We start from the raw sequence: 224,903 nt of genomic DNA on the forward strand, positions 1-224,903 counted from the left end.
CGATCTGAAAATAAGGTAAGAAACTGAAAAAAAAGTTTCCCCCTCCCCCTCCCACTTAAAATAAATCGGAGGACATTTACACAAACTTTTAACACACACTAAAAAATGTTAAAAAGACAAAAAAAAATAACAGACTGTTGGCGGGGCTGCCAATCGTGTGACGCCCCTGGTGATCTTATGCAGACCAAAAAGAACCGATCTTCCAGTCGTAATTTCCAGTTTAATTGGTTCTTTATTAGTTGCACAAGTAGTTGCACAAACAAAGAGATGAACAAACCAGGTTCTCCTTATTCTCATACAAGTTGTAGCTTTTGGTTCTCCCCAATCTGGTGAGAACTGTGCACTCTCCACCTCCTGTGCCTGGTCTGCCTCACTCCCTGTCCCCTAAGCATATATGTTATGCCCCTCTGTGCATCAAATGACTGCCCCCAAGTGTCCCAAATATTACTGCTAGAAATATCTAGACAAAATAATATAATATGCCAACAGTAGCTAGCCTTAACATAAATAGCTCCTACACTAATGATTCCATTTTTTGTTTAGCCTGAGCGCTTTCTCTCATGATGCGCTGTTTTTATAAACTAATGCAATCATGCAAATTAATTAAGTATATCAAGTTTTTCAAGTTCACCATTATCAGACCCTGGATTATGATTTTTGGTTTGGTTTATTTAGAGTCATCCAGCACAGAAACATGCCCTTTGGTCCAATTCGTCCTTTTGGTCAAGATACCTCATCTAAATTGGTCCCATTTACCCACGTTTGGCCACATCTTTCTAAACCATTTCTATGCATGTAGCTGTCTAAACGTCTTAAGGAGATGTGCAATTTTTTATATTCTCACTTAAAGACTGGCGCACTGAAACGAGGAAACGAGGAAGATTGGCCTGGCCCTGTACACTGTCCATTGTGCCGTCAGCTGCCTTCACTGTTCTGCAAGACTCCATGGTTATTTTTCTCTTTGCACTACCTTTGTACTTGTGTACGGCTTGATTACACTCGTGTTGTATGATTTTTGAATGGATAGCACGCAAACTATGTTTTCACTGTTTCTCAGTATGCATAACAATAAAAACCAATAGCATTTTATTCTCCGGCTGCACATCTCCCCTTTTTCACACCATCGTTCACTACCTGTTTGTCGCACTTTGATATTAATGGTTTTCAGAACCAGGAGTCCAAGGTTTGAGCTTACATTGTTGATAAATGTGTTCATTTGGCTTGACAGGCTGCATGATTCGGGCTGTGGAGTGAGTTCACTGGTTCTGAGAGAACAGGTGAAAGTAATATTAGGGCCATCATTGCCGAGTCTGTCCTAAAGTCTGACCTAAAGTCTGCAATTCCTTTCTAAAGTCTGAGAGACTTTCAAAAAGAGTCTGAGACTCTTTGAAAGTCTGCTTAAATCTACCTCATTGACCAAGCTTTTGATAACCTAATGTCTTTAGATCACCTTCAGTTTTTGTCTGAAGATAAATGTGAAGCACCTTGGAATATTTTAGAATGAGGATCTGGGTCTAATGCCCCTGTCCCACTTAGGAAACCTGAACGGAAACCTCTGGAGACTTTGCGCCCCACCCAAGGTTTCCGTGCGGTTCCGGGGGGTTCCAGGTGGTTGCCGGAGGTTGCAGGTAGTGGAAGCAGGTAGGGAGACTGACAAAAACCTCCGGGAACCGCACGGAAACCGTGGGTGGGGCACAAAGTCTCCAGAGGTTTCCGTTTAGGTTTCCTAAGTGGGACAGGGGCATAACTCTTCCTGTGAGAGAATACATCTGACAATTGTAACTGCAGTTTTCTGCCCTTTGAAAGATAGTTTCAAATTTCTGTGGGCCATGCAGAACACTAGGGTGTGGTGGGTTCGGGTGGAACTGGGGAAGGTTGGGGGAACTGGAGTGAAGTTGAGAGTGAGGGGAAGGTGTAGGCAACTTTGATTTGTAAAGGTATCCAGAGGGAATTTTCTCTCGGCCCCATGTTTGATAGTGTTGTGCACTCATTGAAAGACATTGATCAACAACTCTGTGATTGTGGTGTCTAGGGACTGCCAACCTCTCTGGACCCTGGTCTATTTACTTGTTTAGATTTTCCTATTAACCTCATTTCTGGAAGCCTTTACAAGGCTGATGTTTGAGATAGACTGACAGAACTATGGAATCTGCCATGTTTGATTAATGGCCTGCAGTGCTGAATTTATAGACACCGGATATTTTAGTTTTTGATTTAACATTTCAACAGATCTTCTGGAACAGGTTATTTAACTCTCACTGTATATGGTAAAGGCTGGGTAATGGCCAGGCCGATCAAGTCAGAGTGGAACCCTGCATTATCAATGCTCCGTTTTATATTGAACTAGACAAAGTGCGGACCTGTTGGGCCCGCTCCCCCAACGCAATATTCTACCAAACAGCTGCCGCGTTTAAAGATGTGTCGTTGTTGGCTGAAATTATTTTTAAGTTAATAAAGTGAATAGAGGACCCGTAGAGGCATTTGTAAAGTAGAAGGAAACGTACCCGTGGAGCCGTTATGTCCCCGTTGTGAGGCCAGGTAAGTACACGTGGGGAAAAAAACATGCCGATTTAAAAAAAAAAAGAAATTTGGGATCCCATTACGACGTCGTTGTGACGTCAAACGCAGCTGATGGGCAGGACAAGAGGAAACGTTTTTTTGTAGAGTTTTAAACTAAAGTTTAAAGTTTGCAATAACTTGTAAAATATATCATCACTCTGAACGAAATGTACTCATTTACATCGCAGGACAATGGTGAGTAAATTGGGGCAAAAATTGTAGTGCTATCGCGTAACGTTTTGCCGTAGTTTCGGGGAGGACACACGCACACACACGCATGCATATGTTTTAGTAACACATATACTAGACCAAGTGCGGACTCATTGTGCCCCGTCCCCCAACGCAATATTCCACCACTCACCCAGAGCCCCCAACTGCGCAGGCGCGGCTGATGGGTTCCCGTTGTGACGCCAGAGATCCCCGTTGTGACGCGAGTAATAGCAACCCTCCCCAACTGCGCAGGCGCAGCCGGCAAATGGGAGCGCGCTGCAACGTTTTTAAAGTTCAAAATGGCAATAACTTGTAAAATATATAATCAATATGAACGCATCTCACTCTCCCTCTTCAGTCCCCTATTACCCTCCTCCATTATCCTACATCGCCCCACCCTCCACCAAACCTCCTCTGCTTCCCCTCACCCCCTCCCTTTCCCCTACCCTCCTCCATTGCCTCGCCATCCTTCCTACCCCTATCCTCCTCCATTCCCCCTCATCCCCTCTTAGCACTCCCTCCCCCTCCTCATCACCCTCCCTCTTCTTTCCCCTCTCCTCCTCCCCCACTCCTTCCCTCACCTCTCACTCTCTCTCCTTTTCCCAGTCACTCCCTCCCTCCCTCCATAACCCCTCTACCCCCTCCTCTCCCTCTATCTCCCTGCTCCCCCACTGCTCACCACCCCATCACACACCCCACTCTCCCTCCTCGCCCCCACTGCCCTCCTCTCCCTCTATCCCCCACTCTACCTCCCCCACTCCCCCATCCTCACCATCTATCCTCCCCCCTCCTCACCCTCCTCACCTCCCCACTTTTCCCTGTCTCCCTCCCTACCCCCCTCCTCTCCCTCTATCCACCTGCTCCCCCACTCCTCACCTCTCCCGTATGCCACCCCCACAATGAAAATCGCGATTAAAATTTTTTTTTAAATAATTTGTTTTTTTCTTTAAAATAACCTAAACACAATGTTAGCTGCTAATGAAAACGGAAGAATTTGATTAAAACTGAGTTTTTTTAGAATAAAATAAGTGTCAATGAAAATCGCGATTTTTTATGTAAATGAATTTCGGGATGTCATTGTGACATCGACGCGGTTGTCCGGCAGGGCAAGTGTAAAAGTGGTTTTGTAAAGTGTTTTTTTGTAAAGTTTAAAATGTGAATAACTTGTAAAATATACCATCAATCTGAACGAAACGTGGCTAATGCACACCACAGGACAATGGTGAATAAGGTGGGCCAAACATTGTAGCACTATCGTATACCGATTTGGCTGCGTTTCGGGAAATCACTCACACGCATACAAAAATAAATAAACAAATAAACAAACGAAGAAGATGATAGTTTTAGTACAGGTGCACAACCTTTTATCCGAAGATCCAAATAACGAAAACCTCCGAATAGCGGACATTTTTTCGGTCCTTGAAGAAAGGTCCTTGAAAACGTTCACCGAGGGCGGCCCGCAGAGGTGACAGCTGAACCTCCGGTCGGTCCTCGAAGAAAGGGGAACTAAATCCCCATTCATAAAAGAGAAGGTGAGGGTATATTGCGCGGGAGGGTTAATAATTGACAATATGCTGCTGCCTGCCCGCTGAGTTAAAAAGTTCCCACGGTAGCACGATACACAGTGTATCGTGAGTGTTGCGTGGGAACTTTTTAATTCAGCGGGGCAGGCAGCAGCAGCAGATTGTCGCTGCCTTCAGTTTCCCCCCACCTACACCCCTCTGCTTCCCGGCCATGTGTGTGACCCCTTCCCTCCCCTCTCCAGCTCCCCGCTCATTGCACCGGCGCGGGGGCTATGCACTGTCTTCATGTCGGCGATGCTAGCAGGTCAGTGCCAGACACCGGAGACGTCAGGGCCAACAGGACACCGACCCCCAGGCCCACTGCAAGCACGGAGATCCCAGAGACCCACAGCCAGCAGCAGCCCAGCCCCGTTCCAACTCCAGAGGAAAACTGCAAACTGGCCGGAGACATCAGGACCACCAGAAGCCGCTCCCCGATGGGCCGCTACGGCGACAAGTGGCAGTTCGCCCACAGCCCCCTCATCGGGACACCGACCCCCAGGCCCATTGCAAGCACGGAGATCCCAGATCAGCAACTCCAGCCCAGCCCCGCTCCAACTCCAGAGGAACACGCTCCCTGTATGGGCAGAAGCTGATGGTGTGCAAGGTACGTCTTGTTCTTGGGGTCGCGCAGCTCGGGCTGTGGGCGAACTGCCACTTGTCGCCGTAGCGGCCCATCGGGGAGCGGATTCCTCTGGAGTCGGAGGGGGAGGGGGGTATTGTGCTGTTTGATCGCTGCCTGCTATCCCAGGGACAGGGAGACAGGACGTTCACCGAGGGCGGCCCACAGAGGTGACAGCGGAACCTCCGGTCGGTCCTCGAATAAAGGGGAACTAAATCCCCATTCATAAAAGAGAAGGTGAGGGTACATTGCGCGGGAGAGTAGGAATCCCAAGACAAAGTTGAGTGAGCGTTCACCGAGGGTGGCCTGCAGAGGTGACAGCGGAACCTCCGGTCTGTCCTGGAAGAAAGGGGAACTAAATCCCCTTCATAAAAGAGAAGTGGAGGGTATATTGCCCGGGAGGGTATATCGCCTACCTGGAAGTAACCGGACATTTTCCCCAGGATATCGTCTGCACACCAAAGCTCACCAAAGCTCACGTTTGGCGCCAAACGCACGTCGCCTCTGCTGCACACGGATATAAGAGTGTGAAAATGTCCCCTAAGGGCATGTAGCCCCGCTAGGGTGACATGACTGCGAGAGGTGATTCAATGCTGCGGTCACATTTATAAATTCAGGAATTCATTCAGCACACTGCATTTAATACAGACATTTATTCTGCAAGAAAAAACTACACTGAAGACTCAAACTCGCGACCGAGGAACTGCCGGGATCAAGGCGCAAACTCGCGACCTTGCGGATATGAGCCGAGCACTCTACCACTGAGCCAGCCATTAAAATCTACGCTAAAAAAATTCCATTCCGAAGACCGACAAATTCCGAATTACGAAAAGTGTCTGGTCCCAAGGCTTTCGGATAAAAGGTTGTGCACCTGTAATATAATCATAGATAGATATTCCAGTCAGCCCAGGAATTCATTACGTTGACCAGTTTTCAATCCAGAAAATGCCTCTCTGAGACGTGGAGGGGTGTTACCTGAAAGGGTAGGTGGAGGCACATTCAGCAGGAACTTCCAAAAGTGAATTAAAAAAAATTACGAAGATCTGAAGCAGAGCAGGAAGGTGTCTAATTGGAGAGCTCAGTCGAAGAAGTAGGAATAGGAATGTGACTAGGCACTGTGAGATTCTTTGCTTGCATACACAATGTATACGGCCACCTACAGCGCTGACAAAGTTACAAAGCGCGCCGGCTCCCCCCTTTGTACCCCCACCCCCCATCCCCAGCAGTTCCCCCACGCCGGGTCCCCATTGTCCATTGTTCTCCCTCACGGCGGACCCTCCACGTCAGGCCCTCCATTGTCCTTCCCCCTCCCCCCGCCCCCGTCATGGCGGTTCCTTCACGCTCTCATCGACCACGCCGCCGCAGCAAGGTTTCACCACTGCCGAGGCCCCATCATCGCGAGAGACTTCACTGCTGTCCACACCCCATTTCACGCCTCTGTGGTGCCGACCCTGGCCCCAGCTGTGAGCTCCATCGGCTGCTTCACCCGACCCAGGCTTCTACCCGCCGGGCCCCGACCCGGGCTTCTACGCGGTGATCCAGGAGGCATCGAGACAGCGGCGCCTCAATAAAGGCCTCCGGCCGCGTTCCCAGTCCACAGCTGCGCGGCCCATCGGGAAGCTGAACGGCCTTCTGCTCTGTTGCTCCGAGTTTGAAATCAAGTGATGAACACTCTGATTAGACTTATTATAACTGAAACTAACCAGTCTGAGTCTCAGAGCCAGGACAGGAGGCATATTTTTTTCTTTTGTTCAGCAAAGAAATGCAGTAGGAGAGATTTATCATGAGTCAAGAGAAAAAAGAGTGTTTAATTGTCATATATACCAACAACAGAACAATGAAATTGTTACTTGCAGCAGCTTAACAGGTCCGTAAACATAATAACACGCAGGTAATATGTAATACCCTGTAATAAAAAATATCAACAGATTAATAACTGTAATACTGGATTATAATAGTGCAAACACAAAGTGCAAACAATTAAATATAGACACAGTCCATAGAAGTTAATAGTTGCTGATTTTAGTGTTACATAATGTTGAACAACCTGTTGGGTGCTGGGAAGAAACTATTCTTGAAACTGGTGATCACGGTTTTCTTCCCAAGTTAAATCAGAGTTTGGCCAGGGTGATGTCGGTCTGTGATGACATTGGCTGCCTTTTAGAGGCAGGGACTCCTACAGATCACTTCGATGTGGGGAGGTCAGTACCTGTGATAGATCAAGCCATGTCCAGCACTCTCTGTAATCTCCTTCCTTCCTGGTTGTTCGAGCTGTCAAACCAGACTGTTACACTGTACATGCAGTTGCTGCTGATGAACTAAACCACTAACCTCGTCTGCGCGAAGTGCCGATTAGACTAGTTAATAATAGATTGGAGGTGCCGTGATGACTGATGTAAAGGTAACATATCAAGGGGTTTTATTGTCTCACCTACTGGCTCTGCGTTGCTTATGGACTGGTGTGAGGGTAGTGATGGAGCCAACGCTATGGACTGCACCAGGGCACTGCAGAGAACATAGAACTGGGCACTAATCAAGGTATATAACCACTTGAAAGGAAGCCAGTATAACAAAGTGCATCAACTTAGATATTAAAGACTTTGTTACTGAAGTGAAATTGTTATTAAATGAACTGTTCAATATTATTTTACAACTCAAGGTGTTTCAAAAGTGCTCGGGTTGCTGGTGCTGTGAGGTTGCAGCTCTACCAACTTTATCATGCATGATCTTTTATATTAGCTCCACTTTCCTGCATGGGGTGGCACAGTGGTGTAGCAGTCGACCCACTGCCTTACAGCGCCAGAGACCCAGGTTCGATTCGGACTACGGGTGCTGCCTGTAAGGAGTTTGTACGTTCTCCCCGTGATCTGCGTGGGTTTTCTCAGAGATCTTCAGTTTCCTCCCACACTTCAAAGACAGGCAGGTTTGTTCACTTTATGTTTCCATCTGCTGAGTTCTTGCCTTTTTACTGAATCTTTCAATGTTGCCCTGAACCCCCTTTGCATCCACCTCCCTGGCTCTTACAGTCACACAGCTTCATTTGCAGATTTGGATATCATACTCTCGATCCCTTCAACCAAATCATTGACATAAATTATGAGCAACTGTGGCCCCAGCACTGATCCCTGTGCACCCCACTGGTCAGAGCTTCTCTTGCTAAACATGAAATATTTAATCCTACTCCCTGTTTTCTTCCACTAACCAAACCCCAGTCCATGCTCATACCATACCCACTATACCATGCACTCTAGTTTTATTTAATAGTCTCTGCGTGCCACCTTATTGAAGGCCTTATAGACCTTATTTTCTGGTTTACCATTCTACATTCTGCTGGCTACAACCTCAAGGCCAACAAATTTGTCAAACCGGATTTCCCTTTGATAAATCCTTGTTGAGCTTGCCCAATCTTCTTGTTTTCATAGGATCCTGTTATCTTTAATAATATATTCTAGTGTTGTCCATACTCCAGTGTCAGAGCAATTGGTCTGTAATTCCGTTTTCTCTCTTCCTTTTTGAAGTAATAGGGTTACATTTCCTGCCTTGCAATCTGGACATGTGGAATTTTGAAAGGTAGCAACCATTGAAAAGAGTTTCTCTACAGAGATATCCTTCAAAACCCAGGATACAGGCCATCAGGTTCTGTTGATTCACCCCAGTTCTCCTATTAGTTTCACTGTCCTCCTGATTAATTTTACTGTTAGCATGCCTCGTTGTCAACTTCCCCTCATCCAACAATGAATCATTGTACATTTCCTTGATAACCATATAACAATTACAGCACGGAAACAGGCCATCTCGGCCCTACAAGTCCGTGCCGAACAACTTTTTTCCCTTAATCCCACCTGCCTGCACTCATACCATAACCCTCCATTCCCTTCTCATCCATATGCCTATCCAATTTATTTTTAAATGATACCAACGAACCTGCCGCCACCACTTCCACTGGAAGCTCATTCCACACCGCTACCACTCTCTGAGTAAAGAAGTTCCCCCTCATGTTACCCCTAAACTTCTGTCCCTTAATTCTGAAGTCATGTCCTCTTGTTTGAATATTCCCTATTCTCAAAGGGAAAAGCTTGATCACGTCAACTCTGTCTATCCCTCTCATCATTTTAAAGACCTCTATCAAGTCCCCCCTTAACCTTCTGCGCTCCAGAGAATAAAGACCTAACTTATTCAACCTATCTCTGTAACTTAGTTGTTGAAACCCAGGCAACATTCTAGTAAATCTCCTCTGTACTCTCTCTATTTTGTTGACATCCTTCCTATAATTGGGCGACCAAAATTGTACACCATACTCCAGATTTGGTCTCACCAATGCCTTGTACAATTTTAACATTACATCCCAGCTTCTATACTCAATGCTCTGATTTATAAAGGCTAGCATACCAAAAGCTTTCTTTACCACCCTATCTATATGAGATTCCACCTTCAAGGAACTATGCACGGTTATTCCCAGATCCCTCTGTTCAACTGTATTCTTCAATTCCCTACCATTTATCATGTACGTCCTATTTTGATTTGTCCTGCCAAGGTGTAACACCTCACATTTATCAGCATTAAACTCCATCTGCCATCTTTCAGCCCATTTTTCCAAATGGCCTAAATCACTCTGTAGACTTTGGAAATCCTCTTCATTATCCACAACACCCCCTATCTTGGTATCATCTGCATACTTACTAATCCAATTTACCACCCCTTCATCCAGATCATTGATGTACATGACAAACAACAAAGGACCCAACACAGATCCCTGAGGCACCCCACTAGTCACCTGCCTCCAACCCGACAAACAGCCATCCACCATTACCCTCTGGCTTCTCCCATTCAGCCACTGCTGAATCCATCTTGCTATTCCTGCATTTATACCCAACAGTTTAACCTTCTTAACCAACCTTCCATGAGGAACCTTGTCAAAGGCCTTACTAAAGTCCATATAGACAACATCCACTGCTTTACCCTCGTCAATTTCCCTAGTAACCTCTTCAAAAAATTCAAGAAGATTAGTCAAACATGACCTTCCAGGCACAAATCCATGTTGACTGTTCCTAATCAGACCCTGTTTATCCAGATGCTTATATATATTATCTCTAAGTATCTTTTCCATTAATTTGCCCACCACTGAAGTCAAACTAACAGGTCTATAATTGCTAGGTTTACTCTTAGAACCCTTTTTAAACAATGGAACAACATGCGCAGTACGCCAATCCTCGGGGACTATTCCCGTTTCTAATGACATTTGAAATATTTCTGTCATAGCCCCGGCTATTTCTACACTAACTTCCCTCAATGTCCTAGGGAATATCCTGTCAGGACCTGGAGACTTATCCACTTTTATATTTTTCAAAAGTGTCAGTACTTCTTTTACTTTGAAACTCATAGTATCCATAACTACTCTACTCGTTTCCCTTACCTCACATAATTCAATATCCTTCTCCTTGGTGAATACCGAAGAAAAGAAATTGTTCAATATCTCCCCCATCTCTTTTGGCTCTGCAGATAGCTGCCCACTCTGTTTCTCCAATGGACCAATTTTATCCCTCGTTATCCTTTTGCTATTAATATAGCTGTAGAAACCCTTTGGATTTACTTTCACCTTACTTGCCAAAGCAACCTCATATCTTCTTTTAGCTTTTCTAATTTCTTTCTTAAGATTCTTTTTACATTCCTTATACTCCACAAGCACCTCATTTACTTCATGCTGCCTATAATTATTGTAGATCTCCCTCTTTTTCCGAACAAGATGTCCAATTTCCCTTGAAAACCAGGGCTCTTTCCAATTTTTACTGTTTCCTTTCAACCGAACAGGAACATAAAGATTCTGTACTCTTAAAATTTCCCCTTTAAATGTCCACCATTTCTCTTCTACATCTTTCCCATAAAACAAAATGTCCCAGTCCACTCCTTTTAAATCATCTCGCATCTCATCAAAGTTAGCCTTTCTCCAATCAAAAATCTCAACCCTAGGTCCAGTTCTGACCTTCTCCATAATTATATTGAAACTAATGGTATTGTGATCACTGGACCCGAAGTGCTCCCCAACGCATACCTCCGCCACCTGTCCCGTCTCATTTCCTAACAGGAGGTCCAGCACTGCCCCTCCTCTAGTAGGTACCTCTATGTATTGCTGCAAAAAACTATCCTGCACACATTTTACAAACTCCAAACCATCCAGCCCATTTACAGAATGTGTTTCCCAGTCTATGTGTGGAAAGTTGAAATCTCCCACAATCACTACCTTGTGCTTACTACTAATATCTGCTATCTCCTTACATATTTGCTCTTCCAATTCTCGTTCCCCATTTGGCGGTCTATAATACACCCCTATAAGTGTTGCTACACCTTTCCCACTTCTCAGTTCCACCCAAATAGCCTCCCTAGATGAGCCCTCCAATCTATCCTGCCAAAGCACTGCTGTAATATCTTCCCTGACTAGCAATGCAACACCTCCACCTCTTGCCCCTCCAATTCTATCACACCTGAAGCAACGAAATCCTGGAATATTTAGTTTCCAATCACAGCCCTCCTGCAACCATGTTTCACTGATCGCCACAACATCATACTTCCAGGTGTCTATCCAGACTCTAAGCTCATCCACCTTTCTTACAATGCTCCTAGCATTAAAATATGCACATTTAAGAAACCCCCCGTCTCTTCTTCTCTGTTTATTTCCTTTTTTTTCTTTCTCCTCTTGTGTCCGAGTGCTTCCCTTTTCTGCTTCCTGCCTCCCATTCTGTCTACTAGCTATCTCTATTTGAGTCCCTCGCCCCAACCATTCTAGTTTAAAGTCTCCCCAGTGACCTTTGCAAATTTCCCCGCCAGGATATTGGTCCCCCTCGGGTTCAAGTGCAACCCATCCTTTCTGTACAGGTCCCACCTTCCCCAAAAGAAGTCCCAATGATCCAGAAACTTGAATCCCTGCCCTCTGCACCAGTCTTTCAGCCACGCATTTATCCTCCACCTCGCTCCATTCCTACTCTCACTGTCGCGTGGTACAGGCAGTAATCCTGAGATTGTTACCTTTTTGGTCCTTTTCCTTAACTCTCCTCCCAACTCCCTAAATCCTCCCTTCAGGACCTCTTCACTTTTTTTACCTATGTCATTTGTACCAATATGTACCACGACCTCAGGCTCCTCTCCCTCTGATTTCAGGATATCTTGGATGCGTTGAGACACGTCCGAGACCTTGGCACCAGGGAGGCAGACCACCATCCTGGTCTCCCGACTGCATCCACAGAAACGCCTATCCGACCCCCTAACAATAGAGTCCCCAATTACTATTGCCCTCTTCTTTTTTTCCCTACCTTTCGGAGCAACAGGGCCGGTCTCTGTGCTGGAGGCCCGTCCGCTGTTGCTACCCCCGGGTAGGCTGTCATCCTCACCCGTACTCAAACAGGAGTACTTATTTGCAAGGTGTACCGACATTGGAGTACTCCCTCGTTCCTGCCTCTGCCCCTTCCCCTTCCTTAGTGTGACCCACATGTCTCTCTCCCGTGGTTTTGGAGTGACCACCTCCCTATAACTCCCCTCTATGACCTCGTCACTCTCCCTGACCAGACAGAGGTCATCGAGCTGCTGCTCCAGGAACCTAATACGGTCCCTTAGGAGCCCCATCTCTCTGCACCTGGTGCAGATGTGGACGTCTGGAGGGCCATCCGCCACCATGACCTCCCACATCTGACATCCAGAACAGTACACTGCTCTGACTGTCATTCTCTCGCCTTACCCTGGATCCGATACCAGTATAATCCAATAGAAACTGCTGGGAGAAATCAGCAGGTATCTGACACAAACCGCTGCTCCCTCTTGCCCTTTAAACTGCACCTTTATTATATAAACAAAAAGCACTGTACCTTTAGCGCACTGTACCTTTAGCCCACTGTACCCTTAGCCCACTGTACCCTTAGCCCACTGTACCCTTAGCTCACTGTACCCTTAGCTCACTGTACCTTTAGCCCACTGTACCCTTAGCTCACTGTACCCTTAGCTCACTGTACCTTTAGCCCACTGTACCCTTAGCTCACTGTACCTTTACTAAAGCACTGTACCTTTAGCCAGAAAGCAGAAATGCTAACCTGAGGTTGCACCCAATCAGCTGCTTCCTCTAGTCTGCTTCCGCCAATCAGCGGCTTCCACCAGAACCCTCCCTATGGAGTGTGGAACGTTACGGGTTTTGGTAAAAGCCCTGACCCTCCTCCACTGTCTCCAACGGTCATCTGCTCTGATCTGTACTTTTCACACCTTACATTATTTGTACCCTTCCATATCTCATTTTCCTCTCCCGTGGCTCGCAGTCTGAAGAAGGGTCTCGACTCGAAATGTCACCCATTCCTTCTCTAGAGAGGCGCTGCCTGTCCTGCTGAGTTACTCCTGCACTTTTTGTTTATCGTCTGTGGATTTATCATCTTGCAGTCCTATTAACTTGTCCAAGATTATTTTTTGTTGCTCATAGTAATTTCTTCAAGCTTCTCGCTCACATTCGACCTTTGTTCCCCATGGATAGCCACGGGATCTGTTTTGAGTGGTTGGTTAAAATAATAAACGTGAAACAAATGGTATGCAAAATTAGCCAATCCTTTTTCAAACTGTGTTTATGCTAAGATCTTTTGCATCCACTGAAGAGGGCAAATGGATTCCTGGTTTAACACTGATCTGAAAGATGACCCCTCTGACAAGCTGCGCTCCCTCAGTACTGGATTGAAGTGCCAGCACAGATTCCATGCTCTGGTTCCCAATGTGAGACTTGAATCCAGGCCTTTTTTGGCATTTAAGAAAGAACAATCTGCAAAGAGAGCAGAGAGGAATTAAATAAAAATAAAATGACCATTTGGGGAAATAAATTAAACTTAATGGAACACATGGATTGTAAGACCAGGCAGGCCCCTAAAGAGTCATTGAGCTGAAAGTGTAAAGGAAATGCCTAAACTATTATTGTTTTGCTGATTTTCAGAATAGAAAATGTAAATACTGCTTCTCATCGTGAATCCAAGTTGGCCGAAATTGCAAATGGGTTTGTAGGAAACAGTGAGTCCAAAAGTGACATGCTCATTGAGATGTTGGATTTACTGTTGGGTTTATAAAGCATCAGGTTTTGATGGAATCCAGCTACGGATACTACAAGTAATTAAAACCAAAACCAGGGGATTGAACGGTGGAAATATTTTAGATGCTGAAGCATCCAACCAATTTTTTCCCCAAATGGTGTTCTTGAAAATGCAGCTCAGCTGATGTATGGGCGAAAGATAGTTGCTACTGAAAAATAATTCAAGAACATCTGTTTAAAGGTAACCCGGGTGCCTCATATAAAACAGAGTTGAGTTAGTTAGTTTGTAGAGGGAAAGGACCAAGTTCAGCGCTTGAAATTAAATCAGCTGATGTGTAGTTTTACATTAAACATGCATCTGATCCCTCCAAAAAGCATTGCTGAACTGAACACTCAGGAGATCAAGAAGGAAGTTGTTAAATGGATAATAAACTGATGAAGTAAGTGGAACCAGAACTAACTTTCTAAAGTGCTGATTACCCCTGACTACCACAACACACAGATTGAACATAAGATTTGTAGGTTGTATTCATTCATGAACATGATAGATTTAGTGTAAGTAGGTCAATAGAGAAGTCCAGACATAACTTGGCCTTCCCTCCACTCTATGGGCTTGAGGATAAACCCCAGGCTGAGGGTGCACAGGGTCAAGGTCAAGTGCACCAGTGTCTGCCGATATTGCGGGTATCATGGCAGCGGCCAAATTCCGATCTATCACAATCCACTCTCAAGGTAACCAAATTCATTATTTTTCTGCACAATCATGTCATAAGAACATCTAACTCATCTATATTAGTAAGATTAAACGAGAACTTACCAGTTTGAAGTTTGATCTTTATTTTATGAGGAGTTACGATGAGGGATTACGTGAAGAGCCCGTCAGCCCGCATGCACGTCAACCTTCAAAGCAGCGGTGTGGAGTCACAGACAACAAACATTGACCTGAGAATAGTAAGATTCGAGAAACTAGAACTACCAGCTGATTTTTATGAGGAGGGGTTGGTAGCGGAGGCCACGTAATCCCTCATTGTAACTCCTCATAAAATAAAGATCAAACTTCAAACTGGTAAGTTCTCGTTTAATCTTACTATTTTACTTCGGAGTCACGTGAATGACTACGTGAAGATTTTAAAGCTCTGTGACTCCATGCCGTGGAATGAATCCATGCGTCACACACTGTATAGTTGACCAATGAAGAGTGGACAAAAAACTGTTCAGTCATGACATAAATGAACAAATTGACAATTTAATGTACAAGAGAAAACAACAACAATAGTCACCTCTCTACCCGAGAGGGACTATGAACCCGAAGTTAAAACTGAGTTCGCAAACACGCTCGGTCTGGTTCAGGGTTTGTTATAGAACGTCTGAAACGTGCGTTCTGAGGACCATCCTGCAGCCGATAAAATCTGGTCTAGCGGGACGTCCATGACCCTCGCTGCGGACGTAGCTGCAGCCCTGGTGGAATGAGATTTAATCATTTCAGTATCAACCCCAGCATCTGCCAGAACCTGTTTCAGCCACCTGGAAATGGTCGTAGGTGAGACCCTCTTATGTGGTTTCATGTGGCTGACCAATAATGCTAACTCAGACCCCCTAAGCCCCTTGGTGACCTTGATGTATTGCTGGAGGTGAGCAACTACACATAATTTTGGATCCAAAGGGTATGCCATGAATTCTAATTTAAGTCCCGAGGTACCTGGTCTACTCTGTTTGATAGGGTCATACACAAAAAAGGTGAACCCACTGGCAGAGGTGAGCATCCTGCCCAGACGTAGCTTCTGCAAGGACTGGACCCGTTGAGCTGACACTAAAGCCATGAGCATGGCCACCTTGTGCCTAAGCCGGAGTAGAGACAGGGAAGATGCTGGAGACCATGAGCAAAGTAAATTTAGGACCACCCCTACATCCCAAATTTCAGTATATCTGGGTCTAGGAGGGTTCGAATTAAAGACTCCCCTCATGAACCTTGAAACTAAAGGATGAGATCCCACAGCCTGGTGTTCTGAACTCGGCAGCAAGTATGATGACAGCGCACTTCTGGCACAATTTAGAGCACTGTAGCTTAATTTCTCATCGAAATGCAATTTCGAGAGGAACATCCAAAACATCCATAATGTGCGCTGTGTCATACGAGATATCGGACTGCGCACAGAACACTTCCCATTTCCTTATGTATGAGGCATATTGTTTTTGGGTACTGTTTCTCCAGGCCACAGTTAGCACATCCACCGTACGATCAGCTAGTCCCAGTCCGAGGAAAGGTCTTCTCAAAACCTGCAAATCAATAAGTTCAGCTGATCATGCAGAGGATGTACTTCACCAGAAATTGGATTAGTTAGCAGAGACCTGCTTTTGGGAACCGTCATGACAGGTTCTACAACCATGCCCAGGATGAGAGGATATCATAGCTGAGTGGGCCAGTCAGGGACTACCAGAATGCCGGAGGCAGAGTCCTGCTGAATTTTTTGCAGACATCGACTGACAAGGCAGAATGGGGGGAATGCATAGAAAAATATTCCACCCCAATGTAGCGAGAACGCGTCTACCGCTACTGCCCCTGGGTCTGGTTCCCATGCAACATACTTCGGTAACTGATGATTTAATCTTGAAGCGAACAGATCCATATCCGGTGTTCCATACCTAGAAACAATATCCTTTAACACTCTATGATTCAATACCCATTCTGTGTTGTTATTGAATTTACGTGACCTGGTGTCCGCCACCGTGTTGAACCTACCTGGAAGGTAGGATAGCTGAAACCCAAATATTTCGAATGATGCACCATTGCCAAATAAGGTTAGCCAATTTATCACAGGATACTGACTTGATTACCACCCATGTGATTTATGTATGCCACCGCTGTGGTGTTATCTATCTGTAACTGAACATGCAGAGGTGGTGCATGTGCCCACAATAAGCTTTCAGACCATACAGGGCTGTGAGCAACTCCAAATAGTTAACACCGTGCACCTGTAAAAAAGATAGCTCATGCACATTCCATCTGCCACCGCAGCTAGAAACGGTATCAGTGGCGCCCCACCCCAGAGCACTGGCATCAGTCTGTAAAACAACAGATGGACTTTCAATTGAAATATTGCCAGAACAATGCACAATATTGGCTTTCCACCACTGCAGCTCGGCAATAACTTCAGCCGATAATTGCATAGCCCTGTCAAAGTGGCCCGAATTATGTTTGAGTGCCTGCACCTTTGCTCTTTGTAATTGTTGATAGTGCAAAGCTCCATATTTAGCTGCTGGAAATGTGGCCACCAATTTCCCAATTAAGCTGGCCACTTGCCGAATTAAAGGCAGCTGCTGTGTGATAAGATGATTGCAGGCTTCTATTAACTTCAATCTCTTGCCCTCGAGCAAAGTCACAGACAGGTGATTGGAGTTCATAGTAACTCCCAAATAGTCCATGACTCTGGATGGTGTCAACCTGGATTTTACTGGGTGAATTAGGAACCCTAACTGCTCAAACAAAAGTTTGGTGGCCGAGACTGCCGAAATAGCCAATTCCAATGTTTTCCTATAATGAGGATATCATCCAAATAAGCCATTACTATGTGTTCCTGCGCTCGTAATAGAGTAAGAGCAGGTTTCAGTATTTTAGTGAATAACCTGGGAGCTGAGGTTAAATCATTAGGCAAAGCTTTAAACTGCCATTGCTGCCCCATCCAGTAAAACTTCAGGTACTTCCTGTGATCCTTGTGAACAGGTACCGAGTAATAAGCATCTTTAAGATCAATGCATGCCATGTAACATCCCCTGGAAATCAATTGTTTGGCAGTAACAAAGCTTTCCATTTTGAAATGTTTGTACTGCACAAAGGTGTTAGGTTGGGTCAAATCCAAGATGATGCGGTACCCCCACATCCTTCTTTTCTCTGGTGAAAATATTGGATACGAATTGGTGAGGTTCATGACTGGATCTTTCAATTACGCTTTTTGCACATAAAGTTTCAATTTCTGCCTGAACTTCCAAACCATCCCGTTTTGAACGAACAAAGGTACGGTTTGGAGCATGCTGCGTGGGTGGCAGTGAGCCAGCAAATTCTATTTGGAACCCGTCTATACTGTGCAGTATGAACAAGTCAGATGTTATCCACCGCCACTCATGCAAAAAGAAACGTAACCTTCCACCAACATGCGATAGACCCACAACCCGTATGTTACATAGTGAACCAGACCCACCTACCTCCATGTTAGTTGGATTCAGGATGTTTATTTCCTTCCCCGATGTTTGGGGATTTGAGGTGCTGGTGTGCGCCAGCTGTGCATCTTGGCTGTCGGCCGGTTCGGGCCATGTCCTAAAAAAGACTTCCTGCCGGTTCTTTCGGTCCTCGAGCTGAAGGTGGTTCCCGCAGACAGGTCTAGTGCTGGTCGAGGCATACGGGTGCTGGCGTCAAATCGATGACTGTCTGTTTGCTGGTGGAGTCCAAAGTAGCCCCATAGCCTTCGACTCGTCGTCCAGATCCTTCACCTGCCTGGATAGGTCTTCTCCAAACAGTAAATTGGGCGGCTGCACATTACTGGACTTGCACAACCCCGCAAACTTGGGGTCGAGAACAGGACGAATGGCATTCTTGCGAAAGCAATTAATTTCAAATTGTGCATTACACAACAATACCATTGCAGTCCCGTTGAGCCTCAGATAAGGCGCTGCCTGTCCACAGACCTGGCGAATGCTGTCAACCCCCGACGCCAGCAGATTCAGGATTCTCTGTAATTTGACCTCTTGGGTCTTAATGCCACCACCAATGTAGCTCCAAATGGAACTATTCACCGCCGGTACCTTGAGGGAGGCGCAATTGCTGGGCACGTGGTACCTCATGACTGTCTCCATCATCACCTGCTCTTGAAGTTGGTGGGAAGTGAGGTAATTAATGCTGGCCGCCAGCTCTTCGTCCAGCGGCTCCCCAACTAGCGACGGCATTGCGAACTTGGAGACCATGGTTGGCACCTCTGCTTCTCGCGGGTCCCGTATTAAACGTTCCCCCCGCATCTCAGTGCAATGCGAGTCTGCCCAGGACTGGTGGCCTACACTCCCATCCTCTGATGGGGAGACATAATGCAGCCCTGCACCAGACGCAGCTGCGGGCCCCGGAGACCCGCTCTGATATAACTCCCATATATGTTGGAGCATATCATGTTGGAGCATCTTCTCCATAAGATGCTCCACTCGGGAAAGGCGTCCGACAACGCTCCCCGCTGGAGGAGGCGAACCCTCCCGGCCGGACTCATCCGAGTCAACCGGCCTGTTGGACTTGCACTTGGCCTTCCCGACCCGCGGGGTAACCACAGTGCTCTCCATGGGCACCGAGCCCGAAGTCGCTGGCTGTGCTGTCAGCGAACGCGATGGTGAAACGGACTGCCGCCCGCTGACCGCACTCCCGCGGTCTTCCGAAGCGGTTCTCCCTGCAGCCCGTCGAGACTTCACCCTCGCCTTATCCATGCTTGTCCGTTCTTGAAGCTGCAACAAGAACGGAAGACAAACGACCGCAGACTAAGTTCAAGAACATACCTGGTGGTCTTTTAAAACTTACCGCTGGTGGAGCGACGCGCCTACCAGCCAGTTGCAGCGCCATGCGTTAGACGTAATGACGCGCATGCGGGCTGACGGGCTCTTCACGTAGTCACTCACGTGACTCCGAAGTAAAATTTGTGTTATTCTCTATTTAAACAAATATTTATAGCCTTTTCTTAAGAATTGAATAGATGTTTAGATCTAGTAATTGACTTTAGATGAATTTAATTGATTTGATGACACTGATGAATATGATTTTTTTGTTGGGTATTTACTATGGGGCATATTGTTTTTGGGTACTGTTTCTCCAGGCCGCAATTAGCACATCCACCATACGATCAGCTAGTCCCAGTCCGAGGAAAGGTCTTCTCAAAACCTGCAAATCAATAAGTTCAGCCGATCATGCAGAGGATGTACTTCACCAGAAATGGGATTAGTTAGCAGAGACTTGCTTTTGGGAACCGTCATGACAGATTCTACAACCATGCCCAGCATGAGAGGATATCATAGCTGAGTGGGCCAGTCAGGGACTACCAGAATGCCGGAGGCAGAGTCCTGCTGAATTTTTTGCAGACATCGACTGACAAAGCAGAATGGGGGGAATGCATAGAAAAATATTCCACCCCAATGTAGCGAGAACGCGTCTACCGCTACTGCCCCTGGGTCTGGTTCCCATGCAACATACTTCGGTAACTGATGATTTAATCTTGAAGCGAACAAATCCATATCCGGTGTTCCATACCTAGAAACAATATCCTTTAACACTCTATGATTCAACATCCATTCTGTGTTGTCATTGAATTTACGTGACCTGGTGTCCGCCACTGTGTTGAACACTTTGATGACACTGATGAATATGATTATTTTGTTGGGTATTTACTATTTGTTTTAATGTTACAAATGTTACAATAATATTACGTTCTGTTCTTGAGAATATCACATTTCTGAATTTTCAAGGCAGTCTGGGTGTTTATTACTATTTCCGTCACAACGATCAATTTTGTAATTATCTACAATTAGGTAACTAACTAATTATATGCTTTAATTTCAGGTCATCCAAGTACGATGTATCATATTTGTTTCAGAATGCTTCAATATATAATAACTGAACATTTCATTCAGTTCTCTTATTTTCAATAAGAAAGTTATGGGCTTTTATGTCAATTGACTGTCCTCGATCACAGCTTTTGTGTTAAGTTAATGGAAAAGCAATAGGGCACAAGATGCTAATTTCCGAGTATGAAAATGACCATATCTTTTTTAATACTGAAGATAAGAAAGTGAATTAGGTATCAAATTAAATATCTTTTTATGCTTTGTCTGATGGGATAAATTACAGGCTTGATTTTTAAAATCTCAAAATGTTGTAACATTCCTACTCATTGGGTCAGCATTTTTAATGTAGTGTATGACATCTGCTAACTGGATAATCTCTTCCTTGAAAACACTGATCCGTGAAGGACAAATGTTCCCAAATGATTTGAGGTTGACTAATTAGAGCAACCATGAACTTTTCTCTGGTTTGATTGCCAATAAACAGTCCAATGTAACAATGAATTTATCTCTTCTTGTTGCAAGATATTACTCATTATACCCTGGCAATTAACATCAGCCAGAATTAGTTTGCTGCCTAATAAATAATTCCACCTTAATTTCCTCCATTTTCTCAGGGAATCATACAAATTCTCACCATTCATTTATTTTCTCCTGGATTTCTATCCAAGCTAGTCTCAACCAAAGTTGATTCCAACTTTTCCCTTCGGTGCATGGACACCTTATGACATTAGACAAAAAGGTACTCAATATTTAACACAAATTTACTAAGCCCACTCTGGCTTACTGACTGGTCTCTTTTAGTTGCCCTTAGGTAAACTGCTTGACCAACAATGTTATCTTTTTTACAAACTGAATAAGGAAGTAGGAGCTGAAGAAGACCGCTCACCCCTCAAGCCCCATAGCCATTTAATAAGATTATGAAGATTATGGCTGATCTTTAATCTACATTCCTGACTGATGTACAGGTTCTTAATGTGCTTCCTTGAATCTACTCAATTCCTCTGGGGACCAGAATTCAAAGACGGGCAACTTTTGCATAGTTCACCTTCATCCTGCATGGCTAAGCCATGAACCTGAGACCACCCATGGTTTGAGATTTTCCAGTTAGTGGAGACATTGTCTCAATTCTGTTATGAAACCATCAGCAGTAGAAGCAGTCATTTAATGGCCTTGAGCAAAGATCTCGAGTGAGTTAGAATTCCACTACAACAGTTGATTAATTTGAATTGTTAAATTAATTTGGAATTTTATCTAAAAAGACTCTCTGTAACAATGGCCATGAAATTACAGGATTGTTGTTCAAACTCCCTCTGGTTCACGACTCTTTGGAAACATGATCTGCAGGCTTCATCTGATGTGACCTACATGTCGCTCCAGCCCACAGAAATGTGATTGAATTATCAGCACTTTGAAATTATCAAGCAAGCCACTCAGTTGTAGCAAAGTGTACAGACATTGGCAGCTCACCACATCTTCTCCAGGGCAGGTACAATTTGGAAATACACATTAGCCTTGCTAGTAATGCCCACTAACTGCGAAACACGTTGTGTCCTCTCAGGGATTTTGTAAGTTTCAATGACAATATCATTCAATTGTCTGAATCCCATAATATAGTCTCCAGATCCCAGGAATCAATCCAAGAGCCCACTGTCTTAGTGTCAAAGACCAGATAATGCAGTGTTGGATGATGTAGTCAGTGTGAGGGAGGAGTCTGGGTGCAGACACCAGGAACATTTCATTCCCTTCTTCCCACAAAGCAAGCTTATACTGGTGTTCTTGTGAGCTGGCAGAGAACCTTGGTTTGACATCTTCTCTGGCTGATGGGACCCTCAAATACTCCGAAAGTGGGTCTAGAAAAAGGTGTATAAATCAGACATCCGAATCTACTTGAGCTCCATCTGAGGAATGAAATAAATAATTTCTACTTCTTGTCATGTCTATTTCCCATTCATTTGTAAAGAAGATACCCAGTTAGTGAGGCGCTGACGCCTATCATATCACACAGTGGCTACTCATAGAAACATAGAAAATAGGTGCAGGAGTAGGCCATGCGGCCCTTCAAGCCTGCACCGCCATTCAATATGATCATGGCTGATCATCCAACTCAGTATCCTGTACCTGCCTTCTCTCCATACCCCCTGATCCCTTTAGCCACAAGGGCCACATCTAACTCCCTCTTAAATATAGCCAATGAACTGGCCTCAACTACCTTCTGTGGCAGAGAATTCCACAGATTCACCACTCTCTGTGTGAAAAATGTTTTTCTCATCTCAGTCCTAAAAGACTTCCCCCTTATCCTTAAACTGTGACCACTTGTTCTGGACTTCCCCAACATCGGGAACAATCTTCCTGCATCTAGCCTGTCCAACCCCATAAGAATGTTGTAAGTTTCTATAAGATCCCCCCTCAATCTTCTAAATTATAGCGCGTACAAGCTGAGTCTATCCAGTCTTTCTTCATATGAAAGTCCTGCCATCCCAGGAATCAGTCTGGTGAACCTTCTCTGTACCCCCTCTATGGCAAGAATGTCTTTCCTCAGATTTGGAGACCAAAACTGTACGCAATACTCCAGGTGTGGTCTCACCAAGACCCTGTACAACTGCAGTAGAACCTCCCTGCTCTTATACTCAAATCCTTTTGCTATGAATGCTAACATACCATTCGCTTTCTTCACTGCCTGCTGCACCTGCATGCCTACTTTCAATGACTGGTGAACCATGATACCCAGGTCTCGTTGCATCTCCCCTTTTCCTAATCGGCCACCATTCAGATAATGGTCTACTTTCCTGTTGCCACCAAAGTGGATAACCTCACATTTATCCACATTATACTGTATCTGCCATGCATTTGCCCACTCACCCAACTTATACCTTGCAGCCTTCTAGCATCCCCCTCACAGCTAACACTGCTCCCCAGCTTCGTGTCATCCGCAAACTTGGAGATGTTGCATTCAATTCCCTCATCCAGATCATTAATATATATTGTAAATAGCTGGGGTCCCAGCACTGAGCCTTGCGGTACCCCACTAGTCACTGCCTGCCATTCTAAAAAGGACCCGTTTACTCCTACTCTTTGCTTCCTGTCTGCCAGCCAGTTCTCTATCCACATCAATACTGAACCCCCAATACCGTGTGCTTTAAGTTTGCATACTAATCTCTTATGTGGGACCTTGTCGAAAGCCTTCTGAAAGTCCAGATATAACACATCTACTGGTTCTCCCTTATCCACTCTACTAGTTACATCCTCGAAAAATTCTATAAGATTCGTCAGACATGATTTACCTTTCATAAATCCATGCTGACTTTGTCCAATGATTTCACCACTTTCCAAATGTGCTGCTATCCCATCTTTAATAACTGACTCTAGCAGTTTCCCCACTACCGATGTTAGACTAACTGGTCTGTAATTCCCTGTTTTCTCTCTCCCTCCCTTTTTAAAAAGTGGGGTTACTTAGCTACCCTCCAATCCTCAGGAACTACTCCAGAATCTAAAGAGTTTTGAAAAATTATCACTAATGCATCCACTATTTCTGGGGCTACTTCCTTAAGTACTCTGGGATGCAACCTATCTGGCCCTGGGGATTTATCGGCCTTTAATCCATTCAATTTACCTAACACCACTTCCCGGCTAACCTGGATTTCACTCAGTTCCTCCATCTCATTTGACCCCCGGTCCCCTGCTATTTCCGGCAGATTATTTATGTCGGTTCAAAGTAGTTATTCAATTGGTCTGCCATGTCCTTGTTCCCCATGATCAATTCACCTGTTTCTGACTGCAAGGGACCTACATTTGTTTTAACTAATCTTTTTCTCTTCACATATCTATAAAAACTTTTGCAGTCAGTTTTTATGTTCCCAGCCAGTTTTCTTTCATAATCTATTTTCCATTTCCTAATTAAGCCCTTTGTCCTCCTCTGCTGGACTCTGAATTTCTCCCAGTCCTCTGGTAGGCTGCTTTTTCTGGCTAATTTGTATGCTTCTTCTTTTGTTTTGATACTATCCCTGATTTCCCTTGTTATCCACGGATGCACTTCCTTCCCTGATTAATTATTTTGCCAAACTGGGATGAACAATTGTTGTAGTTCATCCATGAAGTCTTTAAATGCCTTCCATTGCATATCCACCGTCAACCCTTTAAGAATCAATTGCCAGTCAATCTTGGCCAATTCACGTCTCATACCCTCAAAGTTACCTTTCTTTAAGTTCAGAACCCTTGTTTCTGAATTAATCAGCATCGCCAAGGACTGCTCTCACCCCAACCATGGACTGTTTACCCTCCTACCATCCGGGAGGCGCTACAGGTCTCTCCGTTGCCGAACCAGCAGGTCCAGGAACAGCTTCTTCCCGGCGGCTGTCACTCTACTCAACAACGTACCTCGGTGACTGTCAATCACCCCCCCACCCCCCGGACACTTATTATCACTTATTATTATTTATTTAAATCATTTGCTATGTCGCTCTTCCAGGGAGATGCTAAATGCATTTCGTTGTCTCTGTACTGTACACTGACAATGACAATTAAAATTGAATCTGAATCTGAATCTGAATCTGAATCTGAATTATGTCACTCTCCATCCTAATGAAGAACTCAACCATATTATGGTCACTCTTGCCCAAGGGGCCATGCACAACATGATTGCTAACTAACCCTTCCTCATTACTCAATACCCAGTCTAGAATAGCCTGCACTCTCGTTGGTTCCTCTACATGTTGGTTTAGAAAACTATCCCGCATACATTCCAAGAAATCCTCTTCCTCAGCACCCCTGCCAATTTGATTCACCCAATCTATATGTAGCTTGAAGTCACCCATTATAACTGTTTTACCTTTGTTGCACGCATTTCTAATTTCCTGTTTGATGCCATCCCCAAATCCACTACTACTGTTAGGTGGCCTGTACACAACTCCCACTAGCGTTTTCTGCCCCTTAGTGTTTCGCAGCTCTACCCATATCGATTCCACATCCTCCAAGCTAATGTCCTTCCTTTCTATTGCGTTAATCTCCTCTCTAACCAGCAATGCTACCCCACCTCCTTTTCCTTTCTGTCTATCCCTCCTGAATATTGAATATCCCTGAATGTTCAGCTCCCAGCCTTGGTCACCCTGGAGCCATGTCTCCGTAATCCCAACTATATCATATTCATTAATAACTATCTGCACATTCAACTCATCCACCTTATTACGAATGCTCGCATTGAGACACAAAGCCTTCAGGCTTGTTTTTACAACACTCTTAACCCTTGTACAATTATGATGAAAAGTGGCCCTTTTTGATTTTTGCCCTGGATTTGCCTGCCTGCCACTTTTACTTTTCACCTTGCTACCTATTGCTTCTACCCTCATTTTACACCCCTCTGTCTCTCTGCTCATGCACCCATCCCCCTGCCACATTAGTTTAAATCCTCCCCGACAGCACTAGCAAATACTCCAGACAACTGTGTGAATAGGATGAACCAATACATACTGATAGAATGCTTCACATACCTATACTATGGAGCATCCAAATCTCAGCATCTGTGAGCTTCAGATAGAGACTTTGTGCCTCTTAGGAATATTACTGAGCAAAAATTATGAAATTAATAACATCCATGGTAAACAAATTAATACCAAATGGGAATATGTGATAAGAAAACAAATGTTATACAGTACTTCTAGAATTCAACATGTAGATAAATGGATTGAGAACAGAACACCAACACTGGAGTGAAAATCATGAACAAGGGGACATAGCTACAAGACACAGTAAGTGGGCCATGTTTTAAAAACTGAGTTGGAACTTCCTGCAGAGGGTTGTGAATCTTTCGAATTCTCAAAGGTTCAAAGGTTGATTTATTGTCACATACACCTAGGTGTAGTGAAATTATTTTTGCCAATGCAGCACATAAAAAAGAATACAAACATAACAAAATAAATAGCTTTAACATAAAAACATCCCCCCACAATGGTTCCCATTATGGGGGAAGGCACAAAGTCCAGTCCCATCCCCAATGTCCACCCATAGTCGGGCCTATTGAGGCCTCCACAGTTGCCTCTACGGAGGCCCGATGTTCCAGGCCGTCCTCGCCGGGTGATGATGTTCCGGCGTTGGGAGAGTCCTCTCAGCGGCATGGGAACCCTGGAATGGCCGCCTCCCTACTCGAGACCGCGGCTTCCGGAGCCGACAAGGCCGCGCCGAATGGAGCTCAACTGGCGATCTCATTGAGAGATCCCAGGCTCCCGATGTAAAGTTCAGCGCCGCCGCCCGCAGCTCCGCGATGTTTTTAACGCCGGTCCAAGCTCACCGGGGTTCCAGCGCCGGCGACCCAGGCAAGGCACCGCCTGCCCCGCAATGGCGCTCCAGCGCTGCACAGCGCTGCACTGCATTCTCTTCCCAGAGGTGATAGAAGCTGGATCACTGGAATATTTAAAGAGAAGACAAATAATCTATTGAAAGAACAGGGAATGTGGAAAACTGAGAGCTGTGGGAACTGGCACAGAAGAGGAATTGAGGCCTGTGGCAGATCAGCCATGATCATATTGAACGGTGAGGCCGAGTGGCCTACTCCTGCTCCTATTTTCCTATGCTCCAACACTGTATTAATATCAGTAGTCCGAATGTTGAGAAATATCCCATGTCCTTTATAGAGCTGTAGGCATGGCTGGCAGTTAAAGTTTGGCCAGAGTTAATAGTCCATATTGGGGCTATTGGAGTCAACCTTCCTAATGATTGGAGTTGCAGCCAGGCTAGAACAGGGAAGGACGGGTGTCAATCCCAGCAGCATTCATGAACTGGACCTATTTATAATTCCAAATATATATAATTATTTCAATATGAATTATAACATAGACAAAAGAGACAACAGATGTTGGAATCTGGAGCATAAACAAACTGTTGGAAGAATTCAGGGGGTCAGGCAGCATTTGTGGAGGGAAAAGAATTGCTGACATTTCAGGTCGAGGCCCTGAAGCAGGACTAGTGGGTGATGAGGAGATACAAGGAATGGCAGATGCTAATTTGACAACAAAAAAACCGCAAAGTGTTGGAGTAAATCAGTGGGTCAGGCAGCATCTTTAGACTTTAGAGATACAGCGTGGAAACAGGTTCTTTGACCCACTGAGTCCGCACCGACCAATGATCACACATACATTTGCACTGTCCGACACAGTAAGGACATTTACAATTTTACAGAAGCCAAGTAATCTACAAACCTGTGTATCTTGGAGTGTGGAAGGAAACCGGAGCACATGGTGAAAACCCATGCGGTCAAAGGGAGAACGTACAAACTCTGTGTAGACAGCACCCATAGCCAGGATTGAACCTGGGTCTCCGGTGCTGTAGGCAGCAACTCTACCACTGCACCATTGTTCCGAAGCATGTTCTTCAAAGATGCCGCATGATCCACTGAGTTACTCCAGTATTTTGTGTCTCTTTTTCTGGTGAATAATGGCTGCCTCAGGATTTGAACCCATGTTTGTGCATTGATAGTCCAACAGCTGGATTCAAGTTTAGCAACTTCATTACAGCACTATTGCACCTCTAACCCAAACTCTGTCCCATTCAACTCCTTCCGTCTGAGACATGAGAGAGACAAGCTGACAACCGCTCTAAGATCTTTGCTGACAACCTAATTGGCAGTAACCATCCTGAAGACTGAAGGGTCTGAAGAAGGGTTTCAGCCCGAAACGTTGCCTATTTCCTTCACTCCATAGATGCTGCCTCACCTGCTGAGTTTCCACAGCACTTTTGTCTACCTTCGATTTTCCAGCATCTGCAGTTCCTTCTTAAACCATCCTAACACAATGGCTGAATAATTAGTTGAATTAATTCAGTGGCTGTTTAACTTGCACAATGACTGCTCAGTGATTGCCATCCAAACTTAAGTCTTGAAATTCATTAATTCCTTTCATTAGTGTTTGAATGAGGTGTAATTTGAGATAGGAACATAGAAAATAGGTGCAGGAGTAGGCCATTCGGCCCTTCGAGCCTGCACCGCCATTCAATATGATCATGGCTGATCATCCAACTCCGCATCCTGTACCTGCCTTCTCTCCATACCCCCTGATACCTTTAGCCACAAGGGCCACATCTAACTCCCTCTTAAATATAGCCAATGAACTGGCCTCAACTACCTTCTGTGGCAGAGAATTCCAGAGATTCACCACTCTCTGTGTGAAAAATGTTTTTCTCATCTCGGTCCTAAAAGATTTCCCCCTTATCCTTAAACTGTGACCCCTTGTTCTGGACTTCCCCAACATCGGGAACAATCTTCCTGCATCTAGCCTGTCCAACCCCTTAAGAATTTTGTAAGTTTCTATAAGATCCCCCCTCAATCTTCTAAATTATAGCGAGTACAAGCCGAGTCTATCCAGTCTTTCTTCATATGAAAGTCCTGACATCCCAGGAATCAGTCTGGTGAACCTTCTCTGTACTCTGGCAAGATTGTCTTTCCTCAGATTAGGAGACCAAAACTGTACGCAATACTCCAGGTGTGGTCTCACCAAGACCCTGTACAACTGCAGTAGAACCTCCCTGCTCCTATACTCAAATCCTTTTGCTATGAAGTGGGAATGTGGGAATAAAATGAGAGTTACGACACCGCTGGGTTTGCTTAAGGACCTGAAGGTCCTGGGCGACTGTTCAAACCCGGTGGCACTTGCAAGGTGTGAATTGCTGACCCTTCTCTCCAGTTACTAACTGGATGGTACCTGGTCATAAACGAGCGACCATACAGGGGAGAAGTTGTAACCCTCCAGCCTCAAAACCTCTTGAGATTTCTGCTCTCTTCCAATTCCTCTTGCCGTTTGAACACTGGAATTCCATCACGAGATGCCTCCTCTTTCCTTCTCTTGGACCTTCCTTAAATCTCAGCTTTAGGGCCACTCACTCTCCTAAACTGAGGGTCTGAGCTGGTGTCATTTTTAAGAATGTATCGAACATGTAAGAACATCGTGTTAGCAACAGGAATAGGCCACTCGGCCCCTTTGAGTACACTCTACATTTAATAAATCTGATCGGAGTGTAAATACGATTGTGCTCTTTTCTATTCATAAGAAACCTTCACCCTTTTGCTTCGTACCCTAATTACTTCTGTCTTAAAAATAGTCAAAGACTCCGATTCTACAGTCCTCTGAGGAAGAGGCAAGACCCTCTGAAAAAGAGAATTTCACCTTATCTGTTTTAGATGGAGCCCTGTGATTGAGGCCAGACATGTCCCCCTGTTACTTTGGCTCAACACAAGATAGTTTTGGAAATTGGGTAATGGCCTGGATGCCTAAAGGGCCTGTCCCACGAGCATGCGACTGCATGCGGCGAGCGCGACCTAACGTGGTCGCTTGAGCCGTACGGCCTCGCGGGGCCGGTCCCACTTCGATCACCGGAGCCGTATGGAGTTGTGCGGAGCTGGTCCCGACATCGCGCGGGGCTCCGAAAAACTGACACTGTCCAAAAATTCCACGCGGCAACGGCCTGCGGCCCACAGCTGCATTGAGACCGTATGCACCGCCTCGATGGGGCGTGCGCAGCGTCTCGACGCCGTACGCAGCGTCTTGATGGCGTACGCCTAACGCGAACTTCCCGCGGACTTCGCTCGAACTTCACGTCAACTCGTACCGGATCACTCGACCTCCGCGCGGCCCCCTCTTCCGGTTTGGTCGCGCTTGCCGCATGCTCGTGGGACAGGCCCTTAAGGCTAATCTGGAGGTGTGAAATGATAACAGAAGCAGTTAGTTTTGAGAGTCAGAAAATCACTTACTCCTGGGCAACAAGCACCAGGGCTCAGCAATACATGACTTTCCCCAGACAGAGCCTGCCCCAGTCAGGGACTGACACTGCATCACTGCTTATTTCTATGACCATTTACTGGTAAGTGGAAGGAGTTGGATTTTTCCAATGCCGTTAGCAGTTTCAGACCAAACCACGAATTACAGTCGGTGGAGAGAGTTTCAAATGCAGACTTTTGATGACATTCCAGCAGATTTATGCTCAGCAAGGTCCCCTTAACTACCAGGTCCGCTGCGTTTTCAGATCTCATTTGAGGGATAAATAATGGTGAATCTGGAAGTATTTGCCACGGAAGGCTGTGGAGGCTAAGTCAATGGATATTTTTATTTTTTAATTTTATTATTTTTATTTTTATTTTATTTTATTAGAAGTAGACATATTATAAAGTATAGTTACATATTATAGTAAAAAAACTTTTCATATACATCAATCATACATTATTAAAATTTTCAATTGTCGATTACTTCTACTTCTAGTGGGTTTTTTTTATATAGAAAAAGAGAGAAAGAGAGAGAAAAGTTACAAATATCAAAAAAAACATAAAAGGTGGAATGGATTACTTATAATACGTCATTGGAGATAGGTTCGTAGATTATAAAGTATGACTTTTCATCTAATCCTGAGTTCAAGTTTCAGTTGGGTTTTCGTGCCGGGCCAATCTATCCCGTCAGATAATTAATGAATGGAGCCCATATTTTATCAAAAAGTTCTTGTTTGTCCATTAAGACAAGTCTAATTCTTTCTAGATATAGGGTCTCCGACATTTCCACAATCCACATTTTAATTGTGGGGGTCGTAGGGCCTTTCCAAAATTTTAATATTAATTTTTTCCCGGTTATTATACTGTAGTCGAGGAAATTTCTTTGGCTTGTTATGAGTGTTAAACTTTGCTCTGATATTCCAAGTATTATTAATTTTGAGTTTGGATCCAGTTTTGTATTAATAACTTCTGAAATTATTTCAAAAATATCAGTCCAGAAATGTTTAATTTTTATACAATTTGCAAACGTATGTGTTAAATTAGCCTCGAGATGTAGACATTTATCACAAATAGGAGAGATTTGTGGGAAGATTCTATTTAGTTTTATTTTAGAGTAGTGTAATCTATGTAAGACTTTAAATTGTATGCAATGGATATTTTTAAGACAGAGATAGATTGATTCTTGATTAATGTGGGTGTCAGGAGTTATGGGGAGAAGGCAAGAGAATTGGATTAGGAGGAGAGATAGTCAGCCATGATTGAATGGCAGAGTAGACTTGATGGGCTGAATGGCCTAATTCCATTCCTATCACTTATGACCTTATGACCAGGAAAATTAGGATAACTGCCTTGCTCTAATGGCGTGGCTCATTTGTTCCCACTTGAGAGAGCAGCTGGGCTTGGTTTAACATCTTATCCAAGAGATAGGAACCTGTGACAGTTCAGCACTCCCTCAGCACCATCCAGCCTATAATTAGATGTAATTAATATCAGAAAGCCATGTATGGAATTCCACATGATAGTAATATGGTTCAGATTACATAGCCTGTCACATGGAATTTACAGAGTGTACTTTATTATTTTTTGCAGACCACAAAGCTGGTGTGATCATTTGGTTAAAAAGTGCTAGAGGAAGTTAGTAGGTCGGGCAACATCTGCAACATCTGCAGAGAGGAATGGAGAGATGGAACTGATGGAAGAAGAGGTCTGAAGAATGATCCCATAGCAAATCTTACTGTTCATTTCCCTCCACAGATGTTGCCTGACCCCACTGAGTTCATCCAGCACTTTGTTTGATGCTCAAGATTCCAGCATCTGCAGTCTCTTGTGTCTTGATGAGATATTGGTCTTTGGTCTGCAAGGTCAACTCGAAGGTTCTCTTTCCATAGATGCTTCTTGATCTTAGTTTAGTTTAAAGATACAAAATGGAAGCAGTCTTTTCGGCCCACCGAGTCCATGCCGACCTACGATAACCTGTACACTATCCTACACACCAGGGACAATTTATCCAAGCCTATTAACCTACAAATCTACACGTCTTTGGAATGTGGGAGGAAACTGGGGCCACACAGTCATGGGGAGAACATACAAACTCCGTACAGACAGCACCCATAGTCAGAATCAAACCCAGGTCATAAGGTCATAGGTGAAAGGAACAGAATTAGGTCATTTGGCCCATTGTCCACCATTCAATCATGGCTGATTTCTATCCCTACCCCCTAACCCCATTCTCCTGCCTTCTCCCCATAACCTCTGACACCTGTACTAATCAAGAATTTATCTAGCTCGTCCTTAAAAATATCAACTGACTTGGCCTCCACAGCCTTCTGTGGCAAAGAATTCCACAGATTCACCACCCTCTGACTAAAGAAATTCCTCCTCATCTCCTTCCTCAAGGAATGTCCTTTAATTCTGAGGCTATGACCTCTAGTTCGAGACTCTCCCACTAATGGAAACATCCTCTCCACATCCACTCTATCCAAGCCTTTCACTATTCGGTAAGTTTCAATGAGGTACCCCCCTCAACCTTCTAAACTCCAGCGAGTACAGGCCCAGTGCTGTCAAACGCTCATCATATGTTAACCCATCGCGCAAGTCTATGGAGCGGTAAGGCAGCAACTCTACCGCTGCACACTGTTGAATATCCCCAGCCTTCTCTGTCCTTACGTAAGTAAAATATATGGGAATGTAACAATTAAATAAATGATTTCATGGTATTCAATGCAATTCAAGTTCAAGTGAGTTTATTGTCATGTGTCCCTGATAGGACAATGAAATTCTTGCTTTGCTTCAGCACACAGAACATAGTAGGCATTTACTACAAAACAGATCAGTGTGTCCATATACCATAATATAAATATATACACACATGAATAAATAAACTGATAAAGTGCAAATAACAGAAAATGGGTTATTAATAATCAGAATTTTGTCCGAGCCACGTTTAATAGCCTGATGGCTGTGGGGATGTTGCAGTCTTCAGGCTCCTGTACCTTCTACCTGAAGGTAGCAGGGAGATGAGTGTGTGGCCAGGATGGTGTGGGTCTTTGATGATACTGCCAGCCTTTTTGAGGCAGCGACTGCGATAAATCCCCTCGATGGAAGGAAGGTCGATGATGGACTGGGCAGTGTTTACTACTTTTTGTAGTCTTTTCCTCTCCAGGGCACTCAAATTGCCGAACCAAGCCACGATGCAACCGGTAAGCATGCTCTCTACTGTGCACCTGTAGAAGGTAGAGAGAGTCTTCCTTGACAAACCGACTCCGTAATCTTCTCAGGAAGTAGAGGCACTGATAGGCTTTTTTGATAATTGCATCAGTGTTCTCGGACCAGGAAAGATCTTCAGAGATGTGCACGCCCAGGAATTTGAAGCTCTTGACCCTTTCAACCATCGACCCGTTGATATAAATGGGGGGTACACAAAATTGCTGGAGGAACTCAGCGGGTGCAGCAGCATCTATGGAGCGAAGGAAATAGGCGACGTTTCGGGCCGAAACCCTTCTTCAGACTGATGGGGGGTGGGGAAAGAAAGAAGGAAAAAGGGAGGAGGAGGAGCCCGAGGGCGGGCGGATGGGAGGGTGGGAGGAGACAGCTAGAGGGTGAAGGAAGGGGAGGGGACAGCACAGGCTAGCCAAATTGGGGGAATTCAATGTTGATGCCATAAGGGCGCAAGGACCCCAGACGGAATATGAGGTGCTGTTCCTCCAATTTCCGCTGTTGCTCACTCTGGCAATGGAGGAGACCCAGGACAGAGAGGTCGGATTGGGAATGGGAGGGGGAGTTGAAGTGCTGAGCCACCGGGAGGTCAGGTAGGTTAAGGCGGACTGAGCGGAGGTGTTCGGCGAAACGGTCGCCCAACCTACGCTTGGTCTCACCGATGTAAATTAGCTGACATCTAGAGCAGCGGATGCAGTAGATGAGGTTGGAGGAGATACAGGTGAACCTTTGTCGCACCTGGAACGACTGCTTGGGACCTTGAATGGAGTCGAGGGGGGAGGTGAAGGGACAGGTGTTGCATTTCTTGCGGTTGCAACGGAAAGTGCCCGGGGAGGGGGTGGTGCGGGAGGGAAGGGAAGAATTGACGAGGGAGTTGCGGAGGGAGCGGTCTTTGCGGAAGGCAGACATGGGGGGAGATGGGAAGATGTGGCGAGTGGTGGGGTCACGTTGGAGGTGGCGGAAATGGCGGAGGATTATGTGTTGTATTTGCCGGCTGGTGGGGTGAAAGGTGAGGACCAGAGGGACTCTGCCCTTGTTGCATGTGCGGGGATGGGGAGAGAGAGCAGTGTTACGGGGTATGGATGAGACCCTGGTGTGAGCCTCATCTATGGTGGCGGAGGGGAATCCCCGTTCCCTGAAGAACGAGGACATTTCCGATATAAATGGGGGTGTGGGTCCCCCTCCTACTCCTTCCAAAGTCCACAATCAGTTCCTTGGTTTTGCTGGTGTTGAGGGCCAGGTTATTGCGCTGGCACCATATGGACAGTTGCTCGATCTCTCTTCTGTACTCTGACTCATTCCATCAGTGATACGTCCCACAACAGTGGTGTCGTCAGCGAACTTGATGATGGAGTTCGCACTGTGACTGGCTACGCAGTCATGAGTATAGAGTGAGTACAGCAGGGGGCTGAGCACGCAGCCTTGAGGTGCTCCCGTGCTGATTGTTTTCGAGGCTGACATATTTCCACCAATACGAACAGACTGTGGGCTGTAAATGAGGAAGTCGAGGATCCAATTGCAGAGGGATGCGCAGAGACCCAGTTCTGCGAGTTTGGTAACCAGTTTGGAGGGGATGATTATGTTAAATGCCGAACTGTAATCGATGAATAACAACCTGACATATGAGTTTTTGTTGTCCAAGTGGTCCAGAGCGGAGTGGAGGGCTAGCGAGATCGTATCCACCGTTGATCTGTTGTTGCGGTAAGCGAACTGCAGTGGGTCCAGGTTTATGTCGAGGTAGGAGTTGATTTGCTCCATGATCAACCTCTCAAAGCACTTAATCACCACCGGCGTTAGTGTCACTGGTCGATAGTCATTGAGGCATGTCACCTTACTCTTCTTGGGCACTGGTATAATTGATGCCCTTTTAAAGCAGGTGGGGACCTCAGACCTCAGAAGTGAGAGGTTGAGAATGTCCGTAAAAACTCCAGCCAGTTGGTCCGCACAGGTTTTTAGAACACGACCAGGTATACCATCAGGTCCAGGCGCTTTTCGGGGGTTCACCCCACTGAAGGATTTCCTGACGTCGGCCTCTGTGACTGAGACTGAAATACCATCACAGCGAATGGGGGATTGGGAAGGCACAATTTTGACCAAAGCATCGGTTATCGGCCACCTGTGAGTGATTGGGATTCCAGATGTGGGTGCACATTTCTGATTAATGAATTAAACCAGTTTCAACGCTGACATTTGGACAGGGTGTACTTACAAGCTGTCATTATTTGGCATTTATTTGTGGTTAGGTTAAAGTTTCAGAAGAATGTGTTGATGGCTGGGAATGGTTCTTTCCTTGGTTACCGAATGTCAGGGGTATTTATATACATATTTAGTTTTAGTTTAGTTTAGTTTAGGGATACAGCATGGAAACAGGTCTTTCGGCCCAACGAGTTTGCGCCAACCAGCCATCCCGCACACTAACACTATCCGACACACAGCAGGGACAATTTACAATTTTACCAAGCCAATTAACCTACAAACCTGTGTATCTTTGGAGTGCAAGAGGAAACCGCAGTTCCTGGTGAAAACCCACGCAGGTCATGGGAAGAACGTGCAAACTCCACACAGACAGCACCCATAGTCAGGATTGAACCCGGGTAAATGCAGCAGCTCTACCGCTTTGCCACCATGCCAATATGTGCAGTAGGCTTTACCAGAATAGTGTGTGTAATATTCTCCTGGAACTAAAGGAGCTAAACTACACTCATCCCTGGAACATCTCTCTTCTCCCCTCTCCTTCTTGGGCACAAAATACAAGAGCAGGAAAGCATGTGCAACCAGATTCTTCCCCGCTGTTATTCGAGTCTTGAACGAACCTCTCATAAACTAGTGTGTAGTCCCAGTGTTGACATTGGATGTTTTCTCTAGAAATGTTATGCCTCAATACTGTAAACTATATTCTGCTATTTTTCTCTTTGCATAACCTGTCATGTTTGTGTAAGGTCTGGTCATACTTATATAGTATGATCTGATTTAATTAGATAGCATGCACACAAAAGCTTTTTACTGTACAGGTGATAATAATGAACTAACCCAAACCAAATAGCAATTTACTGAAAGAAAGATTGAAAAGGCCCAATGGATCAAGCAACTTCTGAGTTGGATGATCAGCCATGATCATATTGAATGGCGGTGCAGGCTCGAAGGGCCGAATGGCCTACTCCTGCACCTATTGTCTATGTTTCTATGGAGTGGGAAGCATGCAGTTTATATCTCAGGACAATGATCCGATCCTGATGGATCATCATTGATCTAGCAGATTGACTCTCTCTCTCTCCACTGATGCTGCTTGACCTGTTGAGTGTTTACAGCGTTTCCTGTTTTTATTCCAGATGTGCAACATCTATTGTTTTGTTTCACACATAGAGTTTCACTGAAGTTGGTTGGGGGTGAGAATTGACCAAGAAAATAAGAGAATTAAATTGCTCTTCTTTGAAATTTAAATTGAATATTTGACACCCTGGGAGAACAGAGTGTCCCATCTGTGGAGGGCAGTTCTAACAGCACCACACTAGCGTGGATTCCTCTGGGTGGGATAAACCACAGCCATCTGATTCTAATGGGAATGCCAAGCCACAACTAGTCAAGGGAAGGCTCACTGTGGTTCGGCTTGAGGGACACGGAAGAATCTAATTAAATACAAGTTCAATCAATGATCAAATAGAAATTGCGCATTGATTTACACATGTGATTTTGCTTTTGAAAATTATTACCATGGTCTTAACTTGCTTACTTATTATTACAAACAGAAAGAGGCTGTTCTGCCTCATGCTGGTCCCCTGCAGTGCAATTCCATCATTCCCAATATCCCTCTTCTTATTTCCTCTATTCCTGCAACGCATTCTCCAACAACATGCCCAACAACTTGGATTCCTCCACCTTCGCCACCAGCTGTTCAGACACACTACTCAAATTGAGGGGTACAAATGAACACAGGTAAACAAAGTAACAGGGCATGAGGAAAGGATGAGTAGTGGAGCGGTAAAGAGGGAGTAATGTGGTACAGAGTGGCCATTCAAGGTGAGATAGAGGGAACCAATTTAGATATGATACTGGGAGAAAACATTTAATACCTCACTCCAACCAAAATTGTGCACTGAGTAGCATTCCTTGCGGTCAAGTATGTACATGCAGAAATTCAGTGTATTGGAGACTGAGAGTAGCAAAGAAGAGAACTAATTGTAATAACTGATGCCACCTCACACAATCTACAAGACAAGCAAATTGAGATGTAGAAATGAACACAAGTACACATATATATAATAATATATAACAATTACAGCACGGAAACAGGCCATCTCGGCACTTCTAGTCCGTGCCGAACACTTATTATCCCCTAGTCCCATCTACCTGCACTCAGACCATAACCCTCCATTCCTTTCCCGTACATATAACTATCCAATTTATTTTTAAATGATAAAATCGAACCTGCCTCCACCACTTCCACTGGAAGCTCATTCCACACAGCTACCACTCTCTGAGTAAAGAAGTTTCCCCTCATGTTACCCCTAAACTTCTGTCCCTTAATTCTGAAGTCATGTCCTCTTGTTTGAATCTTCCCTACTCTCAATGGGAAAAGCTTATCCACGTCAACTCTGTCTATCCCTCTCATCATTTTAAAGACCTCTATCAAGTCCCCCCTTAACCTTCTGCGCTCCAAAGAATAAAGACCTAACTTGTTCAACCTTTCTCTGTAACATAGTTGCTGAAAACCAGGCAACATTCTAGTAAATCTCCTCTGTACTCTCTCTATTTTGTTGACATCCTTCCTACAGTTAGGCGACCAAAATTGTACACCATACTCCAGAATTGGCCTCACCAATGCCTTGTACAATTTTAACATTACATCCCAACTTCTATACTCAATGCTCTGATTTATAAAGGCCAGCACACCAAAAGGCACATGAGGCACAGTGGCGCAACTCATACAGGTGCTGCCTCACAGCACCAGAGACCTAGGTTCAATTCTGACCCTGGGTGCTGTCAATGCGGAGTTTGCACATTCTCCCTGTGACTGTGAGTTTCCTCTGGGTGCTCTGGTTTCCCTCCCACATCACAAAGACATTTGGTTTTGCAGGTTAATTCGCCTCTGTAAAATTGCCCCTAAAATGTAGGGAGTGGGGGCGCAAGTGGGATCACAGGAGTAGTGCGTGAATGGGTGATCAATGGTCGTTGTGGACTCGTTGTGCCAACAGGTCTGTTTCCTTGCTGTATCTCAAAACCACACTGCAGGTAAGATTGCGCCTTGAATTAACATCTCTTGAGGGCAAGACATGTCCGTGCAAAAATTCAGTGTTGTAACAGTATATAGGAAATTGAGAGTAGCAAGGAGGGGAACTAATTGTATAACTGACACCAGCTCACACAATCTACAGGGAAAACGAGGAAACTATATACTGTATTGGAGATATTTTGACATTTCCAATCTCACACTGAAATTGAATTACAAGGCTTGGAATGAGCAAAGCAATTTACCCCAGAGGAACTGGGAAGACGTAAGTGATGATCCTAATTGTTAATCATGATGTGAATACCGTTGCTTGACATTTTTAGTGCTTTTGGTGAATATTATTTTCTACATAATAGAAATAACGCAGCCAGTTTGTGTACTTTCCTTGGACTTTGACAGTGATATTTTTTCCAATCTGCTTCAGAAGATGTGAAGAGCTTAGAGACATTCTGTGATGATGAAATGACCTGTAGTTAGTCTTTTCTCCAGAGAGAGGTACAGAGGTGCAAAGCTCAACGGTCCACAGCCTCAAAGATGTTTCCCCCCATGACAGCGTTTTGTGAAAATTCCACTTTAAAAGCAAAGGGCAAGAATAGGCAAGAGTGATTCGGGGATTGTATTGTTGATTTAAAAATCCCCAAAATGGGAGGATATCAGTTGGATAATCCCTGTGCAGCTTGTTTACAGACTTGTATAAGAACCAGGAGCAAATCCCATGAAGTAGTACGTACAAGAGCTAAATTTAATAATAATAATAATAATAATAATAATATATTTTATTGTCATTGCACATAAGTGCAACGAGATTTGGTATGCAGCTTCCATCCGATGTCATAACTTAAATAACTAATAAAATTTAGATTTAGATACCCCGAGAACATGGATTGTAAAAAGAACATTAAAATAGTCAAAACAGTTCAAACAGACTAAAGTGCAGATGTGTCTGTGCGACGTGACCATCCGAGGGAGACAGTCCATGGGGGGTGGGGGGCACTCAGCAGGGCCAGTTCAGAGCCGATATAGCTCTGGGAATGAAGCTGTTCCTGAGTCTAGAGGTTCGGGCGTAGAAGGCCTTGTAACGTCTGCAGGAGGGAAGTAGTTCGAACAGTCCATTACAAGGGTGTGAGGAGTCTTTATGGATGCTGGCGGCCTTCCTGAGGCACCGTGTGTGGTAGATGCCCTCCAAGGCAGCCTTGGAGGGCATCTACCACACTCGGTGCCTCATGAAGGCCGTCAGCTGTGCACACAAGAAGGCCATTTATTCCATTGAGTTCCTGCCAGCACCTTAAACAACAATCCATTTAGTTTCCTTCCCTGATTCTTTCCCTTAACCTGAAAATTACCCCAGGTTTCTTTTCATTTCGCTTGTGAAAACCATGCTTGGTTCTCATCCCCCTCTCCTCCTCCTCCCACGAATGGTGAGCTCCACCCCCCCTCACTATGGCCGAAGCAAGGATGTTCTTCCTCAAGTCCACCCAGCTCTCCCCTCACCATCCTAGCTCCTGCCATCACTGCAAAACTGCATTCCTGATCCTCGTACCACCGGCTAATGGAAAAGGAGGAAACACCCAGCATCTGTAGAAAAAGAAACATTCCAACATTTCAGGTCGTGGCCCCTTTTCAGAACTTTTTCTGCAATTCCGATGAAGAATCTTTAACCTGAAATATTCTTTCTCTCTCTTTTTTTTTTCCTTTCCAAGGACTTTATTCAGCAAATGCATATTACAGTGTACCAAAAGTATATAAACGTTCAATGGTCACAATACATCAAGCAGTCATTATAGTACAAAGGTGCAGTCTTTATTTACAATGTCTTGACCCCTCGTGGCGACCATGTGGGCCTCCAGCGTTCCCGTGGAGTGTTCCCTCTTGAGGGACACGCTAGCACGGACGTAGGCCTGGAAGAGGGGCATGCAGCCGACTCTGGTGTGACCATCTACTGCCGGCTGCCTCCCATTGTTATTGCCAAAGTATAAAACATGATATACATATTTAAAATGCATAAGTATAAATACAAGTATACAGTGCATGGATAGATATGTCCCTGTACATAAACTCACAATAGACCTATAGCCCTTTATAGATTGCTACAGGTTCTTGCAGCTGTAAGCAGTACAACACAATAGCAAGTTTAGCAATTCAATATTAATTTCCTAGTGTCAGTTAATGTCAATGAGTGTGTGCGTATATATGTGCATATTGGTCATTCACCATCTCTCAGGTTATGGCATGCTGTTACGTCTCTCTCTCCCTCTCCCTCTCCCTCTCCCTCTCCCTCTCCCTCTCCCTCTCCCTCTCCCTCTCCCTCCCCCCCTCCCTCCTTCTCCTCCTCCCTCTCCCCCTCTCTCTCTCCCTCTCTCACTCCCTCTTTCTCCCTCTCTCACCCTCCCTCTCTCTCTCTCTCTCTCTCTCTCTCTCTCTCTCTCCTCTCTCTCTCTCTCTCTCTCTCTCTCTCTCTCTCCCCCCCTCCCCCTTTCCCTCTCTCTCTCTCATCCCTTCCCCTCACCCTTTCCCTCTCTCCCTCTCTCCCTTCCCATCACCTTTCCCTCTCCCTCCCTCTCTCTTTCCCCCCCCCTCTCTCTCCCTCCCTCCCCCCTCTCTCTTTCTCTCTCTTTTTCAAATTTCCCAATTGTTTTTGTTTTTATTTCAGATTTCCATCATCTGGATTTTTTTTAATGACCATCTGCTAATAAATGTAGTTTGTATTGATCCTAGCTACTCAATACTAAGGAGTGATTTGCATCCCTTTAATTAATCCACCAGCTATGGTTTAAACACTGTATAGACAGCATCAGGGGTTAGAATCAAACTGGCTAGCTGCAGCTGTGAGGCAACTGTGTTCAAAAAGGAACTGCAGATGCTGGCTAGCTGCAGCTGTGAGGCACTGTGTCAAAAAGGAAATACTGCAGATGCTGGAAGATCGAAGGTACAACAAAAGTGCTGGGGAAACCTCAGCGGGTGCAGCAGCCTCTATGGAGCGAAGGAAATAGGGCGACGTTTCCGGGCCAAAACCCTTCTGTCAGAACTGATTGTGGGGTGGGGGGGGGAGAGCAAGGAAAAGGGGAAGGAGGAGGAGGAGCCCGAGGGCGGGTGGATAGGAAGGGTGGGAGGAGACAGCTAGAGGGTTAAGGAAAGGGGAGGAGACAGCAAGGGCTAGCAAAATTGGGAGAATGCAATGTTAAGGCATCCGGAACGCAAGTTCCCCGACCGGAATATGAGGTGCTGTTTCCTCCAATTTCCGCTGTGCTCCACTCTGGCAATGGAGGAGACCCGGACAGAGAGGTCGGATTGGGAATGGGAGGGGGAGTTGAAGTGCTGAGCCACCGGAGTTCAGGTACGTTATTGCGGACTGAACGGAGGTGTTCGGCGAAACGATCGCCCAACCTACGCTTAGTCTCCCCGATGTAAATCAGCTGACATCTAGAGCAGCGGATGCAGTAGATGAGGTTGGAGGAGATACAGGTGAACCTTGTCGCACCTGGAACGACTGCTTGGGTCCTTGAATGGAGTCGAGGGGGGAGGTGAAGGGACAGGTGTTGCATTTCTTGCGGTTGCAATGGAAAGTGCCCGGGGAGGGGGTGGTGCGGGAGGGAAGGAAGAATTGACGAGGGAGTTGCGGAGGGAGCGGTCTTTGCGGAAGGCAGACATGGGTCACGTTGGAGGTGGCGGAAATGGCGGAGGCAACTATCGTGTTTCCCTTTAAACAGACAATAAATACAGTCATTACAAATTTGGTGTCCAAATTTGTGGTTGCATTGTAAAATGCAATCAATTCCATTTGCTATAATCCCACCGAGAAGTTGATGCTATAACAACACAGAGCTGTATTAATTTAGTGTGTTACATCAAATAATGGGCACTCCACAGATTAGACTCATAGAGCCTTGCAGCCCAACTTGCCCATGCCGACCAAGATGCCCCATCTATACTGGTCGCACCTGCCCATGTTTGGCCCACAAGATTTTAAACCTCTCCTATGCATGTACCTGTCCAAATGCCTTTTAAATGTTGTTATGGTACCTTCCTTAACAAAAGGGGTTTCGGCCCGAAACGTTGCCTATTTCCTTCGCTCCATTGATGCTGCTGCACCCGCTGAGTTTCTCCAGCATTTTTGTGAACCTCCTCTGGCAGTTTGTTTCATAAACCCACCAACATCTGTGTGAAAAAGTTGCTCCTCAGGTTCCTGTTAAATCTTTCCACTCTCACCTTAAACCTGTCGAACATAACCTGGCAGCAAGCCTCATAGTGGGATGTTAGGACCATGGGCCAAGATTCCACAGATGTTTGTTTTGAGGAACACTTTGAGGAGGCAAGAGGGACAAAGAGGTTTAGGGAAGGAATCTAGAGCTTGGGGAAGCAGGTCAGTCATGGTCAGCATTTCTTTAATGCCCTGGAGATAACCTGAATTGCTTTCTTTTGTGTATCCCATTCATCTCGACAAGTGGAAAACTGTCAAATTAACGTTTGAAGACGTTAATCTCTGCATTCTATTTATACTGCGTTAATTGTACCCAAAGCCTCTGGCTCACTCCTCACATCCAGCTGCCAGAATGAAGATGTGACGGAGTGAAAGCTGATGGTGTGAATCGCACAGCAGCCAAAACCTGACCCTTGACCGTGACTTGCAGCTTCAATGATAGCAGTCATTTCACTAATGGATGGCAGAGGTCTCCGTCAGAGTGGTGGTGGCAGCAACCAGCTGTTACAAAACGCATAATCCCTCGTTCACTGGACAAGTAGTTTGTACACTGTTCTCCATCTTGTTCCTGACCATTGGCTTCAGCGGGGGGGGGGGGGGGGGGGGGGTTAGAATTGATGGTGTTGTAATGAGGGTGACCATTCTGTGGACCAATTAATCTAGACTCCAGCGGTACACATTACCATGCCTTCTGTTCCCCAGGGCACACGCCACCTGTACCTCCCAGTGGACCACTCTACGCCTGTGTTTGAGAAGGAACTGCAGATGCTGGAAAATCGAAGGTACACAAAAATGCTGGAGAAACTCAGCGGGTGCAGCAGCATCTATGGAGCGAAGGAGATAGGCAACGTTTCGGGCCAAAACGTTGCCTATCTCCTTCGCTCCATAGATGCTGCTGCACCCGCTGAGTTTCTCCAGCATTTTTGTGTACCGGCCACTCTACACCTCCCAGTGGAAGGGCCAGAGTAGGTGTCTGTCTCTGCACTGATTCCTGACACTGACACAGTTCCAGGTTCAACTCACTCTGAGTCACCACTAGAGGGCTTTGTCTCGAAATGCATGTTTCCTCAGGGAGGGTCCCTGGGGGATCTGCAGGGCTTGTAATAAATACACTTCAGGGTTCTGGACACCAAGTGTAGTTTGTGAGTTATTTAGCCCTCGAACACTACACACTCCAGAGACTGGAGTGCACAATTCCAGCCTATCATTACCAGTGTAGTGGTGATGGAGTTCCACACTGTAAAGGATATAAAAGATTCTGTCCAATGATACTATGTGAAGCAGGAGTTTGGGTTAAAACTTGCCACTCAGTCCAACTCCTAAAGCAGATGACCTGGTTGACAATTAACAATGGCAATCAGTTCCAATGATAGGGATTGGCTTGAAAATCTCTTTCTCTCTCTCTCTCCGCATTGCTGCCTGACCAGCTGAGTATTTCCAGCGTTTATTTCAAATTTCCAGGCACGTGAAATCTGCAGCTACATTCAATCCTTAGCAATCAATAGGTGCCCAGCAGCAATTTTGATACACCTTTTTCATGAAATTGAAGAATGCCTTGTCTGTGGAACAAAGCCTCCCATGTTAGACAGAGCACTGACGCCGTCATTGTATGCTCTGTGAGAACTCTTATTCCAACTGAGCTCTCGCAAGATTTCAAGGTCAGTTTATTGTCACATGTACCAATTAAGGTACAGTGAAATTTGAGTTACTATACAGCCATACTAAGTGAAAAGCAACAAGACACACAGCCACATAAAATAAAAGTTAACATAAACATCCACCACAGCAGTTCCACACATTCCTCTCTGTGATGGAAGGTAATAAAGTCCAATCTTCGCCCTCTTTGTTCTCCCACACTCGGGGCTGTCGAACCACCCTCGATCGGGGCCATCAAAGCTCCCGCAGCCGGCGATCCAAAGCCCTCGCTTCGGGGTGATCGAAACTCCCTCGTCGGGACGGTTGAAACTCTCAGTGGCTTGGAGCTCCCGACATGGTCTCTAACCAGGGACTGCAGGCTCCACAATGTTAAAGTCCACAGGCCACGCAGTTGGAGCGCTCCACAGTCGATTCCCAGCAAAGGGGTCGCAATCTCCACGATGGAAAGTCTGCGCCGCGCCCACGGTTGAAGCGCCGAGTCGGTCTCCGGGTCGCCGCGCCATTCCACGGTGTTAGGCCGCAGTGGGGACAGAGATTCGATACGGAAAAGAATCGCTTCTCCGTCGAGGTAAGAGATTGAAAAAAAGTTTCCCCCAGCCCTCTTCCCCACCCCCAACATAAAACAAACCAAGGTACACTGAAACATACTCTTTAACGCGTGCTTAGAATAACAAAAACTGAAGAAAAACAGACAGACTGTTGGCGGGGCAGCCACTCGCTGGCGCCACCCGGTGTGATCAGAGATCAAAGTAAAATAGACCAATTATTAATGTTTGAATTGAAAGATCTACAAGATCATAGAAACAGAAAATGGGTGCAGGAGTAGGCTATTCGGCCCTTCGAGCCTGCACCGCCATTCAATATGATCATGGCTGATCATCCAACTCAGTATCCTGTACCTGCCTTCTCTCCATACCCTGATCCCTCTAGCCACAAGGGCCACATCTAACTCCCTCTTAAATATAGCCAATGAACTGGCCTCAACTACCTTCTGTGGCAGAGAATTCCACAGATTCAGCACTCACTGCGTGAAAAATGTTTTTCTCATCTCGGTTCTAAAGGATTTCCCCCTTATCCTTAAGCTGTGACCCCTTGTTCTGGACTTCCCCAACATCGGGAACAATCTTCCTGCATCTAGCCTGTCCAACCCCTTAAGAATTTTGTAAATTTCTATAAGATCCCCCCTCAATCTTCTAAATTCTAGCGAGTACAAGCCGAGTCTATCCAGTCTTGCAGTTAGGATCAATAGAAGTTGGTTCTATTACAGGATGATATTTTTTAATGCCGATGATGGTAATCTGAAATAAACAAAGAAAACGTTGAAAAACTCAATGGGGTGGCACAGTGGTGCAATGGTAGAGTCACTGCCTTAGAGTGCCAGAGACTCTGGTTCGATCCCGATGACGGGTGCTGTCTGGACAGAGTTTGTACTTTCTTCCTGTGACTGCATCGGTTTCCGCTGGCTGCTCCGGTCTCCTCCCACGAGCAGATGTACAGGTTTGTAGGTTAATTTACTTTGATAACAATTGTAAATTGTCTTTAGTGTGTAGGATAATTCTAGTGTACTGTGTGCTCGTGGTCGGCACAGACTTGATGGGCTGAAGGGCCTGTTTCCACACTGTATTTCTAAAGTCTGTTAGACAGCATCTGTGGAGAGGGAAAGAGAGAGTTAAACTTTCAGGTTAAAGACACTTTTTGAGAATTGTAGAAACATTTCTGAAAAATGATCTTTGACCTAAAATGTTGACTGTCATAGAGTGTCATAGAGTGTCATAGAGAGGTACAGTGTGGAACAGGCCCTTTGGCCAAACTCGACCACACCGGCCAACACTAGTCCCACTTGCCTGCGCTTGGTCCATATCCCTCAAAACCTGTCCTATCCATGTACCTGTCTAACTGTTTCTTAAACGATGGGATAGTCCCAGCCACAACTACCTCCTCTGGCAGGTACACAAAATTGCTGGAGGAACTCAGCGGGTGCAGCAGCATCTATGGAGCGAAGGAAATAGGCGACGTTTCGGGCCGAAACCCTTCTTCAGACTGGAAATAGGCGACGTTTCGGGCCGAAACCCTTCTTCAGACTCGACTTCAGACTGCAGAGAAGGCAGATACAGGATACTGAGTTGGATGATCATAGATGCTGCTGCACCCGCTGAGTTCCTCCAGCAATTTTGTGTACCTGCGATATTCCAGCATCTGCAGTTCCCTTTTGAATACCTCCTCTGGCAGCTTGTCCATACACCCACCACCCTTTGTGTGAAATTTTTACCCCTCGGATTCTTATTAAATCTGTTCCCCTTCACCTTGAACCAATGTCCTCTGGTCCTTGATTCCCCTACTCTGGGCAAAATACTCTGTTCATCTACCCAATCTACTCCTCTCATGATTTTGTATACCTCTATAAGATCTCCACTCATCCTCCTGCTCTCCATGGAATAGAGACCCAGCCTACTCTCCTCTATAGCTCACACCCTCTAGTCCTGCCAACATCCTCGTAAATCTTTTCTGAAGCCTTTCAAGCTTGACAATATCTTTCCTGTAACATGGTGGCCAGAACTGAACACGATATTCTAAATTGTGCTTCTCTTTCCACAGATGCTGCATGACATCCTGGGTGTTTCCTGCTTTTCCATTAGCAGGTGTTTCAGGACCAGGAATGTAGAGCCAAGGTGGTGAAGGGAGGGAGTAGTGGGGTGGGAACCTTTCTTAGCAGTATTGGGGGTGTGGAACTCCCTGTCAGTGGGTGGTGGGAGTTAGTTGGGGGGAAGGGGGTGGAAGGTTGGGGGAGGTGTTGTGGAAATAAAACCAAAAGGGATTTTCATGAGGGAGATGGGTAGATACCTCAGGTAATTTTCAGAATTAAAGATTGAGGGGAAGAAACTGATTGCATTGTTGTCTAAGGATGAAATAAATGCCTTCATCTGTGACACTATAAATGTACTTATTGTGTGAATCACTCCATGGGATTTGCTGCTTGTTCATACACAAGAGTTTGTAGACTAAGTGTGCAGAGAGGATTTTCCTACTGACATTCTCCGATTGTGGGGATGTTTAAATCAGCAGCACAATGATCCCTAATCACTCTTGTCTATTCTTGTACTTTGCACTTTGCTTTTAAAATGGACATTTGCATGAAAACAGCCACAGAGAGAAATATCCGTGAGGCTGTGGACAGTCGTGTTTTGCATCGCTTTACCTCTCTCCGGAGAAAAGACTAACCACAGCTCTTTTTGCCACCACAGAATGTCTCCAAACCTTTGACAGCCTCTGATGCAGATTGGAAAAGTTATAACTGTTAAAGTCCAGGCTAAGTACATGAACTGGCTGCTTTATTTCTTAAAATATTATATTCTGCAAAAAGCACTAAAATGTCAAACAGTATTCCCATCTTGATTAGCAATTAAGATCATCACTCATCGTTCCAATTCCTCTGGGGTAAATTGCTTTGCTCATTCCAAGCCTTGTAATTCAATTTCAGTGCTAGATTGGAAATGTCAAAATATCTCCAATTTATTGTTTCATCATTTTCCCTGTAGATTGTGTGAGCTGGTGTCAGTTATACAATTAGTACTCCTTTTTGCTACTCTCAATTTCCTATCTACTGTTACAACACTGAATATCTGCACGAACATATCCTGCCCTCAAGGGATGTTATTCAGGGGGAAATCTTACTTGAAGTGTGGTTTAGACATACAGCATGGAACCAGGCCCTTTAGCCCAACGAGTCCACAACAAGCATTGATCACCTATCCACACTACTTCTGTAATCATAGAAACATAGAAAATAGGTGCAGGAGTAGGCCATTCGGCCCTTCGAGCTTGCACCGCCATTCAATACGATCATGGCTGATCATCCAACTCAGTATCCTGTACCTGACTTCTCTCCATACTCCCTGATCCCTTTAGCCACAAGGGCCACATCTAACTCCCTCTTAAATATAGCCAATGAACTGGCCTCAACTACCTTCTGTGGCAGAGAATTCCAGAGATTCACCACTCTCTGTGAAAAATGTTTTTCTCATCTCGGTCCTAAAAGATTTCCTCCTTATCCTTAAACTGTGACCCCTTGTTCTGGAATTCCCCAACATCAGGAACAATCTTCCTGCATCTACCCTGTCCAACCCCTTAAGAATTTTGTAAGTTTCCCACTTGTTCATCCACTCCCTATACTTCAAGGGCAATTTTACAGAGGCCAATTAACAGCATTTTCAGCATAGTTTAGTTTAGTTTAGTTTATTATTGTCACGTGTACCGAGCTATCCAGTCAAACAAACTATCTATGATTACAAACTATTAAAATCTTCATAACCACATAGTATTTACCTGTTTCCCACCGTGCTCACTGACTCACACTACTGACTAGTTAAACAAAAGCTCCAAAATGTTGAAACTTGTTTTTAAATTCTCCCATGGCCTTGCTACTCCAGCTCTGTAATCTTGTCAGACCCCAGAAGCCTCTGGAATCCCTTTACTGTTCCAAGTAGTGGCCTCTTGACAATTGAAAACACTCTTCAGCTGCCAGGGTTCTGAGCTTTGAATCCCCTCCTCAATCAGATCCAACTTCTCTTCTTTTAAGAATCTCCTCTTGCCTTTTGATTAAGATTAATTTACTACATCTTTATTTTCGTTGTTGTGTCCAAAGTGTCGTAAAGCCACAGCAAATAAGAATTTCATGGTTTCCAGTTCATATCTGGTGCACATGATACTAAACACGCTCGATCTCCTAATCTGGAGATTGTGAATACCAGACCTATATGTCTTGATGTAGTTCATTCAATGTTCTTGTGCCACAGCTCAGGACCTGTAACTGTGTTAAAGGTGTAAAATAAATGCCAGTTAATGTTTTACTTCAATACTTTTAATATTGGTTGAGCAAGATCTTCGATAACACATTTTGGAAATCAATCATATGCTGGTCACTAATCAGCCATGTCTCTGTGAATGACAGCATTTTCTTCTTCGTGGGCTGAGTGGCTTTCTCTTAAAGGGCTGTCCCACTCGGGCGTCACTTGCGCATCACGCAGGTGGTGGCGCGCAAAGATATTGTGAATGAATCCCAAAATCCTGGGGCGCCGCAAGCGAGCGAGCGTCACTGCCTACGTCACCACGCACCATGTGCGCATCACTTGCGTCGTGACGCGTAAATGATGTCGCGTAAATGACATGCAAATGACGCCCGTGGGACAGGCCCTTTAGGCCCAAAGAATTACCCCCTCCCCCCACACAACCAGAACAATATGGATCCTTTAGCATCCATTGTTGGATTGTCTGCAATTTTAGTTTAGTTTAGTGTCACATGTAACAAGGTACAGCGGAAAGCTTTTTTGTAGTGTGTGCTTTCCAGTCAGCAGAAAGGCTATACATAATTATAATGAAGTCAACTACAGTGTACAGATACAGGATAAAGGGAATAACGTTTAGTGCAAATACAGGATAAAGTGAAAAACGTTTAGTGCAATAATGTTTAATCCACCTTCTTGGGCAGGCTCTTGAGATGAATGAACAGAAACTTGAGCAAAATACAAAGAGATGGAGCACCTCAGCGGGTCAGGCAGCATCTGGTGAATGAATAGACAGACAATGTTTCTGTATAAGGGCCCTGACGTAAAACATCCTGACCAGCTGAATTCCTGCAGCACTTCATGTTTTGCTCACGATTCTAGCATCTACATTTTCTTGTGTGTCAAGAGTAGTTGCCTGCTTTCATATGATATCTGAATTGAAAGATACAGTACTGAAACAGGCCCTTTGACCCACTGAGTGCATGCTGACCATCACTCACCCATGCACACTAGTTCTATGTTATCCCATTTTTTCATCCGCTCCCAACACACCAGGAGCAATTTACAGAGGTGAAGTAACCTCCAAACCAATGCGTCCTTGAGATGTGGGAGAAAACCAGAGCACCCAGACAAAACCCACACGGTCATGGAGAACTTGCAAACTCCACACAGACAGCACCCAGGATCCAACCTAGGTCTCAGGAGCTGTGATGCAGCGACTCTGCCAGCTGTGCCACTGTGAATCAAGTACAATCCTCAGGAATATTTGAGCCAGTATCATATTCATCAGAGCAATCTTCCTGGACTCTTTTAAACCAGGGGTGGATTTAAAACAAATCCATTTGGCTAGTAGTGAAATGCTTGCAACCACTTATCGAATGAGGTAAAGTCCATGTTAATGTAATAAAATTACATTTCTGAACTATTAACTTTGGCCAAAAGCATTCTATGGAAGGAATGGTTTTTCATTTATCCAGAAGTCCCAATTCACCAACCAGTGTACAAAGAGTATAATACAAGGGTCCAGAGTAGGTGATTAGATCTGCCAAGTAATTACACCAAGCATAAAGGAATGTAAACATTTCTATGGCAAAAACTGGAGAAGTATAGTAGAGTTTCTCTGGCTGTCCTGGGGCCAATATCTGTCCATTAATGAAACATTTCACATTTTTATATTTCTGGCTGCCATGTGTTCTTCATTAAAACACTTGCAGCGTACTTCATTGCCTGTGAAACACTTTGGGGATATGCTGGGATTATGAAAGGTGCTGGAGATATGAGCGTCCTTTTCTTGGTGTCTCCATGTGAACTTGGAGGGTTAGTAATCTTATAAAAAAGCGTGCCATTGATCTTGCAATGCATCAGGTAGTTGCTTATGGTGCAAGATTACACCACAAAAACCAGCCGGATTCCACTATGAATGAACTGATGGAGAGTGATCCTGAGGGAAACATAGAAAATAGGTGCAGGAGTAGGCCATTCGGCCCTTCGAGCCTGCATCGCCATTCAATATGATCATGGCTGATCATCCAACTCAGTATCCTGCACCTGCCTTCTCTCCATACCCCCTGATCCCTTTAGACACAAGGGCCACATCTAACTCCCTCTTAAATGTAGCCAATGAACTGGCCTCAACTACCTTCTGTGGCAGAGAATTCCAGAGATTCACCACTCTCTGTGTGAAAAATGTTTTTCTCATCTCGGTCCTAAAGGATTTCCCCCTTATCCTTAAACTGTGACCCCTTGTTCTGGACTTCCCCAACATCGGGAACAATCTTCCTGCATCTAGCCTGTCCAACCCCTTAAGAATTTTGTAAGTTTCTATAAGATCCCCCCTCAATCTTCTAAATTCTAGCGTGTACAAGCCGAGTCTATCCAGTCTTTCTTCATATGAAAGTCTTGACATCCCAGGAATCAGTCTGGTGAACCTTCTCTGTACTCCCTCTATGGCAAGAATGTCTTTCCTCAGATTAGGAGACCAAAACTGTACGCAATACTCCAGGTGTGGTCTCACCAAGACCCGGTAGGGATGAGCGAAGGGTGTTACTGCTTGGAATTCCAGTCCAAGCTCAGGGTTTAAACCTCAGCAAAGAAGAGCTTGGATAGATTGTGACTCAATGGAACCACACGGTGTAGGGGAGCAAGCAACAGCTGCAACATCTGGATCAGCTTCAGATATCTTGTCACTTATGGTTGTTACTAAAAATAATCAACCCTCTCCTCTGGACCTCCTGCAGATGCTCCTGTTTATTTATTCAGTACAAAGTCAATTTGCAGGGAAACCTTTTGAAACCCTTGTGCCATTTACAACAGGCATTGAAACGGAAGCTACGGAAAAACAAACAAACCTGAAATTAGAATTGTACCAAATAACACCAAACAATGTATCACTCACCCATTCAATTGAAAGTAAGTATTGGATACTTTGTTTATTTGAGGTTAAATAGAAACACTTTATTTTGTGAACAGCTGTTAAAGAAAATTGGTCTTCACGTTAGCATAATTTGATTTATTTTTCTTTATCCAATTGATTGTTTTACAGACGGCACAGACCTGAGTTAACATCAGCGGAGATAATCACACTGAGAGTAGGGTACAGGCCATCTAACAGAGAGCACAAACAGGACAGAATACAGTGAGAGCTGGTGATAAGCCTGGGGAATTTTAATGTGTACATAAATAGGAATATTCAGAGAGGCAAAGGAAGCCAAGGTGAGCTGTTACTGTTTAGGAAGGAACTGCAGATGCTGGAAAATTGAAGGTGGACAAAAATGCTGGAGAAACTCAACGGGCGAGGCAGCATCTATGGAGCGAAGGAAATAGGCAACGTTTCGGGCCGAAACCCTTCTTCAGACTTTGTGAGCTGTTACTGAGTGTTTTCAGGATAATTTCACGGGAAAGTAACTTCTGGAGCCAACCAGAGACCTGGTATTGTGCCTTCAGATGGGATTAATTTATAACCCCATCATGAAGCACACCTGGGTAGCAGTGAACATTATAAGATTGAATTTTACATTCAATTTGAGGAAAATATGAATGGGTTTGAAATTGGATTTCAAACTAAATAAGCCAATTATTTAGGACATGGGAACTGAGCTATGTGAACTGGAAAATTAGGTTAATGGACCAGTCAGTCAAGATGCTGTGGCAGATATTTAAGGCAATCATTCGGAAAGCACAGGATACATTTCAATGAGAAAGAAATTTCTAAGGGGAGGTTAACTTAAAAAGTTTAAAATAGTATTGAAGAGAAAGCAAAGAATGCCGGCAGATTGGAAAGTTGGACAGAATGTAAAAGAATACCTAAAAGATTGATAAGGAAGGAAAAATATGAGTACAAGATAAAAGCAAACTGGGAATGTAAAAACAAATAGTAAGAGTTTCTTTGGATATTTAAAAAATGAGTTAACAAGGAAAGTGTGGGTAGTGAGTTTAGGGAATGAACAAAGAAAAGAGGGAAATTAAAGGTGTATTTAATGGGGGTATTGCATAATTTTTCCCCACGGTGGACAAAAGTAAAATCCCATAATACAGGAAATGAAAGGGTGGGGGATACTCGGGTAAATTCCAATCACCAGGTCAGTGGAACTGAGCAAACTGTTGTGGGCTAATTAGTCTGTGGGTCCAGATGAACTCAGATATTGGGGATGCCCAGTGAGATAGTTGATGCATCGGTTTCATTTCTCCACAATTTCCTAGATTTTGGAAATATTCCATCAGATTAGAAAACTGCAAATGTAACTCCTATATTCAAAAAGGGAGGGAGACAGAAAGCAGAAAATACAGAACAGTTAGTTTAATATCTGCTCCAAGGAAAATGTTGGACGCTGCTATTCATTATATTATAGCTAGATAAAGGTGATCAAGTAAAGTCAATGTCATTTGGGAACGGGAAGTTGTGTTTGATCAGAAGCAACCTGTGCGGGGGATTAGGGGAGCGGTCGATATTCTCTGCTTACATTTCCACAAGGCATTTGCTAAATTGTCTCATCAAAGGAGAATGGAGAAATCTAATCTCTTGGTGCAGGTGAACACGATGGTGGATAGAAGATTAGCTGGTGAATAGGAAATAGAGAAGGGATCAATGGGCCTTTTTCTGGATGGCAAGATGCAACGAATGGTGTGCCACAGAGATTTTTACAATTTATATAAAATTAAATTCACCAGGGCAGACAATAAACGAAGATTCCCTGGACTCAGGAATCTAGGGCCAAGGGACTCAGAAGATTAAGCGAGGGGCTATTTTAGTTTCTTTGAGATGAGAAGAAATGTCTTCAATCACGTGGAGAAACAAACTATTGAAATTCTCTACCCAAAAGCCTATTTGGCTCCCCAGAAAGTGACACCTCACACTTGTCGGGCAAATTCCATCTGCCAATGTACTGCCCAACATTCGCACCTGATCTACATGCGGCTCTAGATTCAGACAACCATCCTCGCCATCCAAATCATCACCGGCCCCTTTGTGTCATCCATGATTCATACTTCCTGCATGCATATAATATATGTATATATATTTATATATCACAAACTATAAAGTACTGGCACTGATCCCTGTAGTACATAACTGGTCACAGACTGCTAATCAGGAAGCAACCTTCCACCACTACCTTGGGACGACAGATGGCACAATGGGCTAAGTGTTCGGCTGGCAACCGGAAGGTAGCCGGTTCGAATCCCGCTTGGAGTGCATACTGTCATTGTGTCCTTGGGCAAGACACTTCACCCACCTTTGCCTGTGTGTGAATGTGTGTGAGTGATTGGTGGTGGTCGGAGGGGCCGTAGGCGCAGATTGGCAGCCACGCTTCCGTCAGTCTGCCCCAGGGCAGCTGTGGCTACAGAAGTAGCTTACCACCACCGAGTGTGACTGAGGAGTGAATGAATAATGCGATGTAAAGCGCCTTGAGTATTAGAAAGGCACTATATAAATCCCATCCATTATTATTATTATTACCTTCCACCTCCTGACACAGTCAATTTAGAATCCAATGAGCCAGTCTTCAATTCTATGTGCTTTATCAATCTGGATGAGCCTAGAGTGAAGGAGTTGGTCAAAGTCCATATAGACAATATCTACCTGCCCTGCCTTCAAACAATCTTCTTAGTTTTAATCTCCTGAAGAAGGGTCCCGACCTGAAATGTCACCTAGCCACCTTCTCCAGAGATGTTGCCAGACCTGCAGAGTTACTCTAGCACTTTGAATCTTAGTTACCTCCTAAAAAAAATCCAATTATTGAAAATGGATTTCCCTTACGCAGAACCATGCTTTTCCAAATGCATATAAATCGTATCCCTTAGAATTTTCTCCAATAATTTCCCTACCACTGGTGTAAAGCTCACTGGCTTATAGTTCCGTGGGTTATCCCTGTTGCCCTTCTTGATTTAAGAATCAGTATTGTCTCTCCTTCAGTCTCCTGGCTCTTCTCCTGTGGCTAATGAAGATGCAACAATCTCCTTCGGGGCCACAATAATATTCTCCCTTGCAACCTGGGGATTTATCCACTCTTATGCATTCCAAGACATCTAACACTTGATAATGTCCAATGATATTGTGACGTTTTGTTGCCGGGCACTGACTTTAACGTTCCATCTAAAAGTTAGTACTTTCAAGAAAGCATCAATCTCTTTGTACTTCATTGGGAGTGTCTACTTAAATTTCTTGTCTTTGGAGACGGGTTCAAACCCACCGACAGGTGATACATGGGCAAGAGTAACCACAGTGTATGCATTTCATCATCAAGGCAGCAATGCGCTCAATGGTGAGACAACACTTTCATTTATGTCACAGCACCTTGTAAGGACATCCCACGGCATCTTACAACAGTAATGATTGATAAAAAATTTGGCAGTGAAATTCATAACAAGTGATCAAAGATTTGGTCAAATAGCTACATTTTATGGAGATTTTTAAAAGGGAAAACATGGGTTGAGAGACCGAGGGGTTTACACCGGGAAATCCAGAATGGCCTCCTCTGGCCATTCATATACGTTCATATATGAACGTGTGTTCCTTCATTTACAACAACAAAACTACATCTCCCAGCTGATGTGAGGAGTCAAGCAATGGCTGCCATACTCTTAAGGAATCTCCTTGTGGTTTTCATAAAGAACCTACCGTAAGTCCAGACATAACGATCCTTTCCACGTCTTAACACCAACACACATTCAGCTGGGAGAGCACAGAAAATGCAAAAAAGGTTCCCCCAGATCCGGCCATCCATGTCCACTTGCACTGATTGTAACCTAATCAATCAATTAAGCACTGATCCAATTACTCAATATTTCTGCATTTCCTGTGTGCAGATAACTATGGTCTGTATATAGAACATTTTCCTGGGGACTAGCTCTGTTCTGCAATGGTGAAGTTGTAAATAGCTTGTTTCTAAGCTCTCCCCAGTTTAGTTTCAGTCAATAAAATACTGAGTTGCACTTGCGCAACTAAACTTTATTTTGGAAAAACACATTAACATTTCCCCTCTACTATACCTAACCACCGCGGGTTCGATCCTTGTATCTGTTTGGCCAAGCCCCCCTAGCCTTGTGCAAGCAGAGACACTACAAAAGGTCACGCAGTCCTAAGTGTTCTTCCAGAAGATCGACCACGGGGGAAAATGGAGGAGGACTGGCCAAATTGTGTGCCTTCCACCACAGTGATGAATGCTGTGGTGGATGTTTATGTTAAATTTTTATTGTGTTTTGTGTGTGTTCTTTATAATTGTACCGCTGCTGACATATTCATTTCACTTGCACTTTATGTGTAATGTGACAAATAAACCCTATTGTATTGTATTGTATTGTTATAGGTCCCCGAACCTTGAGGGGCTGAACCACATGGGGTGGTCTCTTTACAAACCAAACATATTAATAATAAGTGTATAATTGACAATTCCCTAACCCAATAATACATTGTATTTGAAAGAAACTTCTAGAAGGAAGCAAACAAGAATAAACATTGATACATGTGTCCTGGAATTCAAACAGTTTATCCAAGGCACAACACTTAACCCAATCAACATCTAGCAAAGTAAAGCTTTGCAACATCATTTACAATGTATATGTCTGGTTTGCATTCACCCAACCAGCTCCATGCAATTTACACCTAATTGTAGGAAACTGCAGGTGTCCCATTCTTTCCCTGCAACTCTTATCTGGGCCACAGGTAAACTGGCAACATTCTGCAGCTTGTCCCAGTTCACATTTAAATTGACCAAATGGCCCAGCAGCCCAGAAGCCTTTACTCAATTTTAGTGTCCTGTCATCTCCAATTTGGCCAGAATTAACAAGGTTGGTAGAGTTGTTGGACTGATAGTGACTGCTCAACATTGTAGACCCAGAACCTAAGAATGAGTCACACAAAAACACGTTGATGAGCCCAGCATTCAGCAGGTGGGGAGATGCATTGAGTGACTAACAATGGAACTCAATTTGGTGCCAGAGCTGCATGCAGTGATGTTTTCACGTATCGGAAACAGGTGAAATCCAATTTCTAGGCTAGTACCTGTGCTGTTTATTTGAGAGAAATGTCCAGTTCGTCTCACCTGCCTCTCACTGACTCCATAAATGACAACCATTTTACAATATGAATATTGAAACGGGGCAGACTTTAGAACAGGAGAATCCCCATCTTCACAATAGTTGTAGGAACAGTAGTGGATTCATTCCAGTTGTTTTGCCAGACTAATAATCCAGTTGCCTAAATTTACGATCCAACAGAATTTATTAAAATCCCATTGTGTGCTGTTTGAGAATCTGAATTTAATTTCAAACATCTGCAAATAAAGAGCTGACTTCAATAAAAGTGACCATGTGGTTGCAAATTGTCATAAAAAGTTAATTGTTTCATGAGTCTCCTTTAGGGAAAGAACCTGCTGTCTTTACTACAAGTGACAGAGTCCCCAGAGCAGCATGGTCTGTTCCTCTGTGGAGGTCTTGCAAGTTCAAACTAGTGTCAAGCTCCTACAACGCCCATGGACATCAGTGGTTCAATACCACCTTCTCTGGGCATTGGGCAATAAATGCCAGCCTTGTTAGTAAAAGCCTCAGAAAGGTGTGTCTTATAATTGTGCCGGTTTTATGGACAGTAGGGGAAAATAGTTGCTTCACTCATCATGTGTTTGTGGCTCGCTATCTTTTTAGACATTGTGGCTGAACTGACGGCAGAATGCCAACCTAGATTTATTCACATTGTCTCACTCTCCAAGACTTCAAATTGTTTTTCGAAATGTCCCAATGGACTCCATGGGTGAAGTGATGTTCCTGTTATTAAGAAGAAAGAAGTGCTTAATCAAATGATTCTGGGCAATGAACTGTGAATCCTGTCCTCATATTCACCAGAACTTGTGGTCAGGAAGTGAAGTGAATTAGTGTTTAGGGGATTTGGGACAGAATGTTCAGTGGTAAATGTCCATCAGGAACTGGGATGAGAATAGTGATGCGAGCACAAGATCAGACTGACATGTGGGGTCATTTTAACCATGCTGCAACAGAAAGCAGGCGATGGAATCTCTCTCCATTCCTGTTTCTTCAATGTATCCAGAAGATGGTGAGGTGGACTACCAAGTGTTCCATGTCCTATATAGCAATGCTCAAAATCTAGATATCGGCCTTAAGACAAGTCAAGTCAAGTTTATTTGTCACATACACACACGAGATGTGCAGTGAAATGAAAAGTGGCAATGCTCGTGGACTTTGAGCAAAAAATAAAGAAACAAACAAACAGAATCACATACTCTTTTACATATTAAATATTGTAGGTGGATGGAAAAAGGGGGAAAAAAAACAATTTAAAAAGTAACAGTAGAATGGTTCAGTAAAGTTAGTCCCTGGTGAGATAGGAGTTTACATCCTAATGGCCTCTGGGAAGAAACTCCTTCTCAACCTCTCCGTTCTCACAGCATGGCAACGGAGGCGTTTGCCTGACCGTAGCAGCTGGAACAGTCCGTTGCAGGGGTGGAAGGGGCCTCCCATGATTTTATTGGCTCTGGAGTTGCACCTCCTGATGTATAGTTCCTGCAGGGGGGCGAGTGAAGTTCCCATAGTGCGTTCGGCCGAACGCACTACTCTCTGCAGAGCCTTCTTGTCCTGAGCAGAGCAATTCCCAAACCAGATTGTGATATTTCCAGACAAGATGCTTTCCACAGCAGCTGAGTAGAAGAGCGAGACTTGTCCAAAACTATTGTACAGAGATGAGATTTTCTTCCCCCAATAAGGACTTATTTTCTCATAGCCTCTTTCATAATCTTCAAGTGCCTAATCTGCTCTATGGCCATTGGAGTACTTTCTGCAGGATTGCTCAAATCCAAAAGCATGCCAGCCAAATTGTGTCGTGTGGTAATTCGTGGGCTTTTTATTTCACAGATATTGGTTAATATGTTTTTGGACTCCAGGGAAAACTCGTCTGCTCTGCATTAAGATGTGATCTTTTGCAACACCTGAGAGGGCAGTCAGAGGCCTTGCCTTCACATCTCACTAGAAGGACAGTACCTCTGCCAGGACTACCCTCTCTCAGCACTGAGTTCCAGTCATTGGATGGAAGTTGAATCCACAAAGTCTGACTGGAGAGGTGAGTTGTGGAGCACCTTCCCACAGCAGACAGAAGGGAAAGGTTCAGAGAATAGTGGGTGTATGGAATGAGCGGCTGGAGGAGGTAGTTAGGGCATTAGCACTATCACAACGTTTAAGAGACATTCATACAGGTTCCTGGATGGGACAGGTTTAGAAGGATATGGGCAAGAAGCAGGCAGGTGGGACTAGTGTAGATGGGACATGTTGGTCGGTGTGGGCAAGTTGGGCCAAAGGACCTATTTCCACACTGTATGACGACAACTATGAGATACTGAGTTCTACTTCTACACCAACGTACTATCAGCATCTTTTGTACAGTTTGTAGTGCAATTTGCTTTAGTCAGAGCACCAATGTGGATTATAACACTCACCAGGCCAGGCAGTGCCTCCAGCTCCATGCACTTGGTTTGCCACCAGTGTATATTTCATGCTCCATTGATGGTCGGATTCATGCTCCCCAGATGGTTGGGGAGTGAAGATCCCAAAGCAATAAAAGTTTTGTGAATGGACTAGATATTCAAAGAATGTGAGTTCATATCCTCCTCCGGGCCATTTGAGAACTTGAGTCTATTTTTAAATCTGTAATTTGAAAACTGTTCTCAGTAGCAGTGACCTTGAAGAGATGGGTTGTTGGAAAAGTTCAACCGGATCAATTACAATCCTTCAGGAGAGGGAATCTGCCATCATTACCTTGTCTGGCCTGTATGTGACTCCAGACCACAGTAATATATTTAGTTTAGAGATACAGCATGCAAAAAGGCCCGTTGGCCCAATGTGTCTGTGCCAACCAGCGATCACCTGTACACTAATTCTATCCTACACACTGGGGAAAATTTACAGAAGCCAATTAATTTACAACCCTACACGTCTTTGGAGTGTGGGAGGAAACCGGAGCACTCGGAGAAAACCCACATGGTCATGGGGAGAACGTCCAAACTCCAATACATACAGCACCCGTAGTCAGAATCAAACCCAGATCTCCGGCGCTGTAAGGTAGCAACACTACTCCACTGTGCTGATTTGAACTTGGACGAAACAGCCTGACAAGTCATGGAGTTTGGGGCCAATTAGGCAGATGCGATAATTGTTGCCTTGGCACTGCTCGACTGGCTGTTGGAAAACCGACGAAAGTATCGCATTGGGGAACGATAGTGAGCAGTTGTTAAATTACTAGACTGGCTAACAATTCAAAAACTGTGTTCAAATCTCACCACACCAGTGATGGAATATAAATTCAGTTAATAATCTGGGCTTCAGGGAGACAATGACAAGCATTAATTATGTTGACCGCAACGGCGCAACACCACTGGATTGTCACAAAAAACATCTGTTTCTCTGATGTCCTTCACTGACTACCTGGTATATGACCAGACCAACCCCGATGTAGTTGATTCTGAAAAGCCACAACAGACTATTTGATTAGGTGACTCATCACTCAGGGGACAGATCGGGATGGGCAACAAATGCTGGCCATGCCAGCGATACCCAAACCTTGACAATTAAATAAACATGTTTGAGCCTCAACGGTTGGGGGGTTGGTTGACCACTTATCAGCAAAGGCAGTTAAATGGTAGCAGCTGTTGGTGACAGAGTGGGTGTTGGAGAACAGACACTGTGCAATCTGCAAGACATGAAACCTTTGCGATACAATGTTTAATTTGCATTTGCACAGACATATGAACAGGCAAGGACACAAACATTTGCAGGCTGATGTGACCTGCCGAGTTACTGCAGTACTTTGTATTTTGCTCAAGATTATATCATCTGCAGTTCCTTGTGTCTCCATGGTCCTTCAGAGTCATTTGGATGTATTCTTAAAACGGACATGGTGCTGGCCTAAGGGAGAGTGGGACTCATTGGTGAACATTTCAAAGAACCAGCACGTACACCTTGGGCAACCAAGCCTCGCCCTCTACCATTTCATGTTTGTGTGTGTGGCTTCCTGGAAACTTTATAGGCAGCATTTGACTGCCAATAGCTGCACCCCTATACTCCCGTCAATGCAACCTGAAGGCAGACATAAATGCTGGAGTAACTCAGCGGGACAGGCAGCGCGCCTAGAGTGAAGGAATGGGCGATGCTTGGGATCGAGACCCTTCTTCGAGACCACCTTTTCCTCTACTTGGCTACCTGACATGTCCATTGTGTTGTCAGCCGATGAAAATAGGACCAGGTTCATTAATTACGTGATTGACTCTCAAGAATCAGCCAGTCAGACAGCCCGCCCCAACCATCCACTCCCTCCCACCCTTCTCCGTCTCCACAATTTCTACAACCATAACCAGAAATTTCCAAGAAAGCTCGGGATGTGGTTTGTGTAACACCCCAGTGTTATTTATCCATTACGCAGCTGCATGTAGGATCGTGGAGGTTAATCCACAATTCCTGCAGCTGGCACGCCAGTGGAGAAGGCTGGCGAGCTGACACACATCCACATACGAAGCATGTAAATACAGTCACCACCCAGACTAAATGCTCGAATATAGAGGCTCAGAGCCAAAGAATTCTTGAAACACCAACAATTCGGCCACTTTGACCTTGGTGCCTGGTTTTCAAATCTGATCAGTTCCCCCTTTTAATACGTATAGAAATAAATTCTCATTACCACTCCATCCTTGATTTAATTTCAATTCCGAAACCTAGAAACATGCAGTGGTCCAAGCACTTGGTAAGCAGCTTACATTTTGTTCCTCACCAGGTCAGCAGACTCATGGCTTAGCTCCACTCAGTTCAAACCCGGGTCAATAAGTCATCAGTTCAAGTTCCCTCTGTGAACTATACTGCAATTTTGCAGTTGAGGCTGGAACTTCTTGTTGAACCAAGTTCCCAGCTGCCATTCGGTTGGGCAATGTGGTCCATCCATTGTGACACTCTGTCCTCTCATTCAATGCTACAATGAGACTGGTCATCTCAATGACTTTGGTGGGATCTTGCCCTTCGGAGATCAGATGCCTGGCAACACTAACCGAGTTTCACAAGCAGCAACAGCAATAATAACTGGCATTCTCTGTAGAAGTCAATAAGATAATAAAATGGCACAAAGAGGTTGACAGGAGCATTCTCAACCAAAATGTAAGTTGGGGACACACAGCAGTCAGAGACGTTGGAATCTGGTCGGCTGGGAGGAGAGACCAGTGGCACTCTGATGTACTACATGAGGTAGCAGCACTCCAAGCCAGTGTGGGGCAGTGAGTACAGATACTTAGCAGGTCAGACAGTAGATTAGAACGGGTGTCAGGGGTTATGGGGAGACGGCAGGAGAATGGGGCTGAGAGGGAAGAATATATCAGCCATGATTGATTGGCAGAGTAGATTTAATGAGCCGAATGGCCGAATTCTGCTCCTATAACATGAACTTATGAAGGCAGCATCGCTGGGAAGAGAATTACTCAGCATTTTAAGGAGCAGAAAATTAACCCTGTTTCTATCTCCTGAAAAATTGTATCTTTCCAACTTTCCTCAACTCCTTCCTCGCTTGTTAAAAGAAAACACAGATGAGCACAGTGCCCCTCAGGAAGCCGTAAAATGCTTTGCGGCTGGAGAAATCACCCCGATGTCATCGCTGTCACATGAAAAACATGCGCTTTCAATTTTATAACCCAAAGACATCACCTCTAACTGTGCTGTACTCCTCAGGCACTGCACTGGGGCACCAGCCTGCATTATTGTGCACCAGTGTCAGGAAAGGGTCTTGAATCCACAGCCCATAGATTTGCATAAGCGGGGACTTCATGTGGTCCAGCTAGTCTCTCTTAGACCACTAATGTCCCTATTAGCTGGGACTAAGGAGGCAGCACGGATAGATTGGTTTGCCAACCCTGTCTGGATATACTCTCAGAGGTTGCGTTACAAGCTGCGTCCCTCATCTCCAATATTTGCATAACTGAATAGACCAGGAGTTCAAAGGGAATGATTAAAAAGCACAAAATTATTTTTAATACTCTTGTGATTTCCCTGTGGGAGTTGTTCTCTGTGGGGGATTAGTTTTAATTCCAGGACAATCCTTGGGCTGTTGGAGAGGGGAGAGCACCCTGTCTCCTCACTGAGCCCAGGTGATGGGCCAACCTGGTACAGAGCCTGCGCAGAGCATGAAACACTCGTAGTCCCACTGCGCTGTGCTCCAAGTGGGAGCAGGAGGAGGGCATTTGGCCCTTCAGGCCTTGCTCGTCTTAATGGAGACCAAAATATTGCAGGGCCTGGCTGTGAGACTACAGACTGACCATTTTAGGTAGCAAGACAAGTACCTCAAATTAGCCCAGAGGAAGAAGTGTAAAGAGATTATTACCACAGTGTCTGTTACATTCTGACAGAAGACTTGACGGGTTGTAACTCCCTTACAAAGCAATGAAATAACTTCTAATCAAGTATTCAGTCAGAAAGCAGGCTCTTTGGATTGTCAGATAGGCTTTTTTTTGCCGTTAATGAATAAATTGTGGAGGAATATTTCCTGCATTGTGTGTGAGATTTGCGAAGTGTTGAAACTAGCTCGGGCGGAATTTCAGCTGTCGCCTAAACACTTTCTCAGGATGCCTCTTTAACCGACACCTCTGTCTTATTTTTAACTCCTGCAGTTGTAACAGTTAGGAGCCCCTCAGCCGGTGAGGGAATGTGATAAGGCAGTGGCGGATCCGACACCTTTCAGCAGTATGCTTGGTCTGCTGGTGAAGCGCTCCCTCTATAAGTCCAACCTTCAGCTTCCAGCCTGGCCTTTGGCTGACTGCCAGACCAACAAGTCAGTCGCAGAGGGACAGGCATCTGAAACCCAGCCCAACAGAGTGCGATGGGGGAATGTGCCAGTTGATTGCAGATGTGACATCCCATAAGTGTCACCTGAGTCCAAGAATGCACTGGGATGTGTGTGTAGGAAGGAACTGCAGATGCTGGTTTCAACTGAAGACCGACACAAAATGTTGGAGTAACTCAGCGGGTCAGACAGCATCACTGCAAAGGAATAGGTGGTGTTTCAGGTCGCGACCCTTCTTCAAACAGAAGAGAGCCTGAAGAAGGGTCTGGAGCCGAAACTTCACCTACTTTTCTCCAGAGATGCTGCCTGACCCACTGAGTTACTCCAGCTTCATGTGTCTAATGCAATGTAACATTCAGTCTGCCTAGGCAGAGGCTGAATCTGCTACGCCACTATGGCTTTCTGCATGTGTGAGCATTGTGATAAATTCATTCATGTTATGTCTCTGCAGCAACTTCTCTGTGCACAGGAAGGCCCAAAGTTCCCTATAACCATAAGACATAGGAGCAGAATTTGGCCATTCAGTCTATTAAGTCTACTCTGCCATTCAATCATGGCTGATCTATGTTTCCCTCTCAATGGAGCAATGGAGTTAATATGGGCAACATGCCCAATACACTGGGCAACAAACTGTGGATGACTTGAGGTGAATGGCCTGTTTCCATACTGTATGGTCCTCTGACTGTGATAGGTCTCCACATTGTCAACTGGATCTGACTGATAGATTTAGTTCTCCTCCATTACTGAAAGCAGAATGACAGAAAGAATAAAATAAGGAGCAAGAGGAATCCCTGGATTGAAAGGTAATTTAAGGAATCCCCTGCTCGTGTGTTCTGCATGGGATCTATTTATGAAGTGGCAGCATTTATTTCCCACCTTTATTATCCAGAGTTAAGAGCAGACTTTCTCTGCCATTTCAGAGGTCAGTTAAGAGTCAATTATCTTTATGGCTTGCGGTTTGAAGTTGAATGAAGGCCTGGTTAGGAATAGCAGACTTCCATCTGTGAACTAATCATGAGAAACATTGATAACCTTTACAACAATTTGGTTTATTGTCAATTTTTTTTTGTTTTCATTTCCAGATTATTCAATAAAATGAATAAAAATTCTCCAGCTGCTGTGCGGAGATTTGAATTTGTGGCTCCAGATCATTGTTCCAGTCCTTTGATTGTTGGTCCAGAAACCTCATGCCCACAGACAGCTGCCTGTGGAGTCTGTATTTGCACAATGCATGTTGAGTGTTAAATCAAGGCAATGTCAGCCCTCTGTGGCCATCGTTACAGTAAACATGCCACATTGCTGTTGAAAGCGGAGCAGATCTCTGTCACTAGTACACTCAACAACAGCAAAAGACTAACACCATCTACTCACTCTCTCATCTCATTCCAGTATATGGGATTCTGCTGTGCACAAATTGGCTATGGCATTACCAACATTTCTGTACGGTGTTTGCACGTTCTCCCTGTACGGAGTTTGCACGTTCTTCCTGTTGCCGCGTGGGTTTTCTCCGGGTGCTCCAGTTTCCTCCCCCACTCCCCCCCCCAAGACTTGCAGGTTTGCAGATTAATTGGTTTCGGTAAATTGTAAATTATTGGGACGACAGATGGCACAATGGGCTAAGTGTTCGGCTGGCAACCGGAAGGTAGCCGGTTCGAATCCCGCTTGGAGTGCATACTGTCGTTGTGTCCTTGGGCAAGACACTTCACCCACCTTTGCCTGTGTGTGAATGTGTGTGAGTGATTGGTGGTGGTCGGAGGGGCCGTAGGCGCAGATTGGCAGCCACGCTTCCGTCAGTCTGCCCCAGGGCAGCAGTGGCTACAGAAGTAGCTTACCACCACCGAGTGTGACTGAGGAGTGAATGAATAATGCGATGTAAAGCGCCTTGAGTATTAGAAAGGCGCTATATAAATCCCATCCATTATTATTATTATTATTATTATTATTATCCCGAGTGTGTAGGATAGTGTTAGTGTGAGGTGTGCTCACTGCTTGGTGCAGAGTCGCTGGGCCCATAGGCCTGTTTCCCTGCTGTATCTCTAAATTCTAAAGTCTAATTCCACAGTGACCACGCTTCAATATCTACTTTCTTGGCTACAAATGCATTGAGCATCACGAGATGGTGAAATTCACTGTGTAGGTGCAAGCTTTTCCTTTCTGCCATGATCAGCCATGAAGATATTGAATGGCAGGACAGGCTTGAGGACTGAGTACTTTGCCCTGTCCAAGGAGGCTTCTGCAATGGCTCAAAATGAGGTCATAATTCATGTGTCCGGTGAGAGGTGAATGTGAGATGGGAGCCAGAATTACAGGCCATCCCCCTTCTCCACCATGAAGTCCGCAAGAGCCGGAAACAAAAACAAAACTGGGAAGGAAGTCTATACGCTCCCGAGGCAGGTGCCACCATAATCCCCTTATCAAAATGTATCTGTAACATGGGGATAACAAGGCATTAACCCTGGCACTCTGCTGATGTGGGGAATGTACAAGCCACACACAGGTTCGGGCTTGTGCCGCTGCTGATCTGTGGTGTTTTGTCTTTGGCCAGTAATATTGTAAGTGTAGATCACAGATTATTTGCAGGAGTCAATTAAGAGCAGTTTTGTTCTCAGAACAGCTTTTTTTAAACCAGGCAACTATCGACCTTGTGTCAGAAGAAGTGAAGGCACAATCAGGCTGGCCTGTTGTGTGCCAAGGATTCAGCTTTGCAGCCTGTTCCACACTTGCTCAACAGGTTCTTGTTTCTGAAACCTTCATTTCAATTAGTGTGTTTGGCCTGGGACAATTGACCCCACTGTAAGTAATTACAGGAGGCTGCTGGCGATCGCAATGTGGCGGTACACAACAGTGCTGTCATATTGGCCAACATGACACCATCCGTTCTGAGTGGGTTTATTTTTCAACTCTGTAGGCTTCAAAACAATAATCTGGGCCAGGGGTTCCCGACCTTTCTCGTCCCATTTACCCCTGGCAATTTTAATAGCACATAACAATGTTATTTCATTTATTTATGAACAATTAATGATGAACAGATACTGGTATACCAGAACCTAACAGTCAGTCAATGAGAAAAAATATGCATAAATCCAGAATCAACAAATTTACCCCCTGGGTCAGCGAAATTTACCCCCTGGGGGTAAATTTACCCCAGACTGGGAACCCTTGATCTAGGCTGACACTCCAAAGTCTGAAGAAGGGTCCCAACCCAAAACGTCACCTGTCCTTTTTCTCCAGATGCTGCCTGACCCGCTGAGTTATTCCTTCAATTTGTATCTATCTTTGGTATAAACCAGTATCTGCAGCTCTTTGTTTCCTCTCCCAACCTACTACTAGAGGCAAGGGGGGCTGGGAGATTGCTACTTAATTAAAGGCACTAACTTTTGAATGAGAGGATAAATTAAGTCACTGTCTGCCTTGCAAGGTAAATGGGTCTGTGCCACTGTCCGTACAGTATCAGATAAATTAAGTCACTGTCCGTACAGTACAAGGTAAATGGGTCTGTGCCACTATCCGTACAGTATCTCCAGGCCATTCCCTCAACTGATATCACGAAACGTACATCATCTGCTTACTCCAAAAGCAAAATAACGTAGATGCTGGCTATCTGAAATTTAAAAAAGGCAGAGAATAAAGTCAGCACAGTCTTGAGGCAGGCACCTCCATTATCTCCCTATTAGAACTTTTCAGAAAGAAAGAAATTCTGCTGTAAGGCCATTGACCTGAAACATGCATTGTTTCTCAAATCACAGATGCTACCTGACCTGCTGACAATTTCCAGAATGGCAGCGCATTGGTGCAGCGGTCGAGTTGCTGCCTTACAGCACCAGAGACCTGGGTTCAATCCTGACTACGGATGCTGTCTGTACGGAGTTTGCACGTTGCCCCCATGACCTGCGTGGATTTACTCCGGAATCTCCGGTTTAAATCCTACACTCCAAAGAAGTACGGGTTTATTGGCTTCTGTAAATTGTTGCTAGTGTGTGGGATAGAACTAGTCGTGTGGGTGATCGCTAGTCGGCATGGTTTTGATGGGCTGAAGGGCGTGTTTCCAGGCTGTATCTCTAAATTAAATTAACTTGTGTTTCTGGGAAGTTGCTGTGTATAAATCGGCTGCTGTGCTTCGCATATTACAACAGTCAATGCACTTTGGGGGGGTCCAGTGCACCTCTGGGCTGTGTTGTGGCTGTGATAGGTAAAACAGAAATGCAGATTTGATTTGTCCTCAGGACTACTATCAACATGATACAGTGGGAGGGGGGTGCAGGGCTGTAGCAGGGCAGGGTGAGGATCATAGATCATAGATGGCTATTGTCTGGGCTCCCACTTACCATGATCTTTGAGAGTCAGCCGATCCTTCTAAAAGTCCAGATGGGGGCTACCTGATAGCTTTTATCCATCAACCGCATCTGACTGCGTTAGTCAGGCAGACAAATAAACATTTGGGTCCTGGCACGATGTGGAATTGTAAAGGATAATGCTCTGGAACACAGAGGATTGGGAGAGGAGGGGACATTGACAGAGGGAGGTAAGTGAGGGAGGAGACCATGAGGAGAAGAGGGAGGAAGGAAGGAAGGAAGGATGGGACGGCACAAATAGAACACTTCTATTTGAAGTAATTCATTTCCTGCTTCCTCCTGTGATCACATGTAATTTATCTCCCTCTCCCTCTCCCTCTCTCTACCACCTCCTCACCCTCTCTTTGCCCCACTCTCCCTCTCAACCTCTCTACCACCTCCTCACCCTCTCTTTGCCCCACTCTCCCTCTCCCTCTCTCTACCACCTCCTCACCCTCTCTTTGCCCCACTCTCCCTCTCAACCTCTCTTCTTCTGCCAGCCCCAGTGTTCCTCATCCAGACACTTGTGCAATCTGCCGAGACAGCACTTGGTCTACCCTGAACCATAGATAGGCACAAAATGCTGGCGTAACTCAGCGAGACGGGCAACATCCATTGTAAAGGGCTCTGGTGAGACCACATCTGGAGTATTGTGTACAGTTTTGGTCTCCTAATTTGAGGAAGGACATCCTTGTGATTGAAGCAGTGCAGCGTAGGTTCACAAGATTGATCCCTGGGATGGCGGGACTGTCATATGATGAGGAAAGATTGAAAACACTAGGCTTGGAGTTTGGAAGGATGAGGGGGATCTTATAGAAACATATAAAATTATAAAAAGGACTGGACAAGCTAGATGTAGGAAAAATGTTCCCAATGTTGGGCGAGTCCAGAACCAGGGGCCACAGTCTTAGAATAAAGGGGAGGTCATTTAAGATTGAGGTGAGAAAAAACGTTTTCACCCAGAGAGTTGTGAATTTGTGGAATTCCCTGCCACAGATGGCAGTGGAGGCCAAGTCACTGGATGGATTTAAGAGAGAGTTAGATAGAGCTCTAGGGGCTAGTGGAGTCAAGGGATATGGGGAGAAGGCAGCCATGGGTTATTGATAGGGGATGATCAGCCATGATCACAATGAATGGCAGTGCTGGCTCGAAGGGCCGAATGGCCTCCTCCTGCACCTATTTTCTATGTTTCTATGTTTCTACATCTCCGGAGAGAAGGAATGGGTCACGTTTTGGGTTGAGATGCTTCTTCTCGACCCGAAAGATCATCCATTCCTTCTCTCCAGAGATGCTGCTTGTCCCGCTGAGTTACTCCTGCAGTTTGTATCTATCTTCGGTTTAAACCAGCATCTGCAGTTCCTTCCTACACTATTCTGAACCATGGATCAAGCTGGGACAGGGACAAGATGGCTGAAGGGCTTGTGCTCGTGCTATATAGCTCTTGTTCTATGGCACAAATGCGCTGGGTCTCACCAGCAACACGCTGGCCTCTGTGGCAGCCAACACTGTTGTGTGACTTTGCGTGACAGCTGCTTCCAGCATCCCACTCTCCTTGCCCCACCTCCCCTTCACCCCAAGTACTGTAACAGCTGGCAGAAAGAGGTGAGACTGTGGGCGGGCTGGGGTCAGCGCTGATGCCTGTTCATGCCATCTGCTGCCAGTGGGTTAGGGGCGACCGTATGATGGGGAGAGCTGGGGGATTTGTCCTTGCCACAGCCTGGCTGCATCCCATCAGAGGGGGTCGGCACACACAGCAGCTCGCTCACATCGTCTTCCTCTACCTCCACACCTGTGCTCCACACCTTGATAGAGCGAGGTAGCTAAGGTGGTTAAACTGGTGTGTGAACTGTGAGACTGGGGGGCAGTGTGAAGCTGCTGGCAATGCCTAGGGTGAGGCGTGAAGGGCCTGTCCCACTTTGGGATGTTGTCGCTGATTACGGGCGTCACTGACTGACGCCCGCAGTCGCCGAAAAACCGTCAAGTTGTACGACAAGCTACGACAGACTACGACACAGTTGACGTCAAGCTGCGACAATCTGCGTCAGCCGACGTCACAATATCCAAGACCTCAACAAATGACAGCATACGACAGCCTACAACATCCTGCGACCGCACAGACATCAAACAGCGACAGCCGAACATACATCCACCGGCGACGTGATATTGCAAGATACCACAGGCTACGTCACTGTCTACGACATCTGAGGACAACAGGTTGACGCGTGATGACGCAGGCTGTCGCAACATGAATTAGCCGAGGTCATGACCTTGCGCCACCATGCATCGCCCGCATGGCAGCCTACGTCAGCGTGCGACAGGGCCTACGGCTTGAGAAGACACGCAGCGTCAAGCCCGGTGACGCGGAAAGATATTGAACATTCCGAAAGCCAGTGGCGGCAAGGAGACACCGCGCGCCATTACACGCGTCACCTTGCGTCACGCCGCGACAACCTTTATTCAGGCTTTCGCCGAAAATGTTGCCCAAGTGGGACAGGCCCTTGAGTGTGAGGAGGGAGAATGTTGGCAGGGTAATGATGGGGTGCACACATCAGTGCAGGGCCTGCGTTTGGGGGAACCAGTGGCAGGAGATAGCATCTGCAAAACCCTAGAGAGACACACAATTCTGGAGTATCGCAGCAGGTCAGGCAGCATCTCTGGAGAAAAGGAATAGGTGACGTTTCAGGTCGAGACGCCTCAGAGTCTCAGGAAGGGTCTTGATCTGAAATGTCGCCTATTCCTTGCCTCCAGAGATGCTGTCTGACAAGCTGAGTTAATCCAGCATTTTGTTTCTATTTTTGGTGTAAAGCAGCATGTGCAGTTCCTTCCCACCCATCTGAAAAACCCTCACTGACCTACACTACTTGGGCAAGGTTATTGAAGTCCCTTGCCACACTGAATCCAAGGGTGCGAGGAGATTGTGGATTGATCACCAGGCTGCCTCTCGACCATCTAACCGTGCATTAGGAGAGAGCGGAGGGGCTCATGGCCTACGTGGCCAGGACATCTCTCCTCCATCGCTGGTGTAGCTTCAGTAAACCCCAGAGACACTCCACACCCCATTGTATGGCTTCCAATAGCAGTGTGAAGGCACTTTAACTGGAGTGTTGCTTGCTCTGTGACAAAATCAGCACACTTGACACTCTCAGTTACTTTTCCCAAGTCTGAAGAAGGGTCTCGACCCAAAACGTCACCTATTCCTTTTCTCCAGAGTTGCTGCCTGACTCGATGGGTTACTCCAGTATTTTATGTCGATCTTTGCTTTTCACAAGCTATTTCTTTACCTATTTTTGTTCTGATTCAGATGCAAATGAGACAAATTCTTCTCCTTCGTGGTTGTGTGGGTCTATCTCTAAGTTACCTGATGGAATCTGCTTGGGGGGTTGTATTCCAGAGGCAGTTGCCCCCTGTGTTGATACAGTTTGGTCATTTTGAGCCAAGACCTTGCCAGAGAGATTTGTAACTCCCTTGTGAGTGAAAGTGCATAATGGGAACCTGGATAAACACAAGGGAGAAAGGAAAGGAGTGTGGTTAGGTTGTGTGGAGCTGAAATCATAGCATGGAGCAGAGGACTAAATGGTCTGTTTCCATGCTGGGATTTAATGGAGTTGTCTCTAGATTTGCTTTCGTAAATACATAGAAACATAGAAAATAGGTGCAGGAGTAGGCCATTTGGCCCTTTGAGCCTGCACCGCCATTCAATATGATCATGGCTGATCATCCAACTCAGTATCCTGTACCTGCCTTCTCTCCATACCCCCTGATCCCTTTAGCCACAAGGGCCACATCTAACTCCCTCTTAAATATAGCCAATGAACTGGCCTCAACTACCCTCAGTGGCAGAGAGTTCCAGAGATTCGTCACTCTCTGTGTGAAAAATGTTTTTCTCATCTCGGTCTTAAAGGATTTCCCCCTTATCCTTAAGCTGCGACCCCTTGCCCTGGACTTCCCCAACATCGGGAACAATCTTCCTGCATCTAGCCTGTCCAACCCCTTAAGAATTTTGTACGTTTCTATAAGATCCCCCCTCAATCTTCTAAATTATAGCGAGTACAAGCCGAGTCTATCCAGTCTTTCTTCATATGAAAGTCCTGACATCCCAGGAATCAGTCTGGTGAACCTTCTCTGTACTCTGGCAAGATTGTCTTGCCTCAGATTAGGAGACCAAAACTGTACCTTTTCCAGCATGTTCCTATATTTATCACTAAATCTTTTTTTGATAAATTAGATAGGAGAATATCTAAATTTTTATGGGGTATCAAACCGGCCAGAATTCGAAAGACGCTACTACAGTCTCCTAAGAGTGACGGCGGTTTGGCACTTCCTGACTTTAGGCGATACTACTGGGCTGCTAACTTGCAAAAAATCCTGTACTGGATGAATGATGATTGCGACCACCTACTGACCTGGGTACACATGGAAAAGGCGAGTTCACATCTCCCATTGCGGTCTGTCCTATGCTCTCAACTCCCCCTTTCTATAACATCTGCGGGTGCAGGCCCAATTGCGTCCCTCTCGCTCAAGATATGGAGTCAATTTAGGAAAAACTTCGGTTTACAAGGCCCTTCCATCTTGACCCCACTGCTGAAAAATCACATCTTTAAACCTTCAAGTACAGACTCCGCATTCAAAACCTGGCATAGTAATGGCATCAGTAGTATCAAAAACCTATACAAGGATGGCATTTTTTCGTCTTTTGCGGAGCTTTCGTACAACTATAGCCTCCCAAACTCCCACCTTTTTCGTTTTTTCCAGATTAGGAATTTTGTGAAGAAGCTTTTCCCCCATTTCCCAAATCGTCCCCCTGAAACCCTGACCGATTCCATCCTAGCTCTAGATCCCAACCGGAAGAAATGCATCTCTTTTTTGTACAACTTGTTAGGGTCGGTTATATTGAAACCTTATACCTCATTAAAAGCTGCGTGGGAGGGCGAGCTGAATACGAAACTAACAGACCAGCAATGGGACTCTGCCTTGGATTTGATCCATTCTTCCTCCATATGTGCCCGTCATGGCCTAATCCAATGCAAAGTCCTTCACAAAGTCCACTACACAAACGCAAGATTATCTAGAATATACCCCGCTGTTAAAGACACCTGCAACAGATGCAATCAATCCCCTGCCAACCATAGTCATATGTTTTGGTCTTGCCCTAAGCTAGCAACCTTTTGGAGGAGTGCTTTCGACGTGCTAAGCAGAGCCTATGACCAGACTATTCCTCCAAACCCACTGTCAGCTATTTTTGGTATTCCCCCCAACAACAACCTCTCTGTTGCGTTGAAGCGGGTCCTGGCTTTTACAACTCTGTTAGCCCGGAGACTGATTTTGCTTAACTGGAGACTTACCTGTCCCCCGACACACGCCCGCTGGATCAAGGAGGTGCTCTACAACTTAAAGCTTGAAAAACTTAGGTTCTCTCTCAAAGGCTTTACCAAGACATTCCTAGATACATGGAACCCTTTCCTGGAACTGGTTAACTCTCTTAACTTGTTTCCGGACTCGGAAGAGGACTGAGTGCCCTCTATCACAGCTCTGTCTTATTGCAGCTGCTATCCCCTCAACCCCTCTCCCCCCCCTCCCCACAATTTTTTTATTTGAAATTTTTTATTTCATTTTATTTTTTTAATCTATTTATTTATTTATTTATTTTTTGTTTAAATAAAAAAAAATTTAATCGTATTTGTGTGGATGTGTACGTATGTGAGTGTTGTTTGTCCCCGGGTGGCGAGGGTGGGTAAGGGTAAGGGTAAGGATTTTGAGGGTCGTTTACATACTGTTGTACAATTATGTCCTGATTATCACTGTCTGTTATCATTGTATGTATGCAAATTGCTGTTAAATTCAAAATTCAAATAAAAAGATTTAAACTAAGAATTTTGTAAGTTTCTATAAGATCCCCCCTCAATCTCCTAAATTCTAGCGAGTACAAGCCGAGTCTATCCAGTCTTTCATGCCCCCCACTCCCAGTGAATTGACACCTCCTGCATCCAAACCTCGAAAATCACGGATATGTTGTTTGGGGTGAGATGTTAGATCATCATGCGTGACTAATGGAACACAACTCCCTCAAGCCTCTGGTATTACTTCCACTACTTTCTTAATTAAAATAGTACGTGGACATTGATTCAGTCTCAGGTAAGCCTGTGAATCGCACATTGGAAGGATACGCAATACTGCATGTCACTAACAAGACTGAACGAACTGAGAAACAAAGAATAGCAGATGCTGGTTTACACCAAAGTTAGTGCTGGAGTAACTCAATGGGTCAGGCAGCATCTCTGGAGAAAAAGGATGGGTCGGGACCCTTCTTCAGACTTGTGTCGTTAAAGCGGGTGGTTAAAGGAGGTAGAGAATATGAATGTGTGTGAGGAAAAATAATGTGTGAGTGAGAACGTGAGTGGGAAAGAAAGAGTGTGAGGGAGAATTAATGCATACAAGGGAAATTCATCCGGACCCCGAGGTTTGGAACTCACTCACATGAGAGTGAGAATGAATATGAGGCAGAAATGTGCAAGTATGTGAGAGGAAGAGGGAGTGTAAAAAAAATATGAAGGACTTCTGACAGAGAATGAGCAAGACACTTAGAATGCATGAGAGAAGAATGCAAAAGAAATAAAGAGAACAAGAGGGTGGAGGAGAGTGGGAGCATAAAAGCAGAAGTTGACAAATCTGTCCACAATTGGCAGCAATTCAAAAATGAAAGTAAAGTAGTTAAATAGTACGGAATTCACTGTAATCTCCAATTGTGCCTGCTTTTATTAAAACAGTTGGTCTCAGATCAGTTCACAGAGGCACATAATTTATTCTAATTGTCTCCAATAACATCGCTGTTCACTACACCATAATATCACAAGCTCTGCCTGGCAGCTGTTGAACGGACTCTCTGAAATCCCATCCAAAACAAACCCCAGCAGTTTCACTGGTGCCTTATCAGAAGGAAGGTGCTCTAAGGCAGATAAGGAGGCTGGACCACTGCACAAGCTCGAGGTCATTAGGCACTGTTTCTTTTTGGTAAAACGATCCCTGTGCAACTTGGGTATCAGACACCCTCAGCCTAGTGCCGCACACATTCCTGTCAAAGCCTCTCTCCGGGGCTGAAATCTCACTGTTCCTCAGTCAGGATCAAGTGGGAAGTGCAGTTCTGGAGCCCAGTGTGTGGGGTGAAGAAGCTTTAATCTACAACTCACTGCAGAACGGCTGAGTGCTTTCATTGAAGATCTGGTGCTGAAGTGTGCAAGATACTTTGTGGGAGAGAAACGCTGACTTCCATTTACTTGTTCTGCCCTGTTTTAGAAGGATTTTGTTTCGAATCACCTGCACCTTGTTTGTTTCGAATGTAACACTGCTCGAGACAGTGCGTTTGAGGGGGGACGAGCTGGCCAGTGCTTCTTGAGGTTCAGATCTTGCTGGCCGAAGGGAAGGGAGAGGTCGGAGGAGGTGAAGGGGTGCGAATGTGGCTGATGGATTGCCTCTCCGTGGCTCTGCTTTGTGCAGCCCTGGCTCACGCCGGCTGCACTGGGCAGTCGCGGGGGACAGAGGGGGGTCGAAGGCGCCTCAGCAGGGTCCAGCACGGAGCGTGCAGCTACACCTTTGTGCTGCCTGAGCTGGAGGGGGGCTGCCGCGGATCGGCCGAGACCCACAGCACCAACTTCCTGCAACGGGATGCGCCGCAACCAGAGCAGGAGTGGCCATCGCAGGCGCTGCAGCGACTGGAGGCTAGGTCGGACAACAACACACAGTGGCTACGCAAGGTAAGAGCTCCCTTCCACCCTCTCTTCCTTCTAATTGCGTGTGTACCTGTGTGCGTGTGTGCAGCCAACCTCCTGCCTTGATTGGGCACCATGTCACGTTGGGACTGCCAACAATATCCACTTATGGCACCAGTGGGAGAACCAATGGCGGTGTACATGTCCCTCTGGTTACCTCTGCCCACCGTCACAAAACATTACTAGTTGCCTCCACCCACCGTCCTCAGCACCCATCGTTCATCCAGACATCGTTGCCCTGTGTCCTAAACGCTCCATCTCCACCTGCCCCAGCTGATGGGTTCCATTTCGAAAATTCCCACCTATTTTCAAATCCCTCCATGGACTCGCACCTCATGCTCTCTCTGTGGCCTCGCCGCGCTCCTCCAATCCCAGTCCTCCATCATTGGTGGCTATGCTTTCAGCCTTGCCCAAGCTCTGGAGCCCCCTCCCCACCTCTCCATCTCCTTCAGTTGTCTGGACCCCCACTCATCACTACCCCTCCCCACCTCTCCCTCGTTCTTCAGCTGCCTGGACCCCGCACTCTGGAATTCCCTCCCTACCTCTCCCCATCTCCCCCTCCTTCAACTATATGGACCTCAGACCCTGGAACTCATCACTATCCCTCCCCACCTCTCCCTCATTCTTCAGCTGCCTGGATCCCTCTGGAATTCCTTTCCTACCCTTACCCTTACCCTTACCCTTACCCTTACCCTTACCCCTACCCCACCCTCACCCATCTGCCAGGGACCCCATGCCTTGGCTCTGGGCTCCGGACCCTCAGAAGCTCCTCATTTGTAACCTACCTTAGACCGAGTGGTCTTCCGTCCTATCTCCTTGATACTGCTCGACCTCCTGCCATGGACCATTCCCCGTGTTAAACGTGGGCGAGCTACTCTGGGCAGGTGCGAGGCTGCAGGAAAACGGATGCTGAAGAAGGTTTAAATCCAACTCTCTCCCGCAGCCCAGGTCCGCTGTTGTTGACAGACTGGTCCTGGTCCGGCGCCGGCTCACCCCGACTGTGATGTCCCCGGAGACCGGGAGCTTACATTCCCGGGCGGGCCACTCATAATTCACACTGGAATGGGCGGCGTGCAGTTTACACACTGTGTACATTGTCTATTCGTAGCATGTTGTGTATGGGACCGTCTTCTGTGGAAAAATAGAGACGTTTCACGTCACCCATCCCCTGGACCGGGCACGAAATGATTTGAAACATGATGAAGAATTTGCAGACGCGGGGAGTGAGTCTATAACTTACTGGAGCGCGTTTACATAGAGCGGGCACCGACTCGATGGGCCGAATGGGTTCCATCCGTGCTGCAACTGGCCCTGTGATCCTGCGCTGGCTCCTACACTCCGAGCTCCGGAGGGGCTCAGGCCGGAGAAGGAAACCTAGACTAACGTCCCTGGCGCTGCGGGCCGGCCACACACTCCCTGGCCGGGCCGCGCCGCCCTGAATAACCCCCTGCTAGTGCTCGGCTGCAGCGCTGCTGTCCGGGCCCGCCGTGTCTGGCGGCAAGTGGGCGGTGCTCGATTGCCAGGGTGGTGATTCCTGCAGCTAGCGAGACCTTCCTGAGACAAGGGAGCGTATAGACGTGTCCCAGGGGTCAGTCAGCACCGGCAGAGGCAGCGCTGCCCTCCCCAGCCCGGACACCAGCACCCCTTGTATTGTAACTGGGCAGCGGAGACCACTGTCCCAATACCCGGCCTTCGCAACTCCTCTAACCGGGCAACGGATAACTCGCTCTCCTGTCCCAATCCCCCCCCCCCCATGCACCCGGGCACCGAGGAACTCCTCTCCCTCTGCACGCCCATTCCCAGCACCGCCTGTAGCCTGACAGTGAGTGAGGACCCTCTCACCGTCTCCAGACCTGTCAGCTCTCCATGTAACCGGGCAGCGAGGGATTATCTCCCAATACCCAGATCCATATGCCCCTTCCCCTCCTCCTCTCCCCAATCCACTTCTGCACACCCAGGATGAGATCATCCAACCTGTATTATTACGGATATCGCACTGGCCACTATGTTCATACAATGTTGCAATGTTTACCCACAAGTGTACAAGTCACTCTTGGAGAAATTCAAATTTTCTTGAATTTTCTCCCGAGTGACCAAGTTACACGATTACCTGCCGTTAGCGCTACGGTGGTCCACGGTGGTCCACGAATGCCGTACTGTTATCGCACGAGGTTCCCACGATGTTAAACTCTGGTTCACTCTTGCGTCAAGTCGCCCCGTGAAAAAGCCACTTTATTCTCACGTGTACCGACATATAGTGAAAAAACCTTTGCATGCAAATCATATCAAGCACGAGTACAATCACACCATAGATGAATACAAATGGTAGTGTAACAAAGGAAGGAAGCAGACTGCAGAGTGTAGTGTTGCAGCTACAGAGAGAGTGCAGAGGGAAAAAAAGTGAAAGGGTCTCAAGCAGGTCAATGGGTACTTGGCCAATACACCCTTAGCTCACGAGAGGTCCCTTCAAGAGTTTGATAACAGCGTGGAAGAAGTTATCTGGTAGTATGTGTTTCAGGTTTTTATATTTTCTGCTGGAAAGGATGCACAGGTATGAGTGGCCCTTGATTATGTTGGCTGCTTTTTCAAGGCAGCGTGAAGTATAGATGGAGTCAATCAATGAATGGAGGGGAAGGGAGGGTGGAGACTGGTTTGTGTGATGTACTGGGCTATGTCAACAACTTTCTGCAGTTGAGTTGTGGTCTTGGGCAGAGCAGCTGCTGAATCATGCTGTATATGTGTTATGATGGGACACTTTCTATAGAGCATCTGGAGAAATTAATGAGAGTCATTTAAGACATACCAAACGTCCTTCATCTTATGAGGAAGAGGCATTGGTGTCCTTTCTTGGCTGTAGCATTATGTGGCTGAATCAGGTCAAAATATTGGTGATATTTACACCTAGGAATTTGAACCTCTCGACCATCTCCATTTTGACACTATCGATGTAGACCCAGCCGCCAACCTGCTTCCTGAAGTCCGTGATTAGCCCCTTCACTTTGTTGAAATTGAGGGTGAGGTTGTTGTATTTAGCTCTCTATCTCTTTCCTATATACCGTCTTGCCATTGTTCAAGATCTGGCCTACTACAGTGGTATCTCCAAACTTGCAAATAGCTTTAAAGCAGAATTTGGACACACAGTCAGTCGTAAGTGTATAGGGAGTATAATAAGGGGCACTGGTGACGGGAATTATTGTGGAGCATTTTCTGTCATCTATCCTGACTAATTATGGTTGATGGGTCCGGAAGCAAAGGATCTAATTGCAGAGGGAGTTCTTGAGTCCCAGGTCCAGGAGTTTGACTGGAATCACGGTGTTGAAGGTGGAGTTACATTTAATAAATAGAAGTCTGACATGGGTTCCTTGTTTTCCGGATGTTCCAGAGATGAATGTAGGGCCAGGGAGATAGGGTTTGCCATGGACCAGTTACAACTATAGAAGAATTGTAGTGGATACTGTTGTTTGGGGTTGATATGAGCCATGAGCAGCCGGACTGCTGTCGTTAAGGCCACTTTGCATTTCTTTGGCACCAGGGTGATAGTGGTCTTGTTAATGCAAGTGGAACCTCAGAGTAGAGCAGGGAAAGGCTGAAGATGTCAGTGAATACTCCTGCTAGCTGGTCTGCACAGGCTCTGAGGACAGGGTTGGTGACTCCATCCAGGTCAGTTGCTACCCGCATGTTCATTCTCAGGAAGGCACATCTGATGTCTGCATTGGTGACCACGGGTACAGGTGCACCTGTGGCTGTCAGTCTGAATGGCATTATTCCATTGCCGGCTATTCCAAATAGAATGCATTGAGGGAGGGATGCATTGCTGCCAATGATACTGTCCAACTTCACTTTGTAGGCCGTTACAGCATGCAGGCCTTGCCACAGTTGACGGATGTCCATGCTGTTCTTCTCGGACTCTACCTCATATTGTCTTCTTTAGTATGCAGTCTTCTACACACTTACTGATGATGCCTGTGACAACAATGGCAGACGCATATTGGTTGGCTGCTGAGTCCTTGAATATGGACCAGTCCACCGACTCAAAATAATCAAGTAGAAGCTCATGTTTGCTCAGCCCAGCACTGTTCTACTTTCTGTACCTGGATCTCACATTTCAGATCCTGCTTGTCAGTTGATCCTCAGTTCCAGCCATGTGGTCTTATTTTCCATATCTCAGCAGTTGGCATCTTAATTGGTTGTGCAGCAGTTGTTGAGGGTGTTTGGACCTCTGGTGGGACAGGAGATGTGTTGATTGTATTTTGGTAGCACGCCATGAGGTTGGCCTGTTGACGTCCCGGGCTATGATGAACAAGGTCTTGGGGCATTTCATTTCAAGCTTACTGGTTGCGATATAGTTGAACCAGTGGAACACATCCATAGGAGGTGCCATGTGGAATGCTATCAGGATAGCCAGAATGAATTTCTGCAGCAATTAGTAGGGATGGCACTTCACTGTTAGACATTCCAGGTCCAGGGAGCAAGAATTTGCCTGGACCACCAAGTCTGAACACATTGCAGTGCTGATTAGGAAATATATCCCTCTGCCTCTAACCTTGCCTCCGACACCATACATTCTATTGGGTGAATTAGAATATTTGCTTGCATTCAGATATGCTGATGTTATTGGAATCTGTCACAGGGCCAACATGGCCAGGCACTGGGACAAGTTGGAGTTGATCAAGATGATTCAACAAGGCTTGTAGTCATGCAGAGGGAATTCTGAATCATTTTGCAGAGGTGGGTGTTCAGTTTAGGGAGACACATAGTGAAGTTCTGGTCATCAGCAATAATTAATCTGCTGCCTCGTAATATGGTTGGGGTACAGGAGATGTAGGTTGGGAATAAAAGGATGTATTTGATGACAGGTTGTGATACCTGTATTTCCCCAGGGAATTGTACTGGGATCTGTTAAAAAACCGTTGAAGTGAAGCTTTGTCTGAACCCTCTGGAGCACTGGGTTCAGCTCTGGGCACCATGCCACAGAATGTCTTGCTGGCCTGAAATTATCAAGCCAGGTTGCATGTACCCGGAATGGTATCATTCGGCGCCGCCGTTTCGGGGTGTTAGAGTTAGTGTTAGGGTATGGGTTAGGGTTAGGGTTAGGGTTAGGGTTAGGGTTAGGGTTAAGGTGCCACAGCGGTGGGCCAGTGGAAACCAATTTCCAAACTTGTTAACATAAAGCTGATCTCACTTGCCATATCCTTGGCATAGGAACTTTTTATTATAAACGGAGGCGCCGAAACAGCGGCGCCGAAAAGCACCCGACCCGCATGTACCAGTGTTCTACTCATCTGAGTATGGAGAACTGATGACTGATTGTGCAGAAGTGTTTTCATGGGGTAAAATACAGAGAAATGGCTTACTCTGGTGGTGGTGGTGGTGGATGGACGTCCTCTCTCCAGGGTGAGAGTTATGCCATTCAGGGAGATGCCAGATGCAGTTATCCACGCAAAAGGATGAGGGACTCTGGACCTTCCCACAACAGGTCTTTACCAGTAGATTTATATTTGATTAAAATCACTTAAGTATGTGTGTGTATGTGTATTTGTGTAGTGTATCTGTGTGAATGTTTGTATGTGAATGTGGTCAGACTGTATATGTGTATGTTCATAGCGATTTTGTACATTTTGTGTGTGCCTGTTTGTATCAGTACATGTTTGTGCATGTTTGCGTTTGTATGTGTGTGCATTTCTGTGTTCATGAGGTCAGATTATGTCTTGTGAGTGCGTGTGAGAGAGGGAGAGCGAGATGAGGGAGAGAGCTTATACGTGTTCTGAGAACAATTTGAACCAGCTCTCTTTAAGGGCTATTGCTGCCAAGGGAATTATTGTGTAGTTACTCCTCCAGTCCATTTCTGTCTGCTCCAGGCAGGTGTTTTCTCTCAGCATTTAGTTGTTCCCTTGGGTGTAATTGTTCTACATTAGTATATAGAGGAGATGCTGTGGGGTAGACTCTGGCTGAAGATCAGCTGCCTGCTGAAGGAGGTATAGCTAGACACAGAACATTCTACTGCATCGAGCTTACACCCAATGTTAAACCCACATCTTAAATACAACTAACCAAAATATTTACTACTTTTGTGCTGATCTCTAAGGGGTTGTGATGCAAGGTTATTTAAATCATATATAGTGGAGCCAGTAAAATGTTTATTGAGCATGAATAGACCAGCCCTAAGCGATGCTAATTGTTCAATACAGATGGGACTAAGGTTTGATGGATACGCAACCAAGTGTTCAAGCCGTCCACCATTTTTACTGTCCAACGGGTTCAAAGGTAGCGAGGTATGTTACCAGTTGGCACACTCCAGAACTTGCTGCTTGATTTACTCTGCCGACAGTTAGTTTCACACGAGTATCCTCTTGATCTCAGCCTCTGTGGTATTTTTAAGAACCTGTTGCAGTTGCATATTAAGCTGAAGGCAGAAAAGCAAGGCTCACAATTGGCAGTGTGAGGAGCTGCATAACAAACAATGTGCTAACTGCTAATGCAATGCCAACCTGTATCTCCAGCCCGGCCCCACAACTGCAGTGAATACATTATTGTAAGAGATAAATGTCCATTTGATATTGTATTTTTAATGGAGATATAAGATACTCCAGAAGCTGAAATCCAGAGCAAAAACAAACTGCTGGAGAAACACCATCTTTATGTTAGGACTGGTTCAGTATTAACTCCAAAAGCCACCATCCTTCTGCCTTCATACATGCTGCTCGATCTGCCAAGTTCCTCCAGCAATAGGTTTATCGCTGTGTCTTTTTCATCTTCACTTCCCGTTCCTCTCTCCCAATGCAGACCAGACCTGCACTCACTAGAGAAGAGTCCCGACCCAAGGGGTGGTCCGCCCATTTCCTCCAGTGAAGCTGCCCGGACTGCCGAGTTACTCCAGCACTTGTATTTTATTTCTTTGTTCATTCTTCGATTCGCCTTTAATTCAGCCTTATTTCATTCCCTGTTCATGTCTCGTTCTTAAAACTAATTGGCCAAGGAGATATTTAAAGAACGAGTAGATCACCTCTCCCCCCCACCTTCATTGCAAGCGAGTTGTGGTGCCAATTGCACACGAGTTGGAGGGTTGGGAAAGAGATGGCGCGATGTGAGATATCGCTCTTTAGCAAGAGTTGACTCTTGCAAGCAAGAGGGACAGAATCGGATTCGGAACGGTGGTAGGTCACATTGCAAAGCTCAAAACGTTTCCCATTTGTTCGCCAGAAGGGCCTGTCCCACTTTCACGACCTAATTCACAACTTTTTTCACTCGTGGGCATTTTTCATCATGTTGAAAAAATGCCCCGACCTACTTGATGCCACGAGTACCTATGACTAGCATCACGACCTACCTACGACCTCCTACGACATTTAAGACCTCGTTACGACCATGCTGCGAGTATGAGTCAAGGGCAAACTTGGCAGAGGTCGTGAATTAGGTCGTGAAAGTGGGACAGGCCCTTGATACTGATAGTGGGGGACTACGTACTGCGTGCCACATTGCACGACTGAATATACGTGTGTGTGTGTGTAACTGTGAACGAGCGAGTGTGCAGGAGCATATGCAATGCTGTGCGAACGTGTGTGTGTCTGTAATCATGTACACAAGAGTTTGAGTGTGTGCACCAATGAACAATGGTGCGAGTGTAGAATGCACAACTGTATATGAGAGAATGTGTAACTGCAAGAGTATGAAAGAACATTAGCGTGTGCAACAGTGTGCAATGTGTGCAGGCGGATGTATGAGTAAAACTAAGAAACATAGTAAATCGGAATGGCCTACTCCTGCACCTGTTTTCTATGTTTCTAACTATGTATCTTGTTTAGAAATCAGTGCATCGGTAGAGATTCCCGTGCTGAAAGTAGTATGTATATTATTAAAGTCCTCGGGAGACCTCTTTAAAAGAGCTAGCACGGGTATGACGGGCCAAATAGCCTCCTGTGCCATGGTGATCTGTACCTTGGAATGAAAGTGGACCCTTCATTTCCTTGTGTGTTCACCATCATGTGTTACTGATTAGCTCGTCCGGCAGTTCTCAGACATTACACTCTGATTAGCGGACGGGATCTCTGCTTCCCTGACCTTCGCACTCAAGAAGTTAAGAGACCTCCCGAAGTATTACCCCTGTCCTGCAACGGGGTAGTTAGAGATAGCTCAATTTAGGATCGGGGATATGGAGTAAGAGAAGGCCCAATAAATAAACCACAACCTGTAGCTGTGGGTGAAATTCTTCCAGTCATGAACCTTAATGCAGCTTTGCACGAGAACAAATCAGATGGAGTAGTCTCCCTTCCCCCTCCCTTCAAGCTACCAGCAAGTTAACTTGTTTTTTTTACTTCGTTTTCCAAATCTGAAAAGTAATTGTTCTTGGATTAGCTGACAAGCACTGAGGGATTTGCGAGATATTTTTGCCACAACATGAAATAAAAAGTCGATGGCTTCTGCTCGAGTTAAAAGGGTAATTACTCTGTGGCTTGACAGACGTTTCTAATTGTGTTTGGGGAGGTTACTGGGGAAGAGTTACAGATTGTTAGTGGTGTTGAAACCCGTGGAGGCAGCTCAGTGCTTCCTGTGGCCGTCTGGGGGCTGGGCACTCACCCCGAGGTCAGAGGGTCTAGGGTTTGTCCCGTCTTTACAGACGTGGGCGCAACGACCAGCCGGGACGCCCCATGCAGCAACGTGGGAGTGCAGCATTGTCAGATGGGTTACGATGAGATGTTAACCCAACGCCCCGTGAAAAATCCCTCAGCACAATTTAAAGAAATCCAGGCTACATCTCTCCAGTGACCGGGGGGTCAATATTTAACTCCCAAGCAACTTCACTGAAACAGATTGCTGAACCATTTACCACATTGCTCTTTGTTTGGAGCTGTCTGGGCACACATTTCTTGTCACATCTCCCACTTGATAATGAATTATTATTATTATTAAATCATTGAAAACATTAGCGACTCAGTGGTGGTGGTTTCCGACGGGCACGTTGATGGACGCACCACACATCTCTGTCCTCCATAGAAACATAGAAACATAGAAAATAGGTGCAGGAGTAGGCCATTCGGCCCTTCGAGCCTGCACCTCCATTCAATATGATCATGGCTGATCATCCAACTCAGTATCCTGTACCTGCCTTCTCTCCATACCCCCTGATCCCTTTAGCCACAAGGGCCACATCTAACTCCCTCTTAAATAATGAACTGGCCTCAACTACCTTCTGTGGCAGAAAGTTCCAGAGATTCACCACTCTCTGTGTGAAAAATGGTTTTCTCATCTCGGTCCTAAAGGATTTCCCCCTTATCCTTAAACTGTGACCCCTTGTTCTGGACTTCCCCAACATTGGGAACAATCTTCCTGCATCTAGCCTGTCCAACCCCTTAAGAATTTTGTAAGTTTCTATAAGATCCCCCCTCAATCTTCTAAATTCTAGCGAGTACAAGCCGAGTCTATCCAGTCTTTCTTCATATGAAAGTCCTCCATGCAGCTGGCAAGCTCCTCTTTTGTCTCTGCACATGCGTCTTCCATCAACGTCTTCAACATCACCTTGATTGTCCGTCCCGGGTCACATCTTCCATGGGTGGGTTCACACAGCACAACCTTGTGTGCTGGTATTTCTGGGTGGCGGTGGCAGTGACCAGCGAGCCTCACCCTTCTCCACCTGATCTTCCCTGTCAGAGGTGGAATCTCCCCGTAGAGTTGGTGATGTGGTCCGTCCAACTGACATTTTGAACTTTTCTGAGCATTTGGGTGTAGGTACCATCTTGGGCAATGCTCGAGTGAGTGTGCATGCCTCACACACATACAATAATAAGGTTTCTACAGTTGCATGGAAGAATCTCAGTTTGATACCCTTTTATGCCCCTGTCCCACTTAGGAAACCTGAACGGAAACCTCTGGAGACTTTGCGGCCCACCCAAGGTTTCCGTGCGGTTCCTGGAGGTTGCAGGTGGTTGCCAGAGGTTGCGGGTAGTGGAAGCAGGTAGGGTGACTGACAAAATCCTCGGGGAACCGCACGGAAACCTTGGGTGGGGCACAAAGTCTCCAGAGGTTTCCGTTCAGGTTTCCAAAGTGGGACAGGGGCATTAGACATCCGAGACGTTCAGATTTTCCCCATGTTATTGACGGCTTTCCATGCGAGCGGTTTCCGGACCGAGATGTCATGTCAGCTCTGCATCCTCGCTCCCAGGTCCTTGAAGTCCTCCACTTTCTTGAGAGATGGTCTTGAGAGGCTCATACATTGAATTGAAATACAGTAAATTCAGTCCGCATCAGTCCGCCTAAACCTACCTGATCTCCCGAAGATACACACAAAAAGCTTGAGTAACTCAGCCAGACATGCAGCATCTCTGGAGAGAAGGAATGGGTGATGTTTCGGGTCTGCCACAGAAGCTAGTTGAGGCCAGTTCATTGGCTATATTTAAGAGGGAGTTAGATGTGGCCCTTGTGGCTAAAGGGATCAGGGGGTATGGAGAGAAGGCAGGTACAGGATACTGAGCTGGATGATCAGCCATGATCATATTGAATGGCGGTGCAGGCTCGAAGGGCCGAATGGCCTACTCCTGCACCTATTTTCTATGTTTCTATGAGACCCTTCTGAAGATGCTTGAAGAAAGGTCTCGACCCGAAACATCACCCAATCCTTCTCTCCAGAGATGCAGCCTGTCCCGCTGAGTTACTACAGCTATTTGTGTCTATATCTTTGGTTTAAACCAGCATCTGCAGTTCCTTCTTACACACTACCTGATCTCCCGGTTGCTAAACTCATTAACTCTCCATCCCATTCCCATACTGTCTTTTCTATCCTGGGTCTTCTCCATTGTCAGAGTGAGCCCCAGCACAAATTGAAGGAACAGCACCTCATATTTCGCTTGGACAGCTTACACTCCAGCGGTATGAATATTGACCTCTAACTTGAAGTAACCCTTGCCTTCCCTCTCTCTCCATCTCTCCCCCTTCTTAGTTCTCCGACCAGTCTGCCTGTCTCCATGATTTAATTTTATCTCTGTATGCTTCGTTGTTCAACAAGAGAGAGTTAGGTTTAGCTCTTAGGGCTAACGGAATCAAGGGATATTGGGAGAAAGCAGGAACGGGGTACTGATTTAGGATGATCAGCCATGATCATATTGAATGGTGGTGCTGGCTCGAAGGGTCAAATGGCCTACTCCTGCATCTATTTTCTATGTTCCTATGTTTCTCTGTTGTCATCTTCTCGCAGCTAACAATGATCATTTCACTTGCACTTTATGTGCAAGTGACGAATAAAACTGATTGATTGATTGATTGATTGATTGATATTTTCTACATTTTCCTTGATTTCCATTCCCTCTGATGTCTCGTTTTCACAACTTACACCTCCTTATCTCTGCGTGTCTCTTTCCCCTGACTCTCAGTCTGAAGAAGGGTCTTGACCCGATACGCCACCCATTCCTTCGCTCCAGAGATGCTGCCTGTTCCGCTGAGTTACTCCAGCATTTTGTGTCTATCTTCGGTGTAAACCAGCATCTGCAGTTCCTTCTTACACAATGGATATTGGTATTGGTTTATTATGTGTACCACGTACAGAGATACAGTGATAACCGTTTGGAAGATGAAGAGACTCCAAGTGCTGGAATGTTGAGTGAAAACAAAAGGCAGGAGGACCTTAGTGGGTCAGGCGTGGAGTGGAATGGACAGATGACAATTTATGTCAAGACCATTCCTCAGACTCCATTTTGTTTCTTTACTTTGTTTTCCTTCTTGAGAAAGGTATGTTTTGCTGGCTCTACAGGCAAATCAAACCATACACAAAGTAGAACGAGGTAGTGCAAAGAGAAAGGAAGCAACATCTAGAATATAGTGTAATGCCCCTGTCCCACTTAGGAAACCCGAACGGAAACCTCTGGAGACTTTGCGCCCCACCCAAGGTTTCCATGCGGTTCCCGGAGGTTGTAGGTGGTTGCCTGAAGTTGCAGGTAGTGGAAGCAGGTAGGGAGACTGACAAAAACCTCCGGGAACTGCACGGAAACCTTGGGTGGGGTGCAAGGTCTCCAGAGGTTTCCATTCAGGTTTCCTTAAGTGGGACAGGGGCATTACAACTATGAGTAAAGTGCAGATAAAATGTCTACTTTATTGGGTATAAACTGCTTTGTGATGCTCTATTGGTAGGGCAGGATGGTGTCATTTTTGTCAAGTGTGAATCTATCAACCACATGTTTTGTTTTCTGGTTCTCATTCACAGGATAGGAAAAGGGAGTCAGTTGCATTGGCAGCAATGCAGATAGGGTCCCTCGATTGCAAAGATCCTATATCGGAGATCTATATAAGATCTTTGCTCGATTGATTCCTAGATGAGGAAATTGTTTGCAAGGAAAGGAGTTTAGAAGGAGATGTGATCTTCTTGAAACAGATGACTGAGGGATTAATGGGGTGGATGCCTAAAGAATGTTTTCCTTAGAGGGGCTCTCTGGAACTAGAAAAAGGGGCAAGTTGCTAAAGAAAGTCGGGGTTCTCCCGACGCCGGAGTACCATCACCCGGCGAGAACATCGGGCGCCGTGGCGGCGACTGTGGAGGCCTCAATAGGCCCGACTATGGGTGGACAAGAGGATGGGGACTGGACTTTGTGCCTTCCCCCACAGTGGGAACCACTGTGGGGGGATGTTTTGGTGTTGAATTTCTTTATGAATACTGTGTTGTATTTTTATTAGTGTGCTGCAAGGACATCAGAATTTCCCCTGAATAAGGGGATTAATAAAGTATTTATCTATCTATCTATCTATCTATCTAAAGATGGTGACAAGGGATTTCTTCTCAAGAGATTAGTGAACCTTTGGAATTCTCCACCCAGAATAATGGAGGCAGAATCTTTGAATCCATTCGAGTCGGAGAATGGCAGAGTGTTGTGTGTAGAAGAGTCAAGCGAGGAGATACGGGGCAAGTGAAACTGAAACTCTCAGATGAGCCATGGTCTCAATGAATGACAGCTCACACTCAAGGGATAGAATTGCCCACTCCGTCACTGAGATAGACACAAAAAGCTGGAGTAATTCAGCAGGTCCGACAACATCTCTGGACCAGCTGAGTTACTCCAGTTTTTTATGTCTATCTTTGGTTTAAACCAGCATCTGCAATTCATTTCATACAAACTTTGCCTCTTCCGTGGACACAGAAAGCTGCAGATGCTGGAAACTTGATCATAAAACAAAGTGACTCAACGAGTCTGGCAGAATCTGTGGTGGGAAAGGACAGAAGATGTTTTGAGTTAGAACTCTTCAGATCTGGATGACTGATGGGCTTCCTCCAGCATGAAGTTTTTCGCCCATCTCTTGTATTCTCAGAAGAATGATAAATTCCCCATAAGCTGTTCTAACGTGGACATAGAAAACATCACACACTGTGATGGGTTCCTAAACAGTTCCCATGTGTCCATGAATAGAAGAAATGTTTGTAAAGCACTCAAAGAAACTGAGAGTCCTAAACTACATAAAAGTGTGTGGGACTGAAACTGCAAATACTTTGACTCATTGAAATTCTTGTGCGACAGGAATGGCATGGATCAGACATATGTCTCGTGTCCCAATTAACTCACCATATCTTGTGTCCAGTAACAAATGTTATTCAAATCCTGTCACAATCATTAAATATAATTGATTAAAATCAGTAAACCTTGGTCGCAGTGAACAATCAGTGAGAATCTTGTCTTTGGAAAAGTCAGAGTTCAGAGTTTAATATTGAACAGTTATCCAAGGGGAAGTTGCTTATTAATCTTTAGAGAGTGAATGATCTGTGTCACAGTGTCCGCAGGATTATCATAGACTCTGTTAATACTGGAGGGGTAATTCTTAAGGGGTTGGACAGGCTAGATGCAGGAAGATTGTTCCTGATGTTGGGGAAGTCCAGAACAAGGGGTCACAGTTTAAGGATAAGGGGGAAATCTTTTAGGACCGAGATGAGAGAAACATTTTTCACACAGAGAGTGGTGAATCTTGATTGATTATACCTTTAATAATCCTTTACAGGAAATTACAGTGCCACGACAGCTTCAAGACAGACATAACACCACACATTTCCTCAAATAGCTTCCATACTTAACAAGTTAAAATACAAGTTAAAATACAAGTTAAAATACAATTAATGAAAAAAAGTGCAGTTATTTATGCGCATTATATAACCTTATAGCAGCTGGTAAACAAGACTTCCTATGTCTCTCAGTTTTGCACATTGGTGCAATCAGTCTCTGACTGAAGATGCTGCTCTTGATCAGGGCATGGAGTGGGTGAGTGGGGTTGGTCATTATTGAACCCAGTTTGTTCAGAGTTCTGGCCTCTGCCACCTGCTGGACCATGTGGAATTCTCTGCCACAGAAGGTAGTTGAGGCCAGTTCATTGGCTATATTTAAGAGGGAGTTAGAACTGGCCCTTGTGGCTAAAGGGATCAGGGGATATGGGAGAGAAGGCAGGTACAGGATACTGAGTTGGATGATCGGCCATGATCATATTGAATGACGGTGTAGGCTCGAAGGGCCGAATGGCCTACTCCTGCACCTATTTTCTATGTTTTTATGTTTCTTTACCCTCTCCTATCTGGTTCCATCTGTCCATTGTCCCCTCCACAACTAGATCCCCATCACCTCCCAGTCTCCATCTCCCCCCCTCTCATCCCCTCGTGGCTCCATCAGCCCATTTTTCTTCCTTTTCTGTTTCCACCTATTACCCATCAGCCTGACTCAAAACACCCTCCTCTCCCAACTTGACTCCCTAAGCCCATTATCCCGCTCAATTGGTCCCACCTACCACCTACCAGCCCCTGCCTCACCATTTCCTTTCACCTCTTCCCATCTTCACCCCTCTTCATGCAATCTACTTTCCCTCTCCATTCTCAGTCCTGATTGAGGGACTCAAGCTGAAACTTTTCTGCCTGATCCACTGAGGTCCTCCAACAATTGTTTTTTTTGCTCCAAATTGTAGCATCTACAGTATCTTGTGTCTTCATGTGAGATTTTTTTTAAAAAAGGGCTCATCTGCCCTCTCAGATTTGATATTAATTTTAGAAGAGCAGGAGTGTCCAGGACGATATTTCTCCCAAATCAGCATCACTAAAACACAGTTAATATGGCAACTATTGTATTACCTCTTGAGGGATCTTGCTGTGTGTAAAACGGGTGCTGTGCTTGCTATATTACAAAGGTGACCACAAGCTTCATTTACCGAGCAGACATTGGAACAATCTGAGTTGATGACAGTTGTTATAAAAACACAAAGTCGTTCTTGCCAAATGCATAATGTTGGGCCTGGCAACTGTGAAACAACTGAGAGATGTATGCAAGTGTGTCCAGTGGGCTGAAGCTCAAAAAATCCATTGACAAAATAAAAAGGTTTCCAGAGCGGGAATACATAGAACATATTGCAGAACATGCAATTGCAGCAAAGCCTGCCTGGGCTGTACTTTCTGGTAGACTCTCAGTAATCAAATAGGAATGCCAAACCTCTACCGCTGCACCATCGAGAGCATCCTTACCAACTGTATAACAGTATGGTGTGGCAACTGCTCTGTCTCCGACCGGAAAGCACTGCAGAGGGTGGTGAAAATTGCCCAACGCATCACCGGTTCCTCGCTCCCCTCCATTGAGTCTGTCCAAAGCAAGCGATGTCTGCGAAGGGCGCGCAGCATCGTCAAGGACTGCTCTCACCCCAACCACAGACTGTTTACCCTCATACCATCCGGGAGGTGCTACAGGCATCTCCATTGCCGGACCAGCAGGTCCAGGAACAGCGTATTCCCTGCGGCTGTTACATTACTCAACACTGTACCTCGGTGATTGCCAGTCCCCCCCCCCGGACACTCCTTCCACCAGAAAAAAAATTTGCACTACTACGACTGTATGCACGTAAATATATTTATTTATTGCTCATATTCTATGTCGCTCTTCTAGGGAGATGCTAACTGCATTTCGTTGTCTCTGTACTGTACACTGCACAATGACAATAAATTTGAATCTGAATCTGATTATAAACTAGAAAGATTTCCATTTGAAATCAGTTTCCAGCCTTTACGCCATCCTGGTCATACAATCTGCTGTTGGAATCAAGCAAAGTCCATGTGGCCTGACACCATGACATTTCATAATTAGCGTTACAGAGGTCTGACGTTGCCCAGGCCTCACTTCATTGTTCCTGCCTGAATCGCTGGAGAGTTGTGGTACCTCAGGTGGCCGCATGTTTTGCATCAGACCATGTTATTACTGGACATTGAGTGAATGGTTTCCTACACCGCCCATAGGATTGGCCAGCCATCACAATCCTGAGCGGCCTCCATTGTCTGGGTGGGTGATTAATTGTCAGACTGGTTGTTATACTCCGAATAATCAGTCCGCCTATTCCAGGGCATGTGGAATTACTCACTCCATGGCGTTCAGAGTTCTCTTGTAGAAATTGTTGTGGCAGAGAGTTTTGGCATGGGTCAGGCATGTGTCTTGTGTCCCATCTGACAGCTGTGATTTCCAGAGTTCTGGTTGAAACTGGCCATTAGATTATCATTTACTATAAGCTGACATGAAAATATTATTGTTAGGCATATTAATAGTAGTAACAGCAAGGGACATAGATGGGACAGATCAGTCATCTGCTAATTGAATGTTGCACAAGGTTCAAGGGACAGAAAGGCCTCCAAGCCTTATTTTCCTATACAGTTCTATACAGCCTTGCACACCTGTGCATTTGCAGAAGGAAAGATGTTTACGTCGCTGTGTGCCTCTGAGCCAATACGGTACACCATTGACAAGGGACAAATGGCAGGCAACTTGTTCCCACACACAGCAGTGTAAACAGGAACTGCAGATGCTAGTTTATACCGAAGATAGACACAAACTGCTGGAGTAATGCCCCTGTCCCACTTAGAAAACCTGAACGGAAACCTCTGGAGACTTTGCGCCCCACCCAAGGTTTCCGTGCGGTTCCCGGAGGTTGCAGGTGGTTGCCGGAGGTTGCAGGTAGTGGAAGCAGGTAGGGAGACTGACAAAAACCTCTGGGAACCGCACGGAAACCTTGGGTGGGGCGCAAAGTCTCCAGAGATTTCCGTTCAGGTTTCCTAAGTGGGACAGGGGCATAACTCAGCGGGTTAGGCAGCATCTCTGGAGAAAAAGGATGTGTAATGTTTTAGGTTGGAACCCTTCTTCAGACTGAAGGATATGTCTTGAGAAGGGTTCTGACCCAAATGTCGCTCATCCTTTTTCTTCGGAGATGTTGCCTGACACGCTGAATTACTCCAGCACTTTGTGTCTGTAACCTGTTTTAGTGTGCTGGTTTGATAGATAAATATCTGCATTTTGATTGAGGAAGAGTCAGGGAGATGTGCACTGAGCCCTGGCCCAATCTTTATTCCTCTATCAACATCACTTTTAATTATCAGGCAGAATATTTAGCAGATCAGGCAGCTTTTTAATTTGATCTCTTATTACCCCAAAACAAAAGAAGGCTGGTGCTGCAAAGTTTCCCTTTGGTCTCAAACCTCATTCAGTCCAAATGTAATGGAGCTCCTGATTTACAGAGGGAATATAGACTCTGGAGAGATTGCCCTTCATGTGACTCTTTATGAGTTTTGATAGCATCCCAGAAAGGGAAACTGTCTGGTCTTTGCGCTCTCAGAAGGTCACACTAAAGATTGCTATCTCGACAAAATATAACTCATGGGAGAAATATTGAGGGGTGGAGATCAGCATCAAAGCTTCAGTAAACAGCCATGGAGAAAGCTCAGTAGTCCCACTCTTTCTGGGAGGGCTGGGTGACATGCCAGCTACATGACAAATCCAAGGTCATTGGAAACCTCTGGCTTTGTTGGAATCTGGAAGCTTTTTGCCCTGTTAGCTGAATGTCTGCTTCAAATTCTTGATGAAGAGTTATGGTTAAAAGAGTAAGTGGTGGATGATTGAACCTCGGAGACTGCCGTGGGGGTTGCTGCATAGGTTTGCAGAGAATCAACTGACTGGCCAGTTAACCCTTTACAACTCTGAAAGCTAAAACAATCCTAGGAATACAATTTACATCTGGCAGCTTAACCCAGGCTTAAAGAGCATTATCAAGGAATATGTGACAGCAAGCTCCATATGTGGATACATCCTTGTGCAAATTAATTTAATCAAAGGCTGATGTTTGATATTTGTCATATGATGAGTATCGACACCCAACATACAAGGTACAGTGAAATTATTTTCTTGTGTACAGATCAGTAAGATTATTGCCATGCATAAATACAATCCCCAATTAAGACATAATGCAAATCAACAGCCCACTGAGTCCATATTGCAAGAGTTGCTGCCATTTTGTTTTGGCACCATTTCCAAGGTCCCAGCCGCAGCTGTCCATAAAGGCCCGTTGCAGCTGTCGCCATAGAAACATAGAAACATAGAAAATAGGTGCAGGAGTAGGCCATTCGGCCCTTTGAGCCTGCACCGCCATTCAATATGATCATGGCTGATCATCCATCTCAGTATCCTGTACCTGCCTTGTCTCCATACCCCGTGATCCCTTTAGCCACAAGGGCCACATCTAACTCCCTCTTAAATATAGCCAATGAACTGGCCTCAACTGCCTTCTGTGGCAGAGAGTTCCAGAGATTCACCACTCTGTGTGAAAAATGTTTTTCTCATCTCGGTCCTAAAGGATTTCCCCTTTTTCCTTAAACTGTGACCCCTTGTCCTGGACTTCCCCAACATCGGGAACAATCTTCCTGCATCTAGCCTGTCCAACCCCTTAAGAATTTTGTAAGTTTCTATAAGATTCCCCCTCAATCTTCTAAATTCTAGCTAGTACAAGCCGAGTCTATCCAGTCTTTCTTCATATGAAAGTCCTGACATCCCAGGAATCAGTCTGGTGAACCTTCTCTGTACTCCCTCTATGGCAAGAATGTCTTTCCTCAGATTAAGAGACCAAAACTGTACGCAATACTCCAGGTGCGGTCTCACCAAGACCATGTACAACTGCAGTAGAACCTCCCTGCTCCTATACTCAAATCCTTTTGCTATGAATGCTAACATACCATTCGCTTTCTTCACTGCCTGCTGCACCCGCATGCCTACTTTCAATGACTGGTGTACCATGACACCCAGGTCTCGTTGCATACTGGTTGGCGTAGGCGGCATCTTGAGCACTATTGACCCGAAAAAAACGCCATTAAGGTACCAATCCACAGCCTGGATAATGTTAAGCAAGGCCCACCCACAACTTGGGCCCTGCCCCACAGACAGATCTTGCCACCTGTAAACTCCCTTCTGACCAGCTCCCTGAAGGTGAAGTAAGTGGAATAGTTGGCTGCTGTGCACATCAGGATCCCACAAGTGTCATAAGGTGGGTGCCCCTGCTTTGTTCCAAGTGTGTGGGAAAAGTGCTAGTGTACCAGGTGACTTGCTGGTCAGTGTTGTGCCAGCAACTCCCATAGCCGTCTTCCGTGGCCTGGCCAAGATGGCCATTCGCGGGTCCAGGCAGCGGGCAGTCGACGGCCACACAGCAGTCTGCCCCTTTTCCAGGGTTACGTCCGTGCCCGCATGTCCCTAGAGAGGGAACACGCGGTGTCCACGGGGACTGTGGAGGCCTTCTATGAACGCTGGTCACCGCAGGAGGTCGAATGTATTATTGATAAAAATGTTAATATTTTACAGAGGAGATTTACTAGAATGTTGCCTGGGTTTCAGCAACTAAGTTACAGAGAAAGGTTGAACAAGTTAGGGCTTTATTCTTTGGAGTGCAGAAGGTTAAGGGGGGACTTGATAGAGGTTTTTAAAATGATGAGAGGGATAGACATAGTTGACGTGGAAAAGCTTTTCCCACTGAGAGTAGGGAAGATTCAAACAAGGGGACATGACTTGAGAATTAAGGGACTGAAGTTTAGGGGTAACATGAGGGGGAACTTCTTTACTCAGAGAGTGGTAGCTGTGTGGAATGAGCTTCCAGTGAAGGTGGTGGAGGCAGGTTCGTTTTTATCATTTAAAAATAAATTGGATAGTTATATGGATGGGAAAGGAATGGAGGGTTATGGTCTGAGCGCAGGTATATGGGACTAGGGGAGATTATGTGTTCGGCACGGACTTGAAGGGTCGAGATGGCCTGTTTCCGTGCTGTAATTGTTATATGGTTATATGGTTATATGGTTAATTTGATAACTTTCTTTGTAAAATGCCAATATAGGCATTCTTTGATCGTGTTACTACTTTGTATTTTTGTTTGTTCTGAATAAAAGCATTATGTAAGGAAAAAAAGAAAATAGCTGTCTTACGTGGCCAACTTTGTGGGCCGGTAGCTCGGCTCCCCCATCTCGGCTGTGACCTCCGTAGTTTCGGCAAAGCAGATAATCTAGAAAGGCTTTGGAACAAAGGTTGCTGGAAAATTGGTGGTGAACCTTAGTGACCAAACAATGCATTCCAGTGAGCTTTAGTGCCGACTAAATACCAGGCTTGGCCTCGGGGTGACTTCCAGCTCTTCAAGCATTTCCCCTGGAACTTCTGCATCTACACTAGAGCAGGCAGTCAAAGCCTCAGGTTAACGTCTCATTCAAAACTTGGCACTCTGGATAGGGCAGCTCTTCCTCTGTATCGGGCAAGAGTGTCAGTCTAGATATTTGGCCTCAGTCTTGGGGAATAGTCAGAATTCTTGTTTGCCAGTTATGTTCTGTTGCTGATGATTATAGGCTGAGCTCTGAAAGTTGGATTCACTGCAGTTATTTGGACCTCAGTTCAATGCCACTTTTATTGACTATTTGAATCATCGACTCCTGATTCCCGACTCGAGACTCCCTGTGGAGCAATCCATCCAGCCCTGCAACTTACTTTAGTCCACCTGTGTTGAATTTACTCTGAGTCTGGGCTTGTGCCAAGACTGAGCCGTTCCAGCCATTAGGTTGAGTTACCCGCTGGGCTGCACCTTTTGTGGTTGAGCTGTAAATTTGTGGGGAATTATAAGGGATCACAGCAGCAGGATGGACTGCACCTTTCCTCCAGTCTTTTGAATTTGAATTTGATTCCTTTATTGTCATTCAGACCTTTCGGTCTGAACGAAATTACATTGCCTGCAGTCATACACAGTAACAATAAATAACAAAACATACAATAAACACAAATTAACATCCACCACAGTGAGTTCACCAAGCACCTCCTCACTGTGATGGAGGCAAAAGTCTAGGACAGGGCTACTAATAGGATTGGATCGGCCATTTAACGGAGTGTAAGAGCTCAGTGTGACATACTGTATAACAGCCGTGTTATCTCCTGCACAGAAGCAGGCCATTTGGCCCAACAGCTTCATGCTGACACACTACAACAGAGTCCCACGAGGTCCTGCTCAATCTCTCCTCATCAGCACATGCTTCTCTTGTTTCCCTCATGTTTATCCAGCTTCCTCTTAACCCTTGTATTTAAGAAGGAACTGCAGATGCTAGAAAATCGAAGGTACACAAAAATGCTGGAGAAACTCAGCGGGTGCAGCAGCATCTATGGAGCGAAGGGAATAGGCAACGTTTCGGGCCGTCACAAAAACTGCCGGAGAAACTCAGTCACAAAAACTGCCAGAGAAACTCAGTCACAGAAACATTGCCTATTTCCTTCGCTCCATAGATGCTCCTCTTAACCCTTTCCTGGCAATATAAACTAGGGGGAACAGTTGAAAGAACAGGGTGATGTGGGGAAAGCGATGGTGGTTACTGTACTTTATAAATTGAGGGACTATAAAAAGAATATTCTGGGAATGGGGGATTTTAATTTAGTTTAGACTGGAGATGGTGTATTTGATCTTCTTGGAGCAGAAGTGTTTGGGATAATGATATTTAAAATCATGAAGGCAGAAAGTATCCAGAGAGATAAAATCGAAAAATGCTGCAGATACTCAGCAGGTCAGGAAGCATCCGTGGAACAAGAAACAGTAATTTGAAACTTTTTACTTCAACAAATGAATATTCCAACATGATCAATGTTCTCCCTCTCCCTCTCCCTCTCCCTCTCCCTCTCCCTCTCCCTCTCCCTCTCCCTCTCCCTCTCCCTCTCCCTCTCCCTCTCCCTCTCCCTCTCCCTCTCCCTCTCCCTCTCCCTCTCCCTCTCCCCCTCCCCCTCCCCCTCCCCCTCCCCCTCCCCCTCCCCCTCCCCCTCTGAAGACAGCAGGGAGTGAGTCTCGCGGATGGCTGTTAAATAGAAAAGTATGCGTCTGATGTGCTGAATAGCCTCTACCCATTCTGAAACCATTCAGTTATTTGTCTCAATTGCCCCCTGGGGATTGAGCCCACATTCTGACCGATCCCAAGAGGAGATTCTGGATGTTGGTTTCCTAGCAGACAGAGCTAACGCGTGGAATGAAGGGGTAGATGGCTATGATTACACAATGGCAGGTTGCCTAACCCACACACTAACAGTACCCAACACATGGAACCCATTCCACTGGCAGCCAGCTCTATTACATCTGGTCACCACAGGCATACAAAGGAAAATGCCCCACACTGTTTAACACAAGCACTAATATTTATGGCACAGTTTGGCCACTGAGGGCTGCGTAAAGGGCAAGCTAGGTCATAGTGCAGTCCCAAAGCTAAATTCTGGTTGAACCAAAGTACGAATATTTTGGAAACCACCAAATGAAAATAAAATCAGACAGGATTTAGTCAGATGGCATTGCTGATCATCAGACAGATTTTCAGGAGGCTACATTGCTCAAAAGGACACTATTCTGTCCATTGTCCATGTGCAGAACATAATAACTGACTGCAAAAGCTTTTATAGATATGTGAAGAGAAAAAGATTAGTTAAAACAAATGTGGGTCCCTTGCAGTCAGAAACAGGTGAATTGATCATGGGGTACAAGGACATGGCAGACCAATTGAATAACTACTTTGGTTCTGTCTTCACTAAGGAAGACATAAATAATCTGCCGGAAATAGCAGGGGACTGGGGGTCAAATGAGATGGAGGTGCTGAGTGAAATCCAGGTTAGTCGGGAAGTGGTGTTAGGTAAATTGAATGGATTAAAGGCCAATAAATACCTAGGGCCAGATAGGCTGCATCCCAGAGTGCTTAAGGAAGTAGCCCCAGAAATAGTGGACGCATTAGTGATAATTTTTCAAAACTCTTTAGATTCTGGAGTAGTTCCTGAGGATTGGAGGGGAGCTAATGTAACCCCACTTATTAAAAAGGGAGGTAGAGGGAAAACGGGGAATTATAGACCAGTTAGTCTAACATCGGTAGTGGGGAAAATGCTAGAGTCAGTTATTAAAGATGGGATAGAAGCACATTTGGAAAGTGGTGAAATCATTGGACAAAGTCAGCATGGATTTATGAAAGGTAAATCATGTCTGATGAATCTTATAGTATTTTTCGAGGATGTAACTAGTAGAGTGGATAAGGGGAAACCAGTGGATGTGTTATATCTGGACTTTCAGAAGGCTTTCGACAAGATCATAATAACCTGCTGCGTGCGAGTATTCACACCATCTCTGCAACATCCTCTGGTCACCAGCCCTCCTGCCTCTGGAAAATATTTTTTCCTTTCTACTTCATTTTTCCATGATCATATTGATCATGATCATATTTTTCCATGATCATATTGAATGGCGGTGCAGGCTCGAATGGCTGAATGGCCTACTCCTGCACCTAATTTCTATGTTTCATCAAAATTCCTCCTAATTTGGGAACCTCTATCAAATGTCCTTCAGTATCATTCCAGTAAACACTGGAGTGTGGGGCCTGGAATCTGCTCAATGCTCCAGGTTGGGGCCAAACTCGGTGACTCATCAGGGTTGCTTGCGCAAAAGATTTTTGGTTTCGCTACATATGCCTCTTTTCACAAAGCCCAGAATCTGGTGTGTACCATGCCTCCTGATTCCTGCAAAGACCTGTCAACTCATCAATAAAATGTCATTGTGAAAGGAATGCAAATAGTGTATCTTATACCAGGACTACTCTGACTGCAAGTCTAAATGTGAAGTGTTATAAGTTAGCTGAGATCTAGATAAGCTGAATTGTGTTTCAAATCTAAATTTCCATGTGTTCGTTTGTCAAATTAAAAAGGAATACTAACAGCAAAAAGCCCCAAATGGTCAAGTTTAAGAAAACATTAGCTAGACAAAATACAGACTATGCCATTGTGGGTAGATTGCTAACACGTGACCAGGATGTCTTTGCAAATATTTTAACTCGGTTTGGTAGCTTGGTGCAGGGCAAGGGTGTGAAACCTTACACTCCATTTTATTGATGGAAGAGAAGAAATATTGTTTGTTTAATGTGCCCCTTACATTGGCTAGAGGCTGCTGGAGAGCCAGTGGAATTGGCTTGTACAAACAAATTATATTTATAGGCTGTCTAGAGTGGATTACAACAGAGCCATGAGTGTATTATTGTCAGAGATATGGGATGTGGAGTAGTTGGCTTGGTAACGTTTATCAACCACAATGTTGGTTTTTTCATGTGAACAAATGCAGTTTTTTCTCTGTTAATTTTTCTGCTTGCATTAATGTTACTGCAATGCTTGAATTCATGAGCATTATCTCAGCCACTCATAAATTGAACACATTTATGACTGTGTTGGGTCTGTGTCAAACGCAAGGGATCTGAAGACATAATAGAGCCCATTTATCAGGACTGTTAATGACCAGCTATCAAATGGTCACCATAGAAGCCTCTCTCCCTGTTGATGTGTGGAGTTGTCATTAATTTCATGGTGAGCGCTACCCACTATGTGATAATGTGGCTGCAAGTTTCAAAAGGAAATAAAACAGCAAAGGTAGCAAAAATATTTACTGCATTAACAATGTGACCTTACACTCAATTGAAACTAGATTGATGTCTGAAAAAAACCTTTCTGTGGCCCTTTGAGAACTTGCACTTCTGAAGCACTTTTTGCAGTGTTCCAAAGTGTTTCAAAGCTGGTTTGAAGGGAATCGCACAACCAACTGATGTACCAACTCAAGCAACAAGTAGATGATCTGACGAAGCAATGTAGCTGCAAGATGGGGAATAATGCTTCTTCTCAACGCCCATCACATCAACTGAGGCCTCATTTTAATGTCCCATCTGAAGGATGGCACCTCTGACAGTGGAGCTCTTCCTCAAAACTATTCTCGAAGGACAGTTGAATTATACAATTCATTTGGGGTGAAATAGTGTGCAATGTTCCTTTCAGAGAAGATAAATGTCTTTCATTTCCCTGATCATGGTTTTGGCCTGTGTGCTTTCCTTCGTGGATAAAGTCTTGGCAGTGCACCCAGTGCATTCAGGATGGTAATTAACTTCTCGCAGAATGAGAACCAGCCATCTCTGGGGAGAATGTATTTGTCCGTTGAAGGGTCCTTAAATGCTTTGCCCGAAGAGTTACAGTTCTGTGCTCTATATTAAATCATGCCTGAATCTTGATATTGCAGCTGGTCATTTCTGAGAGCCAACCCAGATCGGAAACTTTACCCCTCTCCACGTTGTCCTTGTTTTACTCATGGGCCCAACACTTTTTCCAGGAAGTGCCAGCTCACCTCTCTCAATTGTTCCTGTTCCTCTTACTGTTACTCACTTGAAGGAAACATTGCTTTGTAAAGACAGCAAAGAGAATATGCTGGGCTGGGCTGAGCATGGAGCTGGGCTGGATTTAACTGTACTGAGGCTCAGAAGGGGTGGCACAGTGGCGCGGCAGTATTGCTGCCTTACAGCGCCAGAGACCTGTGTTTGATCCTGACTACGGGTGCTGTCCGTACGGAGTTTGTACATTCTCCCTGCGATGCGTGGGTTTTCTCTGGGTGCTCCAGTTTGCTGCCACATTCCAAAGGCATACAGAATTGCAGGTTAATTGGCTTTAGTTTTTTTTTTTAATTGTTCCTAGTGTTAGTGTACGGGGTTCGCTGGTCAGTGTGGACTCGGTAGGCTGACGGGCCTGTTTCTGTGCTGTCTGTAAAACAAAGTATCAAGCCTATTCTCTGAGTGTGTACAGGTCTTTTGGAGTACTCAAATCGCAGCATCTTCCTGTTTCCCACTTCATAGAAACATAGAAACATAGAAAATAGGTGCAGGAGGAGGCCATTCGACCCTTCGAACCAGCGCCGCCATTCATTGTGATCATGGCTGATCGCCCCTTATCAATAACCCATGCCTGCCTTCTCCCCATATCCCTTGACTTCACTAGCCTCTGGAGCTCAATCTAACTCTCTTAAATCCATCCAGTGACTTGGCCTCCACTGCCCTCTGTGGCAGGGAATTCCATAAATTCACAACTCTCTGGGTGAAAAAGTTTTTTTCTCACCTCAGTCCTAAATGACCTCCCCTTTATTCTAAGACTGTGGCCCCTGGTTCTGGACTCGCCCAACATTGGGACCATTTTTTTCTGCATCTAACTTGTCAAGTCCTTTTATAATTTTATATGTTTCTATAAGATATCCCCTCATCCTAAATTCCAATGAATACAAGCCTAGTCTTTTGAATCTTCACTAATATGACAGTCCCACCATCCCAGGGATCAATCTCATGAACCTACGCTGCACTGCCTCAATCACAAGGATGTCCTTCCTCAAATTAAAAGCCATAAACTGTACACAATACTCCAGATGTGGTGTCACCAGAGCCCTATAACTGCAGAAAAACCTCTTTATTCCTATACTGAAATCCTCTTGTTATGAAGGCCAACATTCCTTTAGCTTTCTTCACTGCCTGTTGTACCTGTAAGCCAACTTTCAGTGACCGGTGTGCAAGGACGCCCAGGTCTCGCTGCACCTCCCCCTTACCTAACCTAACCCCATTGAGATAATAATCTGCCCCCTTGTTTTTGCCGCCAAAGTGGATAACCTCACATTTATCTATATTATACTGCATCTGCCACGCATCTGCCCACTCACTCAACCTGTCCAGGTCCACCCTGCAACCTCCTAACATCCTCTTCGCAGTTCACACTGCCACCCAGCTTTGTGTCATCCGCAAACTTGCTAGTGTTGCTCCTAATTCCCTCTTCCAAATCATTAATATATATGGTAAACAGTTGCGGCCCCAACACCGAGCCTTGCGGCACTCCACTCGCCACTGCCTGCCATTCTGAAAAGGACCATTTCACTCCTACTCTTTGCTTCCGGTCTGCCAACCAATTTTCTATCCATATCAACACCCTACCCCCAATACCATGTGCTCTAATTTTAGTCACCAGTCTCCCGTGCGGGATCTTATCAAAGGCTTTCTGAAAGTCTAGATACACTACATCCACTGGCACCCCTTCATCCATTTTACTTGTCACATCCTCAAAAAATTCCAGAAGATTAGTCAAGCATGATTTCCCTTTCATAAATCCATGTTGACTTGGACTAATCCTTTTATCGAAATGCTATCCAAATGCCCCATTATTACCTCTTTAATAATTGACTCCAGCATCTTTCCCACCACCGAAGTCAGGCTAACTGGTCTGTAATTCCCCGTTTTCTCTCTCGCTCCTTTCTTGAAAAGTGGGATAACATTAGCTATCCTCCAATCCACAGGAACTGATCTTGAATCTATTGAACATTGGAAAATGATCACCAATGCATCCACTATTTCTAGAGCCACCTCCCTGAGGACCCTGGGATGCAGACCATCAGGCCCAGGGGATTTATCATCCTTCAGTCCCATTAGCCTACCCAATACTATTTCTCGCCTAATGAAAATTTCTTTCAGTTCCTCTACCCCCTTAGATCCTCTGTCCTCCAGTACATCTGGGAGATTGTTTGTGTCTTCCTTAGTGAAGACAGATCCGAAGTACCTGTTCAACTCTTCTGCCATTTCCTTGTTGCCCATAATAATTACACCCGTGTCTGCCTTCAAGGGACCCACATTTGACTTTGCTACTCTTTTTCCCTTAACATATCTAAAGAAGCTTTTACTGTCCTTTATATTCCTGGCCAGCTTCCCCTCGTACTTCATCTTTTCAGCCCGTATTGCCCGTTTTGTTTCCTTCTGTTGTCCTATGAAAGTTTCCCAATCCTCTGGCTTCCGGCTACTCTTTGCTGTGTTATACATCTTTTCTTTTAGTTTTATTCTATCCCTAACTTCTCTTGTCAGCCACAGTTGCCTCCTACTCCCCTTAGAATCTTTCTTCCTTTTGGAATGAAATGATCCTGCGTCTTCTGGATTATGCCCAGAAATTCCTGCCATTGCTGTTCCACCGTCATTCCTGCTAGGATCCCTTACCAGCCTACCTTGGCCAGCTCCCCTCTCATGCCTTCATAGTCCCCTTTGTTCAACTGCATCACTGACACTTCCGATTTAACCTTCTCCTTCTCAAATTGCAGATTAAAACTAATCATATTATGATCACTACCTCCAAGCGGTTCCTTTACCTCGAGTTCTCTTTATCATATCTGGTTCATTGGACAACACTAAATCCAGAAATGTCTTTTCTCTGGTCGGCTCCATTACAACCTGCTCTAAGAATCCATCTCAGAGGCATTCTACAAACTCTCTTTCTTGGGGTCCTGAACCAACCTGATTTTCCCAGTCTACCTGCATATTGAAATCCCCCATCACCACAGTGGCATTACCTTTGTTACATGCCAGTTTTTACTCCTGCTGCAACTTACACCCTACATCCGGGCTACTATTTGGGGGTCTGTAGATAACACCAATTAGTGTCTTCTTGCCTTTACAATTCCTCAACTCAATCCACAGTGACTCTACCTCGTCAGTCCCTATGTCTTCCATCGCAAGGGACTGAATTCCATCCCTCACCAGCAGAGCTACCTCCCCCCTCCTCTGCCCACCTGCCTGTCCTTTCTATAGGATGTATAACCCTGAATATTAAGTTCCCAGGCCCGATCATCCTGCAGCCACGTCTCAGTAATCCCCACAATGTCATATCTACCAACCTCTAACTGAGCCTCAAGCTCATCTACTTTACTTCTTATACTTCGCGCATTCATATACAATACTTTTAATTCCTCACACATCTCACCTTTCACATCGATCCCTATTACACTTGTAATTCACTTTGTTATTCATGACGAATGCAGATATGTTCTCTCTCTTTCTCTCTCATTTTCTCTCTCACACGCACACGCACACACCACAAAATTACCAGGCCCGATTTGAGATCAATCACCTCTCATAGAATCAGTGGATTGACATGATCAGTAGAAGGTAGCAGGCAGTTCCTGGAAGCCATGTCCAAATATCAAATTGCTAAAGATTCCCAAAACATTGAAAAACAAAGGATCTATGTCACAGGCTGGGCTGGGTCTAACTGTACTGTGGTCCTAGATGGACTGTGTGTACATATCAAGGGGCAACACAGTTGGATTGATTCTGAGCCAGATATAGAGTGGAAATCCAGGTGACAAATCGTCTGATTCGTAAGTCAGCGGTGGGACAGAGCTAAAAGGTCAGCATCCCCAGCCTTACTGTGCCAGCCTCAAGGGTCTTTGGCAATAAGATAATAATAATAATATAATAATATATCTTTTATTGTCATTGCACGTCAGTGCAACGAGATTTAGTGTGCAGCTCCACTGATGTATCAGGAGGTATCTATGCACTACATTGGTATTAGGGATAAGCTCACAAGGCCCGTGCACTTAATTTACAGTCCCATATTACCAACAAATACACCCCAATGAGGAGATTTTCAGAACACACTGTCCACCAAAGATTATGCTGTCCACAATGCTGGGTGTATTCCAGGAATGTTGTTACATTGTCTTCTTCTTTCAAACAGCAACCCATTAGTTGCCTGAACTATCCATCGCACACTGGCCTGACTAATTGGAAAATGAGGAATGGCTGATCGTTCAGTCAAATGTTCTCTTTATTGCATGTCTAATACTTTTAGAATGAACAAATCAAAGTTTAAAATTGTAAAACCACATTGTTAATGCTTGGATGATTTTTTATATTTTCTGCTTTGTCTGGAGATTAAGCTTTGGTCCATGAAAGCTGCAGGGTTGGTAACTAAATGTGTAGGAAGGAACTGGTTTACACCGAAGATAGACACAGAATGCTGGAGCAACCCAGAGGAACAGGCAGCATCTCTGGAGAGAAGGAATAGGTGACATTTTGGGTTGAGGCCCTTCTTCAGTGAGAGTCAGGGGAGAGGGAGGCTAGAGATATGGGTAAGGTGTAATTAACTTCATGGCATTTATTATTTATCCATTGTCGTTTATTATAAACTTTCTTGCTGATGGCAGGTTTGGTACATTATGTTAGACCTGTGACAAATAATAGCAGCTCTCAATTTTGCAATGACCAGCATTAAGCCAGACAGGGGTGTAATTCTGGTAAATGATCAATAAGGGAGATGGACAAAAATGCTGGAGAAACTCAGCAGGTGAGGCAGCATCTATGGAGCGAAGGAAATAGGCAAAGTTTCGGGTTGAAACCCTTCTTCAGACTGATGTGAGGGTGGTGGCGGGAGGGGCGGGAAGAAGAAAGGAAGAGGCGGATACAGTGGGCTGAGGGAAAGCTGGGAAGGGGAGGAGAAAGCAGGGACTGCCTGAAATTGGAGAAGTCAATGTTCATACCGCTGGGGTGTAAACTGCCCAAGCGAAATATGAGGTGCTGCTCCTCCAATTTATGGTGGGCCTCATTCTGGCCATAGAGGAGGCCCAGGACAGAAAGGTCGGACCTTATATTTTGCTTGGGCAGTTTACACCCCAGCAATATGAACATTGACCTCCAATTTCAGGTAGTCCCAGCTTTCCCCTCCCCTTCCCAGCTCTCCTCAGCCCACTGTCTCTGCCTCTTCCTTTCTTCTTCCTGCCCCCCCCCCCCCCCTCACACCAGTCTGAAGAAGGGTCTCGACCCGAAACGTTGCACCACTTTGTTGCCCTTGCCTTAAATGTGTAAATTATTTTACACAATAGTTATGGGGTCTTTTGCATCCACTTGGCACAGTAGGGGGGGGGGCAGTTTTAGGTCAAAGTGTAATAGCAAACCAACCAGACCCCATCTGTCCAGGTTTAATGGCCCTGCCAGGTTGAGATTGCAGAGTGGTGTACTTCTTTGTTAAACGCCCACGTTTATCTCTTGAGGCACGCAGCACTCGAGAATGACAGCAAGACAAATTAAAAAGTTTATATTTTCTGCAGAATGATTATTATAGATAATCATAATCATACTTTATTAGCAAATTATATTCTGCAACATACAAGGAATAAGAGTTCTACTTTGCTGGTCTCTGTGTCGTTATAACATTGGTCAGTCTGGCAGATACCCCCTAGAGAAAGAAAAGAAAACATTACATTTTAGATCAGTTTCCATTTATCAGCCCAAATATTTCTCTGTTTTTTTTAATGCTTTCAGTAATCTGTAACGTTGCCTTCAGCGTCACAAATATTTGGAGTAGGAAATGATTTGTAGAGGGTGATCAATTCTGAAAAGTCTAAATGGGTTACATATTTAGCAGATGGATGGGTCAAATAAAGATTGGAGCCTGCAGATGAAGATAAAACATGCATGAAAACATGCCAAGACAACCAAATCAGGATGATCGAATGTCATCAATTGTAAAGTCTATCGTAAGATCTGTGTTATTATTGGAGTGGCTACAGTAGTGGGTAACCTGTTCAATCATCTTTGGTAGTCAAGCTGGAGTTAGGTTGGTAGACCATTTTATACCCACATTTAGCAGTGCGTCTGAATGATACAGTGGCATAGCTGATGATGCTGCTGCCCAAGAGCGGAACTCACTATCAAAACATGGAGGGGACGGGGGACACAATTTTTTGGCGGCCGCGCGCGCATGTGCACACACACACGCACGCACACACACACACATACACACACACACACACACACACGCACGCACGCGCACGCACGCACACGCGCACACACACACACACACACACACACACACACACACACACACACACACACACACACGCTCGCACGCTCGCACGCGCGAGGCTTCGGAGGCTCAATCCAGCGCTAAATGCAGCTCAACTCTGCCTGTCTCACCGGGTTAACTACAGCCGTGTCTGGACTAACGGGACACCAGCGCTGCTTCTCCGCGCTGGCCATATTTCCCGCAAGCTCAGGCAGGTTAACCTGGCGAGGATGTCCTCCACCTCTCAAAACATGGGGGGGGCGTGTCCCCTCTGGCCCCCCCCGGGTTTTCCACCCCTGCTGCTGCCTCACAGCTCCAGTGATGTAGGTTTGGTCGTGGCCTCTGGTGCTTGCTGCATGGAGTTTGTACATTTTCTTTGTGACCAGGACCTCAGGTTCCCTCCTGCATTCACAAACTACTGAGGTTGGTATGTTAATTGACCACAATAAAGCTCCATCTGTGTGTAGGTGAGTGTTAAAATCTGGGGTGATAGCTGTTGGGAATGTGTGGAGAATAAAATTGGGTTAAGGTACGATTGGTGTAGATGGGTGGTTGAAGGTCAGTGTAGACTTGGTGAGCCGAAGGGCCTGTTTCCATTCTGTATCTCCCTATGAACCTTACTGCTAACTGAGTGTTGGGTGTGGGTATAAAAGTCTACCCGGCTGCCAGGAGTGGTGATGGAGGCAGATACGATAGTGGCCTGAAGGAGGTTTTTAGATAGGCACATGGATATGCAAGGAAAGGATGGATATGGTTCTCGTGCAGGTAGATTAGATTAGTTAGATGAGTTGGTCCCCATTTATTGATCACTTGGATTCATGTGGTGCCATAGTATCGTGAAAATTAAAACTTTCAGGTATGGGTGAAAGACGATTCAGAATATAAAAAATTCATCTCCTTGTGGCGATTGAATAAACTCCCTCCTGCTCCCTCTTCACTTATTTCTTTTCTTCACTATTTTCTTTATCTGTCTTTCACTCACGCTCACTAGTCTATCCTTCACTTTCTACAACCTCTTTTTCCTTTTTCTCTTCCTACTTTTCTCTTTTAAAAAAAAAGAAAAAAGGAAGTTGTACAGAGAATGTAATATGTTAACATAATTTTTGTCCCACTGTATTGTACTTACTTCTAATAAATTAAACAAAAAAAGAAAAAAAGATTAGATTAGTTTAACTTGGTCTTATGTTCGGCCAACATTGTGGGCGGAAGGACCTTCCTGTTTTATGGTAGGCAGAATTGGCTCAGCGGGCTGATGCCAGGATTGAAGGGTGATTACTTTAATGTTATCCTTTGAGCCAAATGTGTCTCAGAAATTGTTTTTACCCAAAGCGATTATCACTCTCTCTACTTCCAGCTTTTTGTCAGGGAATTCCTGTGATATTCCTCTGTGACCCAACATTTAACACTGGCAGGTTAGTTGTAGCCTCTGGGGAATTCTGGCAATTGCCTTGTGTGTGCAAGGTCATTGTATGGACATTTCTTGATTTACTTACCTCTGTTGAGAGTGTGTCAGATCACGAGAGTGAGGAAAATGTAAGAAGGAGTCAAACAGATAGTAAAGGAGTTGCCCCTCTTAGATACTGTCGATGAAGCTGTAATAGATAGAGGAGAGAGGCCAGTCCCCCACTAAGCCAGCGTTGTGGTCCTTTTACCTCTGCTCTATATTTTTGGCGGATCACAGTATCTCTCTTGATTGGAGTATCTGTCCTGGCTGTTAGACCCTTAGGATGATGGACCACAACCAAGAGCTTTGGCAGAAAATAATTATTTTCTGTTTGTGTACGCCTTGTACTCTGGTTTCTGTCACTTCTTTCTCTTGGTTGAATAAACATCAGTAAAGTGGCCATTATTCATATTCTCTGGCATGCTCATCTCAGCAGAATAGAAAGACAGTCTGGATTGCTTCTAAGCTGTTCCCATAAACAGGCAAATTGCAATCACGAAACATCTCTGCACATATGGGCGGTAACGCAGGGGCCCCAGAAGCAGCAGAGCTGGACTGTTCTGTGCTGATGGGGTATCTCCACTTTGAGGAGCAAAGTGGCTGAGTGAATGGTCTCCTTGTTCAAGTGATTGATGGCTTTCAATCTTTCCCTCCTCGCTGGTTCATTTGAAGGAAAGTTGTCCTCTTTCCCTCAGATTTATTTCGCTCATCACTGCCAAGCGTGGCCCTTATGCCCTATCCCACATTACCCGCAGCAAGGCACAGCTGGTAGACCCGCTGCCTCACAGTACCAAAGATTAATCCTGACCTCGGGCACTGTCTGTGTGGAGTTTGCATGTTCTCCCGTGGGCGGCGCGGTGGCACAGCAGTAGAGTTGCTGCATTTCAGCGCCAGAGACTCTGGTTCGATCCTGACTATGGGTGCTGTACTGTAGGGGGACCGCATGGGTTTTCTCCGGGTGCTTTGGTTCGCCCAAAGACGTACAGGTTTGTAACGTTAATTATGGTGCTAGTGTACGGAGATCGCTGTTTGGCGTGGACTTGGTGGGCTGAAGGGCCTGTATTTTCTGAACTAAACTCCCTGTGACTGTGTCGGTTTCCCCCAGGGGATCTGGTTTCCTCCCACATCTCAAAGGCGTGTAGGTTATCTCGCATTTCAATGTAAGCATCAGAATCTGGGAATGTGAACAGTGAATGTGGGGGGAAGAAAATGGGATCAGTGTAGAATAAAGGGCCTATCCCACGGGCATGTGACCTGCATGCGGCAAGCGCGACCTAAAGGGCCGGTCCCACCAGCATGCGCCTGCATGCGGCAAGCGCGACCTAACGTGGTCACTTGAGCCGTACGGCATGCGGCAAGCGTGACCAAACCAGAAGCGGGAGCCACGCGGAGGTCGAGTGAGTGACACGGCGTCGAGGCGGCTGCGGGCCGGACGGCCGTTGCCGTGCGGAATTTTTGAACACGGTCAGTTTTTCGGAGCCCGTCGGGACCAGCTCTGCACAACTCCTTACGGCTCCGGCGATCGAAGTGGGATCACGCCCGCGAGGCCGTACGGCTCAAGCGACCACGTTAGGTCGCGCTTGCCGCACGCAGGCGCATGCTGGTGGGACCGGCCCTTTAGGTCGCGCTTGCCGCATGCAGGTCGCATGCTGGTGGGACAGGCCGTTTAGTGTAGCTAGGTAGTTGGCGGGCCTGTTTCCACTTTCTGTGTGATTTATCTGCTGGTGTTGGGCAGCACTCATGTACAATTGAAACAATGTACATCATTGTGAGATAATTTTGTAGTCACTGTCGTAATGTGCAAAATACAGATGCCAATCTTGCACAGCAAATTCCCACAAACTCTCACCAGATGGCTGCATTTTGTGATGTTCCCTGAAAGTCGAATATTGTCCCACGGAGAGCTCTCATGCTGATGCCTGGAATAATGGAATTAGTTGATCTCATCTGAAAGACCAGACGGCACCCATCGGCACCCATCGGCACCCATCGGCACCCATTACTGTGCCACGTAAACTTTACCCTGCAGTGTGTGATGTTGGATTTGAACTGATAGTTTGTGATTTGGAGACCAGAGAATTCCATCTGATCACAACTTGGTTGGACCATCCAGGAGCGATGTGTTCTTGGTCTAGCCTGGGGTGGGGGTGGTTTGTGGGTGAAGGTTCAGATGGGTTTTCACCAAACAAACCAATAACTTCCCGATTAATGCCACAGTTTCGTATTCCCATCTTTCGAGAATTAAATGTTTGTTTTGAATCTGCCTGGGCTAGTTTGGGGCTCTTTCTCTGGAATAATCTCAGCTTCCATAGTTGCCGACCCATTTGCATGATCACTATACAGCATGGCCAACTAATGTGGCTCCGAAAGCAATGGACTTATACACGCAGCCTTGACCTACAAAGATTCAACAGTGAGCCAAGCTGCAAACTCATTACCATTGCTTTATTGTGAAGAATTGCTCATAGATAATGACCTATAGTGTCTAGATTTATTAAGCATCTTCCTCTTGTACCTTTCAAACTGTTTATGCATTGGCCTGTATGAGTTATGTTCAGCAGGATGTGAGCAGAGTGTGAATGACTTTCTGTTTAGATTGTGTAATGAAATATGATGCCACAAAAACATTGTAAGTGCTTGGAAATCCTTAACTTTCCTAGAAGGCAGGGAAAGCATGAGGCTCACCGCACATTAAAATGTAAATTTTCTAACCAATGCCTTTTGACATCTTGAGTACAGACCACTTGTGGGTTCACTCTCTCTCTCGAACGTTTATACGTTCATAAGTTATAGGAGCAGAATTAGGCCATTCGGCCAAGCCAGTCTGCTCCGCCATTTAATTATGGCTGATCTATCTTTCTCTCTTAACACCCATTCTCCTGCCTTCTCCCCATAACCCCTGACACCCGCACTAATCAAGAATATGTCAATCTCCACCTTAAATATATTCATTGACGCCCTCCACAGTCTTTGGTGGCAATGAATTCCACAAATTCACCACCATCTGAAGAACTAAATTCCTCTTCCCCTTTCTAAAGGTATGTCCTTTTAATCTGAGCTGTGGCCTGTGGTCTTAGACTCTCCAACTACTGGAAATATCCTCTCCATGTCCACTCTAGCCAGGCCTTTCATTACTTGGTAAGTTTCAATGAGGTCCCGCCTCTCCCCTTCATCCTAAACTCCAGTGAGTACAGGCCCAGTGCGGTCAAACGCTCATTCTTTGTTAACCCAATCATTCCTGGCATAATTCTCGTAAACTTGCTATGGACCCCCTCCAATGCCAACACATCCTTCCTCCGATATGGGGCCCAAAACTATTCACAATACTCCAAATGCGGTCTGACAAATGTGTAATGCCTCAGCATTCCAACTCTGTTTTTATATTCTAGTCCTCTATAAAGAATGTCCTCTCTAGATTATGGCTGACTTGATTGACCTCCCCATCAGTAGGCAGAGCTTTCTTCACCCCAGTGTAGTGCAAGGGAGATGGCATCAGCCGTGGAACTGTTGCAATGGTGGCCAAATTGTGGCGGATCAAGGCTCTGTGAAAGGCTGGAGTTAATGTGCACCTTGGCCAGCCTTTCAGTGCACTTCATGTTGGTGGACACCAAAGTCACTAGACGGCAGTCATGAAGGCAGTGGTTGCCTATTAATTTTGCTCACTTTGTTTCCAACTTCCACTTCCAGCTTTCTCCCTCTCCCGTCAGCTCCTATCCCTGTACGATTTAAACCCTCTCCAAAAGCACAAGCAACCCCTCTGCCCATGGGTCTGATTCAAGAATGGCTGAATGAGTTTTGAACCCTTAACGTTCCTGCAGGGGTGAGACCATCAGCTGTTTAATTTAGTTTAGCGAGACAGCTTGGAAACAGGCCCTTTGGCCCAACGTGTCCATGGCGTCCAGCAATCACCCATACACTATTTCTATCCTACACACTAGGGACAATTTACAGGAGCCAATTAACCTACAAACATGCCCATCTTTGGAATGTGGGAAGAAATCAGAGCAGTCGGCCAAAACCCACGCGGTTACAGGGAGAACATTTTTTGGATTGGATTCAATTTATTGTCATTATCTCATTATCTCAAATCGGTGGGCGGCACGACTCACGTCGCAGCGGCCTCTGCAGTCCGTCTGTATTTTTATTATTTTTTGTCTCGTTTGAATGTAGTTTTTATTTATTTTTTTGTGTATGTGTGTGGGTATGTGTGTGGGGGGGGGGGGGCGGGGGGGGGGGGGGTGGGGAGGGAAACTTAAAAAAATCTTTCCCCTGCACGGAGAACCCGACCTTTTCTCTGTCGGGTCTCCGTTGTCGTTGGGGCCTAGCACCGTGGAGCGGCCTCCAGCAGGAACGACCTAGGGCTCCAGTCACGGAGCTGCTGACCTACTCACCATCGTGGAGCTGGCCGATTTCGGAGCGGGAGGAGCGGTGGTGGCGCGCTGCTGTGACCTGACCCCGGGGATTTGGAGGCTTACCGCAGGTCTGGTGGACAGGAACACCGGGAGCCCGCGGGTCCCTGCTGGGAGACCGCTTTTCGGGGCTTCACCCGCCCGAGTTGCGGGGTTGAAGAGTACCTGGAGCGGGGCCTTACATCATCGCCCGGCGCGGCTTGGAATGGGTGCGGGACTTTGCTTGCGCCCGCCGGGGGCTCCAACAACAAGACCCGGAGCGTGGCCTTGCATCACCCGGCGCGGCGTAAATGGCCGCGGGACAATTACCATCGCCCGCCGGGGGCTTTAACTTTGACTCTGCCATCGGGAGGGGAATGGGAAGTGCAGGGGAGAGATAAGTCTTTGCCTTCCATCACAGCGAGGAGGAGATGCGCTGTGATGGATGTTTGTGTAAATTGTGTTGTGTCTTGGTTCTTTTTTGTGTGTATGACTGCAGAAACAACATTTCGTTTGAACCCCAATGGGGTTCAAATGACAAATAAATTATATTGTGTATTGTGTATAAGAGACAATGGAATGGATTTTCCTTACAGTCAAGTAACACTAAAATAAATAATAAATAAAACATTTTTTTTTTTTAAAGCACAAACACAGAAGCCCACGACACAACATAACCCAACAGTGGCACCAAAGTTGAGGAAGGTACCATAGTCCAGCCAACCTCCCTGCCGATCTTCTCAGATGTTCACCCGTGGTCGGGGCCTACAAACATACAAACACCTTACAGAGAGCTCCTATAATCAGGATAGAACCCGGGTCTCTGGAACTGTAAGGCAGCAGCTTTACCACTGTGCCACCTTGAGGTGTGGTTCAGATATACGGTCATGCTTAAGAATTCCAACACAATGGTAATAAAGAACCTATTCCTCTTTAAGTCATGTCATGTGCACCTTGTAAACCAAGTCACCGACCAATCTTTCACTGGACAAACCCTTTGCACTAACTCTGGAAACAATCTCACTGCTGCACTCAACACCTAACACATGCCCAGAAGTGCTTACACGTATCTTCACTTTTAAATTTAAACAAAATGACAAAAGCAGGGACCTTGACACTTCTCCCAAATTCATAAACTCTTCACAGCGTCCTTTTCGAGGCAAATGTGAAATGTTTCACCAGTAGTTAGTAGACTGTTTGCTCAAGAGCTTACCACTGGTAATGGGCTGTCGATTGAGTGCTGCTCATTACTGAGCTCAGTAGTCAAAAGGATCTTTACCGCAGGCATGTTACCTCAACATTGGGACATGCTGTGATATGTCACAGACATCAGTCTAATGCCCCTGTCCCACTTAGGAAACCTGAACGGAAACCTCTGGAGACCTTGCGCCCCACGCAAGGTTTTCGTGCAGTTCCCGGAGGTTCCCGGGGTTTTTTGTCAGTCTCCCTACCTGCTTCCACCACCTGCAACCTCCAGCAACCACCTGCAACCTCCGGCAACCGCACGGAAACCTTGTGTGGGGCGCAAAGTCTCCAGAGGTTTCTGTTCAGGTTTCCTAAGTGGGACAGGGGCATTAATTAATTGTGGTACCATGCAACACCCAGAGTGGCTTTAGCAAGAGGTGGCATGGTCTGAGTCTTTCAAACTGAAATAAAGTTATTTTTACTAAAGTGTTCACATTTCTATGTTTGTGAATCCCTTTAGTGCAGAGTTAATGTAGAGGTGTGGTTAATGATCGACCCAGAGATGATGGGCCAAATGGCTTGTTTCCAAGCAATTGTCCATTATTGCAATGATATAGAACCTGCAGCCCTCTGGCCTGGAGGCATAGGCCATATGAAATCTATGTGTGCCATTGTGAAAGTGGACTGAGGGAGACGAGGTAGTGTGTTTGTGTGCATCTTTCACAAACTGAGGGTATGTCCAATAACCTAGTGGACATTCAACATCATTGCTCTAACTGTTTCCATATCCTTGACACTCAACCGAATTATACCGTTTGTGTTCAAAAGGGAACTGCAGATGCTGGAATATCGAAGGTACACAAAATTGCTGGGGAAACTCAGCGGGTGCAGCAGCATCTATGGAGCGAAGGAAATAGGCGACGTTTCGGGCCGAAACCCTTCTTCAGACCCTTGTATCCTTGTCCTTGTGTGTCCTTGTGTCCTTGTATACCGTTGACTGGTATACAAGGACACACATGTCATCTCACATCCATAGTCTTCCTAATCTTTTGTTGTTCAGATAATAAAATAGAATACCCACTGGTTCTTCCCCACCTGCTCTACGTTACATCCTCAGAAAATTCCTATAAATTGGTTAAGCCTGATTTCTGTTTCAAAAATCCATCATGACATTGATTGACGTCTGAAGAAAGGTCTCAATCTGAAACGTCACCCATTCCTTCCCTCCAGTGATGCTGCCTGTCCCGCTGAGTTACTCCAGCATTTTGTGTCTATCTTTGGTTTAAACCTGTATCTGCAGTTCCTTCTTACACAAGCCTCTTTAGAATGACAGTCATTTTCATTTAGTTTAGTTTAGAGATACAGTGTGGATAAGAGCCTTTTCGCCCACCGAGCCCGCACCGAGCAACGATGCCCTCACACTAACACTATCCAACGCACATTAGGGACAATTGACATTTATACCATGCCATTTAGCCTACAAGCCTGTATGTCTTTGGAATGTGGGAGAAAACCGTAGCTTCCTGGAGAAAACCCATGCAGATCACAGGGAGAACATGCAATCTCCATGCAGACAGCACCCGTAGGCAAGATTGAACCCAGGTCTCTGGTGCTGTAAGGCAGCTACTCTACTGCAGCCATAAACTCTAAACTCTAAACTCCTATGATTATAGACCCAAACAGCTCAACATTTTTTCATTAGACAATATCTCTTTCTCAGCAATAGAAACATAGAAACATAGAAAATAGGTGCAGGAGTAGGCCATTCGGCCCTTCGAGCCTGCACCGTCATTCAATATGATCATGGCTGATCATCCAACTCAGTATCCCATCCCTGCCTTCTCTCCATACCCCCTGATCCCTTTAGCCACAAGGGCCACATTTAACTCCCTCTTAAATATAGCCAATGAACTGGCCTCAACTACCTTCTGTGGCAGAGAATTCCACAGATTCACCACTCTCTGTGTAAAAAATGATTTTCTCATCTCGGTCCTAAAAGACTTCCCTCTTATCCTTAAACTGTGACCCCTAGTTCTGGACTTCCCCAACATCGGGAATAATCTTCCTGCATCTAGCCTGTCCAACCCCTTAAGAATTTTGTAAGTTTCTATAAGATCCCCCCTCAATCTTCTAAATTCTAGCGAGTACAAGCCGAGTCTATCCAGTCTTTCTTCATATGAAAGTCCTGCCATCCCAGGAATCAGTCTGGTGAACCTTCTCTGTACTCCCTCTATGGCAAGAATGTCTTTCCTCAGATTAGGAGGCCAAAACTGTACGCAATACTCCAGGTGTGGTCTCACCAAGACCCTGTACAACTGCAGTAGAACCTCCCTGCTCCTATACTCAATCAATCTAATGCCCGTATTCTGCTTCCATCTCTCACTTCCTGGCTTCGATTTGCCATTGTGTTGTTCTTTTTTCTCTTGTCGTGTGCTATTTTTAGCCTTGCCCTTCCCAAAAACAATTTTCCTTTTTATTCTTGTGTGTTGGAATTGGCATTTGTGTAATAAGAACCAGCCTTTGGAATATCTTCCAGAGATGTTCTTGAAACATATGGATGTCTTGGAGCCACATCTATGTAACCACACTGCCTGCGCCCTTGGTATTCTTGGCAAAATTGCAGACTTTACAGTTGTCTAGAGAGAGAAAATGTTTACTAAGTTTAGTTTGACTGCACTCAGTGAGCAACCCATCATTGTCCAGTGGCCAGGCCTCACCTTCATTCAAAGCTTTTATTTGTTAGAGACACAGAATGGAAACAGGCCCTTCGGCCCACCAAGTCCGCATCAACCTGCGATCACCCCGTACACTAGCACTATTGTACACACTAGGGACAACTGCACGCTGGTACGTATTTGGGAGGAAACCGGAGCACCCAGAAAATATGGCCGCAGGGTGAAGGTACAAACTCAGTACAGACAGCACCAGTGGTCAGGATTGACCCCGGGTCTCTGGCGCTGTAAATCAGCAACTGGTGACTCAGAGTCTTGCTGTTAAGTTAGAAAATTCTTAGTCACACGAAGCCCCTGCTTAGAATACCACAACAATGGGGTCTGGCTGCTCTGCATCGCCAATTACTGATCACGGCTCCACATAGTTTGGCGTTGATAACTGATTTTTGTATGGGTTTCCAGATCTGGCACTGCTTTGGCCTCCTGTTGATGATTAAAGTGTTTCACATGCCCTGTCCAAGTACTCTCCTCTATCTCCATTAACAATTGCCTTAAGTTTATGAACTGTGGAGCAAAATCAATTTCCCAAATTTGCTCTTCCCCCTCCCCTCTCCCCTCTCCCCTCCCCCACCCCCCTCTCCCCTCCCCCCTCCCCGCCATCCCCCTCTCCTCTCCACTCTCCCCTCTCCCCTCTCCCCTCTCCCCTCTCCACTCTCCCCTCTCCCCTCTCCCCTCCCCCTCTCCCCTCTCCCATCCCTCTCCCCTCTCCCCTCTCCCCTCCCCCCTCTCCCCTCCCCCCCCTCTCCCCCCCCTCCCCCCTCTCCCCTCTCCCCCCCCTCCCCCCTCTCCCCTCCCCTCTCCCCTCTCCCCTCTCCCCTCTCCCCTCTCCCCTCTCCCCTCTCCACTCTGCCCTCCCCTCTACCTTCTCCTCCCCTCCTGTCCCCTCTCATTTCCACGTAGTTTAGAAACATGCACATATAGATTTGGCACAGTCATTCAACGAGAAGCAGCTTTTATGTCTTATTCAATCACAAAGTCAGGCAGCAGCCACATAAGACTGATGGTGGCCAGTGTTTACTGTTAGTAAGTGATGGTGCACTTGTGGAAGGTCAGAACTGAGAAAGCACAAACTATGACTCATCTTCCACTTGGGCTTTTGTTTTGTTGACTTCAGTGTTGTGTGAATCTCAGGCCAACATGCTGCTTTGTCTGTGGAATTCGGCAGTGGAGGCCGGTTCTCTGGATACTTTCAAGAGAGAGCTAGATAGGGCTCTTAAAAATAGTGGAGTCAGGGGATATGGGGAGAAGGCAGGAACGGGGTACTGATTGGGGATGATCAGCCATGATCACATTGAATGGTGGTGCTGGCTCAAAGGGCCAAATGGCCTACGCCTGCACCTATTGTCTATTGTCTATTGGCTGTTTCTATGAGACGCTCTTAATGGACATTTGGTAATGAGGATACAAAGGAACATTTTATCCATCTAGCAATGTATTCACCTGACTTTGATGTCCAAATCTGTGACCCACTGGATACATAAAGGGAGGTGTGACATGGAATGCCATCCCCGCATCTTTTCTCCAATCTGCGCACTATCGTGACCTACAAATATATCACTGGTTCTGCATCGTTTCTGGGTCTAAATCCCAGCCGTGGCTCCAGAACATGGCTCACCACCACCTTTCTAAGAGCAGTTAGCGACATGCAGTGAATGTTGGATCTCCGCAGATGACCATAGACTGAGAAAGTATCTGTTGGGCCCAAACCTCTACCCAACTCAGAGATAAGGCTTCTCTGGACTAAGTATTACCTGCCACAGTGAAGGGATTGAACAGTAATGGCATTGACTGGAAGTGCAATATGTAATTACACCAAAAGAGACCATTTGGCCAAATGTGCCTCTGCTGGTTCATTGCAATAACTCCTCAAGAGAGCACACAAACCAAACTCCTATACACCTCAAGGCTCAGTTCCTGAAGCTGTTCTTCATCAAGTGGGCATTAGCGCCCTAGCCATTTCCGTATCCCCTTACACAGTGGATCCCCTGAACTTTGAAGCCAGATTTCAGAGGTGAGAGTTGATGATCACTCTGAGCTTCTTATTTTCTTTGTTGGTGAAAATCTGTTAATTATATGGGCAAGTGTTTATTCTGGCACTTATCCTGAATCGGATTCTCAGAGTGCAAATGGTTAACAACTGGAGGTAGGAAATTCATTCAGAGATCTATTCCTCAGCTGAAGTCATTATAATGTGGATATCATTATAACACATAGAAGGAAGCCATTCAGGCCATCGGGTCTGTGCCAACTCCAGGGCAATCCTATCAATCCTATTCCTTCACATATTTCCTGCATCCCATCTTGTGTATGACATTCTCTTCCCCAATTCTCCTGCCACCCTATACACCAAGAGGCCATTTACATCAGCCAACCAATCTACCATCATGGCTTTTTGGACGGGGGAGGAAACTGGTGCACCACACAGTCACATGGAAACTTGAAAACTCCACTCAGCCAGCTCCAAGGGCCAGGCTCAAACTTGGTTTGCTGAAACTGTGAAGAAGCAGTGTGAACTGCTGAACCCAAGTACCACTTGAACTAGTATCACATGGTCTTCTGCACTGTGAAACGCCCCTGTTTGCAGAGGTTAGCGTCGAGTGAAAGGTCTTGCGAATGCCATGGACCACCCAAAACGGCAGGACTCTGAGAACTAGAGGCAGAAGAACAGCAGACTTGATTACATGCGTGCTTTACAAAGCTGTCAGAAAGAATCATCTAACAGACATGTGTTATAGTATGGCTCCTTTTGTAAAAATAACACCAAGTAACATTGATTAATCATGTTCTTCTGTTAGTTTTTCTAAACACTTGTTTTATTAGCGGGCTGCTTCAGAGGGAAACTAGTCTGGAAGTATCGGGAAGCACTGACATGAGGGAGTCAAGTTAACATGTCCAAAATGCTTATCTTGGTTAATTGTTTATTGTTAAATACTAATCTTAGTTAACACTAATCAGACACATTGAACCTTCCATAGGGTGCTATAGTTGGCAAGGCTGCTTGTCCCTGTGCTTTGTCTCTGGAATGAGACATTTATCTTCTACACTGAATCATGTCATCCTAAAGAACATTACAGAAAGTGAAACACTTTTAAAGAATAGTCACTATTCTACTTGGGTAGTTATTGCGGAAAGAGAGTTCCATAAAAACAATTAATTTTGATTATTATTAATAAATGTTAATTAAATCGTATGATTATTTTTAACTGTCTTATATTTTTCAACATGTGTGATCTCACCTATCCGAGTACGGTTGATAGTTTTGACAGCTGGTAAACTTGCCGTGGAGGGAGCTTCAACTATCAGTCAAAGCAATGCCGGGGCAGGGGCCCTTACATATTCAGTGGGATGTTCCTGTACAGGCCTCATCACTCAGGAGCTGGATTGGGCATTGAGTTGCTGAGGCTGTAAGTAGGGAAGCAGTGAGTGTGGGTAGGTGGGTAGGGCTTGCTGAGCCATCCTGGTCCTCGCTAGCTGGCCATGATCCTGATCCTGTTTTTGGATCTGAATTTGGGTCAAGGTCTGAGCCCCAGTCTCAGCCTGTGCTTGCTCCTCTGCCTTGCTCCTTTGTATGGCACCTCTGGATTAGGGTGAAGCAAATAAATGCCTTGGATCCAAGCTCTCTGAAGACACCGGAAGGTTTAGTTTAGAGGATTCATTATAGACAGCACATATAGTGTAGTTCTCCTTACCTTTCTATCTTGCATGCAAGGAATATGTCCACATTTCACAGTGATGTATGATTTCATGTATGAATCCCACAGCAGTGAAGGAGTCCATTGTGCCCATTGTGCCCATGCTGGAGTTATTGAGCTGTTGGGTGAGACAACAGTGTGACTGCAACAGTGAGTCCTGGTTCCCAGCCCTTGGCTCTACATTAAGCAAGGAAGCTATTGGAACCAGTAATAATTGACATAACATGGGCACCAAAGAATCCCATAGGGAATTCAAAGGAAGCTTCTTCATCCGGAGGGTTGTGTGAACATGGGGCCCACTCCTACTCGTGGTAGGTGAGGTTAATCATGAGGGGAGTCTAGGTAAGGGAGAAGGGATTAAATCTTTCTGCCACACAGAGTTTTGAATGCAGCATGAATGCAGTATGGAGTGAATGGGGGGGGGGGGGGGGGATGGCCAGTTTCTGCGCTGTACCGTCTGGCAAGATGGCGCTGCGGTAGAGTTGCTGCCTTACACCGCCAGAGACCCTGATGTGTAGGATTGTGCTAGTATACGGGGTGATCACTGCTCGGCACGTACTCGGGCCGAAGAGCCTGTTTCCACGCTGCATCTCTAAACTAAACTAAACTAAATCTGTTTAAGAAGGAACTGCAGATGCTGGAAAATCAAAGGTAGACAAAAGTGCTGGAGAAACTCAGCCGGTGCGGCAGCATCTATGGAGTGAAGGAAATAGGCGACGCTTCGGGCTGAAACCCTTCTTCAGACTTTTGTCTACCATAAACTAAATCTGTGTAAGCTTATCCATGCCATTATTTTACAATCGTGGGTGCTTCTGTAATTTGATGCCAAGTATGCTTGTGCTTAAAGGAAGTGGTGAAAACCCAGAGGAAAAAGTATTTGTCTATGTTTCTTTTGCTGAGAACTGTATTTAGCCAAATGCAGGGTTATATTTGGGATTTCACTCATTCATCAAATTTGTTTTATATTTTTAGTTCCGTTCTGTTGAACTAATTCCAGTGTCTTCTTACAGTCTGATGACATGTATGATAGTGTACTGTGCAAGCTTTTGTCTGCAAGACATATGTTCAGACCAGAGATGTGTGGTTGATTAACAAAGACTTATTCTGTAGCAATTAAATAAATTGTACATTCATGATCAAAGGGGGTTAAATCTACACTAATTTGCAAATACCTGGCATATTTTATGTGACTTGTTGAGGTCACAGTTTCAATGTTGTCTGCAGAGTGTGCTGGTGAAGTGACTGTCTCCTGGCTTATTGTGTTTGCTGGAAGTACAACATGATGGATAACGCTGCCTTTGGAGAAACATGACATTCATTCCCTCTGCTCAATTCTGGTGAGTCTACTCCAGATGAGTTGACTCCTCTCCCTCTCCTTCATGTGGTCTCCAGCTTCCTCATTACTGCCTCAGTGCTCAGCTACTTCTGACTATGCTCTCCAGATTGGAGAGACCTAAGCACCATCTCTCGGTACTGACCCATTTGACCTCAACCAGAAGGACAACAAGACGGTAAGGATGGCCTCAGGAAGCTGCTCCTTCCCCTGTCATGATGATGAGCTCTGAGCACCATCCGCCAACTCTCTAGCTGCCTCTCTCCTTTAGGAGGCTGCTTAAAGCTCAACTGGTGGCTTGTGGTTACCTCTTCCCCCCCCCTCCTCCATCCACCCCTATCACAAAGTCTGCCTCCTTCCACCATCAGAAGTGCTTCTGTCAGGGGCCTGGACAAGATGAGAAGCATGGAAGCGTGGGCATGCCTCCCAGTAATGATCTAAAATCCCATAGAGTGAAGTTATTGGTGCACACAAACCTTATCATGGCCTCCATGGTCTAACCCTAGCAGATATTATGCCCTAGGTACACCTGCAATGGTTGGAAGAATAAAATGAAACAAGAAGAAACGAACATTCAGATATATGGGGAGGTGGGGGGAGGGGGATATCTAACGAGGATAGACCTCTATTGATCTGGTGAGTTTAAATCCCATTATGGGAATTCCAATCACACTGTAATTCTAAAATAAAAGCCTCAATTGGTAATAACACGGAATTGCAGATGCTGGTGTACCAAAGAAAGACACAAAATGCCGGAGTAACTCAGCAGGTCAGGCAGCATCTCTACAGAGGTGACATTTTGGATCGGAACCCTTCTTGACGGAAGGTCTCGACCAGAAACATTATCTATCCATGTTCTCCAGAGATGTTGCCTCACCCGCTGACTTACTGTGGCATTCTGTGTCTTTCTTTGGTAAACCTTTGTCTTTGTCTGCCTCTGTTGGCGACTTTGTCCTCCAATGAATGATACCTGACATCCACACATGGCCTTGTTTATATGTGGTGCAAAATCTAGCAGTACAGCCATCTCTCAACTACCCTCTGAAATGGCCCAGCCAGCTACTCATTTATGGATCATTTTTGGGAAGGGCAACAAGTGTCAATAAATAATGTCAAAACATTCATGTTGTGTAGGAGTGGAAAGTTCTTTTCTCCGATCCCCTACCCACTGGGTCAGCTTCTTCCTGGGAAGCTTTGGAATGGTGAATTTGTCCCAGTGATGGACAAGACATGGAAAGTAAAGTCACCTCTTGATAAAAATCGAAAATTATAAATGCTGGAAATTTGATATCAAAGCATAAAATGTTGGAAAAGTGTCAGTCTGAAGCAGGGTCTAGATCTGAAACGTCGCCTATTTCCTTCGCTCCATGGATGCTGCCTCACCCGCTGAGATTCTCCAGCATTTTTGTCTACCTTCGATTTTTCCAGCATCTGCAGTTCCTTCTTAAACATAAAATGTTGGAAACACTCAGCAGGTCAGCCTGCATCTGTGAAGAGAGAAATAGAGTTAATGTTTCGGCTCAAAGACCCTCTCTCAAAACTGGGAAAGAGTGAAAACAGATTTGTTTTGGCCTCGGAGCAGGGGGAGGAGGAAGGAAGGTTGAACAAGATCTGTACTAAACGGCAGATTTATGATGGAGCGGTTTCTTTACTTAAGGCTGATGCCTTAGTTGGCATGGAACCACACGGCACTTATCCCTGGTAGTTGTCTGTGCCTCTCCTCACCATCCTGTGGGAATCGGCTAGCTGAATGACGTCAATAGATTTATTTTGCGGCTTTTGATTTAAATACACTTCAGAAGAATAATTGTTTGTCATCACTGAAGAATTGTCACATTATTTTCCTCTGTTTGGATCCAATTGGAATATTTTCCTATTTGTGATGCTGGAAACTAATTGGGTTTGAGAGGGTGAAGGGATGGGGATGTAATTGAGGAGATTCAATTGAGTGGCTAGCAGTATGTTATCTTCTCTGACCCGGGGGCAGAATCTTAAATTGGCCTCCTCATTGCAACAGAGCAGAAAGCTTTTCAATGCCTATGCTCCAGTGGAGCAGTACCCACAGTAGATTTTAAAATGTGTAAATGAATCTAAACATAAACATGCTAATTCTTGATAATCCCTACTTCCTTGCTGTCCTCGGTATAAAAATACCAGCACCTCTGATGTGGGTGGTCTTCAGTTCATAGTCTTTTTCAACAGAGCCAGTCGCACATCATGGGGAAATAATGAGTGCCAGTGGGAATCATGAATGGGTTGAGGTGACAAAACATGAGGTGAAACTTCGTGAAGCAGCTGATTCCTACAGTTTGTGATTCCTTTGAAAGCTTGTTCCATTTTCTTCAATGGAATGATCTCCGGAGGCGGGATACAATGCATTGACAGTGTTTCAGCGCTATCAAAGCGGGTGAAGTTCTAATCATCTTTTGATTAGATTACTGGGATGGACCATGTGACTGGTGCATATTTCCCTGAGATATCGTACAGAGGGAAATACGTTCTTGATTTCATCCAATGTGGAAAAGGGGATGAGAACAGTTAGCCAATGTTATGATTAATTATTTTATCACAAGATCTTGAGTAATAATTTGAGACTAACAACAACTTAAGAAGGAAATCAAGTGAGATCCATACCACCTACAGCTTCCCCCATCCCGATGGGCAGTTTGATTCCCCATCACCCCAGCAACTGCCAAAGGGAAAGATATGTATGATTTGCACAAAGCATCTAATGTTGCTGTACACACTCTAGGCATTCTCAATCACCTTTGTAAATAATAACAACTAGTTGTATTCATGAAGCTCAAAGCATGCCAGGAGCAACCATAGGAGCAACATCAAACAGAGCTTAACTGAGCTGGTTGAAATATTAACAAAAGATGATGGAGAGAAGATGGACTCTAGGCGATGGTCTTATTTGAGAAATGGAAACAATGAAACAAGTCAGCTCGCTACAGAAAATCAAAAAACTGCAGATGCTGGAATCTGAAGTATGAACTGAAAATGCTGGAAGAACCCAGTATGTCAGACAGTTTCTGAGAAGAGAGAATGAAGGTCTCGGAGGGAGAGTGCCAGACCTGAAACAGTGACTGCTTCTCTTTTCAAATATGCTTCTTGGACGAAGATAGACACAAAAAGCTGGAGTAACTCAGCAGTACAGGCAGCATCTCTGGAGAGAAGGAATGGGTGACGTTTCGGGTTGAGACCCTTCTTGGCCTTCTGAGCTGTTCCAGCATTTTAAATGTTTATTTTAGTGTTCAACTAGAACAACTATTTTAGTGATCAACGTCACCTGACGAAGGCTTCCTAAACCAATGAAGATGCTGGCTGTCCTGTGAGTGCTCTGGAAATTACACCATGAACAGATCTTCTTGTTCTGATGGAAGGCTTCATTTTCACATGGCCCGGGAGTTTAAGATTGACAGACCAACTTAGAGTCATAGAGTGATACAGTGTAGAAACAGGCCCAACTTACCCACACCGGCCAACATTTCCCAGCTACACTGGTCCCACCTGCCTGCACTTGGTCCATATCCCACCAAACCTGTACCCATCTAACAGTTTCTTAAACATTGTGATAATACTAATGCCTCCACTACTTCCTCTGGCAGCTTGTTCCACACTTCCCTTTCGTTTAATCAACTCTGCAGCTTGCCTTGTCCTGGCCTGACTCGATGATGCTGACCATCATCCTGTCCTGCAGAGGAGAGTTACAAGGACTTTGCCAGCTCTGGAAATGTTAGCCATGGGGAAAGATAAATGAGGTTGGGTTTTTGTGGAATGGATGAAGCTGAGGGGATATTTAATCAGGATATACACCATTATGAGAGGTGCAGATTAGGCATTGAGGGGAATGAGATCCTGGAAATCATTTGCTGCAAAATTGGTCACGTTGAAAGCCTCACTACATTTAAAATGATCTTGATGTACACTTATTGTGCCATAACCTGTGGCAAGGCTACAGTCCACAAGCTAGGAAGTGGGATCAGTTTGGACACGGCAAATAAAGGTCAAAATGGTCTCCATCTTGATCACTAATTTATATGGATCAAGATCAAGAGAGTTTATTGTCATGTGTCCCAGATAAGACAATGAAATTCTTGCTTTACTTCAGCACAACAGAATATAGAAGGCATGAATACAGAACAGATCAGTGTGTCCATATACCATTGTATAAATATATACACACATGAATAAATAAACAGATAAAGTGCAAATAAACTGATAATGGGCTATTAATGTTCAGAGTTTTGTTTGAGTTGAGTTACATAGCCTGATGGCTGTGGGAAAGAAGCTGTTTCTGGTGGTTGCAGTCTTCATGCTCCTGTACCTTCTACCTGAAGGTAGCGGGGAGATGAGTGTGTGGTCAGGATGATGTGGGTCCTTGATGATGCTTCCAGCCTTTTTGAGGCAGCGACTGCAATAGATCCCCTCGATGGTAGGGAGGTCAGAGCCGATGATGGACTGGGCAGTGTTTACTACTTTTTGTAGTCTTTTTCGCTCCTGGGCACTCAAGTTGTCGAACCAAGCCACGATGCAACTGGTCAGCATGCTCTCTACTGTGCACCTGTAGAAGTTAGAGCGAGTCCTCCTTGACATACCGGGTCTCTGTAATCTTCTCAGGAAGTAGTGGCGCTGATGTGCTTTCTTTATAATAACATCAGTGTTCTCGGACCAGGAGAGATCTTCAGAGATGTGCACCCCCAGGAATTTTTCCTGAAAGTCCACAATCAGTTCCTTGGTTTTGCTGATGTTGAGGGCCAGGTTATTGTGCTGGCACCATTTGGTCAGTCGGTCGATCTCTCTTCTATACTCTGACTCGTCCCCATCAGTGATACATTCCACAACAGTGGTGTCGTCAGCGAACTTGTTGATGGAGTTCGCACTATGACCGGCCACGCAGTCATGAGTATAGAGTGAGTACAGCAGGGGGCTGAGCACGTAGCCTAGAGGTGCTCCCGTGCTGATTGTTATCGAGGCTGACACTTTTCCACCAATTCGAACAGTCTGTGGTCTGTGAATGAGGAAGTCGAGGATCCAATTGCAGAGGGATGCGCAGAGACCCAGTTCGGAGAGTTTGATAACCAGCTTGGAAGGGATGATTGTATTAAATGCCGAGCTGTAATCGATGAATAACAGCCTGACATATCAGTTTTTGTTGTCCAAGTGGTCCAGAGCGGAGTGGAGAGCTAGCGAGATCTGTTGTGGCGGTAAGCGACCTGCAGTGGGTCCAGGTTTTTCTTGTGGTAGGAGTTGATTTCCACCATGATCAACCTCTCGAAGCACTTCATCACCACCGACGTTAGTGCCACTGGTCGATATTCGTTGAGGCACGTCACCTTGCTCTTCTTGGGCACTGGTATAATTGATGCCCTTTTAAAGCAGGTGGGAACCTCGGACCTCAGAAGTGAGAGGTTGAAAATGTCCGTTAAAAACTCCCGCCAGTTGGTCCGCACATTGACATTGGCTCTTCGTTCCTTTAAAATTTCTGAATTTAATATCATTAAGAAGCTCCAGCACCTTTTTTCTCTTCATTGTAGAGTTGCCCGATTGCATTATCCAGCCCCACCAAGTCTTCCACAAGGCAGTAACTACTGGAGAAGGACAGGAGGCACTTGGAACATCAGCACCTTGGCTTTACTTTGGCGCCAGGTCCCTTCATTGACTTTGCATAATAGGATAGACTCTGCATTACACAACTGGCAGTGACAACAACAACATGTTTCAACGTGGGTTTGATGTCGTTAACAACCTAAGGTGTGTGTGTGTTCGTGTGTGTGCGTGTATGAGAGACAGAGAGATTGACACTAGATTGGGATTCTCACAGCTTTGAACTAAGCATCTGCCAAGGGTTTGAAGCTGAGACCACGAGAATGCATAAGAGGCAGTGGGCAGAGAGGTCTGTGTGGAGGATGTTACAGAAATAGTGAATCTACAGATATTTTCCTCTCTGTGTTAAAGGGAGCGCAGTTCGGTCGTGTGAGGAGAGGCCTGTGGCTGCAGTCCACCGGGAGAACTAATTTGTTCCTTTGCCAATCAAGCCATTGACAGCGGTTTGTAGAATATTTATATAAAGCCCTGGTTCGTGTCAGTATGCCGGACTGCGATGTATATTTAATTCACAGTATTTAGCAATATTTAATATACATTCAGCCGCTGTGGTGAGAAGTCAATCAGTGACTACGTTTCAAAACTCCTTTATTGGCTGCAACATGCTTTGAGAAATGCTGAGATCAGGCACGGCAAGAGTGAGTCTGTGCTTCTGGTTAACTCCTGGAGGAACTGAGATTGCTTTCCCAGCAACAACAGCCAAGCAAAGTATCGGGAGCACCGGGAGTGCAGACATCAGGACCAGGGTGAATCATTCTCTTCATCTGAGCTGGCAGGATCACAGAAACAGACTTTAACTTCTAATAGGTAGGAATATCACCATCATCGCAACAGCCCTGCTGCTAGGCAGCAAAATATCCTCTATTCGGTTATGGAGAATGGCAGAGAGAAGTGCACCACCCATCCCCACAATGGTCAGTGTTGATATCTCAATGGGACATCCTCAGGTGAGCATAGTCTGAGGGGCTCAGAGCTGGTGAGGGAGTGTTACACAGTTGAAGGTTCCATCTTCTGGGTGATATATCCGTCCCTTTTCTCAGGCAACTGCTATGATTCCCATGGCATTATTTTGAGGGTCAGCGGGCGAGTTCTCCCTGGTGCTTCACTCGATACTTCTCGCTCAGCAATGTAGCTAACATGAACCATTTGGTCATTGGCACATTAATACAGTGGAAGTGTGCACAGACTGACTGCTAGATTTCCTACACGTACGTCGACAACCATTAAGTGCGCTCTCCTATCACGGTAGAAGTTTTCAATTTCATTTGTGATTATTTTCTACTCAAGTGATGTTGACAGAACCTCTCGGGAGCCTTAATGAGACAGCCGCGAGAGGGCACTGCTCCCCCCCCCCCCCCACCACAGACAGCTTCCACTGTTCATGAGCTGGGTCTTCCCCCATCCCCCTCAGACAACATCACAAGATAATTTCTATTGAGGTCACAGGTGGCTTCTTGGTGATCCTGTTGGAAGTTGAAGCATTTCGTGTTGTTTGCATACGCTTACTCTTCAGTTTCAAACTGCTCTAGGATGATTTTGGTCATTGGGCCTTGTTTTGTTGAACATAAAACTATAGCAAAAGCAAATCATCTGCCTCCTCTACCATTCTATTTACATGCATTGCTACTTTCAGGGAATAATGAACTTGTTCCCCAAATTCCCTCAGTAAATTAATGCTGTGAAGGATCCTGCCATTAACTATATTCTTTTGCCTGACTTTTGAACTCCCAAAGTGCAAAGTGCAACACCTCCACTTGCCTTTTCTCTGACCATATCTTAACAAACCCATATCCTTCTGCATTCCTTGACATTCTTCTTCACTGTCTGCAATTCCACCAATTTCTGTGCCGCCTGAAACCTTACTAACCTACCTTTCTACATTTTCAATAGACAATAGACAATAGGCCATTTGGCCCTTCGAGCCAGCACCGCCATTCAATGTGATCATGGCTGATCATCCCCAATCAGTACCCCGCTCCTGCCTTCTCCCCATATCCCCTGACTCAGCTATTTTTAAGAGCCCTATCTCACTCTCTCTTGAAAGCATCCAGAGAACCTGCCTTCTAAGGCAGAGAATTCCACAGACTCACCACTCTCTGTGAGAAAAAGTGTTTCCTCGTCTTCGTTCTAAATGGCTTACTCCTTATTCTTAAACAGTGGCCCCTGGTTCTGGACTCCCCCAACATCGGGAACAAGTTTCCTGCCTCTAGTGCGTCCAAGCTCTTAACAATCTTACATGTTTCAATGAGATATCCTCTCATCCTTCTAAACTCCAGTGTGTACAAGCCCAGCTGCTCCAGTCTCTCAGCATATGACAGGTCCGCCATCCCGGGAATTAACCTTGTAAACCTACGCTGCACTCACTCAATAGCAAGAATGTCCTTCCTCAAATTAGGGGACCAAAACTGCACACAAAACTCCAGGTGTGGCCTCACTAGGGTCCTGTACAACTGCAGAAGGACCTCTTTGCTCCTATACTCGATTCCTCTTGTTATAAAGGCCAACATGCCATTCGCTTTCATCACTGCCTGCTGTACCTGCATGCTTACTTTCATAGACTGATGTACAAGGACCCCCAGATCCCGTTGTACTTCCCCTTTCCCAACTTGACGCCATTTAGATAGTAATCTGCCTTCCTGTTTTTGCTACCAAAGTGGATAACCTCATATTTATCCGCATTAAACTTCATCTGCCATGCATCTGCCCACTCCTCCAACCTGTCCAAGTCACCCTGCATTCTCATAGCATCCTCCTCACAGTTCACACTGCCACCCAGCTTTGTGTTATCTGCAAATTTGCTAATGTTACTTAGAATCCCTTCATCCAAATCATTGATGTATATTGTAAATAGCTGCGGTCCCAGCACCGACCCTTGCGGTACCCCACTAGTCACTGCCTGCCATTCTGAAAGGGACCCGTTAATCCCTACTCTGTTTCCTGTCTGCCAACCAATTCTCTATCCATGTCAGCACTCTACCCCCAATATCATGTGCCCTAATTTTGCCCACTAATCTCCTGTGTGGGATCAAATGCTTTCTGAAAGTCCAGGTACACTACATCCACTGGCTCTCCCTTGTCCATTTTCCGAGTTACATCTTCAAAAAATTCCAGAAGATTAGTCAAGCATGATTTCCCCTTCGTAAATCCATGCTGACTTGGACCGATCCTGTTACTGCTATCCAAATGTGCAGCTATCTCATCTTTTATAATTGACTCCAGCATCTTCCCCACCACCGGTGTCAGGCTAACTGGTCTATAATTCCCCGTTTTCTCTCTCCCGCATTTCTTAAAAAGTGGGATAACATTAGCTACCCTCCAATCCACAGGAACTGATCCTGAGTCTATAGACCATTGGAAAATTATCACCAATCTGAAGAAGGGTCTCGACCCGAAACGTCATCCATTCCTTCTCTCCAGGGATACTGCCTGTCCCGCTGAGTTACTCCAGCATTTTGTGTTTACCTTACATTTTCATCCAAGTCGTTTATGTAGATCACAAACAACAGAGGCCCCAGCATACAGATCCCTGTAGGACTCCACTGGACACAGGCATCCAGCAAGCATAAACCCTGCTGTACAACAGAGCCAGACAAGGTACGTAGTTCTGGCTGCCACTGCTATTTGCTCTCAGAGTCCATCTTTCTGCTCTTGGACCCAAGATTTAAAAAGCCTTGTACAACATATGTAATGACAACCAAAGAACAGGCTCCATAGCAATAGATCTTTTGGGAGCATCTGACTCTGTTCTTCACAAGAGCCAATGCATGATTCAAGATTCATTCATTCAAGATTCAAGATCAGTGTGTCCATATACCATTATATAAATATATACACACACATGAATAAATAAACAGATAAAGTGCAAGTAAACAGATAATTGTCTATTAATGTTCAGAGTTTTATTTGAGTTGAGTTTAATAGCCTGATGGCATGAATAATAGAAACATATAAAATTATAAAATTATAAAAGGACTGGACAAGCTAGATGCAGGAAAAATGTTCCCTATGTTGGGCGAGTCCAGAACCAGGGGCCACAGTCTTAGAATAAAGGGGAGGTCATTTAAGACTGAGGTGAGAAAAATCTTTTTCTCCCAGAGAGTTGTGAATTTATGGAATTCCCTGCCACAGAGGGCAGTGGAGGCCAAATCACTGGATGGATTTAAGAGAGAGTTAGATAGAGCTCTAGGGGCTAGTGGAGTCAAGGGATATGGGGAGAAGGCAGGCATGGGTTATTGATAGGGGACAATCAGCCATGATCACAATGAATGGCGGTGCTGGATTGAAGGGCCGAATGGCCTCCTCCTGCACCTATTTTCTATGTTTCTATGTTTCTAATAGCATGAAGAATCCGACACAGCCGATTGGGGTTTGACATGAATCCAGCAGTCCTGGGATGGGATCAACCCAGATTAAGGCTTAGATGTGATTTAATCCAAGTTAGTGATGAACCCTCATCATGTTAGCTGTGTAGAACGTGACATGCCAGAACTGAGAGTGTTAATTAATGAATGTAATTTGTTTAAATTTGACATCTATTCCCCTGATGATCAAAGGAGTATCTTTAATATGGTAAGTGGAGAGAAACTGCTGAGGAACTGCTGAGCACAGTGGCCAGAATGTGAAATTGGGTCCAAGCCATTGCGGTGACGTTTGCAAACCCTTCCTCAGAGGTTCGTGGAAGTCCAGAACTCCCCTCCCCAACAAGCGATGGATGGTGGATGTGTGAGTTGGTGCTTTCAGCGCTGAGAGAGGAAGATTTTAGCTGTGGTTATTGAGACATATGGTCTAAAGGAGAGTAAATGGGGTAATGTGTAGGCCAACTGAGTGGTAGTGGGGAGTCGAGCCTCCTCAATGTCAGTCCGAGTGCGATTCTTAGTCTTTGTCCTTGGTTGTTGCTCTGCAAGTGTTTTACTCATGCTGTTTTTTTATCCCCCCTTACATGCCTGCACATCTGTGGAAAACAAAACAAAGTTTCAGTCAATCTGCTCTCTGTGGCAAAGAAACGCAGAGTGAAAGTTGGACTGAGTTGTGTTATTATTCAATAAAGGAATCGTGATAACTATTGCTCAAAGCTGCCAAGAAAAATGAGAAATTGACCCGACTGTGTGGATTCAAAATTTCTATTGAAAGGAAAATTGACACTAAGCTTCACTAAAACCCTTTGACAAGCCTTTCTAACTGGAGTAGGAGATGGACTGGTAGGAAGGCAGAGGGAACCCTGAAACCCATTAATCCCAGATCCCCACATTGAGAGACATCCTCCCTTCATTGTTTTAACGATGGAATGCACTGAATGTGCTGTTCTGTTATTAACTAGTTTAATGTGACTCAGAATTAACAGCAGAGCAAACCTGTCATCCTCAGTCTCCCTACATTGTTTCTCCCCCCCCCCCCAACCGCCAGAACTTACTACTTACTCTCTCTCACATGCCCATCAACCTCCCCTATGATACTTGTTGCCATTTACCCTCATTAAGGGATGATTTACAATGGCCACAAATAACCAAAAGTTGCATCTTTTGCCTTTGGAATGTGGCAAACTGGAGCACCCAGGTGAAACCCAAGCGGGTAACGGAGAGAATGTGCAAACTCCACACAGACAGGATCGCACACATCCCTCTGAAGGTGAGAGGCAGCACAACTGTGCTGCCATATTTTACTGTTTAAAATATCCTCATGCCACTTCGGAAATTAACATTCTAAAGAAACTTTTGACACAAGTTGAAAATAAAATAAAAATATTTCAGCACTCCCAGACAGGAAATGGTCATAAACCAGTGCCAAAGGCTTGTCTTCATGTTGTGAGGTTGATTGAGTCTTGGGGCTAAGTTTGGTTTTTTACAGTCTGCAGCTTAGACTTTGGGTCTGGAATGAGCTGTGTTCTGGACACTGCCTGTCAGGGGACGTACAGAGGACTCTGCGGAACCACAATGGAAACAGAAAATGTAGGAGATGCTCTGCAGGTCAGGCAGCTCCTGTGGAGAGAGAAACAGAGTTGAGGTTTCAGATTGAGGTTTCATCAGGAGGTTTTTGATCTTTATTTCAGAGTTTCAGCATTTGCAGTCTTTTGATTTTCAACCACGGGTTGCCAGCTGCTAGTGGCAAGTGGACAATTGTGAATGGAGAAGTTAAGCAGCAAGAAAAATGGAAAGCAAATTGTTGTCGCTGATATTGAAGTTGAGTGGCCAATGATGGCATTCACTTTGTTGTTTGAACCTCCCTGACCAATGGGTGGAGTTCAAAGTTATGCCCCATGTCCCACTTAGGATACCTGAACGGAAACCTCTGGAGACTTTGCGCACCCACCCAAGGTTTCCGTGAGGTTCCCGGAGGTTGCAGGTAGTTGCCAGAGGTTGCAGGTAGTGGAAGCAGGTAGGGAGACTGACAAAAACCTCTGGGAACCTCCGGGAACCGCACGGAAACCTTGGTTGGGGCGCAAAGTCTCCAGAGGTTTCCGTTCAGGTTTCCTAAGTGGGACAGGAGCAATTCATTCATTGGCAAAGACTTCTTACAGTTGCACTGATTCAAAGCATTTGGTGGGTTTTGTGAGGTTGGCTTCTTCCTGTGTGGAAGACCTCTATGAATTGAAGTGGACCATTCTGCTGTAGTTCAGCTCTTGCTCTCTGTTCATTCTACAATGAACTAAATCCGACCACAGTCAGTAAGAAAGATATGTTCCAGCTCTCTATTGCTTCCAGATCCATTCATTGCCATTGCATTGAATCCTTGGTGCACCTGTGGAACGCTTCTGGGCGTTGAAAAGTCAAGCCTGTGTTTGTCTGTCTATCTATTATTGGACATAAAATATCATAGAAGTGAGGGTTGCTCCTTTGCCTTTGGTTCAATAATTATAAATTAATTAACATCACCAAACACGAATCACCGAATCATTAGTGTGTTGCCGTTGTGGGAACTTGTGGTGTATTAATTGGCTGCCAGGGTTCCTAAATTACAGCAATGATAACCTTCAATATAATGGGAGATTGCAGGCAGATGCAAGATTAATAAGATTGTCATAATACGGAATTTTAACTTTCTCAATATGGACTAGAACTAGGGCTTAACAGGGCAGAATTTGTCAAATGTGTCCAGGAATGTTTATTTCAGCAACATGGAAAGGGAGAGGAAAAAGCTTAAGATACTCAGGAAATTGGGAAGGGCAAGTGACTGAGGTGTCAGTGGGCGAGCTTCTTGGCACCAGGAACCATAGTTAAAGATAAAAACAGGACGGGTCTACAGGGCTAAAGATGATTAGAGTAGGATGTTTGCAGGCATTGATGTCTGGACAGTGGGATGCATTTAAAATAGTGTTTAGAGATACAACATGGAAACAGGCCCTTTGGGCCACCGAGTCCACACCAACCATGGATCACCCATGCACCCATTCTATGTTATCCCACATTTGTATTCTACCCACTAGGGGCAATTTACAGAAACCAAATATCCTACAAACCTGCTCGTCTTTGGAGTGATGGCGAGAGTTCAAGGCATTAGGGGACTGAGGAGAATACTTAAGAAAGAAATCAGGAGGGCAAAAGAGCACAGGAGATGGCTCTGGCAGATAAAATATAGAAAGCAAACTCAATGCTAGCATTTATTTCAAGAGGGCTTGTATACAAAAACAGGGATGTAATGTTGAGGCTCTATACGGCACTGATAAAGGCCACATATTGTGAGCTATTTTGGGCACCATATCTGAGGAAGGATGTGCTGGCTCTGGAGAGGGTACAGAGGAATTTACAAGAATTATGCCAGGAATGAGTGGGTTAACCAATGATGAGTGTTTGTCGGTACTGGGCCTGTACTCGCTGGATGATCAGCCATGATCATATTGAATGGCGGTGCAGGCTCGAAGGGCCGAATGGCCTACTCCTGCACCTATTTCCTATGTTTCTATGGAGTTTAGAAGAATGAGGGGGGGCCTCAATGAAATATACAGAACAGTGAAAGGTTTGGATAGAGTGGATGTGGAGAGGATGTTTCCACGGGTGGAAGTGTCTAGGACTAGAGGTCATAGCATCAGAATTAAAGGATGTTCTTTTAGGAAGGAGATGAGGAGAAATGTATTTAGTCAGAGGGTGATGAATCTGTGAAATTCTTTGCCACTGAAGGCTGTGGAAGCCGTCAGTGGATATTTTTAAGGCCGAGGTTCTTGATTATAGTAGGTGTCAGAGGTTATGGGGAGAAGGCAGGAGAATGGGGTTAGGAAGGAGAGATAGATCAGCCATGATAGAATGGCGTAGACTTGATGGGCCGCATGGCCTAATTCTATTTCTTATGACCTTAAGGAGAATCTAAAGAATACACTGAGGGAAGGAAAGTAACCAGAGAGAGAATAGGACCCCTTAGAACCAAAGGGGTCATCTATGTGTGGGACTGCCGGAGATGGGTAATATCCTCAATGGGTATATCTCCTCTGATTTTAGCGTGGAAAGGACATTTCATATCATTGTTGAAGAGGTACTGGACGTCCTAGTGGATATGAAGATAGATAAATCTCCCGGATCTGATAGATATAACTGAGGATGCTGTGGGAAGTAAGAGAAGAACTTGCGGGAGCCCCTGGCTGAGATATATGAATCATTGTTATGCACGGTTGAGGTGATGAATGACTAGAGGATGGCTAATGTTTTGCCTTTATTTAAACAAGGCTGCAAGGAAAAGCAAGGGAACTATCGCCCAGTGAGCCTAACATCCGGAATTGATAAGTTACTGGAGAGGATTCTGAGGGATGAAAGATACAGACACTTATCAACTTACAGGCGACTTATGTAAACTTGCACTTACGTAAACAATTCTGTACTTGGTCTTTAGTGCAATTAAGACAGTTTTCAATTTCCACAACATTGATCGATCACTCAAATTTACATCAAAAAGAAGCCAGCAATGGTTGCGGAGCTTACCCAGAAGGCCGCACGCCGCATAAAGTGCCCCAATAGCAAGAGTGTGTGATTCCGACATGTCAAATCTGATTTACGTGCGGGTTCACAGAACATAATCCTAAATTTGTGTTCATAAGTGATAGGAGCAGAATTCGGGCATTTGGCCATCGTCTACTTTGCCAATCAATCATACTGATCTATCTTTCCCTCTTAACCCCATCCCCTGCTTTCTCCTCATAACCCCTGACACCTGTACTAATCGAGAATCTATTTATCTCTGCCTTAAAAATATTCATTAACTGCCTCCACAGCATTCTGTAAGGAAGTCAGGGAGTTCCTGTTCATGCATTGGTTAGACAGGGGCTCATTAGCAAAAGTCATCATGGTTTTGTACGTGGGAGTTTGTGTCATACTAATTTGATTGAGTTTTTTGAAGAGGTAACCAAAGGGTGGTATGTATGGAACCAGCTCCGAGAGGAGCTGGTTGAGGCAGGTACTATAACAGCATTTAAAAGACACTTTGACGGGTACAAGGATAAGAAAGATTTATGGGCCAAACACAGGCAAATATGACTAGCTTAGTGGGGTACCTTAGTTAGAATGGACAAGTTGGGCCGAATAGCCTGTTTCAATGCTGTATGACTGCATGACTGCTGCCTCATAGCGCCAGAAACCTCGGTTCGAACCTGACCTTGGGTACTGTCTGTTTGGAGTTTGCTCATTCTCTGTGTGACCACATGGGTTTTCTCCGGGTGCTCTGGTTTCCTTCCATATCCCAAAGACGTATAGGTTTGTAGATTCATTGGCCTCGATAAATTGCTCCCTAGTTTGTAGTGAATGGAATAACATGGAACTAGCGTGAACGGGTGATTGATGGTTGACATGGACTTGGTTGGCCGAAGGGCCTGCTTCTAGACTAAATAAACTGACTCTATGTGGCACAGAAAGAAGAGTGCCACATAAAGTCCATGTCAGATCTAAGTGGCACAGAAAGGAGAGTGATTCCAAACTCTGCCACCTTTTATGGACCATTCATCAAGATCATCAAGGGGTGGCAGAGTGGTACAGCTGGTAGAGTCACTGACTCACACTGCCAGAGTCTTGGGTTTGATCGTGACCTTTGGTATTATCCGTGAGGAGTTTGAATGTTTTCCCTGTGACTGCATGTGCTTCCTCCTGGTGCTCCGGTTTCCTCTCGAATCAAGACTCTCGTATCAAGACATGCAGGTTTGTAGGTTAATTGCCATCTGTAAAATTACCCCTAATGGATAAGAAGTGGATGAAAAAAAATGGATAATATAGAACTAGTGGGAACGGGTGACTGATGATCAGTGTGTACTTGCGGGCTACAGAACCGGTTTACATGCCCTATCACGAAACTAAACTAAACTAAACTAATCAATATTGTTATAACCCAGGTTCCTGTTTGACCCACATACGGGGAATGGCAATGATTGGCCATTCAATGTCACATTGAATGTGTGAGGCAAATGGGCCTGAGATAAGATTCCACTGATGGCGTTTACTTGACATATTTTCCTCGGGTTCAGGGGCCCATTCGCTCTGGCAAGCATTTTTGTAATTTCTATTTTCAAATACTTGGGTCTCTCTGACCTGACTCTAGGTCCAGCTAAAATCAGCAAGAAGAAGGAAGGCAGTGATTAGCCCAAACCATGTGAAAATAATCAATCTTCCCGCTTAGAAACTGGCCAACATTATATGGCAAGACAGAAAGAGATTTATTGCACAAAGTGTTCAGATTTGTACAGCTGTTGGGCAAATGCACAGACTACCTTATTTGAAGTCGGATTACATGGAATAAAGGGAGATTGGCTGGAGTTTTGTTTTGTAGCCAATGTTTCTCTAGGAGCTGGAGTGATTTACTACAGTTAATGTTTGGGTCCTTTTTGTTGTCTGTCAGAGTTCATGATTGAAGCAACCATTATCGCATTATTGCTTCAATCTACTGAGCCGTTTTATTCCAAGGCATTTCAATGGTAGACTTCAAAACAGAATAAGATAAATACCTGGAGAACAAAATCCTCCGGATGAAATGTGGTGGGTGAGAGGGCGAGAGACTGATCAAACAGCCCTGAAAAACTGATGGTACAGACTCTGGGCTCAGCTATCTCCTTCTAAACTGTGCTGTTCTATCTCCCACAGTATCATGCCTTTTTGACGATCAGGCCTCCATAGACCTAGATAGTGTTCTGTAATTCTTATAGATCTTAGCAGCTCCTATTGTAGGGAGAATCAATGTTGACTCTTATTGAGGTGTGCCACAGAAAGCTTGCACCTATTTTTTTTAAAGAGAGGTTTATATGGATCTTTACAAGATATCTATCATTTCCATCAGGATATCACAAGATTCAAATTAAAACATAACCTTCCTTGTTCAGATACACTCTCAGTCCTGACAGTCCTAGAAGGCCTCCAGGGACACCAGGCCGTGAATGTATTCTCGGAAGAGGGGCAAGAATGCCTCAGGAGGGGGGGGGGGGGGGGGGGGGGTGGAGTTGTATGTTCCAGCAGATGTGGCGAGCAGACAGGCGTTCGGTACAGGCAAAGCTCCCGTGTGAGCCCACAAAGGTCTGAAAACAAAGTGTGTGACGAGCTAAGCCGTAATCGAAACAAGACTGCGGGCAGGTTGTCAGAGACTAGGTGGAACTACTCTATATTGCTGCCTTCATTGGAATGTATTACTCTATATAGCAGTCTTGAAGCTGTTGAAATGGTAGAAACTTACAAAATTCTTAAGGGGTTGGACAGGCTAGATGCAGGAAGATTGTTCCCGATGTTGGGGAAGTCCAGAACAAGGGGTCACAGTTTAAGGATAAAGGGGAAATCTTTTAGGACTGAGATGAGAAAAACATTTTTTACACAGAGAGTGGCGAATCTCTGGTATTTTCTGCCACAGAAGGTAGTTGAGACCAGTTCATTGGCTATATTTAAGAGGGAGTTAGATGTGGCCCTTGTGGCTAAAGTGATCAGGGGGTATGAAGAGAAGGCAGGTACAGGATACTGAGTTGGATGATCAGCCATGATCATATTGAATGGCAGTGCAGGCTCGAAGGGCCGAATGGCCTACTCCTGCACCTATTTTCTATGTTTCTATGTTTCTATGCTTTAGCATTGTAAAATTGGTTGTGCTTTCTAAAGCATGATGCACAATATTCAGCTCGTTAGACAGCCCCTCACACCGCATAAGATGGTTTGGTTTGGCCTGATTTGGTGTTCATCCGCTCCCCTCTGTCCTCACTGACCCAGACATGTCATTTGTAACGAGACTCAGTGCCCTGGGAGGGGCAGCTTTCCGCTGAAGATGTAACTCTCCCCCAAGGCAGTCGGAAGAACTTCGGCCCTGGTTGACTAACTATCAACGTTACCAGACATAGAACGTCTCTGACATTAAACAACACCAGAAGATTTCTGAAAAGTGAAAGTGGACAACAGTTATTTTATATGTCGATATATCAGAGCATTATAGAACACAAAACAATGAACTACATTTGAATCGCTTAGTTTGGATTGAGTTAAATGTGTTTAATTGGGCTCAAATATGGGTTAGCAGCTAAAATTAACATTTCCAATAGGAACACAGAGTATTCCATACCATCGTAACATCGTGGAGCTGGAGGCCTTGCTCAGGACTGACTGAAACCCACCGCGGGGCGTAGACTTACCATTGGAGCCGATTCTTTGCCTGGGATCCACGCTCCAACCGTGGCCTGTGGACTTTAACATCAAAGAGCTCATAGTCTTGGGTTGAGACAGACGTCGGGAAGCTCAACTCTGCACGATGTTCGACTAGCTCCAACCCGGGGGAAATCGCCCGGCATGGGGGAGCTGAGATTCCCCCCCGATGCAGGAGCTTGATCGCCCCGACGACGAGGAGGCCCGCCGCCGGCTACGAGAGTAAGATCGTCCCGTCAACGGAAGGTTAGAGGCCCCTGACCGTTGGGGGACAAAGAAGGGAAAGAATTTGAACTTTTTTTCGCCTTCCATCACAGTGAGGAATGCGGAGGAGTCACTGTGGTGGATGTTCATGTTAAAATGTATTTAGTGTGTTCTGGTGCTTTTTATTGGTATGACTATGGAAAATCAAATTCCTCGTATGTTGCAAAGCATACTTGGCTAATAAAGTGTGATTATGATTATGATGTTTTCTCGTGACACAAAAGAAGGCCATTTCAGCCCATCATGCCAATGTCAACTTTTGTCTCCTCCCAGCCTGACGCAGCCCAAAGTTTCAAAGGTTCAAAGGTTATTTTATTGGTCACATACACCTAGGTGTAGTGAAATGCTTCTTGCCAATGCAGCACGTAAAGAAAGAATACAGACATAACAGTAATAAAGAAATTTAAACATAAAAACATCCCCCCACAATGGTTCCCATTATGAGGGAAGGCACAATGTCCAGTCCCCATCCCCAGTTCACCCATAGTCGGGCCTATTGAGGCCTCCACAGTTGCCTCCACGGAGGCCCGATGTTCCAGGCCGTTCTCGCCGGGTGATGTTGCTCCGGCGTCGGGAGAATCCTCACAGCGGCATGGGACACCTGGAACGGCCGCTTCCCTTACCGGAGACCGCGGCTTCCGAAGCCAACAGGCCGCGCCGGATGGAGCTCCACCACTGGCAATCTCATCGAGAGATCCCAGGCTCCCGATGTTAAGTTCAGCGCCACCGCCCACAGCTGGCCGCTCCATAGTCCCGCAGCTCCGCGATGTTTCTCTCGGCGGTGTCAGCTCACCGGAGTTCCAGCGCGGCGACCCGGGCAAGGCATCGCCCGCTCCGCAATAGCGCTCCAGCGCTGTGCCGCCGCCGAAGCCGAGGTTCTGGGCGGTCCCCTCAGGAAACACCGCTCCAGGCCCGCTGGTAGGCAGCGAGGACGGGTCGAAGGTGCAGCTCGGAGAAAAGCCGCCTCTCCGACCAGGTAGGGACCTAGAAAAGTAGTTTCCCCCTTCCCCCCCACATCCCACATAAAAAAGACTAGAGCTCCAAAAACAAAACACTAAGGGGATAGTGAGGGGATAGTGAGAGACAGAAAAAGAGAGAAAAAAAACTGAGAGTGAGAGACAAGGAGAAAGTTAGAGACTACAAAAGAGATATGGAAAGAAATAAAAAAGAGAGCATTGACATAGAAATATAGAAACAGTGAGAATGGGAAGAAAGAGAGATTGACCCAATGAGTTAAGCTGAAAGAAAAAAATAAATAAAGATAAAGAAAGAGACAGAAAGTGGAGCAGACAGGAAGTAGAGATAAAATAGTGAGAGAGTTAGTAACAGACAGGCCCAGAGGAAACCATTAAGAGTGAGAGACCGATAGGCTGGGAGGGACATGGAGTAGGAGTGGAGGTAGAGGGAGAGACACAATGTTATTTTGTATGAGTAATTAAGCATCGGGAGCTGAGAGGGAGGTCAATGAAGAGGAGGAGGGAGGGTGGGAAGTGCGGGGCGGGGGGGGGGGGGGGGGTGGTGTGGGGGGGGATGTGCGGGACGTGAACAGGAGGAGTGGTAGGTACCCTGTGAGCTGGATGCTCCCGAGCATTCAATAGGGAGGAAGGACACTTTCCCTTTTGCACGGCACCTGATAGAGAGCCTTCTGCAAGGCCAAGGAAGGACATTATTGCCCTAGAGGGAGTGCAGAGAAGGTTCACCAGACTGATTCCTGGGATGTCAGGACTGTCTTATGAAGAAAGACTGGATAGACTTGGTTTATACTCTCTAGAATTTAGGAGATTGAGAGGGGATCTTATAGAAACTTACAAAATTCTAAAGGGGTTGGACAGGCTAGATGCAGGAAGATTGCTCCCGATGTTGGGGAAGTCCAGGACAAGGGGTCACAGCTTAAGGATAAGGGGGAAATCCTTTAAAACCGAGATGAGAATAACTTTTTTCACACAGAGAGTGGTGAATCTCTGGAACTCCCTGCCACAGAGGGTAGTCGAGGCCAGTTCATTGGCTATATTTAAGAGGGAGTTAGATGTGGCCCTTGTGGCTAAGGGGATCAGAGGGTATGGAGAGAAGGCAGGTACGGGATACTGAGTTGGATGATCAGCCATGATCATATTGAATGGCGGTGCAGGCTCGAAGGGCCGAATGGCCTACTCCTGCACCTAATTTCTATGTTTCTATGTTTCAATGCACCATCTCCATTGGCCACTGCTAATCCAACCCACTGGTGTTACTACATTAATGGGCCTGTAAAGCTGCAGCAAGTAAGAATTTCATTATTCAGTTGCCGGTACATTTGACAATGAAACACTCGATGCTGATACCCTATATCCTCTATATCATTAGGTTCAGAACGGATTTGTAAAACCCCAGTGGTTTTTGGTCTATTAATGCTCCTCAGATTAGCTGCTCCTACTCATTAGAAAAGCATCCAGTGTAACAAAGTCATTGTCCACTTCTCTTGAAAACGCTGTGCCTCTGGCCCAGGAATATCTTCCCTCCAGAGCACAATACGCCCTGGTGATCCCAGTCACAGGAAATATCATTATTGTTGGCGGTATATTTCCTGAATCATCTTTATGTTACGAAAACACCAATTATTCATAAAGCCCAGCCCAGGTTGGTGAATGGACTACTGCCACACTCCACGTGTTAGATGTGTTTGACCATGAGTCCGTTTTTCTCCTATGAGTGAGTGAGCTCATGTCTACATTCTCCTGGGGTTGACTCTTGCCTTTAGTAATCAACTGTGCCATGGATGTTGGGGGCTGGAATCTGGACTGAAGCCAGATGGAGTATATGTCAATGCACTAGAAACCCCCAGACCTGATTGAGAGTAGCTCATAGCAAGCTGAAGCCATGGAGCAGTGAGGGTATGTCTACCATCACATCCTGCACTTACAACCAGCACCATCATAGTGTTGACTATGTAGACATAGGGTTTGCATAGACACAGACTGACTCCCCCACCCACACCCCCCTCCCCAATCTTTGCACATCCCCAATCCTTTCTAATGGTCACTTTAATTTCATGTTTCATGTATTTTGTGTTTTATGACTGTTTGCAGATGAATTTGCCTCATGGGATAAATAGTTCTATCGTATCGTATCATGGCTGGAAGGTGTCTGCAGCTGCTCATTGGATGGACACCTTGTCTGTTTCTTCTTCTATTTCCTTCATTGTCTACTCTGTCTCAAGGGTAATGGTGAAAGCTATTTTTAATGATGTCACAACAGAGCTCAGAACAAATTAATCAGCAAAGTTAACAAGGTTATGTGAAAGGCAAGTTATGTTTGATCGATTGATTGTAGATCTCTGAAGATCCTTAACCTGGGTTGTGCATAAAAGGAATCAGTAGATGTCCTTGTACTTAGATTTCCAGATGGTGTTTGATAAGTTGCCACATCAAAGGTTATTGGGGAAATTAAAAGCTATCATTGCTGGAGATGACATGTTGCCATGGATTGGAAGATTGGCTGGCTAACAGAACAAAACAGAACACACCTCATCGTTACATGTCATGTGACGATGAGGTGCGTCACAGCAATTGATTCTAAGGCCTCAGTTTTTCTCACAAAGTATATAATGGCTTCAGCTTGGACATTGAAACTGAATGTACATTTGCTAAACTTTCTGACTGATACAAATATAGATCGACAAGTCGGCTGTGGAGGTCATCAGGAGGATACATAAGGAGACTACAAATAAACGCTAGATAGTGGGTGGCATGGTGGTGCAGTGGGAAAGTGGGCGGCACAGTGGTGCAGTGGTAGAGTTGCTGCCTTAAGCTCTAGAGACCCGGGTTCGATCCTGACTACGGATGAAGTCTATTTGACCAGAGGGTGTGAGCTACAGGGAGAGTTTGAGTAGGCTGGATCTCTATTCCATGTAGTGTAGGAGGATGAGGGGAGATCTATAAGAAGTATACAAAATCATGAAAGGAATAGATCGGGTAGATGCACAGAGTATTTTACCCAGAGTAGGGGAATCAAGGACATAGGTTCAAGGTGAAGTGGAAAAGATTTAATAGGAATCAGAGGGGTAACTTTTTCACACAGAGCGGTGGGTGTATGGAACAAGCTACTAGAGGAGATAGTTGAGGCTGGGACTATCCCATCATTTAAGAAACAGTTGGACAGGACAGGTTTAGAGGGTTATGGACCAAATGCACGCATGGGACTAGGGTAGCTGGGACATTGTTGGCCGGTGTGGGCGAGTTGGGCCGAAGGGCCTGTTTCGACACTGTATTACTCTATGACTCTATGGCCAGAGGATCTGGGGTGATGGAGGAACTAAAGGAAATCCACATTAGGCAGGAAATGGTGTTGGGTAGATTAATGGGTTAAAGGCTGATAAATCCCCAGGGCCTGATGGTCTGCATCCCAGGGTACTTAAGGAAGTGGCTCCAGAAATCGTGGATGAAATGGTGATAATTTTCCAATGTTCTACAGATTCAGGATCAGTTCCTGTGGATTGGAGGGTAGCTAATGTTATCCCACTTATTAATAAAGACGGGAGAGGGAAAACAGGGAATTATAGACCAATTAACCTGACATCGGTGGTGGGGAAGATGCTGGAGTCAGTGATAAAAGATGAAATAGTGGCACATTTGGATAGCAGTAACAGGATCGGTCCGAATCAGCATGGATTTATGAAGGGGAAATCATGCTTGACTAATCTTCTGGAATTTTTCGAGGATGTAACTGATAAATGGACAAGGGAGAGCCAGTGGATGTAGTGTACCTGGACTTTCAGAAAGCATTTGATAAGGTCCCCCATAGGAGATTAGTGGGCAAAATTATGGCACATGGTATTGGGGGTAGAGTGCTGACATTGATAGCAAATTGGTTGCAAGACAGGAAACAAAGAGAAGGGATTTCGTTCAGACCGTAAGGTTTGAATGACAAATAAAGGATCTAATTCTAATTCTAATTAACGGGTCCTTTTCAGAATGGCAGGGAGTGACTAGTGGGTTGGTGCTGGGACCGCAGCTATTTACAATATACATCAATGATTTAGATGAAGGGATTCAAAGTAACATTAGCAAATTTGCAGATGACACAAAGCTGGGTGGCAGTGTGAACTGTGAGGAGGATGCTATGAGAATGCAGGGTGACTTGGACAGGTTGGGTGAGTGGGCAGATGCAGTTTAATGTGGATAAATGTGAGGTTAACCACTTTGCTGGCAAAAACAGGAAGGCAGATTATTATCTGAATGGCGTCAAGTTGGGAAAAGGGGATGTACAATGAGATCTGGGGGTCCTTGTTCATCAGTCAATGAAAGTAAGCATGCAGGTACAGCAGGCAGTGAAGAAAATGAATGGCATGTGGGCCTTTATAACAAGAAGAGTTCAGTATAGGAGCAAAGAGGTCCTTCTGCAGTTGTATAGGGCCCTAGTGAGACCACACCTGGAGTATTGCGTGCAGTTTTGGTTCTCTAATTTGAGCAAGGACATTCTTGCTATTGAGGGATTGCAGCATAGGTTTACAAGGTTAATTCCCGGGATGGCAAGGCTGTCATATCCCGAGAGGATGGAGTGGCTGGGCTTGTATACTCTGGAATTTAGAAGGATGAGAGGTAATCTTATTGAAACATATAAGATTATTAGAGGTTTGGACATGCTAGAGGCTGGAAACATGTTTCCGATATTGGGGAGTCCAGAATCAGGGTCCACAGTTTAAAAATAAGGGGTAAGCCATTTAGAACGGTGACGAGGAAACACTTTTTCTCACAGAGAGTTGTGAGTTTGTGGAATTCTCTGCCTCAGAGGGCGGTGGAGGCCGGTTCTCTGGATACTTTCAAGAGAGAGCTAGATAGGGCTCTTAAAGATAGCGGAGTCAGGGGATATGGGGAGAAGGCAGGAACGGGGTACTGATTGGGGATGATCAGCCATGATCACATTAAATGGTGGTGCTGGCTCGAAGGGCTGAATGGCCTACTCCTGCACCTATTGTCTCTATGACTATGAGGGGTCTGGTATCCTGGTACATAATTCACAGAACGCCAGGGGGTAGATATAACAGTGGGGGATGCTATCAGAGTGTTGTTATTTTGCTGTAAAGAGAATTGATTATAAAGGTTAGAAGGTATTGCTTCAGTTACATGGAGCATTGATAACTAATCTGGAGTTCTGTGTAGAGTATTGGTCTTTTTATTTAATGAAGGGTGTTAATATGATGGAAACATTTCAAATAAGTTTTATAGAAGCAATACCTGGGTTGTCTTCTGACAAAGAGTATACGTGCTGGGCTTGTATCCACTGGAATTTAAAAGAATGAGAAGGGAATTAATTGAAACATATAAAATCCGAAGGAATCTTGACAGGCTGGGTGTGAAGAGGATGTTTTTTCTTGCGGAAAAGCCATTATATAAAATTAAGGAGTCACCCATTTCAGCTAGAGATGAAACAAATGTTTTCTCTCAGAGGATCGTGAACCACTGTGCATTCTGTCTCCTGTCCTTCTGAAGTGGCTTTTAATCCTTTACATTGCTGAGACAAGCCATTTCCTATTCCCTCCATGCCTGTGAGCATGATTCTAAATTTAAACCCCTTGGCTGAGTGAAGGGCAACTGCAAGGTTTTCTTTAAATGGCTTTAAAAGAATCACTTATGACTTTGAACTCCTCCAACACCATGGGGTCAAAGACAGATTGCAGCCCCGCCAACAGTCTGTCTTTTTTTGGTTATTTTCAGTGTGTTTTATAAGTTTGTGTTAATGTTCTCTGGTTTGTTTTATGTGGGGGGTGGGGGAGGGGGTCAGGGGAAACTTTTTTCAATCTCTTACCTTGCCGGAGATGCGATTGTTTTGTGGATCGTATCTCCGGTCGCTCTGCGGCCTAACATCATGGAGCTGGAGGCCTTGCTCGGGATTGACTTTGAGCCCCACTGCGGGGACGTGGACTTACCATCGGAGCCGATCCCTTGCCTGGGATCGACGTTCCAACCGCGGCCTGCGGCTTTCACCATCGAAGAGCTCGCAGTCTCGGGGAGAGACCGTAGATGTAGGAAGCTCCAAACGACGCAGAAGGTTTCGACCAGCCCCGACCTGGGGTCAGATTGCCGGCTACGGGAGCAAAGATCGTCCCGTCAACGGAAGGCTCGGGGCCCCCGACCGCGGGAGAACAGAAAAGGGAAGAGATTGAACCTTTTTTCACCTTCCACCACAGTGAGGAATGTGGAGGAGTCACTGTGGTGGATTTTTATGTTAAAATGTATTTTATGCGTTCTGTTGCTTTTTATTGGTATGACTATGGCAAATGAAATTCCTCGTATGTTGCAAAACATACTTGGCTAATAAAATATGATTATGATGATGATTATGATTATGGAGACAACTCCAACTCTAACTTTTAACCATACAGCCGTTATCGTTCACATCTTTCAAAACTAATACTTAAATTCTGGAAAAATACATTTGCCCCAACTCTTAAAATGTGGATTACAAACATGTCTGAGACGCTACATCTTGAAAATATGAGACTCGTCTTAGCAGGAAAACCAGAGCAATTTTCGAAGGCATGGACACCATTCATTGATTCATTACAAGGATAGTATGGTGCAACACAATTTTGGAATTAAATCGAATCACGGGTTGGGTGATGGGTGGGGAGAGATATGAAGCAGGTATATCATCACTTCTTGTTTTTCTTTCTGTTTTTGTCTTTTAATTTCTCTACGTTTTTCTTATTTCTTTTACTTACTCACTCTTTGGCTACACCAATTTGGTAGTCTAGGGGTTCTATTCTTGCACATTCACTTCCTCTCTCTCTTGCTTTTTCTCTCTTCTTCTTTCTCATCTTTAGCTAAAACTAATAAAAATAGAGGAAAAAAAATGTCTTTCTTCACCCATGGTATCAACATAATAAATCTCCGTGTCCTACTGAATCTCTGAGAGCTCAATACATTCTGAAGTTTAACAGCTGAACTAAAGCTGTTTGGAGGTAAAGAGGGATATGAGCGAAACCTGGTTCACAGTTTCCAAGATGACGACAGGTTTTGACCGATGAGTGAGTGAGCCACAGGAGATCAGAGGTTTAAAATCACAGCCAAATATCCCAGTCAATGAGAAGATTTCCTCATGTGAGAGTTGTCTGAATCAGAAATTGAAACGGCTCCATGGTGAAACCGCACCTGGAGTATTGATGTCCGATTTTGGACTCAGGAATGGACATCCTTGCAGTAGGGGGTGCTGGGCAGAGGTTCAACAGACAGTCTCCCAGGATGGCAGGACCACTGCCTGAAGAGATATTGGATTGATTCATAGAATGAGAGGAAATTATATTGAAACATTGGATTTGACGGGGTTCTTAGGATGAATACAGGAAGGATGCTACCCCAGGCTGGAGGTCTAGAACTCAGGCTCACCATCTCAGGATGCAGGTGAAGTATTTAGGACTGGGCTGCGGAGAGATTTCTCCACTCAGATAGTCGTGAACATGTGGAAGAAGGAGGTGGATGGATTTATTAATACTGGAGGCATCAAGGAGAATGGTGAGAGAGCTGGAATATGATATTGTGATAGCGAATGGCAGAAAGAATGATTCCCGCACCTGGTTTACTGTTCAACTGTTTTATGAATGCACTCCTTAAACAGATAGGGGAAATAGTTTCCATCGCTAATTTGAAGAAGAGATTTGAACAGGCAACGGATGGTGATTTATAGGCATTCACCAAACTGCTTCACCAAAGTTATTTTTGGAGTGATGGGCAGAGCAACCTCCTCCCATGCTGTCATTCAGTCGCTGCCACAATACCATGACCATATTTTGAGTAAGAATATTTTAACTGTTAGGAACCATAACTTGGTGGGCAGTGCTGCAGAAGTACAAGGCTTCTCCTCTCATGTTGTGGGAAGGGTTTTGTGTGTTGAAGGGTCTCTCCGATTTAGTTTTGATCCTCAGCTGATGCAGGGCTCCAGGCACCCAACGGATATAACACGTGCCATTCAAACACAGTGTTGGAACACAGCCATTCATTCTGAAACATGGTAACTTCAAAGATCCAAACCAAGCAACACCAGTCCTGATTAAAACAAAAAGCTAAAGAAAGCATTCAGTTTTTGGAGAAAAAAAGCATATATAAGAGCAGTGATGACATTACTTTTCGGCGTTTAACATGTAAATCAGAATTAATAAAGAGCAAATAAGCTCAGTCCCTTCACCATCCATTCAAACATCCCATGGGTCCTGTGAGTTATATGAAGAACAGCTTCAATTTCCTCTCACTTGCCAACACGTCCTTTATTTGTATAAAACCTCGCCAATCTCCCTTCCAATTGATAAAATGTTTACCCATTGCACAAAGAGGGAGTCCATTAGAATGAAATAGGGAAGGGACCTAGTTATCAGGTTGCATTCAATCTTCAAATTCCAGGAGTAACAATCCTAAGTTGTGGAATTTCCCCTCAAAATTAAGTCCTCTATTGCCATTGAGGTTGAGTGCATTTTGCTGAGCTAAAGATCAAAGTATCTTTCGGAAGTGTAAATGTAGTAGTTGATAGAGTGCAGGAAGTGGAACAAGATCCCATAAATATTTGTGGCTGTGAATGTGATTGGGGGATAAACATTCCCATTCTTCCTGAAGCAGGTGCTTTGCGATCTGTTGTGTGCACCTGAGGCGACTATTTTGTTTGTGACTTGCAGGTGAACTTGCTTGTGATAGGCATTGTGTACCGCCTCAAGTGGTTGGTGATACATGGGCCTCCATGTGCCTGCTTCCCACACTTTAATGTCTCTGAGCTACCATCCCTCCTCCAGTACTGCACCCCCTCGGGTACAGCAGTGAGGGTCCAGTGCAAGTCATGCCAGTGGATGGGAACTTCAGCCCTCAGGCCTGCAATCCTTTGGACCTAGAGCGGTGAGCATGGCACTGTAACTCAGTCAATGGCTAGGCTACAAGGAACTTGATTCTCAAGGGGTTTGACAGGCTGGGTGTTAGGGGGGCATGTCTCTGGGCTGAGAAACTGTTGTTGGGGCCAAGGTTCAGGTTAAAGAGTGAGATAAGGATACAAGCGGGCTGGAGGCATTCAATCATTGGTGTACAGTGTACAGGGTCAGGAACAGTTAGGGAGGAGGTGGCATAGGGATTGGGCATGAAAATGGCCCTGAGGCGCATGATCAACTGTGATGCTCGATGGAGCAGACTCAGGGAATGAATGACCTCCACTTGTTCCTTTCTTCCAGGGTCCTCACACTTGTCCACCATTCCATTAATTGGCCACAGTTTTGCCTATGCTTCTATCCTATTGTCGGTGTCAGCAACTGGTTCATTTATTGAGCACGGAGAAGGGAAAGTTTCCGACATAGAGAACTGAAGCGAAAGTTGCTTCAATCAGTGATAGCAGTGGGGCAGGAACCACCTCAACAAAAGCCAGACCAACAAGGAAAGGAAGGGACTACCTCAGGTCCCTTAGTGGGCTACCGTTTGATGAGAGACTTGCTGTAAAGTCACCAGACTATTTGGCTGGTGATTACGTCTCATCACATAAGTTGTGTGATCTTTAATGTCATTCCAAAACCCAGGAAGAGGCTGTTGGATAGAATCAACTTTTCCCAGGAATTCTGACATGGGTTGGATTAGCTGGCCACAGTTCCACAGCTTTCTCAACCCTCCCAGCATTGTATCTTCCTCTTCCCTGGAATGCTGAGGCCAATGTCCTGCTGAAACACATTAATCCGCATCTTAACTTGTCTCAGTTTTGTGATTTTATAGAATGATTTATACTGCTCAGCACTTGTAATAAACAGGAGCTAAGATTGGGATTAGGGGAGTAGAGTCCATGGTGTTATATCTTTTTATTTTATCGTGGTCCCATTTCCAGTAAGACCTCCTGTTTTGTGATATGTTACTGCAGGAGAGATAAATGTATAACATTTTTACAGATGCCTGAAGTCCATAGAGAGTGATTTCTCTCAAAGAACATAGAATAGCTCTTTTGTGTAGACAAACGATCCCTGAAATAATATCCAGAGACACCTACTGACTCTGCAATTCGTCTGTTATATGTAACATTTCCTTCTATATCTTAATCATTATTATTGGGATTTGGACTAAGCCAGCATTTATTGTCCATTCTGAATGTCCTTGAGAAGATGGCAGTGAGCTGCCTTCTTGAACTGCTACAATCCAGGTGAAGATGCTTTCACAGTTCTATTGGGAAGGAAGTTCTAGGATTTACAATACAATACAATTCAATACAATACGGGTTTATTCATCACATTGCACATAAAGTGCAAGTGAAATGAATATGTCAGCAGCGATACAATGAGAAAGAACACACAATACACAATAAAAATTTAACACAAACATCCACCACAGCATTCATCACTGTGGTGGAAGGCACAAAAATTGTCCAGTCCTCCTCCATTTCCCCCCGTGGTCGGGACCAGAGTCCAGAGCCAGTCCATAGTCGGCTCTTCCCCACCGGAGACCGCGGCTTCAGGATAGTGTAGGCCGCAGGCCGGCGGTCGAAGATTTAAAGTCCCCGCCGCAGCCAGAAGCACCGCAGACCGCCGGGCCGGTGGTCGAAGCTCCCCTCCAGGGGCGATGGTAAGTCCACGCAGGGCCAGCGGTGGAAGCTTCTTCTTCTCCCGGGTCCCCCACGAGGGGGTAGACGCCGCGCCAGCTGGAGCTCAGGCTGTCGGCTGCCGCGGGCCAGCGAAACGGAGCGCTCCCCTCAGGCGAGCCCCAGCGAGGGCTCGCCCGCTCCACGCCGAGAGTCCCTGCTGCGCCGGCCGCTGAATCCCCGGGCGCGTCTCCGGGAAAGGCCGCCCGATCCTCGTTGTTAGGCCACGGGGGAGGCGACCTGGAAAAAGTCGCCTCTCCATGGAGGAGGCGACCGAAACGGTTTCCCCCTTACCCCCCCCACACCACCCCCCACACAAAACACACATAGAAACACACATAGAAATTGGACCCAACCATGAGAATGAAGGACTGGCAATATGTTTCCTGGTCATTGTAGTATATGGCTTGGAGAGGAACTCGCGAGTGGTGGTGTTATGTGCCTGCTGCCCTTGTCCTTCTTGATGGTTGCAGGCATGGGAGGTTCTATTGGAGTAGCCTGGGTGAGTATCTGCAGTGCATTTTGTAAATGATACACATGGCAGTTACTGTACACTAGTTGGTCAGGGACAATTGTTCTGGATATTGGGTGGAATATCAGTCAAGCAGATTGTTTTGTCCTGGATGGTGTTGAGCAGTTTAAGAGTTACAAGACTAAGTGGGACCCGTTGGGTCCCATTCTCACACGGGAGTGCTGGTCCCCCAATGCAACATTCCATCTCTCTACCAATTCCAATATTGGTGGCCAGTGAGGGGGGGAGCGGGGGGGCGGCTTTTTGGAGCGCTAGTATGGGTGTTGTAAGCCGAAGGGACTGGTTTCCAGAGAGCTAGTATGGACATTGTGGGCAGAATGGATTCTTGGACTCAAAGATCAGTCACACTGCTGGTGGACACAGTTCAGTCACTCACGGCTGGTGGACTCACAGTTCAGTCACTCATGGCTGGTGGGCTCACAGTTCACTCACTCACGGCTGGTGTGCTCACACACACACACACACCCTCCATCACACACGTACACACACTCCATCACACACACACACACACTCCATCACCCACACACTCTCCATCACACACACACACACACACACACACTCACACACACACACACACGCACGCACGCACGCACACACACACACACACACACACACACACACGTGCACACGCACACGCACGCGCACGCGCGCACACACACACACACACACACACACACACACACACACACACACACACACACACACACACACACACACACACCCTCCATCACACATGTACACACCCTCCATCACACATGTACACACCCTCCATCACACACGTACACATTCTCCATCACACACACACACCCTCCATCTCACAAACATACACCCTCCATCACACACACACACCCTCCATCTCACACACACACACCCTCCATCACTTACACACCCTCCAACACACACACACACTCACATCTACACACACCCTCCATCTCACACACACACACACCCTCCATCACACACACACACTCACATCTACACACACCCTCCATCTCACACACACACACACACTCACTCACACACCCTCCATCTCTCACACACATGCCTTCCATCACACACACACACACACACACACACACACACACACACACACACACACACACACACACACACACACACACACACACACACACACACCGTCCATCACACACACACACACACACACACACACACACACACACACACACACACACACACACACACACACACACCCTCCATCACACACACACACACACACACCGTCCATCACACACACAACGCAACCTCTGGACTAAGCAGGACTTCCGGAATGAGCGCAACCTCTGGACTGAGCGGGACCTCCCTCTGGACTCAGCCACGACTGGTGGGCTCACAGTTCACTCAGCACGGTGTAGACTCACAGTTCACTCAGTACAGCGTAGAATCACAGTTCACTCAGCATGGTGTAGACTCACAGATCTGGACTCAACTTTCACTCACGGTCTTCTGGACTGACTGACTCATGACCGGCCTCTGGGGCTTTATCCTCCTGGCCCCCTGAAGAGGCGTTACCTTCATGGTGACAGACAGGCGAGAAGAACAATCTGCTGATCTCACGATTTTTTAAACCTTCATAACTTTTCTATTATTTCACCGATCGGAACAAAACTTGGTGTCTTGGAGTAGATGAGAACGTTGGGTAAGATGGCGAAAAAATCATAGCGATATATGGTAGCGTTTTTGCGCAAATCTATTTACAACATAGACTGGAAGTGGTCAAGATGAGAGTTTTAGTAATAGTATAGATTGGGCGGCATTGATACAGGCAAGTGCAGAGTCCCTTCTGACTTGTGCCTTGTATTTGAAGTTTGCATGTGAAGAATCGCCACCACAAATCATACCCAATTTGACACGTTTTCAGATACTTGGGAACTTATTGAAACAATTAACATGCTTTCTCGTCTAGGCTCCCACTGTGACAGGATGCACCATTAATTTATTTCCAAAAGACCCCAGGCTCAATTTATTCTGGACAATGTCCCATGGAAAGAAGATTTTGATGGTCTCCCTGAGAACAAATGTTATAAGTTTCAGGGGAGTTACTTGCTGAATCTAAATCATTTTAAAAAGCGAACACTGGAAGATCCTTTTGAAGAATGGACTAGCCCACTCCCCTTGGTGCTGGAATAATCTAATGTTCCTGGCAGGAAAACGGAAAATCTCCGTATAGGTACCATGTTATTGATTGATTGATTAAAAGATACAACATGGAAACTTGTCCTTTGGCCCACTGGGTCCACACCAACCATCAATCAGTTCACACAAATTCAATGTTGTCCCATTTTCATAATTTACAGAGGCCAATTCATCTACAATGAGACTGGAATATTTGACCCATACCTACCTGCCCTTGAGAAGGTGGCCAACATTTGAGTTACCATGATCAAAGGGCCACAAATTTCCCACACTGTGGTTCTTCTTCTTGCGTATGGCGTGCACAGCCTAAAGTTGTAAGACAACTTGTTCTATTTGCCTTGCACGGATTGCATTTCGACAGGCGGCCAGTGAAGGTTGCATCTCCACCGCACTGGTGACTAGGGTCTAGCATTTGGACGCAGAACATCTAAATATTAAGGAATTCGTAGTGCTTGTCAAACAACTGATGTATTACTGGTGTCTCTCCTCTCCTTCATGGAGTAAATTCCCGAGTCTGTAATTCGATGATCTGGGAGGAACGTGTAAAGCACTTCTGTGATTTGAACTTTGGCCCATGAACAAATCTCTCTTCTGCTCTACCTGTTTGGACCTGTGGATATCCTATCCCTCTAAGTGAGGTATTCTCCTGAGTTTGGTGTGAATGGCCACTTCTGTAAACTGGGCCTGTGACTCTTGTGACTGGTGTGTTCTGTGATCACCCCAATACTGTGATTTAGCATGCAAGAACTACACCTCAAACTGTTTTCTCTCCTGGCTCAATGAAGCTACTTTCCATTTGAATCAAATGTTGAGCACCAAAATCTGGAATGACTAGCACATTTTAGCTAGCATGGTTTCTTCTTTTCAATGAGATGTTAAACACTGTCTCTGTCTACTTTCTTTGTGAATAAAAATAACTCCACAGCCAGCATGGGCATTCTCTTGATGTCCTAGCCAATATATATCCCTCAATCAATGTCACTGAAAACGATAATGTAGTCTACACACTGTAAATTGCTGTGTATAAATTGGCTGTGTGTTTCCTACATCACACTTCAGAACCATTTAATGTCAGTGAGGCACCTTTCAAGATGCCAAGATTGTGAAAGGTGCTGAACCAATCCTAAGATTTCTTCCTCTTTTTAGCACAGTAATGCTAAGCCTCAGAGAATATCTATCTCTCTATAATTCTCCAAACCAACCAGCTGTAAGATTCGGTCTGAAAAAGGGTTTCGGCCCGAAACGTTGCCTATTTCCTTCGCTCCATAGATGCTGCTACACCCGCTGAGTTTCTCCAGCTTTTTTGTGTACCAGCTGTAAGATTCCTCTCCCTGGCATATTCATACTCTGCAGAATTGATTTGCTGGTTAACGAAGGCCCGAAACGTTGCCTATTTCCTTCGCTCCATAGATGCTGCTGCACCCGCTGAGTTTCTCCAGCATTTTTGTGTACCAAGGATTACATCCAGTTTGGACCATGAGAGGCTGTTAATGTATTGGCCTCTAGCTCACTGTGAAGCTGGGGTTGTTCCCTGTGGAGTCGGGAATGTTAAGAGATGTAATACAGGGGCACAAAATTGTAAAGGGCTTAAAGTGGGAATAGGGCCAGATGTTACCAGGATAGGAGTGTTGGTGACCAACGTTGCAGACGATTTACAAGGACTGGAGGATTATATTGTGAGTTATGATCCAGGGTAGTGGAAGCAAAATGTAACTAGAACTCCCAGAAGGGAAGTGAAGAAATTCAAGAAATTGCAAGTTTGAGGGGCAGTGTAGACAGACGAGGTAGAATAGGACTATTGGAAACCTCATTCCTAGAGCTAAGCTTTAGTGGAAGTGTTTGTATTTTGGGTGAACACTAACCTCAGCCACTCTGATTTTCTATCGACTATCTCTCTAGTTACGCTACAAACCTTGGATTTTTGAAGCATTAATACCCTGTATTATGGTGATTAATTTATTGTATTTTGATCATTATATTATCAGTGTGTATTGTGTTTATGGGCCTGTTACGTTGTAACAAGCATTTGTTGCATTCATTGTTCTGTTGTCACTACTGGTAGCAATTAAACACTTAAACACTCTTGACTCTGAAGGTTAATAAGGCTCTTGACCGTTTTCATGACCTAACAGATTTTCATGTAGCTGGAGCCTGACCTTTGCCTGATCATCACTCCAGGCACTCCTGTGATTTTATTTTGCCAAGGGCCCCAACTCACTATATTGTGAAGCCCCCCCTCAAGTTTTCAGTGCTGCACTGCCTCCACAGTATTACATCAGATGATCAGATCCCTTTCTTCACATTGATCATACTTCCATACTTGAGAAAATAAGTTGGCCCTCCATATCCATGCTGATTGTATTGCCTTATTTATGTTAATTCCATTTGCTTGCATTAGGCACGTATACTTCTACACCTTTCCAATCCAAGTACCTGTCCAATTACCTTTACAAATTTGGACCTGCATCCCCCACCTCCTCTGGCAGCTCATTCTAGATTATCGCAATCTCCTTTGTGAATAATTTACTCTTAGATCTCCTTTAGATTTCATTGCCTGTCACAGCAATGGGCCTGTCCCACTTACGCGACTTTTTCGGCGACAGCCGGCACCCGTCATAGGTCGTTACAGGTCGCCGAAAATGTTCAACATGTTGAAAATCCAGCGGCGACCAGAACAAGGTACGACTCTGGGCGACTACTCACGACCATACAGGCTTCACCCCGCGACGTGTCGCCAGGGTGTCGCCTGTATGGTCGTGAGTGGTCTCCTCAGTCGCCCAGAGTCGTAGCGTCTTTCTGGTTGCCGCTGAATTTTCAACATGTTGAAAATTTTCGCCGACCTGCAACGACCTATGACGGGTGCCGGAAGTCGCCAAAAAGGTTGCGCAAGCTGCTTTAGTTCAAGACTCTCCTGCCCTGGGAAGTGATTTTGTAATTTGGTAGTGTTCAATTATTTAATTATAAAGCTTCTGTTTTCTGTGATATGTTTTGAGCTGGAGATTGAAGGAAAATGATTACCATGGATACAATTATAATTTTTCTGCTGCCTTGTACACGTGATGAAGTTCTAACCTTCCCTTCACTTTGTTTCTGATTCTCATTCCTGATTTAATTGAACAATTCTTCAGCTTATCATCTCTACATCTGACCTGCATCACTCTGATCCAGTGTCTACAGTGAGATTTGAGACTTTCTCTGGCCCAGCGGCGAGTAGAGTTCAACCGATACATACAGAGTCCAGATTTCAAGAAGAAGTAACAAAAACTCTGTCTTCTTCTTATCTGATTGTGGTCTGGTGATGGTCAATGAAATGTGACAGATTCTCCCAAAGTTGTTCTATAAATAACCTGCAGGCTATTGATATTCTCACTGCTGTGCTTCTCTATGTTGTGGACCAGTTAACACAATAATGTAATCAAGGATCCTGAAAAAAATCAGTGATGATTCTTTCTCTATGCATAGTTTCCTAATTAGCAGCTGAGACCAATAGCAAGCAATTGGTCCTTGTACGAATTGTTTGCTCCGGGTAGGTTGACTTTTTCCTGATGATACGGTGACTCAGCAGGATGTATAGATTGGGTCAATGAATGTAGAACTTAGAACAGTGCAGCATAGGTACAGACCCTTTGACCACCAATGTCTGTGCCAAACATGAAGACAAGTTATGGGCCTGTCCCACTTAGGCGATTTTTCAGCGGACTGCCGGAGATTGTCAAGTTGCCGGCAGTCGCCTGAAAAACCGGCAACTGGAACTGCGACTGTCAGAGTGGAACACACATACACACATACACACCCACATCGCCTCCTTCACCAGCCCATTATGCAGGCGGGGGACAGGGCAGGAGACAGCGCTGTCTCAAAATTTCACACGGTACAAAGCCAAGGTGAAACTGACACACCATGATGAACAGGAAGGTTGGCGCTGTAAAACGACGGCTAAAGCACAGTGTACGGTAAGTCCTTTGGGAGAGGAGGTGGGGAGAAGGGGGCAGTAGGAGTGTGGACAACTTATAAGAAGCCAGAGATACACGGCTGTGAAGCTCGGCGGACATTTAACATTACCGGTCGGTTATCCTTGGTTCTGAAAACTACTGCTTACCTTTTTTTTCCCAATGAGCCAATGAAATTCACCGGTCAGCACTGGCTACAACCTACGAGAACCTTTGACCTCCTGGCAACCCATTAGGACATCCTGACGACCCACCTACGGCTCAAGAATTCTCGCTACTCTCCATGGCGGCTGCATTCTAGTCGCCGCTAATTTTTCAACAAGTTGAAAAATTCACGGCGACCATAATGAGGCCGCGACTAGTTCCCAGGATGCGGGGACTCCTCACGACCATGAAGGCAACTCCCCGGCAACCACACGCGAACATGTGGCGACTGCATAGTCTCCTGCAGTCGCCTTAAAAGTCGCCTAAGTGGGACAGGCCCATTACTCTCCTCTACTTGCATGTGATTCATATCCCTCCATTCCTTACACGTCCATGTGTAAGCGGTAGAAGACCAAGGAGCTCATTGTAGACTTCAGGAAGTCCAGGGGCGGCACGCACACCCCCATCCACATTAACGGGACGGAGGTGGAACATGTTTCCAGCTTCAGGTTCCTGGGAGTCAACATCTCCGATGACCTCTCTTGGACCCACAATACCTCAACTCTGGTCAAGAAGGCTCACCAGCGTCTCTTCTTCCTGAGGAGACTGAAGAAGGTCCATCTGTCTCCTCAGATCCTGGTGAACTTCTACCGCTGCACCATCGAGAGCATCCTTACCAACTGCATCACAGTATGGTATGGCAACTGCTCTGTCTCCGACCGGAAGGCATTGCAGAGGGTGGTGAAAATTGCCCAACGCATCACCGGTTCATCGCTCCCCTCCATTGAGTCTGTCCAAAGCAAGCGTTGTCTGCGGAGGGCGCTCAGCATCGCCAAGGACTGCTCTCACCCCAACCATGGACTGTTTACCCTCCTACCATCCGGGAGGCGCTAAAGGTCTCTCCGTTGCCGAACCAGCAGGTCCAGGAACAGCTTCTTCCCGGCGGCTGTCACTCTACTCAACAACGTACCTCGGTGACTGCCAATCACCCCCCCACCCCCCGGACACTTATTATCACTTATTATTATTTATTGAAATCATTTGCTATGTCGCTCTTCCAGGGAGATGCTAAATGCATTTCGTTGTCTCTGTACTGTACACTGACAATGACAATTAAAATTGAATCTGAATCTGAATCTGAATCTGATGTGCCAATCAAAAAGCCTCTTAAACACCACTATTGTAACTACTCCCACCACCGTATGCCAGGCACCCACCATTCTCTATTTAAAATACTTGCCCCGCACATTGCCTTTAAACTTACCCATCTGACCTTAAAGCTATGCCCTCTAGTCTTTGACATTTCTACCCAGGAAAAAAGGTTCTGACTGTCTGCCCTATCAATACCTCTTATGATTATATACTTCTATTAGGTCTTCCCTCAATCTCTGATGCTCCCGAGAAAACAATCGAAGTTTGTAAGTTTGCCCAACCTCTCTATATAGCTTTTAAAAAGGAACTGCAGATGCTGGAAAATCAAAGGTACACAAAAATGCTGGAGAAACTCAGCGGGTGCAGCAGCATCTATGGAGCGAAGGAAATAGGCAACGTTTCAAGCCAAAACCGGGGGGGAGGGGAGAAGAAAGGAAAAAGGAGGAGGAGGAGCCCGAGCGCTGAGGGATGGGAGGAGACAGCCCGAGGCCTGAGGAAGGGGAGGAGACAGCAAGGGCTAACAAAATTGGGAGAATTCAATGTTCTCGTTTAGATGTCAGCTGATCTACATCAGTGAGACCAAGCGGAGGCTTGGCGATCGGTTCGCCGAACACCTCCGCTCGGTCCGCAATAACCAACCTGATCTCCCGGTGGCTCAGCACTTCAACCCCCTCCCATTCCGTATCCGACCTCTCTGTCCTGGGTCTCCTCCATGACCAGAGCGAGCAACAACGGAAATTGGAGGAACAGCACCTCATATTCCGCTTGGGGAGTCTGCATCCTGGGGGCATGAACATTGAATTCTCCCACTGCACCCGCTGAGTTTCTCCAGCATTTTTGTGTACTCTCTATATAGCTAATACTCTGAATCCTGAGAGCATTCTGGTAAACGTATTCTGCGTTCTCCCCAAAGCTTCAAGGTTATTTAGGTGCTGGGGTAATCAGAACTGTATGCAATACTCCAGATGCGGCCTAACCAAAATTTTATAAATCTGTAACATGGCTACCTAACTCTTATACTCAATACCTTACCCGGTTAAGGCAAGCATACCAGACACCTCTTTACCACCCTATTTACATGTGTTGTCACTTTTAGGGAGCTATGGACTTGGACCTCAAGATTTCTCGTATAACGGTGTGTACAAGCATTGCATTTTTTTGTTTGCCGAAGATGATATCACTGCAATAAAGTTCAGTCGTTTGAAATTCTGTGTCTGAATTCACATTCTGAGTCAGACTTTGTGGCTTCAAGTCTCGCTGTGGAGATCTGAGCTAGAAACCTAAGTTGATGTTCCTAGTACATTACTGCGGGAGTGCCTCACTGTCAGAGATGCTGTCTTTCAGACCAAATGTTGAAATGAGGTGCCGTCTGCGTATCATGTTGATATTAAAACATTCCAAACCATTGTTTGGTAAAATGATGGATGGGATTTATATAGCGCCTTTCTAATACTCAAGGCGCTTTACATCGCATTATTCATTCACTCCTCAGTCACACTCGGTGGTGGTAAGCTACTTCTGTAGCCACAGCTGCCCTGGGGCTGACTGACGGAAGCGTGGCTGCCAATCTGCGCCTACGGCCCCTCCGACCACCACCAATCACTCACACACATTCACACACAGGCAAAGGTGGGTGAAGTGTCTTGCCCAAGGACACAACGATAGTATGCACTCCAAGCGGGATTCGAACCGGCTACCTTCCGGTTGCCAGCCGAACACTTAGCCCATTGTGCCATCTGTCGTTCCATGGTTCTTGGCATCAATTTTATCCCTCAGCCAATGGTGCTGAAGTGGGAGATGACACCACTTGCCATGCATAGATTGGCCTCAGCGTTTCCCACAATGCTGCAGTGACTATAATGGGACTGAAATGGCTGTTGTGACAAGGCAGCATAGATGGCTAGAGGTTGCTCTTTGATGCTAGTATTGGCCCTGGACTTGATCCAGGAAGATGGGGTTTCTGCTTCAGTGCAGTACAAGGGTCTGACTCTAATGGTTTTCAAATGGCTCCCTTCAGCTAGAGACCTACATCCAGGACAGCATGAAGAGTGAACTGGCCCAGCTACAGCAGAATGCTGTGCAGAACCACACAGCCACCATACTGGAGATCGGCACCAGTCTGCTGAGCCAGACAGCCGAGCAGACACGCAGACTGACAGACGTCGAGACGCAGGTACGCCTCATGAGGTTAGGGAGTTGGGGGGTGTGGGGGGGTGGGGAGAAACAGCAGAGAGCAAACATGAAAGGGTGCTGCGATCTGTCTTCTATTGCTAGTGGCACAAGGGACACTTACACTCGGCCAGAATAACAGTCTTACACACCTCATTCCAAGTTAAATAAAAGCTGAAGGAAAAAATTCCTGGCAATGTTCACTCAAGACTGAGTGATTCTTGTAAATACGTCTCTGGTATCTTTATCTGGTTACAGCATGTTGTAAGAATTTTGTTTAATTAGGTTTGAAAGAGTGAATCGGCCTTTGGCACTTAAACAAAGCAGCAGAAAATGTCAATAAATAGTTTAACATCATTCTGATTTAGAGGGTCCTTCTCTGAAGAGTGAGGCAGTTCCCTGCCTCTGTGTTAGTGGAAGTCAGTCTTCGCTTGCAACGGCTGGATGTTAGGTTTGGGTTTGGGATTGATAGCATTGGCGGCCATTGGATTAAAATGAAGAGCTCTGTGGCGTGATCCATTAACTGGCACGATCTGGCTTGATCCAGTTCCCGAGCCTTGAATTTGTTGTTCCACATCTGGAACCTGCACTGTGACCCGAGGACGACACGCAGCTCTTATTCCCGCTGATGTGCCAAGTGGTTCAAAGAGTGTGCTGTGAGGAGTGGGAGCATACAAACTAGTGTACACACTTGTTCATACACACACGAACAAGTGAAGAATGGACCCTCAACCCAAGCACGCATGCACACTCACACACAAGCACGGACGGAATTCTGTAATGTTGGGGGTTACTGAGAAAGCTGTCAGTCAGCAGGGAGCATCCTTGTGTTTAAGAAGGAACTGCAGATGCTGGAAAATCGAAGGTACACAAAAATGCTGGATAAACTCAGCGGGTGCAGCAGCATCTATGGAGCGAAGGAAATAGGCAACGTTTCAGGCCGAAACCCTTCTTCAGACAGTGGGAGCATCCTTGTGATTCATTCCTTTGGATGAATCTGGAATGCAAGGCTGGGAAGCCACTTCTCCTTTGGACTCTTAGCTTGAGACTCTCCTGTATCAATTCCCTGTGCAGAATCACTGGGTCAAAGCCCTCAATAGGTGCCCACGTTTGGATACACAAAATATCCAGTGTTTTAAGGGGAATGCAGACAAAGTGAACATATACCTGTATATCACAGTAATAAGTTATTCAGCCCACTGGATCCATGCTCACTGTCAATCAAACATTCATTCTAATCCCATTTAATTTTTCTCACATCCCCATCAATTCCCCCCAGATTTACCCATCACCTAAACACTAGGGGCAATTTACAGTGGCCAATTATCCCTCCAACCCATAAATCTGTGGGATGTGGGAGGAGACCGGTGCAAATTTCACACAGTCGGCACCCGAGGTCAGGATTGAACCTGCTTCCTAGAGCTGTGAGGCACTAATAGTGGAGCTGGCTCCGAGGGTTGCTTCAGTCCTAGATCACCTCCACAACATGTTGCAGATGCAGAAAATCTGAAATGAAACTGAAATTCTGGAAGTAGTCGGCAGGCCGGGCAGCATCTATGGAGAGTGAAAAACACTTTGAGGATATTTGAAAATAAATGGGAAAAGTGAGGGACAAGACATGTTTCAAATTGTGCAGACAGTGGGCAGGGCTACGGAGAAGGAAAGGTCTATAATAGGGGGGGAGGGGGTGCAGAGGTGACAACATTGAATTTACCAACTTGTTGGCCAATGAGAGGGTAAATTATGTTGTGTACTCTATAGTTGCTTTTGTTTACTGGATATTTTACTCTTCTTCCATTAAATAATGTCCCAGTATGCAATGTTTATTGAAGAATGATTTACAATGTTTAGGTCTTGAATCAAACCTCACGACTTGAAATCCAACTGCTGGAAAATTCTTTATTCACAAACAAGCTGGAAAAGGAGTTGATTCTCCAGAACAACAACATCTACCAACTGCGGGATAAGAACAGGTAACCGTGCCAGTAAGCCTCCCACCCTGTCCCACATACATTGCAGGGTCAGGCTCTCTAAAGCAATAGGGAGTGCCGGGGAGAGAGAAACACTGTTGAAATCTCAGGTTGAAGGGATTGTGCTGTGTGAACCCACAGATCCCCGAAGTTGCCAACATCAGGCAATAAGGTGGTTATAGAAGACGATTTACTTTAGTATCTCTGGCATAAAGTACAAGGGCAGGGACTTATGCTGGAACTGTGTCCAACACTGACTATGTCTTAGGTACGCTCAGACTAGCACGTTGGGAGAGATCTGACTGCACTGGGGAGAGGGCAAAGGAGAATATAGAAACATAGAAACATAGAAACATAGACAATAGGTGCAGGAGTAGGCCATTCGGACCTTCGAGCCTGCACCGCCATTCAATATGATCATGGCTGATCATCCAACTCAGTATCCCGTACCTGCCTTCTCTCCATACCCTCTGATCCCTTTGGCCACAAGGGCCACATCTAACTCCCTCTTAAATATAGCCAATGAACTGGCCTCAACTACCTTCTGTGGCAGAGCATTCCAGAGATTCACCACTCACTGTGTGAAAAATGTTTTTCTCATCTCGGTCCTAAAGGATTTCCCCTTTATCCTTAAGCTGTGACCCCTTGTCGTGGACTTCCCCAACATCGGGAACAATCTTCCTGCATCTAGCCTGTCCAACCCCTTAAGAATTTTGTATGTTTCTATAAGACCCCCCCTCAATCTTCTAAATTCTAGCGAATATTGCGGGAATGGAAATTTGTAGCAATAAGGAAAAGTTGTTTTCTTTGGTGTGGAGGAGACAGAGGGAGGCTTAATGGTGGTGTGTAACATTATGAGGGATTGGATGAAGTAAAGAGGGAGATTCTATTATCCTTTAGTAAAAAGCCACGTAACATGGCTTTTTTGAAGTAAAGGATAAAAGGATTACAGGAGATGAGGAAGACGTTTGTCACACAGAGCGTAAAAGAGGAAGAGACGGAAAGAAACCAGTTAAACAGAACCTGGCTGTGTATTTGAGCCATGGTCTGCCGAGCTGTGGACTCATTGCCAGGAGGTGGAAGTAGGCTGGAAAGCTCTTTTGAATCAGCACAGACCTGAAGGGGTGAGTGGCTCCTTCTGGGCTCCAAATAATCCATGAGGCAAGGACAGGCAGTGTGGAAAACGGCAGCTCTGGAGAATCGGCCATGTGCTGCTTCACTGCTGGCTATTCTGTTCTGCCAGAGCTTTGATTTCCAGTGGATGTCGACCCTGTGCGTTCAGGCCAGTGAACTCATCGTTGCCAGAGTTGTCCTCACTGTAAAATAGGCAAGCTCGATCAGCAACACGGCAGTAAATTTACCAGAAGCTCTGAACTCAGCAGCAGAGGCTGTGGAGGAGAAAGGAAGATTTTAACCTCTAACACCTCCCAGTCTCAGCACATCCCACTGCCCCCATGTCCTCTAAAACCTGGTCAGTCACTGCAGGAATGCAGGGGAATGCAGCAGGTAACTTAACCTCAGGGTAAGACCCACAAACAGCAATGGACAATGGTCTGATCATATTTGCAGGTCCGTAGTTAAGAGATGTTCCCCATGACTCCAGGAACTCCCTTCCCTTTTGTTTTTAATAGTACCATGGGATACTTTGAGTTCAGCGGAAAGGGCGGGCAGAGCTTCCATTTAATATCTTGCCCGAAAGACAGCACTTCCAACAGTATAACACTCCCTCAGCACTGCACAGGATGGCCAGCTCTGATTTTGTGCAATGGTTCTTTAAACAACAACCTCCTGACAAGGAGATGATGGAGTCACACACACTGAGGCAGGGTGAGGGGTGTAAGAGTCAATGGAGATAATGTATTGCCATAGGCTGTGCTTGTCAGGTTGAAGGCTCCTAAATCCACTAGGTGAATAGTTAGGGAGGAGAGCAGAACTGTCGTTCGCTCGATTTCAATGGATAAGAATCACAATGATAAAAGCTTTCCATTTCTCCAATTACCATTGATTTTCTCAAAGGGGCAAATATGATATTTCCCAATTCCAGTTGGTTCCTGTTGCACATTATTTTGACAGTTGAAAATTTTGCTCACAAAAGTCATTTCTAAACACTGGACCGACATCAACTATAGGACACGTTGCTGCTGTGATATTCGCTGCCGTTCTGAAGCATCGTCTTAACTTCAATTACAGTTCAACTGGAATAAAGGGACATTGATAGTGAGCATTGCATCAGCCCCTTCCATTTACGAAATCAGAGTTTCAAACTCCATCACATCTTGGGACATCAACATCACTTTTCATACAAGGGACTACTTTCTAAAGCACTGCTACTGCTGTATTATAGGAGATGAAGTGGTCAATTTTGTTCTGAGCAAGACCCCCTAAGGAGTAATTGGTAATGGCCAGATCATCTGCTTTGGTGATCTGTTGGTGAAAAAAAGGATCTGATGGTATTTTATTATATTTCTTAAACAAAGGAGATGGATCAGGGAGGGATTGCCAAGTAACAGTGTGATATCATTTCCAAAAACTGCAGTGAAATGTTTGTGAGGATGAGCATGCTTGTCTGTTTACATATAAAGTAAACACTGTTCTTGTAGCGTGTTTATTTATGCAAAAATAAAACCCCTTCAACAGTACAATTTCCTTCACAGGCTGACAATTTTAATTTTATTATTCATTTATTAGTTCTGGGCATCGCAGGCGAGGACAGCATTTACTGTCCATCCCTAATTGCCTTTGTGAGCTTCCTCCTTGAACTGCCCCAGTCCTGGTGAAGGTGTTCCCATCAGCACTGTCGGGGGAAGAGGTCTAGGATTTAGACCCAGTGGTGAAGCAGGACCCATAATATATTTCCTGGTCAGGGTTGTGTTGGAGGGGAAGCTTGGAAGTAATGATGCTCCAATGGAACAGCAATTTAGCAGGGCAGGCTGGGACGTATGACAACAAATCTACATGTTACCTTTAAATTTATTTTGTGGGTAGATTTTGCTCTAATCCTTCCATCCATTTGTTGGGATGATCCTGATCTTCCTCACAAGTTGCCACGGTCCCTTATTGCCAGATAACATTAACTCCGTGATTAAATCACACAAAACAGATCATCGGGCCACTATCGCATTGCTGTTTGTAGGAGCTTGCCACATGCATTTTGGCTCTTACCTTTCCTATTCTATAAGAGGGCATTATAGGGGGCATTTTATTGGCTGAGGATGCGTGGGGTATCCTGTGATTGTGAGCATTTGTAGGAATAAAGATTATTTTAAAATCATGACAATTTAGAAACATAGAAACGTAGAAAATAGGTGCAGGAGTTGGCCATTCGGCCCCTCGAGCCTGCACCGCCATCCAATATGATCATGGCTGATCATCCAACTCAGTATCCCATCCCTGCCTTCTCCCCATACCCCCTGATCCCTTTAGCCACAAGGGCCACATCTAACTCCCTCTTAAATATAGCCAATGAACTGGCCTCAACTACCTTCTGTGGCAGAGAATTCCACAGATTCACCACAAACGATTTTCTCATCTCGGTCCTAAAAGACTTCCCTCTTATCCTTAAACTGTGACCCCAAGTCCTGGACTTTCCCAACATCGGGAATAATCTTCCTACATCTAGCCTGTCCAACCCCTTAAGAATTTTTTTGTTTAAGAAGGAACTGCAGATGCTGGAAAATCGAAGGTACACAAAAAATCTGGAGAAACTCAGCGGGTGCAGCAGCATCTATGGAGCAAAGGATAAAGGCAACGTTTCGGCCCGAAACTTTGCCTTTTTCCTTCGCTCCATAGATGCTGCTGCACCCGCTGAGTTTCTCCAGCTTTTTTGTGTAACCTTAAGAATTTTGTAAGTTTCTATAAGGTCCCCCCTCTATCTTCTAAATTCTAGCGTGTACAAGCCGAGTCCCTTTTGTCTCTTTGCTATGGCTTCTTCCTATGAAGACTTGGTAACAAGGGTTTGCTGTATTTCCAAATCTCCTTTTCCTCCACCCCTGCCCCTCAACCCACCCACATCCACTGTCAGCTTCTTGGAGCAGAAACTCCTGGCCATGGAAGGCCAGCACAAGGAAGAGATGGAGAGCCTGAAGCAGGAGAGAGGGAACCTCCAGGACCTGGTTCTCCGGCAGAGTCGCCTGATCAACGAGCTGGAGACGCAGCTGGGCTGGGCCACCATCAACAACACCAGCCTGCAGAAGCAGCACAAGCAACTGGCCGAGACTGTACACAACCTCCTCCAACTGGTCTCACGGGAAATGGGTGAGCAGACCTTCCTTTCATTCTAAAATGCATTTTACTTATGAAAAATATCTATAGGAAATACAATGCCCACACCCACTGTCAGCTTCTTGGAGCAGAAACTCCTGGCCATGGAAGGCCAGCACAAGGAAGAGATGGAGAGCCTGAAGCAGGAGAGAGGGAACCTCCAGGACCTGGTTCTCCGGCAGAGTCGCCTGATCAACGAGCTGCACATCTTTCTTTCATTGCTCAGTTTTGCGATACAGCATGAAAACAGACCCTACAGCCCACAGGGTCCATGCTAACCATCAACATAGAAACATAGACAATAGGTGCAGGAGTAGGTCATTCGGCCCTTCGAGCCTGCACCGCCATTCAATATGATCGTGGCTGATCATCCAATTCAGTATCCTGTACCTGCTTTCTCTCCATACCCCCTGATCCCTTTAGCCACAAGGGCCACATCTAACTCCCTCTTAAATATAGCCAATGAACTGGCCTCAACTACCTTCTGTGGCAGAGAATTCCACAGATTCACACTCTCTCAATCACCCGTTCACACTAGTTCTATGTCATTGCACTTTCTTATCCATTTCCTACACATTAGGGGCAATTTTAGGGAGGCCAATTAAACTACAAACCAGCACAGGAGGAAACTGGGGTACCCAGACAGAACCCAACTGCGCCATTGTGGCTCTAAAATGTCACCCATTGTACCATCATACAAGTATATACTGTTAAAATGCATTAATGCTATTTGAATTTTTACATCACACAATACAACTTTGAGGTGTTTAAGGGGGCTGTTATACCAGGCCCATCTCCTCAGTGTCTAGTGGTGGGAGGATCCTGGACTGTAGACCTTCTATAAAAAGCCTTTTGGTGGCTGCATTGAGCTTTGGTGCATGGCTCAGCATGTCCTTCTGCATCTTGGGATGTGTCAGTCGACAGCGTTCCCTTGCGGACATCTTCTTGTACTGGAAGACAAGTTCAGGTAGACAAAAGTGAGTCAATGCTAGTTCTCAGCAGAGTCAGCACTTCCCCAGAAGTGTTTGGGAGGAGTCCCTCAACCATTCTGGGCGGAGTGAACCTTTGTCAACACCAGCACCAAGATTTTGTATTTATATAGTTCCTTTAATACAACAAAATCCACTGGGGTGATATCCAATATTGACATGGAACCACATTGGAGATGACAGATTAAAGAGGTTATTTCTAATGATTTAAGAAGCAGGGAGAGGCGTGGAGGTGGTTTGAAGAGGAAACTCCAGAGCTCAGAATTCCCTCTCTCACCTTATAGCTCTGCCTTCTCATGTTGGACGGCCTAATAGGGGCCAGTGAAAGACGACAGAACAAGATGACCATTGTTGAACTAGTCCAAATTTGAATCATTGCTGTCTCTTAGGTGAGCTATTGAAAAAGCAGAGGCATTCCTTCCACCAAATTTCCATCATCGCCAAAAGTGGAAGTTACAAATTAAATACACCTAATGAACCTCCAAGTGCCAAACGATTTATTTTTTCTCTGCGTAGACTCAAGCCAATGTCAGAGCCTCCCTGCTTCTCCATTTACAAGAGCGGGAATGGCCATTATCGGGGTAGTTGCTGCCTCATCAATTCCATGTCCTCTGTCCCACGCCTCCTTCTGGCCCTTTATATGCTAATGATGAGGACAAGAGTTAAATCTCGCACTGTGTTGCCAGGGACATATACAGGAGGTGGGGCAAAGGAACGATCATGAAGCATATTAAGGATCTGCAGAAACAGCGCTGCTGCTGAAATCTACCTCTGTTTAATGGGGCTTCCAAAAGAAGTCACACCTACTTCTAGGCTTAAATAAGTGGACTTGGAATGGATGTTTCCAGTAATGAGAGAGTCTGGAACCAGAGGGCACAGCCTCAGAATAAATAGACATACTTTCAGAATGGAGATGAGGAGGAATTTATTTTGCCAGCGGGTGGTGCATCTGTGGAATTCATTGCCACAGACGGCTATGGAGACCAAGTCATTGGGTATTTGTAAAGCAGAGATTGATAGATTCTTGATAGATTGTTGGTCCACACTATGACTGTGACAATGCCTGTCAATGGAGAAAACAAGAGAATGGGATTGAGAGGGAAAAATATATCAGCCATGATTGAATGGCAGAGTAGCCTCGATGGACCAAATAGCCTAATTCTGCTCCTGTCTTATGGTCTTATGTTCTTATCGCTGTGCATGCACCAGTCTGTGCCTTCAGTTAGCTCCCTCCCATTCTTTTCCTGAGTGCCTGCCTGTGTCACAACCTCCACTTTACCCTTGCATCTGTATTTCTCTATAAAGCCAAAAGAGACTGCAGATGCTGGAATCTGGGGAAAAAAAGCTTTTTTCTCTTTGCTCTTTGCTTCCACAGATGCTGCCTGGCCCGCTGAGTTCCTCTGGTGTCTGTTTTCTGTGTCTCCACCTGATTCTCAGCCTTTCAGTTTTCTCCACTTGCGATCCCTTCCTCCCTCCCTTCCCTGCCTCTCGTGCTGACGTGTACATCCTACTAAGGGACTTCAGTGGACTGACTGCATTAATTCCCCTAGCATTTGACCAGCGTGGATACAATGTCATGTCTTCTGTTATTTTAAAGAACACAAGAGTTTAAATACACACAGGAACAGTGGGATTGATGTTGGTGCTCTTTAACCAAGACCATTGAGGAGGCAAGTGGTGGAGGAGTGCAGTTTTTCTAATCACACTTCATCAGACCAGTGGGATCTCGCCTCCAGGTCTTCCATGTTTTAGTCAACTGCATGCACTGAACATCCTGTTGTTATTACAGTGCTGGCAGCTCAATGCTGATGTTGAGTGATGTTATTTAATGTGAATTTGTTTTCTTAAAATAATGGTTCCTCTGACTTCAACTGCTCCACAGGGCTACAGTTCTCAATGACCAGCCTGTCAGTCAAACCACACACCATGCTCAGATGGGGAATGGTTTATTTCAGCTGCTGTATTTGAAGCAGATAAAATCATCCTATTATTGATCCATTAAGATGTAGCTTTAGGGGAGGAGGAAAGGTGGTTTTACCACGGGGGGTGGTAAAAACAGAACTGGTCTGCAATGGCCATTTATAGGCAATCTCACATTTCTATAGCAACTTTAATGACCACACTATGCCATTGAGTCATAGAACTCTAAAGGACGGAAACAGGCCTGTTGGCCCAACTCATCAATGCCGAATATCGATACAAAATGCTGGAGTAACTCATAAGCCCATCCAGCACCTCTGGATAGAAGGAATGGGGGATGTTTCGAGTGAGACCCTTCTTCAGACCAATCAACGTATTGATCAATGCCAACCAAGATGCTTAGCCAAGCTAGTCCCACTGCCTTAAGAAACATCTTGGTACATGATAGGGTAGGTTTAGATGGATATGGACCAAACGTGGGAAGGTGGGACTAGTGTAGATGGGGCATGTTGGTCGGTGTGGACATGTTAGACCAAAGGACCTGTTTCCACACTATGATTGTGACAATGCCTGTGCATGGCCCGTATCTGTCCCAACCTTTCCTATCCATGTACCTGTCCAAGTGTCTTTTAAAAGCCGTAATTGCATCCATCTTTACCACCTCCTCAGCACAAACACAGCAGCCAATCTATGCACAACAAGATCCCACAAACACAATGCAGCAGTACTACCTACTGCATGCATACACAGCTGGCCTCCAACCGAGCTCAAGACTTTTCAGGACTTTACCTTACCTTGGCCAGGAACTTCCTTGAAGGTCTCATCGGATGCTTCTGAGGCTGGCAGGGGGCAGTGATGCACCGATCTCCTTCATTGTCACAGTTGCTGAGTGGTCCTAACTCGGCCGTCCCTGTCATCAGTCAGTCCGTACATGGTTATTATTTTCAGATGTTGAGCTCTGTGAATAAACATGGGTATAGTGATTGACACAGTGCACTGGGGAGGAGAAATCCCTATTCATGTTACATAATAAGCATAACCTGTATGTGTCAAAGTTTCTAATAGCTCTGATTTGAAGCATGTTAAACGCTGACCTGTTAGTTATCTGTAATGTGCCAATAGTGTCAGTGATGGTAAGAAAACCAAATCCCTGGCACCGATGGATCTGATCAGATTAGGAATATCTCAAGACAGAATTTACCCCATTGACTTTTCATTCTTTGTCTTCCACTTTAAACAGGCATGACTAAATTATTTATTTTTCTCTTAAGCTTCATTGAGAGAACAGGACAAATATTTTTTTTCAAAATAAACTTTAAAACAGGAATTTAATTTGTCTTACAAGTTGATAATGGTTTCATTCTCTTCCATTCATGGCTAATGTTCTCCAAAATTACGTTATTTCAAGGTAAAATGAATCAAATTTATAATCTTTCAGATTCTATGTTTGTGAGATCTCCTCCACAAAGTCTCACATAGCTCCCATTGCAATTCTGCCTCAGTATTCAATGCCAAATAATTTCTAAAGAATCTGAAGAATCGTCAACAGACAAATCCCACTCAATGGACCAAGGTTCATTTCATTTGCTCAAGTCTTGAAGAAGATATATCACTCCAAGAGTGTAGTATAACAAATAAATGTTTCAAGGTTGTCGTAATATATTAATGAAAGCTTCTGAGTATTTTAGCACAGTTCTTCACATAAAGTAGTTTGCATCCATTTATTTAACAGCTGAATTTAGTTAATGGATTTTAAATCAAACATTACAACTCCACGTTGGAAAGAACTGTAACAAATTAATTTTGTCAACTCTATCTGAATCCACTGGAAAAATATTGTTTAGAGTAATGATTGAGCAATTCAACTCAAATACCAACATTCAAGCAATTCAAAAACCCAAGCAATTCAATCCTATGGGTACAAGATAACTGCAAATAGTGATATCAATGGAAAGATGATCAAATGAAGCATGCAACACAAATCCCCCTAGTTGGTCAGCTGACAAGTCAATTCTGCGGGCAGCAGTATTTATTCTCTCCTCCTGAAGACAATCAGATATTGAATGATGTGATATTATATCATAGCAAAAATCCAACGGCTGTGTGGTTGCCAGAAGATAATTAAGTAATATTATATTTGACAATCTGTCAAATAAAAAAGGGAGGATTTGGGTTTCTGTAATGTTCATTGTAGCTTCAAGATGTCTCAAGGGGTTTTACAGGCAGCACAGGACTTCTGGAAGCTGTCTTGTGTGGAGCTTGTGAGTCCTCCTATGGTTGTGCTCGGGTTTTCCCCCACATCCCAAAGTAGGGCAAATTAATAGATTAATCGGCCACACATTTGCCCGAGCATGTGGGTGAGTGGAAGAATCCAGGAGCAGCTGCTGAGAATGTGAGAAGAATGAAAAAAGGATATTCATGTAGGATTAGTGTAAATGGATGATTCATGTTTGGTGTCCACGATGGGTCGAAAGCCTGTTTCCCCGGCTGTATCTTAGAAACATGTGTAATGAAGGGAACACACAAGAGAGTTTGCATTTTGTAAGATTCAATAAATGATGGACCATTTTGCCCACATTGATTGAGAAATAAACTTTTGCCCAGGATACCTGTGCAAAACTCCATTGCTCTTTTACAAGCCATGCAGCCGGCTCTATTGGCTCCAACTATGTATTGCTGCTGCTGCAATAGTACGACATACATTCTAACAGTTTATCAAGGCCTCAGCAGTGCCCTACCACAGTGCTCCCTCAGTCTTAACCCTCCCATGCATGATGCTCCCTCATTACTGCATCTCCTGCAATGTAATGCCCCTGTCCCACTTAGGAAACCTGAACGGAAACCTCTGGAGACTTTGCGCCCAACCCAAGGTTTCCGTGCAGCTCCCGGAGGTTGCAGGTGGTTGCCGGAGGTTGCAGGTAGTGGAAGCAGGTAGGGAGACTGACAAAAACCTCCGGGAACCTCCGGGTACCTTGGGTGGGGCACAAAGTCTCCAGAGGTTTCCGTTCAGGTTTCCTAAGTGGGACAGGGGCTTTATGCTCTGACAGCATTACCCCTCCCATAGTGAGGCGCTCCACCAGTACAACTCCCACAATATACACTACATCAGTACTTCCCGTCCCATAGTGCACCACTCCTTTAGTACTGCCCTTCCCACAGTTGAGAATTCCCTCAATACCGCCCGTCCTTCAGTGTGGCAACCCCTCAGCATTGCCCCTTCCACAGTTTGACTTTTCCTCAATGCTGTTCCTCCCACCATAAATTCTGCCTCTCTCACAGTACAGTGTTCCTCCCTCCCTATGGTGCTGGGATGATTTGAATGTGCGCTCAGATCTAGACTGGATGAGGCTGGTTTCATCAAAGGCAAAGAGCAGCCAGGATTGCCATCACACAGCACACCAGCCCACTTGACCATATCTCCCTTTCCTCTCTCCAATCGCAGGGAGATCCGCCATGGAGGACAAGCTATTCCGGGACTGTGCAGAGGCCTATCATGCCGGTCACAACAGGAGTGGTGTCTACAGTATTCGTCTCGCCGAGATGTCGGAAACCAGGAAGGCAAGGCGCTTGCATTAATCCCGCTTTGTGACTTTGGCTGACAGTGGCCTTGTGATCCTAACAGTTACAGGGCACTGTGGGCTGTGGACACAGTGGGCAGCCATTTGATGGGTGTAGGTTGGGGGCACTAGGGGTGAATGAGAGGGAAGAGTGTGAGCAAATGAGGGGTGGGGGTATATGTGTGACAACACCTTACATACCACAGACTCCTGTACCCCTAAGGGTTACCCAGAAGAGGCTGGGCTAGAGCCCTGCTGGGCAGAAGCACAATGCAAACCAATCATTTCTACCGCAATGAGCATCTGGCTCCAGAAACATCAGCCCCTGGGTTCCACATTTCTACTGGGCCACGTGAATCCTGGCAGCCTCTTGAATGATCTGAGGTTTGACTCCAAGCTGCCATCTTGTTTGGCATGGCAAGATGGGCCAAAGGGCCTGTTTCCACACTGTATAACTCTATGAGCTTCAGACCATAGAGTGTCCCCGTACCCCTCCGCAAATTTGGAAAATGCAGTATATTTTCCTTCCGTATGTTCTGCGCAATCTTGATCCCTGGTGCCTTGCGTCACCAGCTGAAACAGTGCAGAGCTGTGACCAATTGTAATCAATTACCAGTAGACTCACTACATACACCCACATACACACACATGCGTGCACACACTACACAACACACACACACACACGCGCACACACGCACACACACACGCACACACACGCGCACACACACCACACACGCTCGCACACACACGCACACACACACGCACACACATACACACACACACGCACACACACACGCACACACACGCGCACACACACCACACACGCGCACACACACACACAAATCACACACGCGCACACACGCACGCACGCACATGCATACACAAACCACACACACACACACACACACACAAATCACACACACACACACACACACACGCACACACACACACACGCGCACACACACAAACCACACACACGCGCACACACACACACACCACACACACACACACACACACAAACACACACACACCACACACACACACACACACGCACATACACACACACACCACCCACACGCACACCACACATACACACACACACACACACACACACACACACACACACACACACACACACACACACACACACACACACACACACACACACACACACACACACAGAATCATTGCCCCACTCACCACACACACACACACACACATCACCCCTCACAAATAAACAACTCACACACATACATAGACACATGCACACATCTCATAGAAACACACACAAACAGATTGACAGGGATTAAAAGTGAGTCTCGCAATACAACATACACTGTATGTGTCAGGAATAAATCAGACTGTAATTAGTTCGTATACACACACACACACACTAACAGGTTGACATGGTTTGATAGCTGGCCTTGCAATACCACAGACCCTTTGTGTTCCAGGTATAAATCAGACTGAAATTAGTTTATTTGTTCATTCTTCTTCATTTAAAAACTAATTATCCCAGTTATTTGCAAATTCCTGCAACTTGGAACAAATTTAAAATTTGTGGGCCAAGTTACAGTTAATCTTTGAATGTAACAAATAAACTCATCAACTTATATTGCAAAGTCAAAACAACATGTTCCAAACATCCTATTAGTTTTTTACGCAATAAATTGATGACATGATAGTGATCGCAGGCACCAATGTCTTCTATTTAACTCTTTCCTGGTAATTGCATTTTTAGTTTTGTGGCTTTTCTGCACTGTTACTCCAGTCTCTTGCTAATCTCCAATTCTCATTACTCCACCACTGGGGCTGTGCCTTTAGCTGCTTGGGCCCAGCTCTGGAACACCCTCCCCACACCTCCTCCCCCACCTTTCCCTCTTTTGTGCCTAGGTCTAATTTTGGAACTCTTCAACACACCCCCTTCCCGCCTCCTCCTTCCACTCCCCCCCTCCCACCTCCCCTCTCTCCACACCTCTCCACACCTCTCCCTCCTCCTCAGCTGCCTGGACCCAGCTCCACCCCAGCTCACTCTCCTCATTTGCTTTAGTTCACCTGTCCCTAATATCTTGGCTTAGTATCACATGTTGAATTACTGTGTTAAACGACCAATATAAATCTGTTGTTGCATAGAAACATAGACATAGGTGCAGTAGGCCATTTGACCCTTCGAGCCAGCAATCACCATCCAAAATCCCTACCCCGTTTCTGCCTACTCCCCATATCCCTTGATTCCGTTAGCCCTAAGAGCTCTATCTAACTCTCTCTTGAATACATCCAGGGAATTGGCCTCCACTGCCTTCTGTGGCAGAGAATTCTGCAGATTTACAACTCTCTGGGTCAAAAAGATTTTCGTCATCTCAGTCCTAAATGGCCTACCCCTTATTCTTAAACTGTGACCCATGCTTCTGGACCCCCAACATCGGGAACATTTTTCCTTGCTGTTGCTGTACTGATGATTTGGAGGATGTGCCCACCAAGATATCTCATTTGAAAAAGTCACATTAATGAGGTGATACTTTGGGGGGCTCTAGGTGTGGTCTTAGTCTTGGGATTCTTCAGTGTTCCAGCACACTTGGGGTGAAGGGCTTGGGGAGGTGGGGTTTGGTTAATGGCCTCCTCTGCTGTTGAGAAACATACTGTCCCATTGCAACCATAGACCCAACATGGACATCCCTATCATGGGAAAAATATTTTTATAGGTCCCTTTTATAACTGTTGATTTCTGTCAGGCCACCCCTCAGCGTCCACCACTCTGGGGAATGCAAACCTGCTCTCTCCATTCTCTCCCTGTGACTGAAACTAAAACCTCAGACTGGTCCCAATCACCTCATAACATCACCCGGGAGTAAAAATGATTGTTAATATCGGACAAAAATCACGGCATTAACACAGGAGAGAACTCAACAAACAATTCCCTTGTCGATATTTTCTTATGGAGCACCTCACAATGTATAAGGTCCCCTGACTCAATTCACTATTATTAATTTCAACGCCACATTTTGCTGCCATTAGCACTATATTTATTTTATACAGATCATAAGATACAAATAACTAAGTAATAGGTCTTTTGGAGAGAATAACGAGGCTTTAAATTACTCTGTGAACAGTGCCAAGTATTAGACTGGTGCTATGAGGTAATTTAATCCTCAAGCCCAGTCTTCACACCCAATCTGCTACGGCTCCCGATAGGGCTTCTATCAAATGGAGGAAATTTATCAACAGTTATTAAACTTCCACCAACTCAGGACAGGCTGCACAGCTGCATTATTGCCGGTGACGCTCCCCAATGACATTACGCGGACTTTGTGAGCTTTCTGCTGTTCACTGTTATGTGTGCTACGGCCAACCACTAGCTACCTTAACTAAGAAATATGGCCTGCTTTATCTAGAATTGCACGTTTATTTAAGCTTAAATCTCTTTGTAATCAGTCTGCAAAACACAAAGTGCTGGAGTAACTCAGTGGGTCAGGCAGTATCTGTGGATGGTGCAGGATTGCTGACTTACTCAAGGACTGGTTGCCAGGTTTGGCTCAGGATTCCAGCTTCTGCAGTTCCGTGTGTCCCTATTGTAATCCGTCAGAATTGACTGAAGTGTACGGAGCAGAATTCTGTTCTTACCCATCCTCATCTCAGTTACCCCCAGCCCTAATCTATGGCAACCCCCTCCTTGCACCACTCCAGTTCACTCTCCTCATTTCATTTTGTCCATCTGCCGTAATATCCTCAAGCAGGTGCCTGATCATCCCCACATTTAATAGCTCCATTTTCTGAATTCCCTTCCTACGTCCTCCTTCTGTCCTCTCCCTCCACCCTTACCAAGCTCCTTAAGACTTTCCTCTGTCGAAGTTTTACGCGGCCTGTCCTGATATCTCCCAGTCGCACACACTGCCAGGCTTGGTAAAGCTCTTATGAAGCAGGCTGGGACATCTTGCTGGAAGGTTGTTAAGTCTGTGTTTGGGAGAATCATCCTCAGCAGTCAGAGAAATAGTGAGGGAAGGGCTGGGAGAAGTTGGTGAGGGTGGTATTGGGAGGCCAGAACATCCAGATTGTCTCAGCTTCCTGCTCCTCTTAGGCCTACTAAAGACACCTCCAAAATTCACAAGAGCTCATTTGTCTGGAGCCAGGATTCTGCAACAACCGTGCAGGGTGGATGGGAGAAACAGTTTGAACTCATTGAGATCTCCATTATAATGAAGAACCCAGTGCTGATACATGGCGAGCATTGGTACAGTGGTGACACAGTGGAGCAGTGTTAGAGTTGTTGCCTTACAGCACATTGACCCGGGTTCGATCCCTCGGTCCTCTGGTTTCCTCCCACACTCCAATGACGTACAAGTTTATATAACCATATAACCATATAACATTTACAGCACGGAAACAGGCCATCTCGGCCCTTCTAGTCCGTGCCGAACACTTATTCTCCCCTAGTCCCATCTACCTGCACTCAGACCATAACCCTCCATTCCTTTCCCATCCATATACCTATCCAATTTATTTTTAAATGATAAAATCGAACCTGCCTCCACCACTTCCACTGGAAGCTCATTCCACACAGCTACCACTCTCTGAGTAAAGAAGTTCCCCCTCATGTTACCCCTAAACTTCTGTCCCTTAATTCTCAAGTCATGTCCTCTTGTTTGAAACTTCCCTACTCTCAATGGGAAAAGCTTATCCACGTCAACTCTGTCTATCCCTCTCATCATTTTAAAGACCTCTATCAAGTCCCCCCTTAACCTTCTGCGCTCCAAAGAATAAAGACCTAACTTGTTCAACCTTTCTCTGTAACTTAGTTGCTGAAACCCAGGCAACATTCTAGTAAATCTCCTCTGTACTCTCTCTATTTTGTTGACATCCTTCCTATAATTAGGCGACCAAAATTGTACACCATACTCCAGAACTGGCCTCACCAATGCCTTGTACAATTTTAACATTACATCCCAACTTCTATTGTTGTAGGCATCCGTGCTATATCTCTAAAGTCGAAAGCATTGTTTCATCCACTTTTACACTACACGGTACCGGCCTGTGGCAGCTCACTCTCAACTCTGGGACGACCCCACACACTTGACCTGTCAGGGTGCAGTCTGGGATGGCAAGGGGGTCTGAAGGGGAAACTTGTCAAATCCCCCGCACAGACATCTATCGCCACAGCTACAAACTGAGTGACTGGCTGCCCTCGTTAGCTGCTGTCAGGCCTGAGTGATGGGCTTGGTTGCAGCCTGAAGCCAACTTATCAACAGGGCTGAGCTGGGGAGAAGGTGCCTGGAAATCCATCAATGGGCTAGTCACTGCTGAGGTCCCTCTGTGGCACTTCGAGGAGTGATATGATCTTAGTCCCCTCCCTGGCTTAATCTCTGCCACTTTTCAAAAGAAAGCATTGCAATAAATTGACAATTTATTACCAACATTTTATAAATTATCAAGACACAAGGGAAATGGGGTGGATCGTTAATCTCCGTCTGCAGAGAGATTTACATCCAGTCTACAGCCCACCAGATTGAAGGTTCCTGGCTAGGTTTACGATATTCATGTCTCCTGCTGACCCCAAAAATAGCTAATCAGCCCGGGAGCCTCATTGATGCAAGGATCAGGGCAGGTGAGGGAGCGGAGAGGGGGCTCTGGAGTTCAGGGCAAGCAGTTGAAGGCACCAGGCACGGAAATCGCTATCAAAACATGGGTGGCGGGGGACACAATTTCTTGGCGGCCGCACGTGCGCACATACTCGAGGCTTCGGCCGTGGGCCCTGTGGACGGTAACATCGGAAGCTGACCTGGTTGATGACTGATTCCGAACTCCAGCAACAGCAGCTTCGTCCGCCCCGAATCATGGGGCTTGAATAGGCCCGTTCACGGGGTCTTTCATCGGCCGGCAGGGGCTTCAACATCGGGAGCCTCGATCGCCCCGATGCAGCAGTTTGATATTAAGCCGCGCCGGGCGCTAAAAGGCCCCACGAACGGGCCGATTCAGCCCTTAGAGTCTGATAAAGTCCGGATTACAAAACATGGAGGGGGGGGGGGGATTGTCCCCCACCTCTCAAAGGGGGGGGGGGACGTGGCCCCCTGTCCGTCCCCCCAGGATTTCCATCCCTGGAAGGCACAGTTGCCAGAGGCAGATCCTGCTGACCGAGACTGGAACTGATGGGGGAGAGAGAAGACAGGGCAGTAACTCGCAGAGATCAGCAGACACATGAACACAGGGAACAAGATCGGTATTTAAAAAGTCGTGCGGTCCTTCCTTGGGATATACAGGTGTGTCTGCACACTCCTGCATATGCTCAGACATCAGGAATAGGACGATCATTTTATACACCTCCATCAGATCACCCCTCAGCCTAATTTTCCCTGGAGGAAAACAAACCCTTCTTATCCGCTCACTCCCCAAAATTTAAATAGTCTAATCCAAGCAACAACCTGGTGAATCTCCTCTGTGTGCTCTCTCACACCCATCACACTCCTCCTATAGTGTGGCAACCACAGCTGCCCACAACACTCCAAGTATGAAGATTTGTAAAGCTGCAACATAACATCCCAACTTTAATATTCTAGACCCTGACTGATGGCCAGCATGCCATGTGCCATTTTCACCATCCTATCTACCTGTGTTACCAGTTTCCAGGAACTAGCCACTTGAACCCTAAGATCCCTCTGTCAGAGACCATTCCTGAATGCCCAAACAATTGTTGTACATGTCCTACCCATATTTAGAGAATTGGTGCAGGAGGAGGCCATTCGGCCCTTCGAGCCAGCACATACTTGACTTGCCAAAATCCATTACCTCGCACTTGTCGGGATTACAATCACATGGATATTCAGGGACTGGAGGGATGTGGATGGCGTGCAAGCAATTGAGGTCAGTTTATTTATTTTGGCATTATGTTTGACGCTGGCACTGTGGGCCGATGGGCCTGTTCCTGTGCTGTACTATTCTATATCCTATGTCCTAAATTCCATCTGCTTTTGCTCTGCCCAACTTTCCAAATGCTGCATCCTTAATCAACCTTCCCCACTATTAAGAACACCATGTGCAAATTTATTTATCATATTTCCTACATTTACATCCAAATCGTTCAAATAGACCACAGACAGCAAATGTCCCGAGCACTGCTACCGATGGGCACCACAGCCTTCCAAGCAGAGAAGAATCATAGAATATAGAACATAGAACAGCACAGCACAGAAATGGCCCCTTTGGCCCACAATCCTTCCATCACTATTCTTGTCCTCCCAATCGAAGCCAATTTTGGATCCAATTAGCCAGCTCGCCTTGGATCTCATGTGTGTTAACCTTTTGGACCAGCCCACCATGCAGGACCTTGTCAAATGCCTTACTGAAATCCATATAGGCAACTCTTACTGCCCTTCCTTTGTCAATGTCCAGTGCTTCTACTGATGATTCGGGTAATTTCCTGGTGGTTATCAGCTTGTATATGGAGTGATACATTTGCCAGGTCTCACTCTGAGCTGAGTTGTTGGTTTCTCCCCAGGTGTACTGCAACATGGAGACCGCGGGAGGTGGCTGGACCGTCATCCAACACAGAAGGGATGGCAGCGTAGACTTTCACCGGACCTGGAAAGAATATAAAATGGTGAGCGGGAAGTTTCAGCCACTGTGCTTGGTGCAGCTTCAGGAAAAAGTGACGTCAGTGCGAAGATGACAAGTTAGTCAGCTGTAACTACAGAAACAATTGTGCCAACAGCTATATTCTGGAACAAAGTCCGTGTTTCATTAAAGATAACAGGATGTTCAGCCCTCAAGCCTTTCCTCCATTCAGTCACAACAGGGCTAAACTGTATTTGAATCAACAAGATACAAGGATCTGCAAATGCTGGTTTGTACAAGAGAAAACACAAAGTGTTGTAGTAACTCAGCAGGTCAGGCAGCATCTCTGGAGAGCACGGATAGGTGATGTTTTGGGTCGGGACCCTTCTTCAGGTGTGTTTTCCAGAGATGCTGCCTGACCCCTATGAGTTACTGCAGTACTTTGTGTGCTTGAATCAATCTCCTCCACCTTGACTCCACAGGGTGAAGGGCGTCGGTTATGCTTCATTGCCTCAGGCACTTTTCCCTATAACTACAGGAGATGTAACCTGTATCTGCACCTCCTCTCTCACTCCATTCAGGTGCATCTGTCCCAACCCTGCCTACAGCATTCAATGCTCCTAATGTGGCCTCCTTTACTTCAGTGAGATCAAGCATAGACTAGTCAACTGTTTTGCCAAACACTTGCACCCTGTCCTTCTGGATCTCCTGATTGCTACCCCTTTTCACTCACCTTCCTATTCCCATGCCGACTTTTCAGCCCTTAATGTCCTCCATAGCCTGAGTGAGGCCACATGCAAACTGGAAGAGCGGTACATCATATTCTACTTGTGTAGCTCACAACCCATCAATTTGAATATTGAATTCACCACTTTAAAGTAATAACTACCCTGATGTGCACACATTTCTTACATCATCTCTCATCACCCAAGTCAACCTGCTCCTTTCCCCTCTAAACACCCACCTCCCATCCCCGAGTCCCACATTTCCCTCCCCCCCCCCCCCCCCCCCCCCCCCCACCCCCACCCTCTGACCCTTTTGTCCCACATCCCTCGTTCCAACTTTACATTTCACTTATTGTCTATTTCTTTTGTTAACTGAAATCATTTCTGGCCATTTGCACTTACTCCATTCATCTGCCAATCAACCCCTCTCACCTGTATCCACCTATCACTTGCCAGGCGTTGCCCACCCCAACTCTTTTCCAGTTCCCTACCTGAGCCAAAATGTCCATTCCCTCCACAGATGCTGACTGACCAGCTGAGTTCCTCCAACATTTTTTTTTTTTTTAATAACCACTCCGGCAAGATCTGGTGCCGGTGCTGGTGTTAAGGCTCTTTCCCAGCTCTTTAATCCCACCAATCCTCAAGTAAACTCCACAGCTCAATCATTTTGGAAGAGAGAATTCCAGATCACTTCTGCCCATTTCCCACCCCACCTTTGTGCGGGTGAGGAGGTGGGAGTTTGGGCTTTGGCGTTCCTTGGTCAGAAGGCCAGGGTTAGCAAGAGACGGCACCTCAGTCCAGTGAAGAATTGGTTAAAAGAGCAGCAAAGCTTTCATTGCAATGAAATATGTCCATGACTACTATGTGGAATATTTTAAAGGGATCGTGCCCAAGCCCAGGCCAATCGGAACCTTTCCAAATTTCCAGACATTTCTTAATATCCAGTTGCACTTGTCTGCAATCTGTTTGGGGAAATGAGATTTAATTATATTACATAATGTTGCAACAGATTGTGCAGCTTTGTTGTAATCCTATAAAGTATTTAGAATATTTAACCCCAAATGCAAAACGTGTTCATTTTTAAACAATGAAGAGAATTCATAATACTACCCTGCATTTCATTTTCGCTCTTTGCTCTTGCACATGCCTTGACCAGCAAATAGTGTCATTGTGCTTGAATCCAGACTTCATTCTGCCCCTGTTTGGGAACTTCCATTGTCTCCATGCTGAGGAAGAAAGCACCAAGTTATTGCCCACTCCCTGTGACCAGAGACTGGAGTGGCAGCTAGGAATTTAGCAAAGATGTCCAGCTACCTCTTAGAGGTTGGTGGTGACTCAAAGGAACGCCTCCGGGCCTCCCTAATATCAGAAGACCCTCTTCCCCGCCACCACTGGATTAGACTCGCACCCTTTCAATTGGCAAAGGCTAGCAGCCTGTAATCCATCCGTTGAGGCACAATAATGCTATCTCAGCACTTCAAAGTAACTTGTGCCACTGAAGAGTTTGCTAACTATTTAAGTTGATGAATTCCAGTCCATTCTGGAAGTATACATTGAATGGTAAATAATATTTTGTTTTGGGGAGATACAGACAGGATGGATGCTGAGAGGCAGTTCCCTCCAGCCCATGCAGGAGAGTCCGGATTTGAGCCAGGGTTTGGGGAAAAGAGGTCTCTAATTTACGGCTGAGATAAACGTCTTCCCTGGAAAGTTGGGAATTATTGGAATTTCCTCGAAGTGGACTCAGGATGCATATTCAAGGCTGGAATCAATAGTTGTTCGGCCAGGAAGGCGATGAGGGACATGGGGATCAGGTGGGAAAGTTGATAAGAAACAGGATTAGCTATGACTGGTGGAGCAGGCTCAATGGGCCGAATGGCCTACTCCTGCCCTTATTTGTTATATTCGTAAATTCCAAAGGAAGAGTATAAAGATACAAAAGCCCCACTGATCCTCATTTAATCCATTGATGCTTTGACCAACAGGCTTCTTGCTGCATAGGTTATCTCTTGAGAGACGCTCTGTGAATAAGATTATTAAAGATTTGGACACGCTAGAGGCAGGAAAAATATTCCCGATGTTGGGGGAGTCTAGAACCAGGGGCCACAGTTTAAGAATAAGGGGTAAGCCATTTAGAACGGAGATGAGGAAAAACATTTTCACACAGAGAGTTGTGACTGGAATTCTCTGCCTCAGAAGGCGGTGGAGGCCGGTTCGCTGGATGCTTTCATGAGAGAGCAAGAGTAGTTAGGTAATATGGGGCGAAGGCTGGAACGGGGTACTGATTGGGGATGATCAGCCATGATCACATTGAATGGCGGTGCTGGCTCGACGTGCCGAATGGCCTACTCCTGCACCTATTGTCTATTATCTATTGAATGCCTTTGGCTGCTTGGAACAGGGAGGTATGGAGCCTCATAGTGAATAAAAATAAGACTGGGCAGATCACTCCCAAAGATTTCCTGAACGGAAGTAGAACAACAATAGCGCCAGTCTGCGTCACTTGATACTCTGGCCTATTTAATGGGCGTACCGTAGAGACTTGTCTTAATGTGTCTTTAAATTGCTTGCACACTTTGGGTCAGTGTTGGCCGTGTAAAATCTTAGCAGGATTATTCATCAAGGACTCTGAATGGGAATTGATATGTAACTTTGTAAAAAGATATATTTATTGCTTTAGTTAACAGATTTTTCATTTCTATGTTGGAGAGTTGACCCTGAGTTGAAATGGTTTGTTCTCTTTGTGCAGAATATCAGTCTCTGATTACCTCACTGTATTTTAAAGGATATTGAAAATGAACCCTGGAGCATCACTAATTCTGAAAAGGGAACAAGGGGATAGGATTCAATGAGTATTCTTGCAGAGTGCCAGGACTGCACAGTGGGCCAAAGGGCCTCAGCCTGTGCTATAATATTTCAGTATCTTCCAGTTTTCTGCACAACTGAAACAACCTGTTTCTTTCATCCCTCCCCCACTCATATATTGTCCTCTGGATTGACTCTGTAACAAAGTGCCATTGGAACAAGGAATCGGGACATTAGGGACACTAGTGAAGCCATTCACCCCTCGAGCCATTCCACCTTTCAATGAGGTCGGGTCTGACCAACACCTGAACTGACTGATTGTGGTTCCTTATGCCCCCTGTCCCACTTAGGAAACCTGAACGGAAACCTCTGGAGACTTTGCGCCCCACCCAAGGTTTCCGTGTGGTTCCCGGAGGTCTTTGTCAGTTTCCCTACCTGCTTCCACTACCTGCAACCTCCAGCAACCACCTGCAACCGCGTTTTAAGGAGAGAAATGGATCCATGATTGGCAGGAGAGTTGGTGGGTTTGGTGGGGAATGGGGTGGGGGAAGTGGGAAGTGGTGTGGAGGGAGGAGATTATGAGGGGTAACAGCAAGGAATGGAAAATCTCTTGTCCTCCTGGCACCCTGTGGGCCCTGACTGGTCTGTGGATGCTCAGGCAAACAGTGGCGCAGTGGTAGAGTTGCCCCCTTGCAGCACCAGAGACCCAGGTTCAATCCTGACTACGGGTGCTATCTGTACAGAGTTTAAACGATCTCCCCGTGACTGCGTGGGTTTTCTCCAGCTGCTCTGGTTTCCTCCCACACTCCAAACACGTACAGGTTTGTAGGTTAATTAGCTTTGGTAAAATTGTAAATTGTCCATAGTGTGTAGAACAGTACTATTGTACGGGATGATCGCTGATCGATGCGGACTCGGTGGGCCGAAAGGCCTGTTTCCACGCTGCATCTCTAAAGTCGAAAGTAAAACAAGAGATTGACCCTACATACACTTCAGGCTGAGACTGTAGGTAGGGCCAGATGATGCCACATGGCCTGCTGATGTCATACGATGCTGATAACATCACTTGCATATTTAACGTGCTCTACTGCGGAGACGAGGAAACACTTTTTCTCACAGAGAGTGGTGAGTCTGTGGAATTCTCTGCCTCAGAGGACGGTGGAGGCAGGTTCTCTGGATGCTTTCAAGAGAGAGCTAGATAGGGCTCTTAAAAATAGTGGAGTCCGGGGATATGGGGAGAAGGCAGGAACGGGGTACTGATTGGGGATGATCAGCCATGATCACATTGAATGGCGGTGCTGGTTTGAAGGGCCGAATGACCTACTCCTGCACCTATTGTCTATTGGACCCATGCCAACTCTCAGAAGAGCCACCCTGTCAATCCCATTCCCCTCTTCTTACTTGTAGGTATGTTGCAAAGCCTACCTGAAGCGTCGCTGAAAATCTGTCGCTGCGGGTGTGCGCGATTTTGGCGCCGTTTAGAGGGGGCGGGTTTAAAACGCGATTTTCTCTAAGCTGTTCAAATCGAAGATGTTCAGCCTAGTTAATTATTAACGAAAAATCGCTGAAAGACCCCGTCGCAAAAGCTATTATTAGTTTTAAAGGCCTCGTAAAATAGTTATAGTAGTTTAAAAATCAATCTCTAAACCCGCGACCGCCAGCAACCGCAGGGTCTCATAAAGCAAATAATTGAAGGTATGCTGTATATTTTTACATTAAAAAGGGCTTCTAAAGATCCCTTTATACAAAGTTTAATATTGCGAGCAGCTCATTTTGGGCCCATTATATCCCGCAGTATTTTTCTGGGCATTTGGGGCACAAATCTACCGCAATGTGAACGTTCTAAACCAGCGCGTTCCACAGGGACCCACTAGAAAGCTGATTTAAATGGGCATTTATTTACAGCAATTGAACACTAAATTCCTTCCATTTGGTCTATAAATTAATGTAAATTAGATTTAAAAATCATGTTTTATTGTGAATTATTTGTGAATATTATTTGGACATTTAGGCTATTAAAAAATGTTAATCATTTATTAAGAAATGGATAGATGTTTAGATCTAGTAATTGAAGTCTGAAATTAGCTACAATTAGGTAACTAACTAATTATATGCTTTAATTTCAGGTCATCCAAGTAAGATTATTTTATATTTGTTTCAGAAGGCTTCAGTCTATGATAACTGAAAATTTCATTCAGTTCTCTTAATTTTTAAGAAAGTTATGGGCTTTTGACTGTTCACGATCACAGCTTTTTTGTTATGTCCATAGAAAATCAATAGGGAACAAGATGCTCATTTCCCAGTATGAAAATGGCCATAACTTTTTTAATACTTGAGATATGAAAGTGAATTAGGTGTCAAATTAAACTTATTTTTATGCTTTATCTGATGGGATAAATTACAGACTTGATTTTTTAAATCTCAAAATTTTGTAACATTGCTATTACTTGCCTGCAGCTTTGAACTTGGTTGCTCCAACATGCCCATCAACTGACCTTTGCTTCTCACTTATCTGCACGAAAGAGTAATTTGCAGACCACCATCACCATCACCCCAAATACCCTACAAACCCCACAAATCTGCGGGTTGTGGGAAGAAACCGCAGCACCCAGTGCATACCATACCAACTCCACACAGACAGCACCCGAGGTCAGGATTATGCCTGGGCCACTGCAGCTGTACCGTCTCAGTGCGTCAGTTGTACAAAGCACTTTCTGACGGCTGCAGTCTGACGGTGCCTGGTTTCACCCGGGAAGCAGTTTGGGGAAGTTCAGGGTTAGATTTCCCCCTCCCACCCTTCTCCCCTCTCTGCCCACTGCCTTGACTGGCTGCTGATTCACAAGTTCTAAGCCTCCACCCCTGTTCTCACTGTCAGAAACCAGAAACCAAGTTGTAATTTACAGCAAACTCACTCTGGTATGCTTGAACACTGCAAGAAGAAAAGAAATAAATACTCTGAAGTATAATTAAGCGGAAGGTTATTTTTTACAGTTAGTCTGGTTAGCAGACAACACTGTCCTTGTTCTGAGCTGATTCTACTAATTGGCCGCAGAATGCTGCTCTATAATTCTCTATACCCCTGTGGCTCACCCTCATCAATCGAGTTTAGTGTTGTTATTATATTGCTTTGGCTCTCCTTATTATTGACTTGATTCACAGCTCATCTCCTTCTGGGCTCTGGTGACTTTGTCTTTTCCCAGTGATCCATGCCTCAGTGGTCAGCACACTCACCGCTGACAATATTATCAGATCAGGCCCCTCTCCAGTTATAAGGTGACTCTGCCTTGTTAATTGCAGGCTGCTGTTCTGTCAGAGGTGCTGCTTGTTTGTTGATCATTATAGGGTTCTGCCTCTCCCTCTGGTCCCACGACATGCTGGGGGGTATCTCCCTGGAATCCTGGCCGATATTTGTCCTCCAGTCAACACCGCCGCATGTAGGGAACTGAGTTGTTATCACACAGCTGCTGGTGGCATCTTGCTGTTGGGTCGGCTGCTGTGTTTCCTACATTACAGCAGAGACTGTACAGGATGCAGCCAGCTGCAAGGTGTGTCAGGATGATCAAATTTTGTGAAAGGTATTTGGCCAAGCCGAGTCTTCTCCCAATTCAATTTCAGGTTCACTAATGAAGATTCCCCAAGTAAAGGTTTGTAAAAAGGTTAACAGTCCAGAAAAAAATGGCCAAATGATAATCTTTTGAACACTGAATCAAAACCAAAGATCCTATAGCAAGGATTTGAGTATAGGAGCAGGGAGGTTCTACTGCAGCTGTACAGGGTCTTGGTGGAGTATTGCGTACAGGTTTGGTCTCCTAATCTGAGGAAAGACATTCTTGCCATAGAGGGACTACAGAGAAGGTTCACCAGACTGATTCCTGAGATCAGGACTTTCATATGAAGAAAGACTGGATAGACTTGGCTTTTACTCGCTAGAATTTAGAAGATTGAGAGGGGATCTTGTAGAAACGTACAAAATTCTTAAGGGGTTGGACAGGCTAGATGCAGGAAGTTTGTTCCCGATGTTGGGGAAGTCCAGAACAAGGGGTCACAGTTTAAGGATAAGGGGGAAATCTTTTAGGACCGAGATGAGAAAAACATTTTTCACACAGAGAGTGGTGAATCTCTGGAACTCTCTGCCACAGAAGGTAGTCGAGGCCAGTTCATTGGCTATATTTAAGAGGGAGTTAGATGTGGCCCTTGTGGCTAAAGGGATCAGGGGGTATGGAGAAAAGGCAGGGATGGGATACTGAGTTGGATGATCAGCCATGATCATATTGAATGGTGGTGCAGGCTCGAAGGGGTGAAAGGCTTACTCCTGCTCCTTTTTTCTATGTTTCTATGTTTCTATGTTAAGGATCCGCTATAGGATCTTTGGTCAAAACCAGTTTAACAGGTCCCAAGCTAAGCCTGTACCAGAAGAAACCCCTGCATGTGAATCAGAGCCCAGAACACATCCTTCCACGATCAGTAATGTGCAGGTTATACACATTAGGTAGTGATGGTGTCTCGGGAAAACTGCGATCACAAAAGCAGAATGGTACAAGGTGACCTAAATTAAAGGATAAAGTGTTAAAACACATTATGATTATTTAAACATTTTCACTGACAGCACGCATCAAAAATATTAAAAAAGCTCAACAGACATCAGGGAATGCTGCAAATATTCAACAGCTCAAGCAGCAATTGTGGAGGGAGTTCTGACCAAACCTTAGAGTTTCCACTTGTTGCTTGATGCAGCATTGCTGCTAGCGAAGTATAACAGTGGCTCTGTAACATTCTCACTTTGTATTCATTTGAACTGTGTGATTGATCTGCATGTCTCCTCATAGCTGTTAAACTTCCAGTTTGCTGTAGTCTTGTTTTAAATTGGTTTTGAATGATGGATGGTGGGTGACGTTCTCCTAGTACAGTTTCTACTTTATGTGCACTTGGCAAGCCAGACGGTGGTGCAGCTAGTAGAGTTACTGCTTCACAGCACCAGGAACCAAGTTCAGTCCTGACTCCCGGTGGTGGCTGTGTGGAGTTTGCAATCACGTGAGTTTTCTCCAGTTGCACAGGTTTTTGAGGTGACAAACTTGATCAATGTGGGTAGGGATAGTGAACTACATTAACATTATTAAAACATTTGATAAGGTTCCCCATGGTGTCATGATCCATAGCATTTTGTAAGTGGAGGTACAAATGGATAGAGTGAAGAATGTGTACAGCATGTTTACCGTCTTCGATCAGGACATTGAGTATTATGCCCCTGTCCCACTTAAGAAACCTGAACGGAAACCTCTGGAGACTTTGCGCCCCACCCAAGGTTTCCATTCAGGTTTCCTAAGTGGGACAGGGGCATTAGAGTTCGGAAATCACGTTGCAGTAGTGGAAAACTTTGGCCAAACCACACTTCTGGTGTTGTGTGCAGTTCTAGTTTCCCCATTATAGGAAGGGTGCAGAGGCTTTGGAAAGGGTGTAGAAGGTAGACAATAGGTGCAGGAGGAGGCCATTCGGCCCTTCGAGCCAGCACCGCCATTCAATGTGATCATGGCTGATCATCCCCAATCAGTACCCCGTTCCTGCGTTCATTTAGACAGTCCCAGAACTGGCAAGGAACAAAATTGGAGGGAAACCCTCTTTAAAACTCGGCTTGGTTCAAATTTCCCGTAATCAGCCCAACTTTAATTTGGAGATGGGGAAAGTGTATTTGTAATTGGATTACCGCTGGGACATGTGGCTAGTGATGCTACCTGCACAGACCATGTTCCGGTTGGGAAGGCGGAGATGATCCCCTACGCTACACCAGTCATTGAAAGTAGGCATGCAGGTGCAGCAGGCAGTGAAGAAAGTGAATGGTATGTTAGCATTCATAGCAAAAGGATTTGAGTATAGGAGCAGGGAGGTTCTACTGCAGTTGTACAGGGTCTTGGTGAGACCACACCTGGAGTATTGCGTACAGTTTTGGGCTCCTAATCCGAGGAAAGACATTCTTGCCATAGAGGGAGTACAGAGAAGGTTCACCAGACTGATTCCTGGGATGTCAGGACTTTCATATGAAGAAAGACTGGATAGACTCGGCTTGTACTCGCTACAATTTAGAAGATTGAGAGGGGATCTTGTAGAAATGTACAAAATTCTTAAGGGGTTGGACAGGCTAGATGCAGGAAGATTGTTCCCGATGTTGGGGAAGTCCAGAACAAGGGGTCACAGTTTACGGATAAGGGGGAAATCTTTTAGGACCGAGATGAGAAAAACATTTTTCACACAGAGAGTGGTGAATCTCTGGAATTCTCTGCCACAGAAGGTAGTTGAGGCCAGTTCATTGGCTATATTTGAGGGAGTTAGATGTGGCCCTTGTGGCTAAAGGTATCAGGGGGTATGGAGAGAAGGCAGGTACAGGATACTTAGTTGGATGATCAGCCATGATCATATTGAATGGCAGTGCAGGCTCGAAGGGCCGAATGGCCTACTCCTGCACCTATTTTCTATGTTTCTATGTTTCTATGTTTCTATCAGTTAAGCCATTTGCAAGGAGTACACATTTGTGTACGTTCCAATACGGAGCATAATGCACCAATGTCCCAATGGAAACAGGCTGATAACGTGTTCTCTGCTGTGCTCTAGGGTTTTGGGAATCCATCCAGCGAACATTGGCTTGGCAATGAGATGCTGTTTCTTCAGACAAACCAACGGCAATACTCCCTGAGGATCGACATGCGCGACTGGGAGGGTAACCAAGCTTACTCGGTCTATGAGAAGATTCAAGTGGCCAGTGAAAAGCAAAACTACAGGTAGAGTGTTTCTGAATCTCTGCTGGATCTTGGCAAATCAGCTGAATTCCCCACTCTTGGGATCTTTGGAAATCAGGACGCATTGTAGGATCCAAGGACACTGCTATGGTGACTAAACGTAGTAGCCATCACTCATCATTGAGTCTCTAGCAGCCCAAGGTACCAGGTGATGGGACTCCCAGTGAGGGAGATAGTTGCAGATCCTTAGTGCTCTGTTTTACACAGACTTCATACATGGCATCCCTCAAATTATCCCTTTACTGCACCAGAAAGTGTTATCTGCTGAAAATAATCTATTGTTTCTGTGAATTAATTCATGGGTTCTTATATTGAATCCGTCAAATCACTGATAATCTCTTGTGAGTTCTTTTTAGCAAGTGGTGGAGTCTCTGGGCCAAGGGTTCATTCTTGGTCTGATGGGGAAAGTTGCATCTGTGCCTTGTACTCTGCATTTGAATGTCAGTTTCACTGAAGGCGACAACAATAAAACAGTAGCTGAAGCCAATGTGCAGAAATTAGCACACAAATTAATTGCATGTGACCAGACATAATTTTCTGCCTCTCTGTATCTGTCAATGTGATTGGCAATAGTGAGAGCAGTAGTGTTTGGTACAAATGGCTACACTCTTGATCTGTGAGTAGATTACTCATCCCTTCACTTCCCCAGACAACGGGACTGGGGGATCACTCTCCATTCTTTCTCCGATCCATTTTTACTCGGGTCTGCAAAGATGCTGATACATCAATTTTTGGTGAGATTTCCAAATCTATGATTAGTGGGTAAACCAAAAGATCACCTCTGAGCTAGATAATTGTTATGTTATAGATAGTCATACAGCTTGAAAACAGGCTCTTTGTCCCAACTTGCCCATGCTGACCAACATGTCCCATCTACACTAGTCCCACCTGCCTGTGTCTGGCCATTATCCTTATAAACATATCCTATTCATGTCCCTGTCCAAATATTTTTTTAATGTTGTGTTAGTACCTGCCTCAACTACCTCTTCCGGCAGCTTGTTCCACATACCTGCCACTGTTTGTGTAAAAAAAGTTGCCCCTCAGGTTGCTATTAAATAGTTCTCCCCCTCACCTTAAACTGATATACTTTGGTTCTTGATTCCCCTACTGTAGGTAAAAGACTCTGCATTTACCCAATCTATTCCTCTCATGATCTTATACACTTTATTAGATCATCCCTCATCCCACTGTGCTCCAAGGATTAAAGGGCCTGTCCCACCAGCATGCGTCTAGCGTGACCAAACGTGGTCGCTTGAGGCGTACGGCCGCGCAGGGCCGGTCCCACTTCGAACCGCGGAGGCGTATGGAGTTATGCGGGGCTGGTCCTGACATCGCGCGGGGCTCCGAAAATCCTGCACCGTCCGAACATTCCGCACGCCAACGGCCTGTCGGCCCGCAGGCGCATTGAGGGCGTACGCAGCGTCTTGACAGCGTACGCCTAGCGCGTGGTGTTGCGCGATGACGTCACCGCCCGGAGTGCCGACGCCGTGCGATGTCCAAATTCAGTCGGCCCGCCTCCTGCCCAGCTGATTGGTGAGTATGATGTCAGGACCAGCCCCGCACAACTCCATACGCCTCCGCGGTTCGAAGTGGGACCGGCCCCGCGAGGCCGTACGCCTCAAGCGACCACGTTTGGTCGCGCTAGACGCATGCAATCGCATGCTGGTGGGACAGGCCCTTAAGTCCTAGCCTGCTTAGCCTCTCCCTACAGCTCAGGCCCTCGAATCCTGGCAACATCCTCATCAACGTTCTCTGCACCCTTTGCAGTTTAACTACATCTGTCTTATAACAAGGTAACCAAAATTGATCAGAGTTCTCTAAATGTGGCCTCACCAACGTCTTTTACAACTGTAACATGACTGCCGACTTATCTACTCAATACTCTGACTGATGAAGGCCAATGTACTAAAAGCCTTCTTGATCACCCTATCTACCTGTGACGGCATTCAATCCAGTCATTATGATCTAGTGGCCTGGGATTAAAGATTTTGTTAAACTTATCTTTATATATTTACCCTATTTTTGGTAATGTGGGGTTGGCTTTATGAACACGAGTCAAGGCTTTCTACAATACGCTGGCAATGAATGGCACTGGTATGAAAATAAATCTAAAGACCACTCTGGAAATGTTGGATGCCAGGAGGCAGTAACAAGCTCCCAGCTTTTAAAGCTGGTCATATTAACCTGAGACGAAAAACATCCTGACTTTGGCAATCTGTTTTTGATGAGGAAAGGTAGGGTTTGTAATGCCCCTGTCCCACTTAGGAAACCTGAACAGAAACCTCTGGAGACTTTGTGCCCCACCCAAGGTTTCCGTGCGGTTCCTGGAGGTTGCAGGTGGTTGCCGGAGGTTGCAGGTAGTGAAAGCAAGTAGGGGGACTGACAAAAACCTCCGGGAACCTCCGGGAACTGCCCGGACGGAAACCTTGGGTGACGCACAAAGTCTCCAGAGGTTTCCGTTCAGGTTTCCTAAGTGGGACAGGGGCATTAGTCATTATAACGCACCTTTTTCTGCTGGCAGATAATTTACATTTTTCATTCCATATCCCATTCATTAGCACTCTTGATTTCAGATCTCCTTAAAGTTTAATCCTCTACACTATATAACTCCCTGCTGCTCCACAGCCTCCCACACTCTCCACAAATCTGATACTTGCCTCTAGTATACTTTGTAAATTCAAGGTCACCCATAATCCAATAAAAAATTGTTCAAGAATAATCTCGTTAAGTGCACAATATAGATGCAATTTATCGTAGCATGGTAGAGTGAGAGTTTGTTTTGTGAGCATGTAGGCAAGGAAACAAGATGTGGTAATAGTTTCATCCACGGCCTGACATTCTGGGAAACTATTCCTGCACATTGACAACTTCTTTCTCTTGCCACAAGTCTTCCATCATGATGTCAGATTGTCTATGAGCTTGGAAAGGAGCTATCTCATCATTTTAATTAGTCTTGCCATGTAGCGATGGCACCAGTGTATACAGCAACACTCTCTGCAATAGCAGCTGGAAAATAGTGTTGCTATGAGATCTGATGCAAGTCACTACTAATGAGCTTGGGAGGTTTTGCCAAGACTACTAAAGTGACATGTAGAATGAAATATACAGGCTTGTGGTCCTGTGACTCCCTGGACATTTCACTGAAAAGTTTCCAGCTGATCAGCAGGTCAGAAAGGAGCAAGTGCTATAGATTTTTCTATTAGTAAATCCTAGTCCCAAAATCCTCAATTCCAACTAATAAAGTAAGATAAATGACTAATTGGTTTTTTTTTGGCCAACTCAGCAACTAAAGGCACAAAGCTGTGAGAGGGGGAGATTATGCCCAGGTATTCAGAGAGTCGATGTGTTTTATTGCCTTCAGTTTGGACAAAATAATTGGGTTTGGCTCTTGATTTAGTCACGTTTTATTCATCCAGCCACATGTGGCAGAGCAAGACATAGAAGTAGAAGCAAGACATCTGGTCGTTCTCTTTTTGATCATGGAGTCTTGGAGCATGTTACACAATTCAATTATTTACTTAATGTAACCTCACACTTTCCATCACTTGTCTCTTGCTGTTTAAAATGCCTCAATCACTTGTAAACGGCTTGAGTTGTTCATAAAGGTTTCATTCCATTGCAGCAACAATATTTCCATTGGTTTAAGAATCTGGCTGTTTTGATGTTACTTTAATATGGAATTATCAAGACACTCACATCCATTCTCTGAAGCAAATCTAGGTTGTGAGACTTGATCAGGTTACAACTGCATACTGCCTCGTTCACCTCCATATCAGGTCACGTCATCCTTACATTCAACCACCATCCTGCAAGGAACCACTGGCTACCCGCTACTCAGCATGTCTTGGCCTTGTACACACAGGCTCTAGTGAAGTGCCATCAGCTCCTCGCGTCTATTCTGCCATTCAATAAAATTCTGGCGGAAATGTTCTTGGCCTCAGCTCAACTGTCCCGCCTGTACTCCACTAATATTGACTCCCCTTTACACAGAAAACATAGAAAATAGGTGCAGGAGTAGGCCATTCGGCCCTTCGAGCCTGCACCGCCATTCAATATGATCATGGCTGATCATCCAACTCAGTATCTTGTACCTGCCTTCTCTCCATACCCCCTGATCCCTTTAGCTACAAGGGCCACATCTAAATCCCTCTTAAATATAGCCAATGAAGTGGCCTCAACTACCTTCTGTGGCAGAGAATTCCAGAGATTCACCACTCTCTGTGTGAAAAATGTTTTTTTCATCTCGGTCCTAAAGGATTTCCCCTCTATCCTCAAACTGTGAACCCTTGTTCTGGACTTCCCCAACATCGGGAACAATCTTCCTGCATCTAGCCTGTCCAACCCCTTAAGAAATTTGTACGTTTCTATAAGATCCCCCCTCAATCTCCTAAATTCTAGCGAGTACAAGCCGAGTCTATCCAGTCTTTCTTCATATGAAAGTCCTGACATCCCAGGAATCAGTCTGGTGAACCTTTAGACCAACAATCCGTTAGTCTCAGCCTCATATATATAAATATATATATATATATTCCGTGACTCTGCCTGTGCCGCTTTCTGTCAGTGTAAGGCATCGCCACTAAAGCAGTGGTGTCTCCCTCATGCATCTTAACCAAGGTCACCAAGAGCACTTTCTATGTCTGCTGTGACAGTGAGCAGAACCCAACTGGATAGTTTAAGCTGCACCCTGTGGCTTGTGGACAATCTGAGCTGACCCTCCGGGGAAGGGCAGCATTGTCGGATGAGACATCACCCTAATGAGATGTTTACTCTCGTAAATGGATGTGATAAATCCCATGGCAGCATTCACAGGATCTCCAACACAACATCGATATTGTCGTAATCACACTGCTGTCTGTGGGAGCTTGCTGTGTATTTGCTGGCTACTGTAATAAGACCATAAGATATATGATCAGAATTAGGCCATTCGGCCCATCGAGTCTGCTCTGCCATTCGATCATGGCTGATCTATTTTTCTCTCTCAATCCCATTCTCCTGCCTCTTCCCCGTAACCTTTGATGTCTTTACTAATCACGAACCTATCAATCTCTGCTTTAAAGTCCTTACTAATTAGGAACCGCTTTAAAAATACCCCATGGTTTGGACTCCACCACCATCTATGGCAACGAATTCCACTAATTCACCAATCACCGGCTAAAGAAATTCTTCCTCATCTCCATTCTGAAGGCACGTCCTTTTATTCTGAGGCTGTGCCCCCTGGATATGCACTCTAATACAATGGTAACTCCATGAAAGATCCACTTGGCGAAAGGATGTAAGTGGATTTCTGTCAAATGTGACATAACGAGATATTTCTAAATTAATTTTATGCGTAAGCAGAGCTAGATTTTGGGGTTTTGTCAGTCTTTGTTGTTTTTGGCGGATACGAGGATGGTAGCTTTCACTGAAGGAAGCTGAGTGTGGCAGTATTACTGGAACGTATGGAACCACTACCCTCCGTCTGCCTGCACTGGATGGCACCCATCTGCTGAGAACTCATCTAGACCTGCACACGTATCTCCCTATATGGCTTGAAATTATTAACAAGGGGGTTTGCAAGTCTGTCCTGCCACACCAGAAGCCCACCCCTCTCTGCATCAGCTCCCAGATATGCAGCACCTCCATTTCTAAATTGTACCCCCGTCTCTGTGAAAACCACCCATTTACCCCGCTCCTCTGCCTGACTTCTGCACACTATCAACTGTAGTCTTCAATTCGTCCCCAATTTCCATTGCAACACCACAGGGGCTGTGCCATCAGCTGCCTGGGTCCCAAGTTCTGGAATTCCTTTAATAAACCACTCCACTTCCCTCTCCTCTGCTAAGAGAACTCTGCCACTTTGACCCAAGCTTTTGAAACCTGTACATGGATCTCCTTGTGTGGCTTGAGATCGGTAACAAGCTTTGGTAGTCTTTCGTGCCAATAAACTGCTCCTCTCTCCGCTAATGCTGCCTGACCTGCTGAGTGTTTCCAGTATTCTCTGTGTTAATTGTCAATGAAATAGAGTTGATCTGGTCAAATATGAAATGGATAAATTGTTACATGATGTGGGCAAAATAGAACCACATTAAGTCACAGTGAAACTTGTCAGAAAAGGTCCAAGCAAAGCTTGCTCCAATGGGCCAGGGCAGAGTTGTAGCTTTAGCTGAAGTATCTCACTGAATCTGTTAACAGAGAAGCATTGGGGACCTGTGGTTGGTGGACTTAACCAATGGTATTCAGTGAGAGAGGAACCATGAAGTGACAAAGGAAATCATGAGCAGAAAATGAGGCAGGACTAAGAAGGACATGGGGAGGTAGAGAAACAGAGAAGAAGGGAAGTTGCAAGTAAAACTGGTGTGTGTGTGTGAGGGAGAGAAACATAGAAACATAGAAAATAGGTGCAGGAGTAGGCCATTCGGCCCTTCGAGCCTGCACCGCCATTCAATATGATCATGGCTGATCATCCAACTCAGTATCCTGTACCTGTCTTCTCTCCATACCCCCTGATCCCTTTAGCCACAAGGGCCACATCTAACTCCCTCTTAAATATAGCCAATGAACTGGCCTCAACTACCTTCTGTGGCAGAGAATTCCAGAGATTCACCACTCTCTGTGTGAAAAATGTTTTCCTCATCTCGGTCCTAAAAGATTTCCCCCTTATCCTTAAACTGTGACCCCTTGTTCTGGACTTCCCCAACATCGGGAACAATCTTCCTGCATCTAACCTGTCCAACCCCTTAAGAATTTTGTAAGTTTCTATAAGATCCCCCCTCAATCTTCTAAATTCTAGCGAGTACAAACCGAGTCTATCCAGTCTTTCTTCATATGAAAGTCCTGACATCCCAGGAATCAGTCTAGTGAACCTTCTCTGTACTCCCTCTATGGCAAGAATGTCCTTCCTCAGATTAGGAGACCAAAACTGTACGCAATACTCCAGATGTGGTCTCACCAGGACCCTGTACAACTGCAGTAGAACCTCCCTGCTCCTATACTCAAATCCTTTTGCTATGAATGCTAACATACCATTCGCCTTCTTCACTGCCTGCCGCACCTGCATGCCTACTTTCAATGACTGGTGTACCATGATACCCAGGTCTCATTGCATCTCCCCCTTTCCTAATCGACCACCATTCAGATAATAGTCTACTTTCCTGTTTTTGCCACCAAAGTGGATAACCTCACATTTATCCACATTACACTGCATCTGCCATGCATTTGCCCACTCACCCAGCCTATCCAAGTCACCTTGCAGTCTCCTAGCATCCTCCTCACAGCTAACAGAAAGGATGAGAGAGCGAGAAAAGAGGTGAGATGAAAAGGAGTTGAGATAGCAAGAGAGGTGGTGAGGGAAAATGTTAAATATGTTCCGTAACGTGAATAATAATAGTGGTCATGTCACTCTGGGTGGGGTTGTGTCCCCAGGAGATGATCTCCAGCCAGCTCGAGGGATCTCAGCTTGGCCATGGGCCAAGTGTGAGGGTGGTGCATCCTAATCAGGATGGGTTCAGGGTGACGCACTTTGCCAGCTCTGTGGTCAGGTCTCTCCAACTGCCCTGTTTCAACATGACTCAATGGTGTGGGTCAGGAGGTTGACCCTTTGCAATGTGCCCGGCTGCTGTGTTGTAGGAGAAGGGGCCGACTGGCCTGGAATCCAGTTTCAAGGGAGATGGGCGGTGATCAATGAGGGACCATCACTTAGAGGCGTGCCTCAGGCTGGGCATCCCTCGATTGTTCCCCAAGAGCCTTCTGCGATCCAAGCAGCTGGGTTTGCACGCTCTGTTCAAATGGATATTTATTTTCAATGTGTTGCCAATCATCAGGCTTTATAGAAATTCCGAAGTCATTCCATTCGTGCCTGAAGGCTGACACGTAGACCACACAAGCCTTCCACTCTCCCCTGTCCTCCCTCCTAACCCTATCCTCCTTTAACGGTGGCACAGCGACTGGGGTGAGCCAGCTATGCCTCAACACTAGCCATCTGAAACCTCAGCTCCCTTTCCTTTCACAGTCCATTTCCCCTTTTCCCTCAGATCTTTGTTTTCCCAGGAAAATCTTACTGAATGCTTTCGTATCATAGTACTTTCTGAACTGCAGCCGCAAATATCCTCCTCAGACATTCCCAGCTTGGCTGACCTTTGTCCTAATTCCTTGATCATTTACATTTGACTGACTCTGCTTTGCCCATTAAAAGGTCCTTCAGCACTGACCCAACTAGAGACCATCTTTTCCATAATACTACTCTTTTCACTCAAAAGTGCTCCCTCTGAGAGTGCGTTGTTCTGAAGGCTTTGCCGCTCCCTCAGCACCATCCTTTCCGCAGTACGGCAATCCCTCAGTACTGCCCCTGCCACAGTGCAACACACCCTCCGTACTGCCCCTCCCACAGTATGACAATCCCACAGTACTACTACCCATCACACAGTGCAGTGTTTCCTCAGTTCTTCACCTTCCACAGTGTGGTGCTCCTTCAGTATTGCCCTCCTACAATGCAGAGCTCCCTCAGTCCTGCACCTCCTACAATGTAATGCACCCTCCGTTCTCCCCGTCCCACGGCTGCACTCCACACCCACCATCCTCATCTTTGGACATCCTGTGCGTAGGGGAGAGTGCAGGGCTGAAGATGCCCTGGTTGGGTTGTTCCTAGGCCTGGCCAAGCTGGCCATCCGCGAGTCACGGCGCCAGGCGGAAGAGGGTTCTGCCCGAGCCGGCTGCCTGCCCCTTTTCCGGGGTTACATCCACGCCCGGGTGGTATTAGAGAGGGACTACGCGCTGCCCATGGGCGCCTTGCGGGATTTCCGGGACCGCTGGGCACCGTGGGGTGTGGAATGCATCCTTAATAAGGAGGGTGATATCGTTGTTTAAGAGTGTATTTGACATGCCAGAATATTTGTTTAGATAATTGGGTGATTGTGTATTATGGTGGTGGGTTTGCTTGGTATTGTTTTGTATTGTACATATTATTGCTTAAATTAATTTTTACAAGGATAGTATGGTGCAACACAACTTTGGATTTAATCCAACTATGGGTTGGGTGAGGTGGGTGGGGAGGGATGAGAGGCAGGTATATCACCACTTTTTTCTCTTTTTCTTTTTTTTTTCTTTTTTTTTCTTTTCTTTCTTTCTTTCTTTCTTTCTTTCTGTTACCCGCTCTTTGGCCACACTGCTTAGGTAGTCTAGGGGTCCTATCTTTGCACCTCTCACTTTTTCTCTCTCTTGGTCTTTCTTTTTTCTTTTCCTCTATTTTAAAGTTAAAATGTTAAAAATGAAGCTGTACATTAACTGTATAATTTTATCTGCCGATCGTTCTACTCTTGTACATTTGCTTCTAATAAATAAAAATGTTTAAAAAATATATATATATTTTCCCTCAGTACTGCCGCTTCCACAGTGCGATTCTCCCTCAGTACTGCCCCTCCCATAATGAGGACCTCCCTCAGTTATAGGGTGTCGTTCAATCGTTCTGGAGCAGGGTCCCTGTTGAGCTGGTAGATTCAAAGTATTGATTTGGCCAATTCAGAGTGATGCCTTTGTTTAAAAGTGAAGTATTCTCACCATTTGGCAACAGAAGCACAAGATGTCAGTGTACAACTGTGAATTGTAATGCCAGACTCAGCAAGCTGACACAACATGTTAAGTGGACCAATTTCAATTCCAGTTTCAGCCCCCGCACAAGCTGCCTTCCACTGTGATCTGTCAGTGTTCATTTTGGCTTGAATTTCTCAGTTACTTTAACTCACAGGGAGTTCTGGGATTCATCGTCAGATGAGGTTCTACCAATAGATTAGCCAGACTTGCTGTTCCCGGTCGGTCACTTTGTCTATTTCTCGGAGAGGTGGACAGCGGGCCAAGTAGGGCGGTGGTCTGCGGCCACTGACAGTGTGCGGACGGTGAAATCTCATCTCTAGTTGGCAGGAAGTGCTGGGTTTAACACCTCAATCGTCCTCGCATGGATCAGTGTCAGGGCTCCAGAGGTGGAAGGAACCATTGAGTCAGACAGCCAGCCGTCAGCTGTTCACTTCTTCTGACAGTCCCTCCCCCCACTGCTCGCACGCAGACTTACTGTGTCCTCTGTCAAACCAGCATCTGCAGTTCCCTCCTACACGTCATGCCGATGCACTCTGCCACAATACTCAACAGAGTTGTGATGGGTTACAGCAAGGCAGATGGGGAAGAAGGTTGCTGCATTCATATAGAAACAAAGAACTGCAGCTGCTGGTTCATACCAAAGATAGACACAAAGTAATGGAGTAGCTCAGCAGGTCAGGCAGCATCTCGGGTGAAGAAAGACTGGTGATGTTTCGGGGTGGGACTTTGTTGTTCGCATGAATTAAGGAGTTTGCCGGTCTGGAGCTCAGTTTCCGAATGTGTGCACACCATAACATTGTCTGAGCACTGTTAAACAATGATCAAGGTTAGGATGATCTGGAGCAGAGATAGTGAAGGATAAACAGTTCAGATTCAGATTCAGGATCAGATTCAATCTTTATTGTCATTGTGCAATGTACAGTACAGAGACAACAAAATGCAGTTAGCATCTCACCCAGAAGAGCGAACATAGAATAATGACATACATTAGTGCAATTTTTCTGGGGGAGGCCTTGTGCCAAGTAGATGAGCTCTACCACAGCAGGTAACTTATTTGAGGGGTCCCAACTGAAAACGTCACCTTTCCTTATTCTCCAGAATGCTGCCTGATCTGTTGAGTTACTCCATCCAGCACTTTGTGTCTACCTTTGCTGCATTCATAGTCTTGTTTGGCCCAGATCTGCATTGGGATTGGGTGCACGTTGAGCCTCTTGGTTAGGTCCATGGCATGGATGTCATTTTGTGGTGGAGTAGGATGGTAATGAATCTCTGAGAGCAGCAACATTTGAGAAGCAATCTCCAAAAGCCCTCATGGTTGATGAAGGTTTTTGCTGGATCAATGGTCCTGATCCCTATTATTCCCTTTGAATCTGTTGCAGGGGAGAATCAAGTCCAAGATGTCTCCTGGTCTGTGACTGTGGGTGAAGGTGCTCGGGGGACAACTGAGGTGGACTCTGGCATCTCTGAGATGCTCTGGTCTGGTCTCCTCCACCCAGATTTGTATCCACAGCATTTCCCCATCAGGTTTTGTAGCTATAGAGTATTTGTTGTTTTTCTGCTCTCGGCTGGCTTGCTCAGCCTCCTGCAGAGCTAATGTAGCACTGAGCTTTAGTGGAGACTGTGCTGTGTACAGAGTCCAGACACTGTTCCTGCCAGTGAACTTTGACTGCCTCTTGAATTTCTCAAACGGCCAGTGCTACGTTGCTTGTTTCACTGACAGTAATTCTGACTCCGCTCATTCTGCCCCATTCTCCCCCATCCCAGGCTCTTTCTGAAGGGATTCAGTGGCACTGCAGGGAGGCAGAGCAGTTTGGTTTTACACGGAGCCAGTTTCAGTACCAAGGACCTGGACCATGACAACTGCATCTGCAAGTGTGCCCAGATGTTGACAGGAGGTAAGCGAGTGACTAGTTGTTTTTTTGTTTGAGTGGGGGAGGGGGTGAAGCATCAGCCTTTCCACAGAGAGTTACTGGGAAGACATTGCTGACTACAGATGCATCACAACCATCTGGCAGAGGTGACTGATGGGCCGAGGCAGTGTTTAGATTAGTTTGGAGACACAGCGTGGAAACAGGCCCTTGGGTCCACCAAGTCCATGCCAAACAATGATCACCCGTACACTAGTTCTATCTTACGCACTAGAGACAATTTAAAGAAGCCACCTTAACCTCCAAACTTGCACGTCTTTGGGATGTGGGAGGAATCCGGAGAACTGAGAGAGAACCCACGCAGTCACAGGGAGAACGTACAGACTCCGTACAAACAGTAACCGTAGTCAGAATCGAACCTGGGTCACTGGCGCTGTAAGACTGCAACTCCACTGCTGCGCCACTTTGCTGCTCCAGTACTTGTCCAGAGATGCACGGGTGAATCAGCCTGCATCACGTGCAACTGCTGCTGCACGTTGCATATTTGAGGCCTCTTCAAGTTGCAAGACTCCTATATTCCCCGCACATAATCATAAACAGGCTTGCACACAAACAGGCTGTCAGGTACACACACACACACACACGCACACACACACACACACACGCACACACACACGCACACACACACACACACACGCACGCACACACGCACGCACAAACTGCCCATTCACCACACAAATACTCACATCACCTCCCACAAAGAAACTGAGCAAGTTTACAGAAGAAGGTAGATCAAAATGCTGCAAACCTCAGCGGGTGAGGCAGCATCTATGGAACGAAGGAATAGGTGACATTTCGGGTTGAGACCCTTCTTCAGGTAGGGGCGGAGACAGTGGGCTGTGGGAGAGCTGGGAAGGGGAGGGGAAGGGGAGGGGAAGGAGGGAGAAAGCAGGGACTACCTGAAATTGGAGGTCAATGTTCATACCGCTGGGGTGTACAACTACCCAAGCGAAATATGAGGTGCTGCTCCTCCAATTTGCAGTGGGACTCACTCTGGCCATGGAGGAGGCCCAGGAGAGAAAGGCCGGATTCAGAATGAGCGGGGGGAGTTGAAGTGCTAAGTGGAGGTGTCAAATCTGGCTAAATACTCAACAGAGCCTTGTCTGCCCTGTCATTCCATGGCTACGCTGCCCCAGCTTCATCTCCCTTCCGTACTAGTTCCTCAGAGCCCTATATTGCCTGATATGAACGTTATCCCCAATGATCCAGCTACCACGACCCTCTGGGGCAGAGAGTTCCAAGAGATTCATCACCTTTTGAGAGAAGAAATACACAAGAACCTCCCATTTTTGTATGACCACTCCTATGGAAACGAGTCCCGAGGGACCAGAGGGCATCGTGCAGTGACGAACTGATTTGCGGTGCTATTTCTGTAAAGGAGGTGGCAGCAGGTTTAACAGGAGTTGGGGAAATGCTGGAATGTTTTGTGTGGGAGGGTGACTCCATGATCACACTGTGCACTGTGCCATCCATGTGGCTAATTATCACTCACCCTCTCTCTGCTCTTCTAGGCTGGTGGTTTGATGCTTGTGGGCCTTCCAATCTGAACGGAATTTATTACTCTGCGGCACAGAAGCTGGGCAAGCTGAATGGGATAAAGTGGCATTACTTCAAGGGCCCCAGCTATTCCCTCCGCAGTGTCACCATGATGATCCGCCCCTCTGGCTTCTGAAGCGCGGGGTTCGGTCCGAAGCACATCACTAACCTGGAGGTGGTTCAGCACAATTCCTGGACCCTGCTTCCCACACCACATTCTTCTCTCTCCCTTCCCAAGGATCTGAAACAGTGGAAGAACCCAGCCTTTCTGCACAGACTCTCTCTGCGGCCCATCTGTCATATACACACCTTGACTCCCACAACCAGGAAGATCCTTTCACTGTTGGACTGTTGGAGATGTGAGCTTCTCCATGTCTGCCTTGGGTCCCTAGCGCTGGAGTAGGGTGGGGGTGGTGGGACCCAAGGCACGATGACGAGGGCATAAGAGGGCATATCTTGAAGAACGTATGAGGGACCGGCAGACACGTGGGCTAGAGAAAGCAAAGCCAGAGATGGAGGAGAGGGATCCTATACTCACGGCAGGGAGGCGGTGGGGTGAATAGAGAGGGAAGATCTGTGAATGGTGGAGACCAAAGCTGACAAGGTAACAATTACTTTTAGAAAAAGGAAAAAAAAAAGAAACAAATTGAAAGAGAATGATACCTCAGCATCTGTGGAGGAAAAAAAAAGTAAGAATTTTCAATAAGTTTATCTTATTCTTCCACACTTGAACAGCCAAGCACAGTCTCCCTCATCTCTTCTCAAAGGACAAATTCTCTATTCCAGGAATTATCCCAGTGAACATTTGCTGCAACCCCTCTATCACAAGTACATCCTTCCTTAGTTAGGTGACTAAATCTGGTGGTAGTCTCAACAGCTCTGCATAACTAGAGTGTGATGCATTTGCTCATACGCAAATTATTTTATAACAAGGCCAATATATCAATGTGATCCTAGTTGCTCATTGTAACTGCTTCCGAACTTTCACCTAGATCCCTCTGAACATCTTCACTTTTCAATCTCTCACTACTTACAATTATGCTTTGCTTTTTAATTGTTTTTTCTTCCAAACTGGGTGACCGGTCATTTTCTACATTATATTCCACCTACAATGTCATTCCTCATTCACCGAGACTGTCTATATATATATATCACCCTACACCCTCTTTATATCCCCTTCACAACCCACACTTCTGTAAATTGCTCGTTCTAAGCTTCCCCCCCAGTTTAGTTTCAGTCAAAAATCACTGAGTAAATCACTTGCACATCAAAACTTTATTTTGGAAAAACACAATTACAGTTCCCACTACTGTACTTAACCACCGCGGGTTCGATCCTCGTATCTGCCTGATCAAGCCCGCTTGGCCTCGCTCAGAGACACTCCAGAAGGTCACGCAGTCCTAAGCACTCTCCCAGAAGATCGATACAGGACCTCGTGGGAGCGGCCTTTTATAGGTCCCCGAACCTCGAGGGGTCAAACCACATGGGGGTGGTCTCTTTACAATCCAATTACAGATATCGATTAACCCCATACATGACAGACATTTCCCTAACCCAATAATACAGTAGCTCATACATTGTATTCAAACAGTGTTTCTCAAAGGAAATGAACATGTGCCCTGCAATAAAACCAGACAAGGCTCAATACTTAATCCAATCAACATCTAGCAAAGTAAAGCTATGCAACATTATTTACAATTATTTACAATGTGTATGTATGGTTTGCATTCATTCAATCCATTTTATACATTTTGCACCTAATTGTCAGGTTCTGCAGATGTTCCCATTCTCTTCCTGCAGCTCTGAGGAGCACATTAAGTGGGGATTGGGATTGAGGTGCCTTGCACATGATATCCCAAAGCCGCACTTTTCAATGGTCAGTATCATGGGAATTGCACCAGTTCCTGAGTAACTTCAGTCCACATGCGGACCACTGCTCACTTGATCATCCTGCACCACATCACAGGGCTCAACCCATACCCTGGTTGGTGTCCCGGCTCACGGGAGATCATTGCATCCAACCCACAACCTTCTGCTCATCTCCACAGGAGCTTCTGTTGCTGTGCTCCACAGCTGTCATGAGGAGAGCTTCTTTGAGAATCCAGGTCTGATGAAAGGTCTCAGACCCAAAACCTTAACTCGGTTTTTCTCCCCCATGGATGCTGCTGCCTGATTTTCTCAGTGTCTCCAGCACTTCCTATATTTCATTTCAGAGGGCAGGCTCATGTCCTAGCTGTGTGCACAGCAATGGCATTGCTCTGCCAGCTCTGGAATGACACAGGTCCTCGTTCAGCTCGTCATTCTGCTTTTGCCCAGCTTCACTAATCTTCTGAGTGGGGGTTAGTGGAGCAAATGTACAGTACAACACATCCCAAATGAAAGTGAAATCCAAATTGTATTCAATTTTTAACAATTTTCTCATGGTGTTTTGATTATTTGTTAATTGTTCAGCACTATTACTAATTATAGCTTCAGATTGTTTGTTTGAATCTGAGAGAAATGGCAGATTTAAAAACAGTCTCCAATCTATTTGCAGGATAGTGATAGACTGTGGGTAAAAGTACTGAAATGTGTGAAAATCAATGTACCTCCTCACTCAACTCAAACTTGGTGCTTTAATGCCCCTGTCCCACTTAGGAAACCTGAACGGAAACCACTGGAGACTTTGCGCCCCACTCAAGGTTTCCGTGCGGTTCCCGGAGGTTTTTGTCAGTCTCCCTACCTGCTTCCACTACCTGCAACCTCCGGCAACCACCTGCAACCTCCGGGAACCGCACGGAAACCTTGGGTGGGGCGCAAAGTCTCCAGAGGTTTCCGTTCAGGTTTCCTAAGTGGGACAGGGGCAAAGTGGAATCATTCCAATTTAAAGAATTATACTCTGAATTATACTAAAGAATGATACCAAATTATACTATAGATGACACACATAGAGTCATAGAGTCGTTCGGCCCAATTTGAAGGACACCGACATGTCCAATCTACACTTGTCCAACCTGCCTGCGTTTGGTCCATATCTTTCTAAATCTAAGTTAGACACAAAAAGCTGGAGTAACTCAGTGGGACAGGCAGCATCTCTGGAGAGAAGGAATGGGTGACGTTTTGGGTCGAGACCCGGCTTCACGCTGGTTATGGATATGGGAAACGAGAGATATAGACGGTCATGTGGAGAGATAAAGAACAATGAATGAAAGATATGCAAAAAAACCCTATCCTATCCATGCACCTGTCCAAATGTCTTTTAAAAGATATCCGGGCCACAATCTACGACTGAAAGAGGGTTGAATGTTTTAGATGGTAGCTGGGTATTGACTCAGTGAGCTTCCTTGTCCTGGGGAGCATCAGCCTTCTTCCAATTATTATTGTGTGTTGAGGAAAAGGTTTTAAAAATAATTCTGTATTGATCAATTGAACCTGAAATGGGGCTTCTCCAAATCGATTGCTTGCTTTCCTGCAAGTTTCGAGATATAGCATGGAAACAGGCTCTTCGGCCCACCGAGCCCATGCCAACCAATGATCACCCATATACTAGTTCTATCCTATGCACTAGGGACAAGTTCCAGACGCCAATTAACCTACAAATCTATGGAATGTGGGAGACACCGGAGAAAACCCAGGGACAACGTTCAAACTCCATACAAACATCACCCATGGTCAGGATCGAACCTGGGGATCTGGCACTCACACCAGTGTCAGGTGCATGCTTAATAGCAATTGAAAAGGAAACATCTTTAGATGCTTGAAATCTGAACTAACAGCAGAAAATATAGAGAACACTCAGCAGGCCAGGCAGCATCTGTAAAGGGAGAAACAGGATTAGCATTTCAGGCCAGTGGCCTTTCAGACGATGCTGCCTGACCTCGTGAATATTTCCAACAGTGACTCATTTTGTGGCATGATAAGATGTCTCACAGAGTGAACATTAGAAGGCTTGGAGTGTGCTACCTGTGTAGTTTGGGTGGGGACAGAGCAGGGAGTGTACAGCTCAGCGTGGTACGGGTTCTCCGTCTCCTGTTTGCTGTCTGGGTTTGTTGAGTGAGGAAGGCTTCTGTGTTTGGCCGAATGATCTCCCAGCAAGACGTGGGATGGTCCAGAGGACCTCAGTTGGTTTTGGGTGAGCTCAGTCCCACCCATTAGTTCCTCCATTGCTGCCGCTGGTAATGAAGGGTGTTGATAATTCACTGAGGGAAGTCTGCATTTGTTTTGTTGTTGCAGGCAGCTTTGTAAAATTAACAATATTCTCTGTATGTGTACATTATAAAGAGGATTTCTCAAAACCTCTGACAACAGAGCTGCGTTGTGTTGTTACTGGGATAGTTGCACAAGGAACATTAACAGGTGATATTATGTGGCCTGACAGTACACATTCCAACCAGAAAAAATGTATAATTGCTATCATCAAAGCTTCAGAAGCTGAAGTTTTAGTGTCACTTCTCAGCTGTATTAAAAACGGGTGCTGGTACAGATTTCCATATTTAGGCATCCACACACAGTTTCTGATTAATGTGACTGGCTGGCTACTTTGTCATTTCAATGGCCAGCAGAGCCAACCCGAGTGCTTAACGTGAAACAGAACAATTCTCACCTTAAAGTGGACCAACACATTGTAAATCCCATCTCCCAGATCACTTCCAGCCAGCTGAGAGAGGATCAATCTGAAGAGGTTTCCCAACCTGAAATGCCGTCTGTCCAGTACCCTTGCAGGAGTAGGCCATTCGGCCCTTCCACAGGTGCAGGAGTAGGCCATCCGGCCCTTCGACAGGTGCAGGAGGAGGCCATTCGGCCCTTCGAGCCGAATGGCCTCCTCTTGCACCTGTCGAAGGGCCCAATGGCCTACTCCTGCACCTGTCGAAGGGCCCAATGGCCTACTCCTGCACCTGTTGAAGGGCCCAATGGCCTACTCCTGCACCTATTGTCTATTGTCATTCACTTCCCAGATGCTGCCTAGGCCCCCATTGAGTTCCTCTAGAACTTTGTGTTTTGAGGGAGAGTTTCCTCTATTATACAGCCCTGTAAGCTAAAGCACTTTACGACTTCTGCAGGTTGGTGAAGATCTCCGGCTATGTTGCTGCTCAGCCTTTGGGGAGTGGGGGAAGGGGGGGGGGGGGGAGGAGCAGAGCGAGGATTACTAATGAGGTGGAAGGATGAGAAAAGTGATGAGGGTTGGGTTGTATTACCGGGAAGGGTGATCCATTCAGGCCATATATTTCGGGAGCAAAGCCAGGGAACACCTCCACTTACTCAGAGTGCCCAAATTATGGAATTTGTTTGCACAACAGCCACTGATGCTGGGCTAATTGCTTATGTTCATAATCGTTCAATATTTATCACACAGAAAGAAGCCATTCAGCCCATTGAGTAAGAGCTGATTTAAAAAAAACCCAACTCACCTTAATCCCACTTCCAGTAACGCTGCAGGTCACAGCTCCTTCAGTACATGTTCAATTAGTGTTCACATTTGGTGACAGTTTCATTTGGTGAAGGATCACACAACCCAACCCAACATTTTCTCATCCTTCCACCTAATACCTTAGTCCATGCCCACCTGGTATTTGAGTCCTTTGCTAAGGGAAACAGGAATATCTACTCTATATCTATCTATGTCCTTTAATATTTTATGCACTTAAATCTCACCTCAACCCCCTCTGTTAGAAAGGCAAAAGCCGCAGCCTGTCCTACCTTTCCACATAGCTACAAACTCCCAGTTACATCAATGTCCTGTAAATCATCTCAGCACCTCCAGCGATGCGATGAGAGACTTGGGTTAACCACGGACACGAAAAGGAATGCAGGCCAAAGGCAGAAATATGGATGGATCAGAGATTAGCCATGATTTCGCTGAATTGCAGGGCAGGCTCGAGGTGTTCACCGTGAGAGGGAATAGGATATTGTTTTCATTATCCACTCACAGCCACAATGTTGAGTTGTGTTTTTTTTTTTTTTGGTTTTCTAAGTACCTTTGGCCAATTCTGCCTCGTTATAAATCTACCGAGTAATTGGAAGATGTCATTTCTGCTTCTGACCCTGACTGTCTCGTGCATCTCCCCGTGTCAACATCTTGATGGCTCAAAATGAAAAAAATATCCCGACAATGTTCTCAGTAGAACCCGCCAGGGGTTTGCCAAGAAACACTCTGTTAATTAAATGAAAGGAAAAGTCTGTCCCATTACAGAGTTAAGGGTTCTGGGATCACAAAGCTTTTGAGCAAATGTAATTTTGCAAACACTTAATAAATTATGTTCTTGTAGATGTAACACAATACCAGTGGGACTGTGGAATAATACTCAACACTGGAATATTTCTGCTTTGGTTGACCTGACTCAGATTAATGTGCAACATTCAGCTGTGGAAAAGAGTTAAAGAGATTTTCCTCCACTTTGTGACTGGCTACAAGTGAGTGTGGACAGCGTGCAGTGGTTTTCTGTAAGGACCACATCTGTCTTGTAGGCAAGATTCAGACCTCCACTGCACTTTGCGCAGTCTGGATTTTAATTTCAAATTTCTAGCATTAACTATTTTCATGAACTATTTTTCAGCTTTCTCACAGGGAGAATAAATTTTATGGAGCTCCAGCAAATTTCAAATCAGAGGTGTGTTTTTACAACAACCCTTGATTGTAGAGAAAGCTTAGCTTTTAATGTGTCTATCCCTGTGTATTCTTATGTTAACGAGGCACTGATGAAACTGCATTCTCATCATATCAGGATAACGCAGCACTTTCCATCACTACGCCAGGTCTGGTCACAGGGAAATGGCACTTGTGCAATAGACACAAAATGCTGGAGCAACTCAGCGGGTCAGGCAGTTTCTCTGGAGAAAAAGAATAGGCGATGTTTCGGGTCAGAACCCATCTTCAGACTGTAAGTAGAGGTGGGGTGGGGGTGCGGGGGTGAAATTAAACTGGAGGCGAGTAATGCCCCTGTCCCACTTAGGAAACCTGAACGGAAACCTCTGGAGACTTTGCGCCCCACCCAAGGTTTCCGTGCGGTTCCCGGAGGTTTTTGTCAGTCTCCCTACCTGCTTCCACTACCTGCAACCCCTGGCAACCACCTGCAACGTCCGGGAACCGCATGGAAACCTTGGGTGGGGCGCAAAGTCTCCAGAGGTTTCCTTTCAGGTTTCCTAAGTGGGACAGGGGCATTAAGGTCTTAGATTAGATTTCTATTAGATTAGATTAGATTCCTTTATTGTCATTCAGACCTTTCGGTCTGAACGAAATGCCGTTGCCTGCAGTCATACACAATAATAATAAATAACAAAACATACAATAAACACAATTTAACATCCACCACAGTGAGTTCACCAAGCACCTCCTCACTGTGATGGAGGCAAAGTCTTAGTCTCTGTCTCTTCCCTCCTTGTTCTCCCTCTGCGCTGAGGCGATCGATCCAGGCCGGAGATGCCGCCCTCCAGTCCAGCGGACCTCCGTGGTGATGTCGCCGCCGCCTCAGCTCCGATTCGGGCCGCTGCCGAAAGCCGGAACGCCGTCTCCGCTCCGAGTTGGGCCGCTGCCGTCTCCGCTCCGAGTCGGGCAGCTGCCGTCTCCGCTCCGAGTCGGGCCGCTGCCGAAAGCTGCAAATCAGGGCTAGCAGCAGATGACCTCAGGAAGGGTGGAGTCCATATTGGCAGGGGTATGTTTGTTAACAAGAGGGATACAAGGTTCCAAACAGTGGAACTGGTAGGATGACTAGGGTGGTGGCTGGTGAGAGAGAGATAATGGGAGGGAACGCAGGAGTCATTTGAAATTAGAGAAATCAATGTTTATACAGTTGGGCTGTGTGCTTCCCAAACAAAATATTTTGCAGAAATTATAAAAATGTCCTTGTTTCGGCCATCAGTGGTGTCCTTGGCTTGGCTTCCATTGGCTACAGTGAATGAACATGCAACCTCCTCCACATCAGGGCAGATCCATGGTCCAGGTCCCATTACCCACACTTTATACATCCGTTAGTTATTGTCTTTTTGTTACCAGCGTGTGCTCCACCTGCTCTCAACCGAGCACTGCCGCTCCAATTCCCTCCACACCTCACCACTACCCTCACACCTTCGATGACAACCTCACCTGATTGTGCTGCACTCCTTCAGCAATAATAATAATAATAATAATACATTTTATTTATGGGCGCCTTTCAAGAGTCTCAAGGACACTTTACAAAATTTAGCAAATAGAGTAAAAACATGTAAGCGGAATGAAATAAATAGTAAAGACATCACCAGCACACAAATTAAAGACAGAATTCAATCCAAAGACAAAAATCAAAAACACAATGTGAAGAGAGAGCAGCGGCAGTTAAAGCGCGCCAGCGTACACTCTCCCTTCCGGCAGCCATCTTGGACACAGAATAAAATAATCATTTACACACAAAAAAACATCCCCCCACATTGGTTACCACTGTGGGGGAAGGCACAATGTCCTGTCCCAATCCCCAGTTCTCCCATAGTCAGGCCTATTGAGGCCTCCACAGTTGCCTCTACGGAGGCCCGATGTTCCTGGCCGTTCTCGCCGGGTGGTGTTGCTCCGGCGTCGGGAGAGTCCTCACAGCGGCTGGGACGGCTGGAACAGCCGATTCCCTACCGGAGTCCGTGGCTTCCGAAGCCGACAGGGCCGCGTCGGTTGGTGCTCCGAGGCTCCCGTTGTTAAAGTCGGCGCCGCCGCCCGCGGCTGGCCGCTCCACAGTCCCGTAGCTCGACGGTGTTGATCACGACGGTCTCAGCATACCGGAGCTCCAGCGCGGTGACCCAGGCAAGGCATCACCCGCTCCGCTCCGCGATAGCGCTCCAGCGCTGTGCCGCCACCGAAGCTGAAGGTGCTGGGCGGTCCCCGCCAGGAAAACGCCGCTCCACTCCCGCTGGTAGGCCGCAAGGACGGGTCGACGGGGCAGCACGGAGAAAAAGCTGCCTCACCGACCAGGTAGGGACCAAGAAAATAGTTTCCCCCTTCCCCCCCACATAAAAAAGTCTAATTCCCCAACAAACATAGGACAAAACTCACTAAAAACTCACAAAAAAAAAAAGTGAATTGAACGGACAGCTGCTGGTTAGCAGCCGTTCCCCAAGATGGCTCCTCCCCCACTGACACACTGGGATTCCCTACTGATGATAACTAGGGTGGCTGGAGTGGACGGTGAAGCCGTCTTTGAGCAAAAGTACAGCCCCACCAACTGGCTCCTTCCTCAGCCAGGATGAGTTTTCCCAGCACAGGGAAATTTGATCGGGACTCCTTATGTAAAGAATTTTGTCCTTCACAAAGTTGACCTGATCTCTTCCCTCTTTCTTTCTCCTTCCGCTCCTTCCTCCTCCATTTCTTCCTTCCTCCATCCTTCCTTTCCTGCTTCCCTCCTTCCTCTTCTCCCTCCTTCCCCCTGCCCAATCCCCCTTTTCTCCTCCATCCCTCCCCCTCTCCTGCCCCCATGCTTTGATCATAGCGCGTCACGATACACATCCTAGAAACAGTAACTTCAGCCCAACATAGAAACATAGAAACATAGAAAATAGGTGCAGGAGTAGGCCATTCGGCCCTTCGAGCCTGCACCGCCATTCAATATGATCATGGCTGATCATCCAACTCAGTATCCTGTACCTGCCTTCTCTCCATACCCCCTGATACCTTTAGCCACAAGGGCCACATTTAACTCCCTCTTAAATATAGCCAATGAACTGGCCTCAACTACCTTCTGTGGCAGAGAATTCCAGAGATTCACCACTCTCTGTGTGAAAAATGTTTTTCTCATCTCAGTCCTAAAAGATTTCCCCCTTATCCTTAAACTGTGACCCCTTGTTCTAGACTTCCCCAACATCGGGAACAATCTTCCTGCATCTAGCATGTCCAACCCCTTAAGAATTTTGTAAGTTTCTATAAGATCCCCTCTCAATCTTCTAAATTCTAGCGAGTACAAGCCGAGTCTATCCAGTCTTTCTTCATATGAAAGTCAACATGTCCATGCTGACCAAGATATCTAGTCCATTTTGTCTGCATTTGGCCCATATGTAGCCCGGCTGGATGCCTGAGCCTCCAGTCATGGATGCGTCGCTTCGAGGAAGCTGACACACAGGGTGTATGCTGGTCGCATCCACACAACAGGCAACCGGAGCGAGAGTTGATCTCCACCGAGAGTTGGAGGGTGCGGAAAGCACAATGTCGGGGTTACAACCTCTCCATTCCTCAAATTCCAGGGGACTACTGGAGGTCAACCCGAGATGTGATGAATATAAAGGAAAATAGTGAAGTCTACAACAGAACTGAAAGCGCACATATCTATCGGCAGCTCTCACAAGAAGAGGTGCGACTCTTGGGTGTAGATTCAAGTCAACCTCACACCAGTGACCAAGCAGTGATTCTCAGGGGGAATTTGTCTGGTTTGTTTAACATAAGCTCATGCCCGACCCTTGTCCTCTGACCAATCTTGTGGAGCAGTCTCTGCTGAAGCTGATGGCCTAGGGAGGAACCGCTGACTGAGCCCCTTGCACTCACACCCAGGGGGCTTGGGTGAATATCCACCATCAACAACCTAAGTAGTGTCCTGAAGATAGACACAAATTGCCGGACTAAATCAGCGGGTCAGGCAGCATCTCTGGAGAAAAAGAATAGGTGATGTTTCTGGTCGGACCCCTTCTTCACACTTCTTCCGGCATCTGCAGTTCCTTCCTATGTACACAGTGTCCTGACTGTAGTGAAACAACCCAAGGTCTGAATCGAGGCAATAAAGCAGAATTTAATACAGATGACCAATAAATTAGGTTTAAAGGTGGAGGGTATAGCACGGAAGAGTAAGGAGTGAGTTCCAGAGCTTGAGGTCCAGGCAGCATGTGCAGGAGAGAGAAATGAGGAGGTGATCCCATTGAAGGGCTGAATGGCCTACTCCTGCACCTATTGTCTATTGTGTAGGGAGGGAGTTCCAGAGCTCAATGTCCAGGAGAAAGAGGAGAGAGAGAGAGAGGATGAGAGAGAGAGAGAGAGAGAGAGAGAGAGGGGGAGAGGGAGAGGGAGAGGGAGAGAGAGAGAGAGAGGGAGGGAGAGAGGTAGAGAGGGAGAGATGGAGAGAGAGGGAGATAGAGAGAGAGAGAGGGAGAGAGAGAGGGAGAGTGAGAGGGAGAGGGAGAGAGAGAGGGAGAGGGAGAGGGAGAGGGAGAGGGAGAGGGAGAGGGAGAGGGAGAGGGAGAGGGAGAGGGAGAGGGAGAGAGAGAGGGAGAGGGAGAGGGAGAGGGAGAGGGAGAGGGAGAGGGAGAGGGAGAGGGAGAGGGAGAGGGTGTGCCTGAGGGGATCATACGATGATCACTGGAGGATGATGAAAGGGAGGAGGGTGAGTGAGGAGGCGGGAGGGAGGATTGGGAGAACTGCCTATATGTCCAGAGCATCCCAGCTACAAGCAGCCCAGTAAAGGCAGTGGTGTTGAGTTTGGACAAGAAACAGGCCATCCAGAAGCGCTCCCACGACAAGTCCTGTCGTCCCCTTCCGCGTCTCTTCCCGAATCAGGTGGTCCGGATGCGGTCCCCCTCCGGCCACTACCGGCTAACCGTGGTCGTCGGCTCTGCGGGCTCTCCTCGGTCTTACCTCATTGACTACGAGGGTACCATCTACCGCCGGTCACGCCAGCATTTGCTCCTGGTCAACGAGCCCGCTCCACCCCCTGCTGCCCCTTTTGCCCCTCCGGTTCCTTCCTCTCTGCCCTCCACTCCTCGCATGCCCAGGACCCTGCCGTCGCAGCTCTGTGTGCCCCGTTCTCCCCCGGCTCCTCCCAGTCCGCCTTCGCCTTCCTCGCCCGCTCCCGTTCCCGCTTCTCCTCCCCGCTCTCCTCGTCCTCCCTCTCCGGCAAGTCCTCCTGCCCGTTCCCCTGTCGCCGCCACGGCTCTCGTCCCTGCTCTTCCTGCGGAGGGAGGGGAGGGTGGGCTGCGCACCCGCTACGGGCGGTTGGTCAAGCCGCTGGTACGTTACGGGGAGTTTGCGTGAATGTGTTAACTGTTTCCTGCCGGTGTACGCGCGGGGAGTGTTTCTAGCGTATGAGTCGTGGTCGCACTGTCACTGCTATAATACTTTGTTTCCAAGGGGAAGGATGTAGATCAGTGCATGCTCCTTTAACATAGTGACCTCACCACTACTAACCACTCCCCATTATCTTCAGTATAACTGCAGCCTCCCCACGTCTCTCTCGCTCTCTAGCTCCAGTGACAGACCACGGACAGCTAGGGCACAGTGTGTGTTTTATACCAGTGTCTATAATAAAACATGTAGTGAAGACATCACATGTTTGGAAGTCATTACAGCATAAGACTGGAGATACTTCACCTCACTCATTTTCACTAATAGATCCTGTTTAAACATTTTATGTAGTGTGATATTCACATAACCTGTTAATGGCTGATCATAAAACAAATGGTTTGGTGAACCGTGAATGATTTTTCCATCTCTGGTCTTTTGACCTCTTGGAACTCTCCTGACTGGGCCAAAAGTTTGGAATTAGTAAGGAAATAATTCAACAAGGATTTTATTCACAAAGTGCTGCAAGAAAGTGCGAGAATCTTATTCTTTCGATCACTGATCTCCCATTCTCCCCTTGAACCAGGTGTGAGCTGATCCTGTTATCCCAAGTGTGTAAGAAGGAACTGCAGATGCTGGAAAATCGAAGGTAGACAAAAGTGCTGGAGAAACTCAGCGGGTGCAGCAGCATCTATGGAGTGAAGGAAATAGGCAACGTTTCGTGCCGAAACCCTTCTTCAGACTGATGTAGGGTGGGGGCGGGGAGAAGAAAGGAAAATGGAAGAGCTGAGAAGGGGAGGAGACAGCAATAGCTACCGGAAATTGGAGGTCAATGTTTATGCCGCTAGGGTGCAGACTGCCCAAGCGGAATATGAGGTGCTGCTCCTCCAATTTCCGGTGGTGCTCACTCTGGCCATGGAGGAGGCCCTAGATGCTCTAGATGTCAGCTGATCTGCATCGGTGAGACCAAGCGTTGGCTTGCCGATCATTTCGCAGAACACCTCCACTCGGTCCACATTAACCAACCTGATCTCCCTGTGGCTTAGCACTTCAACTCCCCCTCCCATTCCGAATCCGACCTCTCTGTCCTGCGTCTCCTCCATGGCCAGAGTGAGCGCCACCGGAAATTGGAGGAGCAGCACCTCATATTCCGCTTGGGCAGTCTGCACCCTAGCGGCATAAAGTAGTCCTGTTTTTGCTACCAAAGTGGATAACCTCACATTTATCCGCATTAAACTTCATCTGCCATGCATCTGCCCACTCCCCCAACCTGTCCAAGTCACCCTGCATTCTCATAGCATCCTCCTCACAGTTCACACTGCCACCCAGCTTTGTGTCATCTGGAAATTTGCTAATGTTACTTTGAATCCCTTCATCCAAATCATTGATGTATATTGTAAATAGCTGCTGGTCCCAGCACCGAGCCTTGCGGTGCCCCACTAGTCACTGCCTGCCATTCTGAAAGGGACCCGTTAATCCCTACTCTTTGTTTCCTGTCTGCCAACCACTTCTCTATCCATGTCAGCACTCTACCCCCAATACCATGTGCCCTAATTTTGCCCACTAATCTCCTATGTGGGACCTTATCAAATGCTTTCTGAAAGTCCAGGTACACTACATCCACTGGCTCTCCCTGTCCATTTTCTGAGTTACATCTTCAAAAAATTCCAGAAGATTAGTCAAGCATGATTTCCCCTTCGTAAATCCATGCTGACTCGGACCGATCCTGTTACTGCTATCCAAATGTTCGGCTATCTCATCTTTTATAATTGACTCCAGCATCTTCCCCACCACCGATATCAGGCTAACTGGTCTATAATTCCCTGTTTTCTCTCTCCCGCCTTTCTTAAAAAGTGGGATAACATTAGCTACCCTCCAATCCACAGGAACTGATCCTGAGTCTATAGAACATTGGAAAATTATCACCAATGCATCCACGATTTCTAGAGCCACTTCCTTAAGTACCCTGGGATGCAGACCATCAGGCCCTGGGGATTTATCAGCCTTCAGTCCCATCAGTCCATCCAACACCATTTCCAGCCTAATGTGGATTTCTTTCAGTTCCTCCGTCACCCCAGATCCTCTGGCCACTACTATATCAGGAAGATTGTTTGTGTCCTCCTTAGTGAAGACAGATCCAAAGTACCTGTTCAACTCATCTGCCATTTCCTTGTTCCCCATAATAAATTCACCTTTTTCGGTCTTCAAGGGTCCAACTTTGGTCTTAACTAATTGTTTCCTCTTCACATACCTAAAGAAGCTTTTACTATCCTGCTTTATATTCTTGGCTAGCTTACCTTCGTATCTCATCTTTTCTCCCCGTATTGTCTTTTTGGTTATCTTCTGTTGTTCTTTAAACATTACCCAATCCTCTTGCTTCCCGCTCATCTTTGCTACGTTGTACTTCTTCGCTTTAATTTTTATACTGTCCCTGACGTCCCTTGTCAGCCATGGTCGTCCCTTTCTCCCCTTGGAATCTTTCTTCCTCCTAGGAATGAACTGATCCTGCACCTTCTGTATTATTCCTAGAAACACCTGCCATTTTTGTTCCACTGTCATCCCGGCTAGTGTATCTTTCCAGTCAACTTTGGCCAGCTCCTCCCTCATGGCCCCATAGTCCCCTTTATTCATCTGCAACACTGACACCTCCGATCTACCCTTCTCCCTCTCCAATTGTAGATTAAACCTGACCATCTTATGGTCACTGCCTCCTAATGGCTCATTAACCTTGAGGTCCTTTATCAAATCCGGTTCATTACATAACACTAAATCCAGAATTGCCTTCTCCCTGGTAGGCTCCAATACAAGCTGTTCTAAGACTCCATCACAAAGGCACTCTACAAAGTCCCTTTCTTGGGGTCCAGTACCAACCTGATTTTCCCAGTCTACCTGCATGCTGAAATCTCCCATAACAACTACAGCATTACTTTTGCTACATGCCAATTTTAACTCCTGATTCAACTTGCGCCCTATGTCCAGGCTACTGTTTGGGGGCCTGTAGATTAGTCCCATTGGAGTATTTTTACCCTTACAATTCCTTAGTTCTATCCATACTGACTCCACATCTCCTGTTTCAATGTCACCCCTTGCAAGGGACTGAATTTCATTCCTCACCAACAGGGCAATCCCACCCCCTCTGCCCACCTGTCTGTCTTTTCGATAGGAGGTATACCCTTGAATATTCAGTTCCCAGCCCTGGCCCTCTTGCAGCCATGTCTCAGTAATTCCCACAACATAATTGCCAGTTTCTAACTGAGCTTCAAGCTCGTCCACTTTATTCCTTATACTTCGCGCATTCATATACAACACCTTGACCTCCGTATTCACTTCCCCCCTTGCACCGCTCGCAATTGGCCCTGACCTTACTCTGTTGTCCATTCTCGAGCTTTCCTTCCCATTAATTTGAGAATCTTTTGTAATTTTTCCTGTAGCCACTTCCCCTTCAACTCCATCTTTAAACTCCCAATATGTCAATCCCTCCCCCCCACTATTTAGTTTAACCCCACACGTGTCAGCCCTAGCAAACCTGCCTGCCAGAATGTCTGTCCCCCTCCAATTAAGGTGCAACCCGTCCCTTTTGTACAGGTCACCCCATACCCCAGAAGAGATCCCAGTGGTCTATAAATGTAAAGGTACACAAAAAAGCTGGAGAAACTCAGCGGGTGCAGCAGCATCTATGGAGCGAAGGAAATAGGCAACGTTTCGGGCCGAAACCCTTCTTCAGACTGATGGGGGGTTGGGGGGCGGGGAAAAGAAAGGAAAATGGAGGAGGAGCCCGAAGGCTGTGGGGTGGGAGGAGACAGCAGGAGGGCTGAGGAAGGGGAGGAGACAGCAAGGACTAACAACATTGGGAGAATTCTAAATCCTTGCTCCCTGCTCCAGCCCCTCAGCCACACATTCAGATCCCCTATCTCCCTGTTCCTGTCCTCACTAGCACGAGGTACTGGAAGCAATCCAGAGATAACCACCCTAGAAGTCTGGCATTTCAGTCTTCTTCCCAACTCCCTGAAGTCATGTTGGAAAACCTCCTTCCTCTTCTTCCCGATGTCGTTTGTGCCTGTGTGCACAACTACTGCCGGCTGTTCACCTTCTCTCTCGAGGATGTTCTGAATTTGGCTCCTGACATCCTGAACCCTGGCATCAGCGAGGCAACAGACCATCCTCGCATCTCGTCTGCCGCCACAGAATCTCCTGTGTCTATCTTCGATGTAGACAAGTATCTGCAGTTCCTTCCGACTCACTCTGTCTTTCCTCAGCTATTCCTACTCTCAAGCCGTTCAACATCCCAGCCCAGCAATATCCCGCTCTTCCTCAATGAACTCTGTTCCAAATGAGCTCCGGTCTTTTTCTCATTCTCGTCCCCCTGACTGATATATTTTTGGTGCACTTGTAAAGTCTAATTGTGCAAAGCACAACACCGAGAGTGCCAGGAATATATTCTCTATTTGAAACATTTGAATGATTAAGTTAAAAACCCTTCGTGACATGCCAGCATTTACAGCCAATGTTGTGGTTTTAAAGTAATTGCTGCTGCTACACAGGAATGCAGCAATCAGTTTGCAGAACAAGACCCCGTGAGTATGTGTATGATAATAAAAACAGGAAAGGCTAGAAACACACAGCAGGCGAAAAAGAAACGGAACTAAAATTTCAGGTCAAAACCCTTCATGGGGTATTGATCTTCCCGTAGATAGTATTTGATTCTATTTCTCTCTCCGCAGGTGCTGCATGAGCTTTTCCAGCATTTTCTGCTTTTATAGTCATAGTCATGCAGCATGGAAACTTTCGGCCCAACTTGCCCATGCCGAACAACATGCCCCATCTATACAGCCTGCGCATGGCCCATATCCCTTTAAACCTATCCTATCCATATACCTATCTAAATGCTTCTTAAATGTTGCAATAGCACCTGCCACAACTGCTTCCTCCGGCAACTCGGTCCATGCACCCACCACCCTTTGTGTAAATAATCTGCCCATAGGTTCATATTAAATCTTTCCCCCTCCCTCGCCTCAAACATATCTCCAGCGGCTCTCGATTCCCCTACTCTGGGCAAAAGACTCTACGTTTACCCAATCTATTTCTCTCTTGATTTTGTACACCTTTATAAATTCACCCCTCATCCTCCTGCACTCTTAAGGAATAAAATCCTAGCCTGCTCAACCTCTCCCTATAGCTCAGGCCCTCGAGTCCTGGCAACATCCTCATAAATCTTCTATGCACTCTTTATCTTGGATGCAATGATCTTGATTAGTTTGGCAAGTGGACAGAGGAATGGTTAACAGAGTTTAATGTGTTGTGGTAGGTCAAACCAGGGCAGGACTTGCACTGTGAATTTTTTCGGGGCCTGGAGAGTATTGTAGAGCAGCTGGAGTCTGTGGATTTGAGGAGAATTGCTTCTGACAGAGGAACGAGTCAATTGGAGAGAACCTAGGTGATTATCTTTTCAGTTGTGGACAGGAAGGAGATGCCCCTACAGTTTGCACAATCTGCCTTGCCCTTCCCCCCCCTTTTAAAGATGGCGGCGATCAAGGCATCTTAGAGACCCTTACCAATAATTCCATTCTGCCAGATTTTTAACATCAGAGCAAGAACGTGTTGCAGGAGGCCGGCTACACATTCCTTTAGGATCTTGGCTGGGTCCCATCAAGGACCCTTATCTTCAGAATGGTACCATAGACTTCCTGCATGCTTGGATCTCCCATATGCTCCTTCATGGGCATCTGGGTGATGTGGTGAATAACCTCAGCCATGTCAGAACCCACAGAGCGGCAGTGAATCCTTTACCATCCCCAGGTACCACACTTGACATTGACCTGGAGTTTAGTTAACTCTCAACATTAGCCCGCACTCTGAAGCTGGTGAAACACCTCAAGGATCTGGGCAGGAAGTCTGGCCTGCAGGCATGTGAGAAGATCTCAGGGCAGTGCCCAAAGGAAGAAGACGTGACAGGGTTGGGGAGGAGATTCCAGAGCTCGTGAACAGGGACGACCACCACAGGTGGACGGGGGCAGATACTTGGAGGTGGAGGGGAGTGATGTGACACTCAGTGTGAGAGTAGTTGGGCAATGGGGTAATTGGGCCCAGGGACATGGGTGGGTTGTCCAGTTGGGGTGATCAGGGTCTTGGTGTGAGAAGGGGAATGGAGGGGTGGGCAGGGTGACTGAGGACCTGGTGTGGAGGTGGGGAGAGGTAAGAGAGCGGTAATTCGGATGCGTGAATGGGGAAATTGTGCGGGAGAGATCAGAGGGGTGGGGCTTGGTTGGAGACTTGGTGTGGGAAGAGGATTAGAGGGAGCTGAGGCCAGTGTGAGGGCATGTTCAGAGGAGATGGAGGTGGGGATATTCATGGACTTGATAAGGAAGGGGAATTAGGGATTACAAGAAAATGCAGATGCTGGAATCTTGAGCTAGGCACGAAATGCTGCAGGGTTTAAT

The 224,903-nt window shown here is 45.8% G+C and overlaps 1 protein-coding gene and 1 long non-coding RNA gene across 2 annotated transcripts; one reads left to right on the top strand and one right to left on the bottom strand.

The window, feature by feature from the left end:
- Positions 1-75,278: 75,278 nt before the first annotated feature.
- Positions 75,279-206,988, top strand: angpt1 (angiopoietin 1). Its single transcript, XM_033019125.1, has 9 exons — positions 75,279-76,286; positions 162,760-162,915; positions 164,763-164,884; positions 168,903-169,135; positions 175,493-175,608; positions 183,094-183,195; positions 193,283-193,449; positions 204,796-204,926; positions 206,471-206,988. The coding sequence occupies exons 1-9, from the start codon at positions 75,987-75,989 to the stop codon at positions 206,629-206,631; spliced, it is 1,488 nt and encodes a 495-aa protein (XP_032875016.1). The 5' UTR covers positions 75,279-75,986; the 3' UTR covers positions 206,632-206,988.
- Positions 192,385-207,094, bottom strand: LOC116971926. The gene is made up of 3 exons (XR_004411660.1): positions 206,982-207,094; positions 205,153-205,157; positions 192,385-192,395 (listed from the first exon to the last, which is right to left on the bottom strand). It is a non-coding gene; the product is annotated as an uncharacterized LOC116971926 (long non-coding RNA).
- Between the last annotated feature and the right edge of the window lie 17,809 nt (positions 207,095-224,903).

This window comes from Amblyraja radiata, chromosome 4, assembly GCF_010909765.2.
Source record: "Amblyraja radiata isolate CabotCenter1 chromosome 4, sAmbRad1.1.pri, whole genome shotgun sequence".
In the NCBI taxonomy this organism is placed as follows: domain Eukaryota; kingdom Metazoa; phylum Chordata; class Chondrichthyes; order Rajiformes; family Rajidae; genus Amblyraja; species Amblyraja radiata.

Bases quoted from the DNA above. Each gene is read 5' to 3' on its own strand.
- angpt1 (XM_033019125.1), top strand. From the start codon at position 75,987: ATGTGGCTGATGGATTGCCTCTCCGTGGCTCTGCTTTGTGCAGCCCTG. The intron at 169,136-175,492 runs GTGAGCAGACCT...CTCCAATCGCAG, and splicing joins ACTGGTCTCACGGGAAATGG to GGAGATCCGCCATGGAGGAC. The intron at 175,609-183,093 runs GCAAGGCGCTTG...GTTTCTCCCCAG, and splicing joins AGATGTCGGAAACCAGGAAG to GTGTACTGCAACATGGAGAC.